A 254,037-nucleotide genomic window follows, 5' to 3' on the forward strand; every position below is an offset into this window, starting at 1 on the left:
CAGGCACTGCCTCACCTGGAGCAGGGCCTGGAGCACCCAGCCCTTTGGGACAGAAGGGGCAGCACCTTCTCCCATTCTTTTGGATAGCGAGGAAACCCCACTCTGTGCAGAGTGACCAGGAAAGGGCAGAGAATACCTTAATCTTTGAAGTTTTGAGAGATTTGTGTCTCCTTCAAAGCCAGAAGGCAGTGTGAGATCTGAGCTTTCCTCAGTCCCAAGTTACAAAGACACAGGAAGATCTGAGCCCTTGATTTGCACTGCAGCAGGGAGTGCTCCTCACTGTTCTACTAAATATGGTCTCAGGTGTGGGCTGGGAAAACCTGCACCTTAAGCACACACAACAGGCAAGGGACACGGTGGATTTTATTCAGATTTATTGAAGCAGCTCCAGGCTGAGTAATAAACACACAAAACTGCTGTATAAAAAAGAAATAAATGTGCAGAACCAGCACGTGGGCAAAGTACTGTCACATGTTCTGACATTCCAGGTTACTGCTTGGGTGCTGCGAGTCCCAGCAGTGCAGTCCTGCAGCTGGTCAGGAGTGTCCTTCCTCCTTTCTAGTATCACTGAAACCAAAATAATCCCTCTGGTTCCTGCTCTGAGATCACACAAGTTAGGAGAACACTTGGAAACCTTTTGCTGTCTCAAGGGACAGCACAAGCTGCCAGCCCAAGGAGGTCCCTCCGTGCTTGTCCCCTCCCTGGCCTGACTGAGGGGATGGATTTGCAGAAGCAATTCAAAGCCAAGACCCAGTTGCCTTGAGCCCTGCTGGTGCTGATGGCACCCAGCTCACAGAGTTGCCAGGTGGGAGGAGGTGCTCCTGCTGCCTGTGTGTTCCATCTGGATCCTCAGTCAAGGGAGGCACTTGGCAAAACCAGGTGTGAAGCCTGTGGTGCAGAGCAGAGTATTGTGAGACCAGGGCACAGCAACCCCAACCCCACTCCTCAGGCCTCAAATCCCAGAGAAATCCCAGAAATGCCTGCTGATTCCCCTCTACAGCCAGGAATTTTCTAAAGGTATCACTGGATATTTTATTACAGTAAATAATTTTATTTAGACAGCACGACTCTTGCAAGGAGAAAAGGAAAACCCTGCAGGGTCTGTGATTCACTGGCATAGTTTCTGCCAAAAGCCTTTAGAAAGATTTAATTCCAGTTGCAAATGTTGAAAGTCAATCTCTGTGTAGCAGAAAAGCAATGGCATGAAAGGGACACCAGGGAATAATTAGAAGCAGAGAAACCCTGTGTTTATACATAGACAAGGCTTGTCTTATAAATGCAATTACCCACCATTCTGGGACTAAATCCCAGCTATAATCTTGTTCTGGCACCGGCTCACAGCCCTGGCGTCCCACAAGACATTTGGGTGCCACTGGCAGATTAAGCGTGGCACCAGGAGGAGGAGGCTGAGCTAAAAGCAGCAGCCGGAGCCGGTGGCACCACGGGGTCTGTCCCAGCTCCTGCAGACAGCCTGCCTGCACAAACATCAGCTCCTCCAGCCTCCTGACCCAGGCACGACACCCAATCCCTGCACACAGCATTCCCCAAAATCTTTGCATGGGCCAAGATGCCAGGTTAAGAGTCTCGTTATTTATACTGATCTTCTCCCTGCAGCGTTCCAGCACCTAGAGAGACCTTCTCTCTCCTGCAGGGCTTTGAGATCCCACACTACCAGCCTGGAAGCTTTGGAGGTGATACACAAAGCTGTTCTCTAGGACAACTCCAGTCCAGAGCCATGTGCATCTGCCCCTCAAGTTTTAACCTGACACAGAGGAGCTCTGCTCGACCCACAGCTATTTACCTTCCAGGTCTCAGGCTGACAGGTACTTCCAGGTGCTGACGAAGGCGGTGGGGATGAGCGAGTAGGGCACCGTGGTGACGCTGCTCCACGTGTCGGACGAGGGGTCGTAGCAGTCCAGGGTTTTGCAGCGCTGAGCCCCACAGTAGCCCCCCACCACGTAGAGCCTGTTCCCCGAGGTGACAGCGCGGCAGCTGATGCATTTGGCCGTGACATCCCCAAACTTGGACCACTGGAAGGTGTCGCTGTGGAAGCGGTAAGCGGAGCTGGCGGAGAACTCCGTGTCCCCGCCGATGACGATGACGTGGCTGCCCACCACGGCGGCGGCCGTGTAGCGCCAGGGCTGGGGGCAGCTGGCGGGCACCGTCCAGCGGTTCTGGCAGGGGTCGAAGCACTGCACCTTGGGCAGCTTGTTCTGGTTGGCGCTGGTGCCCCCGAAAACAAACAGCTTCATCTTGGCTCCCACCACGGCGGCGTTGCTCACGCCTTCCCGGAGAGGAGCCACCAGCGACCACTTGTCCAGCTGGGGGTCGTAGTGCTCCACCTGCTTGAGGGACACGGAGGGAGAGGCCGGGAAGGCGCCGCTCATGGCCGTGTGACCCCCCACCACGTACAGGCAGTGGTCCAGCTCGGCAGAACCGTGGCCAAACCGCGCCACCAGCATGGGAGCAGCTTTGGCCCACTCGTCGTGGAGGGTGTCGTACACCCAGACGTCCCTGGAAGCGCCGTTCTCGGAGCCCTTGCCGCCGGTGATGTAGACCTTGCAGCCGATGGCGCAGGCGCTGCACTCCTTGCGGGGGCTGGGGATGTCGGCACGAGGGATGATCTCGCTGGTTTTATGGTCCAGCGTGTAAATCTTGTCGCACATGAAGGTCTGGCCCCCGAGCAGCAGCAGGGCCTGGCTGACCTTGCGGGGCCGGGCGCAGCAGCCCGTCACCAGGCCGTCGTTCTGCAGGATCTTCATTTTGCAGCGCACGGCATCGGCCACGATCTCCTCCCCCAGCTTGTGGCTGGTCACCAGCTTCTCACAGGCCACCTGCTTCCGCAGGTAGGACTCGGGCAGCAGGGCCAGGCGGACGGAGCGCAGCAGCTCGGGCAGAACTTCGTGGCGTCGGGGCAAATCGTAGCGGATCCAGCCTATAACGGCTTCGTAGACCAGCGTCTCATCCTCCACCTCCAGCTCCTCGCTCTCCACCAGCTCCAGCAGCTTGTCTTTGGGAAGCCGGAGGAAATCTTCAGTCTTGCAGAGCGAGGTGAAGTTGGCCAAGGCCATCCTCCAGGACAGCTCCAGCAGCCGCTCGCAGCAGTGGGCATCGGACAGCAGCAGCATGTTCAGGCAATTCCCAGGGTAGAGATTCTTCTCCAGAAAGTCGGCCGAAGCGTCACGGATATCCTGGAACTGCAGCATGTCCCCGGCCTCCAGCAGGGACTCGGCGTTCTCCTCGTTGATCAGCACCCGGGCTGAGTAAGCGTAGTCCAGCAGCAGCTCCAGCACCTCGGGGTGCAGCGAGTCGTGGAAGTTGACCTCAGCATCCCTGCTCTCCTTAAGGCCCCCGCTGAACATGGCATTGAAGTAGCGGCTGCAGGCGGCCAGGACGGCGCGGTGGCAGGGGAAGCTCTGGTTCCCCGCCCGCAGCACCACGTCGGTGAAGAGGTTCTGCTGGCGGAGCAGGTTCAGTTGGGTGAGGAGGCTGTCGGCGTGGCCCGGTTTGTGGAAGAGGTGGATGTTCATGGAGCCGGAGCTCGAGCGGGATTTCCGGTTCTCGTGGCTGCTGACGGACATAGTGCTGAGGCTGCTCTGCGAGGCAAAACCGGCGAGTCAGCACGGGCAGCACGGGCCCGGCCACGGCACGGCCGGGGCTGCGGCGGGACGGCGGCGGCCGAGAGGAGCGCGGTACCGGCCGTCCCAAAACGGGGCACCGGGAGCACCGGTCATCCGCGGAGCACCGACCGAAATAGGGCACCGGGAGCTCCCGGACCAAAACACCCGTGCAGCGCACGACTCCTCCGGGCCTCATGCAGTACCGGGGAGGGGGCGATGTGCGCTCCCGGTGATGCCCGTGCCCAGCCCGCCCCGCGGTCCCGCACCCGGCTCAGGGGTCCCGCACCCAGCTCAGAGGTCCCGCATCCGGACCCGCGGGTCCGCTGTCCCGCGCCTAACTCAGTTATTCTGCACCCGGCCCCGCGGTTCCTCACCTGGTCCAGTTGTCCCGCACGGTCCCCCGTACCCAGTTCCGTACCCAGTCCCCGTTATCCCGCACCCGCTTCCGTACCCGGTCCCGCACCCAGTTCCGCACCCGGTTCCGTACTCGGTCCCGCACGGTCTTTGCTATCCCGTACCCGTTCCCGTATCCGGTGCCGTATGGTCCCCGCTGTCCTATACCCGGTGCCGTACCCGGTTCCGCATGGTCCCCACTATCCTGTACCCGATCCCGTACCCGGTCCCCGCTATCCCGTACCCGGTTCCGTGCCCGGTTCCGCCCGGTCCCCGCTATCCCGTACCCGGTTCCGTGCCCGGTCCCCGCTATCCCGTGCCCGGTCCCGTGCCCGGTCCCGCTCCGCTCCGGCTCTGCCGCCGCCCCTCCGCCGCCGCCGCGTGGCCGCCCAGCGCCGGCCCCGCCCCCGCCCGCCTCACAGCCAATCAGCGGCCGCAGCGCTCGGCACTCTCCCTTTGTGAATGGCAGGCGGGGCCAGCCGCGCGCATGCGCCGGTCGGTGAGCCCGCCCTGCCCGCGGGCAGCGTGGCCGTGTCCCCTCTCCACGTGTGCGGGGGTCCCGCGGTGCCACCCCGTGTGACCCGCTGTCCCCCGCTGTCCCCCGCTGTCCCCCGGCCTGACCATCGCGGCACGGCCCAGGCCCAGCCGCGCCACGGGGCCGGGACGGCGGATCTGAGGCTGCCGAGTTTTGCGGACGGAGTCACCCCGCCATAAAGGGCCATAAACGGGGCGGCCGCGCCGGGACTGGCAGCGCCCTTTGGATCCCGGCTGCTGACAAAGGCAGCTCGCGGCCGAACCAACCAGCCATGCTCAGCAAGTGTTTCCTGCATGGAGCCCCCCTCAGAGCTGTGGAGCCCGGCCCATCATCGGCACCACCGATAGCACGGCAGGCTGCTTTTCTGGCCAAGGGAAGGAACTGTCACCTTCTCTCAGAGGCCACATCAGAAAAGAGAAGAAAATCACCAAATTTTGGGAGGATCGGGTCTGCCTGCACAAGGCATTGTGCTAAAAATGAGTGAGTGCTGCCCTGGAGAGGTAGCAGCAGCCACAACAGGTGTTTAAACACTGTGTGTCAGCAGGGATCAAAACCACCTCAAGAAAAAAATACAAACTCCAGGAATTCTGAATTGCCCAATTTTGATTTATCTCTGCACGTTCCAGCTTTACCAACCATAAATTAAGGTCTTTTGTTGAGGAATTGATGAAGCAAATGTACTTAGGGCAGTTTACAGTGTCCTTTCTCCACATTAAAATTATTGCATGGTTAAGAGGTTTGTTAATTTGGCATCAGGGGTTATGCAAGGTTTCTTGTCTTGTTTTTTTTTTTTAATTGGCAGAGCTTCAGTTGTCCTGTATAGCATCAGTGTTAATACTATAGTATATGAATACCTAACAGTATTGTCCTATGCTGAGCAGTCCAGTCCTGGAGGAATGATTCAATGGGGTTAAAAGAAATCTGATTTATTATTAAAAACCACTAAACTGCAGCAGGAGCCACCACAGTGGGTGACAGGACCAGGCAACAGCCAGAGGACTTGGGTGCTCCCCCTGTTCAGGCACAGGACTGAGGAAAGGAGAGAATGAACAAGAGTCTGCTCCAGGTCAGCCCTGAGTTGTACCAAATCCTGCCAGTCTGGCTGCAAATCCCCAGCACAGCCACATCCTCAGGGACACTGCAGGGTGAAGGTCCAGATAAACACCAAGGACAGGGCAAAGGATAAAGAGTATCCAGGCCTCCCTCTGCTCTTTGAACACAGGCAGGACACAGCTCTCCGTGTCCAGGCCAAAAACCAGCCCACAAAGCAAGGTCAAAGCTCCTGGGAGTGCAGCATGTGCAGAGCTGGGGGCAGGGACACGCAGAGTAAGCAGAACTCTTTTCAAAGGATGCACTTCCATGGCAGTCAGGCACGGCCTGGGAATTCCTGCAGCAGGAGGAAGGCTGGTGACACATGTGGAGCTGCAGCTCACGCTGCACTAATGCTTTGGAGCTTTCCAGAACCAAAGATAAAGAACTTCTCCCTGTTACCAGGAGGAATAATCACTCAAGGCCACCTTTGAAGCATTTGTGTCGTTTATTATTGGCAACGCCCAGAACTGTAACTGCAAACCCCAGCTCGGCATTGGTTTGATTCCTCCTTTGAAAGGTGATTTATTAAAAAGAAAAAAAAAAAAAGGCAGGAAATTTATTAAAAAAGGTCCGTTGGCATCTGCAGGAGCCTGGTGGAAGAGCTCCACCCGGTGGCATTCCACAAAGGCACAGCTGGAGCCTCAGCCCTGGGGGAAGTCTCCACTCCCAACATTCCTCCTTAAACGGGCAAGGCAGGCTAGGAAGGTCCGAGCTGCTTCCAGCGGCAATTCCTGCCCCTCTCCCCTCCGAGGAAACACAAGGGCCACAAACAGCCCCCCTGCTGCCTCCTGTCTGAGCCCAAACCCCAAACTCCTGGAGAGCTCCCAGCACAGGGAGCCATCCTGGCTCAGGTGCAGCCCCAAGCCCAGAGTGGGAGCTCCCAGGATTCATCCCTTACCAGTTCTCTGTGACAGAAATGTGGCCACTGTGCTCCTTTAAGGGGCAGAAAACACTGGGAGGTTGCATTTATCTACTGGGACAGATGGAAGAAACTCTTTCCCCCTCAGTTTTACCCATTGTTGACTTTCAGAGGATTCACCTGAATTATTTCTTTGATGAAGAGTGATAAGAACTATCAGCTGCAAACAATCCCCTCTGCAACAGGCATCTGGATTCCAGTCCCGATTATGGGATATCTGGAAGGACAATCATCAACCCAGGAAAGTTACAATACACCCTGCCTCACTAAAGGCACTTTTACCATGTGAAAACTGAGCTTGTGAAGCTCAGCTCTGGCTTAAGCAGCTTCAGAATTTGCTCCTCTTGATGCCTGGTAGATTCCAATCAAGGAGGAGATGGTCCCCAGGAGTCCTACTAGCCATGGAGGGAACCTTCCTGCCCAGAGGAATCCTGGAGGCAGCCAGTGGATTGCATTGCAGAGATCTGCTGTGTCCATGAGGATGCTCAGAACTTCAGCCTTCACCTGGGCTCTCAGCTTCTGCTGCCTCTGAGGTGAAGTGCTGCTGGAAGAAAAGGAGATGTTTGTGACAGTCTCTCAGATTAAACCCTTTTCTGACCCAGAGATGGGGCAGCTGAGAGGTGTTTTAAGAACTTTTATTCCATTTTCAGTCTTGTGTGAAGGGTGAGACAATACAGATGTTATAATTCACACCATCACCATCAGAAGTTAACTATTTTCTAATTACAATACACTTTAAGTGTTTCTTGGCCTATCAGCTTTAGCCACACCATGCTGTAGATGCCTTAAACCCAATAATCCAAAATTACCCCTCATGAGCCCCACTACAATGCATCTTTCATAGTTCTACTTCTCCAAAGTATCCAGTCTTATTTACAAAACCACCCTTTAAAATTTGTTTCTGGTTCCATTTCTCTCTCAGCAATGTCTGTCCTATTCCAGGGCATTTCTAAGTCAGCATTTCATATCTCAAGGTTTGCACACAGGTGCACACTGGGTGAGCCTTCTGCCAGGCTTGGAGAATTCCCTCCAAATCCATTTCCCATGTTAGTCCAGCATGTCCTCAGAGCTGTGATGGCTACAGATGAGAATTGACAGGTGTGGGTGAGTGACAGGAAGGATGGAGAGGGACTTTGGGAAAGGGCATGGAGGGACAGGACACAGGGAATGGCTTCCACTGCCAGAGGGCAGGGCTGGATGGGATACTGGGAAGGAATTGTTCCCTGGGAGGGTGGGCAGGGGCTGGGATGGAATTCCCAGAGCAGCTGGGGCTGCCCCTGGATCCCTGGCAGTGCCCAAGGCCAGGCTGGACAGGGCTGGGAGCAGCCTGGGACAGTGGGAGGTGTCCCTGCCATGGCAGGGGTGGCACTGGATGGGCTTTGAGGTCCCTCCCAACCTGAACCATTCTGGGATTGCCTGATCAGCCCTACAGCCACAGAGGGAAATCATACCACTTGTGCTGGCTCAGTTTTCTTCTTAACTGGAACAAGATTCTCAGGGATCTGAAAAGCACAGAGTTATACCTCCTACAGCACCAAACAGGAGGAGTTTTCATTTTCCCTCTCGCACTAGCAGCTCCAGCGAGGAAGAAGAGCACCTCCCCCAGCTTTGCTGTACCCCGGTGCCAGGGCAGGATCACCCGTGCCCATCCCGTACCGCAGGATGCCCAGGAGCAGGGCACAGCCCCACAGCGCCGTGCTCCGCGTCCACCACTTCTGGGAGGCGGCTCGGACGATGCCGACATCGGCGGCCCACGCCAGGTGCTCGCAGGGGTAGTACAGCTGGTTGGCCGCGTTGCAGAGCACCGAGAGCCCCCGCACCAGCGCGTCCTCGCCCTGCGGGGAGCGACACAGAGCGGCACATGGGGCACGGCCGCGCCGGGGCCAGGGGGCCGCCCGGGAGCACCGGGGCGGCCCGGGAGCACCAGGGCAGCGCTCACCTCGGGGCCCAGCCCGTAGCTGCAGCTGTGCCGGAGCATGGCCAGGTCGTCGAAGAGGCGCAGGGCGGTGCGGCAGGAGCTGAGCTGGGCAGAGGCGGCCAGGAGCCCCCCGGGCAGCCCCCCGGGGCCGGGCAGCGCTGCCCCCGCCAGCTGGCAGCCGTAGGACAGCGCCCGGACCTGCGGGCACGGCACGGCTCGGGCACGGTGGTGCTGGAACCGGGGCTGGTGGTCTTTTGTCTCTCTTTCTCCTCTCCTTTTCTCCCTCTCTCCTTCTCTTCTCCTTTCTTTAATTCTCCTCTCCCTCTTCAACTTCTCTTTCCTTTACCCAATCCCCATTGCCTTGTGCTCTGGGACTGCCATTCCCGTTTCCATCCCGGAAAAGCTTGGATTGTTTGTGCCCCCTCCGCTTTTTGTCGTTCCTTTCCACCACCGAGCACTTACGAATCCCTCAGGTGCTTCATTCCCGTTAACGGTGGGTCGCTACAGTCCCGTCGTTCACCACCCGGTACCGGAGAGCTCAGATCCCCCTCCCCACTCCCCGCCCGGTACCGGCGGGCTCAGAGCCCTCACTCCCCGCCCGGTACCGGCGGGCTCAGAGCCCTCACTCCCCGCCAGCTACCGGCGGGCTCAGAGCCCTCACTCCCCGCCCGGTACCGGGGGGCTCACAGCCCTCACTCCCCGCCAGCTACCGGCGGGCTCAGAGCCCTCACTCCCCGCCCGGTACCGGAGGGATCAGAGCCCTCACTCCCCGCCCGGTACCGGCGGGCTCAGAGCCCTCACTCACCGCCCGGTACCGGGGGGCTCACAGCCCTCACTCACCGCCCGGTACCGGGGGCTCACAGCCCTCACTCACCGCCCGGTACCGGAGGGATCAGAGCCCTCACTCCCCGCCCGGTACCGGCGGGCTCAGAGCCCTCACTCACCGCCCGGTACCGGGGGGCTCACAGCCCTCACTCACCGCCCGGTCGCGGCCCCGGTGCGTCTCCAGCGCGGCCACGAGCCCCCAGAGCGCTCCCGCCGCCATGGCAACACTTCCGGGTGGGAAGTCACGTGCGACCGCGGGGCACGCCGGGAAGGAGGAGGAGCTGTCGCCATGGTAACGCGGCCTGGTTGCCCCACGGCCCAGCCAGGCTCAGCCCGGAGCTGGTGCTCAGCCGGGGCTGGTGCCCGACCGGGGCTGGGTCCCACTCTCCGTACCCCTCACGGCCTCTTCACCCCTCTATCAGCCCTGTTCTCACCCCCGGTTTCCCCGTTCTGGGCGTTCCCCGCCTCTGTGGTGATGCTGGGTCGGGGTTTCAGAAATCTGGGTTCCCGTTGTGCCCCGCCGGCCCCGAGTTCACATGCACACAGATCTCCACATCACCTGGAGACAGGTAGATCTTCCCCTGAGCACCTGTAGAGACCTCCCAGCCCCGGCTGAGTTCTGGGAGAGGAACATTCTGTGTGGAGACAGAGATGGGGCCCTCTCCATCCTCCTGCACCTTCTGTACTCAGCATGTGGATTCCACCTGTGAAAAACGCCAATCACTTGTTTTTAAAATTTTAAAAGTTTAATAGTAATAAAATGGTTATTAAAATAGCACTATAATTATATATATATATATATAATTAGAGTAATAAATTTTTTTTGACAATTTTAATTAGGACAATATGAGACAATTGAAACAAAGAGTTAGGGACAGTCCGGGTACCTTTTTCTGGGCAGCACAAGCCCGAAAAAGGACACGGTTAACAGAGGATTAACCCTTAAAAACAACAGCCTGTTGCATGTTCATACACCTCACCCATGATCCATAAATTCCATTCAAACACAGGATTCAATCTGAGCAGTGTCAGCTTCTTCCTGTGAATCCTAATGGTGTCTTCAGGGCTGAGTGAGGTGGGAAGAAGTTCATTTCTCCTGATAATGGGACAATAAATTCTCTTTCTCTGAAAGATTCAGGTGTCCTGTGGCTGCTATCCCACTGTGAGTCCTTTCTTTAAAAAGGTATCCTACGTAGCATAGTTTCTATTTTAACATTTTGTTATAACCTAAAACTATATTTACCACACTATTTCAGAGAATTAATACAGCATCAATTTCTAACACAACACATATAATATTCATTTGAATATTTGCGAAAAGCCAATCATAAAGCACGCATTTTTCACACACCTGCTTCAGTGGGTCCAGAGGCTGGGCACAGAGTCACACTCACACTGCTGTTAATTAAAGCCGTAAGAACTACCTGGATATTTTGCCTTTTTATAGCCAACTGTCACAGAATCCCAGAATATCCTGAGCTGGATCCCCCAGGGAGGATCAGCCCAGCCCCTGTCCCTGCACAGCCACCCCAACACCCCCACCCTGAGCAGCCCTGAGAGCTCCTGCAGCTCTGGCAGCCTTGGGGCCATTCCCTGGGGAGCCTGGGCAGTGCCCAGCACCCTCGGGGGAAAGAACCTTTTGAGTAAATCATCCTTTGAGTAAATCAATCTGATTTCATGAGACAGGATCATAGCACTAAGCAGAGCCACTCCCAGCCAAGCTTTTGCTGCTGGACTTGAGATCCTTGTGGGTCCCTTCCCACCTGGGATATTCAGTGATTGTGGCTGTTGTACACTTGCTGTATCAGATGCTGCAGTTATCCCACCTGCTGCACCACATCCTTGTTCCACAGTCTCGTGACTCACCTCACTGCAATCTGCTGTCAATCCCCTTGCTACTTCCTTATGTAAAATGAATAAAATGAATGATTTCTGGGACGTGAATCAGTGTCTTGATCTTTCATCATGGCTACATTTGTTTTTAAAAGTTGTTTTACATTTATTTTTGGGAGGAAGTAAAGGATTTTGATCAAAAGCTGGGCTTATGCAACCTCAGGAAGGGATGTGGTTAGAGCTGGTCATGGAAGGCATTAAGAAAATCCTCCTGTGACGCTGCCTCCTGTTTGTCCAGCAGTTCACAGAGAGGTCCCTTCATGCCATGGATCTGTGTTTAAGCCATTTGATTTGCTAAATGTGGAACAGATCATAGCTGAATTGGTCTTTTCCTTGTCCCTAAACTTCTGGAGCAGCTCCATAACTACCATATGGAGTGATATTCCCATAACTGCCATGTGAATTTCTTCATTTCCCTCCTCACCCCGAGAGTTGTTTTCTGTTTGGGCGAGGGTTTTGAGCAAAGTGCTGACAGCAGAACTGGCCTTTTCCTGTCATCAGGGGAAATACACACAGGTATCTGGGACTGCAGAGCTTTCCTGGTGCTGCCTCCTCACTTTCTTCCTCAAATTTAATTTTTATTTTGATTCTATCTGTCAGCAGATCAAAGTTCTGTCAGAACCACGCCAGCCATGCTGGTGCCACACAGGCTGCAAAGGGACTCCCCAAAGAAATGCCACATCAGGCCCAGCTTTAATAGGCTTGGATTAACCACAGGGGAAATGGGTTTATACCCAGCAAAGCTCCAGCCTCCCCCTAACTCCCTCTGGAGTGTGCTCCTGACCTACTTGAGAAGGACCAGTGAGCACCACACCCTGTCTGCTCCAGCCTCAGGTGGGAGCAGAGTCGTAGATGAGAAATATTTTGCAGGGAAATGAAGGACAGGCAACCAAATCCCTGAGCCAGGGAGTGTTGGAGGGAGGTAGAATGGGACTGAAGTCCCCCACAGAAGGTCAGAGGAGGAAAATTGTCATGGCTAGAGGTGTCCAGGCAGGGTAAACACCTCTGCAGCACCAGCAGAGAAAGCTGAGCATGTGCCAGGTACCACAGACAGAGGATGCTGCAGCTGCCCGGGTGGGGTGACCCTTTAGGTGACAACACTCAGATCTTGGGGCTGCCAGGCTCAGCAGTGCCACCTGCCCCTTTCTCAGCCCCATCCCAGTGAGCTGAGAGCTGTTTTCTCTCCTCAGGTGAAATGCTCATCCTGGGGCTGCCCAGGAGGGCACAGAACCTCTGCGGGGCTGAGCAGAGAGGCAAGCTGACACCCAAACCCACAAACCCACTGCAATCCAACAGGCAAACTCCCAAGGGAGCTGTGTCCCCACAGGGACCCTGGCAGGGCCCTGTTCCCAGAGGAAGGTGATGTCCTCCCTCCTGCAGCGAGTGCTGACGCACTCTGAGCTGCCCACACGGCGTGGGATCTCAGAACCATCCCTGTGCTCTGCTCTTGGCCCGGCTGTGTGTTGTCACAGGGAACATCTATTTCTCAGACTGAATGAGGACACAAGGAGGTGTTGTGACAGCAAGAATAAACACTAGGAGATTAGCCCGAAGGCGTGGGTGCCACATCCCTCAGCATGGCAGGAGCCACAGAGAGCCTCTGGGCAGGCCCTAGGGTGGAACAGAGCAGGTGGGGCAGGGGGAGGCACAGAGGAGATCAAACAGAGTGAGAGGCACCACCAGGGCTGCCTGGGGGATGGGATATTCCCTTATTATCTGTTTGGATTTTGGTGTCAAGGCCTGCAACCAAAGGTCAGTGAACAGTAGGACAGCGAGGCAGCTCTGGCCAGCTTGTGATGAGCAGGCTGTTTTCCTAGAGGTGAGCCCTGTGTTTTTGTGGAGCTGGTCACTCACATGGGCTTCCTGACTGCTGAGCTTGCACCAGCTCTGTTTGGGATCTAGGTGTGTTCCAGAGGGATCAGTGGGGGCTGGCCTGCCCCCTCCCTTGGGGGCTGAGTGAGCAGGGAGGCACAGCTGAACTTGAGAAACTCTTCTCAGCCTTTTCATGCACATGGCTTTGATTCCTCGGGACCCTCTGAGCACAGGGCTGGTGAAGTTTCACAACTGCTTCACTCCGTGTGTGAGCAGTTCCTGGGCCCACGAGCCTCGTGCTTTCCTTTATGGATTTGACTCTTTATTTTTCAGGAATGAGACAATCTCTGCTCCACACGTGCTTCAAAGGAGCCGTGCACTCACATCTTCCAAGTGCACACAGGCACTCCCATCAGTCCCTCATGCCAGCACCTTGTTAAACACCTCCAGTCAAACACCTCAGTTGCAACATTTGGTGGAGTAACAGGGACTTGCATCTGCTCCAACTCTGCCCCATTACTTTGATGTGACCCTGAGGTGGCACTGCCACCTGTGCTGCTGCAGGAACAGCCATGGGGATAAGTGCTGGAATCACCCTTGGAGGCACCAGCTGGCTGGGAGAGCTGTGCCGGGAGTCCCTGTGATTATTCACATTCTTTTTCACGTGGATTTTAGTGCAACTTCAGACAAGGAAAGCAAAGCTGGTTTTTGGAGTTTTCCGAGCTCCTCTCCCATTTCAGCAGTGCCCCAGGAATGCCTGAAGCAGGAAGGCCAAGCAGGCTTTCTCTGACTGCCCGCTGTGTGACATCTGCCAGCACCGTGTGTGTCACCCCTCCCTGCCAGCGCTGCCACCAGCACGTCCAGTGTCACGTCGCCAGTGTCTGTGACTCAGAGATAAGATGGAGGCACGTTTTTTTCTCAGTTTAAAAACACGTCCCTCGTCACTACAGGACATCCCCAGCCTCACGAACACGAACCCGACGCTGAAGCATCGCTGCAAAACACGGGCTCGGTCCAACCCCCCGGGGAGGCCTGCAGGGTGGGGCCAGCCAGGAACCGCGATAAATTCAGGAATTTTGGTGTAGCCTTTGCTCTTCCTCCTCCTTTGCCTGGAAGGCTCCTGGAGCGGCGCGGGCAGCAGCCATGCGGCCGCCGGGGCGGGTGCGGAGGCTGGCGGTGCGGCTGGAGCCCGGCCGGGCCCATGGCGGCGGGGAGCTGCTGCACGGCCGGGTGCAGCTGGAGCTGCGCGGGGCCCTGAGGGTCAGGGCGCTGGAGGTGTGTGCCCGCGGCCTGGCCACCGTGCACTGGCTGGAGAGCCACAGCATCGGCCTCAACATCGTCTACCGGGACTACACAGCCTGCCAGACCTTCCTGTACCGCCGCCGCCAGCTCATCTCCGGTAAGGCCGGGGCACGGGGCGGGTGGCTGTGCCAGGCTGTGGGGGTGGGATCTGCTTGGGTGGGTCTGTGTGCCAGGACATGGCACTGGAGCCCTCTTGGATGGGTCTGTGTGCCAGGGTGTGGGATTAGAACCTTCTTGGATGGGTCTGTGTGCCAGGGTGTGGGATTAGAACCTTCTTGGATGGGTCTGTGTGCCAGGGTGTGGGATTGGAACCCTCTTGGATGGGTCTGTGTGCCAAGACACGGGATTGGAACCCTCTTGGATGGGTCTGTGTGCCAAGACACGGGATTGGAACCCTCTTGCATGGGTCTATGTGCCAAGACACGGGATTGGAACCCCTTTGGGCAAGTCTATGTGCCAGGGTGTGGGACTGGAACCCTCTTGCATGGGTCTGTGTGCCAAGGCATGGGGTTGGAACCTTCTTGGATGGGTCTGTGTGCCAAGACATGAAATTGGGACCTACTTGGATGGGTATGTGTGCCAAGGCATGGGATTGGAACCCCCTTGAGTGAGTCTTGGGTGGGTCTGTGTGCCAGGGTGTGGGACTGGAATCTCCTTGGGTGGGTCTGTGTGCCAGGGCGTGGGGTTGGGATCTCCTTGGATGGGTTTGTGTGCCAGGGTGTGGGATTGGGACCCCTCAGGCTGCAGTGTCCCCTCAGAGGACCCTCTGCTCTGTGGGTGTTGCTGACCCACACAGAGCTGCTTGCCCTTCTTCTCACCTTGGCTGAGGGTTGTTCTCTCTACTGCTGGTTTCCAGGAGGCTGATGGCAAAGCCAGGGCTGGGGAACACCAGGGATTTGTGGCTTTTGTTGTGTTTGCACAGAGAAGAGCAAACACGAGTGTCAGTTCACAAGTGTGGAAAGAGCACTCAGTGCTTCAGCCAGTGTTTGTTTTCGGGTCCCTGATACTGGGACTGTGTGCCCAGCTGGCACGTTGCTTAGATCTGCTGCAAGAGGACAAGCCCCATGCATGCCACAAGCCATTCTTTGTGTGCTTGGGATGAAGTGATCCAGAGCTGAGGGATATGGGATGTCTCAACCATCCATCCACTCATTAGCTCTGGCTTTTCTTAGGAACATGAATGTCTTTTATCCTCCCCTCCAATAACAGGATCACAGCCATCCCTCTGTTGCTTTTCCTCCTCCTTTCCCTGTTTCTCAAGGCCCGTGGCCTGGTTGCCCTGCCCTGGAGAAGGCTGTAGGACTTATGCTGAGGGCATTTCAATGGGTCAGTGGCCAAGTGCAACCCAGAATGGTGCCAGCCCAATCTGGCAAATGCAGACATTGCAGGAATGAACTGGAGGGATGGAAAGAGGACCTGAATTGGCTTGTTGGAGGTTTTCCTCTTTCTGGACTGTACTAGAAAGGTAATTTTCTCTATTTCTGGACAACTGTGCTCTGCCATCTGCTCCAAACACCTGCACTGCTCTGGAGTTTCTGTCTTTTGGCAGCAGCTCTTCCATGCTGTGCCTAAGGATGTCTCCTTGGCAGCTGCACCTCTACAAAGTGTCCAAATTACAGTTAATCCCTTCTCCAGCAGTGAAGCTCCCGAGCACTTGGTCATGCAGTACTTGCTCCATGTCCCATTAGCTCTGAGGTGACAGGGTGAGTTTTATCCCCATTATGCCTGCAGGGAATGTCTGTAGGGAAGCCACAAGCTGCTGCCAGCATGTTTGGATTCTGCTGCTGGGACTGGGACTGTGTGCTCCAGGAGCCCCTGGAGCCATCAGGGGAAGGGCACTTGGCCAAGGGCTGCAGGAATTGCAGGAGCTGCTCGCAGGCACCCTGCACACCTGCAGCTCGGAGCTGGTGGCTCCTGGCCCTCCCTGACTGCACAGGGAGTGCTGAGCAGAGAGCAGAGCCTGACTGCACGGGAACTGCCTGGGGGGCAGAGATCCTCACCAGATCTTGGATTTTATTTTCTCTGTCTGCACACAGATTCTTTTTCTGCCTTGTGAGAGGGACACGTGCGATCACCGGGGCGTTTTACGGGAATAAACAGCAGAGAGGGGCTGTCCTGCAGCCAAAATAACTTCCTTTGGATCCTGCTGTCCCCTGTTCTGTCCCCAACAGCAGCGTGAGGGCCTTCCTGATGTCAGCTGGTGAGAAACGTGCCACCATCCGACAGTCAGTCCCTGTGACTGCTCCTTTCTTGTTGCTTCTCCACGAGATCAGCTGTGTCTGCGTGGTGTTTAAAAAATGCAGGTTTTGTCATGGTAACGAGGCAGTGCAGAGGAGGGGAGCTGGGCACAGATAAGCGCCCTCCCTTCTGCTCTCCCCTCAGCTGAGTTTATCTGCAGTTTCCTGGCAGGGTGGTGAGTGCTGGCACTGGGGTGCTGCGCTGAGAGACAAGAAAAAAGTGTGCAAGGAGGATGTTCAGGCAGGGCCTTTAAACGTGTGTTGTGTAATCATCTGAGAGAGGGAGCAGGGGGAGAGGACAAGACAGGGGGTTAATGGGCAAAGGCAGCACAAGGAGGGCCCTGGACTCTTCTGTGTGAGATGATGGGAGGATAGGAAACACAAATAATTGTTGTGCACTGATCTTTTCTCTCCCAGGATCCTGCAGCACTTCCAAAGGTGTAGTTCTTGCCCTGGTGAGAGGCAAACATCCAGAAGCCATTTTATTTTCATGAAGCCATCCAGGAGAGTTTTGGCATTAGGGCTTTCCTTCCTTTGTAGGGTGGCCTCAATCAGCACCTTAATCTTGTCCATCCATAGCAGTCCCAAATCTGGCAGGGATGGGGCTGGTTCCTCAGCCTGGGAGCACATGCTCATGCCAGGCTCTGCACTGTCCCATCTCCCCCCACACTGGGCTGCTGCCTTACCCATTTACCTGCTGCATTCCCTTCTCGTGTGACTCCGGGCTCCCTGGGGAGAAGCCACCAGGTCGCAGCAGCGGGTCAGGGAAGGTGCAGCCCCTCCATGGGCCGGGCAGGCTGTCAGCTCCTGCTGGGAGCAGCTCCAGCCTGGCCAGACTCTAGATGGGGCTGAAGAGTTGGAGATGGTGCCCTGAGTGCTGTGCCCGGCCTGGCTGGGCTTGCCTTGGGCACCCAGGGCCGTTCTGAAAGGAAGGCCCTTGGCTGTGCTCCCCACCTGGGGCTGGCAGGAGAGAGGAGAGACCCTCTCTGGGTGTGGGGGTCTCAGAGGACTCAGCGAGGGGCTGCCCTCCCTCCCCACATGGCACAGCGAGGGACAGCTGAGGGCATTGCATGCGATGGGAGGGAGGTTTGGTGTGGTGTGGTTTGGTTTGGTTTGCAGGGATCTGCATCCCGTGGGCGAGGGCTGAGTCATGGCCCAGGGGTGTGTGCCGGGAGGAGGAGGAGGAGGAGCAGGATGCCAGGCAAAGAGAGGGGCCTAGCCAGGGCTCCAGCCCCTCTCAAGAGCCTCCCCACTTCTAATGTCACTGCAGGGACACCAGGCGCCTTCCCAGAGCTGGTGTCACCAGTGAACTCGTGCTGTGACGTGCCTTCCTTCCTCCTTTCCCTCTCCCTCTGAGCTTTTGCTATGATTCATGTTTGCCCGTGGCAGCAAATGGCCGTGCATATAAAACAAACCACAGTCCCCTTCCCCTGGGGAGGGAGACAGACAATTCCAGCCCGGCCTTGGAAACAGCTAAAGCAGTGCCAGGCTTCAGCCCAGCTTGTTTTTTAAGAGGCTGTGATCAGCCGAGCTCAGCACAGCAGGTCCTGCCCAGCATGGCTGGGAGCAACTCAAAAATCCCCAAAACTCACACAGCCAAGTGCTGAGTAACATTTTTAATGCCTGTTCTGTCTTATCCCCTGCCCGTGCCAGGGGTGCAGGGCTCTGGTGCTCCACAAACATGACATTCATCCCCAAAGTGAAAGTTTCTAAGGCTGCATTAACCCTTTTGGGGGGCACAGATTCCTTTCTCCTCCCTTTTACAACATCTCAGGGTGCTGCTGATGGTGATGCCCCCCCTGGGATAACCAGTTCCCAGTTTCCACACTTTCACCCTAGCTGAGGACCAGCACAGAGCGAGTCCCTGGGCTGCTCCTGCCCATGCAGGTGGAATTTGTCACTGGGTTTGGGACACCAATCCCAGCAGATCTGGTGGAAAACTGGCACTCGCCTGGTTAACAAGCACAGGGAAGAGGATTGCTCACCCTGTCGTTGCACAAGCTGAACCCCAGCCAGTTCTTGATTTCTTAGAACTGAGTGATGTCCCAGGCATCCCCGCGTGTCAGGAGCCCAGATCCAGCTGTGGCCGGTTCCGAGCCCTGGGATGGCTCTGGGGGAGGGAAGGATGTGGGTCAGTGTGGGGTGTGGCCCTCGGCTCTGGCCTGGGGGCACTGGAAGGAGAGAGGAATCCCCCCTGGCCACAGCCCATGGCTGTGACCCTGGGAATGGGGATTCTGCATGAAGATGGGCTGGGATGTCAGGACTGGAGCTGCAGGGGGAGTTTGGGGGGCAAGGATGGGGATTTTGGGGGGCAAGGATAAAAGCTGGTGAGGGAGCTTGAGGGGCGAGGATTGGAGCTGGAAAGGAGACTTGGGGGACAAGGATGAAGGTGGAGAGGAAATTTGGGAGGCAAGGATGGAAATTGGAGGAGAGTTTGGAGGTCAAGGATGGGGACTTTGATGGGCAAGGAGGGGAATTTTGATGAGCAAGGACGGGGATTTTGAGGGGCAAGGTTAGGAGCTGGAAAGGAGTTTGAGAGGCAAGGATGGGAGCTGGAAGGGGATTTTTAGGGTCAAGAATAGGAGCTGGAAGGGAGTTTTGGGGGGCAAGGATGGAGTTGGAGGGGAAGTTTGTGGGGCAAGTACAGAAGATAGAGAAGATAGAGAAGGGTTTGGGGTCAAGGGTGGGAGCTGCAGAGTCTTGGGGAGCACTGAACAGGGCAGCAGACAGGGAGTCTCCCCCCGAGCACTGGCAGCGCCCAGCCCCTGCCCAGCACACGGTTCCGCGGCGATGTCTTAGTGCGGCCCCAGGATAAGTCGGGGAGCCCGGCTGGGACCGGACACGGCCCCGCACGGTCCCACCCCCCCGAGGAGCTCGGCGGGGCCGATCCGCACATGCTCCCTGCCTTGTTTTGCAGAGCCCGGCGGGGCTGGCCCGGCCCGGCCCGTCCCGCCCCGCCGGGGCCGCCCCCGGCCGCGCCGGCCGCTTAAAGCCGGGCTCAGCCGAGCCGAGCCGGGTTGAGCCGCATCGCGCCGGTTGGGGCTGAGCAGCGCCATGATTTTCGATCGTCTCAAACGCTTCTCCATCGTGCTGGAGGGCGCGGAGCGGGACGGCCCGGCCGCCTTCAGCCCCGGGCAGGCCGTGTCGGGCCGCGTGGTGCTGGAGCTGGCGGCGGCCGCGCGGCTCGGGGCGCTGCGGCTGCGGGCCATGGGCGCTGCCCGCGTCCACTGGACCGAGTCCCGCAGTGCTGGCTCCAGCACCGCCTACACGCAGAGCTACAGCGACCAGGTGGAGTTTCTGAGCCACCGCGACACGCTGATGGCACCGCCAGGTACGGCATCCCCTGCCCCGGGGGGAAGCCCGGTGTGCGGCACCCCCCGGGCGGGTGGGGGCACCGGGCACTGCAGGGGCTGAAACAGCGCGGGTGTGGGGCAGCCTGGGCTGCTGGGGGCTCCAGACAGCCCAGCCGGCTGAAATCGGGGTGCCTGGGGGTGTATGGCAGCCCAGAACTGCAGGGGTCTGGGTGCTGGGGTCAGCTTGACTGCTGAGTGCATGATATACGAACAAGCCGAAATTCGGGTGCCTTAGGGACTGAGCGCTCTGGGAATGGGCTGTGGAGGTCCCTGCAGACTCTTCATGCTCTGGCTGCACCCCGAAATCTTGGGGTGCACAGCTGGATGCTGCTGCTGTGGAACACCTCAGCTAGGGACAATACTCCTTCTTTTCTCTGAGCTGTTCATGGCAGGGAAGCAGCTTTGGAAAACTGTAGAGGTTCAGGAGCTTGTTTTGAGCAGCAAGGGTTGGCCTAAATGGACCCTTCAGCCTTGGGATGCAAACTCTTGGGGGGCATGGGGGTTTGCTGGCCACTCTCCCCCCAACTGGGCATCTTGGGCTCTCACTCCAAAGCTGTGGGGTGAGGTGGCTGCAGGATGAAGCAGAGCCCACCTCGGGAAGCTGCCCAGCTCTCCAAGGAGGTGTCCCTGGGCCATGCCTGTCTGCAGACACATGGAATGCAGACAGTGCCCAGCTCTTGTGTCACAGCTGCTGCAGCTCAGCACTGGCAGAAACTCTGCTATGCCCTCGTGCTGCTCCTTGCTGGGTGCTGCACACCTCTGTGACCTGCCTGGGGAGGAGGTTCTGGTTCTGTAGGAGGGAGCTAATCCTCCTTGATCTGTTTTGCCCACAGACAATGGTGAGGCCACTGTCCTGCAGGCAGGAAAGCACGAGTTCCCCTTCACCTTCCAGCTCCCCGAGTAAGTTGGCATTTCTTGGGGGAGAGGACATCTTGAAAATCAGGGGTTTTTTTGAGGAGAATCCTTCTAAAATTCTTTGTTGCTCATGCCCAGGACCCTGGCCACCTCCTTTGAGGGGAAGCACGGCAGTGTGCGCTACTGGGTGAAGGCCAAGCTGCACAGACCCTGGTCAACAGTGAAGAAAGCAAAGAAGGAGTTCACTGTGATTGAACCCATTGACATAAACACCCCTGCACTGCTGGTGAGCTCCCCCTGCTCCACCCCAGGGCTCTGGCATCCAAAACTTACCCAGGAAGCCCATGGGGAAGGTGTCTGCCTCCCCTTCAGCATTACAATGCAGGCCTGGTTTCCAGAGGGAATATTTCCCCCCTGTAACTTGTGACCTCCAGCATTACCTGGGCTGGGCAGAGGTCAGCTGTGCCTCTTTGGTTTTGGAAACTTATATGCATTGCAACAGCTTCTTGCATCAGATACCTGAGAAGTTGCTGATGCTCCCTGGCAGGTTCTTGGTGCCAGGGAGGTGATTGCTGTGAGTTTCATCCTTAGTTACTAAATAGCCTCCCTATTTCCCTTTCTCCAGGCTCCCCAGGCAGGTGCTAAGGAGAAACTTGCTCGTGCCTGGTATTGCAACCGTGGCCAAGTGTCTGTGACTGCCAAGATTGACCGAAAAGGCTACACCCCAGGTGAGACCAGGTGCTGGGGCCCTTGACCACCCTCAGTGAGCCCAGAGGAGGGGGTTTGGGTCACTGTAAGCTGGCAGGAAATCAGAGAGCTTTAGTGTGGGCAGCATCTTTGGGATGCTCCCCCTTTATGAACCCATGTGCCTGCCCTGTCAGACAGCAGGGCCAGCCCTTGGTGAGCCAGTGCAGCAATTCCTTGAACCAGGACTGGGCTCTTCCTCCCCTCCTCCAACATGTGTGTGTCTGTTTTGGCAGGTGAGGTCATCCCCATCTTTGCCGAGATCGACAACTGCACCAGCCGGGCCGTGGTGCCCAAGGCCGCCATCATACAGACCCAGACCTTCATCGCCCGGGGCACCAAGAAGCAGAAGAAGTCAGTGGTGACCAGCATCACTGGGGATCCCATTCCAGCCGGGAAGAGGGAGGTGTGGCATGGCCGGGCGCTGAAGATCCCGCCCGTGGGGCCGTCCATCCTCCAGTGCCGCATCATCCAGGTGGAATACTCCCTGAAGGTGAGGGAGCTCTGTAGGGATCCCCTCCTGCCCAGCTCAGGGGAGATACCTACCCCTCCAGACTGGGAAAACACCACCAAGCTGAGCTTCCCTGCTCTTCCCTGTCTTGGCAGGTTTGTGTGGATATTCCTGGGACGTCCAAGCTGCTCCTTGAACTGCCTCTTGTCATCGGGACCATCCCGCTGCATCCCTTCGGGAGCCGCACCTCCAGCGTCAGCAGCCAGTACAGCATCAACCTGGACTGGCTCAACACCATCCCTGAGCAGCTGGAGGGTGAGCATCTCCTTCTCCCTGGGGTAAGGTAAACCCCCTGGTCAGGAGAGTGAGACAAAGTTCTCAACTGGGCCAGTTTGGCTTTTTTTTTAACCTAATGTTTTAGTTGTGGTGCTGAATCTCCTGGGTTCCTTCCTCAGGGAACTGAGAGGCTTTGGGAAATAGTGGGCTTGGAGCCCTTTTACCTGCGTGTCCCCCATTTATGGAGGGTGTTTGCTATTCCCTGATGGTTCTCCTTTCTCTTCAGCCCCCCCTGAGTACTCAGCAGTCGTGTCCAGCCCAGAGGCCGAGCAGAGCCTGGCTCCTCCGTGTCGCAGCGAGCTCGGGGACATCCTGGAGGGTCCCTTCTTCGCCTACATCCAGGAATTCCGCTTCCGACCACCGCCACTCTATTCAGAGGTGATTCATCCCTCTGGGCTGGGAGGCTGCTGGAGGCTGGCATGTGCCATTGCTGAGGTTTTTGACTGTGGCCTTGGCTCTGCAGGTGGATCCCAACCCCGCGTCAGACAGCATCCGCCCGCGCTGCATGACCTGCTGAGAGAGTCGCTCCGGCTGCGTGCGGCAGCGTGACGATCCCTGGGGATGGCAGCTTGCAGCCTCACAGCACTGGGGTCTGGGAATGGGCATGTGATACCCTGACCCTGCTCACAGCTCTCGGCCACTCCTGTCGTGACTGTCCCTGGGCCCAGAGCCAGCGCGGTGCCGTGGCCCCGGCACGGGTAGGAGAACACAAGGGGCTGGTGGTGTGGAGCCAGGCGGGACGCGCAGGGCTCAGAACTGCCCTAGGATTTTGGGGTTAGAACAGGGAATTTGAGCCCAGATTGCTCTCCCCTTGCCTGTAGTGCTGCACTCTGAAAGCTTCTGTCGGCTCCTGGTGTGGAGAACAGGAGCTTGGAGGCGTTTCTCAGGATTACTGGAGAGTGTTGGTTTGGATAGTGCTCAGGGTTGGGCCCTGGGGCAATGCAGCTGCAGCTCTTTGCCTGTGGCTCACCAGGACTGCAGGTCCCCAAGGCAGTGAAAGGTCCTTTCCTGGCTAGTAAAGGGCTCAGCCACTGCTGGTAATCTTTGCCACAAGCCTGTGGGTACCTGTGGGGGGAATGGTTTGAGCCACTTAATCTCTAAAGGCCTCCCAAGAGCTGATACAAGGACTTGGGGGGATGAATTTATGATCTGTGGCAGTATTTTGGTGCTGTTTGCTAAGAACAGGAAAGGTGGTTTATGAGTGTCAGCTCACCTACCCTGCACAGTGTGCTGGTGCCTCCCCCAAGATGGGGCTGAAACCAACCCTCAAACTCTGGTACCAGCACAGGGGGCTGGAGCTGTGCCTGGTGACCAAGGAAGAGAGAGAGAAGCCCAGTGTAAGGCTGGTGGCAGCCTCAGGTGCCGATGGGAGGTGTGGAGTTGGGATGAATCCTTCAGGGCTGGGAGTCCTTGAGGTGTCAGAGGCCCACAGGAGCAACCTGTGCTCACTGGGTGGGAACCAGTGTGGGAAGGGTGAGCTGGATGTTGTGATCAGGAGCCAGGGGCTGATCCCGCTCACTGCAGGAGGACCTGAGCAGAGTTTGGGGGCTGAGGACCTTTGCATTCCCTCACTGAGACAATCCCTGGCTGTGCACAACCATTGCCATTGTGCCTTGGACTCCGTGCTGGGGTTGCTCAGATGAGTCTTTTCTATCTGTGAACACTTTTGTAATGACCACTCTTTGTCTCTACTCTTTTTGTATGACTTTTTTGTGGGGAATTTTGTCTGAAATAAATTCTTTAAACCAAACAGTTGCCTGGATAATCTTCTGCTCTTCCCGTTGTCTGGAGCCATGCTGTGGCTGTTGGGATTTGGGAGTGCTACCCGCCCTCTCCTCACTGCCCTGCAGGCACCCAGCTCCACCCTGTGCCCAGTCCTGCACTGGGATTAACTGGGTCACTTAGCCAGCACTGCTCCCTATGGGTTTGGTCCCTTGAGCCTCCAGCTCCTCCACATCTGGGCAGTTTTGGCACTTTTCCCCTGACCTGGGATGCAGAGCTGCAAGCAAACCTGTTGTATTTTTCCACACTTGCTTCCTGTTTATGTCCGCGCTCTGTGAGGACAGACACATTCTCCTCCATCCTGGAAGCCTGGCAGGGACCCAGCAGGTCCAGCTGGGAGCTGGGACACTCCTGCATTAGCTCAGCCAGTCCCAAGGAGGGTTGGGATCAGCCCCATGCTGTGCTGGCTGGGAAGAGCAGGGAGGCTCCTTCACCTGCTTCCTTGGGCTGGAATTTGGTTTTTCACAGCATTTCTGGGCAAATCTTGGTGCATGCAAGGCAGAGTTTGAATCAGGGCTTGAGTTTTCTCTTCCACGGATTGTGCTACTTAAAAATGCTGCCACTGGAATGTGATTCCCCCCCACTTTTATTTATTTTTTTTGTTTGCTGAGCTGCTCAGCCCCGCAGCTGCATCAGAGCACGTGCTCCTGCCCTGGGCCAGAGGAGAGAACTTGTCCCTGTGTTTGCTTGTGAGAACCTGGTGCTCCTGCAACCTTTATTCAAATCTGCTTTTTATTTGGCATCCCTGGTGCTCTGATTAATTTTTCCCGGGGGAGGATTAACCGGCCTCGCAGGGAATTTGTTTGCATCCCCGTTTGGGGGGATCGTGTCTGGATCTGCTGCTGGCAGCAGCAGCCGTGCCCGGTGTGCTGAGGCCTCTTGGGGCTTTTTTGGTGACATCAAAGGGGACACGAAGCACAGCATTTCACCCCCCAGGTGAAGATGGCCCTGAAGGCAGCCCTGTGACCAGGCTGATCCCAGCCTGCCACAAGGGAGCCATTCTGTGCCATCAGCAGGGCTGGCCGGGGGCTGCTGGTCAGCCCCGGATCATCTGCCCCGGCTGCACAAGGGGCTGTTTATTCCCTGGGCCCGAGGGGGAGGCGAGAGCCCAGCACCGCCGTGCCTGTCCTGCCCTGTCTTTCTGTGAAACAGCGTCACACGGTGACGGGGACAGGCCACCACGCCGGTGGGCAGCACTCCCGGTGCCCATGAGGCAGCGACGTCTCCAGCAGGGATTCTTGTCAACACCTCCAAGTTTTTCTCGTACAGTCGGGCAGTAGCGCAGAGAGGTTGGGGGGGCATGGCCAAGCTGGGGCTCCTGCCAGGAAAGGGCTGCACTCCTGAATCCTGAACCCTGGAGGGGCTAAAAATACCTCGTCTGGACATTTGGAGCTAGGGCACGGTGCAGACCCTTCCAGGCAGTGCTTTCACAACTGCTGGCAGCGCTGCCGGTGCTCCCTCCAACCTTCTGTTGTTTACCTGCCCCTGCTCCAAAGTCCCGATTGAGCAGCCCGGGCTGATCCAGGTTTATTGGCACGGGGGGCTGGGGCTCCCTGGGGGGCTGCTGAGCCGGAACGGCCCCGTGCCCTGCGCGGCAGCCCCGGGACCCGACCCCGGCCGGGAGGCGCGTGATGCAATTACAGTGCGGGATTATTTATAGCTCTTGGGCCCGTGCGCTGGAAAATGCTGCCCAGACCATCCGTCAGAACCTGCTCCTTGCGAGGGCCACGGAAACCCACCCCCAGCCCCTGCTCTGCTCCTCTAGCCTGTCATTTTTGCCTTTCAGTCCCAAAATGATGGGACCCTTTGCCTCGGCCGCAGGGCTGCTGGGAACCCCCTCCCCAGTGCAGCTCACGGCTCTGCGGGGACACCCCGGTCCTGCGGCCCCTTTCTGCAGCACTGGGGGGCTCCCCCTTCCCCCAGCCCTGTCTGTCCCTGGAGGATGCTCGGTGCCATCACGGTGGCCCAGCCGGCAGCTGAGGCTGCTGTCCGGTGGCCCGGGGGTCGGTGATGGTGACACGCGAAGCCTGTGGCCGTCCCGGCGCTGGCAGGGACAGAATGTGCCGGGGCTGGCGCAGCCCTGCGAGGGCCGGGATTAACTGCGCCGCTGCTGCCTCCGGCCCGGGCTCCCGTCCAGCTCCCAAAACAAGCACCGCCTTCCCCCATCGCAGCTGGGCTGCTCCCTGCGGGGTGCAGCTCACCCCAGAACCTGCCGAGGGGCACCCACCGGGGGCTGATCTGTTGGCACGGTGATGATAAATTCAGATTTTGGCTGAAGTGGAATGCCCCCTCTGTCCCTGCGCTGGGGTCGGGGTTCAGGCACTGCCCAAATTCGGCTGCAGGGATGCTGGGCCCGCAGCACTCACAACCTGAGGGGCAGCAGGAGGCTCAGGAGCACTGCGACCTGCCCAGCCCGGGTTACAGAATCCCTGAGCACCGCGGGGACTCCCACAGACCCCAGCAGAACCAGGCCTTGCTTTGGGTTTGCCCCAGCCTCCGGCGCTGCAGAAGCAGCAGGGCTGAGGACGGCTCGGCTCGGCCCTGGCAGCATCTTTGGGGTCGGGGCCTCTGAGGCTCCTCTTCGTGCGGCAGAGCTCTGCCAGGGCTCCGGGAAGCAGCCGAGCACCCCGACATGCCGGGGCGGCATCGCGGCCGCTCTCCGCCCGCTGACTCAGCCGCTGTTTGCCGGAGCTGCTCCCGCCCACGGAAACCGCAGGCAAAGTCCCCGCATCCCTGCACCGGGGCTTTTCCCTCCGGCTCGACAGGAATCGCAGCTTTGCCCCAGCCTGGTGCGGGCAGAGAGCCCCTCCGGCTGCGGGAGAAAACTGCAGAGAAACCGCTGGATTTTTTTATTCCAAACTGGGTTTTTTTGATGAAAATAAATGGGGTTTGGAGCGGCCAGGTGGCCGTGTTGCACGTGCCACATGTCCCGTTCTCTGTGAGGATCGTGCCAGCAGCATGGTGACATCACCGGGACACTCCAAAAACCCCGATGGTGGCCGGTGCTGCCGGTGTTGTCTTTGCAGCAAACCGCCACTTTTATTCACTTTATTCACTATATCAAAACCAACCCCTTGGTTTTTTTGGGTCTGACCCCTCATTTGGGGTCCCTCGCTGTTGGCACTGCCCGGCCCCTTGCAGTCATTCCTCGCTCCCTCCCTTCCTCGGGCAATGGAAAATTTTTGTGACTTTTTGACTTTCCTCCAGTTGTTTGGGAGCGAGGAAGGGGCCGGTGCCGCGCACAAACATGTCTATGTATAAACACTGGGGACCGCGCCAGGGACGGAGCCGCCGGCACCGGACCCTCCCCTCGGAGCCGGGTGTCCCCTCCCCTGCCGGGACCCCAGTGTGGCGCTCCATGCTCAGTGACCCAGAGCCGTCCCCGTGGGGACGCAAATATTTTGTCTTTGTTAGAGAAAAAAAAAACAAACAAACAAAACAAAACAACGACTCTTAAAAAAAATCCCCCCCTCCGTGTCATCCAGCGGCGGCACGTGATGTGTTGGCACACAAACAGGGAGCTCGGGGACAGCGCCCGCCCGGCTGGGGACGGGGCACGGCTCCCACGCCACGCGCGGGTGGCACGGCCGTGCCCTGTGCCAGGGATGTGGCACGATGGACTTTGCTCCCAGCGCCGCTCCACACCCCAGCTGGGGCTGCTGTCACTGCCAGGAGTCGCTTCACAAACCCCAGGGAAGTCCCCGTGCAGCCCCGGGTGGGTCGCCATGGCCAGGGGGATGTGGCACTGTGACATCTCCTGCCGTGCCCAGGGGGATGTGGCACGGTGACATCCCCCACCGTGTCCAGGGGGATGTGGCACGGTGACATCCCCACCGTGTCCAGGGGGATGTGGCACGGTGGCATCCCACGCCCTGACCCCGCAGATAAAACCTTGTTCGTGTGGCACCAGGAGCACCACAGTCACTGCTCTGGGTGTCAGTGGGGACACGGCTGTCCCCAGCTGGGGGGCCGGGAGTGCGGAGCTGTCACCTTCTCTGCTCCCTGTCACCTCAGCAGTGACGGGACAGCCTTGTCAAACCCCACTCCTCTGATCCTTCCTCCCACGCCCCAACATCAAACTCTTTAGAAACCTGGGTTGTGCTCCTTTTTTCTTCCCTATCACCCTGCAAGAAGCAGCAAATTTGAGCTGGTTTCAACAACAAACAAAAAACCCAAACTCAGCCCAAGCTCGGTTTGGGGAGAGAAGGCTCCAGGCAGCTGGCAGGGATGCCCACACATGGCCAGCAGCCTGCAATGAGCCCCCCTCCCCATTTCCCAACCACCTGGAGGAGGTTATCTTTAAATGCGAGGGGTTATGTGAGCAGGGAGAGGGATTTTCCTGCCGAGCAGCTGTGTAAATGCCACGGCATCCCGGCCCGGCGATGGAGCAGCGATAGCCTGGGGGGTCCCGGCTGGTTGGAGGTGGCTGCGCCGGGCAGTGCCGGTGGGGAGGGCGGCTGCGGCGCTGCCGGACGGACCCGGAGGGGCTGCAGCCGGTTCCCTCCGCTTTCCCGGCGGTTTTGGCGTGTGAAAAAATGAGGGAGAGTGAATCTGCCTGCAAAGAGCTGGTAAACACCCTGGGAGCGGATCTGAGAGAAGGGGGGCTGCTCTCGGTCCTGTGTTTATCTCTGCAAAGCTGGGCTAGCGGCTTGCTGGGATGAGACAGATGGGGGAGACTGCTGGAAAAAGGCGATTTTTGGGGGGGCTCTCTGGTTATCGAGTTGTCCTTAGCTCAACTCTGACCGTCTGCTTGAGCAAAATATGTTTATGCTGCGAAACCTCCGGCCGGCTCCGCTGCCAAGGGGGCAGGGAAGGCGTGTGCCGATAAGGGCGCAGCGTCCTCCCCTTCCCGATCACCCGATACCCGGGGCAGCAGCGCACGGAGGCGGCCGCCCGCCTCCCGACACTCAAGAGTTTATGATTTCTTTTAGTATTATTATAAAGTTTCCGTTGAAATAAAAAAGAAAACGAAAAAATATCCCGTAATTCAATAGCGGCTGCTTCGCAGCTGCCAAAGCCTGGAAAGCTCCGGTCGTGCCAGGGGGCTGAGCAGCCCTGCGAGCAGCCATCCGAGAACACTGAAACTGCAGGAAAGAAAACGCTTCCTGCCATGGGCGGCTGTTCCGGGCAGGGAGAAGATGGTGTTGGTTTTTTTAACCACTTTTTCCCGCTGGCATGCTGGGGCTCGCAGCATCCCGGAGGGATGTTCAGTGATCTGAGCATCCAGTGCCGCCCCGAGGGCAGCTTCGAGCCCCTCTGGGTCGAGGGGGAAGATGAAATATTCACTTTCGCTGCTGCTTCGAGTCATTTTCCGTGGCCGGGTTTGGAAATAGCCGCGGTCCGGGTGAGGCTGCTGCAGCTGACGTGAGCAGGAAAGAGCCGGGGCGGCCCCGGGCCCTGTTTGCGAAGTAGAACCGAGTTGTTGTTGTTGTTGTTGTGACACCCAACGGTTGCAAAACGCCGCCGCTGAAACCCCCGTGACTTTGAAAACAAGCTGAGCCCAGCTGTGGCCGGCGGCTCTCTGTCCACATGTGTCCATCTGTCCAGCTACGGGCCCTGCAGCCCCTTCCCCTGCTGGGATGCCTGTACCAGCAATGCTTTGGGGTTTTTTGGGGGAGGGAGAAGAACCCAGAAGCATATTTTAGGGAGGAAAAGCCCCAATTCCCCAGCAGCAGAGGTTTCCTACCACAGGGCTGGATATCCTGCTCAGGGGGGCTTTGCAGTGCTTGGGGGGTGGATGAGATGAGCTGTCTGCAGCCTTTGAATTCTGCTTAAAATAAAATAATTTACAAGAAAAATCCCAGGGATCAGTTTGTTTGCTTAGGGATTAAGTCACCTAATCTGCCTGGCAGCGGGTGGCATTGTGGAGGTGGTGGCAGCGATGGCTTTTTGCTCAGCAAATAATCCTGCCCCCGGCCATGGCTGGTGGTCAGGCTGGGCTCAAACTTCTCCCTGGCATCAGCTCTTCTCCAGGATGGGGTCTGGGGAGCAGTAAATGGTGCTGGGTGCAGGGAAAGGATTGGGAGAGGGATGGATGGATGAGGGAAGGGGCTGGGAAAGGGATGGATGAATGAGGGAGGGGGTTTCAGGGTTGTGACCTTCTCCTCTGCCCCTGTTAAAGCCAGGCTGTGGCTCCATAGGGCTGTTTCCCCGAGGCTGGAAAACAGGTTAGACTTCTCAACCTGGGAGCAAAACAACTTAATCTGGTGTTAAAATATCAGTCTGGGCCTGCAGGGATGGACCTCTGCTCCTGCAGGGGCTCAGACCCCCCCAAGGGCTGGTGTCGATGGGGCCTTAGAAAACCCCTCTGGCTATTTTGTGTTCTACCTCTGAGATCTCATCCCCCAAAATCAAGAGAAAATGGCTCCAAGTCACACCAGGGAAGGTTTAGGTTGGATATTAGGAAAAATTTCTTGATGGAAATGGTTGTCAAGCACTGGCACAGGCTGCCCTGGGCAGTGGTGGAGTCAGCAGCCCTGGGGGGATTTAAGAGCTGTGTGGCTGTGGCACTTGGGGACATGGGTTAGTGGTGGATCTGTAGCTGGACTCGATGATCTCAGAGGGCATTTCCAACCTTAATGATCCTGTGATTCTAAAAAATCTGGGACCCAAGAGCAAATCCCCAGGCTGCCCCCACCTCCCTGCAGCTCCTTCTGGCTGCCCCACCTGCTTCCTTGGGATGCAGTGCTGAGTTTTCCACTCCTCAGGAGCAAGTGGAGCCAGGTCAATCCGTGTGCACATGTCCCCAGTGCCATTTGCTTTTGGGGACACAGCACAAGGACCCTGTGAGAACAGGGAGAAAAGAGGTTTTTCCCTTTTAGGGCAGGGATGCTTGTGCCACCAAATGACATTGTCACCGGTGTGTGGGCATGGTTGGGTGTGAACAGGGGACCCCATGGAGTGACTTTGGAGTTGATGCATCCTAATGGCACTGGGCTGACCTTTCTCTTCCTTGCTGGGGTGGATTTTGGTTGCTTATCCCAGAGCTGTCCTGGAAGGAGTCCCCTTTGGTGTAATGAGTTCCCTGCTGGGTGTAATGAGCTGTCCTCTGGCTGTGGGTGGCAGTGGCTCTTGCCAGGCCTAACCAATGTCCTGTGGCACGTCTGGGTGCTGTGCTGGGATGGAGGAACAGGCAAAGTCACATCCTGGCTGCAAAAGCTGGCCTTGGGTCACCAAGCTCAGTGTGGTGCCTGGGGACTCATTTGGAAACCAGTCCTGTGAAATTTAAACTAATTAGCAAGTCCTGAGCTGCTCTCTAGCACTAATTGGCAAGCCTGGCTTGATTAGCTTTCCCTGGCACGTCCATGGCTCCACGTGGCACCGTGTTCCTGGCAGAGCACTGGCCAGCTTGGGATACTTGTGGGGAAAAATGCACGAGGTCACCAGTGTGGACAGAGCCATAGGAGGGGACAGGGCCATCCCTGAAGGTGTCAGAGGGGATGTGAGTGGCACCATGGATGGGATGGATCCCTGGGGAGGGACCCCATGAGGGGGGTCTCATGTCCCCTCCCTGCCCAGGGTGTTTTTAATGCAGTGGCCAGACCTGGCTGTCCTGCTGTGAACTCGTTCCATGGGCAGGAATGATTAACAGGCACGGCTGGCCCCGAGCCTGGCCGTGTGTTTACTGCTGCCACCCGAGCGTGCTGAGCTGCCAGTGACCCTCAGAGCTTCTCCTCTTCGCTCTGACCCCCAAAACCGGCTGTAAACAGGGGCTGAAACCCGAGCGTGCCTCCCTGCCCGTAACCAGATACTTCCTCCACATGAGCCTGGTGAGCTCTGAACAGAGCTGTGGTGCTAGAGCCTGGCATTGCCCAAATCCCAACAAAATCCCAACAAAATCCCTAATCCTGATCTCTGTGCCGGGCTTCTGCGTGGCAGGATGCCAGCTCTTCCCCCTCAGCCGATCCCCAGGGATTTGGGGGGCTGGAGCGGCGCGGGGACCTGACACAGAGTGCCACACGCGGGGAGGGAGCGATGGATTTGCTCTGCCGAGAGGTTGGGAATCGCCGTGGGGACGTGGGGCTGGTGCCACCTCGTGGCTCCACCGGCAGCTGAGCCGGGCTGGATGCGCGGGGCCAGACAGCGGTGACACTGCACTGGTGGCACGGCAGCGGTGGCACTGCGATGGTGGGACTGCCCTGGTGACACGGGGCTGGTGGCACAGGGCCGGTGGCGCTGCACTGGTGGCATGGTGCTGGTGGCATGGCGCTGGTGGCACAGTGATGGTGGCACTGCACTGGTGGTACTGAGCTGGTGGCACGGCCCTGCTGGCACGGCCCTGCTGGCACTGTTCCAGTGGCACTGCACTGGTGGCATGGCGCTGCAGTGGTGGCTCTGCGCTGGTGGCTCTACGCTGGTGGCATGGCGCCGGTGGCACTGCACTGGTGGCATGGTGCTGGTGGCACTGCAGTGGTTCTACTGAGCTGGTGGCACTGTGCTGGTGACACAGCGCTGATGGCATGGCGCTGGTGGCACTGCAGTGGTGGCTCTGCGCTGCTGGCACTGTTCCAGTGGCTCTACGCTGGTGGCATGGCGCCGGTGGCACTGCAGTGGTGGTACTGAGCTGGTGGCACTGCGCTGGTGACACAGCGCTGATGGCATGGCGCTGGTGGCACGGCAGTGGTGGCACGGCACTGGTGACACGCTGATGCTGTCCCATCTGGATGAGACCCCCAGCCATGGGAGCGGCAGCACCGCAGCCGCCGCATCCCTGCAGCGCTGGGAGTGGCCGCAAAGCCGAGCCCACGGTCCCGGCCGAGGTCCGGCTGGAGGAGCCGCCCCGGGCGCTGTCTCCGCTCGGCACCGCCGCGGTTTCCGCTGCTGCCAGCGCAGTTTGAGTGAAATACTTTGCAAAACACGAGTGGAGCCAAGAGCAGCAGCGAGGAGGCCGAGTGTCAGTGGCTCACACACCGCCGCTGTGCACCTGGATTTCCCCGTGTTACTAAACCCACGTAGCTTTTGGGGTTTTAAGATTTTTCTTTTTTGCTCTCTCAGCAAGTAAACACCGCCGCGCCAGGCACAGAAACCACAGATCGCTTTTCATCTCCTGTTGTGTCCCAGATAAGGCCCCAGGCGGCGGCGTGGCCCCACGGGAAGGGGCTGGGGGGCCCCCATGGATCACCCCCGTCCCGGCTGCCTTGCTGTGTCCTCCCCAGCCCCGTGGATTGAACCACGGCTCTAAATCCTTGCTGTAATCTGCTCCGGTCAGGCCAGGAAAAACCATCTCAGCCCTGCTGCTTTGTGCAGTTATTTTAATTTTTTAATGTTTGTGTTTAATTTTTTTTTTCAGTTTTTTTTTCCTGGGTTTTGTTTGTTTGTTTGTTTGGGTTTTTTAGGTAGATGGTGTTTAGTGCTGGGGCTTTTTGTGTCCCCACCAGGATACTGGTTCCAGAGGTAGCAGTTGGCTGGGATGAAGTTCTGCCTCTCCTCCCAATCCAGGCATGGAAACAGCCTCGGTCCTGTCCAGACTCTGCAGCCGCCTTCGCTCGGGTTTTATCACCAGTGAAAGGTTGAGGCTGGAAATTACACGGCAAAACCTGTCCTGGTGCAATGCTGCATCCAGAGGCATCACCTTCGTGCCCTGGAAACCAGAAACCCCCCTGGAAGTGCCGGTGCCACCCCCGGACTGGGCCCTCAGCGTCCCACACAGACACTCCGCCCTGCAGGGGACACCCCGTGCCCGTCCCCGCCGCTCCAGCCTGCCGATGGCTGCGGCACCTTCTCCGGCGGGGGATCCCATCCTTCCTCACCCCTGATGATGATGGGTTTGTCGGAGATGAGCAGGGCAATGGGGATCAGCGGCTGATGCAGCCCCTGCCTTCCCTCCTCTTCCTCCTCCTCCTCCTCCTCTCCGGGTGGGTGCCCGGTGCAGCTGGTGCTGCCGGAGGGTGGAGATCCCACCGGGCTCAGCATCTCCTGCCTGCGGTAGGCGAAGGGCAGCTCCTCCCCACAGCTCAGCGGGGACATCATCACTGTAGCCGGCTTTTCCAGCGCGGGGCCGGGCTGCGACACGTCGGGGAGTGGCACCGCACCCTGGGTGCCCGTGTCAGTCGTCTCCTCTCTGGCATTCGGCTCCTTCAGCAGCAGCTCGGCTGGGTTGAACCTCTCCGAGGGCTCCAGGAGGCCTGTCCGTGGCTGGCCCTAAGGGTTGGGTGGGTTTGGGGTGGAACATCCCCTGCCAGGGCTGTGGGATCTGCCCCCTCCTGCACCTTCCAGCTCACCTGGCTCATCTCTCCGGCCGAGAACTGGATGGCTTTGGTGCCCGCGGGCTTGGGAAGGGGTGGGAAGAGGAGGCGGCGAGCCCTGGGGGAGGGAGTGGTTGGTGAGGGTGTGGGTAATGGTGGGGGTGGCCTGAGCGGCTTTGGGGACGAGGGCACTCTGTCACCTCCTTTTGCTCAGGTGGTAGATGGCAGCTGCAGCGGGGACACCAAGCCAGATGCCCAGGTAGCTCAGGTTGCCACTCCACGGTGCTCCCTGGGGACCTGAGGGTAGGCACGGCTGGGTGGTGGCATTCCTGCCCCAACAGGGACACAGGAGACGTTTTGGGGTGAGGGGGAGCTCCCGTGGGGAGCAGGGAGGGCACGGGGTCTCAGCCATTACCCAGCGCCTTGGTCTGGAAGGGCCACCAAGCACTGCAGGTCCTCTCGCTGTCCTCTGTCACCTCCCAAACCCCCACCCTGTAGCCTGTGCCAGGCTGGAGGTTTTGAAGTGTGTAGTTTGATGCCGTGGCATCCACTTCACTGTCTGGGCAAACAAAACCGAATGTGGGGCAGTCTGGCACCCTTCTCCTGTCCCAGGGGACCATGAGGTCCCACTCACAGGTCACGTTGTCCCCCTCGGCCACGTGGCACACGAGGTACTTGGCCAGCGCGCCGGGGCAGGCGGCCCGTGGGGACGGCTCCCAGCGGACTACAGCCTCGGTATCCCCGGTGCTGATGTTGAAGGGCACGTCCAGCGAATCTGTGGGCAAAAAAACATTGGTGGGGTGAGATTATTGTGGGGATTATTTCAGGAGCGCCCCTTCTGCAGTGCAGCCGGGTGCGGATGCTCCGTGCCCGGGTGCTCCGTGCTCCACACTCACCGTTGCTGCTGTAGCGGTGCCACAGGGCGAAGGTGGCCCAGCCCCGCTCCGTGTCCCGGCCGTGCACGGCGAGGAGGTGACAGCCCCGCGCTCCCAGCGCTCCTGGGGGAACCGGGGCTGCTGGTTAGACCCTCTGACCCCGGCTGGGGGGACAGCGGGGTCTTGGGGGGCTCCCTTGCCTCTCTGCTCGTGGATGCTGTTGGCAGGGAATTCCTGCTGGATGCAGACTCCCTGTTTCGGAGGCTCTGACAGGGTCTGCTGCTCGAAGCAGAAAGCATCTCCGGGCACCGGCGCTTCCCACTGCGCAGTCACGGTGCTGCCGGCCACGCTGATCTCCTTGAAGCTGAGATCTGGGATGAAATGGGGAATATTCGGGGTAGCTGGAAAAAAAAAAACGCCCTGGGGGCTGCCGGGGGAGCTCAGCGGGTACCTGCGAGCTGCTCTGCCGGCACACGGAGCTGCTGCGCCGGCCCCTGCCCCGCGGCATTGGCGGCGGTCAGCAGGATTTCGTACTCCGCCCCGGAGAGGGTGAGGTTGTGCTCTGTCACCTCCCCGCCCAGCTCCACCGTGTCCTCCTCATCTGACCCTGCACAGCCACACGCCAGCATGCTGATGTTCAGCCTGTAGGTGACATCCTTTCGCTCCATGAGGACTGGCTGGGGAGGAAAAGGGGGTGACCAGGGGGATGAAGTGGTGGGGGACACCCAGGAAAGCCCCAGAGATGCCACTGTACCTGCCAGCTCAGCCTCAGCACCCGCTGCCCGTCTCTCCCCAGTTTGCCCAGCTGATGGCTCAGCACCGGCCTCCTCAGGATTCCTGCAGGAGGAACAGGCCTGACTGAGACATCAACATTTTTGGGAGCTGTTAGGAATCTCAGCAGGCTCCTCTCCTCTTCCTCACCCTCAGAGATGTTGCTGCTCCAGTCACTCCAGTAGCTGCTCCAGTGGGGAGGCTTGTGCCGGAGCTGGACCACGAAGGTGCCATTGACCCCCAGGGCACAGGTCACTAGAGAGGGGTGGCAGGGTCAGCCGGGGGTGACCCCTCCTTTCCCCATTGATCATCACAGGATGGGGAGCATCCCCAGGAGATGCTTGTCCCCAACAACCCCACAGGATAAACCAACCTGAGTTTTCTTTAGCAGTCACCATCACTGTCTCACATGTCACCTGCAGAGAGAATCGGGCATGGAGACACCCTCCCAGTAAAACCAGTATTTTACTGGGACATCAGTGCTGCCCTGTGATCCCCAAACACCCCAGGGCCTGGGAGAGCCAAACAGTGCAGGGGAAATGGTGGCCAGGGCCCCCCTCAAACCTGGGACCTTCCTGAAAGCAGCTGAGAGGGATGGGGGTCCCCAGCTGTGACAGCTTCACTGGGGACAAGCATCTGGATTTGATCCATTGTCGTCATTACTATAATCTGGGATTTTGTCTGTGTAATCCCTGAGAATCCTGTTATGGGCAGCAGCAGGATCCCATGGCCAGAGGACAAGGCAGAGCTGATAACCCAGGGAAACAGATGGGACACAGCTGGGTTTGGGGGGGACAGTGACATCACTGAGCCCCCACACTCCTGGGGCTGCTGTGATGCCCCGACTGTGCTGTCAGTCACTGCCAGCTCCAGCAAACAGCATTTTTACCTGTGTCCAGCTGCTGTCTCCCGCCCTCCAGAAGCGAGCCTCGTGCTGTGGGGGCTGCTTCAGTGGCTGCTTCAGGCTGTTGCACTGTGGCTGTGGCACCCTCACCCTCAGCTGGCCTCCGGTCTCGGAGAAGGACATCCCAGTGCGAGGTGCATCCAGTTTGACTGGAAAGATGAGGTGGTTTGGGGTGGTCTGGCAGTTTTCAGTGCCAGTGCTGGCTGCCAGCCCAGCCCTGGGGCACTCACCAGCCTCGTTGAGGGGCAGGGTGTGGTTGGGGGTCCTGTGGACCTGGTCCCCCCAGTGTGCCTCCACCCAGGCCGTGGTGTTATCAAAGATGTACACTTGGCTACGTGAGGGGCTGTAGTTGGTGGCCGTGCCCGCCTCAAACCGTCTGCACAGGCCACGCTTCTCAAAACTGGGGAGGGAGCAGGCACAGGGTGGCACCCGGGACTCATCCCATGGGCTCCCCCTCCCCGCCGCGCTGCCCAACTCACCAGAGGTTCAGGATGTAGGAGGTGTTGCCGGCCGGGCCGAGGGGCGGCCAGGAGCAGTGGAAAGGCTTGGGGGTGCTGCATTTCATCCAGCAGGAGACGTGGGCTGCCAGGGTGCCTGCGAGACAGGGCAGGGCTGGAGGCTCCTGCACCCCGACTCCATCCCGTGCATGGGGGGAGCAGTGGTGTGGCTGCTGCCTGCTCGCGGTGTTGCTCAAATGGGGAATGAGAGCAGCGGCACCAGCGATTCTCGCCCCAAGCCCCCCGTGTTCCCCCTCCCCGGTGTTGCGGCGCTGGCCGGCGCCACTCGCCCCGGCTCCTGCCCGCTGCCAGCGGGGATTCACCATCTTTAATCCGTCCCTGTGGTTTTGGGTGAGTATCTCCATCTCTCTCCGGGAGCTTCCCAGGTCTTATCGCCCCCAAATCATTCATTGAAAGTCTTCTGAAGTTATCTCTCATCTCCCAGCACCGCAGGAGCACTTACCGCCCTGCACCAGCGCCGCCAGCGCCGCCAGCAGCCAGCCCAGCATCGCCCACCGGGGCTGTGCCACCCCGGACCGGGGCTCCGCTGCCCTTCCCGGCTGCCCGATCCCCCCGCACCCCTCGGTGCCCCTCTCGGCCGTGGCGACAGCCCCGGTGCTCAGCGCAGCTTCCCGCTCTTGGGGTTTCCTCTTCTGCTGAGAGCGTGCCGTTCCCAGGCGGGGCAGAGCCCTAGACGTGAGTGCATGCCCCACTTTTACCAAAAACAAAAGAGAAAGCGACCAAAATATCCCCCTTTTTTGGCGGCACGGCTGCCGGGATGGGGCCGGCCCTGCCCCGCGGCCGCACCGCATGTCCCGGCCGCGCCACGTGCCCCGGCACGGCCAGAAGAGCAAGGTAAGCAAAGATGAGTCCTGGGGGTTTCGGTTTTTTTTTTTTTTTTTTTTCTGATGCTCTGCCCGTAACACGGTGAATCTCCAGGTTGGGATTCTCTGGGGTTTTTTTTGGGCAGTCGGGTGTGTTTGTCCCCAGAACCGCGAGAACAAAGCCCCAGTGAGGCAGGAGAGCCCCGCGGCAGCAGAGCCGTGTGACAGGGCGGGTGACCCGCGACGGTGGAGCCGGGTGGCACCGAGGGCCGCGCACAGAGTGCCCTTGTTCCCGCAGAAAGCGGCCCCTTGTGTGGCACTTGCTCGGGGCCGGAGTGTCCCTGCGCTGGGACAGCGTGGGCACGGCCGGGCTGGGGGCACAGAGGGTCCCCTGGCACCTCTGTGTGCCCTCCCTGTGTGCCCCCTGTCCTGCCCGGGGTGGGGGTACACAGCAAGCTGTGCCGTGCCAAACTGGGCCGTGCTGGGCTTTGCTGTGTGTGCAGACAGCAGGACTGAGCAGGACTGGGCTGGACTGGGCTGTGCCGTGCTGAACCAGCCCAGGCCATGCTGTGTCACGCCAAGCTATGCCATGCTGGACCATGCTGTGCTGTGCCATGCTGGACCATACTGGGCAGTGCTGCCCCAGGCCACATGCTCTGTGCTGCTCTGTGGCAACCAGGACAGACCTGGGCTTGCCCACACCAAGCCCCCAACCCCAGCTGTGCCAGCTCCAGGCCCTGCCATGCTGGGCTGTACCATGCCAGGCAGACTGTGCCAGACCCAGGCCATCATCTGTGTGCCAGAGTTCTTGTCCTGGGCTGTGTCAAGCCAGAAAGGCTGTGCCAGGCCTGGGCTGTGCCATGCCATGCTGTGCCATGCTGTTGTAGACTCTGCAGTGCTAGGATGTGCTGAGCCAGGCAGACTGTGCCAGCCTTTGCCAACTCCATGATGTGCTATACTGTGCCATGCCATGCCAGACTGTGCCACACTGGGGTGTACTGAGCCAGGCAGACTGTGCCAAACCCAGACTGCACCAAACCCAGAATGCACCATGCCCTGTCAACCCCACACCCTGCTGTGCTGTGCCAGCCCTGTGCCATGCCAGCCCCGTGCCATGTCAGCCTCATGCCTTCCTCTCTGCTGTTGTGCTGTGTCATTCCAGCCCTGGGCCATGTGGGTCTCATGGCATTCTGTGCCATGCCCAGGCCATGCCAGCCCTATGGTGTGCTCTGCCACTTCATGCTGTGTTGCTCTGGCCCCATGCCGTGCCAGCCCCATGCCGTGCCAGCCCCACGCTGTTCCATGCCAGCCCCGTACCGTGCCAGCCCCATACTGTGCCATGCCAGCCATGCCATGCTGTGCCAGCCCCATGCTGTGCCAGCCCCATGCTGTGCCAGCCCCCTGGTGTGCCAGTCCCATGCTGTTAGCCCCATGCTGTGTTGTGCCAGCCCCATGTTGTGTCAGCGCCGTGCCATGCCATGCCATGCCATGCCATGCCATGCCATGCCATGCCATGCCATAACAGTTCTGTTCTATTCTGTTCTATTCTGTGCCAGCCCCATGCCATGCTGTGCCAGCCCTGTGCCGTGCCAGCCTCATGTTGTGCCAGCGCCATGCCGTGCCATGCCATGCCATTTCTGTGCCATGCCAGCCCCATGCCATGTGTGCCAGCCCCGTGCCGTGCCGTGCCGTGCCAGCCCCGGGCTCGGTGCTGATGCGCGTCCGGTGACGCGGCGGGGCCGCTGGGCGGCGCCCCGGGCTCACCGGCGGGGCGGACCGGGCGCACCGGGCGGAGCGGGCGCAGCGGGAGGCGGCGGCGGCGGCGCGGCGGGATGGACGAGCCCAGCATCCTGCGGCGGCGGGGCCTCCAGGTGAGCACCGGGCACCGGCACCGGCACCGCAGGCCGGGGGGCGGGGGCGGGAGGGAGCGCGGGGAGCCCGCTCCCGGTGAGCCTGGGCTGGGGGTGCGGGTCTGCGAGGGGTGGGCGCTGCGGGGGCGCGGGGGGCGGGCGCTGTGGGAGAGAGGGGGTGCTCTGAGTGAGGGGTGGGTGCTCCGGGTGGGAGGTGGGTGTTGTGGGTGAGAGGTGGGTGCTCCGGATGCGGCTCTGCTAGGGGTGGGTGCTGTAAGTTGGGAGGTGGGTGCTCGGGGGTGGATGTGCAGAGGGTGGGTGCCGGAGGGGAGCAGTGGGTGCTCTGGGTGCGTGTGAAGCGGGTGCTGCGTGTGCAAGAGGTGGGTGCTGCAGATGAGAGGGGGGTGCTCTGCGTGTGCAAGAGGTGGGTGCTGCCGGTGGGAGTTGGGTGCTCTGCGGGAGTGTGAGAGGAGGGGGTGCTGCGTGCGGGAGTGGGGGGCTCGCGTGGGGGTGTGTGAGAGGTGGGGGCTGTGGGTGACAGGTGGGTGCTGCGTGTGAGCAGTGTGCACAGGTGGGACAGGAGCCGGGCACCCACCCGGGAGCCTGGCAGGGTCTGAGCCCCGGCTGTGCTATGGGATGTTGGCGGGGGGAACCCAACCGTGTGGGGGCTCCCGTGGAATCACCGTGGTCCCTCCAGCCCAGCTCCCGATGCCGGTTCATGCCGAACCGCTGTGCCAGCCCCTCTCTGAGCCCCTTTCTTGCCTGGCTTCCCTGATCCCTTAGACAGAGGGACACCCACCCTCCTGCCCATCCTGCGGCCGCTCCCGCAGGAACCCCGGCGCTCGCTGCCGCGCTCGGAGGGGTGATCACCGGGGACCCCCCGGCTGGCAGAGCTGAGCGCTGAGCCGGATTTTCCGGGTGACCTGACGCCTCCATTCCCATCTGCAGTATCCGGGGGGCCCGGGCGGAGCTGTCGGCGCGGTTGGAGGATGGCACGGCGCTGCCTTCATCCGAGCTGGCAGCTCCGCGGGCAGCTGCGCTCCGCTGCACGCTCAGCCCGGGGGAGAGCCCTGTGCGGGAGCTGCCTCCCCGCGGCTGCGATGGACAGAGCCGAGGCCGTGGGCTCCGGGGCTCGGGGCTCTGGGTGTCGTTCTTGGCAGTCCCGGGAAGGGCAGAGCCGTGGGACCTGGCTGAGTGCCCACATGCCCGTGGCTGGAGGGGTGGGAAGGGGCTCCCACCAGGGAGCCCAAAGGGCTGAGCAGCAATGCTGTCTCCCATGCTGTCCCAATGCCATGCCTGATGCTGTCCCTGATGCCACCCCTACTGCCATCCCTGATGCCATCCTCGGTGCTGTCCCTAATGCTGTCCTCACAGGGATCAGCTGATGGTTAATCCTGGCTCCCACTGGGACCTGCTGAAGGGACAGGCACAGTCCTGGACAGTGCTGGTGTGTCAGGCACCCTGTGGGTGCTGGCTCTGTGACACTTCCCCCACAGGGGTCCTCAGGGCCACCAGGGGATGCTCTGGGTGTCCCTGGGGACACAGAGTGGCCGTGGAGCCCCTGGCAGTGAAGGGCATTGGCTTCTCTGAGCACTGGCACCCAGAGATGGGTGTGGGTGAGCACGGGGGACAGTCCCCTGTCCCACTGTTCCATCTGCACACAGCTGAGCAGTGAAACCCCCAGCGTGACCCCCCCCGCCCCCTGCCCTGCACAGGGGCTGGTGGCCAGTGGCACAGCTCCAGGGGTGGTTGGGGATTGGGCTGGGTGACAGCTGGGCTGGCTGAGGGTGCTGGGGGCTCCTGCTGCATGTAAGGACCCCAAATCCCCTCACCCTGCCTGGGCCTGGGGTCAGCCTGTGCTGGGTGCACAGGGACACCCACACCCACGCCCTGTCCCCTGTCCCTGCACCCACAGACGTGTCCCATGCCACCCCGGGGCAGACATGCACCCGTGGGCCCCGGGGCTGCCAAGTCCCTGTGCACCCAGGCATGATGTCACCCGTTGCCATGGCAATGCTGCTGCATCACTGCGTTGCAGCGCGCCCCAATCCCGGGATTTCCACAGGGGCTGTGTGGCGTGGGCAGCAGGATGGGGCATGGCTACCCCGGGGTTTGGGGGGTGGGTGGATGCTGCTGGGGGCCCCCACATGGGTGGCAGCAGCTCCAGCCCACAGGGAGCTCCATGCCTATGCCAAAAATGGGTCCTGGCTGCTCAGGAGTAGGGGACCAGTGGGCACAGGATCAGGGCAGTGATGGGGCTTTAACCAGCACCTTTAACATGTCCCTGCATCCCACAGTGTGCCAGGGCACACATCAGCCTGTCCATGTTGTGCCACTCACACTGTGCTGGCAGAACTTGTGACACTCTGTGGGGTGACAGGTGGCACAGGGGTGGGGACAGTGCTGGAGCCGGATGGTGCCCAGCACACCAGGAGGATGGCACTGGCATGGGTTCCTGTCCCCAGCTGCCCTTTGGCCCTTTGCACCACCTGTGAGCAAACAGTTCTCACAAGAAATATTCCCAGAGGCTGGAAAAATAAATAACCTGAGGGCTGCTGGCTGCTTCCCACTCCTGGGCTGGGGGGGACGAGGTGGGGGACAGGGTGAGGCCACCATCCTGGGGCCATGCTCCAGCTGGCCCCAGAATGGGGCTGCTCCCACTGCACCACCCTGGTTCCATCGCTCCTGGGCCTGGCCATGGCACCAGCAGCCCTGGGGACACTGGAAGATGTCCTCTTGTGCTGGCCTGGGGTGATTTGTTACCCTCCCCCGGGCACTGTGAGTGGGGATCGACCCTGCGGTGACAGTGTGTGGCAGTGGGGATGCTGCCAGGTGTGTTGGTGGGGCTGGCAGGGCTGGCAGGTGGCACCCCCGACTCCCAGGGCCACGCTCTGACCCCACCTCGTGCTTCTCTTGTTGCAGAAGGAGCTGAGCCTGCCGCGCCGAGGAAGAGCGTAAGTCCCCAGCTGGGCCACCCGGGGCAGGGGTGGGTGTCACCGGGAGGGTCACACCTGGGGACACAGCACTGCCACCGTGCTGTGGGATGGCTGTTGAATGGCACCAGGCAGGGATGGCTGTTGAACGGCACCAGGGCTTGTTGTCCCCAAATCTGGGGTGGCATCATCATGTTCTCTGGCACTGGAGGGACCTGGTTGTGCATCTCCTGGGGTGTACTGGTGTGTACTGGGGTTAACTGGGGTGTACTGGAGTGTTTGTGCTCTGCTGTAGGTGTGTTGGGGTTCTAAGCATTATTGGGGTGTACTGGGGTGTACTGGGGTGTGTTGGGGTGGTCTAAGCAGTACTGGAGTGGACTCGAGTGTACTGGGGTGTACTGGGGTGTACTGGAGTGTACTGGGGTGTATTGGGGTACACTGGGATGTGTTGGGGTGTTCTGAGAAGTTCTGGGGTGTACTGGGATGTACTGAGGTGTGTTGGGGTGTTCTAAGCAGTACTGGGGTACAATGGGGTGTATTGGGGTGTTCTTAGCAGTACTGAGATGTACTGGGATGTAGTGGGGTGTACTGGGGTACACTGGGGTGTGGTAGGGGGCTGCTGCAGAGCTGCCCTGGGTGTTTGTGCTGGGGCTGTGCTGGGGATGCAGGAGCACTGGGGCTGTGTTAGGGATGCACTGCAGCCATACCGGCACGGTTAGGGATGCACCGGGGCTGTACCGGGGCCGTACCGGGGCTGTGCTGGCATTGCGGTGCCTCAGCAGCGGCACAACCCGGGAGCGCTCCGGATCGGGGCTGCCGCTGGACCGGGCGGGCCGGGTCGGGTGCGCGGGGAGCCGGAGGCTGCCGTGCCGTGCCGTGCCGTGCCGTGCCGTGCCGTGCCGTGCCGTGCCGTGCCGTGCCGTGCCGCGGGGGCGGGCCCGGGCCCAGCGGGCCGAGCAGGGAGCCCCGTCGGGGCCGCCGGTGCCGCCCGCCCGCGGGAGCCGCCCAGCGCGGGGGCAGCCGGTGCGGCGGGAGCGGAGCGGGGCGGCGGCGGCGACATGAAGTCGCGTCGGGACAGGCTGAAGATCCCCTCGCTGACCTTGGAGTGAGTGGGAGCCGGGGCGGGGCGCGCCGGTACCGCCACCGGCACCGGCACCGGGGGAGGGCGGCAGGACCCTGGGCCATCCCCGTCCCGCTGCTTCCCTGTCCCGACACGTGCCCCATCCCGCTCCACTCCTATCCCGCGGCATCCCCACCCTCGGGCCGCAGGTCCTGGTCCTTCCCTCTGCAGTCACAGCCCCGGACCGTGCCGGTGACAGCCCCGTGGCAGCGCCAAACAACCCGCTGTATTTCCCAGCCTCAGACCCTGCGGTGTCCCTGCCGTCCTCTGCGCTCCCTCTCCAGCTCTGCCTCACTTTCCTTGCCTGGCCCCCCCCAGCCCCTGTCCCCTCCTCTCAGGGCCCCCGGCCCCCTCCAGCCCCAGGGCACGGTGCCACCCAGGGGCCACCAGCGCCATCCACCAGCGGCTGATACCGCGCCGGCACGTCTTGCCTTGCAGCTTGTCTCCGAGCAGCCAGAGCCCGACGCTGCTGAGCCCCTGCAGCCCCTGCAGCCCCTGCAGCCCCTTACTAACCCTGCACCCCTGGAGGTAAGACCCCCCCAAACCCTCCCTGGGAACCGCGGTGGCCTGCTCCAGGGAATGAGGGGGGAGAGGTGGAGATGGGGACAGAAAGGTGGATCCCCTCCACCACGGATGTCCTGGGGCACCTCAAAAGGGCATGACTGTCTTTGATGGGACTCATGGAGTGATGTGGCTGGGGCCTGTGCCAACCCCTGCACACCCCAAAACCAGCCTGGCTGTGCTGCTGGCTTTGTTCTGCTGCTGGCTGGTCCATTTTGGGGAGCCCCAGTGGGGATGTTGTGACAGCAGCTCAAGCTCAGGCTCTGAGCGCCCCTGTTGTGAAAGGGGGACTTGGAGAATGGACCAGGGCACTGTAATGGCAGCAGGGTGGGACTGGGGATGGCACCTCCTTTGTCACCTTTTCTGCTCTGCCGCCTGTTGAAGGTGAGGAGGAGCTGCTCCGGGGGTGGGTTCCCCCCTCTACCCCCCTCTACCCTCCCCCAAATGCCCCAAGCCCCTTGAGGTGCCCGGCGGGTGGAGGCTGTGGCCGGGCCCTGTGCCCGCTGTGCTCTGCCCCGGGGACAAGGTGCACCAGCTGTGCTGGCACCGCGGGTCACAGCCCGCCCTGTGCCCGTGGCACCCGCGGCACAGAGCTGCACCTGCCCGGCACCCGGTGCCTCCATCCGTCTGTCTGTCTGTCTGCCGGGGGAGCAGCTGGTGGCGGCAGAGTGGGATCTGGCAGCAGCTCTGCCACTGCTCAGCAACAGCAGAGCCATTTGTGGGCAGGAGGGCAGGAGCCCGGGGCTGCCTGTGCCCTGCCTGGGCCCTGCCTGTGCCTTGGTGTGTCCTGCCTGTCCCCTGCCTGTGCCCTGCCTGTGCCCTGGTGTGTCCTGCCTGTGCCCTGCTGGTGCCCTGGTGTGTCCTGCCTGGGCCCTGCCTATGCCCTGCCTGTGCCCTGCCTGCTGGCACTCTCTGCTAGCCCTGCCTGGTCACCCCATGTGTGGGAAAAGCAGCGTGGCCTTGTGAGTGCTCAGCCGAGGCCTTGAGGAGAGAGTTTTAGGGGTGCTGATGGTGACAAGGAACTGGATGAGGATGGGGTCAAGGACAGGCAGTCAGTGCTGGTGTCTCATGGCTGCTGGGCAGGAGCTGAGGGGAAAGGTGTTGACCCCCTACCCAACCCAGCAGCATCAGGATTTCTGGCTGTGGCACTGGCCTGGTGAGTGTGGCAGTGCCATCCCACACAGCTCAGGAGGTTCTGGTGGCCCTGGTGTGCCACCACGCTGGAGGGTGGGTGTCACTGGCTCTGAGCTGGGATCTCCCTGCCGGAACAGGAAAGCCACTGGGCAGGAGGTTGCCAGGACTCTGTGGGTGCCCTCAGAGGACACATCCCATGGCTGGCAGGGTGCTCCCTGGAAGCCCCAGGCTTTGGGGCTGCCCCTGCTGACTTAGGGGCTGATGTTTGTGCCCCTCGAAGGCATCAGTAGCAGTTGTTGAATCTCCATGGTAATCCTGACCCCATTTTGGGGGGCTGCCCCATCTCTGGGCTAACCCTGACCCCATTTTGGGGTGCTGCCCTGCCTCTATGGCAATCCCGATCTCCTCTTGGGGTGCTGCCCCACCTCCAGGCCAACCCTGACCTTATTTTGGGGTGATGTCCCATCCCTACGGTAACCCCGACCCCGTTTTGTGCCGCTGCCTCCTTTCCGTGGTAACCCCCCACCCCCACTTCCTGTCCTTTTGGGGGGTGATCCCCCCATCTCCATGGAAACCCCGACCCCGTTTCGGGGCGCTGCCCGTTTCCATGGTAACCCCGTCGCCGCCGGGCGGGAAGGGGCGGGCGGCAGCGAGAGGCGGCGGCGGCGGGAGGCGGCGGGAGCCCGGCCCCGCTCCCGGCCCCGCTCCCGGCCCCGCTCCGGGCCCCGCCGCGGCCCCGCACGGTCCCGGGGGCGCCGCTCGGTGCCGGGGGAGCCGCTGGGTGCCGGAGGACGCGGCCGGGCCCCGGCGGGGCCGCGATGTCGGACCCGAGCTGCTGGGGAGCCGCCCCGCCCGGTTACCGGGGCCAACGGGCGGCCGGCGCCCTCCTCCAGCGCTCCAAGAGGTACCGGCGGCCGAACCGGCACCGGGGGGCACCGGCGGCAGGGGCTCAGGGTGGGAGCGGCCCCCGTGGTTTGGGGGGGTTCGGGGTGGGATCGGGGTTCGTGGTTTGGGGGGGTTCAGAGGAGGGGGTCAGGTCCGTGGTTTGGGGGGGACAGGACACGCCACCGTGCATGGGGGGTGGGCACCGGTGTGCGTGACCGGGTGGGGGGGATGTGGGGATGTCTTTGCGCACGTGGTGTGTGGGTTTGGGGGTCCTTGCACGGCGGGGGCTCCCCGGGTATGTGTTTTTGGGGGATGGGGCAGAGTGTATGGTGTGGAGGGGGGCCACGTGTGGGGTTTGGGGTGGTGTTTTAGCGCATGGGGTGTGTGGTTTAGGGGGTCTCTGTGCATCGTGGGATGCTTGGTTTGGGAGGGGCAGCAATGCATGGGGAGGTGGGCACCAGGTTGTGTGATATGGGGGGGCTGTGCACTAGGGTGTGTGGTTTTTGGGGGGGTCTCAGCACTGGGGGGTTTGGAGGGGCTGTGCACAACAGCTGCATCTTTTTGGGGGGTGATGTGCAGTGAGGCAACACCCTCCAGATCCCCAGAGTGGCGGGGTGGGGTGGGCTGTGCAGCGTTGGGTGGGTTGGTTGGGACCCCAGTGCCACAGGGGATGTGGGGTTTAGGGTTCCAGGGCATTAGGGGATGTTTTGGGGTGCTCTGTACCCATCCTTGGTGTGTGTGGGTTTGGCAGGGGTGTTAGAGGGAGGACATACCCTTGTGACCCCCTGTGCCAAGGTGGACACTACTGATGGGATGGATCCCATGTGGCACGTGGCCTGAGGCAGGGTGAGGGTCCCCAGGGTGCCTGGAGGGGTGGGAAGGGGCCAGAACTCCCACCCCCTTTGTTAGCAGGGCTGGGGGTGCATAAATGGGGTGCAGTGGGGCTACCCCAGCTCTCCAGCTGCAAGGCCAGGCCTGACCCAGGCAGGCTGGTGAGACACGTCCCCAAAGAGGGGCACAGGAGCTGCAGAGCACCCACTGAGCCCCCCAGGTGTGGGTGGTGGAGGCTGGGACCTCCCTCCAGCAGGTTTGGGGTGCTGAAGCTGGCCCAGGCATCAAACCCTGCCAAGGCTTTGTGTGACTGAGGTGTTTAATGGGTGCGGAGGCAGAGCAGAGAGGTTCCATTGTTGCTGTCTCTCAGTGTCAGTGTGAGCTGGCACAAAGCAACACGGTTGCTTAGCAAAGGTATCCATCCCATCCCAGCCTGGGAAGGCTCACCTGGGCTGTGGGAATTCCTGCTCCCAGTGCACGAGGATGGGCAAAAACGGCCTTTAATAATTAAGAAAAGATGTTGGATGGGGTTTTCCAAGCTGGGGTGGCCAAGCTGGGGGGGCTCAGGGGGAGATGTGTAATTGGAAAGATGATCTAGGCAGTCATCTGTCTCCAGCTGAGCATGATGAGGCTGTAATTCTCATGAAGGGCAGAGGATTTGCTCTTCTTTCATTGGTATTCCTAGAATCCACGGTGAGGACTGCTCTGGCCTATTTAACAGAAAGCATATGATGTTATTTTGTGGGATTAAGAGGTTGGAGGGATCCTAATTTCCCGTGGGGGATGTGGAGATGGCCGGTGCAGGGCAGAGAGGCGGTGGCTTGATGCTGACAGGGTTCTCCTTCTCCATGGATGGCTGTTCTCACCTCAAACAGCACAGGAGCACAGCCCAGCAAACCTGACAGGTACAATTTCCTCCCCACCACTGGGAACTCACAGAGCAGGGATGCACCCCAGGGTGCTGGGCAGGTTCTTGAGGCTTTTTCTTGCAGTGCAAAGAAATAAATAAGTGTATTCCCAACTTGTTACCCTGTGATTTCCTTCGAGGATTTAGGATTTTGCTCTTGGGAGGTGCCTGGTGTGTTGCTTGGTGCTCCAGGGTGGGTTCATAGGAGCAGCCACAGTGCTTTACTCTGGGGTGGGATGAGGGTGTGGTGGGGTCTGTGCCAGGCAGTGTGTTGCATTTCTCTCTCCAGACCCTGGTTCTCATCCCAGCCCCATTCCAGCCCTGTCCCAGCCCCATCCCTGGAGGCAGCCGAGTTCAGTGCTGTCACAAGTCATGGAGGACAAATATCATGAAGAAACTTGGGATGCAGCTGCTTGGTTCAGCGGGTTTCAAAGTTAAACATGAATTTGTCCCACTGGAAAGCAATTTTTTTTCCAGGACGTGGTGATCCATGGCACTTCCCCAAATCTCCAGGCACATTGGAGCTGTTGGGGGATACGGAGCCAGCAGGGAAGGGAGCTGGGAGCACAGACACGTGCTCCCAGTCACGCAGCAGGAGCGGAGCTGCCTGCTCTGCCCTTTGAGATTGTGCCTGCTCCCTTATCACCTTCCAACCCCGCCCTGCTCCCTCCACCCCGCACCCACTTTGTCCCAAACCAGTTCTTTTCTGCCTCGGGTTCACCTGCCCGCAGTGCCCGGCACCGCGCTGGCACTGCCCCACGGTGCTCGGCTGTCCTGGCAAGGTTTAGGGACAGATCCCACGGGAGATCAGCGGGAACTGCAGTCCCTTTGTGCACTTCCCTGCCCGGCCCTCGGTGTTCCAGAGCCCTGGCCCCGAGCCACCCATCCCTGCTCGCCCAGTTCCTGGCAGAGCTGAGTGTTGTGCCGTGCAGAGCATCCCGGGAGGCTCCCCGGGAGCTGCTCACGGTACCAGCCCCAGCTCAAGGAGGGCTTGGGCAACACTCTCAGGCCCAGCATGGTGCCTGTGCAGGGCCAGGAGTTGGACTTGATGATCCTCGTGGATCCCTTCCAACTTCAGGGTATTCTGGGACTCAGTGGAGCTGCCAGGTTCTGCCAGCTCCTGCCCCTGGACATCCCATGCCAAGGCCGGTTGCTGCTGCCGTGCCGGTTCCTCCTCCCGACGGTTGACACACGATTTTGCTCCAGGCTTTGGGGTCACACAGGCTGTCACACAGGCTGTCACACACTTTCCATATCCCTTGAAACAAGTTCTGGATGGCAGCAGCAGCTCCACGGCCAAGGCAGCCTCAGCCCGAGAGATGCTGACAGCGATTTTCCACTCCATTTTTGGTACCAAACGTGCGGGGAGGTGATGGAGGCAGAGCGGGCAGCAGCCCCGGCGCCTGCCAGCGGGGCTCGGCAGTTGTTTGTGCCCCGGGGCTGCTTTCTAGCCCGAGGTTTCCGTGCGGGAAGGATGGGAAGCAGCTGGAGATGATGTGTCAGGAGGAGGGGGGTACAGTGGTGCAAGATGGTTGTGGGAGCGAGGGTGGAGCCGCGGAAACAGGAAACGCCGGCCTCGCTCTGTGTCACCGCTACTGGAACTTGCCTCACTAAAGGTTTGTTTTCACTTCCAAAATGAAAGCGAGGGAGGAGAGGTGAGCCCCTCGTCCCCCGGGCTGTCCCCTCTGCAGGACACAGAGGTGGTCCCTGTAGAAGTAGAGCAGTGTCAGAGCTCTTTGAGCCCTCCTGGTTCCTAAACCTCTTCCTGTGCCACTGCGGTGCCGGGGCAGGGCTGCTCACCCTGCCTCAGTTTCCCCTCCAGCACACAGGGCAGAGGCTGTGGGTTCTGGCTGAGAGTTTGCAGCTCTGCTTGGCCTTCAGGCCTGTGTTTATGTGAGAGAATCAAACATTGGAGGCAGGAGAGTAGGGTTAGATGGGATGTTGGGAAGGAATTGTTCCCTGGGAGGGTGGGCAGGCCCTGGCACAGGGTGCCCAGAGCAGCTGTGGCTGCTCCTGGACCCTTGGCAGTGCCCAAGGCCAGGCTGGACAGGGCTGGGAGTAACCTGGGGTGGTGGCAGGAGTCCCTGCCATGGCAGGATGAAGTGATGTGAAAGTTCCCTCCCAACCCCAACCATTCTGGGATTCTGTGATTCTAGGAAGGGGTGAATGCTTGGGGAGGGGAAGGTTTCTGTCTCCTCCCAACATCTCAGCTCAGCCCAGGTGCTGAGAGCGAACCTCTGAGCCCTCCAGGGTCACTGCAGCTCCAGGTGAGCTCAGAGCAGTCACAGGAGGTGTGTCCTGGGGGACAGCCAGAGACCCCTCGTCCTGGGTGCAGAGGAGGGGTTTGGGGGGCCCCAAACAGCTTCCCTGGTGGCCAAAACCTTCAAAAGAGTTGGGGCTTCTGGTTTTAGCTCCACTAAAACCAGAGCAGGAGGAGGCCTCTAGGGGAGAGATGCCAGAGAGAGGTGAGGAGTGCTGTCAGGTGTGGAGCTCTGTCCATGTGTCTGGAGCTCTGTCCATGTGTCTGGAGCTCTGTCCATGTGTATGGAGCTCTGTCCATGTATCTGGAGCTCTGTCCATGTGTGTGCAGCTCTGTCCATGTGTCTGGAGCTCTGTCCATGTATCTGGAGCTCTGTCCATGTGTATGGAGCTCTGTCCATGTATCTGGAGCTCTGTCCATCTGTCTGGAGCTCTGTCCATCTGTCTGGAGCTTTGTCCATCTGTCTGGAGCTTTGTCCATGTATCTGGAGCTCTGTCCATGTGTATGGAGCTCTGTCCAGGTATCTGGAGCTTTGTCCATGTGTCTGGAGCTCTGTCCATGTATCTGGAGCTCTGTCCATGTGTGTGCAGCTCTGTCCATGTGTCTGGAGCTCTGTCCATGTGTCTGGAGCTCTGTCCATCTGTCTGGAGCTCTGTCCATGCGTCTGGAGCTCAGACCACACCTTGGCTCTCCATCAGTGTCTTGTACACCCACCTGGAGGTATCTGTTGTGAATCCCTGTCCTTTACACCCTGGATGCCACATCTGCCCCTCCCTTCTGTTTTTGGGATCCGTGGAGAACCCCTTCTCTCCCAGCTCACCCCCTGGGTGCTGTGGGTGTTTGTGGCCCTGGGGTGATGTTGAAAGCTGTCCTTTAATTAGCAGCATCTGTGTGGGTTCCTGTTCCCAGCCCAGTGAGGAAACTCGGTGTCTTTGAGGAGTCTGCAGCCTGAGGAAGCGGAAATAGGGGAAGGGGAGGCTCCTCCTCGTGCCTGAGCCTCTGCTCTGGGCCGTGGATATTTGCAGTTTCCTCTTGGCAGAGTGAAGGAGAACTTAAATGAGCCCATAGTGCTTTGAATGGGGTTGAAATTGGGAATGGGGTGTGACAGGAGTGGGGAGCAGCAGGGGGGATTTTTGAGGCTGAGCCACTCTTGCAAGGCAGCCTTGGGCTCAGGGCTGAAAGGAAAGGAAAACCAAAATTCTTGTGAGGATGGGAGGGTGGGAATGGAGATGGGGATGTGAAGACCCAGTGCTTGTGGATGTGGCCTTGCAGAGAGGCTCTGTGGGACGCTGGGCTGTGGGACCAGGATGGGATTTCTGGGGAGTTTTGGGGTGTCAGGGTGCTGGTGCTGCTTTTCAGCTGGTGCTGGTGCACGTGGCTCCCTCCTGCTGCCAGACACAGCACAGCCCACCTGGGGCAAAATTCCCACAAATTCCTGGTGACACTGCAGCCCCAGGGGGTTGGGACTGTCCTCTCTGCTGTGACATGGAGACCACCAAGGGCAGGGGGATTTGTAGGAAATGGGGGCATTTGCCATGCACTGGAGTGGGTCAGGTTGTGGCTGCTTGGCATTTCCACTGCTTCCTCCTTTTACATCCCTTTTTCTATTCCTGCCTGGGGCTGTTGCCCAAGAGGCCTCCTGCCTCTGTCCTCCCCAGCCAGCCAAAACCAGAAGTGGGACCTTGTTGGGACAGTTCTTTGTTAAAAATAGCCTTGTCTGCCCATCTCCAGCAGCCTGGGCATGGATCTTCCCTGTGGCAGGAGATCTGTGATCAGTGGGCTGACAGCAGCCTTGTTCCCTGGCACAGGAATTCATGTGCAAGCAGATATTTATTTATGTGCCTGAGCCCATCCAGCTCTGGCTGTCATGGATTAATTAATTAATTAAATGTATTCCTCTCTTTCTTCCCCAGTTGCCGAAGCAGCAACAGGAAGAGTTTAGTGGTGGGCACCCCCTCTCCAACCCTCTCAAGGCCTCTGTCCCCTCTCTCTGTGCCAACAGGTAAGGGATTATCCCACTGGGTGCTTCAGCATCTCCTCAAACTACCCAAATATTTATACCCAAGGCTTCAGCACCTTGTTAGCAGCCTGGACTGGCTCCAGGTGCCCTCTCCAGGGGGAAGTAGGTTGGGAAGTGCCTTAAACACTTTCCCCTGAAGGAGCAGCCTGAAGCACTCTGGGCATTGTGCTGGGGTGGGTTTTGGGATGAGTTTTCCCCCTTTGTCCCTGCAGCTGGGAGCAGTCCCTTGGACAGCCCACGGAACTTCTCTGCCAGCACCTCCATCAACTTCCCCTTTGCTCGCAGGTGAGCTGCCAGCCCCAGTCCCAGAGCAGTAAATACTCACTAGTAAAGATCATTCCCCCTCCAGGGAACTGTTCTGTTGATCTCAAGTGGCTTCTTTTGCTTTTATTTTTGCTTTTCTTCTGCCTGCTTTCTGGCCTGGTGCTGTTTCCTGTGCCATGACTGGTTCCTCCTGCCACCCCAGCCATGCTCCTCGGACTGACAGGCAAGTACCAGGGATGGGAATGGGCTGTAATTTGGGGAGGTGTCTGCTCCACATCATCAGGAACCTTCTTTTCTAAGTGTTCAAGGCCAAGCTGGACAGGGCTTGGAGCAATCTGATCAAGTGGAAGGTGTCTCTGCACATGGCAGGGAGTGGGGTTGGGTCTTTGAGGTCCTTTCCAGTGCAAGCCCATCTGGGACTCTGTGATTCTTTATTTGCATCCCTGTGTGGGGAATTTTGCTCCAGGACTGAGCTCCCTGCACCTCTGGGAGCAGAAATATCTCTGCTCCCATCACACCACCCCTGGCGTGGTGTTCAGCCCCATCTCAGACTCCTGATGGATTCTCAGAAGATGTCCAGGGATCTCTCATCCAGGTCCCCACAGAGGCAGCTCCTGCTGCATCCCCTCCCCAGCCCACGCCCTGTTTAACTAATTAATTAATTGCACCCATGGAGGGTGGATGGCTGATTTTAACCCATCGATTGTCACGTGGAAACAAGCCCGAGGCTCTGCTGGTTTGCACACTGTAACAGAGGGAACAGCCAGGCTGTGGGGTCAGGAGTTTGCGAGTGCTGGAGCTGGATGTGGCTCCCTGCCAGCTCCTGCTGTCCTTGACCCCAGCAGGGAAATGGCAGTGGGAGGTGAAGGGCCTTGTCTTGACCTGGATGTGTCCCCATCCCTTGGAAACATCTCCAAGAGGAAGCATTCGCCTGCCTACGAGCACTTCCCTTCCTGTTTATGGCCAGGCTCTGCTCCCCGGCGCCTGCTGTCTCAGGATGAGTCTTTGGGAATCCCAGTTTCTCACCAAGAAAACTCCCAGCAGGCTGAATTTTGCTCTAATTAAAAATCAGACTCTTGCAGGCTTTTTTTTTTTTTTTTTTGCCCTGTGTGAAATGCATTCAGTGGAGCCCCAGCTCTGTCCCTTTGCAGTGACCCTGCTGCCTGCCACTGTCCCTGCACCACCCCCTCACCTGCAAACCCCTTATTCCACCCCCTCTCAGTCCATTCTGAAAAGAGATTTCAGGGCTTTATCCTAAAGCCACACCTGTGTCCTGCTCCCATCTTTTGGCTCTGATGCTGTTGATTTGCATTTAGATGTTGGGTTTTTCCCCATGTGTGATTGTTGTGCTTGCACTGGCAGGGCTGATGGCAGAAGGTGGTCACTGGCTTCGTTACCCTCCTCTGGCTATGGGACCAACACCCCCAGCTCCACGGTCTCGGTAACGTTTGCTTTCTCAGGGTAGCAGCTGATAAGATCCTAAACCCCTCTGATTTTTGGTGAAACACCTCCCAAGCTCCATGGTGCTGGGTTCTAAAGAACCATGTGCTTTAGATGCTTCCTAAATGAGCTTTTAAAAAATCATAAGGCTTGGCTGTGGGCTTGCAGCACCCCTGGGGGTTACAGTGTCCCCATTAGAGCATCTCTGGGTTAACTTCATCCCTGGGAGTTACAGCATTCCTGGGAGATACTGTGTTCTAGGGTCACAGTGTCCCTGGGCATCAGAGCATCCCTGGGAGTTACAGTATCCCTGGGAGTTACTGTGTCCAAAGGTTACAGTGTTCCTGGGGTTACAGAATCCCTGGGCATTAGAGCATCTGTGGGAGTTACAGCATCCCTGGGCATTAGAGCATCCTTGGGGGATACAGCATCCCTGGGAGTTACTGTGTCCTAGGGTTACAGTGTTCCTGGGAGTTACAGCATTCCTGGGCATCAGAGCATCCCTGGGAGTTAGAGCACCCTGGAAGTTATGGCATCCCTGGGCATTACAGCATCCCTGGGAGTTTCTGTGTCCTAGTGTTCCTGGGAGTTACAGCATCCCTGGGTGTGACAGGACTGAGCTGCCTGGGATGCTGGAGTTACAAGGGATGGGGCTCAGGGGAGCTCAGTGGAGCTTTGAGTAGGAGAATGGTGGATTTTGGGCTGGCAGTGAGCAGTGCAGACCTCCCCAGCCTGCCCCTGTCCACATTTCACACTCCCAAGCCCACCCCACGCTGCCTGTCAGTGCTTCCAGCCAGGATATTTCCCTCACGGGCTCGCTCACTGCCGGGAAGCACAGCCCATCACTGATCTCCCTCGCTCACTGCCGGGAAGCACAGCCCATCACTGATCTCCTTCATCCCTCTCTCTCTCTCTCCCCAGTCATCTTCATCCTCCCAGGAGCGCCTGCACCAGCTGCCGTACCAGCCCACCCCCGACGAGCTGCATTTCCTTTCGAAGCATTTCCGCAGCACCGAGAGCGTCACGGACGAGGAGGGCAGGCACTCGCCCTGCCTGCGCCCACGATCCCGCAGCCTCAGGTGGGAGGCAGCTCCCAGGACAAGGCTGGCTTGGTTTGGAAAGCCAGGTGTCAGGAGGCTCCCCTGAAATGGGAAATGTAAACCCCCTCCCTCTGAGTTATTATCATTTTGAAATTTATGGGCTCTCAGGCAAAGGTAGGGAAGATGGGAATAGGAGTAACAGGTCTTTACTAGGAAAATTAAAACTACAAATGCAATAGTGCAAAAAAGAAAACAAACCACTGACAGAGTCAGAATAGGAGCTGAGCCCCTGTGGGTCAGGGTGGTGGCAGCAGTCCCATCCCATGCCAGCTCTCAGGCAAAGATATGGGAATAGAAATAACAGTTATTTACTAGGAAAATTAAAAATACAAATGCAATAGTACAAACAAACAAAACAAAAAACCAAACCACTGCTAGAGTCAGAATAGAGCAGACCCCCTGTGTGTCAGGGTGGTGGCACAGTCCCATCCCAGGGGGGCTCAGGGTGGTGGCACAGTCCCATGCCAGGGGGGCTCAGGGTGGTGGCACAGTCCCATCCCAGGGGGCTCAGGGTGGTGGCACAGTCCCATCCCAGGGGGGCTCAGGGTGGTGGCACAGTCCCATCCCAGGGGGGCTCAGGGTGGTGGCACAGTCCCATCCCAGGGGGGCTCAGGGTGGTGGCACAGTCCCATCCCAGGGGGGCTCAGCCCTCCTGCAGTGCCAGCTGTGGCTCTGCTGGAGCAGGGATCCTGCACAAGGGGGGAGTTTTCCTCTGCAGCTCCAGGGCTGCTGGAGATGGGCCTGCTCTCCCTCTGGGAATGCAGGGCAGCAGAAAGCTGCTCCTCTGGGAATGCAGTGGGCAAAGGCTGCTGGGCTGTTCCCAGGGCAGATTGGATCCAGGTAGGAATGCTTGGCTCCTCCCCTGGGCAGAGCATCTCCCATGGGATGGTGGAATTTGATCAGCCCTGCAGGGACACTCAGTGGCCATGGACAGCAGAGATCTCCTGGAGGGAGGGTTGGCTGTGGGAGAGATAAAGAAAAAACTGCCCAGTGAACAGAGGAGAACTGCCCAGCTCTGACAGGTGGAAATAGAACACACACCCCCATTTCCAACTTAAAACAAATGCTGGCACATCCAGGGCACCCTCTGCCCTGTCACCAGCTGTTCCTGGGGTGTCCTGGTCCTGCTCTAACCTTTGTATGAAATTACCTGGTTAGATTCATGTCTGTACAGGATGCCAGTATCATATAGCTGTTCTAGATACAGTTTAACTATACCCTGGGTCTTTTTTTGTTCCCTGGGTATTTTTGGTTTAATCCCTGTTTCCTTAGGAAAGTAGGAAATGCTCTTGGGCCAAAATTTGGCTGGAGTCAAATATTTCCAATTTCTAGAGGGAATCTCCTTGTGGGCTTTTTAGGAGAAATTAGTTTATTTTGTATTAGGTAGTTTCCAGTTGGGATTAAAAGTACACCCTGATATTCTATAAAGACCTGGTAATTTACCCAGGGAGTGGAGACCTTTTTCATGTCCTCCATGGTGAGGAGGATCCTGTTCTAGACCTTGAAGAACATGGGACAGGGGTTTCTTGGAGACCCCTACCTCTCACAGGATTTACTTCTCCCGTATCCCAAACCCTGATGTGGGTTTTCCCCTTGCAGGGAAGTGGAGGAACTTTGGCTTGAGGTTGTAGGTGCCTCATCCCTGGAAATATTCAAGGTCAGGTTGGATGGGGCTCTGAGTGAGCTGGCCTGGAGGAAGGTGTCCCAAAGTGTTCCGTGATTCCCCATGGTCTGGTTCTCAGCATCTTCTCAGCTGCTGGGATGTGGCATTGCTCTCCTGGCAGCAGGCAATACCTGTCTCCTCGAGCTGGAGCTGGAGAAACTGGGATTTGTTCCACAGTAGCTGCTTTGCAGCCTCCTGCTCAGTTGTCTGAATGATTTTGGTGGCGAGGAAGGGATCACGAAGCAGAAGCCCAAGCAGTGGCCATCCTTCTATGACTTACCTGATGTTAAAAAATAAAAATCCCATTTCTGGGCTTGCCTCAGAAAATATCACTTTTCCTTGCTGGGACTGGCCTTTGCCTCTACCAAAAAAAACCCACAAGGAGTGCAGGTGACTGGGCATTTGTGGGCTGGAGAGAGGAAAATTTGGAGAAGGCATTGAGCCAGTGGCCACAGCATTGTGTGAGCTGACCCTCAGCTGTACCTGCTGAGCTCCACCTTGCTGCTCCAACACCACACCCTGTGCAGTGAGCCCCCCACACTGCCCAGCACCAGGGGCTTCTGCTTTTTGCAGGGGATGTTTTTGTTAAATCCTCTTTTCCCTCTGAAAAATCTCCAGACCCTCTTTGCTAACAGAGGCAGAGCCACAGCCCTGCATGTTGCCGGCCGAAATTTCATTAAAACCAGATTAATTATCTGGCTGGTGTTTGTAGGTGGTGAGATTTTTCACCCAGGAGATGCCAGTTCTGCAGCTGGCACAGCACAGGCTGGGGCAGGGCTAGGGCTGGTTTTAATCACAATGTCTATTATTTTATACTGGTTAATGAGTGCTGGCTGCTCCTGTGACTTGTTTTGCATAACGGGATCACCAGGCAGAGCCCTGGGAGGGGCAGTGTTGGGTGAGGGAAGGAGGAAAACCATGTTTATTGAAGGTTGATGCGTCCACCAGGAGGTTTGGTCGGGTTTTTTGTGTGCTGGTGAGCTGCAAAAATGGCAACAATGGCAAGAAATTGTGGGATCCAGAGGAAGGGAAAGATGAGCTCATTCTTCAAAGCTGAGGGGATGATGGAACATCCAAAACCTCTCAGTTCTGGATTTCCAAGTGAGTTGTGTTTGGGGTCCTGGGTTAAGCTTCCCTAGACCACATCCCAGGGACCTCCAGTGGCTGAGATATGCTGGGAGTGCTGGCCCAAGGCTGGTGGCTCTGCTTGGATGAGTTTTCACCCCTTGGAACCAGGAGTTAGGAGGAGGGACCACATTGCTCTCCAGGGTGGTGGCTGTTTGCACAGATGTGGAGGCCTGGAGCCTCCTAACGCCGCCCTTCTCCTCCCTCTGCAGCCCCGGACGGACGAGCGGAACGTTCGACAATGAGGTGGTGATGATGAACCACGTCTACAAGGAGAGGTTCCCCAAGGTAACTTGGGCCAGGACTTGGGGCATGAGCGTGTTGGTGCCTCCACGGCATCCTGGCAGCACCTTCTCCTCCCTGTGGGAGGATGGTATGTGTGGGTAGGTCACGGGGGGTGTTGGGGACACTGGGGACACAACAAACCTGGGGTTTGTTATCCACACCAGTGCCCCGTCTCACAAGCAGGCAGAGGTCTCTGGAGACTTTGGTGGAGCTTTTGCAGTCTGTTGGAAGCTGGTTCCCAGGTGGGGCCTTGATGTGTATGTGGATATTTCAGCTGCAGGAGGTGGTGGGGTGAGAGTCTGGATGGCCAGACCCAGTGCAGGAGGTAGGATGAGATTCTGGATGGCCAAATCAAATGAAAGAGGTGGTAGGGTGAGATCCTGACTGATAAAATCCAGTGCAGGAGGTGGCAGAGTGAGATCCTGGCTAGCCAAACACAGTCCAGGAGGTAGGATGAGATTCTGGCTGGTCAAATCAACTGCAGGAGGTGGTAGGATGAGATCCTGACTGATAAAATCCAGTACAGGAGGTGGTAGGGTGAGATCCTGACTGATAAAATCCAGTGCATGAGGTTGGGGGTTGAGATCCTGGCTAGCCAAACACAGTCCAGGAGGTAGGATGAGATCCTGGCTGGTCAAATCAACTGCAGGATGTGGTAGGGTGAGATCCTGACTGATAAGACCCAGAGCAGGAGGTGGTAGGGTGAGATCCTGGCTGGCCAAACCCATGGCATGGGGACGTTCCTGGCCATCACCATCCACTCTGCCTTGCAGGCCACAGCCCAGATGGAGGAGCGCCTGCAGGACACCATCACAAACTTCTCCCCGAGCAGCACCCTGCCCCTGGCTGATGGGGTGCTGGGCTTCATCCACCACCAGATCATCGAGCTGGCCCGAGACTGCCTGGCCAAGTCCCAGGGAGCTCTCATCACCTCCCGCTACTTCATGGAGCTGCAGGAGAAACTGGAGAAGATGCTCCGAGATGTGAGTACGGGGCAGTTCCCTGCCTGGTGCCACCTCCTGAGGCCACCAAGAGACACCTGGCTTCTGTTCCCAACAGGCTCAGGAGCGTTCTGAGAGCGAGGAAGTGAAGTTCATTGATCAGCTGGTGAGGAAGCTGCTGATCATCATCTCCCGGCCTGCCCGACTTCTGGAGTGCCTGGTAAGACATGGAAGCTCCTCTCTTGTCTTTCATGGTCTGTGCCAGCCCAGAGAGGAGGCAAAGCCTCCAGGATGCCCCTGGATCCCTGGAAGTGTCCAAGGCCAGGCTGGACGGGGCTTGGAGCAACCTGAGATGGTGGAAGGAGTCCCTGATCTTTAAGTTCCCTTCCTGCCCAAACCATTCTGTGACTCTGTGGTTTTCAGGGGGTTTTTTGGTTGATTTGCTGAATTTCTAAAGCAGTGACCTTGTGCTGTGGTTCCTGGTGAAATTTTCATCTCCCTTAGTTTTCCTTCCAAGGCCAGCTCACAGAGCTACATTTTTTTTCCCATCACCCTTGACCTGGCGAATGATGAGAGAACGATGCATCTGGGGCCTGTCCCCGGTTACAGGTGTCACCTGCAAGGCTTGGAGGAAAAGTTTAACTTTGCAAAATCTCTCTCCTCAACTGTGCTTGGTTTTCCCCATCCAGGAGTTCGACCCAGAGGAGTTTTACCATCTCCTGGAAGCTGCAGAAGGACATGCCAAAGTTGGACAGGGAATAAAGACTGATATTCCCCGATACATCATCAGCCAACTGGGGCTTGTCAAGGACCCACTAGAGGGTAGGGAACCACTTGGGCTGGGGGCTCTGAGGTCTGCAGCAGGATGTGGACTCCCAGTTTGGCCACTGGTGATCACAACTGAGCACTGGGAGGTGTCAGGGAGCCCTGCAGGGCTGAGCTGGTGTCATGGCAGGGAGGTCACAGCAGGACCAGGACGATAGCCAAGTCCTTCTGGCCGGCCCCATGTCCCTTATTATTGCTTCCAACACGTTCAGCAAAGCAGATTAAGCTCAAAAACACTTAATCCATGGCCCTGGGGGGGAATCATAATCCCTGGAGAACGCAGGAATGACTATCAAAAAAAAAGGAGAATTATATAAATGTTTAACCTCGTGTTGAACCTCTTAATGTCATGACCTGAATTTCTCCATACTATAGCTCGAGCAAAGCATGTGGCCAAATCCCCACAGGGTCTCTGAGTTTAGGGGGAGAGTGGTTGAGCAGGGGGTGATTTTGGTGGGTGTTGAGCATGAGGAAAGTGAGAACCATCCCTGTCATCTGCAGAAATGGGGCAGCTGGACCACTTTGACAGCGGGAACACCATCACCCCGGAGAACGATGACACCTGTGAGGTGAGTGTGGTCCCACCTGCATGTCCCACCTGCTGCCTCCAGCTTCCTCCTGCCTCACCCCTCACCAAAGCTCCTAGCAGCTTAGACTGGCAGCTGTTCATTTTGGGGTGATTGATGTATTCAAGGGGAAGATCTCACAGTCCCTGATTTGGCTTCTTGAGTGGACAGAGCTCAGAGTGGGCTCTTGATCTGCTGAGCATTCAGTCTTCTGCTTTGGGGTTTGTGACTGGAGTGGGCTCTGGCAGAAAGAAGCTTTTGGAGGTGGTACATGATGGTGCTGGGTGAATTCCTGCCTACATTAAAAACCTGTGTGTTCCTCAGAGCCAGCCTTCAATCCCTGTTCCACGGAGGAAGCCCTGTGAGGGGGACTTTGAGACCATCAAGCTGATCAGCAATGGGGCTTACGGGTGAGTTGGGGAGTTCCTATCAGTTGTCTCCCTCCATAAATGACTCCAAAGCCCTTCTTTGTCCATGCCCCGTGCTGTGGGGTGGTCAGTGCTGGTGGCTGAAGGATTCGTGTTGAGGTCCAGCCATTCCCCCAGGGCCGTGTACCTGGTGAGGCACAGGGAGACGCGGCAGCGCTTCGCCCTGAAGAAAATCAACAAGCAGAACCTTATCCTGAGGAACCAGATCCAGCAGGTGTTCGTGGAGAGAGACATCCTCACCTTTGCTGAGAACCCCTTTGTGGTCAGCATGTTCTGCTCCTTCGAGACCAAGCGGCACCTCTGCATGGTCATGGAGTACGTGGAAGGTGAGAGCAGGCTTGGGGCTGGGTGGTGCAGGGAGGAGGGGAGGATATCAAAGCCTGAGCATCAAGGACACCACCTGGACATCTCCTGCCCTGCTTTGCTCCAGGGAGCAGAGGGAAGCACAGGGAGATGATTTTGTGATCCTGATCTCCTTGATGAAGGTGGTGGCCGTGGTCACCTAGGGGAGCGTTTGTGCCCCGTCCCTGGGGATCAGCTGCTGAGAGGGGCTGGCTGGGAGCCTGCTGGTCCTGCTGACCTCGCTGCCTTCCCTGAGCCCCCCGTGTTCCCACAGGGGGGGACTGTGCCACGTTGCTGAAGAACATGGGCCCCCTGCCCGTGGACATGGCCAAGATGTACTTTGCTGAGACCGTTCTTGCCCTGGAGTATCTCCACAACTACGGCATCGTCCACCGGGACCTCAAACCTGACAAGTGAGTGTGTGGGTCAGGTCTGAGCAAGGGTGGGGCTTTAAATGGGGAAGGGAAAGCCAAGAGGGAAGGGCAGAAGGGGTTTTGTTCCCCAGAGACTGGTTCTGTGCTGTTGCATCAGGACCAGAGGCCCTGGGGTGCGGCTGGTCCATCTCAGGTCTCCCCAGAAGCAAACAGCAGCATTGTGGGGTGTCTGTCTTCTCCTGCAGTTTGCTCATCACCTCCATGGGCCACATAAAGCTGACAGACTTTGGTCTGTCAAAGATTGGCCTGATGAACATGACCACGAACCTCTACGAAGGGCACATGGAGAAGGACACGCGGGAGTTCATGGACAAGCAGGTATGAGGTCCTGCTCCACGTGGCTGACCTGCCATCCCTGGGGTCCCAGATCACCTCGGGGTTTGTTGCAAAGGTCACTGCAGAGGTGTCAGCCCCTGCTTCCCACACAGGTGTGTGGCACTCCGGAGTACATTGCCCCCGAAGTCATCCTCATCCAGGGCTATGGGAAGCCCGTGGACTGGTGGGCCATGGGCATCATCCTCTACGAGTTCCTGGTGGGCTGCGTCCCCTTCTTTGGAGACACCCCCGAGGAGCTCTTCGGGCAGGTCATCAGTGGTGAGTGCCAGGGACAAGTTTGTGCTCCCAGCAGCCAAGGCTCATCCTTTAACACGTGGGAAGCTCCATTCCTTCCTGTCACCCTTGCTGAACAGTGAGGAGGCTCCTCAAGCTTTCACTTCCCACTTTGGGAGGGCCCTTCCCCTGCTGTAGCTCCTGGGAGACTTTTCAGTTGCCCAGAAGTGTCCAAACCCTTTCAGCCACCTCAACCCCCTTTTCCTTTTTCCTTGCAGATGAAATTATGTGGCCAGAAGGGGACGAGGCTCTCCCTGCAGATGCCCAGGACCTGATCACACGGTTGCTGAGGCAGTGTCCCCTTGAGCGCCTGGGCACTGGTACGCACGGCAGCCCCCTCAGGGGCTGACCTGGCACCTTGATTCCCATCAAATTTGTGTGGCTTTGAGTCCAAGCACCCTCAGCATGTCCTACCATGCTGAGGGTGCTTGGAGGAGGTCTGCTGCTCAGGGTTCCCCCCAGGAAGGCTGCACAGGGCTCCTGTCTATCTTTTTTAAGCTGTTTGCTCTGTGTGGAGGAGACACTGCTGGTTGGGGTGGCCGTGGGAGCACCCTGGATCCTGCCCCATGTCCCTGACAAGGGTTTCTCTGCCTGGCAGGAGGTGCACATGAGGTGAAGCACCATTCCTTCTTCCTCCATCTGGACTGGAACGGGCTGCTGCGGCAGAAGGCTGAGTTCATCCCCCAGCTGGAGTCGGAGGATGACACCAGCTACTTTGACAGTGAGGCCAAATCCATCCCCCTTCCACCTCTGCCAATCCATTATCCCAGCTGCACTTTGGATGCTCCCACGGAGGATGAAAATCTCCTGGGTGAAGCTGGTGGCTTTACAACCCAAGTCACAAAACAGATACAATCCTCTTTCCAGGCTGCTCGCCCTTACCTGCTTCCCCCAAAACTCCCCTGGGATTTGGGGCTGGGCTGTCACCCTTTGGGGCCCTGCTGCAGGCAGGATGTGGGGGTGCTGCAGGCAGGGTGACATCCCTTCCCCTCTGGCTCTTGCTTTCAGCTCGCTCCGAGAGGTATCGTCACCTGGACTCGGAGGATGAGGAAACCAACGACGAGGAATCATCGGTGGAGATTGGGCAGTTCTCCTCCTGCTCCCACCGCTTCAGCAAGGTGCTCCAGCCCCTCCTGCAGCACCCAAAATGCTTTGGCACCACAAACAGCGTGGCTGTGCCGAGCATCGCTGTCTTGGCTGACATCACAGCACCCAAACTCCCAAATTTCTGCTCCTTGCTGATGGCTCCTCTCCTTCTCAGGTGTACAGCAGCTCAGAATTCCTGGCGGTCAACTCCACCCTGAGCCTGTCCTCCTCTGACCGGAGTCACTGCGATGACAAAGAGGACCGGCACTCGGGGGATGAGGACAGGAGCCGGCCAGCGGGCGCCGAGCCCCGGTGCGTGGGCAGGGGGGCTGCACTGCTGGTGTGGGCTCCTGCCGGTGCCCAGGGCTTGTGCCAGCACCAAGGGTTTGGGCCAACACTGAGGGTTTGTGTCAGGTCTAAGAGTTTGTACCAACACTGAGGGTTTGTGCTGGCACCAAGGGCTTGTGCTGACACCACGGGTTTGTGATGGCACTGAAGGGTTTGTGTTATTTCTGAGGGGTCAGGGGGACGTGTCCTGGGGATGCTGCAGTGGCTCAGTGCCATCTGCCTTGCCCACCTTGGCTTGTCCTGAGCCCTGCTGCTCTTCCCACGCAGCCTCCGCTCCTGGACATCCGGCAGCTCCACGCCATACACCTCCCGGCACGAGCGGAGCCGCAGCCCCACGGCGCTGCCCAGCACCCTCAGCCTGGACACCATGCCCAAGTTTGCCTTCTCCTCGGAGGATGAGAGCCCTTGTGTGGCGTCCAAGCCAGAGAGACCCAAGTTTGTGGTGGGAGACTCGGACGCGGGGACTGGCAGTGCGGTGAAGCAGTCGGGGTTATCCGGTGCGTAGGCTGCGGGCACAGTGTGGGGATCTCAGGGGACAACCAGGGTCCTGCATGGCACGGGGTGGCTTCTCCACATCCCCAAACTCTCCCTCCTCCCCTCTGTGCAGCTGATCTGGTCAGTCTGAACCGCATCCGCCTGCGGAGCAACAGCACCGGCACCAAGAACTCGACTCCCCGGAGCCTGGAGCCGAGCGGGGGCCGTCGGCTGAGCACCCAGAAGGATCTGCCAGACAGGCAGAGAGCCTCCCTGGGCAGCCGTGTGCCCAAATCTGCCTCCGTCTCAGCCCTGTCCCTCATCATCACCTCAGGTCTGTGTGCTGGGTGATTTACCCAGCTGGATGGCCACTCTCACGTGGTTTTGCCAGACTGAGGTGGCTCCTTCTGCTTGCAGATGACTTTGGGGGCAGTGCCCTGATGAGCCCCATCTCCCCTCACTCCCTCTCGTCCAACCCCTCTTCCCGGGACTCCTCCCCGAGCCGAGACTCCTCTCTGGCCATCGCCAGCCTGCGGCCACCCATCATCATCCACAGCTCGGGGAAGAAGTACGGCTTCACCCTGCGAGCCATCCGCGTCTACATGGGCGACAGCGACGTCTACACCGTCCACCACATGGTCTGGGTATGTGCTCTGGGGTCTGGTGATGCCTTTCCCGGTGGGAAAACCCCAGGAGGAAGCTGGAATCCCAGTAAAACTGCTCTGTTTGGGTTGCAGAGCGTGGAGGAGGGGAGCCCCGCTCAGGAGGCCGGGCTGAGGGCAGGAGATCTCATCACACACGTGAACGGAGAGTCCGTGCTGGGTTTGGTCCATCGGGACGTTGTGGAGCTGCTGCTGAAGGTGAGTGACCAGAGCCACTCTGCTCTCCCAGGACATCAATTCATCATTGCCTTTGCAGGCAGCTGAGGCAGGAGCTGGCTCAGATCTGGTGTTGCAAGAATTTGTTTTCCATCCCCCAGAGTGGGAATAAAGTGGCCCTGCGGACCACTGCCCTGGAAAACACCTCCATTAAAATCGGTCCTGCAAGGAAAAACAGCTCCAAGACAAGGATGGCACGGAGGAGTAAAAAGAGCAGGAAAAGGGATGGCCAAGACAGGTAGATAAAACCTGGGATAAAATGGCATTTGTCCCAGTGCGTGGGTACTGGGGGAATGCTCTGGATCTGCCATATTGGGGTGTCCAGTGGGATCTGGTCCTGCTGCCACAAGGTCAGCAGACTTGAGACTAACAGCTTTAAGGAGAAGCCAAAGTTATTCCTGTCCCCCCAGTAGGAGAAAATCCCTTTTCAAGAAGATCTCCAAGCAGTCGTCAGTCCTGCACACCAGCCGCAGCTTCTCCTCCGGTCTCCATCACTCGCTGTCCTCCAGCGAGAGCCTCCCGGAGTCTCCCACGCACAGCCTGTCCCCAGGTCCCACCACACCGTGCCGCAGCCCCGCTCCTGACCTGCCCTCAGGTACCCCAGGGGGGGATATTGGCTCGGGGCAGGGCGGGATGCTGCGTGTCCCTCGGGGAGGCCGCGTCCCTCCACCCCTACAGTGACCTTTTCTCTTTGTACGGCAGATGCTGTGTCCCCTCAGAGCACCTCTCCCTCCTCCAGCACCCCAACGTCACCCGCCGGCCACGTGCGCCCCAGCTCCCTGCACGGGCTGGCCCCCAAACTGGGTGGGCCACGCTACAAAGTGGGACGTCGCAAATCCACCAGCAGCATCCCCCCCTCGCCCCTGGCCTGCACCCCTTCCTCGGCCCAGCGCCCGCCTTCCCCGCAGCGCTCCCCATCTCCTCTCCACGGGTATCCCAAAACCCCCCATTCCTTCCAGGGCAAGACCCTGTCCCCCCCCACCATCGTCCGGCAGAGCTCCCGGCCCCGCAGCGCCGACTGCCCCCGCTCCCCCCTGCTCAAGCGCGTCCAGTCGGCCGAGAAGATCGTCACCATCCTGGCCGAGAAGAAAACCGCCGGCGGCCGCAAGCTGGGGCTGGAGATGTCCACGCTGGATGGGGAGGCCATCGCGGAGGGGGACGCGCTGCCCTACCCCGGGGAGCACGGGTACCACCCCGGCAGCTCCCGGCTGGCAGAGCGCCACGACCGGGACCAGGAGATGGTGGTGATGCGGCGCCTGAACCTGTCGGAGCGCAGGGACTCCTTCAAGAAGCAAGAGGCGGTTCAAGAAGTGAGTTTTGACGAGCAGGAGACGGCGGCAGGAAGCGAAGATGGTGGCAAGAGCGAGGAAGGGCAGGGCGGGGCTGCCCAGGGCGGCGCGGAGCCGCCGCCGCCGCCGAAGCCGAAGCCCGGCACGGTGCCGCAGATCGCGGTGCAGGGCTCGGAGAGCGACGAGCAGGAGCCGGCGGTGGCCGAGTGGGAATGCCAGGGCTCCTACCCCATCGGCAGCACGGAGCAGCCCAACAGCAGCATCTCCTTGCCATGGTGGGATGGGTGTGAGCACCGGGACCGTGGCTCCCAGCAGCAGCGGAACTGCGGGCAGGGGTCACCCGGCCACTGGCAGGTGCCAGCACAGGGCCAGGAGCCAACGGGGGCTCATCTCCCGGCTCCCCGGGGCGTGTGGAGCGGGGCCAAGCACGCCTGAGCCCCACGCTGGCACCAGGGATGGTTCAGGCTCCCTGCAGCATCCCAGTGCCTCCCCAGCTCCCCGTTGTGTGTGGCAAATCCATGAGAAAAATGTCCCCGGCGCCACTCTGGACCCTGGCCGGGCCGGCTGTGCCCCGGCATTTCGCCCCCCTGGAAGGCTTTTTGTACTCCCTGAAAGATGCTCATATTTTTATAGAGACGCAGGAGCTTTTCCGGCAGCGGCGTTTCCCCGGCTGGGCCCCAACCTCTGTGTACAGAAAGGACTCGATGCAAATATTCCTTAATTAATTTATTACTTTTTATAAGCTAAACGGGCAGTGCAGGACTGTCGCAGGGGCCAACCCAGCTCTGGGAGTCCCAGCCTTTCCCGTGCGTCTCCCAGCTCCCAGCCCACTGTTTTCTAACCCACTCGCTTTTCCCTACTTTTAAACTTCAATTCTAGCTGGAAACACCCCAGATCTCCTAAGAACCCCATAACTCTAATATTTAAAATGAAAACAAAGCCCCAAATCCACAGTGACATCCCCGAAATGCTGGTGCTCCAGGCTGGGCTGCAGAGGGGGGGATATTCTTTGCATATGGATCATCAGATGATGAGCATATGGATCATTTTATAAGCTTATAGGAGATATAAAAAGGGTTTAATTATTTTATTTGGAGATTTTATAGCCACCTGGCTCCATTGACCCTTCCAGGTCGGGAAAACTGAGACATTCCCCAGATGGGAATATTAATGGGATTTTTAGGGTCAGTTTTTGCTCTTGGTGTTGGTTGGTCAGACACCTACAAAATCCCAATTTACCTTTTTTTTTTTTTAAATTGTCCCAACCCAGTGAGCATTTGTGCTGCTTCACTTACAATTTGAGAATTTCACCCCTTTCTTTCCCCCCTCGTTGCTCCTTATCCAACAAACAACAGCTCAACCCAGCATTTCTCCCCTATTTCTACCGTTTTCTGGGCTATAAACGTTTCCATTTGTTGATGCATGTTCTGGCTTCCCCCCGCGCCGTGGTGGTGACAGGGGGACATCCCTGGTTTGCCAACCCCGCTGCCATCAGGTGTCACCGTACCCCTGGTGGATTTTTGGGCTGCGTGTTGGATTCTTTTGTGCACGTGTGGTTTGTGCCAGGCTCCGTATCCCGCTTTTCCCGTTCAACTGGTGCTGTTAAACCCTCCCAAAAACGAGCAACCAGAGCTGCTCCGTGTTTCCTTTGCTTCTCCCTCCACTCTCTGTATGAAGGTCTTGGAAAGGCAGCGGGGTTTTGGGGAGACACCGGGCACCCCCTGCCCACTGGCACAGTGGCATGGGGGGGCTTGGCTGCACACTGGTGGCGTGGACAGGGTGGGAAGAGGGTTTTTAAAATGGGAAATGTCTTAAAAGCCAAGGGGACTGTGTGTTCCTGCCCAGTGCCCGGCTCTGTTCGTACCTTCGGGAAGTTTTATGTTGGATTAAAATTGTCCCTTGCGCTGAGTGTGGCGTCCAGTGGCACTGGAGCGTGCAGGGCAGCGAGTGCCCGCTCTGGGGGTGATGGCAAGGGGTGAACACAGGTGGGAGGGGAGGGGAGGTGGCCCTGTGGTGGCACCGGGGTGGCTGGCACCCAGCCTGGCTCCGGTACCGGTGTGGTGCCAGTGCCCGGAGCAGTGTCCCACACCGCAGTGACCTGTGCCCAGGGCAGTGCCCCGTGCTGGGTGCCACGCCCCACTCCAGGTATGCCCCATTCCCAAATCCATGCCCCATGCTCTGTCCCCGTGCAGTGCCCCGTGTCCGGTGCTGTGCCCATGTCCAGTGCCCGGTGCTGTGCCCTGCTCCCGGTACAATCCTGGTGTCCAGTTCAGTCCCAGTGCCTGGTGCAGTCCCGGTGCTGTGCCCCGTTCCCTGTTCAATCCCGATACAATCCCGGTGCTGTGCCCCGTTCCCGGTTCAATTCCTGTTCAATCCCCGTTCAATCCAGTTCAATCCCGGTTCAATCCCGGTGCTGTGCCCCGTTCCCGGTTCAATCCCGGTGCTGTGCCCCGTTCCCGGTTCAATTCCTGTTCAATCCCCGTTCAATCCAGTTCAATCCCGGTTCAATCCCGGTGCTGCGCCCCTTTCCCGGTTCAATCCCGGTGCTGTGCCCCGTTCCCGGTTCAATTCCTGTTCAATCCCCGTTCAATCCAGTTCAATCCCGGTTCAATCCCGGTGCTGTGCCCCGTTCCCGGTTCAATCCCGGTACGATCCCGGTGCCCGCTCTACTCGCCACCAGGGGGCGCCGCCGCGCTCTCCCTCCCGTGTCCCCCTCGGCTATTTCCGGAGTCTCGCGCGAGGGGCGGGGCCCCGATAGCGATCGGGCCAGGGGAGGGGCGGGGCCAGAGTCTTCGGTCAGCTCCGTCCTCTGTCGTCTGCTCTCGGCTATTTCCGGGAGAGATTCGGGTAGTTCCGTTCTCTCTCGTCTGCTGTCGGCTGTTTCCGGGGCGGGTTCGGGCCGTTCCGGCGGCGCTCGGGCCTGTCCAAGGCTCCGCCGGGCCGGAGGCAGCAGCGGGCTGGAGGCGAGCGGCGGCGGATGGGGCCGGCGGAGAGGTGCGGCGGGGCCGGGACCGGCGGGATCGGGATCGGGGGGATCGGGATCGGGGAGAGCGGGCCCGGATCGGAACCAGGCCCAGGGTGGGCGTCGGGACCCCTCAGCGTGAGGCGCCCCGGGGCTTGGCTCTGTGCCTCACAGGGCAGCCTCGAGGATGTCCCCGGACCCTTCGGCAGCTGCCGGCGCAGGGTGTCCCGCTGCCAGGACACTGCCACTGCCGTGTGGCTTCGCTGTGATGCCGGGGACTGTGCCCCCCGGTCCGCCCCAGGGCTGTCTCTGTGTCCTCCCATTGCCGGGGCTGTGCCCCTCGTTTCCTCCCGAGCTGTCCCTGTCCCCCCCACTGCCGGGGCTGTGCCTCCCTATCCTCCCCCACTGCCGGGGCTGTGCCCCCCCGATCCGTCCCTGTCCCCCTCCCCCCCCCATTGTGGGGGATATATGCCCCCCGGTCCCCCCAGGGCTATCTCTGTGTCCTCCCATTGCCGGAGCTGTGGCCCCTGCTTCCTCCCGAGCTGTCCCTGTTCCCCCCATTGCCGGGGCTGTACCCCCGATCCCCCCATGCGGGCTGTACCCCCGACCCCCCATTGCCGGGGCTGTACCCCCCGATCCCCCCGAGCTGTCCCTGTCCCCCCCGGTGCCAAGGCTGTACCCTCGATCCCCCCCGAGCTGTCCCTGTCCCCACCATTGCCGGGGCTGTGCCCCCCATTTCTCCCTGAGCTGTTCCTGTCCCCCCAGTGCCGGGGCTGTGTCCCCAATCTCTCCGGGTTGTCAGCAGCCCAGCAGTGCCATCACAGATCCCCCTCCCTGTGCCACTGTCCCCACAATGGTGAGAGTGCAGGGATCCCCCAGCACAGTACATCCCCATCACCGAGAGTCCTGGGGGTCCCGTGGGCCTCTCGGGGTCCTAGCTCTGTTCCCCCTGCCCGGGGGCAGTTCGGACACAGCAGTTCCCAGGCTGGAGCTGGTGACCAAGGGATGTGACAAGTTCATCCCAAGGGTGGCTTTGCACTGCATCCCCCATGCCCTGGCTCTGGCATGAGCCCCCCCACTGGTTCCCAGGGAGGTTGGCCATTGCATTTCTTCCCTTCTTGGGGATGTTTCTCAGCCCCTTGAAGAGGAAGGTTCCCATGGTCATGTGCCTCCTGAACTGGTGGTCTGTGATCGATGGGGGATAGAACCAGGGGGCAAAACTGTCGAGAAAAGCTGTGAGGAGCTGGAGCGGCCCCAGTGTTGCCTTTCAATGGAGCCGTGGCTGCCTCTCCTCCCATTAATGCAGCTTTGATTTCCCAAGCAGCTCTTGGAGCCGCTGGGGAACTGGCCCTGTGACTTTCTCTGTGAGAGCAGAGAATGGAGACAGCTGAGTAAATATAGCCTAAATCACTGCTTTCCTGGCCATTCCCCCACCCTTCCCCGACATGCCAAGGGCTGGTGTGTCCCCGGGGCTGGACTGGGCTCTGCTCTAGCCTTCCACCGTGTGGGAAAGTCCAAGGCATGGTTTGGTTTCTTTGGTGACTCTTTGACGTGGGCAGCTCGTGCTTCCATCTGCCGCGCGGTTCGTGACACGGCCTCGTTCCTCCTAAAGCTGATCTCTGCCCCAAAACCCAGCACTCCCAACTCGGCTGGAACAAGGTTTTAGGCACACAGGAAAATCCTCTGTGCCTGCAGTTGGGTCTCGCTTGGACAAAGGCGCTGGGTTGGAAGGGAGAGTGCGGCTCAGCTGGAATGTGGCGAGGAGCAGAGTGGTTTGCGGAGCCAGTTTGGAGCCGTGTCAGAGCTCTGAGTGCCGGGGTGTGTTTACAATGAAAAAGAGTATTTATAATATCGAGGGCTCTTTTAATTCCTCTGGGAATCTCTGGAGCCACAGCTTGGAGCTAAAGTAGCTGGGTAATGGAAGATGAAAAGCAGACAGAGGAAGGGATGGTGGATTTCTCAAGTTGGAAGGTCTTGGCTCTCTCACCAATATCCAAATCATGCTGGTCTATGAACTTGGGTGCTTCTTACCTCGTCGGTTACTTCATGTGATTGCTGAGCTGTGCAGAGCTGCTAATAAATCATATAAATTCCAAATACCCGGGGGAATGTGATTTTAAGCAGATAAGTTAGCAAGAGCAGTTGGATTTTTTTTTTCATGTACTCAGGTTTTTTTTAGAACTGTAATTTTTTTGCCAAAATACAGCTCCTGGGTTTCTATATCCCTAAAGCCAGCTCCATGAATGCTCCTAAAATGGAATTAGTGTGTTCTTGCTGTGTGGGGGATGGTGTAAGAGCAGCCTGGAGTGAGGTGATGGGGCTGGTGTTGGGTGCTGGGTGCTTCTCTGCCCACTGCCAGCAAATAAAAGTCTGGCCACGTAAAAAGGGTTTGTAGGCAGGAGGAGAAAGTTTGTGAGGTGGTTAAGAACAAGCTGCAGCTGGAGCAAGGAAGTTCAGTGTCTGGAGAAGCCTCTGGACAGTATGAGAAGTCTTGGAGTAGGTGTGCAGACTGCCTGAGGTGCTCTCATGCTGTCCAGCCTTTGAGCAGGAGGTCTCTGGGACCTCCAGTGGTCTCCCAAAAGTGAAAAATGTTGGTCATCCTGATTTATTCAGCTCCTTGTGTCCCTGCTAATTGTGACATTGACCTTTTCAGTGAAATATTTCAGATATTTCTTCACTTCCTCGGGCTTTGGTGAATAAAGCAAGATATTTAATGAAACTCAGGCATGAGCAGGAGATGCTCTGTGTCCCTGGCAAAGGGTGGCTTGTGGCTGTGGGCAGGAGCTGCTGCTGGCTGGCTGGGAAGCATTTTTGGGGAAAAGAAGAGGTGAAAACGGCCTTGGCTGTCCCATGCCTGGCTGGGGCACAGCTCAGGCATAACTCCCCTCCTCCCCTGCAGCTTTTCCCTGTTTGGAAGGAAATACCAGCTGGCTTGGCAGCGCCGTGGCCAGCCCGGGCTCCAGCTCTCCCTGCTCCGCTGGCTGCTTCCCCAGGGGCAGCTGCTGGAGCGTGTCCAGCTCTGCTTCCCGCCCGCCCCAGCTCCCTGCAGGCTCTCCCGGCTCCTTCCCCCACAGCTCCTCGTGGCACTGCTGCCTCTTCCACAGCCTGGCTCATGGCTCCAGCCTCGCGAGACGTTTCTCCAGTCATTGTTCCTGCTGGGGAGGCAGCGGGCCCAGGAGGCTGCCTGGGAGCACAGGCATTTGCTGTGCTGTTTGTCCTGACTATAAATCAGGGGCTGCTGAGCTCTTGCTCCTCTGCAACTTGGTGGGCACAGGATGACCCCTGATGTGCTTGCCAGTGCCAGCTTCAGGAGCTGAGGCCATCAGAGCTGCCCTGGCTGTGTGGGTCAGAAGGATGTGATGCAGCAGCAGATGTCACCATGGCAGGCAATTCCCTGTCCATTTTTATTCCCATCCATCATTGCATTGTTCTATTTTTTCTTTTTATTAAAGGAAAAGTTTGTTCTTTTTGTCTGTAACTTGCAGTTCAAACTCGATATGGTGTTTATTCTGCTTGCTGAGGATCTGATGTAACTTGGAGCTGTGCATACTGTTGTGAGCATATTCTTCTTTTAAATATTTTTATGCATTCTTTCCTCTCTCTGGAAGGAAAGTAACTCAATCTTGCCTCAAATCATGCTGCACTTTGAACTGCATTTGGAACTGAGTTAAAAGGCGCAGGAGCCACATTTAAAATGTTAAGATGCTTTTATTTATGTGCTGGGCACAGACAAAAAGACTTGTAATGTGTTTTTTGTTTCAAACCAATGTATTAAACAAAGAAAGTATTGACAGCAGTTAATGAATCGAGGGATTGTTTCTGGGCGCTGAGATAGATTTACCAAAGGTATTTAGCTGTCTGATGCATGGGATTTTCAGAGCAGCCTAAGCAAGTGCTCGCCAGCACAGACACATGAGGTTCCTCTCTGAGAGCTGAGCAAACCTGGAGCTGGGCCCAGCAGAAATCTTTTGGCGAGCTGCTGCCTCTCTCCTGCTCAGAGGTGTGCTTCCAGCCGACAGGCTCATGCGTGTCCCGGCCTCTCGGCGCTGCCTTCCCTCCAAAGAACTGTTCCAGGGCTTTGGGAAGTGTGTGTTCCCAATCCCCAGAGACTCTGTCAGCTGCTCTCCAAGAGTGCAGAGCCTTCCTGCAGCTCAGCCAGGGAAGCCTCTGGCCGGGTCCGTGGCAGGGCAGAGGACAGCTGTTGCCCCTGGAGAGGATGGTGCTGGCACTAGCCATGAGGATTTGGGTCTCCTGGGGGGCCCCTGACTCATGTTCATGAGCACTCAGTGCCCACCTGGGCTGAGTGTGGGGAAAGCAGGCGAGGCTTCTCTAGGAACAGCTTGGCTCTAAGTTCTCTGGATTTTTTCATGTGCCCAGTGACCCACTGGGACCTGGAGAGCGTGGTGGCACAAAGCTGTGCCTGCATTCCCACCCCAGGGAAGAAGGTTGTGAAGGAGTCGGTTGGAAGAAGCTGTGGGACCTGCTCTTTGGAGACACTCGGTGCTCCAGAGTCACTCTCCTCTTCCCACCCCTCCACGCAGATCTGCTTTTAAAAGCTACTGAACAAGTTTGCCAGGCCTGAGCGTTTTGTCCTTCCAGCCTCTTCAGCTGCACCGGCTTGTCAGAGACGCCTGGAGTCGGGGCTGGGATCCGCGGGTGGAAGCTGGGGGGGTGCCTGTGGGGGAGCATCGACCCTGCTGGGGTTGGGCTCTGCTGCCTCTGGGTGCACTCTGGAGTCTGTCCTTCCCGGGAGGAGGGGGAGCTGCCAGCGCCCTGCCCAGCGGGCAGTGGCCACTCAGGCCCTTGGCATTCAGACAGTGCCCCCGGCATGGTGACTCTGCTCTGGGGGACCCCAACAGGCAGCACTCAGAGGGGCAGCCAGTGAGCCTGGCCATAAATCTCTCTTTATGCTCTGGATTATGAAGTAATATTTTCCTGGCTGGGGCTGGTTGGATTGGGGAAATGTGGGCTCTGCTGCGAGTTCCTTGCAGCCACTATCCCAGCATGATGGGAGCTTTCACAGCGGCCATGCTGGGCTGTGCTGTTTCCCCTGTGAACATCAGAAACCTCTGTAGGGTCTCTCCATGAATTCTGCAGTCTGGTGTTGCTCCTGGAGTTCTGGAGAAGCTCTCCAGCAAGTTGGATCAGGCTCAATCCTGTTCCCCACCCGCCTCTGGCCGCAAGTGCCTCACCTCCCCGCGGGCAGTGCCTGTTCATTCATGGCAAAGACAGCCCGGCTGGGACGCCTGCCCGAGCTCAGGCAGGCGGTGCGGGCTCTGGCTGCTGCACAGGTTTCCTGTGCCATGGCCTCTTTGTGCCTTTTGTCCTTGTCAAGGGAAGGAGCCCTGGTGCCGAGCTGGAGAGCCTGGCTGAGAGGTGGGGCTGGCTCCTCTCGGGGGACTCACCCCGATCCCAGATTTTGTGGCAGCACGTGCAGGTGTGGTGACACGTGCAGAGGTGATATACCACGTGCAGGAGGAAAGAAGGATTTGTAGCTGATACGAACTGTAAAGTGTTACTGGCCCGGAAGGGTTATTTTGAAATCCTGCAGATCACCACCGTTGGTGCATGTCACAGAGTCCAACCAGCAGTCAGAGCAGCCCTGGCTTCGTGCTATGTGTGGTTGTTCACTGACCCCTCTGGGAAGGGTGTCCTGGCTCCCTTTGCCTCCTCGCCTCCCTCTGCCCAGGCTCCCACAGCCCTGAGAAGCACCTTCCTGCTCAGTAATAATTTTCAGATGAGACTCAAGAGTTTGAGCTGGGTTTGGTGGTTCCTGGGCCAAAACAGCTCAAGCCTTTAACAGGACCTGCAGCATTTGAACAGGCCCACGGTGTCCCTGGGAAGGCTGGGTTCTGGCTGCCCCAGTGCCTTGTAGGTCCGGTCCTTGGCCGCACACCATTTCTGCGGGAACCAGAACTCTGGGATTTGCCTGAGGGAAGTGGAAAACTGGCCTGTGCAGCCAGGAGGGAATGGGAAAAGAGGACGTGCCTGGCTGGTGGGAATGTCCCGGCTCGTACATCTCTTCAACAACATGTTATAACCTAGGTTTATTCTTTTTGGTGGATTTCTGGGCAGGGCAGGCAGCATATTCAATTTCCCTCTGAATAGCTGAAAGGCAGTTAGGAGCTCTAAGTAGACTTGAAGGCTTCTAAAGATTATTTTAACTCCTTTTGCCTCCATCTCTGCGAAAAGAACCTGTGCCTGCACTTGATGCTGCTGCTGCTTTTGAAAAGTTCAAAAATTGACTTTTTGCTCAGAGCAAAGCTTTGAAGTGCTGTTCTGTGGGAATGGCAGCGCATCTCGAAAGCCTTTTGCTGAAAGCGTGGTTAACCTACATTTGTGGGCAGCTCCCTTCAGAAGATGCCCTTGTGGGGGATTGCATGGCAAGATGTAAAGGTGAACTGTGAAATTTAATCGATTTAACAAGGGAAGGTTAAATCTGTTTGTTCTGCTCCTATTCAGGGCCTGCATCTGGTGGGTGCAGGGTCACCCTTTTCTGTATGCAAAAGTTATCCTGCATAAAGGCTGTTTTGTCCCACTTGTTGTCTCCTTGTTTGCATAAGTGCTGCGAGGAGGGTAGGCTGAAGAAGCAGGGGTGAACCTCTTTAAGATGCAGAGCTGGTGCCTGGCTATAGCAGAGAGGAGGTAGCGTTCCTGCCCGCAGCCACTGGCTCCTCACTTGCTTTTGGGAGTGTAACTTGGGATTAGCATGTTCTGCTTGGATCCAGGGCTCAGCATCAGATGCTGTGTAGGAGAGAAATGAGTCCTGCCTCCCTCAGGTGAACCCCTGGTTGAATGTTGGCGTGTCAGGAGGGCGTGGGGTGCCTGGCTGTGCAGTGACAATTCTTCTTCTCTTTGCAGGCACTGGAAAGGGGAACATAGCATGCCACACTGTTCCAGGCTGGAAGCCTACTGTGCTTTTCCTCCCCAGACTCCAAGAGACTGGCTTTTTTGGTGAAACAGACCCTGATCTCAGGTTTCTTTGCTGCATGCCCACTCACCAGTGCTGGATTATGTTTGTCTCCTTCTCCCTTTGCTCCATAATTTGGTTGAATCGTGGTTTCAAGCTGAGGAAAAGGGGCTGCACCTAAGCGCTCCTGGGCACCCAGACCAGGCTCCTGGGGTGCCAGTTCACACAGGGACAGTTCAGAGTGCTGATGGGGGAGAGCTGCCTCTGAGGGCCCTCTTCTCCCACCTGGAACGTGCTGCCTCACCTTTCAGAGAGCCCTTCTCCCCCGGCAGAGAGGATGGGCAGCACCGACGGCTTCCAGTACCGCGCGCTCTACCCCTACCGCAAGGAGCGCGAGGAGGACATTGACCTGCTGCCGGGGGACATCCTGGTCGTGAGCAAGGGGGCCCTGCAAGCCTTGGGCTTCAAAGATGGAGATGAGCAGACCCCCAATCAGATCGGGTGGATCCTGGGTGTCAACGAGCGCACCAAGCAGAAGGGGGACTTTCCTGGCACCTACGTGGAGTACGTGGGGCCAGTGAAAATCGCTGTCCCTTCACACCGGCCCCGGGTGCAGAGACCCCTGCCTGCCACACCCGGGGCCAGCGGCGGCCGGCTGCCCGAGGCTCTGGAGCAAGGTAAGCCCTGCTGTGTGCCCTGTTGCTTTGGGACACCTCCACAGTCTTGCTGTGTGACAAATGAGAGAGTGTGACTGGCTTCATAGGAAACCCTCAGCTCGGCAGCTCTGGGTTGCCCCATCAGCAGCAGTACAGTTGAGTCACAACCAAAAGCCAGTCTCTCTCAGTCCTGGCCCAGAGGAAAGCACTTTGTTCCTCCAGCTTGTCAGTCTGCTCAGCAGAGCTTCCTGGGGCAAGCTTTGTCCCACTCTTACATCTCCAAGATCCTTCTCCCCCTCTGTTCTGCAACCAGCCAGGATCCCCATGGTCCCTCTCCCTGCTGCACTGAGTTTTGCCAGGCTCCCTCCCTTCAGGATAAGTCCTGACCTCTCCCAACCACCACCTCCCCGCCCCTGCAGCGCCTGGGGCAGTGCTCCCTGCCAAGAGCTGCTCAGCCCTGCTGAGAGACACAATTACTTGTCTCTGGGCAAGAGGAGAAAAGTCAGGGTCTAAAAGAGTGCTTCTGAGAACTGGAGCTAATTGCTTGTCTGCCTGGCAGCCAGCCCACCCCGCGGGTCGCAGAGCCCTCGCTGGGGCCGGGCAGCCACCCTGGGGCTGGGCATGGGCTGTCCTGCACCTGCAGCTGCCTCCCAGCCCGCCTGGCCTTGGCACAGACCCGGTCTGGGAGAGCCAACGCGCCTCAGCCCTGCCTGTGGAGCTGTGGCAGCTGCCTGCTCTTAGCCTGTTTGTTTGGCTCCCAGGCACATAAACCCTTGGGTCAGGGCTCAGCAGCCCCTGGATTTCCCCCTTCTAATCTTCCTTTGTGAGACCCCCACCTGCAGTGCTGAGTCTGGGTCTGGACAAGGCAGGAAAGATGTGGGCCTGCTGGAGCGAGTCCAGGGGAGGCCACAGAAATGCTCCTAGGGCTGGAGCCCCTCTGCTCTGGAGGCCCTCTGCTCTGGAGCCAGGCTGGGAGAACTGGGGGTGTTCACCTGGAGAAGAGAAGGCTCTGGGAGACCTTATTGTGGCCTTCCAGTACTTAAAGGGAGCTTATATAAAAGAGGGAGAGAGGCTTCTTATACAGACAGATAGTGAGAGGACAGGGGGAAGTTTTAAATTAAAAGAGGGAGAGATTTAGATTAGATGTTATGAAGAAATTCCTGACTGTGAGGGTGGTGAGGCCCTGGCACAGGTTTCCCAGAGCAGCTGTGGCTGCCCCATCCCTGGAAATGTTCCAGGTCAAGCTGGATGGGGTTTGGAGCAACCTGATCTAATGTAGCGTGTCCCTGCAGAAGGCAGGGGGGTTTTAACTGGGTGATCTTTTAAGGTCTCTTCTAATCCAAACCATTCTGTGATCCTCTGGGGGCTGACAGCCGCACTTGGCCTTCCCATGCCTTACAGAAGATCTCGTGCTGGTGTACATGGGAGGAGTGGGGTCAGCAGCAGGAGCTGGAGAGTGCCAGGGAACGCTCCCAGCTGGCAGTGCTGTGTCCTCCCCATCCCTTCTGCCTGGGAGCCACGGCTACCCCAGCAGATGCTTCTGGCTGTGTGAAAACACCTCTGGGGTCTTACGAAACCAGGGTTGTGGGGCTGGGGCAGCTCCCTGCAGCTGCCTCCTGCTCCCGGAGCCGGAGGGGCGGCCCCAGGAAACATCTCCGCAGGGTGGGAATGCGGCCGGGCCCTGCGTGCGTTTGGGTTGGCAGGAGAGCCTGACCTGAGTCATCCCGCTTGCAACCTGCCTTTCCAAGAAAGCTGCTCCTCTCAGGAGCCTGGGATGTGCTCTGTGCTGCGTGTGCTGGCCTTGCCTGCATGGTGCTCCCTCAGGGGCTGGATTTCTGCCCTCCTCGGCTCGCCCCTCTTCTCGAGGGGGCTTGGTGGAGGTGTGTCTGGGTGGTCAAAGCCACTGGTGGGGTCTCTGGGGGGTGGAACAAGGTATGTGCCAAAGCTCCTGAAGCACAGCAAAGACAAATTTGGGAAGGAAACCAAAAGCCAGCCTCTCTGCATCATGCCCAGGGATGGAGGGTGGGGTACCAAGGCATGTGAGACCAGTGCCAGCCCTATCCCTGTCCCCTGTGGGGGCATCCCCAGAGCCAGCCTCCACTCAGGGCATAGGCAGGGTCTGCAGGGAGGCAGTTCAAACACCCAGGGCCGTTTTGCACTCAGCCTGCTGGTTTGATCCCTGTATGGGCCATTCACTTAAGAGGTGGACTTGAAGATCCTTGTGGTTCCCTTCCAGCTCAGGATATTCTGTGATTCTTTATTTCTGTATTCTGCTGGGGAGACACATTTTTGCAATGGAAAAACCGTATTTGAGCCAAGCCTTGTCGTATTTCTTCATGGTGTGCACTTTAGGAGGTGCAGAACCGTCTCCTGGCAGCCCCACGAAGCTCCTTCCCTGCTTCCCAGGTCCTGCCCTGGCTCGCAGGGACCCCTGAGCCCCTCAGTGTCACTGGTGGAGCAGGGCCAGCGCCACAGCTGTCCCGGGAGCGGGGCCGGCTCCGTGGAGCAGCGAGACCCGGCGCGTTCTGCCGGTGGATTTACGAGCTGCTGGTGTTTGCCTTCCGCCGAGAACACGAGCGGAAAATGCGGCTCGGGAATATTTCCGCAGCTGCCCGGGCCGTGCTGTGAGCAGCCTTGTTCACGGCAGCCCAGCCCGGAGGCCCGGCAGGCTCAGGAGTTGCTGCTGGCTCCCGCTCTGTGCCTGACAAAAAAAGACAAGCTGCTGCCTGCTGAAGCAGCACATTCCCGGCCGGGCCACGTGGGCAGCACCAGTATTTACTCTCCCTTCAGTCCTTCCCAAGGGTCAGGCAGGGAGCTGCCAGCCTGGAAGCTTGCCTGCAGCTTCCCCACACCAACCCGCACCACGCTGGGCCCCTTCCCATGCCCAGGAGCTCGCTCCACTGGGGGATTGTCCCCTCCTCCCAGCAGCACAGGCCTTTGCAGAGCTGCTGGGTGCCTGACCCGTGTGCTTTCCTTCCCTTCCCATGGCTGTTCTGTCTCCCCTCGAGGCCGTGGGTGCAGGAGCCTGCGCTGGGTGCGCAGTTCCAGCTTGCTGCGCCTTGTGGTGAGACCACACCAGGCGAGTTCGGGTCAGATCCATGACAACGGAGCTGTTTCGCAACGGGGAGCAGCCTCTTGGCTCTGCCTCTGCAGAGTGGAGTGTGCTGGGTGTCCTCACCCACTGCGGGCTCCCCAGGGTCTGCCAGGTGCTGTGGACCAGCCTGGAGGAACCTCCTGCTCCGGCTGGTGCTGCTTTGGAAGCGGGCTGGAGCCTGGCACCGCTCGTCCTTCGGCAAACCTCCTGCTGGCAGCTCCTCAGCCAGGCCTGCGTGCTCCTGCCCCGGCATGCACAGGAGAGGGGGGTGCCTGCAGCCAGAACCTCAAGATTTTCTGGAAATGGCAGTGAAATACCACCTGACACAGGGCTGCAGATCCCCCAGGAATGGGGGGACCCTGGTCCCATGCCACGGGCTGCCTGTGCCCTGTAGCAGCTTGCACAGAGGCTGTGGGCTCACGGGGAGGGGGAGGCACAGGGCCGGTTTCCATGTTAAACGAGCAATCAAGGGCAGGAATTTGCTGACATGGCGTTCTGTCTGAATTGCTGGATTAATCACAGCTCACCACGACGATCAGAGCGAGCTCCCTGGCCCCGCTCCGCTGCCAGCCCTACGCAGCCCCTGTGCTGGGCAGGGACCCAGCGCTGAGCTCCAGGAGCCCTGGTAACCCCTGTGCTGCCTGCCCGGAGGGGTACGGGTCCCCGGGGGGGGGTGGGCTCTGTCTGCAGGGCTCTGCACAGAGCAGTAGATATCTCCCTGTGCACACCCAGTCAGGGCTGGAGCTCAACAAGTGCTGTGCTGGCTCCTGTGCAGGTTGCTCGCAGGCTGCATGCTGTGTTTGCCTGGGTCGCAGTCTCACAGCAGGGCCACGGCTTCCTTTGCTCCTGTTGGGAGTTGCCTGGGTTGTGCTCTGGGCCAGCTCTGCTGCTGAGGGCTGAGCTGGTGCTGAGCCCTTCTCTCCCTCCCTCTACCCCAGGGTCTCCTCTCCCAGACTTGCAGGAGCAGTTCAGCCCTCCTGAGATTGCTCCGCCGCTCCTGGTGAAGCTGGTGGAAGCTATTGAGAAGAAAGGTAAGGGGGTAATGCTGAGCACTGGGGATGCTGATACACCCCAAAACCCACAATGAGAGCTGAGCTCTGTGGGACACAGGACACAGAAGCTCTCATGTTCCTGCTTGGGTTGAGCTGCTGAGGCCTGTGAAGGTGTTTGATTTGGGTACCTACACACACTGGGGGGGTCTGGGGTTTGCGAAGTGCTTCCAGCCTGGATCTGGTGGAGAAATGGGGCCACTGAACCGGGTGTCCTGGGGGCCAAGGGGGCTGCAGCAGGGGGTTGGCTTGGACACCATCCAGGCCTGGCCGTGCCACAACCGCGGCCCAGCTGGCACTGAAACAGTGCCTGTGCTGGAGCTGACAGCAGTGTCCCCCCCTTCTGCAGGGTTGGACAGTGAGATGTTGTACAGGACATCTGGCTCCGAACTGAGGCAGGCGCTGAGAACCGGTAAGAACCAGCTCGGCGCGGTGGAGGCGAATCGGCTCAGATGGAGGAGATTAGTGGATGTGACAGCGCCAGCAGTAATGCAATCCAGGCTAGGCTCGCCTGTCCTCGGCAGTTCCTGACTCCCAGCACGCTGCCTCTGGGGCTGGGCTGTCCCCATCCCAACACGTCCTTGTCCTGTGTGGAAGGAATGGGACAGGGGGAATCCTTAGCACCATCTGTGGGGGGCAACAAAGGGATGTGATGCTGGCTCAGAGATTCACAGGCAAACAACTGAACCCCTGTGCCTGTCCCCTGCTGTCTTTGGGGTGCTCTGCTGATGGGCTGGTGGAGGTTTCTCTGGCTCTGCCGTGCCACTAAGAAGCAGGGGAGGATCTTTGAGCTCAGCTTGGTGGCTGGAGCCGATGTCTCTGCTGGGGAGCCCTGGGAGCCGTCCGTCTCTCGGCTGGGCTGGGGCCTCATCCGGCACCACGCTGGCGAGTCCCCTCCCGCAGACGTTCCTACAAACCCCAACCACACAGTGCTGTCAGGCTGTGATCTTGGGACAGGCTTTATGTGCTTCCCAAAATTCTGTGTTTGAGGGAGATGTTTGCTCTGTCACGTTCACTGTGTGGCTGCTCAGTCTGCGCTCAACTCTTGCTGGCAGCGGAGAGCAGAACTCTCACCCGAACTATACCAGCTCAGAATTCTTGTGTTGGGGCTCAGAGCAAAGGTTGTGGGCACCCAGAATGACCTCTTCCCCCTCCCAAGGGGAACTGCTGGGGTTCCCAGAGCCAGCTTATTTCTGGGGTGCACATCCTCTGTCACATGAGCTGCCTGAAGGCTGCATGAGCTCCCTCGTGGTGCTGGTGAGCTCTCATGATAGCTGGCTGCCATGTGATGGTTTCTGGGATGGGTGTTGGCAGAGCTGCCAGCTGGGTGCCCAGTACTGTATCCACCCTCCCATGGGAAATCTGTGCCCTGACAGATTGGACCCTGGGTGACCTGGAGCCCCTGGATGTGCACTCCCTGGGCGAGGCATTACGAGGTTACCTGCAGGACCTGCCCTCCCCCGTGGTGCCAGTGTCAGTGCATGGAGATATCCTTCGCATCCTGCAGGGTAAGGGCCTCCCTGGCTGCCTTGGGAATGGGTGGCTGGGTGGGGTGGACACATCTGGGATATTAAAATAAACCCTGTCCCTATGGGGCCTGGCACATGGCCCCCACTGCTGACAGCGCTGCTGGGCTGTGACGCAGCCGGAGCGTGGAGAGTGGTGCCGGCTGTCCCAGCTCTTCCCTCGTGTCTTGTTCTCTCCCCAGAGATCCCCCAGCCAGAGAATTGCCGGAAGCAGCTGCTGCTGGCCCTGGAGTCGCCTGCGGTCCCGCTCCAGAACACGCTCACCCTGCAGTTCCTGCTCCGGCATCTGGGGAAGGTATCGCAGCAGGCCGAGAGCAACAGCCTCCACCCTCGGGCCCTGGGAGAGATCTTCGGCCCCCTTCTCCTCCGGCTGCCTGGCGCCAGGTACGTCAGGCTTTTGGTCCCAGCAGTGTTCCCAGCTCCGGCCACTGTGCTTGCCAGGACAAGGAGTCCAGCCCCTGCTGGGCTGCACGTGGGATTAAACTGCTGGCTGCACACAGAGGTGGGACTCAGCTGGGACAGAGCCCTTGCTGCCCTGTCAGCCTGGGGTCTGGTGGCTGGGGTGAGCCAGCTGACCCCAGGGGAGATGGGAGCAGTGCCATGTTGTACCCCACAACTGCTGTTCTTAACTTGTCTCTTCTCTCCCTGCAGCCCAGAGCTGAGCCCTGACTTCTCTGTGCTGTTTCTGGAGACACTTCTGCAGACTAAGGAGCTGGAGCCAGAACAGCTGCCTCCAGGTACTGAGATACTGCTTCCTTGGGGCCTGAGGCACTGGCGTCTGTGGGTGTGGACTCTCTGCCCCCATGATTGGGTGGGTTGCCGAGGGCGTTTTGATAGCCTGGAGGCCGGCTCAAGGTGTTCAGCTGCTGGAGATGTGCCTGGAGCAGCTCCAGGAAACGTGGTGGCCAAGAGGCCTTCTGGGCCAGTCACTGCAGGGAGGGGGACTCAGCACTCTGAGGGATTGCCAGTGAGGAGCTGGGGTTTGGGCTCACCCTGTTCCATCCCTCCTCCTCTCACAGCCCTGCCTCCCAAACCGCCGAAGCCGAAGCCCAGCGCAGCCAGCCTGGCCAACGGGAACAACGCGCCCTTGCAGGACGCCGAGTGGTACTGGGGGGACATTTCTCGGTAAGGGGTGACTGGCAGCTCACACCTGGGGTGCCCTGTCCATCAGGTGAGCCTTGGGGTCACCTCCCAGGTCATGACAATCCTGTTCCTTGCAGGGAGGAGGTGAATGAGAAACTCCGGGACACACCGGATGGGACCTTCTTGGTGCGTGATGCCTCCAGCAAGATCCAGGGGGAATACACACTCACACTCAGGTAGGGCTTTGGGATCCCCTGGGAGCCTCGGGGATGCAGCTTTTGGGACTTGTCCCTGTGCTTCCAGGGATGCCAGGGTCCCTGGCTGGGGTGGTGCTAAGTGCCCTCTCCCCTGCCGTGCACTACAGGAAGGGAGGCAATAACAAGCTGATCAAGATCTTCCATCGGGAAGGCAAGTATGGCTTCTCGGAGCCCCTGACTTTTGGCTCAGTGGTGGAGCTCATCACCCACTACCGGCACGAGTCACTCGCCCAGTACAACGCCAAGCTGGACACCAGGCTGCTCTACCCCATCTCCAAGTACCAGCAGGTGAGGCCTGTGCTGCAGGGACATGGCTGACAAGCAGAGTCTGAACCAGGGCTATTTGTTCATCCATCCCTGCCCCTTTGGTAGATGATAATGTCCCATCCCTCTCCCTGTGTGCTGGAATGTTTTGTTGTGGGGTTTTGTGGGACCAGCTGGAGCAGGTCCTGACTGAGGCTGTGCCTATGGCAGGACCAGGTGGTGAAGGAGGACAGCGTGGAAGCTGTGGGGGAGCAGCTGAAGGTTTATCACCAGCAGTACCAGGACAAGAGCTGGGAGTACGACCTGCTGTATGAGGAGTACACGCGTACGTCCCAGGTATGTGGGCCCTGCCTTCCCCACGGGCTGCCTGAGACCCCCAATGGCTGCTCTGTCACCCCCTGAGTGCTGGCAGCCACCCTGCTGTGCACAGGGGAGACCAGAGATGGGACACCTGTTGCCTCATTTGTCAGCTCATGGACAGGGACTCCCCAGAGGACGGGCTTTGAAGAGCGGGATATTTTGCCTGCAGCAAGGACAGAGTGCTTTGGGGAAGTTGAAAGATGGGATGCAAATGTGCAGAAATGTTCCTCAGCTTTTCCCTCCCTTGTCCCCAGGAGCTGCAGATGAAGAGGACAGCAATCGAGGCCTTCAATGAGACGATCAAGATCTTTGAGGAGCAGTGTCAGACACAGGAGAAGTGCAGCAAGGAGTACATCGAGCGCTTCCGGAGGGAGGGCAATGAGAAGGAGGTGCAACGGTGAGGATGGGGGTGGTGATGGCCTGCCCTGCCTGGAGAAGGGCCCCAGGGGCTGCAAGGATCCTCCTGGCTCAGCACAGAGCTGAGGCACGTGGACTCCTTGTCTCTCCAGCAGCATGCTGTATGCTGGAGCTGGCAGGCTGCCTCCTCCGCCTCCCCCACTCTGGCTCACAGCCTAAACCCCCCCCCTCTCTCCCAGGATTCTCATGAACTCGGAGAAGCTCAAGTCCCGCATCACAGAGATCCATGACAGCAAGATGAAGCTGGAGCAGGACCTGAAGAAACAAGCCTCGGAGAACCGGGAGATCGACAAGCGCATGAACAGCCTCAAGCCAGACCTGATGCAGCTGCGTAAGCTGCGGGACCAGTACTTGGTGTACGTAGTGCCCCTGCAGCGCGGCCCGGGAGCCATCCGGCTGCCTCCCCCAGGGCTCCGGGGCTCGTTGGACCGGCTTGCAGCCCGCTCTGGGCAGGAGCCGCTCCCGCAGCGCGGCCTCGGGGCTCGGCAGTCCCCGGCAGCGGCGGCTGCTGCCCTCTGGTGATGGCCACGCCCGGGGCTCGCTGCAGCCGCGCTGAGCTCTGCTCTCCTCCCCCAGGTGGCTGACGCAGAAGGGTGCCCGGCAGAAGAAGATCAACGAGTGGCTGGGCATCAAGAACGAGACAGAGGAGTGAGTGTCCTGCTCGTGTGCTGTTGGATTTGGGGGATGTGGGAGCACAGGCTGTGCAGCTGGTTCTGCCCAGCTCCCTGCCTGGAGGCTGAGGATGTCTTCCCTGCCAGATGGGCGATGGCAGCTAGCAGTAAGGGGAGACGTGGGGGCCACACACCCAGATTTAGGGAATCTGACCCTGCCTGTGCTCGATTGCAGTCAGTACTCCATGATGGATGACGAGGAGGAGCTGCCTCACCACGAGGAGCGGACGTGGTACGTGGGGAAGATCAACCGTGTACAGGCAGAGGAGATGCTGTGTGGGAAACGGGACGGCACCTTCCTGATCCGTGAGAGCAGTCAGAAGGGGTGCTACGCCTGCTCCGTGGTGTGAGTATCCCTGTGCAGGTGGGGTGGGTGGGGTGGGGTGGGGTGGGATGGGATGGGATGGGACTGGCCCAGGTTTTGTTCCCACATTGCTCCACCCTCCCCTTGCCAGATGCTGGAGGTGACAGCTCCCATCTGCCTTGGCTTCTCCTGCCAGGGCCAGGTGTTTATGGTGCTTTGGTGGCCCTGCTTGTGCTCCCCTGTCCCACTGCTGACCCAGGCTCCTGTGTCTCCCTGGCAGGGTGGATGGTGACACCAAGCACTGTGTGATCTACAAGACGGCGACGGGCTATGGGTTTGCTGAACCCTACAACCTCTACGCCTCCCTCAAGGACCTGGTCTTGCACTACAAGCACACGTCCCTGGTGCAGCACAATGACTCCCTGAATGTCACGCTGGCTCACCCGGTCCTTTCCCAGCCACCAGCCAGATGAGCAGCCCATGCACAACACAACAGCTGCCTTCAGCTTCTCCCCAGGGCGCTGCTTTCTGGCTCTGGACTCTTGCACCCTGTATAGTTGAGTCTCTGTGCTCCTGCTCCTTCAGAGCCTCTGAGATGTCTGTGACCGTTTCTGATGTCCCTCTTGGTCAGTAGCTGAAACCCGTGTTGGCTGATGGGACAGAAAGGCTGGGCTGTAGATTTGCAGTGGGCTCCAGCCTCTAGGAGGTGGGATCCAGTTGTGATTGAATTTCTGGGGGTGAGCACAGCCCCCTCCCCTTCCCTGATAAGCAGGTCAGATCCCCTTCTTGCTGGCAGGTCGCCCCGCTGTGCATCACTGTAGAGCTTTGGTTCTTGATTCCTCGGTGCTGTAACCGAGGGGTTCCCTGCCTGGACTCCGCAGGAGGCAGAGGAGGAGGAGGCTCCACTGAGTGTGTGCATCCTTCCCTCGCTTCCCTCGGTGGCCTCACAGGCTGTGATGGTGTCTGGTACGAGGGGTGCTGCTCTTGCATGCAGAGACACATTTAGGAAGGAGAAACCTCATCCTCAGTGGGGCTCCCTGGCTGAGATCTTTGCTCCGTGCTGCGCCCCACCTGGCCACCATTCCCTCTTGTCATAACCACCTCTGGAGTGTTGCTGCCTGGGCTGGGAGGATCTGCTTAGCCACGAATCTCCCACCTTAGCTGTGCCAACGAAGCTGTGAAATCCATGTTGGTACCCGTGTTTTCCTGGCAGGATCTGTGGGATGCACAGCTCGTTGTTTCCGGCCGGTTTCGGTGACTCTCTGCACACATAACCCATTGAAGCTGACTGTAGCTCTGTAAATATGGTTCTTTTTGTGACCAGCTGCTCCCCTGGTGCTGGTTTTTGCTGAGCCCCCAGTGCCACCCCCAGCGTGGGCAGCAGCTGCCAGGCTGCCACAGCCCCGGGCCCTGCAGCTGAAGCAGGAGAGGGCTGGAGTCCAACGCACACTACAAGCCCTACCTGGAATGAAGGACCTCTGCTGCAGGAGGACACATCTGTGGGGCCCAGGGCATGCTGAAATGTATCTGCATGATGGTGAACTATGTATGCAAAGCACTTAAATCATGGGTACTGTATGGGGCCGGGGCAGGGCTGCCCACCACAGCTGGCTGCTGCAGGCAGGGCGCTGTGCCCGAGCTCAGAGGGCCCCAAGGCAGCCCAGGTGGGCTTTAAAAGCTGAGCTGAGAGTTGAAGCTATGGTGGCATTTGCTTTCCTGGGTTATCTCAGCTGCCTGGCTGGAGGAGAGCATTCTTGATCCTCTTGATTTGCCAGAGTGACTCCTTCCATCTCGAAGGTTCCTCCTTGGACAGGCAGGTGGATGCCGTGGACTTTGGCACTTCTGTTTCCCCTTGCAGCTTGGGTTCTGCCAGTTCCATGGGATGCTCTGGGCTCATGCTGTGCCTGCATCCTGTCCTTGATGTTCCACCTTCATTGGGGACTGCTCTGTCCCTCCCTCCCTGGCCAGCTCTGCTGCTTGCCTTGCTCTGGGCTTGTCCCCAGATCCTTCTGGAACTGGGGCTGCTGGAGCAAACATCCCATTCCTGTTGCTTGTGGCAGCTCTCCTATGCTCAACTGTACAGCCCTGCTCTGCATGTTCTCTCCAGGCCCTGGGCCCTGGTTTTTGGGTCTGGTTTGTCAGTGTTTGGTGCTCAGTTGCAGGCAGTGGGTCAGGGGAGCTGTGGGGGCACGGCCCAGGAGAGGCTGTGGTTGGCTTCGGGGATCACTTGGGAAAAGCTGCCAGGGATGAGTAAGGGAATAATTAGGACTCAGGCACGTGAGAGATGAGGGCACATGAGACTGGGGCAGGGAGGCTGAGTCCTCACAGCTCTATCCAGAGGCCTCCTAGCGCCTGTGGAGTGACCAGGGGGCTGCACCAGCACTCCAAAGCTTTGATAGTGTTCCACACCTTTTCAGCCTGGGGGCTCTGCTGGTCCTGTGCTTGTCTCCACACTTCCAGCACATCCCCAGATCACAGGACAGGCTGCAGACAGATGGGATCCTCAGCCCCTCATCCCATGGGCTCCACATTCCTCCACCACCACCCCTAAACGTGAGCTTGGGGCCAGTCCTGCCTGGGGGGATTGCTCCCTGCTCGTGCCAGGACCTGCTGAGCATCTGGAAGAGTCTCAGCTTGAAGCTGTCACCTGTCAACACTCGCTTGGTGCTCACCTGGCTTTGCTGCCCAGGGAAATTCCAGCTTCACTTTTTTCACGTTTTTCTCCTTTTGGCTGAATTTCTGTTGTTTTTCCTGTGCTGTCCCTTCCTGCTGTCCAGCCACAGCCCAAGGTGGGTCACAGTGACCCCTTTTGCAGCACTGCCTTCCCTGCCTGCTGGCAGCCTGTCCTTGACAGGGCACTGCTCACGTCCTGTGTACGACGAGGAGGAAGATGCCCTTCCCCAGGGCTGCCTTTCCCTGACGGTGCTTCACTCAGCTCCTTGAACAGCAGCTTTCCCCTGCTCTCCCCGGCTGGGCTCCCCCACCATAAGCTCGTTGTGATTTGTCCTTTGCTGCTTTGGCTCGTTCTGAACCCGGCCGTGTTTTGAGGCTGTGCTTTGCTGCTTGTGACGCCCACGTCCCCCGGCCGAGCCACACACCCGCGTCCCGTGGGTGCCACATGGCTGTTCCTGCTCCCCAGGGCACGGTTTGGGGCTTGTCCCTCTGTGTCCCTGCTCTGGGGGGGCTCCAGGCTCCCCCGTGTAACCCCCAAGGTGCCAGTGGAGGCTTTGTGCTCGGAGAGGACGTGGTGGCTGCGTGAGGTTTTAGTTTCTAGGTATATGCAATAAAAAATAACCTGCCCCCCGAGCTGTCCGTTACCAGCAGTAGTGCTCTCTGCTCTTTCTGTTGATGTTTACTAATGTAAACCCAGTATTTGTTACTGTAAGAGGATTTTTTTTTGTACGGTACTTCGAAAAAACCCACAAAAAACAACGGAAAAAAAAAAAAAGGAAAGAAATAAACAGAGTTAATGAACCAGACTGCTGGATTGCTGTGGGAGGGTGTGCGGGGGCAGGAGAGTGGTGGGGCTGTGCCCCAGTTCCTGGGCTGGGTGCAGGATGTGACCCATCGTGCCAGGATTGTGCTCCCCGGGTTTGGAGGGCTGGGACACGTGGGGACCAGGGCTGAGAAAGGGCCGGAAACAGCGGCTACAAACGGGGGAACCACGAGGTTCCTCCGCACTCGGCCCCGCGATTGCACTCGGGGTGTCTGGGGCTGCACCCCCGCCCCGCACCCGCCGGGGGCTGTGCCGGCAGCCAGCCCCGTGTCCTGCTCGGGGAGCTCCACGCGGGGCTGCTCCGGGCTGGGTTTCACTCCCACGACCCGCGGGGATCGAGCCGCAGCTCGGGGCCGGCGGGACCCGGCGGCCGGAGCCCACGTGGGGCGGCGGCGTCACGGGAGGCGGCGGCCGGGGCAGGAAGGGCAGCGAGGGCGCGGGAGGCGGGCACAGCCCGGCTTTAAAAGTCCCCACTGGGACGGGCTCATTTCCGCGTCACCCCGGCGTCCCGATGGCCCCCACGGTGCCGCTGGCTGTGCTGGCCCTGGTGGCCCTGGTGGCCCCGGGGCTCGGCTCGGCCCCCGGCTGTGATTACCCTGCCCACCGCTGGTGCAGCTCTCGGGACACCGCCGTCGCCTGCCAGGTCAGAGCCGCCGCTGCTGCTGCCGGGGCTGGGGACAAGGGCAGGGTCACAGGGACGCGGGGCCACCTCCCGCCTGCCCAGGGACGCGGGGACAGGATTGGGGCAGCGCCTGGAGCGAGTGCCAGCTGCGAGCGTCGCTGAGGCACGGGCTGTCACATCTGCGGGGATGCTCAGAGCCTCCGGGGCCACACGGGCACTGCGGCATTCCCAGCATCCCTGGGGAACGGCTGTGGTCCAGCCGGACCCTGCCCGCGGCCCCTCCCCAGCTGCCCCTGGCACTTCTGCTTTTTAAGTGCAAAACCGCTTTTTAGCTAATTCTGCCCCAAACAGGGCAGGGCAGTGACAGCGTCCTGTGAGCCCCACGGGGCTGCAGCTTCCCCCTGGCACTGGGTGCTGGGCCGTACCCCCACCCAGGCACATCCTGGTCTGAATTTGTTTTCCCCTGAAATGTTTTGGGGAAGTTCTGATGGAAAGCCCCAGCGCTGGGTGCCAGGATCCTGCAGCAGCAGAAAGCTCCCGGCCACTCTCACTTCCCTCTAGCCCTGCACACTCTCATCCCCCTTCTTCCCTGCATCCCGGAGCTTTACCCCATCCCTGCAGATACCAGAATGGGGGGTTGCAGCCATACCCCCCCCGTGCACCCCGAAACCCTCCGTGTGCAGGTGGAGAGCCGCTGCCCCCTCCTCCCGCGCCCCGCGGCCGCACCCGTGGAGCTGAGCCTGTACTACGAGAGCCTGTGCCCGGCGTGCCGCGAGTTCCTGGTCCTGAAGCTCTTCCCCACCTGGCTGCTGCTGCCCGAGGAGATGCTGAACATCACCCTGGTGCCCTACGGCAACGCCCAGGTAGGAGCGGCCCTCCCGGCGCTCGCCCCGGTGCCGCCGGCCCCGCTCAGCCCTCTTGGTCCCGCAGGAGAGGAACGTCAGCGGCAAGTTGGACTTCCAGTGCCAGCACGGCCCCGAGGAATGCTTGGGCAACATGATGGAGGTGACGGTCCCCGTTCCCACAGGGCTGGCACGGGGGGCTCCAGCGGCCCCTCACTGCCCACCCTGTCCCCGTAGGCCTGTCTGATGCACGAGGCCCAGAACTTCAGCACCTACTTTGCCCTCATCTTCTGCCTGGAGTCGGGCAGCTCCGTCACCAAGAACCTGGAGGCTGTACGTCCCCCTCCCTGCCCCTCACGCCCCTCATGGGGTCTGTCCCTGTCCCCCTGAGAGTCCCCTGTGCCCGGCAGTGCCTGCAGATCTATGCCCCAGAGGTGGACATTGGTCGCATCAGCACCTGCGTGCAGGGGGACACAGGGGTGGCCCTGATGCACCACAACGCCCAGCTGACCGAGGCACTGGACCCTCCACACCAGTACGTGCCCTGGATCACCATCAATGGGGTATGGCAGGGGGGCACTGGGTGCCAGCTGGGGCCGGGACACCCTGGGGACGCCCCTGACCTGCCCATGTCCCCCCACAGAAGCACACGGACGAGCTGCAGGCACAGGCAGAGGCCTCGCTGCTGGGGCTGGTTTGTCACCTCTACCAGGTGGGACAAGGCTCTGTGGGGACAGCAGAGCTTGGGGACATGTCCCCATCGCTGCTGGGGCTCTCATGGCTGCTCTCTGGCAGGGGGAGAAGCCTGAGGTCTGTGGGGGCTCCAAGGCCCCGAAGATCCCACCTGGCTGCAGGCGCTGAGGGACACTGTGGGAGCACAGAGAGAGAGGCCAATAAAAAGGATATTTTTATGGAAAACCACCAGGATCTGGAGTGCTGTGGTGGGGGAGCAGGGTGGGGGTGGTTTTGCCCTGCCACAGTGGGAAGGGGGAGGGGCTGGACACTGGGACTGCCCTCCAGACCTGGGAATTACCTGCTCCAGAGGGTCACAAAGAAGCCCCTTGAAGATTCCTAGGGAACTCTGCTGAGCAGCTCCCTGAGGAGCAGAGCATTTCCTCTCTCCACGTCTTGGGAAGCAGCTCTGGTGTCCATGTTTCTCCCTCACACTGACAGCATTAAACACAACCATTTCAGGAGCACTGGGACCAAGACCACCCCAGTTCCCACCAGTCCCTCTCCATTCCCAACCAGCAGGTTTAGGATGGAATCTTTCCTGGTGGCTCCCTGAGCACCTGGGACAAGCATTTCTCTCTGGAATTGCCCAGACCTGCTTGCCCCAGCAAGAGGCCATTCCCAGCTGGGGTCTGGGGGATGAAATTCACCACAAGGACAAGGAATTCCTGATCCAGAGAATTCTCCTCACTGCCTGTAGAACTCCTCAGTGCCAGGGCTCTGGCTGGGTGATGGGCACCAGATGGGCACCTGCTTTTTTTTCCATCCCCTGACTGCAGGGACTGCCCTCAAAGCTCTCCTCCCATGAGCTGTGACCCCTGCAGGGGTGGGACTCATCCCACCACATCCCAGCTCTGGGCACAGCCCAAGGGCACTTGCACTGGCACATCCTGAGAGCCACTGTAGCCTCCCTAAATCCCTTCCCAGGGGAGCTGGGGAGGCTGTGGGAGCAGGGAGGACACAGGAAACCCCCACATTCCATCCTGAGAGGTGCCAGAGAGCCTTGAGCAGCCAACAGCCAGGAGCAACCACAGCCATCACTTGTCTCTCTCAGGCTCAGCCAACCTGGGCACCCCTCAGTGTCCCCACCACCCCAAGGACAGCAAGGGAGGCAGGGACCCTCCTTCCCTTGTCTGGCTGCACCTCAGGCAGCAGCAAGACCTGGAAAGATGAGGGGAAAAAAAACCAATTAAAAAAAAAAATTAAAAAAAATTTAAAAAAATTAAAAAAAAAAAAAAATCACAGCATCAACCAGAGAGTGCCTGGAAACTTCATCTCTCTTTATTGTCTATTTCTCATCCAAAACCTGGACCCCAAACCCAGCTCTGGGCCCTGAGCAAGCACAATCTCACTAACATGAGCACAGCACAGCTCCTGCTGCTGCTCAGCGTCTGCCTCGAGCATCGCCCGTGCCCCAAAACTTCTGTCCCCTGGCTCAGCTGCACTGCCCCTGCCCACAGCTCGCAGGACCATAGCAGAGTCTTCCTCTCGAAAGAAGAAGGGGAAAAAAAGACAATGACAACCCCTAGCCCTGAATCTGAAGAAGCCTCAGCGCCGCAGGACGAGCTCTTCTCTCCCGAAGCTCTCGGTGCCCTCGGGGCTGCGGGGCAGGCGCAGGACCCCGTCCCACAGGCTGAGGGGCTCGGACACCCCCTGGGCATCGCCGGGGAGAGCTCTGGGAAAGCTGCCCCAGGGTGTCCAGGACCCCGCCGCACTCCCCGGGCGGCTCTCGGTGCCCATCCCGAGCGGAGGGAGGAACGAGCCGGGGAAGGCGCTGGAATTTCCCGGCGTGAAGTCGCCGCCAGGCCAGGTCGGTGCCAGCAGGTCCTGGTTCAGGAGAAGGGACAGCGACCCTGGGGCATCATCGGGCTCGGGAGCGATGGGCAGGGAACCCTCGGGGCTGCCGGGGAAGGTCAGAGCCGCCGCCGGCACCTTCCAGGCCGCCCTGTCCTCTGCGGATTTCTTCTTGCCGCCCTTCCCGCAGAGCCGCATCACCCTGATGCCGTGCCAGTCGCGCTGCCCGAGGCTGTCGGCGGCGCTGCGGGCGCTCTCCAGGCTCTCGTACTCCACCAGGGCACAGCAGCGGCTCAGCAGCTCGGGGAACCGCGCCGAGTACCGGCGCACGTCCGAGGGCAGCTTGCGGCCCGGCCGCAGCAGGCGGATGGAGGCGATGGCGCCGAAGGGGCTGAACATCCTGGTGATGGTGTCCAGGAAGTTTTTTTGCAGGGGCAGGTCGTGCTCCCGCGGCTGCAGCTCCCAGGCCAGCAGCAGCTTGCTGGGGGGGACGCTCAGCAGGTACTCGGGGATGGGGAGGCGCCGCCTGACTTTGGTGCCCTCCTTGTTCACCTCCAGCAGCGCCGAGAATTTGAGGGCGTAGACGGTGAGGCGCCAGTCCCGGGTCAGGTATTTCACCTGGGCACAGAGGGTGGAATCCCCATCACTCTGCATCCCCCACAGAGGCAGGGAGCACCCCAAACCTCCCCTCCAGGCAGGCTGTGACCCCATCTGTCACAATATCCCCCTTCTGTGTGAGCAGCTCTGGGATCTGCAGACAGCCCCAGTGTCCTCCAGGCTCTGGCCAGGAACCACAACTTTCCCCTAAGCCACACCACCAGCACTTCCCTGGGGTTTTTTTTTGGTTAAGGGATGATCACTTCCAAAACAGTCCATGGGTAGAAGAGGTGAATCCAACCCTGGGGGTGATTTGAGGAGCTTTCCCTGCTCCCCTGGGCCCTGAGGGCAGCGAGCTGCAGCCCCAGGACACAGCCCAGAGCTCCCCACACCCCACAGGACCCACCTTCTTGAAGGATGTCAGCAGTTTGATGCTGACAAAGCCCATCTTGTTCTTCTGCACGTGTTTGAGCAGGAAGGCGTCCCTGGCCAGGTTCTCGTCGGACAGGTAGAACTCCACCTGCGCCACGATCCTGCGCACCAGCTGCGGGTCGGGGCCCGGGCAGGAGCGCTCCAGCACGGCCACCCCCAGCTCACAGGAGCTCCTGGCACAGCAGTGGGGACACAGGGGTCAGCTGCTGCCCAGGCCACTGGGCTGGGACAGCAGAGACACCAGGGGACAGCCACAGCCTTGCCCTGGGCACAGAGAACAGCCCCAGCTGCTTCTGGAATGTTCTAGCCCTCTGATTTCCCCAGGCTTGGGCACAGGGAACAGCCCCAGCCTTGCCCTGGGTACAGGCAATGACTCCAGCCTTGCTCTGGGCACAGGGGACAGCCCCAGCCTTGCTCTGGGCACAGGGGACAGCCCCAGCCTTGCTCTGGGCACAGGGGACAGCCCCAGCCCAGCCTCAGGAGCCTCCCAGGCTGGATCAAACCCATCCCAGACAAGGGACAGACACGTCCCTTGAGGACAAACACGCAAGGCCAGGCTCAGCCCCTGGCACGTACCCGGTGCAGCTCTCCACGAGGTCCTCCTGGCCAAGCAGGGCGAGGGAGCAGCTCCAGGGGGGAGGGAGAGGCTGTGCCAGGAGGGAATTCCTTGGTGCAGGCACTGGGGGGCTGCAGCTGGGCTGGGAATCGAGCCCCAAGGGCACTCCAGAGCCACATGAGGACATTGTCCCTTCACCTGGGATGTGACACAGAAGAGAAGGACGGTGCTGGGACACCCCAGCCAGCCCAGGGCAGGGGCACTGCAGGAGGGGATGGTCGATGGTTGTGTCCTCACCTGCTTGGTAGCACTGGGAGGAAGTTCTAAGCTCTAGCTGAACATCCCAAACACCCTGAGGCAGCAGCTCCCAAATGCCCCTCAGCTCCCAAAACACAAAGGCAAAAAAAAAAAAAGAAAAAAAAAAAGAAAAAAAAAAAAAGGGGGAAAAAAAGGGGAAAAAAAAAAAGGAAAGAGAGAGAAGGTCCTGAGGGTGAGGGGGTGTGGGTTTATAAACACAGCCTGGAGGAGCTGCAGGGGTGCTTGTGGACCTGCCCCCACACTGCCTGCTCCAGGTGAAACCTGTTTGTGGTTAAACTGCCCCAGCTGAGCCCTGGGATTAGCCAGGCTCCTCCTGCCTCCGCTGCAGAGCCAGGCCAGGGCCCAGGCAGGGCAGGGCCAGCAGAACCTGCCCCCTCTGGTAGCCAGGGGGGCAGTGAATTGCAGCACAAGGCCTCTGTCTGTGCCTCAGTTTCCCTGCCTTGTGCAGGGGCAGTGACAGCCACGTGGAGGGGAGGGAAGCCTCTGTCCAGGGAATCCTTTGGGCTCCCAATCAATCCTGTGGGCTCTGAGTGCTGCCAGGGCAGCAGGGAAAGGCTCTTCTCCCTGCAGGAGGGGAAGGGTCTGCAATGAAACATCCCCACGGGCTGAGCCCCGTGCTGGGCAGCAGGGGGAAGGGGAGGGGGGCTGGGGCAGGTGGGGGGGTGACACTGGGCTGGGGACAATGCCAGGGCAGGGGGCTGTGGGGCTGGGTGGGCGCTGCTGATGTTGGGAGCCCCCCTGATGTTCCTGTGGCCACGTGGACAGGCCAAGGGCTGCACTGGGAAGATGCTGTTGCAGAAGAAATGATGGGAGAAGTTGCAAGCAAACAACAGAAGGTGGCTCTGGTTCCTGTTTTCCAATCTGTATTTTTGTGTTGGCTCATTTTGAGAACTTCATCTCATTTCCCTTCCCAAGTCCCTGTCCCAGAGGCTTCTGTGACACTGTGGGGACAATCCAGGAGTGCCAGACCATGAACCTGATGCCACCCCAGCCAAGGGACACATTCCCAAGGGGACACACAGGGGGTGAGTCCAGGGCCCATCCCAGCAGGCACGCACAGATTGGAGCTCTCCAGGGTGTCCTGGCTGTCCCCACAGCAGCAGCACCCCCCAGGCTGGTGGCCCTGCAGTGTCCCCTGCCCACTGGGCTGTGCCACCCTGCCCAGCTGTGCAGGCAATGCTGGAGCTTGCAGAGGCCTGCAGAAGTTCAGTTGCTCAAAGCAACTTTTGGACCATTTTTGCTTGGTTATGATGGACTTTGCCCTGTCAGGAGTCCCAAAGTCAGGGCTGGCAGTCACAGGTGGGGCAGAGAAGGGGGGAGATCCTTTCCCTCCCTCCTCCAGGCCTCCAAAGCCCAAATGATGCTCAGCCACCCCAAAGCTCCAGGGAAGATGCTCCAGGAGCTCTTTCCTTGTGCCAGGCACTCCAGGATGTCCTGGCTGTCCCCAGAGCAGCAGCACCTGCCAGGCTGGTGGCCCTGCAGTGTCCCCTTGGGCACTCCCTGGGCTGTGCCACCCTGCCCAGCTCCAGGATTGCCCTTCTGGGATGAGCCACAGGGACTGGCAATGTCCAGCTGCTTCTGGAATGTTCTACCCCCCCTGATTTCCCTGGCACCTCCTCCTCTCCTGCCACCTCCTGGTGCTCTGTGCTGCCTGGGCAGAGGTGGAACACAAAACCCTGGGATGCTGGTGATGAAACCTCTGCAGGATTTGCCCATCTGGGAGGGGTGGTGGGGCCAGAGGCAGGCTGAGGATGGGGGTGGAGGTGCTGACAGGAGGATTTTGAGCTGTGTTTGCTTTGTGGTTAGAGGCAGATTTTCTCAGGGTCAGGAGGTGCTGCCCAGCTCCCCTGGAGGAAATAATCTCCTGCTTCCAGAGCTGAGATTCCCAAAGGAAGAGGCTCTGTCTGGTGCAGCCAGACTGGGCCTAATCCAGAGGGAGAGTGGAGCAAGGCACAGAGGCTGAACCTTCCCGAGGGGGCAGAGCAGGAATGACCCAGCCCTTGTCACATCCCTCCCCTCCTCACTGCCCCCATCCTCTCAATTAGTCTGGAAGCTTAATTAGAAAATCCTCCTGTGGCCCTGTGCTCAGTCTGATCCTCCAGCCTCTCCTCCCCTCTGGGTTATCTGACACACCAGCTGCTGCTCCAGGGGGAATCTGCCTCCTGCAGACCCCAGGCCCCTGCCCTGACCTGCTTTAACCCCCCTGGGCAGCTCCTGCATCCCCCCAGGCTGCTGCAGCATCTCCTGGCACCTCTCAGGGGTCACAGAAGAAATGGCACCACGACACTCCTTGTGCAGGCCTGAGCATTGGATACACATTTATTGCTGTTCAGCTTTAGCTGGGAATTCTGTGCAGGGGCTTTGGGTGGGGCTGCAGAGCTCCAGAGCATCTCCTCTGCACACTGGCTTCCCTCAGAGGCAGAGCTGAACTTCCTGTGGCCCTCGGTGGCAGCAGGGCAGTTAGATTTGGTTGCTCAGTTGTTTTTTTAGACTCTCTTATCTCATCAGCAGGATCCCAAGTGTGGACTCTGACCCTGGGGGTCTTCATGGCTGTGTACATTTAAATCTGCCTCTCTCCTCTCCTGCCCCCCCATGTGAGACACTGGCAGACAAACACCACCCTGGCACGACAGCTTGGGACAGAGGGAGGATGTGCCACTGCACACTCTGATTTCAATGTGTTTGACAGTGGCACAGCTGCCTTAGTGCCACTGGGAATGAGAAAATCAGAGATCTGGGTAGAAGATACTCTGCTAGGCAATGCACACGAGACCCCTGGAAAAGCTCACACCAAACACTGCAGCATCAGAAACCATAATAATAATAATAATAATAATAATAATAAAAGCTATTTATGACACAGCCTTTATTCACAGAGACATTTGCCCCAGGGCTTTGTTTTACAGATCCCCCCTCCTCTGCCCTGGAGCCCACAGCACCCAGGGCAATCCATGTCAGCACAGACCCACAGGACAAGGGAAAGGGACAAACCCTGCAGAGCTCAGCCCCATGTCAGCCCCCTGGGAGCCACCCCGCAGGAAAAGGCAAAGGAATCCAGAGAGGGAAATGCCAGGGGAGTGCTGGGGGTCTGTGCCAGCCCCTCCCTACCTGGGGTGGACTGCTGGGCCAGGTTGAGCCGTGCTGGGCCAGGCTGAGCTGTGCTGGGCCAGGCTGAGCTCTGCTGGGCCAGGCTGAGCTCTGCTGGGCCAGGCTGAGCCGTGCTGGGCCAGGCTGAGCCGTGCTGGGCCAGGCTGAGCTCTGCTGGGCCAGGCTGAGCCGTGCTGGGCCAGGCTGAGCTCTGCTGGGCCAGGCTGAGCTCTGCTGGGCCAGGCTGAGCTCTGCTGGGCCAGGCTGAGCCGTGCTGGGCCAGGCTGAGCCGTGCTGGGCCAGGCTGAGCCGTGCTGGGCCAGGCTGAGCTCTGCTGGGCCAGGCTGAGCCGTGCTGGGCCAGGCTGAGCTCTGCTGGGCCAGGCTGAGCTCTGCTGGGCCAGGCTGAGCTCTGCTGGGCCAGGCTGAGCCGTGCTGGGCCAGGCTGAGCCGTGCTGGGCCAGGCTGAGCCGTGCTGTGTCAGGCTGAGCCGTGCTGGGCCAGGCTGAGCTCTGCTGGGCCAGGCTGAGCCGTGCTGGCCCCCCTGGAGCAGGGAATGCGAACAAGGCCCCCCTAAGGCACTGCAGTCACACCCCCTCACCCCTCTTCCAGACCCCCCTTGGACCTCAGAGCAGAACCCGGTTGGGAATTTCACAAACCCCAGGATGGGACCAGTTCCTGTCTGCCCGGGCACTGTGGAGGATGGGGATTGCCATGGGATCAACCATGGAATTGCCACGGGATTGCCACTGGATCACCACGGGATTGCCATGGAATTATCACAGGACTGCCATGGGATTGCCATGGGATCATCATAGGGTTGCCATGGGATCCCCAGGGGATCACCATGGGATCACCACAGGATCACCATGGGATTGCCATGGAATCAACATGGGATTGCTATGGGATCACCATGGGATTGCCACAGGATCACCATGGGATCACCATGGGATTGCCCCTGGCAATCATGGCACGTGGGACAATGGGCACGCTCTGCCTCCAGCTGCCCCCGCCTCGGAGTCCTTTGGTATCTTGAGTTGGCCTGATGGCATCCCAGGAGCATTGGGGTGAAGTGCCAAGCTGGGGAGCCATGGAAGCAGGTGGGAATGCTCATCCCATAGTCCCAGAGCACGCCTGTGTCCGTTGGGATGTGCAGCCTGGAGCCTGTCCCCAGAACACGGGGGACAAGGGACACCAACTGCCCCGAGCTCCCCGTGCAAGAGATTTGGCAAAGCCAGAGCCAGGACAGCTTGTCTGGAAAGGCTGCAGGAGAAGGGCCGGGCATTTCTCCTTCTTCTTGGGCACTGATTGGTTCAAGTTTGTATCACAGTGAAGTCTGAGACGAGGGGAAGGAACCCAAAGCACCTTCCCTGACAGAGAAAGCCTCGATCTCAGCTGGAGAGCCAGGACAGCTCCTCCAGCCAGGCACATCCCACCTGCTGCTGACCCTTGGGAGCAGACTCTGGAGCTTCTCCCTCCCCTCTGGAGGGACACTGGCAGCCAAACCGGCTCAGCCCATCCTCAAACACAAGTAAACATCAAGAGAAACTAAGAGGCACTATAATAACGCAGATCCGGGGGGGGCCGGGCTTGGCACGCCCCGCCTGGCTCCGGATGGACGGCTCGGTCCAGCCCAGGTGTCAGATGTCCTGCAGGGGGTGGCCAGGTCCAGCCCAGGTGTCAGATGTCCTGCAGGGGGTGGCCAGGTCCAGCCCAGGTGTCAGATGTCCTGCAGGAGGTGGCCAGGTCCAGCCCAGGTGTCAGATGTCCTGCAGGGGGTGGCCAGGTCCAGCCCAGGTGTCAGATGTCCTGCAGGGGGTGGCCAGGTCCAGCCCAGGTGTCAGATGTCCTGCAGGGAGTGGCCGGGCTCGCTGCGCTCCCGTTTCACCAGCGGCTCCCCCGGGTCCCCCTCGGTGCCCAGCTCGCTGATGTCATCTGCAAAGGACAGGGCTCAGAGCGGGGCACGGGGCACACGGAGCTGCCTGCCAGCAGAGCAGGCTGCAGGAGGCAGCACCAGGGTCCCCAACCCTCCCAAACCATCCCTCCCTGAGCTGCAGAGCTCCCCGGCAGGGAGGGCAGGTACCTTTGTCCAGCAGTGTCGGGGACAGGGATGTGAGGTCACCAAACTGAAAGAAAAAGCAGTTCTGGGTCAGTGAGGCTTTGGGGAGCTGAGGTGCCAGACAATTTCAGCCAGCCAGGAGAGACTGTGAGCACTGGTGCTGCTGGTGGAGAGCAGAAACGAAAACCAACCACAGCTTTTGGGGGAAAAGCCTTTTGTTGCCATTGAAACCTCTGGGCAAACACCACACACAACAATGCAGGGCAGGATTTAGCTCTGGAATTAAGGGACAATGAAAGAATGGACATTTTTCCATCTCCCAAGTGCTACAGTAAAAGTGGTGCCTTTTCTCCAGCCCTTTCCACCTGTCAGGCATTTCCCCTCTCCTGGCATTTCACCTCCCTGCAAAGCCTTTGCAGGGATGTCTGAGAGTTTGGCATCCAGGCCGTGGTGCCAGGTGGAACCAGAGAGCTCCTTGGCTCTGGAGCTGTGGTGTCCCTCTCCATGACGAGGTCTGAGACACCAAATTGCTGCAAACAATAATTGTGGAAAGTCATGGAAAGCTGGGCAGGAGCTGAGGAGAGTGGGAATTGCAAAGTGCAGTGGGAGTGGGAGGACACTTCATCCTTCTTTGCTGGGAAGAATCAGCCTCCTCCTGGAGACCAGGAATATTGCAAGGGTTGAATGGAGGAAAAGCCTGAGGGATGGAGCCAGACTCTGCCTTTCCAGTTCTTTAATGCCACTGAGGAGGAGGTTTTGCAGGGAATAGTGGGAACTCAGCACTGCAGCTGGAGCAGTGTGGGAGGGCAGGGAAGGCAAAACCAACTTTGGTTTGCCTGGATCCCTGCATGAGCTCTGTGGAAGCTTCAAGGAGCAAATCAGTTTTGAGCATGTGGGCTCAGTTTTAAACTCACAGTAATTTCAGCATTGCTGTCACAGGTTCAGTTGGGACTTTTAACTCTGTATTTTAGGGGAGAAAACTGGATGTGGCAGGACATCTAGCTCAGGACATCCAAACTCAGCTAGGCAGGACAGGCACCAGACTTACTGTGAACAAAAAAAAACCCCAAACCCTCACAAACAGCCCAAACAACCCCATCATCCTCTTCTTCACCTCAAAAATGGAGGGAGTGGCTGACTGTGCTTGTAATGCTGGAGCTTGCAGAGGCCTGCAGAAGTTCAGTTGCTGACAGCAACTTTTGGACCATTTTTGCTGGGTTTTGATGGACTTTGCCCTGTCAGGAGTCCCAAAGTCAGGGCTGGCAGTCAGAGGTGGTGCAGAGAAGGGGAGAGATCCTTTCCCTCCCTCCTCCAGGCTTCCAAAGCCCGAATGATGCTCAACCATCCCAAAGCTCCAGGGAAGATGCTCCAGGAGCTCTTTCCTTGTGCCAAAACAACTCAATAAATCACTTTAGTTGTAAAACCACCGAGGACACAGTGTGAACCGGCGGTGGCTTTTGAGGAGCTGCTTCTTTTGGGATGGTCTGTAGGGAATAAAGGGCTCTCACCTCTCCCATGACAGCAATTGGGGTCTCCCCTGTTGCCTGGGCCACACGATGCTCCACCAGGTAGAACATGTACTCGTCGTAGAGCAGGCGGATCAGGTGGAAGGAGCCGAAGCTGGCGGCGCTGCGCAGGGTGAGGTCCCGGATCACCATGGAGCTGGGAATGGGCAGGAATCACAAACTGGGGCTGAGTTTTACACCTGTGCCGTGGCTGATGTGAGTTCTGGACCCTGTGGTACTGTGGGACCCAACACTGTCTCTGCCTCTGACCCAAAAGTATCAGAACAGTTTAAGAAATTTAGTTTGTGGAACATCCTATCCCCGTTCTGAAGGGGTACCAGAACCACAGTCAAGCAGAGTTTAAAGGGAGTAAAGAACTTGGCCTTGGCTTTAAGAAATTTAGTTTATGGAGTATCTTATCCCCATCCTGAAAGGTTACCAGAACCACAGTTAAGCAGAGTTTAATGTGAGTAAAGAACTTGGCCTTGGTTTTTCAAGGAGTTCTTGACATGCCCCAAGCCTGATGCAGAAATGCCCCCAAAATGAGAAAGAAAATGTACCTGTAGAAAGACCACTTCAACAGGAACTGCCTGGCTGCCTTGGGGAAGCTGGGGCTTCCCTCGTGATGCTTCAGCACTTGAGTGACCACATTGTCCAGCCAGCTGGCCCACTGGTCCAGAGAGCTCTGCTGCTGCAGAGTCAGCTTGAAATCCTGCTCCAGCTTCTGTACCATGCCCTCCTCACACTGGCACACCCATGAGGCCTGCTCCTGCTCGGGAGGAAGGGCTCACAGTTACTCATGCCCTGCTCCTGCTCTGGAAGAAGGGCTCACAGTTACTCATGCCCTGCTCCTGCTCGGGAGGAAGGGCTCACAGTTACTCATGCCCTGCTCCTGCTCGGGAGGAAGGGCTCACAGTTACTCATGCCCTGCTCCTGCTCGGGAAGAAGGGCTCACAGTTACTCATGCCCTGCTCCTGCTTGGAAGAAGGGCTCACAGTTACTCATGCCCTGCTCCTGCTTGGAAGAAGGGCTCACAGTTACTCATGCCAGGCCTGCATGGTGTTGTATCCCAACCCAGGAATAAATTTCCAGCAGGAAAGGGCTGCAAACCAGCTCTGAATCATGGCCCCTCTGATCTGGCTGGACCACAGTATTTTTAGAACTTCATAATTGTTGGTAGCACTTGATTCTTCACTGGAAAAGTGGTGAAGCATTGGAATGGGGTGCCCAGGGAAGTGATGGAGTCACCACCCCTGGAAGTGTTCAAAAAATGGGTGGACATGGCGAGGTTCAGCTGAAGGTTGGACTGGATGGTTTTGGAGGTCTTTTCCAGCCTTAATGATCTGTGAGTCTTACAGAAGCTCCTTTTCCACAGTGAGGTGGAAAATTCACCTGGCAAAGCAACACCAAACCCATCACCTTGTTCACACAATTCCAGAATCACTGGGTTGGAAAAGACCTCCAAGACCATCGAGTCCAACCCAGCCCCAACACCCCAACTGAACCCTGGCACCCAGTGCCACATCCAGGCTGTGTTAAACACCCCCAGGGATGGGGACTGCACCACCTCCACAGCAGCCATTCCAGAACTTCATCACCTTTCTGGAAAAAACTTTTTCCTGATATCCAACCTGAATTTCCCTTGGTGCAGCTCGAGACCCTGCAGTAAACTTAAACTCTGACAGAGTCAGAACACAGCCTGACACCCTGACCCACAGTTTAAGTTCACTGCATTGTTTATTTTATCCTTTTATTTTCTTCCCTAATAAAGAACTGTTATTCCTGCTCCCATATTTTTTGCCTGAGAGCCCCTAATTTCAAATTTATAGCAGTTTGGAGGGAGGGGGTTTACATTTTGCATTTCAGGGGAGGCTCCTGCCTTCCTCAGCAGACCCCTGTCTGTCCAGACCAAGGCAGTGAGGAGTGGGGGTCTGTGGTTACCTGCCTTCCTCAGCAGACCCCTGTCTGTCCAGACCAGGGCAGTGAGGAGTGGGGGTCTGTGGTTACCTGCCTTCCTCAGCAGACCCCTGTCTGTCCAGACCAGGGCAGTGAGGAGTGGGGGTCTGTGGTTACCTGCACGTTGGCGAAGTCCACGCGGTTGAGGTCGCTGAGCATCTGGTTGATCTGGGACGTGTTCTGCAGCACGGCGCGCGCCGCCTGCGCCAGGTGGTTCAGGGACGTGTACCTGCGCAGGGTCTGGGCAAAGGCACTCACCACCCCCACCTGCAACACAGCACAGCGTGCCACTGACATATTTCATGGGAATCCTTCTGCTAGGACTTTTCTCCTGAGGAGCTATCACTGGCCAGGGGGTTTGTACAAATCACAAACGGGATGGGACTGCTGGGAATGTGCCTTGAGCTGTTTGATTTTCCAGCAGCAGCCTCATGGCATGGCTATGACAATGGGAAGATGCCAGCAGCTCACATACTCAGAAAGAACTCAGTGTTACAACTCTCTTTAAAAGTTTTTTTACCAAACCCACAAAGCAAAAGCACACTGACAGCAGTTCTATCAACCACCATAAGCACACCTACCCTGGGTTAAACAATGCCTGCTTATTTCAAATACAATACCTGCTTGTGAGCCTTAAAGCACAATGCACACAGCTCCATAATTCAGCTTAGAACTTCCTAGTATCTCCCTAGATAAACTTTTCTGTAGCTTAGGGAGTTATTCTAGACAAGTGTTAATACACAGACCATTGTTCTATTTGGCTTTGCTTTTCTACATTTTACATAATTTTTCTGCTGACCTATCTCATGGCTACTCCTTAGCTCTGATCACAGTTCTGCTGTCTCTAGGCCTGCCTTTTCTAGCTTTCCCAAAACCTTCTGAATTTATGGATTCCCACAAGAAGCCTCAGAAAAGAAATGTAAACAATAACTATCTGAGGGTTGTGGAATGTGGTCTGGAGATGGTTTACCAACAGGTGCATCTTTGATTGGTCTCATGTGGATTGTTTTTAATTAATGGCCAATCACAGTCCAGCTGTGTCAATCACAAAATTTTATCATTCCTTTCTAGCTTTCTGATGTCTCCTTTTTTCTATTCTTTAGTAGAGTTTTAGTATATAATTTTTTTTTAATATAATATATATCATAAAATAATAAATCAGCCTCCTGAAACATGGAGTCCAGATTCTCATCTCTTCCCTCATCTTGGGGACCCTCAAACACCACCACAGCAGGGCATGCTCTGCTCCCTGCCCAGCCCTGCAGTCACCAGCCATGGAAGGCTCTAAGAACGTGTGGAGGTGGCATTTGGGAACATGGTTTAGTGGTGGCCTGGGCAGTGCTGGGGTCGTGGTTGGACTCAAATCATCCTAAAGGTTATTCCCAACCTAATCCTTGTGCCAGGCACTTGGAACAACTCAGAAAATCCTTGGGCACAGGTGGCTGTAAAACATGTTGAGGGCACAGGGTGGATCATGAACCAGTGGTGTCTCTTTAGGTCTGCTCAGTTTGGGTTGGGTTGTAGGGAATGAAGGATTCTGACCTCTCCCATTACATCTCCCTGGTTGCCTGGGCCACACAATGCTCCATCAGGCAGAACAGCAGTGGAAGGACCCAAACCTGAATAATTCTATGATTCCATTATTTATTCTCTTTAAGCTACCAGGTTTTCACACTCTGCCTCCAGCAGAGACCAGCAAGGTGGGAAGAGGCAGCAAGAATCCCTGACTTTAGGAGAGCAGGAGCCTGGGGGCAATGCCACTCTCTCCTGTGCTTTCCAGGACAGCCTCATTCCAGGGCAGAGCTAACAGGGAATGGTCCTGGCCCCAAGGCTGCCAGAGCTCCAGGAGGGCTTGGACAGAGCTCCCAGGGATGCTCAGGGGGGATTCTTGGGGTGTCTGTGCAGGACCAGGGGTTTGTGATGATCCCTGTGGGTCCCTTCCAGCTCAGGATGTTCTGTGGCTCCACGATTTTCTCCCACAAAGCTTTATCTGCAATTTCAGAGCACAGAAATGGCTCCAGGGACAGAGCACCATCAGCTTCTGGTACAAAGGAACTGCCCCACCCCTCCTCCCACTCCACAGTCAGCCACTGCACCAGGCCAGGTGGCCAGACCCCAGACACACACTGGGCCCATCTCTGCTCACCTTGGTCTGCACCACCTGGGGGGGGAATTCACTCATGGCATTCATCAGCCACCCTTCCAAGCTCTTGGCAAAGTTCCGGATGGCCTGGGTCAGCGTGCCTGCAAAGAAGGCTCAGAGTCAGAAATGCTGCTCTGTGGCATTTCTGGCTACCATTTCCTACCTTAGGACTACTGGGAAAGTCCAGCCTGTGGTCTGGTTAGCTGAGATGTCAGCTCAGCATCAAGGAACTCAGCTGGGTTGATGCACCCAAATTATTCTTTGATGTTATTACTCAAACTCTTCTTATAATTCTTTTTCTTCTTCTTTTTCATTTTTTAAAAATTCTTACTCTTATCCTTATTCCTATCCTTATTCTTATTCTTTCTTATTCTTATTCTTATTCTTATTCTTATTCTTACTCTTATTCTTACTCTTATTCTCATCTCACTCTTATCCTTATGACAGTTAGACTTAATGATCTAAAGATCTTTTCCAACCTAGACATTTCTATGCTTTTTAAATTATTCTTATTTTCTTTTGTCCTTTTCTTAATTATAGCCCTTCTGAGCATTTTTCAAGCATTGAAATTCTCTCTTCAAAGACACCCTTGTGCCCCAGTTTGTGACAGCCCTCAGAGGGACATTTGGGAATCCAAATCAGACAGAAAACTCTCAATACTCCTTTATTAATCTCCCAAAAAGTTGACCCCTAATTTCCAGGAGTGCAGTCAGGATGGTCCTGTGCAAACAAAGACCTCCAAGGAGCCACATCCCAAAGAGCTCCCACATCCAAACTGTGTTTTTCACCTGACTCCTGACCAAAATCAGGAGATGTGAAATGCAACCCACCAAATGTAAAAGGCAGGGGAATTCCCAGGGGGTACAAAACATCCCCCCAGGGCAATGCTGCAGGAGGAACACTGCTGGTGATATTTCAGCCAAGACAAATACCTCCACGTGGGTTTGGACAGTGGAAATCTTTGTGGCAAGTGGTAGCCAGAGTGAGATCAGACTCAGGTGGGGCTGTGGGTACTCACTGGGCACTGGCCTGAGCACGTCAGGGATGAGGATCTCCACCAGGGCCTGGTACAGGATGTGGTCACAGCTCCTCATCCACTTGAGGATGGGCTCGTACTTGCACAGGGTGATCAGTTTGTCCTTTGGGAGGGTCCCTTCGGGTTCCTCTTCACTGCAGGAGGAGGAGGAAGGAGACAGAGTTAGCAGCAGGTTTGCATTCAGTGTTTTCCCTCTCCCTTTGCATTTCTAACTCCAATTTCCAGCAAAAAAAAACATGTTTGGGTGCCTTGCAAAAGGAAATGTTTGACTGCTTGTATAGGTCTTGTCTCTGCCAGCACCTCCCTGTCCTTGGGGCCAGAGCTTGGAGCAGTTTTCCCTCAAGTCCACACTCCTGGTGCTTGGCCTGCCTTCCCCTCTTCCCTTTTTACCTTCACAGCCTCTCACACCCCCTGTTCACGTGGGAGCTGAGCTCCAGCACTGCCATCTCAGCCAGCAAAGGCTCAGCTGGATCCTCCCTCCAGCCCCAGCTGCTCCCAAACCTTCCCAGCCCTCCTCTCTCCTCTGCTCTCCCCCTCCTGAGCCACAGCACTGGGGACAAAACCTTTGCAGCCACTGTAGGGGCAGATGAGCTGATAGTGAGAAGCTTTCAAGGTGTTTAACCCCTCCAAATGCTGCAAGTTTTCAGAAGGAAGGAGACTGAATGGATGAGAACAAAATATATTGTCTACAACTGACTGGGGTTGATCCAGCTTCCATTAATTTCACTTTGTAGATGGATAAAGGAGCAAGATGTTTGTTACACAGCAAGCAGAGAGAGCTGAAACCTGAATTCACTGCCAGAGCTGCTCAGCCACACATTATGCTGGGAACTGGAAATTTGGAAGGGTCTTTCCCCATGGAAAGGATTTTTTGCCCATCAAAATCACTAAAGCCAAGCCTTGGACATGCTCTAAAGGGAACTTTGAGCCTCAGCCTGCAGAATTTTAGTGGTGAACTCCATGGGCATAACTCCTGGAAAATCCCACATGGTTTCCCATCAGGAAACCTGCTGTGAAGTGCATCCATGTTCTGCATCTTCTCATGCTTTCAGTGTGCCACCTCCCTAATACCTGGGGTTTATTTATATTTACATATTAAGAAGGAGGGGGAGTGTGTCATTTACCTCTCTGGGTTAGTGGCAGAGGTGTGAGAGCCCTGCAGAAAAGCTGCCTCCAGTTTCCCCTGTGTACCTAGAAACAGCTCCTGGGGTGTTGCAATCTGCCTGGGAACTGTTCCCTCAAAAAGATGAGATTTTAAACCAAGCAAACACAGCTGCAGTGGCTCCTTGCAGGAAAATATCCCCTGGGCAACATCGACAGGGCCATATTCTACTGACTTTTGAGGGAGTTTTCCTTATTACTCAACGTTTTACCATTTTTCTTCTGAACAGAAAACCTTCATCTTTATAGCCTCAGTAAGAGTGGACAGATTTGTGATAGAAATGTTAAGAATTTTTTCAATTTTCTCTGTTTTCACTGATTTCCATTCCCTTGGCAGCAGCTCCCAATGCATAAAGGATGAGGAAGAGGCACAGCAACGAGCCAGGCAGGAGTGAAAAGATTAAAGCAGCTTTGTTTGCAATGATCTGCCTGAAAACACGAGGCACTGACAGGTCTGGGCAGGCAGGCAAGGCAGAGTCAGTCTGGATATCCCTAAAACCTCAGAGAGTCCCTAAAATCTGAGCAGGGAATCCTCACTGGGGAAAGCAGGAGGTGCAAGGGACATGGATGACAGGAATCAGCCTCAAGTCTCCCCAGGGGAGGTTTAGATTGGATAGGAGGGAAATTTTCTTCACTGAAAGAGTGGTCAGGCATTGGAGCAGGCTGTGGTGGAGTCACCATCCCTGGAAGTGTCCAAAACAGGAGTGGATGTGGCACTTGGGGACGTGGCTGAGTGGTGACCAGGGCAGTGCTGGGGTGATGGAGGGACTCAGAGAATTCCCAGAATTCCCAGAATGACCAGGTTGGAAGAGACCTTAAAGATCATCGAGTCCAACCCAGCCCCAACACCTCAGGACTTTTCTTGGAGGGCTTTTCCAGCCTCAGTGACCCCACAACTCTCCAATCAGAGCAGACCCTTCCCCAGAGCTCTGAACTTTGCATTACAATATTAAACACTTCCAGCTCTCTTTGTCACAGCTCTGCAGGGCAGAAAATACTCCCAAATTCTCCAAAGCACTCATTTCTGCTGATTTTCTGCTAGTTTATTTTCAGATGCCAGCAGGTGTTTTGGAATAACAAATGCACAATCCTATAGCTTGCTTTTCTTTTTATTTGGTCAGTCAAAATGCAATGCCTGAACATCTCAGAGAGGATTTTCACCCCACAACAAATTTCATTTGAAGGGTATAGATTTGTACCTGTAAGATCATCTACCTAAAATCTTGGTACTGAAGAAAAACAGGCTTTAGGCTCAAAAAGACTAAAAAAAACTTCATGCATGTTAAAAAGAGATTATCTGTAAGAAGTGGAGCAGGGAAGCAGGGGAGTACCTGGAGGGCAGAGCAGTGGGGCCATCACTAGGGGGTGCCTTGGGACTCCAGAAGGATTGCCACAGCTTCTCGATGTAGTGGAACTGGAGGTGCATCACGACATCCAAAGTGGCCTGACAGCAAAGAACACCACGGGGTGAGCACTCAGCTCGAGGGCTGCCACCCACGGGGAATAATTTACATGAAAAACAACAGAATTGGCACTGTTGAAGTGACCAACTTAACATAAACCAGGTCACACGGTGGGAAAAAATTCAATATTTGAGTTGGAATTGCAGGCAAATGAAGCATTCCCAGCTTTTCCTAAGAGCTGGTCACTTGAGTGATGTCCCAGGTCAGTTAATAAATCAATTACAAATCATCCCCAGAGAATATTCACACAGTCACCTCACAGTGCCTCCTGTAGAGAACCTGCAGAGTTTTCACGTCGTTCAAGGTGAAACCTTCTTGTAAGAGCACATTGCCAAGATCAGGGGCTGGGAACTCAGGGAAGACATGGGTTACATCTGGGAACAGAAATTGGGAGAGATGGAGAGGGTTAGCAAAGCTCAGAGTACAGGGGAGCACAAGGTGCTGCTGGCACTGGAGGCTCTGTCACGTTCCAGCTGGGATGAGAGAGGAAAAATAGATAATTTACTCCTTTTCCTGATTTGTGCTGAGAAAAAGCAAACAACTACAGCCCAGTGGGTTCAGTGGGGAAAGGAAAACGGTTCCTTTCTGTTTGTAATAAAAGAAATCAGAAAATATTATCCTCATCTACCATCCATTAGAATTTCCCTGAAGCCTGGAAATGTCTCTCTGTACAATGGGGAATAAAACTGAGCAGCAGAGGTGTCAGGAGCTGGGATTTGTGATGGAGACACAGATCCAGGAGCAGCAAATCCAGAGGGTCTGCTCCACAAGGAGAAGGTCACAATGGATCACCTCCACCCAGATCCCCACTGCGGCCTTTGAAAGGAAGGGAATTGCTTCCTCCCTCTGGCCAGGACCTCCAGCCCTCCATGGAATTTAAATGAACCAGATGGATTAAAAAATACTAACAGGGACCCAACAGACCCATGGGCTCGAGGAAAAAAACCTCCTGGGGAGACAGCAGATAAACGTAGCAAATGTGACACTACAAAAACCTACAGAACACATCCTACATAAAAAATACAGATATCTGAAAAATATTTTAATTTCTTATATTATATATAATTTATAAAATTAGTATATTATTAAAAGGTATAAAAATTAATATAATATATATAATAAAAAATCTACAGTGTATATATATATATATATATATATATATATATATATATATATATATGCACATACTGTAGATTTTTTAGGAAAGCCCAACAGTCAGGACTTTATATATATAATAATATATATATGTACATACTGTAGATTATTTAGGAAAGTCCAACAGTAAGGACTTGCTATATATATATATATATATATATATAATAGATAATAATAAAATAGATTATATATACTATTATAGAGATATAATTTATATATAACAAAATTAATAAAATTTATATAATATATATAATGAAAAATCATCTTTACATATATATATATACACACACACACACATACATACTGCAGATTTTTTAGGAAAGCCCAACAGTCAGGACTTGCTAGATACTAGATATATATAAAATTATAGATAATAATAAAATATATTAGATATACTATTATATAGATATAATTTATATATAACATAGAAATTAATAAAAAAGCCCACCAGTCAGGACTTGCTGGATCAAACTGTCCCCTTAAAGCCCAAATCCCTGCTGTGGAATAATTAATAATTGCTCACCAAAGGAGTGTGCTCACCTATGAACTGCTGGTGGTGCTGGCACTGAGCAGCCACTGACTGCTCGGGTGTGGTGTGGGGGGTGCTGTTGGATGCACTCTCTGCCATCCCATCCATCTTCTGGGCTGCTCTGTACCTAAATTCCATCAGAATTAGGATGGATGAGGATCCACACAGACAGGAGGAAACACCTCTCTGTTCTTTAGAACACAGATCTGAGAGTTCTGGGAGTGGTTGGTACATTCAAGGCAAACACGGTGAGGGCTGATCATTTATATTGTGGAATCAGATGGAGGGGAAATGAGAAGCTCCTTTTGAAAAGCTTCCCCAGGACAGAATTAAAGGGGCTAAGAAGTTTGGTGACACCAAAAAATCACAAAAGAGAAGCAGAGATGCAGTGGGGTCCAGGGCAGACTCTGTCTCAAGCACTGACTTTTGCATTTGCTTTCTTTTGGGACCTGAAGAAATAAATTCTGTTCCTTCTGCACTTCAGCAACAACCAGAAGTGTCCATGCTTGCAGGAGGAAATTCCAAATCCCTTTCCACACTAGCTTTTATCTTTAAAATTACTCAGACACAAGACTAAGCATGGCACTATTTAACTTGCACTTTTGCACAGAAAAACACCCAAAACCCACCCAAATACAGCACAAGTCCCCAGGTCCTTCACATTGATTTGGCACCAACATCTCCATAACTGAGACCCTAAACCATTTTGGCTACAGGGAGGCTGTGAAAGGTGGCACACAGGGTGGAACATGCCCCTGGCAAGGAGAACAGGCAGATAAATCCCATTCCATGGAATTCCAGAAGAGTTTGGGTTGGAAAAATCCTTTAAAGGCCATCTGCTCCAACCCCTAGCAGTGAGCAGGGACATCTTCCACCAAAACAAGTTGCTCCAAGTCTCATCCAACTTGGCCTTGAAAATTTCCAGGGATGGGGCAATAGGTTTTGGACCCTTCCACAGCTTGGCTCTGGCTCTTCAGCAACCTTTTCTGACCCAGAGATGGGGCAGCTGAGAGGTGTTTTAAGAACTTTTATTCCATTTTCAGGCTCGTGTGAAGGGTGAGACAATACAGATGTTATAATTCACACCATCGCCATCAGAAGTTAACTATTTCCTAATTACAATACATTTTAAGTGTTTCTTGGCCTATCAGCTTGCTGTAGATGCCTTCAAGCCAATCATCCAAAATTACCCCTCATGGGTCCCACTACAATGCATCTTTCATAATTCTATTTCTCCAAAGTATCCAGTATTATTTGCAAGGCCATCCTTTGAAACTTTCTAGTTCCATTTCTCTCTCAGCAATGTCTGTCCTATTCCAGGGCATTTCTAAGTCAGCATTTCTTATCGCAAGGTTTGCACACAGATGCACACTGGGTGAGCCTTCTGCCAGGCTGGGAGAATTTTCTACAAACCCATTTCCCACATTTCCCCCTCTCTCTTGAACAGAAAAAACTTCTTTGATGGTTTTGCTTATCCATTGTTGTGTCCAGTAAAGTACCCAAGGTACTATCACTAACATTGTCACTATAACAAGTGACAGCACCTTGTATACTTCAATGTATATAATAATAAATGTTTATATACATATTTTGTAAATAAATTTACAAAATAAATAAATAAAAATCAAAGTAAATAGAACTTTGTAAAGATATTTTAGCTAAGGTGTAAAACTCTGTCTTTTAAACAAGTTGTTTAACTATGATCTATTGTCTGCATTAATTTGATTTGTCAAATCTCTCAGTTTTTTCACCTGGTTTGAACTTCCCAAGTGGAGCCAAATCCCAGGGATTTGCTTGTTGTATTGCACTAAATAGTTTATTTAGTTGATGTTGTGCACTGGGTGAATGGAGATTTGCACTGAGTAGTCTTTATATTGCACGAATAGTTTATCTTATAGCACCTGGTTTGCTCTTCCCCTCTGTGAGGGTTTTTCCCTCACACACCCCTCTCCTCAGTACCCCTGGTGGTGGGCTGTCCCCTGGTCAGTCCCTCCCCTTGCCCCTCCTCACTTGTATCCCATTGATCCTCTTCCTCCTCCCCCCATTCCCTCGGGCATAAAAGTCCCCCACAAGAAGGGGACAGCCCCTTTCCCACCTTGGAAATAAATGTGGGACGTTTGTCCACACGTGGAGAAGAGCGCTTCTCATCTTTTGCCTTTGTCCATGTAAGATTCTGTGGGCTGGGGTCCACAGCCAGCCGGGTTGGACCTGAACAGCCCATCCAGACACAGATCTTACATGTGGTGCCCAATGTGCGGCTCGAACCCACCACCCTGAGATCTTACAGGTGGTGCCCAATGTGGGGCTAGAACCCACCACTCTGAGATCTTACAGGTGGTGCCCAAGCTGGGGCTAGAACCCACAACCCTGAGATCTTACAGGTGGTGCCCAATGTGGGGCTCAAACCCACCACCCTGAGATCTTACAGGTGGTGCCCAATGTATGGCTCAAACCCACAACCCTGAGATCTTACAGGTGGTGCCCAATGTATGGGGCTTGAACCCACCAACTCTGAGATCTTACAGGTGGTGCCCAATGTGGGGCTTGAACCCACAACTCTGAGATCTTACAGGTGGTGCCCAAGGTGTGGCTCAAACCCACAACCCTGAGATCTTACAGGTGGTGCCCAAGGTGGGGCTCGAACCCACAACCCTGAGATCTTACAGGTGGTGCCCAACGTAGGGCTAGAACCCACAACCCTGAGATCTTACATGTGGTGCCCAATGTGGGGCTAGAACCCACAACCCTGAGATCTTACAGGTGGTGCCCAATGTATGGCTCAAACCCACAACCCTGAGATCTTACAGGTGGTGCCCAATGTGGGGCTCAAACCCACAACCCTGAGATCTTACAGGTGGTGCCCAACACAACCTGTAAGAGGTTAGACACAACCCAGAGATGAAGCGTCTCATGCTCTACAGTCTGAGTGGATTCTCACACCTGCTGAGTGTTTTGGGCAGGGTCTGGGGGCACCTACCTTTGCTTCTGGTGGATGGGCTGCTGCCTCATGGCCATGTACTGCGTGTCCTCCTGCAGGCGGTTCAGCGGTGACTCCGGCTTGAGGCGGATCCCATAGTAGTGATATTTGGAATTTCCCCTGGAAATATCAACTTAGTCACTGAAAGGGCATTGTGGCCCTGACTGCTTGGACAACACACCCTATTTCGTGCAGCACATGGCTGCCAAGCACTGTTTGAGTGCTGAAGGGATGAACTTGGTGCCTCAGCTTTGAGCTTTTCTATTTTTCAGACTCTGTGCTGCTTTAGTGGTGGGTCTGGGCTTCACATTATGGGATGGTGAGCTCTGTGCACAGAGCAGGGAGACAAAACAATTCCTGCTCCAGCTGGGCACCAAGGACAAATGACCCAAATCTCAGCCCAGGAGCACAAACCCCGTGGGCTGGAGAGAGAAAAACAAGGGTGGGACTGGATGGGCTGGGGCTGGAATGGGACAATGAACTGCAAGGTGCAAATGGAGCAGAGCTGATCCCAGGGAGAGACCCTGTGACCTGGTGTCCATTTTGGGACCATTTTGGTTCATCCTGGGTGCAGTCCTGGCTGGGCTCTTGTGCTGCCCAAGGTGGATCCATTGAGACCTCCTAATAAATCCCTACTTCATTAATTAACTCTGTTTATTCTCTGTTCTAGCTCAGCCTTCACAAGGCATCAAACTAATGAAATGCCATCATCCCCTATAACATTTAAACCCACATGTGGCCAAGTGCAGTGCCATTTATTCCCGTAGATCCCAGAAAAGAAACACCTGAACCTCCTAAAGATCCTCAGCAGCTTCTGAGTGCACCAGAGATGCTGCAGGAGGGTTGCCTTTTGTTTCTTTAACTGCAGACTGCCACCAACCTGGTGCCCAGGCGCCGTGTCCTCAGCCCCATGAAGACGGAGCGGATGAGCTTCCCGAAGGAGGCGGCGTTGACGGGGTCCAGTTTGTGCTCCTGGCAGTGCCTCAGGTAATGGTTGTACAGGGAGCTCCGGGGCAGGCTCACACCCTCTGCTGTCTCGTAGTTATCCAGCAGCCACTGCAGCTTCAGGCAGGGAAAAATAAACAACATGCAAGTCTGAAGAGAGCTGAGAAGTCAGGCAGGGTCGATGCTTAAATGTCCAGATGGAGACGTTCAAGAGAATTGAGTAATTAATTTATATAAGTTAATTCACGTAATTTATAATTTATATAACTTTATGGTAGTTTGTAGTACAGCAAAAGCCTGTTTATAGGATGGTAAAATCCCCCAGCACAAACAAAACCAGTCAGATTTTTTATTAAAACACAATGCTGCTGCCACCTCAGCGTCCACCTCGGGTTCGGATGAATTCCTGCAGAGCCAAAATAAAGCTGTAAAAATTCACATTTTCCAAGGTAAAGAGATCTGCCTAAGAGAAATAAATTCTAGGGGAAGCAAATTGATGCAAAGTCTTTATTAATTGGAAGATTGGCAAGTCTGCAACCGCTCCCTTAACAATAAAATTAATGGTTGCCAAAGCAACCTTCAAAATCTGAGGGAATCCATCTACTTTGCAAAATTTACTGTCTGAACTTCTGACATAGCTGTTGATTAAAATTTGCAATTAATATAAATTATTTATACCAAGATAGTCTGAAAGGGCAGGTCCAGCACACGGTGTCAGCACAGGAATTCAAATGCAAAGCCCCCAATCTCCTTTAATGAAATAAATGACTTCAGCATCAATAAAATGAGCGTTGTATTAATTGAATTTTGGAAGGAACTGGATGTACACATGGACTAATATCAACAGGGTGGGTAAGAGCCCTTTCACTGTCATGAGGGATGGCTGGGATGAACATTTTGCAGGCTTCCCTCTCCCTGCAGATCTCCATTCCTGCACCAGAACCAGCTGCATTTCCACCAGAACAGGGCAAAACAGATTTGGGTTGTGAAATCCAAATATCAGCCACAGCATCTCCATACAACTGAGAGTCCAAGCAATTATGGGAACTGAGCATGGACTTAGCCTAGAAATCAGTGGGATTTGCCAAAGCCCACAGAGCTGCACCCAAACCTCTCCCCTCCCACCCCAGTGTCCCTCTCTCTTCTCCCATTTTCTCTTGGTGACACTCCAAGGTCCCAGTTCACCACCAGGCTGGAGTTGTACATCAATAATTCTCTGAAAGACAGCCTGAACTGGGTGATGACATCTCTGGCACCTCCACTGAGCTGCTCTTGTGTCCCACCCTGCTGTCACACAGAGCCTGGCAGCCCCCTCCGTGTGTGCTCTGTGGGTCTCCTTCACACACCCACATGGAAACTGCTGCTGCACCAAGTCAGCTGCATCCAAACCTCTAATTAAAACTATTCCATTCAGCCTGGAGAGGAGAAGGCTCCAGGGAGAGCTCAGAGCTCCTTGCAGGGCCTGAAGGGGCTCCAGGAGAGCTGGAGAGGGACTGGGGACAAGGCCTGGAGGGACAGGACCCAGGGAATGGCTCCCACTGCCAGAGGGCAGGGCTGGATGGGATCTTGGGCAGGAATTGTTCCCTGGCAGGGTGGGCAGGCCCTGGCCCAGGGTGCCCAGAGCAGCTGGGGCTGCCCCTGGATCCCTGGCAGTGCCCAAGGCCAGGCTGGACAGGGCTGGGAGCAGCCTGGGACAGTGGGAGGTGTCCCTGCCATGGCAGGGGTGGCACTGGGTGGGCTTTGAGGGCCCTTCCAACCCAAACCATCCCATGATTTGTCAGCTGGAGCTGATCCAAATCCAACCACAAATTCCTGTGACTGCACCCATCAGCTCTGGTGGCCTTTGGAGCTGGAAGGAAGAAAAACCTCCTGGCCACTTGTCCCTCTGTCCTGCTTTTCAGGAGCCTCTTCTCCCCCTCCCACCTTCCCCCAGCTCCACTCCACCCAGGGCACTCTCTGAGGTCCTCCCTTCTCCACAGCTCCAATAAATGGTTTGTTAATGATCCCTAATGACCCTGAGCCTCCCCCAGCCATTCAGTTCCCTCTAACAAAAATGGACCCCAGTGGTTTTGCCATAAAACTCCAGCTGGAATTCAGTTTTTAAGTTGTCCACATCTATGTTAATTTTGGCCCATCTCCTATGTTTAAGGGATTATTGCTTACAATCCTTTCAAATTTTTAAAGCAGGTATTTTATTTATCCTGTGGCAGATACTGAATGTGCATCAGCTATTTATCCCCTAAATCTTAATCCTTAAGCCTTAAAAAAAATATAAAAGTTGTATATTGCAATGGAAAATCCAGATACATATAAACCCTCTCATTTAAATTTGATCCTGGGCATTTTTATTCTAATCTCTGATATTTCTAGAAGATTCCATTCATCTCCCAGCTTCCTTTTCCTGCAAATGTCTTTTTATATTCCCTCAAACATTGCAGAGTTTCACAATATGAACTCCCACTATTGAATTAGAAATTATTATGAAGAACACAAAAGAGCTTGAAACAGAGATCTGTCAGAATATAAATAATTTTCCAAACTTGATTTTTGTTCTACCTGCACAACTAATAACACATTGGGCACTTAAAATGAGAAAATTAAAAACTCTTTCCACCTGAATCTCTTCTTCTGTTTGCTTTCTGAATTTTGTTCAGTTGTGACAATCAGATATTCCCCAGTTTATTTCTGTTTATGCCACGATCAGGTTCAATAAAATCACTCTACAGCCATATGCTGCTGTGGTTGTTATTGGCACTCCAGGGGAACATTTAATTTTCATTTCTACCTTAACTTTATTTCTATCTGACTGTTTGAAAAAAACACTGGCAAAAACCTTATCCTGGTTCGATCCAAGGGTGGAAAAATCCACTCGTGGCTGGCTGAGAAAATAAAAACCTTTTTCTTTTTTGAAGGTGCAGGTTTGGAGACATTTTCTTGTGGCCACTGCTATGAAATATAAAACAGAAACCATTTGTGGGTCATATTTAAGGTGATTTTAGCTGGGACCACGAGCAGCAGGCTCCTAAATTTCCACTCAGTCGAGCTCAGAGTTAGGACAGAGACATTCACTCACAGGAAAGAATTCCAATGGGGGTTATTTTGTGCTTTTTTGCTATTTCATTTTGCATGCAATGAGGAAAAATTACATTTTCTCCCTGTTCCTACTTGTGCTGTGGATATCCCACAGCCACAGGGCCTCAACTCCTCACACTTCAGGCTCTTGTGTACAAAAATTGCAAAAAATTATTTTTCTCTGTTTTCTTTGTGTTACCTGCAAACTCATAACTGGCAAAGAAATAATCCCAATCCCAGAGAAATAATCCCAGAAAGAATGCCACTGCCAGCTGCAGCCACACTGACATGATTCCATCAGAACCATCCTGAACTGGGGCTCAGCAGGAGCCTCACCTCTCCACTGCCTCTCTCAAGTGCACTTAAATAACCTCCCAGGGAGGTTTGGAAGCCAAATTCAGTTGTCAAGCTCAATTTCATATTGGTTTTAGTTAAATTATGTGAAAAATTCCCTCTGGATTGAGATATCTTTAATTGTCCTCTTATTTTTTTATTAAACCCCAAAGATTCCTGGCATGAACCAGCTGCTGATGGTAACAAAATAAACCTCACCATCCCAAGAACTTGCACACTTCCAAAAAGCCAAATTTAAAACAAAGGACAGAAGACAATGAAGAACTCTGCAACCTTAAGACTCAGAGCAATTAAGTCACAACCAAGTGCAATTAGCATCATCTCCCCATTTCCTCTTGCTTTTGTCAAGCTGGAATTTGCTTCCAGCCTTGACAAATTGCAGTCACCTGCTCCTCCAGCACCAGCCTGCCAATCCTGTGTGCCAGCCATGGGGAATTTGGGATGGGTAGAGCTCTCCCTGCTGCTGTGGATCTGTTCTTTGCCATGAAGAGCTGGGAACTGGAACATCCTGGAGAGCAGAACCCTTTTGTACCACAGCAGAGCTGGGTTCAGCACTGGTGGTCACTGGGATGTCCCACACCTGCACTGGGAGCCAGCTCTGGCCACCTGCAGTCTCCAGGTGGTGGCTGCTCAATCCCTGGAGCACCCAAGGCTGGGCTGGACAGAGCTCTGAGTATCCCTGGAGTACCCAAGGCCAGGTGGGACAGAGCTCTGAGCATTCAGGGCTGGGTGGAACAGAACTCTGAGCATCCAAGGCTGGGTGGGACAGAGCTCTGAGTATTCCTGGAGCACCCAAGGCTGGGCTGGGCAGAGCTCTGAGCATCCAAACACTGGGTGGGACAGAGCTCTGAGTATTCCTGGAGCATCCAAGGCTGGGTTGGGCAGAGCTCTGAGCTCCCTGCTCTGGTGGAAGGTGTCCCTGCCCATGGCAGGAAGATGGAATTAAATGAGAATGAGCTTTAAGGTCCTTTCCAACCCAAACCATCCTGGTCCAGCTTCCTGATCACATCAGGGTGCCCTTCCTGGGCTCAGGTCCCTCACTGCAGCCCAGTGCCTCCCTCAGAGGAGTCCCAAAAGAACCTCCCCATGCAGAGGCTGCAGAGCCTCCCTGGGCAGTGGCACTGCAGCTCCTCCAGCTCTGGAACTGCCTGATCTGGTTCCCCAGTGTGCTGGGTCCCCTTCAGGCACTGCTCACAGCCCTTTTTATTCCCACATGTCCCCAGACACCTCCCTGAGCAGGGACATTGGGGACAGCAAGGACCTGTAGGGTTCCTCAGCCCAGGACCTGCACCTTGTGCCTGGAGCTGCACCTTCAGAGGGACCAGCTGGGGGTGGATGTGTCACTCATGCTCAGTTTAGAAGGAGTTTGTTGGCTCCAGAGGCTGTAAGAGCACTTAAACCTTGGGTCAGGCTATGAACCACGACCTAGAACCAGGGACATCGAGGACCTAGAACCAGGGACATCGATGACCTAGAACCAGGGACATCAGAGACATAGAACCAGGAACACCGGTGACCTAGAACCAGGGTCATCAGGGACCTAGAACCAGGGACATTGAGGACCTAGAACCAGGGACATCGAGGACCTAGAACCAGGGACATCAGAGACATAGAACCAGGGACATTGAGGACCTAGAATGAGGGACACCGAGGGACCTAGAACCAGGGACATCGAGGACCTAGAACCAGGGACATCGAGGACCTAGAACTAGGGACACCAGGGACCTAGGACCAGGGTCATGAGGACCTAGAACCAGGGACATCAAGGACCTAGAACCAGGGACAACAGGGACCTAGAACCAGGGACATCAAGTTCTGCACTTCTACCCTGCAAGACCAGGGTGGGGAAGGTCAGATCTGGGGCTGGATGAGGCCCCCACTCCATCCTGCCCTGCTTGTGGGCAGTGAAATCTTTTCTACCTTTTGCTCTCTTTCCTCTGCCCTTTTCCTGATTTTATTTCAAACTTTGTCCTTGTTGAACAAGAAAACTCCTGCAGAGCAACACAATCCTTGTGCAGCACTTGAGGAGTGCCCAGCCTGGGGTGGGAGGGATGTTCAGAACAGGAACTGCCTGATCCTGCAGCTTTGAGTTTCCCCAGCTACAACCAGAAACCTTCATTCTCCACCAGCTGAAATAAAGTTTGAGCTCCCCCAGGAGCTCTGGCCTGGAGTTTGAAGTCAGAATCAAGAATCAGACTGGTTTAAAGTTCCTTTTGTTGTCTCAGGGTATTTATCTAGGGTGAAGAAGCCAAAGATTTTTCTTTTTTGCCCTAAGAATGACAACAAACCAGCCCCCAAACTCAGAGAAAACCTGTTAGAGTAGAAAAACACCACTTTGTGCATGGGATTCATGGGTGCAGGACATGCTTGAGCTTCATCCAAACACAGGGAAAACAAAGTCCAGGGACTCCATCACCACCTGGATCAACCCAAATCTCACCCAAGCATGTGCTCATCCCTCAGTGTTCCTGCATGGGAGCCACAAACCAGGATGCAAAGGCCCAGCAGAACAGTGGGAATATCACACAAAGCAGGGAAATCCTTGGCAGAGTGAGAGAGAGGCCCAGCACATGGATTTAGCACAGCAATGTGACAGGAATGGGCTTCCTGAGGCACAGAGAGAGGGGAAAAAAGGCATTCAGAGGCTTTTGGTGTGTGCTGGCTGAGGGGGATCTGTCACAATTCACACCAAGTCGTGGCTCTGGATTTACAAGTAATTTTCCAGCCACGTTTCAATTCCAGTGAAAGGAAAAAGAACTTCCTCCAATGTGTTTATCTGATTGCCAGCAATTTCCATTGCAAGGCAGATGAAATAAATAAACACATATTTATATTTATTATAAATAAATAACAGACTCCTGAGCATCTCAGCAGCAAACATTATCACATGGCACTTTTTGCAGCCTATTTTTCCTTGGGAATGGGCTGCTTTGGGCAGCACAGCTCAATCACAGGCTGCTTTTGAGTGCCTCATGCTGTTGAATACACCAAAGAAATAATTCTCCTACCAAAGCAGGGGAAAAGGTTGTAAATTCTGATTGTAACTTACATGGCTGTTGAGCAAACTGCTTTTGTGTGATGTAATCCCTTCATTTTTTTGTAGGTTTTCAATCGCCATTTCAAGCTAAAGAAAAACGTGCACAGGAGAGAGAGAGAAAAAAAAAAAGGAAAAAGAAAGGAAATCAGATAGTTAGCAACAGCCAGGATTATTGTTTCTTTATTAATATTTGAATGATTAATGCTTTCTATCAACAAGCTGGTGAAAAAGAGGCAAACAGACGTGGATGGAGCTGCAGAGGCGTTACTGGGACATGCAAATGGACACACAGCAGGGATCCCCACAGGGGTGACAAAGCAAGGCCAGGGGGGTTTATCTTCCACTAAAAGCACTGCCTATTTATATCAAAAAAGCCATTTTCCTCCTCTTTTTCCCTTCCTGCTGAGAGCAAACCACCACCAGATGCACAGCAGAGTTGGACCCAGGCTTTCCAAGGAGAGCTGGCAGTAATGACTTGGTCACCTCTCAGTATTTTGTCAAAAACCCTAAAAAATGAAATAAAGCTGGGGTGCAAGGAGAGTGGATGAACTGGAATGGTCAGAGATTGGCTGCAGAGCTGGGCCCAGGCTTTCCAAGGAGAGCTGGCAGTAATGACTTGGTCACCTCTTCATATTTTGTCAAAAAAACTAAAAAATTAAAAGGTAGGGTGCAAGGAGAGTGCACAAACAGGAATGGATGAGGGTTCTCTGCTGCTGAGAGCTGCAAAGGGAAGAAGGCAGGAGCCTTCACCAGCTTTCAGTTGGGTGAGTTCTCCCCCAGAAGCCAGGCTGGAACATTTGCTGCTGCCTGTGCTGGTTTCTATTGATCCCAGAGCAGCCAAGGTGAGACCTTCTGGCTCCTGAGGAGCCCCCTCACCCCCTGGCTGCCTCCTGCTCCCCCCTTCAGCCCAGCTGTGGCTGCTGCCTTGTGCCTCAAGCCTCTCCTGAACCCTTCTTGTCTTCTCCATTCTGCTGCTGGGGCAGAATCTGGGCTCCTTGAGCAGATGGCTGCTGGTCCCAAAGCTCAAGTGCTCCTTTACAAGCTTTTTGCAGGGCAAAAAAACAATCCTCAAACCTCCCCAAACCCCACATCAGAGCCTGGCAGGAGCAGAACTTGATTGTCTCCAGCAGATGTTCCCAAACCCCGTTTGGGGTGTCCCAAACCCCTTTATCTGTGCCCTGGCAGGACAAAGAACCTGCAGCCAGAGCTCTGCTCTCTGTCCTCATTTAACACCTTGTGGGCACACCCACAAAACATCTGCAGATGATGTGTCCATGGCCTCCTGCCCACACTGACAGCCTGCCCTGACTCACCCCACAGTGGAGATCAGGGCTGAGATAAACCCAGCCCTTCACAAGCCAGGCTCTGTCACAGCAGGGTGGCAGAGCAGAGCAGAGCCAGCTCTGAGGCGACATCCAGGTGTGAAGGTGGCACCACCTCCAGCACACTCCCTTGGTTCCCACCCCAAAGTGGAGCCACTTCTAGAGGGGTTCTCACCCAATTCAGGCTGAGATCAGTGGGGTTTCACTGCCCCACACCTCCCCCAATTCAAACTCAGATTATTGGGGTTTCACTGCCCCACACCTCCCCCAACTCAGGCTGAGATTATTGGGGTTTCACTGCCTCACATCTCCCCCAGTTCAATCTCAGATTATTGGGGTTTCACTGCCCCACACCTCCCCCAATTCAGGCTCAGATTAGTGGGGTTTCACTGCCCCACACCGTGATAGACCATGAGGAAGCACAGCCTGAGTGCTGACACAGCCTTCAGGAAATGAGTCAGAGGCAGAGGGAGACCCAATTTCCTTCCTCTGCCTGCTCAGGGGCTGTTTGAGCAACAGCTCTGAGGCAAGCCCAGAAATGCTGCCTGGCCTTTTGCTGTTGGCAGGTGTCCCATCCAAAAGGACACCCTGCATCTGCAATAAAAACTGCCACAGGGGAGAGACCAAAGGCTCTTGAGCAGCTCTGCAGGAAGGTGAAGAGCTCTGAGGACCCACTTGTGGGAGGTCTCAAGGATTTCCTCTCTTAGTCCAGACTAATTTAGGTGAAGATTGATAGTGCTGTGTTGGCACAGATATTGAATGCTCCCTGTGCTGTCTCAGCCCATCTGGTGGAGCAGAACATTGGTGTTCCAGCACAGAGGGAAGGTTTCCTAAGAGTTTTTTTGAAGTATCTGAAGGTTTTTCTTTGGTGCACACACAGACTTTACCAAACATCTCTCAGCCTTCTGAGGACCTCTGCTCATCCTGAAGTTTCCATTCTCCTCTGGAGGTGCCCTCCTTGCCCTCAACACCTCCAATCCCTCTCCTTCCCCACCACTGACCACTCTGCTGTCCATCCCCAAGGCCAGGGCAAACCCTTTGGCTTCCCTGGCTCCATCTGCACGAGCTCTGCTTTCCTTTCCTCCCACACAGCTCCCAGTCCTGCCCCACCACATTCTGCCAGAGCCCCTCTGGCCTCTTCAACACCAACCTTTCCCAGTCTCTGAAAACAGAAAATCAAGGTCCTGCCCATGGATTTGATTCAGTCCCTGCTGTCCTTAAGCCACCCATCCCTTCTGGTGGCTGCCCCTGGATCCCTGGCAGTGCCCAAGGCCAGGCTGGACAGGGCTGGGAGCAGCTGGGACAGTGGGAGGTGTCCCTGCCATGGCAGGGGTGGCACTGGATGAGCCCTTAGGTCCCAAACCAAATGACTCCAGGATTAATTCCAAGCAGTGCAGGCTCTGCTCCAGCCCCTGTGACCCTGGTCTGAGCTGGAAGTACTGACAGCCACACACAGACACAGCCCTGGCCTGCCTGCCAGGCTCTTTCCCACCTTTTCCAGCCCTTCCTCAGCTATTTTGTGTTCAAATACCTTCAGAAAGCTCATTTGTACATGCAACAGAGTGGATTTATCTCAGATCTATTTCCATAAAGGTCACTTTCTAAATTTTTTTTTTTTTTTTGTTCTGCTGAGCAGCCTTATCGCCTTATCTCATGTAATAACCATCAACTAAATCCATTCATGGGATATTTCTACTGGCATATTTTCCACTTTGGCTTTTATATCATGCTCATCACCATGGAAATTACAAAAACTCCAAACAACAACAACATAAAAAAAAAAGTCCCCCAAAAATCCAAGAGGAAAGTTGTGCAGTTTTGTAAGATGCAGTCCCACACAGGTGATGCTTCCAAATAATAACTTTGAGTAAAAATCAAATGGTCCAGTGCTCATTTTTAACTATGAACAGTTAAAATACACACACAATTCTCACCCAAGAAAAGAACCTCAGCATCTGTCATTTTCTTCCACCCAAACCAAGGATTTTCCCCTATGCCTACCCAAGGCAGAGCACAGTTACCACAGGAGCAACGCAATCTTTCAAGGCACAAAGATTCAAAAAACATAAAATCTACATTCAAAAACTCAGTGGGAAAAGAAAGTACAGCATAACAGGCCAGATTTACATGAGCTCTCAGCAGCAACAGCTCCTGTTTTTCTCCCTAGTGATGCTGCTCACATTTTAAATTCTGGCTACAGACCCTGAATTACACCTACAGTAGTATTTATATTTATATATGGATGCATAAACACACAGAAGTCTGCAGAGGGAGGTGAGCAGTGTCTCAGGAAATGAGGAGTGCCTGCACTCCTGGCAGCTGCTGAGGGCTGGGAGATTCCCAAATCAAAGCCCTTACTGCAAAAAGGCTGTTTTGGGTGAAGAGCTGAAAGGCCTCAGTCCCACACAGCTGTGCTCCAGCACCTGCCACCTCAGCTGGCAGCTGGAGGGACACACTGAAAGAAATCAGAACTTTAAACCATTTCTATTTGATCAATATCACCCCTAAAAGACATTTTCTAAACATATGGCAAGGGCAGAATACACAATGGTGTAGGAGATTTATACACAAAAGCTTTTTGATCACTGTGCACTCAGCATGATCAGCCTGAGAACAACTTATGTGCTAATTATCCAATGGGTTAAGGAAGAATTTCTCAGGTCTCTTCACAACTGAAGACATATTTCAATATTTTGGGTAAGCATATGTGAGATGTTTGATTTAGTAGAAAATGTAAATAGAGACAAATTTACAGTAGAAAATGTAAACAGGGACAAATCTTTAAAAACCAAAATATTTTGTTTGGGAGGGAAAAAACCCAAACCAAATCCAATTCTTTATTAATATTTGAATGATTAATGCTTTCTCTTCTCTAATGCTGCTGATCATTTCAGTGATCTGAGCGAGAGGAACAATCCAAACTGAAAAATAAGCGCAGCACACCAGTGTCTATTCTCCCCCTTGCACTCATGGCAGGTTACAGACATAAACAATGATAATGCCAGGTCAGTTTAATTTTCTGAAGGCTTTTCAGTTCCCTTTGGGATCATTGCTGGCCCCCCAGCTGAGGTGCCTGCAGGGCTACATACCGTTGCTGGAGAGGAGCGTGAGGTGTGAGACAGAGAATGTCTAGAGTTCTCCAGCCCCCCATGAATGAGATAGGCTCCCGAGCCGGAGAGGATCTGACTTCCCCCAATGTCCATGGTGATGCCCACCATGTTGTGAGAGGGAATGGCTGTAGGAGAGGATGTCGCTGTAGTCACCTGAGCTCCTCCTCCTCCTCCTCCTCCCTGCGCTTCGAAATAGGGCGCGGCGCTGGCGGGGGCGTAAATCTGCGCCTCGCTGCTGTACGAGTAGGCAGCTCGTCTGTGCAGGGGACAAAAGAGAGGAGCTGGCAGAGGCAATCCTGGGCTGGACAGCTTTAGAAAGCTGCACAAGTGTCAGAAAAACCCTGGTGTTCAAGGTTAGCCCTTGTGTTCGCCACCAAGATTATTTGGTTCAACCCCAGAGGCATGGGAAGGTGGAAAGCCACACCACAGCTCCATCACCCCTCAGCTGTCTCAATCCAACAGAGACTAAAGAGCAAGACCAAATTGGCCTCTGTAATTCTATTTTGGACATTTCCAAATAAAATTTTTCCTGTAAGATTATAGCTCTGCTGCGGGTACCAACTCCATAGGCATGGGAAGGTGGAAAGACACACCACAGCTCCATCATCCCTCAGCTGTCTCAATCCAACAGAGACTAAAGAGCAAGACCAAATGAACATCTTTTTTCCCATTTTGTCCATTTCCAAATAAAATTTTTCCTGTAAAGATATAGCTCTGCTGCAGATGACAACCCCAGAGGCATGGGAAGGTGGGAGTAAGAAAGCCACACCACAGCTCCATCACCCCTCAGCTGTCTCTTAATCCAACAGAGACTAAAGAGCAAGACCAAATTGGCCTCTGTAATCCCATTTGGGACATTTCCACATAAATTTTTTCCTGTTTCCACTGTAAGATTATAGCCCTGCTGTGGGTGGCAACCCCATAAGCATGGTAAGGTGGGAATAAAAAAGCCATACACACACCTCTATCATCCCTCAGTTAATCCAACAGAGACTAAAGAGCAAGACCAAACTGGCCTCTGTAATCCCATTTTGGACACTTCCAAATAAAACTTTTCTTGTTCCCACTGTAAGATCATATCCCTGTTGCAGGTTGGAACCCCATAAGCATGATAAGGTGGGAACAAGAAAGCCACACCACACCTCCATCATCCTTCAGTTGTCTCTTAATCCAACAGAGACCAAAGACCAAGACCTAATTAACCTCTTGTTAATTTGTTAATTAGTCCCATTTTGTCCATTTCCAAATAAAACTTTTCCTGTTCCCACTGTCCATGCCCACATCAACAGATGCTGGTAAAAATTATTTTCTTTTCTTTTTTTTTTTTTTTGAGAAGTAAGGGTAAATTATCCAAATCAAAAATTAGAGTTAATGGTTTGAGCCAAATGATTTATAGAAAAGGAAAAGGGGGGTTTGTACAGATAAGTAATGTCATTGTTAGCTCTCACAATTAAGAGATAGATATTTTGCAGATGAGCCATGTGGCTGGCATTCACAGGGACTCCCAGAACCAAAAACATTTTCCTTATTAAAAAAATTATTTAAAAATATTTTAAAAAATTATTAAATACTTTATTTTAAAAATTTTGTCGCAATTTTTGTTAAGGTTTAATAAACCTTTGGAACTGTACAAGTGAGCAGCTGTTTCTCACAGTGGGGTTTGCCCTGTTGGAATGGGATCCATTGGCCTCACAGCACAAGCTCATGCTGAGGGCAGCTCCTGGTGAGGAACTGGGGTGAGAAGGCCAAAGGAGGCACAAAATGGGGCACAGCAGGCAGGAGGAAGAAGAAATCCTAAGAATGGAGAGGCCCTGGCACAGCTGTGGTGTCCCATCCCTGGAAGTGCCCAAGGCCAGGCTGGACAAGGCTGGGAGCAGCCTGGGGTGCTGGAAGGTGTTGGGGAGTCGGAAGGAGATGGCCTTGAAGGTCTTTTCCAACCCAAGCCATTCTGGCATTCCTTGACTCTATAAAATCTTCCAGCAGCCCCTTTTTCCTCTGGAAGTCCCACTCCTAAAGCTGCACAAAGCTCCCAGGCTTTTCAGAGCCTCTCCTGGCCAGGATTCCCTGGAGAACAGTCCCTCCATGAGGAGAACCCCCCCAGGGCTGGAAACCACCCCCACACCCAACACAACACCTGAGCCTCCTCCTCCTCCTCTTCCTCCTGCCCTGGTGGGGCCGGGAGGTGGCAGGGGGACAGCTCAGCGAGGTTCTTACATGGTTCCATTGGTGTAAACAGCTTCTCCTCCTTCCACATACTGCACCTGGGCTGGGTAAACGTGCTGCACGGACTGCACCTGCAACAGGCACCAACAGGCAGGGACTGCTCACCAGCTGCTGCCAAATGCACAGCTCCAGCCTTACCTTGACACTCAGGCTTTCTTTAAAAAAATCAAACAAACAAAAAAAAAACCAAAAAAAACCCCAAAATCAAACCAAACAAAAAACCAAACCAAACAAAAAAACTCCATTGAAAAAAACAACAAAAAAAAAACCCCAAAACCCAAACCAACAACAACCAAAAAAACCCAACCAAACCAAAACAAAAAAAACCCAAAAAACCACTCCCAAAACCAAAACAAACGAAACCAAAAAACCAAACTAAATGAAACAAAAAAACTCCAAAGAAAAAACAAAAAAACAAAACAAAAAAACCCAAAACCCAAACCAACAACCAAAAAAACTCCAACCAAACAAAAAAAACCCCAAAACACCCCAAAACCAAACCAAACAAAAAAAAACTCCAAAGAAAAAACAACAAAAAAAACCAAAAAACCCCAAAACCCAAACCAACAACCAAAAAAACTCCAACCAAACAAAAAACCTCCAAAAACACTCCCAAAACCAAACCAAACAAAAAAAAACTCCAAAGAAAAAAACAACAAAAAACAAACAAAAAAACCAAAACTCAAACCAACAACCAAAAAAAAAAAAAAACCAACCAAACAACCAAAAAAAAAAACCAAAACCAAAAAACACTCCCAAAACCAAAACAAACCAAAAACCAAACCAAAACAAAAAACCCCAAAGAAAAAACCAAAAAACAAACCAAAAACCCCCAAAACCAACAATAACAACCAAAAAAAAAAAAACCAAACAAAACCCCCCCACTCTCCCTGCCCTCCCCTCCATGCTTAGGAATGCCAAAGAAAGGAGGTTTTTATTTTCAAAGGTCAAGTTAAACCAGATAAATAAGTGGTTGCTCCATGGGAAGTGGAAGCAATGGAGCTGGGTTTGCTTGGACACGAGTCTGGGGCTGCCTAATTGGGGTGAGCTCCTGCTGCAGCTTCTCCTCCAGGGGAGCCTGGCAGTGCCCAGCTGCACCCCAGCTCTGCTTTTGGTGCTCTGGGAAGGACACAGTTGCCCTCTGTCATTTTTTTTTTGCCCCTTGAAATGGAGCAACCAAACAAAAAAAATCACTAAAAGGATCAGACTTGCTGTCCAGGTGGAGCAGCACCACATATCCCTGGTTTCTTAGGAAACAAACCCTGGAAAAGGCAAAGTTCAAAGAAATAAAAACACTTGCATGGCTCCCTGGCACCAAACCTTTCTGTCACATGCAAGCAGTAAATTTGTTTAATTAAAAAGAAAAAAAATAAACATTTGGCCTCTAAAAAACATCTTTACCAAAGGATTTAATTTTAATTTAACTTTGATTTAATAAATGCTTTTAAATTTAAGTTGAAAGCATCCATCAAATCTTCAAATACATGAAAGAACTGCTACAGCAAAGGTTCTTCCTAAACTTCAAATATCTTGAGAGTTTCTTTTGTCATCAGTCTGAGAAAGGAGGAGAGAGCTGGAGAAAGTGATGCCAGCTCCCTGACTGCCCAGAAGTCTTTAATTAAGATTTTTCCAGCTCTGGCACAGTTTCAGAAGTGGGACTGGGGCCCTGCTGGTGCAGGGCTGTCTGTCCCAGGGTTCTTTACCTGCTGTGGAACCTGCTGGACTCTGGGAACAGAGATTTGCTGCATCTGTGCCCCTTTGGGAGCCGAGCCTGTGGCCTGGACCAAAACCCTCTGCAAGAAGAAGATAAAGACAATTTCAGTCCATAGCAGCTGAGCCAGGTGTTCTCTCCCCAGATTTCATGGCCAGCTCTGACAGCAGCAGCAGCAGTGGCATCCTGTGATTGGTGTCCCCATGGTCCCCACCCTCCCTGGGGGGTGCACCAGCCCGAGCTCAGCCCCCTGAATTTGGGCAAATTTCTGCCAGGAATCAAATTCAAACCTCCAGCAAAGGAAGAAGCAGTTCATTGATAAGCTCAGCCCCAGCTGAACAAGAATCACTCCTCACACATCCACACTTGGCTGCAAATTCCTTCTCTTAGAGCTGCTAAACCCAGCCACACTCTGCCTCCTGCAGCAAGAAATCCCCCCAGCACCAAAGCTCCGGGGTTCTGCTTCTCCCTGCAGTGCCACCAAGGGCACAGGGACATTTCATGGTGGTGGCTCTGCCACTTCCATCATCCCTGTCTTACACCCCACTTTCATCTGAGGCTGTCAGCACATCTCAGAGGGCTCAGCACCTTCAGAGCCAGCAAAACAAGCGTGGGGATGTGGTGGATGGAGAGAAAGGATTCACTGGGAGCACAGCCAAGCATCTCCATGGCCTCTCCAACCTTCTCCAAGGAGACACATCCTTTAAAAACACCCAGGAGCTTGGGGCTGTGCTGCCATCCCCTGGGAGAGAGAACTGGGTCTGTTCTGAGAATGCAAACACCACATGGGCCAACAGAACAAAGAGCCAGAAAACAACCCCAGGAGCAACCCTGAGAGTTACTGGCTACCTGGATACTGACGATGGACAAATAACTTCCATGGATATTTATCATTTTTAGCCCTCCCATGTCTATGTAGCAAACAGAAATCCAGTTCTAGCACAATTCCAGGGTTATGACAATTGCCCAGATCTCCAGGCAGCTGCTCCATCTGCAGTGCCCAGGCTGCATTCCCTGGAGATCCTGCACTGACATCCTACACCTATTTCAGCCATCACCTGGCCTGTTTTCCCTCACCAGTGCAGGTGGGGACATCACAAGCCCTTTTTGAAATCAGACCTTGGCAGTGCCACCTGCATCAAAGACTCTCCTTTCTCTGTCACAGACATATTCTATGAAAAATCCTTTCTCTAGGATCTTTTCTCCTGAGAAGCTGAGAGGCCACAGAAATGAAATGTAAACAATGATTTTCTGCTGCTGTGGAATGCAACAGGTGCATCTGGGATTGGTCTCATGGGGTTGTTTTTAATTAATGGCCAATCAAAGTCCAGCTGTCCTGGACTCAATGGTCAGTCACAAGATTTTATTATCATTCCATTCCTTTCTATTCCTTGCTAGCCTTCTGATGAAATCCTTTCTTCTATTCTTTAGCATAGTTTAAATATATAATTTTCTTTTAATATAATATATATCATAAAATACTAAATCAGCCTTCTGAAACGTGGAGTCAAGATTCTGATCCCTTCCCTCATCCTGGGAGCCCTGTGGACACCCCCCCATTTCTCCTACTTTCTGCCCATTTTCTGGCACTGCTTTTGCCAGATGCCACATCCCTGGCCCAGCTCCCTGCCTGCCCTGTGCTCTGCTCTCACCTTCCAGCCAAGATAAGGAATCATCCCCAACTGCAAGGTGAGGCCATCCTGCTCAAACCCAAAGGGGCACCAGTGCCCAACAACCCCAAGGTCTTCAGCCTCACACCATCCCTGCTGGCAGCAGCTCATCCCCAGTGATTTCCTTGTCCTGCTGGTGACAAGGAAGGCTCTAGATGCTCCTCCTCTTCAGCAGTCTTCACTATCCCCTGGATTTTCCTTAATCCAAGCAGTTCCACTCCAGCACGGGCAGAGGCTGGGTGGGTGATTTCATCATCCAATGCTTTTCCAGCCTTTGTTCACAGCCAAATCCACACTGTGACCCTGGGGACACCTGGCACTGCTGGGCACTACTGTCCCCACCCCTGCCACACCAGCAGGGAGTGCTCTCCACGGATGGGAAGGCTGGGAGGTGACAGCAGCACTCTGGATCACCCCATGACTCCTGGAAAGTCCAATATTCCTTCAATTCCCAATCTTTATTTGTTCCTTTCCCTCAGCATCCATTGGCAGCTGCTGCTGCTCACTTGGGAGTTGGAGAAGGATGGAGCTGAGTTACACCCACCCTCCCTCTTATCCCTCCAGCTTCCTGAGGCAGAAATTTCTTTTGCAAGTTCCCCAAAAGGCAGAAAAAGGAACAAAAAGGAACCAGTTTCACTGAACCCTTCCCATTTTGCATTGGGTGGTTCCTGTTCATCCCTTGTCTCCTGTTGGGGCCTCCCAAATGCAGCAAATTCATGGGCATGAATCACAAATCCCCTCTGCAGATGAAAATGTTGGGATCTGCCTACCCAAGGAAGAGACCATGGAATGGTTTGGGTTGGGAGGGACCTCAAAGCCCATCCAGTGCCACCCCTGCCATGGCAGGGACACCTCCCACTGTGCCAGGCTGCTCCCAGCCCTGTCCAGCCTGGCCTTGGGCACTGCCAGGGATCCAGGGGCAGCCCCAGCTGCTCTGGGAATTCTATTCCAGCCCCTCCTCACCCTCCCAGGGAACAATTCCTGTCCCTCCAGGCCTTGTCCCCAGTCCCTCTCCAGCTCTCCTGGAGCCCCTTCAGGCCCTGCCAGGGGCTCTGAGCTCTGCCTGGAGCCTTCTCTTGTCCAGGGGAGCACCCCCAGCTCTCCCAGCCTGGCTCCAGAGCAGAGGGGCTCCGTGGCCTCCTCTGGACCTGCCCAAACCCTTCTTGTGCTGGGGACTCAAAGGTGGCCCCAGCAGGGCAGGGGAGGCCAGGAGGGCAGAGCAGAGGGGGACAATCCCCTCCCTGAGCTCTGTGGGGACAGCACGTGGCTCCTGCATCAGCTCTGCCCTCACCTCTCAGCACTGCTCCACCTTCCCCTGCTCTTACTGACACCCCAAACAGTGACCACAGGAAATTCACCAAGCAAACACCCAGCTGGCACAAAGTGACTCCCTTGGGAACCTAAATTAAACCCAAACCCCACCTTTTAAAGCTTGGCAGAGCTCAAACCCACAGGAGATCACCTTTACCAACAGGTTGTTCCCACTACCTCCAGGAGCTGATAAAAAACCTTCTCCCCACTATCAAAACCTGGGGTTAAGATCAACTGGCACAAAGGGACTCCTTTGGGCACCTGAATTAAACCCCAAATCTTGCACCTGGATTGGCAGCACTCAGACCCACAGGACAACACTTTTATCAACAGGTTGTCCCAACTACCTCAAGGAACTGATTAAAAACCTTCTCCAGTATCAAAACCTGGGGTTAAAGTCAGCTGGCACAAAGTGACTCCCTTGGGGACCCCAAACCCCACCTTTTAAAGCTTGGCAGAGCTCAAACCCACAGGAGATCACCTTTACCAACAGGTTGTTCCCACTACCTCAAGGAGCTGATAAAAAACCTTCTCTGGGGTTAAAATCAGCTGGCACAAAGTGACTCCCTTGGGAACCTAAATTAAACCCCAAACCCCACCTTTACCAACAGGTTGTTCCCACTACCTCAAGGAGCTGATAAAAAACCTTCTCCTCACTATCAAAACCTGGGATTAAAATCAACTGGCACAAAGTGACCACCTTGGGGACCCAAACCCCACCTTTTAAAGCTTGCACATGGATTGGCAGCACTCAGACCCACAGGACAACACTTTTACCAACAGGTTCTCCCCACTACCTCAAGGAGCTGATAAAAAACCTTCTCCTCACTATCAAAACCTGGGATTAAAATGCATCTGCCAGGGCAATCAGGGCTTTTCTCCATGGCAACAGCATCCCCAGCTGTGCATGCCTTACCTGCTGTGAGGCTGGCACTGCCTGCACCACTGGTGCCTGCGCTGAGGCCGACGGGTGAAGAGCCACAGAAGCTGCTGAGTCTGATCCACCCTCTGGATTCTGCATGCTCCCTGCTGGGGACAGCACAGGGACATCAGAGGGGACAGCACAGCACAGCCACACACCCCCAACCCATTGGAACCCGGGGTGAAATCCCAGGGGAACATCCAGAGGGAAGGGAGGCAGCTCCCGTCCTACACACAGGGCTGGTTTTAGTCCCTGGAGCTCATTTGGATGCAGAATTATGTTAAGGAAAAAGAAAGTTGCACAATTGTTTCACAGAGAGAGGGAAGGAACAGAAAATGCACTTCTATATTTAACTGAAAAGTGGTGTTGGAAAATTATTGTGTCACAGTGAGCATCACACATGATTGGGAAGAGTAGGGGCATATTTTTAAAATAATGCTTTCTTCCCCTCTGCCTTATCACGTTTAACTACTGCCAAAAAAAGCTTTTAATCAAACCTAAATTTCACTGGCAAAGTGGGGTGGCCAGCTTGGGTTTATAACCAAAAAAAAAATCAAGGATGAAGAGCACAAGAACAGCAAATCACCAAAATTTTGGAGTCCCTGAAGCAGCATCTCCACCCTGCCACCCCTCAAATCCTCAGTGCCAACTCTCCCTCCTGGCACTGTCCCAGCCCTGGGGACACCAGGGGATGCTGAGGCAGCACACAATGCCATTTTCAGGGGCTTTTGGGGTGGGGGAGCCTTTTTTCCTTGGTTTCCTGTGAAACTTCCTGCTTAATAAACTATTTTAGGAGGGTTTCTGCTGTCACTTCAAAATCAAAAGGTTAAACACGTCCAGATTTTGGGCAGTGCCATTTCTGCTTTCTCAGCCTTGACTCCAAACAAGATTATTATGCATTATATTTCCCTTCTCCTGCCATTATTTAAACTTTTCCCTCACCTTTGTACAAGTTAAGAGGAAAAAGGAAAAATGAGAAACTAAAGGACATTGGACCTGCTCATTTGTGTTCAAAAGAAATGCAAGGGCGGTGTGAAGTTACAGAATTTACCTGTTTATTCCTTCAGCCACCAATAAAACCCCTCAAATATTAAAACTCTCCAAAAAACAGGTTTTTAAGTTTTTTTTTTTTTTCCCAATACTCCATACTCCCATTAGCAAATTAAAATTACTCTCCCAACCTTCCTAAAAACCCAGAGCTTGCAAATCATTTTTCTCACATCTAGGAGAAAAAGTAGATACAGAACCCACTGAGTCACAGCTACCAGATTAATCCAAGAAGCCAGAAAGAAGGGAAATTAAATCAATATTTATTCCTGTGTCCCCCCAGCTGCCCTCAGCACCCCCATCCCTGCAGCTCTGCTATAAAAAGGCAGCACCTGCCTCTCCCCATCACTGCCTCTGCCTGGGTTTCAGCCAAAACCTCCCTGAGAGAAGATTCCATTGCAACAGCACCACGGGATCAGGAAAATAAAAATCCTCCCAGTAAATTCCAGCTCCTTGCCTGCTCCAGCCCCAAATTATTTACAATTAAACACTGGGGCAGCACTGCTGGCTTTGGAATGCCCAGGTGGAGATGCTCAGGCAGGACAGGGGGCACTTGTACCACATCTAGTCCCCTAACTTTTCCAAAAGTGTTTCTTTTCTGTCCCTTGTGCCCTGGGCTGTGGTTTGCAGCTCTCCAGGGTTTTCTGAGTAGCTGGTGAGGTTACAGAAGAGAGTGGGGGATTTGACAAAGATATTTTAATCATCTGTTAATGGCTCTGGCAGGGTCAGCTCTTGGCATTTCAGGTCTGCACAAGGTCTCCTTTGAGGTGCAGCTATAATCAGAAAAGAACACTTAGAGAAGATGGAGCTGGACCTTGATGATCCTTCTAAGTCCCTGCCAACCCAGAATATTCCCTGATTCTATGACTCAAATCACCAACAACTCCTCTTTGCTGGCACATTTTGTCTTCTGCTTTCCCTCAGTGGCCAGGAGGGAGCAGGGGGATGTGGGCAGGGTGGAAGGTGAATTGTCTGCTGCCAGAATAAATCCCCAGTGTGATTTTCAGGTTTGCTCCAGCAGGCAGTGATGACAGCCATGCCAGACACAAAGGCTCCCAGGAAATCTGCAGATGGCACTTCCACACAAGGTAGGCAGACAGAGAACTCCTGGACTGCCAAGCCACAATTAACAGGACTTGTTATTATTTTATTTATCAGTGCAACATCCTGGAGAAAGAATAATTCACTTCTCATTAAACCATCCTGCACTTCCTGAGAACTGCATTCAGATCCCTGTGTGCCATCTGCTCGGGGTAATTGGTGCTGATGAGAAGCTGACAGCACACCCAGGATTCCTGTGCTCCCAGAAACCAGCACGAGGTGCTGCAGAGCTCTGCTGGTGCCCTCAGCACGGCTGCCAAGCCAGCTGGCACCTGAGCCAGGGCTCCAGAGGGTGCAGGGAGGAGAGGAAATGTGGCACCCAAAATCTTGATCTTTCACTTTATTATTTCTACTTTATTATTTTTCTTTTTTAAGAATAGGTCACATGAATCAGAGGTGGGACTGGCATGGTTGGTTCTCATGGGGTATTCAAAGAATTCACAGAATCACACAATTCCAGAATCACTGGGTTGGAAGAGACCTCCAAGATCATCAAGTCCAGCCCAGCCCCAACACCCCAACTGAACCCTGGCACCCAGTGCCACATCCAGGCTGTGTTAAACACCCCCAGGGATGGGGACTCCAAGCAGATGATCCTCCCCAGACAGAACATTCCAGAACTTTATCACCCTTTCCATGAAAAACTGAAAGAATGATACTTTTTTCCCAATATCCAACCTATATTTTTTCTAATATCCTAATTAGTTTTTCCTAATATCATACCTATAGGATAGGATCTCACCAACTTCCTAATATTTAACCTATATTTTTTTCCTGATATCCAACGTGAATTTCCCTTGGCCCAGCTGGAGGCTGTGTGCTCTGGTTCTGTCAGTGCTGCTGGAGACAGAGCCCAGCCCCAGCTGAGCACAGGCACCTTTCAGGTGTACCTGAAACCCTCCCACCTTTCAGGGAGATGTAGAGAGAGATTTAGGTCTTGCATTTCCATTTTAGAATGGTTTGAGTTGGGAGGGACCCCAAAGCTCACCCAGTGCCACCCCTGCCATGGCAGGGACACCTCCCACTGTCCCAGGCTGCTCCCAGCCCTGTCCAGTCTGGCCTTGGGCACTGCCAGGGATCCAGGGGCAGCCCCAGCTGCTCTGGGAATTCCATCCCAGCCCCTCCCCACCCTCCCAGCCAGGAATTCCCTTTTAATCTCCAATTTCTCATCTAAATCTCCCCTCCTTCTCCTCACAGCCATTCCCCCTGTCCTGTCACTGCATGGCTCTGTCAAAAGTCCCTCTCCAGCTCTTTCACAGGCACTTCTGGGCACTAAAAGCTGCTCCAAGGTCTCCTTGCACTGCATTTATTCAGCACATTGGCATGTGCCAATGTGAGTGCACCCAGGGCCAGCTCTGGCATCATCCCCCTCCTCCCCCAGGCTCTTCTGGGGTGCAGGGGCTGCTGCTCCATCCCCTCCTCAGCACCTGAAGTGATGATGGTTGGAAACACTCAAAGGTGTTTTCCAAATGTTCTATAATTACATCCTTCAGGCACCCAAAATCTGATTTAACATTTCCTGGACCTCTAGGCAGTCATTTTTCTGTTGGATTTTTGTGCCCCACATTTAAATCCCCTTTGAGAAGAATTTGTTAAGCCCATTTATGAATGGCAAGGACAAGCCCAGTGGATTTCTTACCCATGGAGGTAATAACACCCACTTAAATATAACCTTAAATAGAAGTAGCTATATATAAAAAAAAAATCCCTTTATCCCAGAGATGAAATAACTGATTGTCCTTAAAACTAACAAAAAACTCACTGAGGATCTTTTCCTTTCCCTCATTTATATCCCAGTATTATATTCTAGTTCAAAAGTCCTGCCAGAAATAAAAGGATGTAATAAAGGAATTTTATCCTTGAAGGATCTCCTCCTTTCCCCCCTGCTCCCCCTGCAAATTTGAACATAGAAAATATTTTGAAATGCTCCTCTTATCTGTGTTTCCCCAGCGTTTTGGAGCTGCTTTAGGCAGGGGAGATGAACAAAGGCAAGGCCATTTACATGGAGGCAGGGCTGCCTTATGAATGAAACATGGTTCATATTGTTTCCATGCTTACCAAAAACTGTTAAAAGCAGGCATGGAAGAAGAAATAATTGTTCTTTTTTTCATAGCTTGCTCTAGGCAGCTTAAAGGATGGAGAATTCCATCAGCCAACAAGGGCAAAATCCATCCTAACCCCTAAGGAAAATCTCAGCTGTGAGAGATGACATTCAAAAAAAAAAAAATCAAATTTTTTGGTGGAAATCAAAATTTTTTGTGAAAAACAAAATCTGTGACAGAGCCCCAATGCCACCCCACTTATTTGGATTTAATCCCCATGCCTTTTCACTTAGCAATTTTCTTTTTGTCATTAGCTACCCCTCTGCCCTAGATTTGGCTTCTCTCTTATTTTACCTTTCATTTCTGCTTCCTCATCCCCCATCCCAGGGGCTGCCAGGATCATGGGATGGATGAAGGGTTCATGTCCCTGAATTCCCTGCACAGACAGAGGCAGGAGCATCCCCCTGACTCCAGGGAGTGTCCAGTGCCAGCTCTGAGGCTGCAGCTGCTCTGGGTGCTCACAGGTGATATTTGCACTGCCAACCTGAGTTTTTATCAGCCCTCAAGGCTTGTCCTGCTCCTCCTTGTCTTTCTGAGAATCTCTGATAGCTCTCAGAGATCAGTGCTTGAAAACCACCTTGCCTAGGGGAGGGTTTGTGGCTTTTTTAGGAGTGGGAAAAGTGAAGCCCAGGGAAAGGGAAGCATCCTGTTCAAGGTCACCGAGTGAGCTGGTGGCAGCACCACAAATAGCACCCAGAAGTTATTAGGGTTTGTTTTTCTTTTCCTGAATTTCCTTTCCTGTGCCTGCTGTTTGCTTGGATACCCAGAGAGCTGTGTGTAAACAGAAGGTTTCCAGAGGCAGCAGCCTCCTTATCTGCCTGCTTCATTCAGGGATGATGCAACCTGGAATCCAGATGTCTCTGATGCCTTCCAGGGCCCTGCTGGCCCCTCTGACATCACAACTTTAAACTTGTCTCTCCCTGAAATGCCAATGTGCTGAATAAATGCAGTGCAAGGAGACCTTGGAGCAGCTTTTAGTGCCCAGAAGTGCCTGTGAAAGAGCTGGAGAGGGACTTTTGACAGAGCCATGCAGTGACAGGACAGGGGGAATGGCTGTGAGGAGAAGGAGGGGAGATTTAGATGAGAAATTGGAGATTAAAAGGGAATTCCTGGCTGGGAGGGTGGGGAGGGGCTGGGATGGAATTCCCAGAGCAGCTGGGGCTGCCCCTGGATCCCTGGCAGTGCCCAAGGCCAGGCTGGACAGGGCTGGGAGCAGCTGGGACAGTGGGAGGTGTCCCTGCCATGGGTACTGGACTTGGAGGTCCCTTCCCACCTAAACCATTCTGGGATTCTCAGCAGGATTTTATTCTTTCTGCATGGTCAGTCCCATCTGCTCTCTCCTGTGTCTGCAGAGATTTTAGCTGCAGATTTATTTTCAATTCTCACAGAGGCAGGAATTTCCTCCCTACAGAATCATACATTTCTATTAGTGCTGCTTTCAAAACATTAAATTTGTTGCTGTTCCAGTGAATCACTTGCTCATATGAAGACAAAACAGATCATGAACTATTTGATTTAATTTGCTTTTCAAAGCTTACTTGGTTGGTCATCCTTTGATCTTATTTAAACTTTTCAAATTCCTTTATTACATCCTTTTATTTCTGGCAGGACTTTTGAACTAGAATATAATACTGGGATATAAATGAGGGAAAGGAAAAGATCCTCAGTGAGTTTTTTGTTAGTTTTAAGGACCATCAGTTATTTCATCTCTGGGATAAAGGGATTTTTTTTTATATATAGCTACTTCTATTTAAGGTTATATTTAAGTGGGTGTTATTACCTCCATGGGTAAGAAATCCACTGGGCCTGTCCTTGCCATTCATAAATGGGCTTAACAAATTCTTCTCAAAGGGGATTTAAATGTGGGGCACAAAAATCCAACAGAAAAATGACTGCCTAGAGGTCCAGGAAATGTTAAATCAGATTTTGGAAGCCTGAAGGATGTATTTATAGAACATTTGGAAAAGACCTTTGAGATCATGGAGTCCAACCATCATCACTGCCAAATCCACAAAATTCCACAGCTTTTAGTGCAAATTAAGACCTAAAGGTGGGAAAAGTTTATTTTTCCAGGTGAAGCTGCTCTAATGAGGCTTTTTATTTCTGCTCTTCTTCAAGCAGGGAACAAATGCCCACAGCTCTGGTTCTCCAGGTAAACCCAGACATCCTGAATTTCTAATCTTCACCTGGGCAGGCGGGCAGACATTTCTCACTTGTGAGAATTGAAAATAAATCTGCAGCTAAGATCTCCACAGACACAGGACTGAGACAAGCTCAGCTACAGCAACATTTGTATTTCTTGGACTTGATTTTAGAGGGTTTTTTTTCCAACCTTAAAAATTCCATGGTGGAACTAAAGCTGTTCCATGCACCAGAGCTGCAGGAAACCTGGAGGTGGATGGGATTGCCAGAGGCATTTTATACAGGAAAATTCACCTCCAATTAATACAGCAAATAACCTTTGTTCATCTTTAATTTTATCAGGAATTCATGAGGTTTAGTGCAGCCACAGCCTCAGTGTGTGCTCCACGTTTTCCTTTTGCTGTCCAGGGGGTGAATTACCCAGGGAATCTCATCCAACCCCATGACACAGCTACAAATTTTTAATAAAAATCTCCTGATATCTGTTATTTTACTGAAAAAAATGGGAAAGCTGCAGTTTAACTAAAAAAGAAAAAAAAATTTAAACTATTTCTCATTCACAACACTAACCTGCAAAGATCAAAATTGAAATCCAGGTTTTTCTTTGGTTTTTTTTGGTTGATTTTGTGCTTTTTTCTTTTTTGCATGCTTTGAAAGAAAGGCTTACATTTAAAAATAATTATTTGGTTGTTGGAACTTTTATTCAGGTTTAGTTGGCCTGGGGCTTAGATAAATGGGAAAACCAGAACAGCAATAATGGAATGCAGGAGAAATAAAAATGCTATTTAACCACCATGTTCTAGATGGGCTCTAAATGGTATTTTCTCCCCTGAATGCAGAAAAAGGAACCAGGGAATTTCCATTTAATCGTTTCACTACTGAGAATTCTCAACACTCTCAAAACAGACTGAAAATAATAAAAGCAATGCAAGGAATGGCTGATTTTGATTATTTTCTAGAAGATACAAATATTCATCTACTTCATCCACCACACTCTAGGCCACAGTTATTTTACTAAAGAAAACTTCCTCAAATATTTTCCATTTCATTCAATATTTCTGGCTCAGCCTCCATGCAATAACTTGCCCTGAAAAGGCATTGGTTGTGCTCGAAGCAGGGCACAGAAAGGAAGTGTTTCATTCTTTGGTTTATTTGATGTGAATGAAAATGGATCCAGTGCCTTCTCCCTCCTCTGAGGCAAATATTTGTGTTAAACCCAGCCTGGCTCCTGCCTCACACCCATCCTTCATCCCTGCTCTCATGTCTCCAGAGCATGAGACCTCCAAGGAATAACAGGCTGTGTCATAGGTTTAAAAAAAAAACACCTTTTTTTTTGCTCTTGCAAAGAAATCTCCATAACCTCAACAAGAAGGATTTCTCTCCCTAAGTGAACTGAAAAAAAAACTATTTTAAAGGTAACAGACTGACTAGAAATGTGAATTATCAGTAGAAAAGAAAATGTTGTGGGGGGAGAAGTAGTCTAAAAAGTTTCTTTTAATTCTTACTGCTTTTCCACTTTTGGTTACTGATAATAAAATTTTCTTTACACCCTTTTAAAGTTTTGAGTTTACTTTACCTTTCTCCCAATCCCATCTCAGAACAAGAAATAAGTGCACAGGTAATTAGCCAGCACTGAAACCCACCACACTCATCAGTACATTCATTAGGAAATCTCAAAATTAAGAAAATCTTAAATTAGCCAACCAAAGCCACTACACCCTAAAACTCCAATCAGGAAAACACCAATTTAATTTTTCCCATTGCTCACAAAAAGCTCCCAAGGTGGAGGAGCACAGGAGCAGGACAGGGCTCCCAACCAAGCCCACGGGGTGCCCCCATCTCTTTGGAAAAACAAATTGCAGCTCCCTCAGAAGGGAAATCTAAAGGAACTTTGCTTTTCCTGGCTGAGCCAAGGAGAGCCTGCTCTGCCCAGCATTCCCTTGTAGGAATTATCCTTAACTCAGACTGCTCAGTCTTTGAGTCTTTTCTGAAAAGGTTGGGATTGAATCTTGGGATGGTATTTCTAGTTGGGACTCAGATGTTTATCAGCTCTTATCCCTGTCACAGCCTCACAAACCCTGAGTTCTGCAGCACTTTAACAAACTAAAAATGGAGCCCCATCTCTCTCTCCACAAGGCCTTCTAAGGATAAACTGCCCAATTCAGAAATGACACCTAAATTATTTTCACTTTTAACCCAATAACCAACCACCCATGGCCTGCAAGGGGGACGTTTTATCCAATTACACAAAACCACCCAAACCATGGAGGAGGAGGAGAAGGAAAAGGAGAACAGGAAGAACAAGGAGAAGGAGAAGGAGGAGGAGGAGAAGGAGGAGAAGGTGGAGAAGAAGGAGCAGCCTTCACCCTAAAACCTCCATCTTGCTTTATATCCATCACTGTATTCTAAACCCTCCAGCTCTGAGTTTCCCACCCTGTGCTATCACACACTTCTATCCAAACTCCACACACACAATCCCAGTTCTGTCATTCCATTCTGGAAGCTTCTCCACATCCCCAGGTCAATGCAGTGTTCTCTTGGGGGTCAGTGCCTGCCAGCACAGACAAGTCTGGAATTCCCAGCAGCCAGGGCTCCCAATCAGACCACTCAGGGGTGCTGAGAGAACAAAGCTCCCACCTGGGAGCTCTCACCTCAAAGCTTTTGGGAGTCTGCTTGCTGAGCACCTGAACTCAACCCCTGTCCATGGTGTTTGTCCAGCTCCACTTGTGACATTCCCTCAGCTTGGAAGAGCAGCTGGGAACAGCAATTCCTGGGGTCTGAGCTGCTCTGAAAGGCCTGGAAGGTGGGTGAGCTGCTACTGTGGCTTTGAGAGGGAGCCAGGAAATCTCAGAGAATCCTGGAATGGTTTGGGTTGGAAGAGATCTCAAAGCCCATCCAGTGCCACCCCTGCCATGGCAGGGACACCTCCCACTGTCCCAGGCTGATCCCAGCCCTGTCCAGCCTGGCCTTGGGCACTGCCAGGGATCCAGGGGCAGCCCCAGCTGCTCTGGGCACCCTGGGCCAGGGCCTGCCCACCCTGCCAGGGAACAATTCCAAGATCCCATCCAGCCCTGCCCTCTGGCAGTGGGAGCCATTCCCTGGGTCCTGTCCCTCCAGTTCCTGACAAAGCCCCTCTCCAGTTTCCTTTAAGCCCCCTCAGGTCCTGGAAGGATGTGGGAGCAGCTTAAGACCAGACAGAGCCTTGCCCCATCCGAACCTTGACCTCAGCACCAGAACTCTCCATCCCACCTCGAGGTGACACCGAGCCACCCCACGGAGCCTGGCCAGGGCAGGACAGTGCCCAACATCCCCACAGCAGCACCAACCCTTGGGTACCACCCCGTCCCAAGGGTGGGCACCATCCACCCCTCCTCACCCAGCAGGGCACAGGGACAGCTTTGGGCCATCTCTGACAGAGGGGACATGTCCTTGTCCCCTCCCAGGCTGGTGGAGCTGGCAGCTGAAGCAGCTCACCCACAGCGTCCTGAAGCACGTGCTGTAATGTCACAGACATATTTATAAAAAATCCTTTCATTAGGATCTTTTCTCCTGAGAAGCTGGGAAGTTTCAGCTTCTCCACGTTTTGCTGCTTTGGAATGTGATTTGGAGAATTGTTTACCCAGCATGTGAATTGTTTTTACTTGATGACCAATGACAGCCACCTGTGTCGAGGCTGTGAGCAGCCACAAGATTTTATTATCATTCCTTTCTATTCCTTGCTAGCCTTCTGATGAAATCCTTTCTTCTATTCTTTTAGTACAGTTTTCATCTATCATTTTCTTTTAATCTAATATCTATAATAAAATAATAAACCAGCCTTCTGAAGCATGGAATCAAGATTCTCATCTCTTCCCTCACCCTGGGACCCCTGTGAGCACCCCCACATTATAACCCTGCCCCTTCCCTGAGTCCTGCTAAGAGGAGAGGAATGGAAGCGGGAAGCAAACATGCCAAGCAAGTTGAAAAGAAGCTTTCTGAAGAGACTACTCATTACACTGCTTCAAAATTTTATAAACAAGACAAGGCACCAGACCCTAGCACTGATTAGGTTAAATTAATTTAAAACAGAAGCAAACACTGCTTGTCTATGAGCTCCAGTTACCTGGAAACACAGATAAACCCAAAACACACTTTTCAAGGGCAGCAGGCACTATAGCTGGGCTTGGGGTTTTTTTTTCCATAAACCTGGTCCTCATGGAAAAATACAAATCTGGAAATGGCTTTTATTAGCAAGTTAATAATACACTGAAATACAAATATACACCCAGTCTTTAATTAGATTTCACAGAATTAAGTCAAGTAATATATATACACACACATAACTGTTGTGTAACAGCTGTTCTCTAATCTCTGCTGTTTCTTTAAAAGTAACTTTGAGGACAGAAAGAGTCAGGAATGGATCTGTAATTTAGAGTTTCCTTAAGAGCCAGATGAAATTGAAGAGCAGAAGCCACAATAGTTTAGGGGCAAAATCCAAACCCCACGTGCAGGAATCTCAGCCATGAACAGGGGCAAAGGATTGTTGGGAAAATCCTTCCCATAGAAAACCTGGCCTGTTTTCTGTTGGGTTAGGAACCTGAATGGAGGGTCATATTTACAGGAAAATGGACAGGTACTCCATGAACCAGCCTGAGCTTCTGGAACTAAAGAACTAGGTCATCTTTGTAACAGAGCTGCCTTCTTCTTTGGAGATAAAAAGCTGATGTTGCAAGAAGAAAGAAGCAGCAGAAAAGTTGCTGACAGTGGGCAGTGCCCAGCAGCCTCGGGGGAAGAACCTTTCCCTGAGCTCCATGCCAAGCCCTGGCCCAGCTCCAGCCATCCCTGGGGTTCTCACACTCACCTGCACCACTCACAGCTGTTCACTGGAAAGAAAAGTCAAACAGATTCCAGATTTTTAGTGCAGCACAACCCTGTCAATAAGTAGAGCTCCTTGTTTCTTTCCTATGAACCACCTAAGCCTCGACTTCAGGAAAGTTTTGCTGCAGTGATGGCAAATGTTAGCTAAGAAACACATCTGAGTATCTGCTGAGCAGTGAGGATGATTTCACATCTGGAATGAGGAATGAAAAGTCACATTCCAGTGCTCTCCATGTCCAGGCTGTAGCAAACACATTGGGGCTACCTGATGGAAACAAGCACAAGTTCTGGGCTTGAATGAATTGTTTCCTATATTTTTAATATGTGCACTGTAGGGGGCTGCCCAGGACTGTGATTCAGTGGGGGAAATACAATTTCTGAAAGTAGAAATAGTCTGAAAGAGAATCCCAGGATAGTTTGGGATGGAAGGATCTCAAAGCCCACCCAGTGCCACCCCTGCCATGGCAGGGACACCTCCCACTGTCCCAGGCTGTTCCAGCCTGGCCTTGGGCACTGCCAGGGATCCAGGGGCAGCCCCAGCTGCTCTGGGAATTCCATCCCAGCCCCTCCCCACCCTCCCAGGGAAATTCTCCCCAGCATCCCACCTATCCCTGCCCTCTGGCAGTGGAAGCCATTCCCTGTCTCCTGTCCCTCCAGGCTCCTGTGAGAAAACTGTCTCCAGGACAAAGCTGGCACCAAAGCATTTCCAAGGTCCCTTTCCAGGACATAGCTAAAAGTTTCCATCATCAGCCAAAGCAGAGCCCCTGGTTCCCTGTCCCCTGCAGGCTGTGGCTGCTCCCAGGACAATCCCAGTACCTGGGGACAGCTCATCCTGCCCTGCCTGGATTGGGCTCGTTTTGGAACAAGGAGCTGCACACCTGGGTGCTGTTTTTTATAGCCTGTCCCATGGCTTTTATAGCTTGTCTGACGTCAGGGAACCATGGAATGTGTCACCCCTTGGAAATGAATTCCCAGAGATCAGCCCAGCTCACACCTGCAGCTCCCCTGCCCTCAGTTTTCACTCGCTTGGACTAGACTGCCCTTCCCTGGTGTAGGACCAAGCAGCTTTTGGGAATTTCAGTGGGAGCAGGAGATTGGCTGCAGTACTGCATGGAGAGCTGCACCAGTATTGCATGGGAGCTGGCTGCAGTATTGCATGGAGAACTGAGGCAGTAGTGCATGGGGAATTGCTGCACTATTCCATGGGGAATGGCTGCACTATTCCAGGGGGTTTGCTGCATTATTCCATGGAGGATTGCTGCATTATTCCGGGGAGGATTGCTGCATTACTCCATGGAGGATTGTTGCATTACTCCATGGAGATTTGCTCCATTATTCAATGGAAGATTGCTGCATTACTCCATGGAGGATTGTTGCAATATTCCATGGAGAACTGCTGCATTATTCAATGGAGAACTGCTGCATTATTCCATGGAGAACTGCTGCAGGATTCCATGGAGAATTGCTGCATTATTCCATGGGGATTTGCTGCAGGATTCCATGGGGTTGGCTGCACTATTCCATGGGGATGTGGGGTGGCTGCAGCAGCCGTTTCCAGCCAGCACAGCAGGAACTGCTGCCAGCACAGCCCTGGGTGTTGCTATTTATTTACACAGCACCACTCACGAGCCTTGTGGTGCCTCACAAAGTGAAGCAGCAGCAGCAACAAACACAAACTGGGGCTGTTTGGAGAAGAGATGACTTTTCCCAGATTTGACAGCATCAGTGCAGTCAGGGCTCTGGATCTCCAGAGGATTCCACCATGGGGTGAACTGTGCCATGAACTGGGGGTTTGTACTTTGGGAGGCAGAAGAGGAGGAGCAGAAGGAGGCAGAGGAGAAGGAAGAGGAGGTTCCAGGTTGTCCCAGCCCAGCACAACACAGGGAGCATTGCCCTGACCAGGAACTGGGAGCAACCACCAGGAAAATCTGAGCTCTGCTCCTGCACTCCACAGAAAATGGAGTCAGGGAGAAGAGACCTGGAGAAGGGCTTTGGACAAGGGCCTGGAGGGACAGGACAAGGGCAATGGCTTCAAACTGCCAGAGGGCTGGGTGAGATGGGATATTGGGGAGGAATTCTTCCCTGGGAGGGTGGGGAGGTGCTGGAGAAGCCAGGGCTGCCCCTGGATCCCTGGAAGTGTTCAAGCACTGGGTTTGGAGCAGCCTGGGACAGTGGAAGGAGTCCCTGCCATGCCATGCAGGGGGTGGCACTGGATGGGCTTTGAGGACCTTTCCAGCCCAATTCCAGGGTTCTGTGATCTCCAGCCACTCCTCAGCCACACGGGGTGGCCCAAAATGAAACTCCCAGCAGTCCTCTAGTCACTCCATGGCTGTGTCCAGTGCACATTTCAGCAAGTACAGGGACACCAGCAATTGCTTCTCCACCACTGCACTGCTCCAGTGAGGACAGGGAAGGAGCTGGGGATCTTTCTGTGGGAATTTAAAGTTCATAAAGCTGCTGGTGACTGGCACAGATTTCAGGACTAAACAAAACCCCAAAGAGAAGATAGAAACTGTCTAGAGCCAGGCAATTCTCCCTGGAAAAGGCAAGGAGAAGGCTGCTGTAGGTGTGCTAGAAATGCAGTTTGGGAACATGGATTTGAATATTCTGCACTTGGAGAACGGCACTGGTGGATTTTTGGTGAGGACAGCAGGAAGACAAACTGTATCCTACAGGAATGGGAGGAGATAAAGGCTTCAACAGCTCCACACTGCTCCAGCAGCTCCCACTGTCCCAAAGAAAGAGAACTGGCTGCTACAGAACTGGAATTATCTGAGCAAGATCATTTATCCAGGCAATAAATTCCTGTGGGCAGAGTTTCTGGCCTGCAGAACCAGTGGTGGCTCTGTGCAGGCAGCTCACCCCAGTGACCTTTCTGTCTCTGCTCTGGCTGGACAGGGACTCTGATGAGGCCAAAACCCACCTCATGCCACCCTCCCCAAAGCTCACCTCATCCCATTATCCACCAACCCCACCTTGTCCCACCATCCCCAAACTCCTCAGGCCACCATCCTCAAACCCACCTCATCCCAAACCCACGTCTTCCCAAATCTCACCTGATCTCACCATCCTCAAACTCACATCATCCCACCATCCCTAAAACCCCTCGAGCCCACCATCCCCAAGCCCACCTGATCCCAAACTCACCTCATCTCACTATCCCAAAACCCCACCTCATTCTGTGATCCCCAAACCCACCTGATCCCATCATCCTCAAACCCCATCTCATCCCACCAACCCTAAAACCACCTCATCCCATGATCCCCAGACCCCACCTCATCCCAAACCCACCTCATCCCACCAGTCCTAAAACCACCTCATCCATGATCCCCAAACCCCACCTGATCCCAAACTGACCTCATCTCACCATCCCAAACCCTACCTGATCCCAAACCGACTTCATCTCACCATCCCTAAAACCCACTTCATCCCATTATCTCCCGACCCCACCTAATCCCACCATCCCCAAACCTACCTGATCCCAAACCCACCTGATCCCACCATCCCCAAACCCACCTGATCCCACCATCCCCAAACCCACCTGATCCCACCATCCCCAACCCCACCTGATGCCACGACCTCATCTCACCATCCCTAAAACCCACCTGATCCCATTATCTCCCAACCCCACCTGATCCCAAACCAACCTCATCTCACCATCCCTAAAACCCACTTCATCCCATTATCTCCAAACCCCACCTGATCCCACCATCCCCAAACCCACCACTTCCCAAACCCCACCTGGTCCCACCATCCCCAAACCCACCTGATCCCAAACCCACCTCATCCCATTATCTCCCAACCCCACCTGATCCCACCATCCCCAAACCCCACCTGATCCCAAACCCCACCATCCCAAACCCCACCTGATCCCAAACCCCACCACCCCCAGACCCCACCTGATCCCACCATCCCCAGCCCCACCTGATCCCACATCCCAAACCCTCATCCCCCCATCCCCAGCCCAGAAGCTCCTGTTGGACCAGAACACGTGGGGAACCTTTCCAACCCTTCGGAACGCTCAGCCGGGGAGGCCAGAGGGAGCTCCGGGTCTCCTCTGCCAGCCCTGAGCCCCCCGAGGAGCTCTGGGTGCCCCACCCGGAGCAGCCGGAGCCGGAGCCGGCGGGAGGATGCGGGGGAGGCCGCGATGTTTGGGGACCAACAGCGGTTGCCAGGGGTGACGCGCTCCCCTCCCGCTCTCCTCCCGTTGCTAGGCAACGCGGGCAGCGTTTCCCAAACCAAACATCCCCATCCCGCCTGACCAAATGTGTCAGCGGGGATTTCAGGAGGCCGGGCCGGCCGGGAGGGACAAACATCGCCCTCGCCATGGGAACGGCGCGGGGGGGCGGGCGCCGCTTTCTTTGGGCTTGTTGGGCTGAATTGTTATTTCAGAATAAACGGATTAGCGGGGCTGGGGGACAGCCGGGCCAAGCAGATGCTCGAAAGGGAAATATTTTTGTTCTTTTGGTTCGGTTGGGGTTTGTTTTTAAAAGTAGTATTAAAGAATATGTTATGCTAATTGGTATATTAAAGAAGAAATGCTAATTGATATATTAAAGAAGAAATGCTAATTGATATATTAAAAAAGAAATATTCTTTAAAAAAGAAAAAATAGAATAAAAAGAAGAAATAGAATAAAAAGAATAAATAGAACAAAAAGAAGAAATAGAATAAAAAGAATAAATATGAATAAATATGAAAGAATTTAATATGTTAAAGCTGATATTAAGGTTTTTTTTGACCTGGGTATAGGTGCTCAGGAGATAAATATTTTTGTTCATTTGGGTTTTTTTTTTTAAATATTGTTAAAGAATTCAGCTTCTTTTGGAGCTGGGTGTAGATGCTCAGGAGTTAAATCTTTTTGTTCATTTGGGGTTTTAAAAAAAATAATATTAAAGAATTAAGGTTCTTTTGGAGGTGGGTGTAGATGCTCAGGAGAGAAATTTTTTTTGTTCTTTTTTTGTTCAGTTGGGGTTTTTTAAAAAGTAATAATAAGGAATATAATAAGCTAGTTAAAATATTAAAGAATAAAAAGAATGTTAAAGAATAAATATTCTTTAAATAGAGTAGAGTAAAATGAATGATAATCATAAATATTCTTCAAATTGAATAAAAAGAATAAGTATTAATAAATATATTAAAGCTGCTATTAAGCTTTTTTGGAGCTGGGTGTAGATGCTCAGGAGATAAATCTTTTTGTTCATTTGGGGTTTAAAAAAATAATATTGAAGAATTAAGGTTCTTTTGGAGGTGGGTGGTAGATGCTCAGGAGAGAAATCTTTTTGTTCTTTTTTTGTTCAGTTGGGTTTTCTTTTTAAAGTAATATTAAAAAATATATTAAGCTAATTAATATATTAAAGAATAAAAAGAATAAAAGAAAATATTCTTTTTAAAGAGTAAATATTCTTTTAAATAATAAATAGATAAAAGAATAATATTAATAAATATTAAAGAATTTAATATATTAAAGCTCATATTAAGCTTTTTGGAGCTGGGTGTAAATGCTCAGGAGATAAATATTTTTGGTCATTTGGGATTTTTTTAAAATAATATTAAGAAATTTAGGTTTTTTGGAGCTGAGTGTAGATGCTTAGGAGATAAATCTTTTTGTTCTCTTTGTTGTTTTTTTTTTTGTTTGGTTGGAATTTTTTTAAAAGTAAAATTAAAAAATATATTAAGTTAATTAATATGTTAAAGAATAAAAGGAATGTTAAAGAATAAATATTCTTTTAAAAATAAGGACTAGAATAAAACCAATAAATATTAACAAATATTAAAGAATTTGATATATTAAAGAATATATTAAAGTTAATATTAAACTTTTTTGGAGCTGGGTGTAGATGCTCAGGAGAGAAATCTTTTTGTTCATTTGGGTTATTTTAAAATAAAGAATTCAGCTTTTTTGGAGCTGGGTTTAAACTACTCCTGGTGTTTCTGCACCCCCAAACACACTCAAGTCCCTCAGCAAGTTCTCTTCCAACTTATTTCCTTTTTCCCCATCTATTTGTAGATCCCTCTAAGTTTTCCAGCAGAATTTGGATCCCTCTCAGCCAGGTTCAGCTTAGTTAAACCAGGTTTAATTTTCTTGGTGGTGGCTGTGGACCCAGGCAAGGGGTTGGAACTGAGCTTTGGGGAGAGGGGGGGCTGTGCTTTTGGAGTGCCTCTGATCAGATGAGAGGAGAAATTAATCAAAAGGATGTTTTCTTCTAGTGCCATGAACGTGGAAAGCTAATTTAAATTCCCCACATCGATATTTTTACATTAGAATTTGAGGCAATTAATCATAAGCAAAAAAATAAATAAATAAATTGTAGAGCCACTTGGAGGATTTGAAGGGAGAGCTGGCTCTGGGGAAAGGAAGATTAGAGAGAGGCTTTTGTTGGGCTGGTGGAATCAGCATTGTCCTGGGTGCTGTGGGCTCATCTGGCACACACAAATTCTGCTGTGCTTGCTGATCATCTGTGAGCCACAGGCTGCTGGCACAGCTTCCAGCAGGAGCAGAATTTGTGGGCCTGAGTTTGTGCCTCCAGCTCTGGAATCTCAGCTTCAGCAGTGGCATCCCTTCAGTTCACCTTGGTGAATCAATAAAAGCTCCTCGCTGGTGCTTTCCAGCTCTGCGTGCTCTCAGTGCTTCCTTTGGAGCTCCTCCAGGTGTTTTACCACTGGTTACAGAATGAGAACGTTTGGGAAGAGCCTCCAGGACAAAGGCCAGCCTTTGATGGAATGCACAGTGCCCTGAGGCATTCACTCCTCTGGGGTACATGGCACAAAAAGCTGCAATCACTCATCCAATCACTGGATGAAAAATAAAAGTCACAATCCTGATCACATTTTATATAAAGTCTTCCAAAAGTTTGGTTTAAAAACCCTTAAAGATTTTAAGGTTCTTTGGATCTTTAAGGATTTTTTCCCCTCAGTTATTGCTGACCCAGCTCCCAAACTACTCCTTGGTCTTTTAGCATTTATTTCCCTCTCAGAAGGGAGAAGAGCAAACCCAGAAATATTCCCTGCACAAGAAGAATTAACCCAAAACATTCTGAAGGAGACAAATAATCTTTTGGTGGAGCTGTTCAGAGCAGCATTCAACAGAGAGCAGCCACTTATGGGAGACAAGAACAACTTAAAAATGACAACTGGAAATTACCAAGTCCTCATTTGAAGACTCTCCCTGGCTAAGGGATAACACAGACTGAGGTGATCTGAGAGCATTTCAACTCATTAATTAAAAAGTCAATCAAACCAAGCTCGTTCAGCCCTTGCCCATCCCAGCACTGCTTTAAGGCCAAATTCAGCCCCCAAAGGTGTGAAAATGGTGGAAGCTGCTCCAGCACTGTCACATCTGCCAAGTGAAGGCTTCTAAAGAGAATTCTGGCCAGGACAGCAGAAGCAGCAGAGGTGGATGTGACCAAGCCCCTGAGAACTCTGATCTCACTCAAAGCCAGCCTATAAACCCAGCCTAAACTCCCTGCCTAGACCCCCTTGCTCCTTGCAGCAGAATTCCTGCAGGGATATCTTCGCTGGCACTGACCCAAGGGCCAGCAGCTCCTCTCAGAGTGTCAAAGAGCCCAGCTGCCCTCACTGAGCCACTTTATTTATTCCAAATTAAATCCAAGATGCTTCTCACTTCATTCCTTTCTCCTAAGTGCCCTTTTCTCTGCTTTAATATGCTAAAAATTACTGCTGGGATGAGGAAAACACATTAAAATGGAGAGTTCACACCTCTCCAGTGTGGATGGCAGGGGAGGCTTTAGGATTCCAGTTGCTGGAGTCCTGTAACTCCCACAAGTGCCTGACAAGGAAATGGGTTTCCAGCTTTCCAACTTTTACTGCAAAAAAAAAAAGGCAAGAAAAGAACATGAATTCAGAAAACCACTATTTAAACTGTCAGCCTTCCTTATTTTTATCTCCTGGTGGGGTTTTAACCCAGCTTTAGACTTTGGGGAATTTCTGGTCTCGTGGGGGAAGGAGTTTATTTGCACTCACAGAGCAGCTCAAACCTCCCTCCCCTCTTTTTTTTCCCCAAAGTTTCTTTTTACTTTTGCTTTTCAGGAGATGAAATGAACTTTTTGCAGGAAGGAGAGCAATGCGAGGAGTGTTAAGTGTGACTGCAGGAGCTATTTCCAGTCTCTACAGCATTTACTGAGCAGTATATTGAAGAGGCCATGAAATGCTAATGATCTCCAGAGATACCATCCTAAATAGAAGGAAAAAATCTCTTTGAGAGAATTTTTTTTTTTTTTTTGCCTATTCCATCTCCAGAAAAACCACACAAAACTTTAACACCTCCCTTTGGCTAAAACTCTCCAAGTTACACTTGAAGAAAACCAAAAAGGAAAACCAGATGGGGGTGGGGGAGTGGATAGAGATGATCCAGAGCTAAAATATCCATTAGTGGTAAATTCCACCATCTCCTCCCCCTCCCAAAAAAAAAACAAAACAACCCAAAACCAACTGGGCTGCATGGGTCAGATTCCACCCTCAGACCCAGGAACCAGCTCCAAACACATTCACTCAGCCCTTTTTATTCTCCTGCTTGTCTAAGTGGCTGCTAGGCAACCCCAGCAGCATTGCTGCTCATATGCATTCAGTATTAACTATTATTTCATTCCTTCCCCCCTTTCCACAAAAAGGCAGCAAATTCGTGGCAGATCAGGGAATGCTGGCTGGAAAGGGAGCTGTGGAAAGGATGGATAATGCCAGTTTAGTTCCAGGCTGGGATGCATCCACCAGCCTGCACTACCCACCTGGAGCTCTCCTTAGGGCATGAAAAAAACTCATTTTTGGTACACCAGGAGATGCAGCTGCTCCAAGCTAAGCTCTGGAGGGAATTGCAGTGCTGCCCACACAGGGAGCCAAAAATTCTGGTGTCAGTTTGGTGAAGCAGCAGAGCCAACCCCCACTGCTGTGTCCAGGTGGAGGAGGGAATTCTCCAGGGGGAGGGAGCCAGGGATGGACAGCAGGGATGGACAGCAGGGATGGACAGCAGGAAGGATGCTGCTGCCCTGCCCAAGGCAGGGGTTGAGCCACAGCTCAAAGATTTCTGCTCCCCTCCCTCTGAGAGGCAGTTCTGGGAGCAGCATCCCCATCCCTGCCAAAGGCAGCAATTCCAGCCACTCCAGGGGCTGTTTTGGCTGAAGAAAAAAACATCAAAATTGGGATGGGACAGGAGAAAGGAGAAGCTGGTGGTGTTTAGAAATGGTTGGGATAGTTCAGCTCAGCAGAGAAATTCAGTGATGCTGAGTTCAGCCTGGTCCCTGACTTTGGTGACACTCCAGGACAATCATTACAATAGAGGAGCAAGGAGCTGCTCAGGACAACAAAACCTCAGAAAAATGAATTTTTCACCTGCAGGAAGACTCCAAGAAGGGAGAGGGAAGACTGCTGACGAGCAGAGCCGGCACTCTTCCAGCCCAGTGACATTTCTGAGTAATTACAAACCCTTAGGATCCATTGTAATGTTAATTTGCAGGCCAGTTGTTGTGGAGAAGTGTGAGTAGATGTTGTGTAGCTACGATGCAGACTGGAAGGAATGCTAAGAATGCCTCCACTGGACTGAAGTGAGCAGCATTGCACTAAACCCTTTTCTGACCTACACATGGGGCAACTGAGAGGTGTTTTAAAAACTTTAATTCCATTTTCAGTCTCATTCCAAGGGTGAGACAATACAGGTGTAACAATTCATGCTATCACAATCAGAAGCCATCTATTTCCTAATTACAATGCACTATAAGCTGGGTTTCTGTAGGATATATGGGGTTTTTCTTTACTTTCATTCCATAATATATTTTCACTATAAGATAGGCTTCTATAGGATATATAAAACTCCATATATCCTATAGAAACCCAGCTTATATATGAAAATATATTATGGAAAGAAAGTAAAGAAAAACCCTTTACTTTCTTTCCATAATATATTTTCACTATAAGCTGGGTTTTTCTTTACTTTCTTTCTATAATACATTTTCACTATAAGCTGGGTTTCTATAGGATATATAGAGTTTTTCTTTACTTACTTTCCATATAATATAATATCACTATAAGCTAGGTTTCTATAGGATATATGGGGTTTTTCTTTACTTTCTTTCCATATTATATTTTCCCTATAAGATAGGTGTCTATAGGATATATGGAGTTTTTCTTTACTTACTTTCCATACTGTATTTTCACTATAAGCTGGGTTTCTATAGGATATATGGGGTTTTTCTTTACTTTCTTTCCATATTATATTTTCACTATAAGATAGGTTTTTGGCCTATCAGCTTTTGCCACACCATACTGCAAATGCCTTAAAATTAATCATATAAATTATTCTTTGTGGGTGCCACTACAATGCATCTTTTAGAGTTCTATTCCTCTAAAATATCCAGTTTTATTTGTAAGGCCATCCTTTAAATTTTGTTTCTGGTTCCATTTCTCTCTCAGCAATGTCTGTCCTATTCCAGGGCATTTCTGATCAGCATTTCTCATCTCAAGGTTTGCACACAGGTGCACACTGGGTGAGCCTTCTGCCAGGCTTGAAGAATTCCCTCCAAATCCATTTCCCACAAGCAGCAGCAGGAAAAGAGCAGAGAGGGAGATCCCAGAGAGCCAGGGCAGGACCACAGGCACAGGGCAGGTCCTGCAGGAGAAGGTTCAGGGATCAGCCCCTCTTCTGCTGCAGGAGGCTCCAGAGAAGCTGCTGAGCAATGGAAATCTCACAGAATCCCAGGATGAATTGTCTGGAAGGATCTCAAATCCCATCCCACCCCTGCCATGGCAGGGACACCTCCCACTGTCCCAGGCTGCTCCCAGCCCTGTCCAGCCTGGCCTTGGGCACTGCCAGGGATCCAGGGGCAGCCCCAGCTGCTCTGGGAATTCCATCCCAGCCCCTCCCAGGGGACAATTTCTCCCCGATATCCATCCCTGCTGTGTCCTGTCCCTCCACAGCATCTCCAGGCCAGCGCTGGCACAGAAGCATTTCCAAGGTTCCTTCCCAGACACACCTGAAAGTTTCCATCACCAGGCAAAGCCGAGCTCCTTGTCCCTGGTTCCCTGTCCCCTGCAGGCTGTGGCTGCTGCCAGGACAATCCCAGTACCTGGGCACAGCTCATCCTGCTCTGCTGGGGTGGAGGGTCCCACTGGGGTCACTCCAAACAGAGAAATGACAATTTGCCTCAGCTGGAGCTGGGAGCAGCCTCCTGATTTCTGTCACCAGCCCAATTCAAGAGTCCAGGCTGTTTTCTCTAACTCAGGCCAGCCAGAAAATGTTTGTTTTTCAAACTAGGAGAGGTTCCTTATGCTCTAACCAATGCTCTGTTCTGATTTTCTTATGTTCTAACCAATATCAGATGAGGATGAAAATGGTTTTCAAATTATGACATTTTTCATATTTTCATATATTTCAAATTATGAAACTCAAAACATAAGTTTCTTATGTTCTAACCAGTGTTATGTTCTTATGTTTCTTATATTCTAACCAATGTTATGTTTCCTCCTATGTTCTAACCAATATCAGTTGAGAATGAAAGTGTTTGTTTTCAAATTATGAGACGTTTCATATTTTCATATTTTTCATATATTTCAAATCATGAAACTCAAAATATGAGTTTCTTATATTCTAACCAATGCTATGTTCTTATGTTTCTCATGTTCTAACCCATATCAGCTGAGGATGAAAGTGTTTGTTTTTCAAATTATGAGATTTTTTGTGTTTCCATATTTTTCAAATGATTTCAAATTATGAAACTCAAAATATGAGTTTCTTATGTTCTAACCAATGTTATCTTCTTATGTTTCTTATATTCTAACCAGTATCAGTTGAGGATGAAAGAGTTTCTTTTTCAAATTATGAGATTTTTCATATTTCCATATTTTTCAAAGATTTCAAATTATGAAACTTAAAATATGAATTTCTTATGTTCTAACTAATGTTATTTTCCTATGTTTATTGTGTTCTAACCAATATCAGTAGAGGATGACATAAACTATTAAAAAGGTTTTAAAGCACAACAAAACCTGTTAAAAAGGTTAAAAAACTGAAACAAATCTCTTTATGCACAATGGCTGCCCATTTTGCAATGAAGAGAAGCAAAACTGGTAATTTGAATTATTTTTTTAACACTAATGTCACAGCACATTTGGGAGCAGAATCAGGCATAATTTCATTTCTCAAACCCATCCATTAAAAGGGCTGCCAGATTTGATGTAAATTTTCCTCTCAAAACAAATTGCTGAAAAGCAGAGTGAGCTGGAGTCCCTAAAGCTTTGTCCCAGCAAACTCCAGGCTGCACTTTTGTGATTTGCAGGTGGAAATCCATCAGAACTTTCATTCCCAGCCTCATGCAAGCACCTCCCTACTCTGCAAAGTCATATTTTCAAGCTCTGAATAGGATCTAAATTATTCAGGGATGGAAAAAACAAATCCATCTCCTCTGGAAAGGAAAAAGCAGCAGCTGCTGAGAGCAGAGCAACTCTTCTCCCAAGGCCAAATCATCAGCAATGCAAACACCAGTGGGGAAGAGCAGCAAAGGAAAGGTTTTCTAGGAATACTCTGGCAGGGAAAAGGGGGTTTGGAACATTTAGGGTGGAAGAGACTCCCCAGAGCATCGAGTCCAGGCTGGGCCTGATCCCCAGTTTGTCACCAAAATGATTAATTTAAATTAATTAATTAATTTAAAAATTTTAAATTTGAAATTAATTTTTAAAATTTTTAAAAAATTATATTTAATTAAAATTAAATTAAGTCAACATTAAGTTAAAATTCCTTTAAAACAATTAATTAATTAAATTTAATAAAATAATTAAAATTATTGCCTTAATTACATTTATATAAAATTGATTTAAATTTAATTAAATTAATTTAAAATCTGCAGTGTTTACATACAAATACAAGGCCATCTATCAGGTTTTAAGAATTTTTTACAAATCCATTTCTTACATCCAAGGAGCAGAAAAGGCAGAGGGAGAAGGAATCTCCTCAGCACCACCTGAGATTCTGACCCAGCCACACCTGGAACTGCTTTTTCCATGGACACTTGAAAACTCCCAGGCTCAGGAGGGTTTAAATGAGGGCAGGGAAAGAAGGGGAAAGGGGGAAATTTCTACAGATTTTATTCTCTGAGCACACAAGGGAAGAAATTTGCACAGATTTAAATTTGCCCAGATTTAAAATGGCACAAATTAAATTCTCCAAGCACACAAGAGAAGAAATTTGCACAGTTTTAAATTTGCACAGCTCAAAATTTGCACAGATTTAATTCTCTGAGCACATGAAGGAGGAAATTTGCACAAATTAAATTCTCCAAACACATGAAGGAGGAAATTTGCAGATTTAATTCTCTGATCACATGAAGGAAATTTGCAAATATTTAAATTTGCACAATTTAAATTTGCACAGATTTAATTCTCTGATCACATATTGAAATTTGCAGAGATTTAAATTTGCACAGATTTAATTCTCTGATCACAGATTTAAATTTGCACAGATTTAATTCTCTGATCACATGAAAGAAATTTGCACAGATTGAAATTTGCACAGATTTAATTCTCTGATCACAATTGAAATTTGCACAGATTTAATTCTCTGATCACAGATTGAAATTTGCACAGACTGAAATTTGCACAGATTAACTGGGAGGAACCAGGGCTCTGCCAGGCTCCCAGCTCTCTCTTGGCCACCCAGCTATTTCCAAATTCCCACAAGGAGCCTGACTGCAGTGCAAGAATGAATTGTTCCTTTTTGTTCTGAGCAAGGCCAGCCTCCCTTCCAGCCCCACCCCAGCTGACTTGATCTCAAGTTTGGTGCCAAATCTCAAAATCCAGGAGCAGATCTTTCTTCTCTGAAGCACCAAAGGAGGCAGGAGGATGCTGTCCATGCTCCTGGGTGGGAAATGGATTTGTAGAAAACTCTCAAAGCTTGACAGAAAACTTCTGTATTGTCTCACCCTTCACATGAGACTGAAAATGGAATAAAAGCTTTTCAAACACCTCTGTTACCTCATCTTTGGGTCAGAAAAAGGTTTAATCCAACACTCCTGGATATCTGTGTCTCCAGGAGCAGCAGCTGAATATTGCTGGATATTACTGAATATTATTGACTATTGCTGAATACTATTGAATATTAAGACCTATCAGAGGCATTGACCCATTCTGGATTTTGCAAAATCCCAGTGCAAGAACACTGAACCAGCAGCAGCAGCTTTCCCCCTTATTCTGCTGGGAAGAATATTGAAGATCTCTCCAGGGAGATCAGCACTGAGAGCCAAGACCCTGCTCTGTGTGGGCTGGGAAGTTCTCAAAGGATTTTTTTCCACAAGAAAAATTGCAGAGAAGGTTTGATCAACTCACCTCAAGCTGATTCTCCTGCCTGAGTTGCAGAGTTTCAAAAGGATCAGAACAAACAGCATTCAGGTTTTTCACTGCTCTAAGGATTTACTCTATTTTCCTTTTGAAATTATGAATTATCACCCCATTATTGCTCTCTCAACTTTGCTTTGTGACTGAGTTGCATAAAGCTGTATTTTAAAAGGTACAACCACACACTAATTACATTATTATTAATGATTACCCTATGCCATTCCATGGGATAGGGCAATAATAGAAATAAATAAGTAAATCCCCTCTTCCCTAAAAGTGTTCATGGGCTGCTACACTTCTACAGAAGGAAAAGAGAAAAGTAGGGAGGGCAGAGAGGACAGAGCACGAAACTCCACTTTATTTTGTTATTGAGGTGTTGGGGTCTCTACACCACCCACTCTCCTGCCTGAGTTGCAGAGTTTCAAAAGGATCAGAGCAATCAGCACTCAGCTTTCCACTGCACTGATTTACTCTATTTTCCTTTTGAAATTATGAATTGTTTGTTTATCACCCCATTATTGCTCTCTCAACTTTGTTTTGTGACTGAATTGCATAAAGCTCTATTTTAAAAGGTACAACCACAGACTAATGTGACATGATTATTAATTAATGATTACCCTATGCCATTCCATAGGGTAAATCCCCTCTTCCCTAAAAATGTTCATGGACTGCTACACTTCTACAGAAGGAAAAGAGAAAAGTAGGAAGGGCAGAGAGGACAGAGCACGAAACTCCACTTTATTTTGTTATTGAGGGATTGGGATTGGGTTTTTTTTTTTTTGCCCTTCCCTCTGTGACTCACAGCTCTCTGATGGGACAGGAGCTGTGGGTATTTATGAGCCAAACGTGTTCCAACAGCTCAGAGCATTTTAGAAACAGCTTCCAGCAGCTCTGGAGAGCCTCAGAGCAGCAGGTAGCCAGGAAAGAGCACGGTGCTGCCAGTTTTAACAGCAGAATGATTTGTTCTCTTAAAAAAAAACCTTCACCTTTCATTGGCTCCTTTATTTACCAAGGAGAGATTTGGGTGGGGAATAGAGGGAAGAGTCTCTTCTGTGCAGCCAGATGGAATTCCAAACCCAGTTAGTTTAGGCAGGGAGTTAAGGGGAAGATGTCAAAATATGTTTTCCATTAAGGTAACAGGAAAACACGAGGTTTAAAATCCAGAATACAAACAATTGCTGCTCTGCTAGCAGAAGCTGTGCCAACAGGAGGGATGTGATCACCAGAGTTAGCTTAAACCAACAGCAACAGAGTTGTAAGTCAGAAATTTGGTATTTTATTCTGAAATATTTCCTTGGGGTGCTGCTTGCCATCAGACTTCAGTCAAAATAAGCCTTAGCAAATGATATGTTAAACGATCCCATCTGCCTGTTTCAAAGGCAAAAAAGCCAAGTAGATTTCGTTAATCCTGAATTTCCAGTTCAGCCTTCCAGCTGAGAAGGGACATTTTTTGTTCTAATTCACTTTGTGGTGCTAAAGTGAATGGGGTTGGTGATAAAGGGCAGCAATCAAGACATTGACAGCGAATTTTAACAATCAATAGAATATTGAATTTTTCTTTTTTTTTTTTTTTTTTTTTTACTGGAGAAGTTTTACTTTCTGCAGATGGAAGGGAGAAAAAAAAAAAGAGCACCATCACCTTCTCTGCATCTGCACTTAGGTGCTGCAGCAGAAAGCACTCCAGAAGAATAAATCTCATTTTCCTGCACTCACAGCTGAGGGGTTTTGTCTCTCACAATCATTTCGGGTGATTCCCCTCCAGGAGTGACAGAGTTCAGGAAATGGACTCGAAGGTGTAAAAAGAGTTTGGGGGAGACACTGGGAAAGAGGCAGGGACAGCTGAGAGGAGGGGAAGGGGAGAGGGGGAAAAGGAGAGGGGGAAAGTAAGAAAGAGAGGGAAGGGAAGGGAAGGGAAGGGAAGGGAAGGGAAGGGAAGGGAAGGGAAGGGAAGGGAAGGGAAGGGAAGGGAAGGGAAGGGAAGGGAAGGGAAGGGAAGGGAAGGGAAGGGAAGGGAAGGGAAGGGAAGGGAAGGGAAGGGAAGGGAAGGGAAGGGAAGGGAAGGGAAGGGAAGGGAAGGGAAGGGAAGGAAGGGAAGGGAAGGGAAGGGAAGGGAAGGGAAGGGAAAAAGAGGAGAGGAGAGGAGAGGAGAGGAGAGGAGAGGAGAGGAGAGGAGAGGAGAGGAGAGGAGAGGAGAGGAGAGGAGAGGAGAGGAGAGGAGAGGAGAGGAGAGGAGAGGAGAGGAGAGGAGAGGAGAGGAGAGGAGAGGAGAGGAGAGGAGAGGAGAGGAGAGGAGAGGAGAGGAGAGGAGAGGAGAGGAGAGGAGAGGAGAGGAGAGGAGAGGCGAGGAGAGGAGAGGAGAGGAGAGGAGAGGAGAGGAGAGGAGAGGAGAGGAGAGGAGAGGAGAGGAGAGGAGAGGAGAGGAGAGGAGAGGAGAGGAGAGGAGAGGAGAGGAGAGGAGAGGAGAGGAGAGGAGAGGAGAGGAGAGGAGAGAGGAGGACACATTTAATCTCATGGTGATTGCAGCCTGGCTCTCCAGTCCCACCAGTCTCTGCACTCGTGTGTGCAAGGGCCAAAGCTGAGGCTCGACAGGGGGACAGATTTTTTAAAATTAAAATCCTGTGTTATTACATTCCTTATGACTGCCTATATCCTCTAACCAGTCTGCACATGTTCTTGTTTTGGGGGAGAAATCATTCTTCCAGGGAACAGACAGTAGCTCAACTCTTACATTAACTTTCTGATGCAGGGAAAATTAGTAAAATTTTTGTAAACCTGAGAAAGAAAAAGGTATAAAAATCACAGGTGGCCACAGGCTGTCAGTTGTCACCAACTTCACTTCACTGCTGTTATAAACCTGAAGTGTAAAGTGGAAATTCAACCACAGACAATTTACTTTTCCCCAGCAGAATACTGCATAATGCTCTGGCTAATCACATCATTCAATCCTCATGTATTCAGAGATCACTGAGAAATCAGGAGAATGCATTCAGGACGTTCACTGTGTGGAACATTTCATTGCCCAAACATCACAAGATAAATTCAAGCAAGTAGCTGCCAAAAGAAAAAGTTAGAACAGAAATTCCTTAATGATGGACTAAGGAGAGACTCATCACCAAGGTATTAAGTAATTCTTAAGGGAAAGTGAATTAGAACTGCAGTGTGTGATGTATTAATTATTTGGTGGCAGCTGAAGAAAAAAGCTTAGGTTTTAAGGACACAGCTGGAGGAATTTAACCCGTGATATAAATTGACTTTTTAGACGTGCAAAAGGGAAATCTGAGGGTCCTGCAAGCAGAGCAATATGGAGCAGAAAGTTTTACTCATCTGCAATTCATTTTTGTTCCAAAGTTCCCTTTTTAGAGCAGCCTAGCTGTGTGTTCATCTGGAGTGTAAAACAGCCTGAAGAGTGATTCCACAGTCACTTCAGCAAGAAATGCCCCAACCACTATTTCCCCCAAATTTCTGTAACTAAATCATTTCTCCAGGGGTTTGGTGGCTGTTTTCCCTCTCTGAATTTTTTCAGCACCAAAACACAACTCTGAGCATCATCTCTGTATCTCCAGCAGCCCAAGCCCTGCAGGATCCCTGCCCCCAGCAGGAAATTTTTAAATAGGAAAATCCTCTGGAGAGGGGTTTTTCCTGGAGGATCATTTTCAGAGAGCAGAAAGAAAACAGGAGGTCCCTTCCAACCAAATCATTCTGGGATTGTCTAAGTGCCTAAGTGCTTTTGAATGAAATATTCCAGGAGGGCATAAAAAAGAAAAATAGTGGCACCATCCCAAAAAAACAAAAACAAACCAAACCAAAACAAAACAAACAAACAAACAAAAAAGGAAGCAGAGCAATAATGACACCATCCCCCAAAAATGTGTGTGTCTTGTTTGGATCAGTGAGTAAAGCTACAGTCACCTGAGGCTTTCAAAGCACTTTACAAATGTTAATCCTTAGGAGTTTGCCCATCTTAACTTTCTGGGTTCTGGGGGAAACAGCAGCAACAACAACAGCACACACCAAAAAAACAAAACAAAAAAAAACCCACAAAAAAACACACACACACAAAAAACCCAAACAAAACAAAAACAAATCCAAAAAATCAAATCCAAAAACCCCCAAAACAACAGGGATTGAATTATTCCCTAGTGGAAAATGGAAATGAAAGCCCAGAGCAAATAAAGCAGAGTTTCGAGTCCAAGGTGGCACAGAAACCCCAGTGAGGATGGAGTCCAGAGGCAAAGAGATGAATCAGAAATGTGGAATAAACACCCTTGGAACTGCACTTGATCCCAATTTACTCTTGGAAATACACTCTCTCATAATGTGTTTGTAAATGGATGTATACAGGTATATTTTATATATCACTGTGCATAAATATCTAGGAAATACCCCAAATCCCACAGACACTGACACAGCTGCAGCCCTTGGCCTGAAAACCCAGAGATTTTCTTGTGACAGTCACACCCTCAGATGTTTTGATATGAAAATGTCTCCTTTCAGGCCCCAGCAAGGAAGTGGTGATTTTGATTTTCACAACCACAGAGCCTGCAAGGAACCTGTGGGGCTGAAGCCAAAGCAGATTTCCCCACAGGGCAGGAGTCAGGGACTGCCAAATCCTGAGCATGAGGAGGGGATCAGGTTTGTCTGGCAGATTTCATCCATGAAAGGGGGGCAGGAAAGGACAAAGTGGTCCACAGAGAGACTCACTGCAATCCATTCCCTGTCCTGGCTGTGATCACAGAATCATGGGGTGCCTCAGCTTTGAGCTTTTCTGTTTTTCTGAAAAAAAAAACAGCACAGGTTCTGTGCTGCTTTAGTGTTTAGGTCTGGGTTCACATTATGGGATGGTGAGCTCTGTGCACAGAGCAGGGAGACAAAACAATTCCTGCTCCAGCTGGGCACCAAGGACAAATGATCCAAATCTCAGCCCAGGAGCACAAACCCCGTGGGCTGGAGAGAGAAAAACAAGGGTGGGACTGGATGGGCTGGGGCTGGAATGGGACAATGAACTGCAAGGTGCAAATGGAGCAGAGCTGATCCCAGGGAGAGACCCTGTGACCTGGTGTCCATTTTGGGACCATTTGGTTCATCCTGGGTGCAGCCCTGGCTGGGCTCTGGTGCTGCCCAAGGTGGATCCACTGAGGCCTTTTAATAAATCCCTGCTTTATTAATTAGCTCTGTCTGGTCTCTGTTCTAGGCCAGCCTTCACAGGGCATCAAATCAGGTTTGGGTGGGAAGGAGCCTTGGAGAACATCTGGCCATGGCAGGGACACCTCCCACTGTCCCAGCTGCTCCCAGCCCTGTCCAGCCTGGCCTTGGGCACTGCCAGGGATCCAGGGGCAGCCCCAGCTGCTCTGGGAATTCCATCCCAGCCCCTCCCCACCCTCCCAGGGAACAATTCCTTCCAAACATCCCACAAAAATCTCCCCTTTCCCAGTGGGAGCCATTCCCTGGCTCCTGTCCCTGCAGGCCTTGTCCCCAGTCCCTCTCCAGCTCTCCTGGAGCCCCTTCAGGCCCTGCCAGGGGCTCTGAGCTCTCCCTGGAGCCTTCTCCTCTCCAGGTGAGCACCCCCAGCTCTCACCAGGAGCATCCCAGCGGCTCCATGGGGTTTATCCCTAATTAACAGGGTAATTAACAGGGTTATTAACTCAAACAGCCCCGAGGTTCCTCACTCAGGAGGAGCAGAGCCCATCCCAGCAGCCCGGGTGACGCCACTGTGCTGGAATGTCCTGGCACAGAGTAATTAAATAATTAACCCCCCTTCCTCTGCGTGAGACAATCTCTACTAATTTAAATTAAATTCTCTATTAATTTACTCAATTTATTTAAACTACTAAATTAACTTGCTAGATTTAAATTACTAGATTTACTAAATTTAAATTAAATTACTAAATTTACTAAAATCACTAAATTTACTAAATTGAAATAAAAATTCTCTACTAACTTAAAATTTATCAAGGATTATAAACTGTAAAATAATAATTTAATGTTACAATAGTTAATAATTCTATAATTTAATAATATATTAATTATGTATACAATCTAACTAATTACTTAGTAATATCAAGTTCTTGATAATTATTATCAATTTCTTTGATAATCAATTTTTTCTTGTTACTACATACATTATTTTTACTCTAATGTTTCCTCATAACAAAAAGTATTAACAGTAACAACTCATGCCATAAACATGGACCCCAGGAGATCTCTGAGTTACACCAGTAGTAGCAACAACTTGGCTTCTGCAAGCCCAGCTAAGGTCAGAGGGGTGAAGGTCAATGTGACAGAGGAGGTGCCTAAAATATGAGGGTGAACTTTGCATTTCTGCTTTGAGGGGAGCTGTTTCTTCTATATTTTTCATATAGAAAAATCTATATTCTGCATGCAAGCAGCTGTGAGAACTGGGCAGGCAAGCCCCAGGTTCTTCAAGGGGCTTAAAGAAATATTCTGTGGAGGATATTTCACCTTCCTGGCAGGTGGAAGTCTTCTAACAACGGTGCACATCTGTCACATTAAGGAGAATAAATATTTGCTAGGAAGAAGGAAGCTCTGAAGACCAGCCTGGTGACCAGGAGCCTTTATTTCTCTTCTTATTTGTACCTATTAAAGAAAAATTTCCTCCCATGCTTGGTCATTTAAGGTCATGAATATTTGAAAAGATCTGCATTTCATCTCCTTTGGGGCGAAGGGTGGGGGTTTGAACAGCACAAGAAATTGTTGAAATGCAAGGCAAATTAGACAGAACCAGTCCATGTGCACTCATTCCCATCTCCCCCCACATTTCACAGCCCAGAGGTGGATTTTGAGTTGTTTTTTTAGACTGGACCATCCCAGACAGCTCAGGGAAGGAGGAGAAAAATATTCTTGCACAGAGCAGCGAGGTGACAGCGCTGACAACAGCAGCTCCAGCACAGCAAGAGCCCGGGCTTATCTCCCAACTGCTTCCTCCCAGCTTATCAGAGGCTGCACAACCTCCCTTCAGTGCCAAATGAGAGCCCTGGCTAACAGAAAATATCACACTGTTGGTCAGAAAGGCCCCAGAGCTGCTGGAACATCCAGCTCTGTGCAGAACCCATCCTTGTTTGCCATGAGCTGCATGAGAAGGGTCATTGTCCATCTCACCACACATCTCCAGGAGCCTCCTGCTCCAGCCTGGGCTCACAGAATCCCTGAAACCCTGAGCTGGATCCCTCAGGGATGATCAGTGCAGCCCTGGCCCTGCCCAGCCACCCCAACACCCCCACCCTGAGCCCCCCTGGGAACTCTGTCAGGGAGGGGCTGGGAACACAAACCCTGTGAGGAGCAGCTGAGGGAGCTGGGGGTGCTCAGCCTGGAGAAAAGGAGACTCAGGGGTGCCCTGATCACTCTGCAGCTCCTGAAAGGTGCCTGTGCTCAGCTGGGGCTGGGCTCTGTCTCCAGCAGCACTGACAGAACCAGAGCACACAGCCTCCAGCTGGGCCAAGGGAAATTCAGGCTGGATAGCAGTAAAAAAATGTAGGTTGGATATTAGGAAGCTGGTGAGATCCTATCCTATAGGTAGGATATTAGGAAAAACTAATTAGGATATTAGGAAAAAATTCAGGTTGGATATCAGGGAAAAGTTTTTTCCAGAAAGGTGATGAAGTTCTGGAATGGCTGCTGGGGAGGGGGTGCAGTCCCCATCCCTGGGGGTGTTTAACACAGCCTGGATGTGGCACTGGGTGCCAGGGTTCAGTTGGGGTGTTGGGGCTGGGTTGGACTCGATGAGCTTGGAGGTCTCTTCCAACCCAGTGATTCTGGAATTCTGTGAATTCTGTGAATTCTGTGTCCAAAGGCTCCTGGAGCTCTGGCAGCCTTGGGACCATTCCCTGGGGAGCCTGGGCAGTGCCCAGCACCCTCGGGGGGAAGAACCTTGCCCTGAGCTCCATGCCAGCCCTGGCCCAGCTCCAGCCCTTCCTGGCCTCCTGTCTCTGAGCAGAGCTCAGCCCCTGCCCCAGGTTTGAATCCCTGAGCAGGCTGGAAAGGTGTGGCAGCAGTGATGAAGAGGCTCAGGAAGGACAAACTGACCCTGCTCTGCCCACACCCCCCAGCACAGCCCTGCTCATCCCTGTGTGACACAGCTCCATCCTGGGCACTGCAGACACTGCTGAGATGTCAGGTTAAACCTTTTTCTGACCCAGACATGGGGTAACTGAGAGGTGTTTTAAAAACTTTTATTCCATTTTCAGTCTCATGTGAAGGGTGAGACAATACAAATGTTATAATTCACACCACCACAATCAGAAGCTAATTATTTCCTAATTACAAGACACTATAAGGGTTTATTTCTGTCAGGCTTTGAGAATTTTCTACAAATCCATTTCCTACATTGAGACCCTGTCCCACCATGGTCATGAGGTGATGGAGAGAGAAATGCCACTTGTATCTGGAGTTCCTGTGCCTTGTTAAGCAGCCTTGTTCATACACCAAATAAAGGATAATTAATAAATCATCTAATTGTGAAACTGCCCATTACCAGCCAGTAACTGAACCATCCTAGGTGCCATCAGCACTAAGCCAACCCACACAGCATCAAGCATCAGCTCAGGATCAGATCGTGGAGAAAGCCAAGAAAGAACAGAAAAAGAACTCCAGAATGGTTTGGGTTGGAAAGGACCTTAAAGCTCCTCCTGTTCTGCCTCCTGCCACCTTCTCACCAACCATTCAGCCTGGAAGCCTCAGCTTCTCTGGGCAACCTGTGCCACGGCCTCATCACTCACAAAGGGAAAATTCCTTGCTGATATTTCATCTAAACCCCCCCTCTTTCAGGTTAAAGCCATTTCCTTTCATGAGTTGATGTTCTGCTCCAACAGCACCTGAAATATGAGAAATCCTGTGTACCAAAGCATCATCAGATGCTCAGGTGCTCCAGAAGACACTCATCCATCATAAATAACCCTCACAAATCAGGGGAACACAGTAACTTCCACCAGCATTGCACTGAGGCCATCACTCTATTGCTGTGTAGCACTGCTGGATGTGTCTAGATGATGATGATGATAATAATGATAATAATGATAATAATGATAATAATGATGATAATAATAATAATAATAATAATAATAATAATAATAATAATAATAATAATAATAATAATAATAATAATAATAATAATAATAATAATAATAATAATAATAATAGTAATTCAGTGCACAAGGGCAGGGGCAGTGCAGGGTTTTACCTGTCAGTGTGAGGCTGCTTTATCTAAAGCCTCCAGGACTATCAGACACCAGAGGTCAGAAGAACGAGAAGAACTGATATAATTCCCTGGGCAGGGTGAATGTTTAATCAGCTGTGTGTTAAGCCAGAAATTCTCCAGAACAGTTCCAGGGTTGTCATGGTGGCAATGGGATCTTAAGCTGATACTAAGGAACAGTCTGACAATGACTAACCAGGTGGTTGTTAAGGAAATTGCTAATTCTGCTGAGGTTGTTTGCCTATAATCATTCCACCCCTGCTTTTTCCCCTTCTCTCCTCCTCCCCTGATGTTTCTTGTCAGTCTTAACTAGTGACACCTCCAGAAGAGGCATCCTTAATCACAGGCTCCATTCAGCAGGACCCTCTGCCTCGTGTTAACCTCAAAGAACCACCAGCCACCTAATCCCTGACAAATTCCTCAATTCCTGGTCAAACATCACTTCATTACCCCAAATTCCTGAATGACCCCAAACATCACTTCATCCTCGTGCTTCCAAATGGGTGGGGCACTGCCAAAACTCAGCCATGGAGACAGAACCATCTCTCTTCACCCCTGGATTTGCTCCTGATGTGTGGAGCCCACGAGGATTCCCCCATCCCCAGCACAGCTGCAAAAGGGATTTTTGCGAGTTTGGAGCACGGGAAAGGTAAAATGTGCACTCCTAAGATCACTGGGAGAGAAGGAAATCCAGCCAGGATCCTCTTCTCTAGAAGGGATGGGGGAAATTTAATTTTATGGGCCAAACATCAATTCCTGGGATTTGAACTGCTCTGAAAGCCCTTGAATGTGAGCCCTGCTGCTCTGGCTTTGAGAGGGAGCCAGGGAATCTCCCAGAATCCTGGAATGATTTGGGTTGGAAAGGACCTTAAAGCTCATCTCATCCCACCCCTGCCATGGCAGGGACACCTCCCTCTGTCCCAGGCTGCTCCCAGCCCTGTCCAGCCTGGCCTTGGGCACTGCCAGGGATCCAGGGGCAGCCCCAGCTGCTCTGGAAATTCCATCCCAGCCCCTCCCCACCCTGCCAGGGAACAATTCCTTCCAAATACCCCACAAAAATCTCCCTTTTCCCAATGGGAGCCATTCCCTGGCTCCTGTCCCTCCAGGCCTTGTCCCCAGTCCCTCTCCAGCTCTCCTGGAGCCTCTCCAGGCCCTTCCAGGGGCTCTGAGCTCTCCCTGGAGCCTTCATGGGCTGGAATTGGAATTGGATAATTAACTCCAATATGCAAATGGAGCAGAACTTGTAAAAACGAGAGACCCCATGACCTGGTGTCCATTTTGTGGCCATTTTGGGTTGTGCTGCCCAAGGTGGATCTATTGATGCCTCTTAACAAATCCCTACTATATTAATTAACTCTGTCAAGTCTGTGCTCCAGGTCAGCCTTCACAAGGCATCAGCCCAGGGGATTCAGGGATGTGTCTGGAGCTGCTCCTCCTCAGAGCTGCACACAGGTACCTGCTGCTGTTTGTCCTCACACACATCCACACGTCCTGCACATGAAGCCAAAGAAAAACTCCCTTACACAGGAAAAAAAAAATAAAAATTGTGGAACCTGGATGGTGGGAACATTCCCCAGTGAGCTCATCACGGAGGAACATCTCTACAGTCAATGTAATTATTATTTCTGTCAGCTTCTTGCTGAGGATTTCTTTCAGATTTGAGACAAGAAAACAAAGCATCTGATTTTTGTTTGCATATTCTTTATAGGAAAGTCATTACTGGTGCAGCAGTCTGTGACCTGTTCCTTTCAGTGCAATGTTCTGTCATTAACCTCTTGCAAAGTTTCCTCCCACGACACATTTGTACAACTCTGAGACTTCTCTGGCATTTATTAAGCTCAGAAAAACAAATTTCTAATAGAAATCTAACTGATTTCTAATTTCAAATTTCTAATAGAAATCTAACTAAAAACCCCAAACTTATGAATTGCCTTTAAATGACTTTTCAAATGCCTTCATTTGGGATTTCTACAGCTCTTCACTCCCGAGGACATCAGGAAATACCCAAGGGAATGACACGAAGTTGTGTCAGAGCAGGGATGGATCTCAGAGAAAGGTTCTGTGATTTTATGACAAGATCAAGGAACCAAAACAGTTTTTAAAGTTCTGTTTGGGAAACTTCTTGCTTCTGTTGCCATTTAAAATACACCTTTTAACCTTCTTGCTGGGCAGACACTGCCTAAGCCCTGCAGTGACATAAGTGAGCAGGAATACTGTGGGAAGAGTTTCACATGTCTAGACATAACCACCTATTGTTTTAACAACTCAGCTGAATTAACAACATTTAAACTTCTCTAGAAATCGACATCTTTCATAAAACATCCCCCAAAGCTGAAAGTAAGTTTTTTTCTCCTTCCGCCCCTACAAATAATTTATGTGTATTAATGTGTCCTGAAATAATTTCTGAAATACAAACATTGCCATCTCTTATAAAACATCACCAAGAGCTGAAAGTGGGTTTGTTTTTTCTGCTTTCCCTCCTGAATAAAAATAATTTGTGTATTAATATGACCCTGAAATAATTTCCTCTCTGTGCTTTGTGTGCTAAGAAAAGGGACTCTAGGAAGTGCCTTGCACAAATGGATTCCTCTTTGCTCAGGGAGTTAGGGTTTGTGAAGGAAGCTTTTGTCATCTAGTTATGAATTTATGGATAATTATTCCATAAGCTGCTTGGATTCCTCTGTTTAGGGGTCCATAGTTCGTACTGAAGGAAGGTTTTTTTATCTATTTATGAATTTATGGATAATTATTACATAAACTGCTTGGATTCCTCTTTGCCCAGTAGAGTAAGGGGTTCATAGTTTGTGCTGAAGGAAGGTTTTCTTATCTATTTACGAATTTATGGATAATTATTCCATAAGCTGCTTGGATTCCTCTGTTTAGGGGTCCATGGTTTGTACTGAAGGAAGATTTTATCACCTATTTACGAATTTATGGATAATTATTCCATAAGCTGCTCGGACAGAAGCCAGCATGTTCCCAGACAATAAGCTGGATTTGTGAGTGTTTGAACAAAGCAATAAAGACTTGCCAGTCCAAATAAGACAAAATGTGTCTGAAAGTGCAGATTACACAGAAACCTGCCCTTTCTGCATGTCCAATATCAGCACTGCAAGCCCGGGTCCCGGTGGATCCCAAACCAGATCCTGGTGGATCCCAACCCGGATCCTGGTGGATCTCAGCCTGGATCCCAATGGATCCCAACCCGGATTGTGGTGGATCCCAGCCCGGTCCTGGTGGATCCCAACCTAGTCCCGGTGGATCCCAACTCGGGTCCTGGTGGATCTCAGCCCGGATCCCAAGGGATCCCAGCCCGGGTCCCGGTGGATTCCAGCCCGGGTCCCGGTGGATCCCAGCCCGGGTCCCGATGGATTCCAGCCCGGGTCCCGGTGGATCCCAGCCGGATCCTGGTGGATCCCAGCCCGGGTCCCGGTGGATCCCAGCCCAGGTCCCGATGGATTCCAGCCCGGGTCCCGGTAGATCCCAGCCAGGGTCCCGGTAGATCCCAGCCCGGGTCCCGGTGGATCCCAGCCCGGTCCCGGTGGATCCCAGCCCGGGTCCCGGTGGATCCCAGCCCGGGTCCCAAGGGATCCCAGCCCGGTCCCGGTGGATCCCAGCCCGGGTCCCGGTGGATCCCAGCCCGGGTCCCGGTGGATCCCAGCCCGGGTCCCGGTAGATCCCAGCCCGGGTCCCGGTAGATCCCAATCCCCGGGGCCGGGCGGGCACGCCGGGCTCCCGCTGGCCGGCATCCAGCCCTGCACTGCCCTGGCATTCGTTCCGAGGGAGGCAGCCAGGGAGGGCGGTCTGGGGTTAAATATAACTCGGTGGCTTCCAGCAGAAACTCCCGAGCGGGCGGGACCCGCCTGTTGAATCAGCAGCACGCCCGGACTCCGCTTTTAGCTCGGCTAAAGCTGCGAGCGAGCGGGGGAAACGGGCTGGAATACTCCAAAGCTGCTCTGTTTACGGGCCTCCATGGGCAGGGAAAACATGTTGTGATTAAACGTGGCAGCTGTCGGTGCTCCGAGGTGTTACAAGCAAGGGGTTATTTAAAGACAATGAGCGGCGCCGTCTTTTCTGCAGCACCGAAGTTATTTCGCGGCGGAAAGTGGCTTTTAGTGGCAGGGAATACTCTCAGCTGGAGGATTTCCCCCAAAAGCCAGGAGAAATGATATCATCTGGCTGATTACAGAATTCTAGGATAAACTGGGATGGAAGAGAGCCTAAATCCCACCTTGGTCCACCCTGTCCCGTGGCAGGGACACCTTCCACTAGCCCAGGGTGCTCCAAACCCCGTCCAGCCTGGCCTTGGGCACTGCCAGGGATGGGTCTGATCGTGTTTACACAAACAAAACCACACAGAAAGTGTATTTCCGATGTACCTTCACACACCTAACACACGATTTAACAACAACTCTCTCTAGACCACACTCAGCTTAAATCTTGGGATGGGTGACCCCATCCCTCCCTCCCAGCTTGGCTGCAGGGGGCTCAGTGTGGTGGCAGGTCCCTTGATGAAGGAGATGCCTCCATTTATAGCCAAATCTACAAGTTTATATGGCAATCCTACAAATTTATAAGGCAGTCCTACAAATTTATAAAGCAATCCTACAAATTTATAAGGCAGTCCTATAAAGCACTCCTTGAGAGGGCAGATCTGATGCTAAAGGAAAAGACCCCAGTGTGCTGCCTGCAGTGTCAGCCCCTCCCCAGGTGCTGCAGGTCTCCCGGTGGCTCAGACCCCTCCCCAGGAGCAGAGCTGGCTCTCAGGGCCGCAGGACAGGGACACTGCTCCTGAGAGAGGAATTCATGAGATGCAAATGGCTCAGCAGGGAGATGCAAAGCAGGGGTGGCTGTGAGGGACCTGGCTCTGCCTTTTCTTCTGAGGCAGTGGATGCTCCTATCCCCGTCCCCAGGCACACTGGGATCATTCCTGTTCTGCAAGAAGCAAGCAGGGACAAAGGAATTCCAGCTGTCAACCCCTTCTGTCTGCACTTTCAGCCTTCAGGCCAAGATCCTGTTGTTACCTGAGAACCCAGATTCTGATTAAAAAGATGAGCAGTTCCAAACCTCGTGGTTATGGGAACAGCTCTGACAACACCAACTCCAAACAACAAAGCCCCGGAGCCTGCCCACAGCTGTGTAACCCCAAGGCAAGTGAAACACATCTCACAGAATTCCAATTCATCTCCCCTCCCTTAGGACAGCAACACTGAGAGGTAAAGACACAGCTGGATGTGTTGGGTTTTTTTTAAAACATGAGCTGAGATTTTCATGTATCCAACACCTCTGTATTCCTACAAAGTCCCACAAGGTCTTGCTTCGGGGGCTTTGCCTCAGCAGCCACCCAGAAATCAAACTGTTCATCCCAAACTCTCTCAGCAGACACACTCAGAGGTTGATTCAACTCGTCTTGAACGAGGTAACCACGACAGAGCCTCCCAAAATGCCTCCCCTGCTACTAAATGTGCCATTTTAAAATAAAAGCTGAGACTGAACTGATCCTGAACTGGCTGAAGCAAACTCAGACTGAAAAGTGAAACAGCAGAGGCAGAGAGGGAAGCTAGAGACTGATTTTTTTTCTCTTCTCTTCTCTAAGCCAGACGTTACTTTCTATTCTCAAAAGATTTGTAAGCAAGATAGAGTTGAAAAGTTTGGGCAGAAGCAGATGAAATAGCCTCGACTAAATGATTCCAAAGCTGAGCTCTCAGTTTAAGCTATCAGTTAAAGCCTCAGTTTAAGGACATTCCAAATGCAAAAAGGTAAAGTAGATTTAACAGTATTTAATAAAATTATTATTTCTTCTGCTCTTTAATTAGTAAGTCTCGCCTCTTTCAACAGCAAAGCCAAAATAAAGGCTTCGGAGCGCTATCTAAGTAAAACGAATGGAAACATTTAATCAGGCAGCGGGAACTCACGCTTGAAACAGGCACGTCCACAAAATCCCACTCTAACAGGAGATGAATCTTGTTTCACAACACACTTTATTCAAAACCAACAGCAGAAACCACATCAAGAACAGGCGGCAGATGCTTGCAAATAGGTCTCGCTGCGATTTCCCCTCGTTTCTAAGCCCGACTCGAGAAAGCGAGCGCCGGGATCTCCCAGCTCTGGCAAACTCCAGGGACGAGCTGGAGTTGAAACCACCTCCCTCCACCCCCAAAGAGGAGGAGGAGGAGGAGCGCAAGGGGGGACGGGGACAGCGCGGGGAGGGGGACGGCGGGAAGGGAGAGACGGGGACAGCAGGAAGAGAAGGACGAGGACAGCACGGGGAGGGACAGCAGGAAGAGAAGGACGGGGACAGCATGGAGAGAGAGGGACGGGGACAGCATGGGGGGGGGACAGCAGGAAGAGAAGGACGGGGACAGCAGGAAGAGAAGGACGGGGACACATGGAAAGAGGGGGACGGGAACAGAATGGAGAGAGGGAGAGCACGGGTACAGTGCTGAGCGGTGCCGACTCCGATCCCAGCGGAGCGCCTGCCCTGGGCCCCCTCCCGACCCTGAGCGGACACTCCGGGGCTCGCGGACCGAATGTGTCCCCGCCGCCCGCGGGGAGCGCGGAGTTCCGGGCAGCCCCGTGGGGCCGGGAGCGGCGGTGCGCGGGGCCGCGGCCCCCCCGCCGGCCGGGCGGTGTCGGTTCCCGTGCCCGGGCGGGGCCGCGCTGCGGGCGGTGCCCCGGGACAGCGGCACCGGCCCGGGGAGGGGGAGCCCGGGGCGGTTCGGCGGCGCCGCCTCCGCCTTTCCCCGCTCCCAACTTTCCGAGGGCGGCGCGACCGGCGCCCCCCGCCCCGGCGCGCAGCGGGACCGCGCATCCCGCGCCGGGACAAGCGGGGTCCGCGCCGCCGGCCCGCGCCGCGCCGGCCCCGCGGAGGACGCGAAGACCGCGCACATCCCTGCACCCCCCCGGCCGCGGTCCCACTTTCAACCCGTCACGGGGCGGCCCCGCTCACCTGCCGTCCCCGCCGGGTGCCGCGGGCTGCGCTGGGCTCCGGCCGCCGGGGCCGCGCGTTGCCGCCGTTGGCAAGTAACAGTCTCCAGGGCTACGGTCACTATGGCGCCGGGCGCCGGGTCTCGAGGCAACTGTTGCTACCCCGGCCCCGCGCGTCACCGCCCGGCCCCGCCCCAAGAAGGCGTGCCGAACGCTTCTCCGCTGCCCATTGGGGGAGCACCTGCCCGTCAACTGAGAGGGCGGGACACATAGCTGGTGGACCAATGGCGTGGCGGAGAGGGCGTGGCCGGCTGTTGGCGCGCGGTTTGGCGCCTCGGCGCGGGGCGGGGCCGGGCGGGTGACGCGCGCGCGCGCGGGCGCGGGGAAGCGGTGAGGAGGGGGGACGAGGGGGCGGGGCCTGCTCGATGATTACACCTCAATAAATCACCCAAAAGAAAAAAAGGAAATAAAAAAAGTTGCGTTTCCCGCTGTTAAACATTCCAAAAGGGCGGGCTGCCGCTGGGGTTGTTGTGGGTTTTTTTTTTAACCCGCTCCACGTGACATCAAGCCGTCGTCATGGCGACGGGGCGTGACGTCACCACAACAATGGGACGTGGGGGGGGGAACGGGGGACGACGGAGCGGGCGGGGCCAGAAGGGTTTGGGGCGAATTGGGGGAATTTCGGTGAAATGCTGCTCCCTCCCGAACTGGGGGAATGTCGGTGAAGTGCTGCTCCCCCCGAACTGGGGGAATGTCGGTGAAGTGCTGCTCCCTCCCGCCCTCCGGAGCTCGGGGGAAAAGCCCTGGAGAGAAACTCGTCCTGCACGGACAGACGGACAGAGCCCGGCGGCGGCACTGCGGCACAGGGACGTGGAACTGCCGGAGAACTCCAGAGAGAACCACGGGGGTGCTCCGGCCTGGGAGAGCTGGGGGAGCTCACCCGGAGAGGTGAAGGATCCAGGGACACCTCAGAGCCCCTGCAGGGCCTGAAGGGGCTTCAGGAGAGGGACTGGGGACAAGGCCTGAAGGGACAAGACACAGGGAATGGCTTCCTACTGGAAAAAGTGAAACTGAAATGGGAAAAAAAGTCCCATTTAGATGGGAAAAATCCCACTGAGCTGGGATGTTGGGCAGGAATTGTTCCCTGGTGCTCACCTGGATAAGAGAAGGCTCCAGGGACACCTCAGAGCCCCCTGAGGGCCGTAAAGGGGTTCCAGGAGAGGGACTGGGGACAATGCATGGAAAGACAGGAACAGGGAATTTCCCATTAAAAAAGTGAAACTTAAATGGGGAAAAAATCCCATTTAGATGGGATACTGGGCAGGAATTGTTCCCTGGTGCTCACCTGGAGAGGAGAAGGCTCCAGGGAGAGCTCAGAGCCCCTTCCAGGGCCCAAAGGGGCTTCAGGAGAGGGACTGGGAACAAGGCCTAGACAGACAGGACCCAGGGAATGGCTTCCACTGAAAAAAGTGAAATTTAGACAGGAAAAAAATCCCATTTAGATGGGGAAAAATCCCATTTAGTTGGGATATTGGGCAGGAATTGTTCCCTGGTGTTCACCTGGATAAGAGAAGGCTCCAGGGACACCTCAGAGCCCCTGAGGGCCGTAAAGGGGTTCCAGGAGAGGGACTGGGGACAAGGCCTGGGGGGACAGGAACAGGGAATTTCCCATTTAAAAAGTGAAACTTAAATGGGAAAAAAATCCCATTTAGCTGGGATATTGGGCAGGAATTGTTCCCTGGTGCTCACCTGGAAAAGAGAAGGCTCCAGGGACACCCCAGAGCCCCTGGCAGGGCCTGAAGGGGCTCCAGGAGAGAGACTGGGGACAAGGCCTGGAGGGACAGGACACAAGGAATGGCTTCCACTGAAAAAAGTGAAACTTAAATGTGAAAAAATCCCATTTAGCTGGGATATTGGACAGGAATTGTTCCCTGGCACAGCTGTGGCTGCCCCTGGAGCCCTGGCAGTGCCCAAGGCCAGGCTGGATGGTTCCTCACTCCTCACATCCCATCCTGTTTTATTTTGTCACTGAAACCCAGCCCAGGCTCCAGGTCACTCTCATATTTTTGAATGCAGGTGCTGCCAAGGAAAGCAGCGTTTTTTTTTAAGGCTTTACCAAATATCTCTGTTGGTGGGGTTTTTATGGGGTTTTCCCCTACAGTTAAATTCAGCAGAATCCCCACCACTTGCTCTGAAAAATCCCCATCAGGTATTTCACCATTTCCAGGATTGCTTTCCTGACATGCAATAAAAAAAAAAAAAAAAGCTTTTATGATGTATTTTTTTCTGCAACGTTTTCTGAAAAGTATGTCCCAGCCTCAGCCAAGGAAGTGTGTGGAATTTGTACCCATGGAGACTCCAATAACACAGCCTGCTCCAAACACCACAGGATTATTTCTTTTCTTACCTAACGCTTTGGGAAAGGAGTTACTGGAAATGGAAGTGACTGAGTGAGGCAATTCAAATTTTAGACACTGGTTAGAGAGCAGATTTGGGGTTGCTGTTCCTGCTTTTGGGAGATTCCGAAGAGAATTACACTGGAAAAATTCATGGAGTTATGTGTCTGACCACCATGGGCACACTGAGTGACCTTTGGAGAAGCTCCTGAGAAAAATCATTTTTATTCTATTTTACAATTTTTAGTCTAATTTACTTTCATTTATATTTTATTTTTAAAATATTTTATTTAAAAATATTTTACTTTTATTCTTTTTCTATATATAATTTTATTCTTGATGGGTTGTAGATGCTTAAGCCATAGATATTTAAAAGGAGCAACGTTTAGGTGAGTGACATGTGCAGTAAAAGAGAAAATAAAGGTGGAATAGTTATTAAAAAATTACCTAGAACAAATAAACTTTAAAAATTATTTAAAAAATCACCTAGAACAAATAAACATCCACCTTTACTCCTGGAAACTGATTAATAGATTTGCCTTAAACACTCCTGATGTGTTTGAAGGTTGTTCTCATTCCTTCCCTCAATCTCTTGTTTTATAAATGAAGAAATGAAGCAATCCTCTGTTTTTAAGGGTGTTTTTTCCTAAAAACCACTCAATAAGCAGCTGTTTTTTAATCCTGTGGTCACTTATGACTGCTTGAGCAGGAATAAATGCATCTGGTTTGGCCACACTGAGTTGCACCATGCTGATTTTGAATTATCACTCAAATTTACCAGGAGCTGAATGAAATTCCTCAGCCCAAGGTGTTGTTGCAGCTCTGTTACTTTTGTTTTTCAGGGCACAATTCCCCACAGACCAGTTAAAGAAATGTGAAACACATTTGGGTGTGCTCCTGTTCTTCCCAAAGTGCCAGTTCCTGAGTGAAACCACAAGCACAGGTGCCAACAACATCCTGAAATTCTCTGAATCACTGAGAATTCCATGGGGGCTGGAAAAGCCCTCTGAGATCTTCAAACCCACCCCAGGTGCCACAGCCAGTTTTGAACACTTGATAAAGCTTGAAATTTTTGATAATTCCCAGCAAAACACCTTTGGGAAACCCTGCAGCCCACGGGGGTCAGTCAGAATCACTGCAGCACTTTTATTTTAAATATTTTTAAATTTATTTTTAATTTTCTGCCACCTCTTGTGCCAAGCTGATCACTGGGATGAATTTTCCTTTCTTTTTTCCAGCCTGCTCACGAGCCAGATCTCGCTCCTCTCACGCAATACCAGGGGCTGGGGGAAGGGGATTAATTCCAAAAAAGTTGTAAAGAAAGAGAAGTTTGATTTTTCTCTTCCTTGTTTTTTCTCCCAGCTTGCTGCAGCTGTCTCTGCTACCCACAGGAGGGCATGTTCCTCAAAGCAAACTGGAATTCAGCTCAAACCCAAAGGATCTCACTGATTGACTTGATTTCACTAAAGGGAGGTTTTGACAGAAAAACAGTGTTCTGATGAAAGCAAATTCCTTGCAAAGGTAGCAGGATCCTTTGAAATGTTGGGTTTATCCATGAAAAATGTTGTTTTGGGGGCTGGAAATGAAACCTGAAATGAAACTACTCCTTTAAATTGATTCCTGCATGAAAAAAAAAATCCCAGAGGGTTAAGAATGAAAGAAATTTTAAAATTGCCTTTGGGATTTTTGCTTAAAGAAAAAAAGTTTGCTTGTTTTAAATGGGAGAATCCCCATTCCAAACAGGGACCAAACAGCACCTGGGAGATTTCTGTGTCCTTGGAGTTGTTTTCCAGTCCTGGCAAAGGCTTCCCTGCACAAGGTGGGATTTGGGAAGGGCCAACTCTTCCCAACCTCTCCTCTTCCCCCCAACAAGTTTTTAGCCCACCTAAAACCCTAAATGCTCTCTTTCCCCCAGCCTGGAAATTTCCTTTTATAAGATTTAAAGGACTGAGCATTTATCTGCAGTTTTATCTGTTTGGTTTGGCTGAAGCTGCCTGGAAATTCCACAAAAAAACCCCTGGATAAAGCCATGGAGAAAACCACAGTGCTTGTTGGTTTTTTGTGTGCCACTCCCTGCAGGTCTGGAGCCCACAGGAGGAGGATGTGCCCACAGCTAGGATGAAATCAGGTGCAGTCAGGCTGATCTCACTGAATCCACCTGTAATTCTGTGGCATTAAACCCTGGATGAAATCAGGTGCAGTCAGGCTGATCTCACTGAATCCACCTGTAATTCTGTGGAATTAAACCCTGGCTGAAATCAGGTGCAGTCAGACTGATCTCACTGAATCCACCTGTAATTCTGTGGAATTAAACCCTGGATGAAATCAGGGGCAGTCAGGCTGATCTCACTGAATCCACCTGTAATTCTGTGGCATTAAACCCTGGCTGAAATCAGGGGCAGTCAGGCTGATCTCACTGAATCCACCTGAAATTCTGTGGCATTAAACCCTGGCTGAAATCAGGGGCAGTCAGGCTGATCTCACTGAATCCACCTGTAATTCTATGGAATTAAACCCTGGCTGAAATCAGGGGCAGTCAGGCTGATCTCACTGAATCCACCTGTAATTCTATGGAATTAAACCCTGGCTGAAATCAGGGGCAGTCAGGCTGATCTCACTGAATCCACCTGTAATTCTGTGGCATTAAACTCTGGCTATTAAACAGCCCCTGTGCAGGGTTTAAATGGGATTTCTGCACAAAGCACAGGTTTGCTGGGGAGGGACACAGACACAACACAAAACAACACATTCCATTTTCAGAAGGCTTCGGTAGCAAAATCAGGAGGGAAGGATTGGCATCTGATTCCATGGATCCAGAATGCTGAACAATTGCTTTATTAAACTATAATATATGACATTAATAGTATGTTATAACTGTACCAAAGAGAACCTGCCACTGTCACATTTTCTGAAAAATCCCTTTGTCAGGATTTCTTCTCCTGGGGAGCTGAGAAACCTCAGAGAAAAAGGAAAAGAATATGATCTCCTTTGCTTCTCCTGTGTTTTGCTGCTTTGGAATGTGCTTGGAGATTGTTTATCCAACAGGTGGTTGTTGGATTGGTTTAATGTGAATTGATTTTAATTAATGACCAATCATGGTCCAGCTGTGTCAGGGCTCTGAGGAGTCAGTCACGAGTTAGTATCTAATAATTAGCATCTTATAATATATAAGTATATACTTTAGGTATATATATAGTATCTTATAATATATAGCAATATATAATATATAATACTGTAATAATTAGTATCTTGTTAAGCCTTCTGTAAGTATCCTCTCTCTATTCTTTAGTATAGTTTAGTACAGCATTCTAATTTAATGTAATGATGTAATATAATATAATATAATGTAATTTAATGTAATATAGGATGATATGATATATATTATATACTATATATAATATAGCATATAATATATTATATACTATATTATATATTATAAAATATATATTATATAATATATGATATTATAATTATATTATATATATATATTTTATACTATATTTATATTATATTATTTATATTATATTATATTATATTATATTATATTATATTATATTATATTATATTATATTATATTATTTATCATTAAATAATAAATTAGCCGTCTAAGAACATGGAGTCAGATTCTCAATTCCTCCTTTGTGCTGGGGACCCTGAAAATCCCACAAGATACTCTATTATACTCTACAAAAATACTAAAGAAAACTCGTGACTGTCTCCAGACAGTCCAGACACAGCTTTGACTCACCTGGCCAAGGAATCAAAACAATTTTCAATAGACTCTAATTGACAAATTACTTTAGGTAGACAATCTTCCTAACACATTCCACACGTGTGAAAACAACAGGAGCAGCAAGTGGAGATAGGAATTGTTTTATTCTCTCTGTGCTTCTCCAGGAAAAAACCTGAGAGAGAATGATCTCTCTCTCTGCTCAGAGAATGTGAATGCCACATCTTCAAACCTGTTTATTCTAGCATGCCTGCTTTTTATACATTCTTTCAAAACTCACAAGTTTACACTTTACTCATTGGTTACAAGAGACAAACAAAGTGTTTATTGGAATAGGTGCAGGTTTCTCTTATTTCTCCTTCTTTCTTTCTTGGTTTCTGTGTCAATGACCTTGGTAGGAAATTCTTTCAGGGTAAACATGGATCCTCTGATCAAACCTCTCTCTGGCTCCCAGAAATGGCTGTAAAACCTCTTGCACACCTCTCATTTCCACAGGTGTTGGGACAGTGCCCAGGAGCCTTGAGGGGGTGGTGGGCAGGATCAGAGTGGGAGATGTGGTGGGAAGGGGGCACAAAATCAACCAAACACAGTGAGGGCACCTTCAGCACCTGCATGGCAGCGAGGAGGAGCCTCTGGGGCACCTGGATAGAACCTTTCTCATCACACTGGTGCTCCAGAGCCTTCCCCAGCTCCATTCCCTTCCCTGGACATGCTCCAGCCCCTCCTTCTAATCCTGAGGGGCCCAAAACAACCCAGGATTTGAGGTGTGACCCCAGCAGTGGCCAGCACAGGGGGACACTCACTGGTCCTGTGGTCACTGGCACAAGCCAGGTCTTGGCTCCCTGGGCACACTGCTGGAAGCTTGGAATGTGAATAATGAGCAAAAAGGCTTGGTTTGTTGACATGGGGAAGCTCAATATCCTGCTGGCTGGGAGCTCCTCAAAGCTCTGTAACTGTTTCACTCCGGTGAGTTTATGTTTGAAAATCACAGCAAGTGGTGATTAAGTGGTCCTGTGGATTATTAACATTTCAGGCTGAGTTGCAGGTGCAGAGGTCTTGCACCTCACTCCAGCTCAGTCAGCTCTTGGAGCCCTGGCTGCTGAGAATTTCAGATTTCTGTGCTGGCAGGCACTGACCCCCAAGAGAACACTGCATTGACCTGGGGATGTGGAGAAGCTTCCAGAATGGAATGACAGAACTGGGATTGTGGGTGTGGAGTTTGGATAGAAGTGTGTGATAGCACAGGGGGGGAAACTCAGAGTTGGAGGGTTTAGAATACAGATATAAAGCAAGATAGAGGTTTTGGGGTGGAGGCTGATCCTTCTTCTCCACCTTCTCCTTCTTCTCCCTCTTCTTCACCTTCTTCTTCTTTACCTTCTTCTTCTACACCTTCACCTTCTCCTTCTTCTCCTTCTTCTCCTTCTTCTCCTTCTTCTCCTTCTTCTCCTTCTTCTCCTTCTTCTCCTTCTTCTCCTTCTTCTTGTGTTCTTGTTGTTGTTGTTCTTCTTCTTCCTTCTCCTCCTCCTCCTCATCCTCCTCCTCCTCCTCCATGGGTTTGGGTGGTTTTGTATAATTGGACAGAAAAGTCCACGCTGCAGGCCACGAGTAATTAATCATTGGGTTAATTTTGGAAGCCTTCTCCACATCCCCAGGTCAATGCAGTGTTCTCTTGGGGGTCAGTGCCTGCACAGAAAGTCTGAAATTCTCAGCAGCCAGGGCTCCCACAGTCAGCCGTCAGCAGGAAGTTGTCAGCTTGTGCTGTCCCCTGGCTCCTGCAGTGGCACCTGGCCCGTGTCACCAAGGGGCAGAGCTGATTTCTGTGTCACCCTCTCTGGTTACACAGCCATCCCTTTCCTGTTACAACACAGCTTCAGGAGGGAAATGCAAAGACAGAAACAGAAACAGATGTCCCACAGACACAGGAGGGTTTGATCTGCAGCCTTGGAAGAAGCTTGGGTTGATGTAAAAATACAATACACAGACATTAAGCAGAAAAATCATAAAATTGTATTCCTAAAGTTGTAAGTAAGAATGTGCTTTAAGTGAAACTGTGTTGGTAAGATTGTGAAGTGTTTATAATGTAGGAAACTGTATTGGTAAGATGCTGAAGGGTTTATTAATTTAGGGGTGTAATTGTATAGAGTAGCTGAGAGTTTAGGAGTTTTAATAGAAGCATATACATGTGATAATAGCCCATTGATAAAAGCATCCACAGTGCAGTAGAAGTAACTAAAGGTGACAGCTTAGAAAAGCAAAATTTAAAAAAAATAAAATAAAAAATTATTTTTTAAAAATAATATCTTTGTGGCAACTGTGCATTGGATTAGGAAGTTATATATTGTCCTGTAACAAAGAACTTGGGACTACTTTGAGCTATGGATGACTGCTTGCTCCTCTAAAATCTCACAGCCTCTGATGTTTATTTGAAAAATAAATTGGTTTTAGCCTGAATGTGGTCCCATTCCTTCATTAAAAGCTTCAGAGAGGATGGCAGCCAGGGCACAGCCTGGTTCTGCCTGGCAAACATTGTCACACCACTGCCCCAGAGCCCCTTGGCTTGGGCAGGGGGGAGCAGCCCATTGCTCCAGCAGTGAGGGGAAAGACAGAATTCCATTTTTACTGAAGTTCTGGAGGTGCAATGGGATTTTTTTTCTGTATCCATCCCATTTTAGAGCAAATGGCTTTCCAGCAAATTCTTTCCCCAAACTGGGATTAGCTGCAGGCATAGATAGCAGTACAGTTTGGGTTTAAGTTTAATGGTCAGAGGATACAGGCATGGCCTCTGAGGTGAGGTGATACCTAAATCAAACTAAGTAATTACACAGCCAAGAAATCCTAATTCTCCACTGCTTTTCAGGCTTTATAAATATGTATTTCATACACTACACTTTGCATATTGCATGAACAGCCTTTGCCTGCTCTGTGTTGTTTCAAAATCCATGAGTGTGCAGTTTTTAATGAGTTTAAAAAAAAAAAAAAAAAAAAAGGAGTTTATGCCTGTGACAGGCCAGGGTAAATAGCTTTTGTCCTGTTTTATTGATGAGAATTGCAGAAGAGTCATTTAATCATAGAGGCAGATAAAGGTCACTTATCAGCTGCTGTGTCCTGCTGATGAGTCCTTGGCTTTGTTGATTTATGACAGTTGGGAGTTGGATATTAATCTAGAGCATAATTTGGTGGGGGTTTTAGTGTGTGTGTCTTTTTGTTGTGTTTGGGTGCTTTTGGGCTGTGGTTTTTTTGGGGTTTTCCAGTATTTCCCACATCTATTTGCTGTAGACCATTTCAGATGACCAGAAAAGATGTTGCAAGTCCTTGATGGGAAAGAGACTTTGAGCAGTTTAAGTGTGGAAATGACTCAGGAATAAAGAGACTCTTCTGTCTGCCTTCCTGCCTGTGGTTTCCAGCCTGTTTCCTCATCACATCCATCTTCTCCTCGTGTCCAGCCTCAAGTGGAAATTGCTGAAATATTTTATTGCCTTCCATGCCCTGTTATCTTCCAAGTCAATGTCCTGAGGTGCAACAGCTGGGGTTGAGTCACTTGCCACTCTGGAGCTGGGAATTTGGGAGTGTTATCAGTGGAGTCCTAGCCCAGAATAGCTCCCAGATCCAGTGCCAGGGCTGGTGATAAAAGTGAAAATTATGTAACCTTTGTTGGGTAATTCAGATGGGCAGACAGGGCTGGTTCTGTTCAGCTGAAGAAGAAATTTCCACTCTCTGTGTCCACAGCTGCACGAAGAGATGATGGTAGGGAAGGAAAGAACCTGCAAATGGAAATTTCACTGGGCTGATGTTCTGTGGGGCACAGGAAATCTGTGGCTGAGGTAAAGAAGAAGCAGCAGCCAGTCCATGTCTCACCAAACCTGTGCACCAGAGTTCCTGCCCTCAGTGATGTGGTGTGACATGCACAAATCTGGAATATCACAGCTCCAGATAAATCTGAATTTATCCTGGGCCTTTGCTCTTATCCTGATGCTCTTCTTTGCGGGAAATGAATTTGTAGAGAATTTTTAAAGTTTAATAGAAGGTTTACATAATATGTTTTTGTATGTAAACTTTGAGATAAGAAATGTTAACTTAGAAATGTTACAGAATAAGACAGGCACTATTGAGAGAGAAATAGAATTAGAAAATCTGAATTATAATATATACATGAATATATATATATATATATATATAATGTAGTGTGAATTATAATGTTTATACTGTCTCACCCTTCAAATGAGAATGAAAATGGAATAAAAGTTTTTAAACCACCACTCAGTTACCCCCATCTCTAAGTGAGAAAAGGGCAGAATCCAGCCCTTCTCTTGTGAGGGACAGCTCTGTCCCTGCTGGCATCTCCCCTGCCTTAGCCATGTGAAATACTGGAAAAGTCAAGGGGAGCCAGAAACATGAAAACATCACAGAATTATTTAAGTTAGAAAAGACCCTTAAAGTCACTAAAGCCAATATTCTAACACTGCCAGCCCCCACTAAACCTTGTCCCTAAGTGCCACATCTCCACATCTTTTTAAACCCTCCAGGGGTGTGAATACACTTCAGAAAAAGTGACTTTAATCACAGAGGTAAAATTCTGTAACATGCCAGCACAGGCAGCCCAGACACTGCTGTAACTCACCCGGGATCATGAGCTGAAGGCTTTGTCTGTGTTCTCACTGCAGATTTTCCAGCAGGAACAAAATGTTGGAGGTTTTGTCTTCCCCTTGAGGTTGAGCCTGTGTTACCAGCAGAGCTTGAGGCTGCTGAACCTGCAGCCACCTCCTGTCTCCTGATCTTGTGGCACAAGGAGTGACAGCCCAGCCAAGGCAGGCTCACCTGGCAAAGAAAGACATTGGACTTCTAATTAAGTGTTTCTATGTAATAAATTCAGATTCAACCCCATATTAAGTAATAAGGAAAGAAATCAGTTTCTATAATGTCTTATTTAGGTGCATGGAGATAATGAAATATTCCAATCTATTGCCATAATTTAAGTTTTGCATTGCATGAGGGATACATGGCATAGGATTTAATGAGATAGTCTGTTATTTTTGCAGCATTTTTTCACCAAAGCAGGAGAAGAAAATAATACAGATAGGCAAGAGACAGAGATAACTGCAACTATAGGTCTAGACAATAAACTCTGTTTCCTATCTTACCTCCCTGTTGCACTCCTTACTTTTTCTACATATTTTCATTCAAGTTAACATTACTTTCTGGAGACAAAACCATATAATATAAATGTCACATCACTCCAAATGACCTGGGGGTGACACAGGGACACATCCAGGTGGCTTTGGGATGTCCCCAGACAGGGAGACTCCACACCCTCCATGGGCAGCTTGGTCACCCTCAATGTAAAGAAGTTTTTCTTCATGTTGAGGTGTTTGTCTTGTGTTTTACTTTGTGCCCATTACTCCTTGTCCTGTCACTTGGCACCACTGAGTGGCACCATCCTCTGGATACCACTGGAGATATTTATATATTTATATAGAATCTATGGGATCCTCTCAAGCTGCACCAAGGGAAATTTAGGTTGGACATTAGGAAAAAAGTTTTTTACAGAAAGGCTGATAAAGTTCTGCAATGTTCTGCCCAGGAGGTGGAGTCCCTATCCCTGGGTGTGTTTAACAAAGCCTGGATGTGGCACTGGGTGCCAGGGTTCAGTTGGGGTGTTGGGGCTGGGCTGGACTCGATGAGCTTGGAGGTCTCTTCCAACCCAGTGGTTCTGGAATTCTGTGCATTCTGTGCATTCTGTATATTTTCTCTCAGCCCTCTCTTCTCTGGACTAACCAGGCCCAGCTCCCACAGTCTCTCCTCATCACAGAGATGCTCCAGACTCCTCATCATCTTTCACTGGATCCTCTCCAGTAGTTCCTTGTCTTTCTTGAACCGTGGAGCCAGAACTGGTCACTGGACACTGCTCCAGATGTGCCTCACCAGGGTCCCATTGTCCCTCCAGGGTTGAAATTCCCTCCCAGGTGTTTCTCTGCAGAGTTTCCCTCCACTGGCTCACCCCCAATCTCTCCTGATCCTGGTTCCTTCACTTTCCTGGAGCTGCTGGGGCCACCCTGCTCCTGCTCCTCAGAAACAGGAGCTCTGTGGCTCCACAGGGGTTAATCCTGGCAAACACAGAGCCAGCAAAGGAGCTGTTTGAGCAGAGGCCACCCTGGTGCATTTGCTATTCCAAGCTCAACAGCTCCCTGCTTGTTTATAAAGGGTCTGTGCAGTGTTATCACCAATCAATAATAACTCTGAGCTATCAGCCCCTCTCCTGCCTGGGGCAGGGGTGTCTGAGCACCACCTGTGCCCATCCCTGCTCTTCACCACCAGCGTGGTTCCCTGTGGCCCCAGAACCAGCAGGGGTTCAGCAAACAGCACAGGATTTACCTTGGGAGTGATGCAACCTCGGTTTGATGGACAAGGACACGGGCAGCACATGGAAACCAGCTCACCCCAGGCAATCTGTTGGCTCAGGGAATGGCCAAAAATAGACCTGGTGACTCCTGCCTCTTGAGTTAACCTTTGGGCTGAGCCCTGGAGCTCTCCCTGGTTCACTGGGAATGACATTCCCCTTGTCAGCACAGCAGGGCCTGGCTGAGGACCAGGGCAGGCTGGAGTAGGAGGGTCAGGAATCTGAATTTTACAGATCTCCAACTTCCAGGCTGCTGTTTTGTCTTGCTCTCCAGAATAAATTTTCCATCTGAGTGAGAATGGAGCCACCTTGGAGGGGCTGCAGGGAGGTGAGGGAGCTGGGCAGAGGTGGGAAGGCTGAGGAGATGCAAGGGAAGGCAGGAAAACAGCCAGCACAGCAAGAACTGGAGGTGCTTGGGCCAGAGAACAGCTCGGGGCTCCTGAGGCTGCCTTGGCCCTGCTGTCCTGCTCTGCTGGAGCTGTTTTACAGCTGCAAGATCCCCAGCACTGCTCTGTCCCCTGGCCCTGCTGCTGCTCCAGCTGCAGCCTGACTTCTGGCAGGAGCTGCCCTCATTACATATTCCTTAGGTTTGCTCATCAGCTGGAGTGGTGTGAACCAAGCCCTCCCCTCCCTGGGTGAGTGGGAGGAGGCAGAGAAGAATTCACAGGGAAAAAAAACAATGGCTTGGAATTCTCCGTCTGCACCAGGAAAATAGCAGGAATAATTCATTTCACAGCTACAGCTGTTTTCCTGAAAGGATAAACAAAATCCTGGCTTTTCTGCAGCTTTATCAGCCAGGAGCAACTGAGAACAGTTACATGGATCCACCTGATCATAACCCTTTAAAATACAGTAATAAATAAATCAATATGCACTGTTGGACTGCAGCTTAAAGAAGCAAGAGCCAGGGAGGGCAGGAGATGGTGGAGCTGCCACCAGATCACAGATCCTGATAATGAAGGGGGCCTAGACATCAAGGCCACAATTTGTGCTGGTTGTGCTGCTCAGCTGTGCCCTTGGCTTGTGCTGGATGGAAAAAAAGATTTTTGGAACACAAACACTGTGAGGAGCAGCTGAGGGAGCTGGGGGTGCTCAGCCTGGAGAAAAGGAGACTCAGGGGTGCCCTGATCACTCTGCAGCTCCTGAAAGGTGCCTGTGCTCAGCTGGGGCTGGGCTCTGTCTCCAGCAGCACTGACAGAACCAGAGCACACAGCCTCCAGCTGGGCCAAGGGAAATTCAGGTTGGGTATTAGGGAAAAATACAGGTTGGATATTAAGAAAATAATATAGGCTGGATATTGTGAAGTTGGTGAGATCCTGTCCTATGGGTAGGATCTTAGGAAAAAAGATAGGTTGGATATTGGGAAAAATTTATCATTCTTTCAGTTTTTCATGGGAAGCGTGATGAAGTTCTGGAATGGCTGCTGGGGAGGGGGTGCAGTCCCCATCCCTGGGGGTGTTTAACAAAGCCTGGATGTGGCACTGGGTGCCAGGGTTCAGTTGGGGTGTTGGGGCTGGGCTGGACTCGATGAGCTTGGAGGTCTCTTCCAACCCAGTGATTCTGGAATTGTGTGAATTCTGTGAAAACAGAACAGGGCTGGTTTGTTCAGGGCTGTGCTCTGCCAGCCCCCACTGCTCCTCCCTGGATCCCTAAACCTAACAGCCCACTTTGATCCTTCCCCAGAGATTTCTGCTCCAGGTTGGACTGTCCCCCCCTTCTGTGGTTGGAGCACATTTTACATCTTGCCCTATCCAGAATGGCCCAAGAGCTTCTTCATGAACCATCTCCTGTTTCATTTGGTCCCAAGGTTATTGTTGCTCAGGACTCTACTTGAAAATCTTTTTCACAGAATCATTAAAGCTGGAAAGGACCTCTAAGACCATCAAATCCAACTCTCAACCCATGCTCACCACTAAACCATGTTCCCGAGTGGCACACCCATGTGTTTTTTTAATTTTTCCAGGGATTGTGACTCCACCACTGCCCTGCACAACCTCTTCCAATGATTTACAACGTTTTCCATGAAGAATTTTTCCCTGATGTCAAACATAAACCTCCCCTGGAGCAACTTGAGGCTGTTTCCTCTTGTCCTATTGAATCTTGCACTTAACCTTACTTTATTCTAGGCAAAATCCAGCTTTCAGAAGGATTCAGACTATTTTCCTGGTTTCCCTAAAAACTTCTGCTGGGTCAGCCCACACCAGCACAGCACTCCAAGTGTCCGGCTCCAGGTGTTGGGCACAGCCCAATCCCAGTGTCCGGCACAGCCCGTTCCTGGTGTTTGGCACAGCCCATCCCCGGTGTCTGGCACAGCCCAAACCCGGTGGAACAGCCCATTCCTGGGCTGGGAACAGCCCAGTCCCCGTGTCCTGCAAAGCCCATGCCCGGTGTCCTGCAAAGCCTATCCCTGGTGACCCACAGAGCCCATGCCCGGTGTCCGGCACAGCCCATTCCCTGTGTTGGGAACAGCCCCAACCCGGTGGAACAGCACATTCCTGGTGTCCGCCGCAGCCCATCCCCGTGTTGGGCACAGCCCGTCCCCGTGTTGGGCACAGCCGAATCCCGGTGTCCGGCGCAGCCCATTCCCGGTGTTGGGCACAGCCCATTCCCGGTGTCGGGCACAGCCCATTCCCCGTGTTGGGCACAGCCGAATCCCGGTGTCCGGCACAGCCCATTCCCCGTGTTGGGCACAGCCCATTCCCCGTGTCGGGCACAGCCCATTCCCGGTGTCCGGCACAGCCCAGTCCCGGTGTCAGGCACAGCCCATTCCCGGTGTCCGGCACAGCCCATTCTCCGTGTTGGGCACAGCCGAATCCCGGTGTCGGGCACAGCCCATTCCCCGTGTTGGGCACAGCCCATTCCCGGTGTCCGGCACAGCCCATTCCCCGTGTTGGGCACAGCCCATTCCCGGTGTCCGGCACAGCCCATTCCCCGTGTTGGGCACAGCCCATTCCCGGTGTCCGGCACAGCCCATTCCCCGTGTTGGGCACAGCCCATTCCCGGTGTCCGGCACAGCCCATTCCCGGTGTCCGGCACAGCCCATTCCCCGGTGTCCGGCACAGCCCATCCCCGGTGTCCGGCACAGCCCAGTCCCGGTGTCGGGCACAGCCCATCCCCCGTGTTGGGCACAGCCCATTCCCCGGTGTCCGGCACAGCCCATTCCCGGTGTCCGGCACAGCCCATCCCCGGTGTCCGGCACAGCCCATCCCCGGTGTCCGGCACAGCCCATCCCCGGTGTCGGGCACAGCCCAGTCCCGGTGTCGGGCACAGCCCACCCCCGGTGTTGGGCACAGCCCATCCCCGGTGTCGGGCACAGCCCATTCCCCGGTGTCGGGCACAGCCCAGTCCCGGTGTCGGGCACAGCCCAGTCCCGGTGTCGGGCACAGCCCATTCCCCGGTGTCGGGCACAGCCGAATCCCGGTGTCGGGCACAGCCCATTCCCCGGTGTCGGGCACAGCCCAGTCCCGGTGACCCGGACACCGCGCCGGGCATTGACCGCGGGTAACCCGCGCCGAGGAAGGGGCGTGGCTTAGATGTTACTGACAGCCGCCTTATCCAATCGCGCGGCGATGCGTCTCTTCCCAGCGCAGGGGGCGCGGTTTCGTCTCTGCCCACCACCATGTTGCCCAATGGGATGCTTCAAAAGGACCGAATGGGCGGAGCAAAGCTGATTTGGCCACGCCCCCCCCGCGAGCGCTGTTAAAGGCGCCGCCCGGCGGCGCGCGGGATCCGCTGAGGGGCCGCGCGCGCTCCCGCCGGGCCCGGAGGTAACGCGCGGTCCTAAAGCCCGACCCCGGCCGGGGCTGAGGGAGGGACGGGGGTCCCAGCTTCGCACAGCCCCTCTGGGTGTCCCCAGCCACTCCTGCTGTGTGGGGGTGCCCGCCCACCGCGGGGGTTTCGCTCACAGCCCGGCAGATGCTCCTGGTGGTGTCCCGTTTGTGTATGGGTGGGCGTGCGGACAGCGAGGGGAAAATTCTTGGTGGTTTTGGTTAAATGAAGACAGGGTGGGTTGGAGGGAGAGTTTCCCCCAGGAGGTGGTCTGGGAAGGAGGGATGTCCCTTTCCTTGTGCTGTCCGGGAGCTCATCGTGAGGGACCTTGAGGGGTCCTGAGAACTTGGGGTCCTCTGAGGTGACCTGAGAGTCTGGGATGCTCTGAGATGTCCTGAGAGGTAGGAATGCTCTGTGAGGTGACCTGAGAGTTTGGGATGCTCCAAGAGGTGATCTGAAAGTTTGGGATGCTCTGAGATGTCCTGGGAATGCTCCACGAGGTGACCTGAGGGATCGGGGATGCTCCAAGGGGCGACCTGAGTGTTTGGGGGTGCTCTGAGGTGTCCTGAGAGCTGGGAATGATCCAACAGGTGACTTTGGGATGCTCCACGAGGTGATCTGAGAGTTTGGGGTGCTCTGAGTGACCCCAGAGCTCGGGACGCTCCTGTGCTGCCTCCCAGCCCCGCTGTGCTCCCAGAGGACACAAAGCCACGTGTGGGAGCCGGCAGGAGCACAGGAATACAGAAAATACAGGAATTTTATAGGAGTACAGGAAGACAGAAAATACAGCCCTGAGCTTTCCTGCGGGGCCTCTCCCCGCTGTGCAGATGTGTGGGGAAGCGGCACAGTGCAGGGAAGAGGAGCTCGACTGGGTGAGTCCCACGGCTGGGGAATTCACCTGGAACAAACATCCCTGGAGAGGCAAGGAGCCTGCAGTGGAGAGTTCTGTGGCTGACCAAGCCATGGGCAGTGGGCAGATTGCTGCGGGCAAAAGCTCAGCTCGGAAGGTGGGGTCGGGTCTGGTTGCACTCATGACAGTCACTCATCATCCTAGCAGAGGCTGAAGTTGCTTTTCCTCCTGTTTTCTGCACTCCCAGCATCAGGAGGACATGGGTCAGCTGCCCAGCACCTGTGGTCAGTGACAAAACCTTTAGTGCTCAGGAAGCTTTATCACCTCCTCTCCTAAAAACTGAGTTTATTTAAGAGGGACAAGTCTGAGTTGCTCAGCTTTTGTTTCCTCACTTAGTGACTCTTTAAAGGAACAAAAAGGCCCAGGTTTCGGTTTTGATGGTGATGTGGCAATCGCCTGGAGCTGCTCTGGAGCGGAGCAGAGCGGATGTGGTGCCTTTACCGGTTAAAAGAAATCCGCCACAGGAAGCCGAGTGGGGCCGTGCTGGAAAATGTCAAGTGGCTGATAACGTGCTCGGTAATTTGAATTGAATTGGTGTTGTTGAAGCTCTGTGTGTGTGTTAGGTAAAGGTGTGTCCAAAGTCTGTTGGAAATGGAAACTCCACTCCTACCCCCTTCACTGTCACAAGTTTGCACTTCACTCAGACCTTTATTGTGATTTGTCAGTGAAGTGGTTCCAAAGAAACACCTCATTTCCAGTTCTTCTGGGTCAAGTGCTCCCTCAGAGCAGAAGGAGTTTTTATTTAAATGATTTAAGATGTCAGACAGGCGTAATTAAAAGGGAGGTTTCTTCCCGCAGGTTTTTTGTTTGGGAGTGTGTCCTCCATGATCCCGAACACTGTAGTACATCACGGTGTGCTAATTCCTCAGGGAACAGCGTGGGGTGGGAGCGTTTTGTATCCAAGAGTTACACCTGACTGGTCAACCATGGAATGGTTTGGCTTGGAAAGGACCTTAAAGATCAGCCCGTCCTAACCCTGGAACTTGTGTGTTTTCCAGTGGCTGTGTTTGAAACCCAGCATCAGGGAGGGAGGGCCCGAGCTGCAGGGCTCAGCAAAGCTAGGGAGGGTCTGCATATACTGGGAAATATTTCTTCTAACCTGAACTTGTTGGAAAAAATGCATGTCTGGTTTGGGAAGCTGCAGAGATTGCACTTCAGTTCATCTGTGAGTGTACCCCGGGTTGTGCACGGTGAGAGCAGAACTCGGGGGTGGGCTCCACTGGAACAGCTTTTCCCTCTTGGGTGCCTGAAGGTGATGCAGAAAGCCTTCCATGGAAATGGAACAGAGGGATGGAGCACCTCTGCTGTGAGGGAAGGATGAGAGAACTGGGATTGTTCAAGCTTTGGGTAACCATATTGTGGACCTGAAGGGAGCCTGCAAGAAAATGAGGGATAGAGAGACTGCTTGAAAGGGTTGGAGTGCCAGGGCACAGGGAATGGCTCCCCACTGCCAGAGGGCAGGGATAGATCAGATATTAGTAGGGAGTACTTGGCAGGGTGGGCAGGCCCTGGCACAGGGTGCCCAGAGCAGCTGGGGCTGCCCCTGGATCCCTGGCAGTGCCCAAGGCCAGGCTGGACAGGGCTGGGAGCAGCCTGGGTCAGTGGGAGGTGTCCCTGCCATGGCATGGGTGGCACTGGGTGGGGTTTGGGGTCCCTTCCAACCCGAACCACTCTGGGATGCCACGATTCCCTGACAGCAGGAGTGAGGACACCTCACCCTTTCCCTTGAGACTTCGTTGCTGCACTAAGGCACAGTTGGCAAGAGAAACGCTGTCATTAGTGCCGAGGCCAGAGCTTCCCTCAGGGGTGCCCTGAACCCCTCGTTGTGGGGTGCTGGGAAGGAAAGTGGGAGCAGCATTGCAAAAGGGGTCAGGACTGATGCCAACTGCTGCCTTCTGTCCCTCCTGGGCTCCTCTGGGGTTGTCCTTGAGCAAGAGAGGCCGTGGGGACAGCTCGGGGGGCACCGCGGGTGGGTTTGGGCAGCTCCGGGCTGGGGGAGCAGCTCCGGGCTGGGGAGGGGGAACAGCTCCGGGCTGGGGAGGGGGACCAGCTCCGGGCTGGGCAGGGGAGCAGCTCCGGGCAGGGCGGGGGAGCAGCTCCGGGCTGGGCAGGGGAGCAGCTCCGGGCCGGGCAGGGGAACAGCTCCCGGGCCGGGCAGGGGAGCAGCTCCGGGCTGGGCAGGGGGAGCAGCTCCGGGCTGGGCAGGGGAGCAGCTCCGGGCTGGGGAGGGGGAGCAGCTCCGGGCCGGGCAGGGGAACAGCTCCGGGCTGGGGGAGCAGCTCCGGGCTGGGGGAGCAGCTCCGAGGACGGGGCTGCAGCTCCACCACCATCTTCTCCCACTGCCAATGAACACCCCTGGTGTTCCAGCCCACGGCGGGTGTGCGGCAATGCCTGCCGGTTATCCGTGCGCTTCAGAGCTGGGTTTTTTACAGACATCCCCCTCTCGCTGCTCGTGAATTAAACTATTTCTGGCGTGGTGACTCGCAGGCTGTAGCGGAGCGTGGCGTGAGCAGCAACGTGTCCTTGTGCAGATGAGTAAGCGGAAAGGGGGATGTCCCTGAGCCTTCCCCCTCCCGGTAAAGGCAGGAGGCTGCAGTGTGCTCGGTCGGATTTATGACATAAAAGACTTTTTCATAAAAAGACTTTCCTGTTCCTCATGGAAGTGAACATGCCCCTCGCATCATACGATTTAAATGTGTCTGTCTAATGCAGGTACAAAATAGCAGCCTAAAATCCACTTCTTAGAGAGATCAAGGATAATGGGATTCATCTCCAATCAGCTTGAAATCCCTTGAAACAATTAAAGCTCAGCCTGGCGACTCATAAGCACCAAAAGCTTTTGATGAGTGTAAACCTTAAATAAAATCAGCGTTTAGAAAACACTTCGTTTAGGTGATGAAATCCCCCAAGACAAAGTGCTGAAAGCAGCGTGGGAGCCACCAAAAAAAGAGAAAGAATAGATAAGAGAAACCCAGCTGCAAAACGCTTATTTTGATGGGAACAGGCTGAATGTGAGGTGTCCAAGGGCTGTGTCCCCCCAGAGGGACCCGAAATCCCCAGTGCGCCGAGGCTGGCGGGCAGGCGTGGGGCCAGAGCCTCCTTAAGAGGCGGCGGTGTGGGGTGACGAGCCGCTTCCAATTGCGAGGCAGCAGCACATGACATAAGATGCTCCAGATCTGCCTCCTGGGCGCTAGTTTAAAAATAAAGGATATTTCACGTCGGGCTGGGCGCCGGTGCGGAGCGGCTGCGGAGGGGAGGCTGCGGGAGCGGGATGCACGGTGAGGCTGGAGGGATCGGGGGATGCTGCTAGCCGAGCTTTTGGGACAGCATCTGGGGCAAAGGGAGCGTGGAACTGAAATGGTTTGGCTCGTGGTGTTCTTGGGGAGCTGTGGGTGTCTGGTTCTGCTGTGGGGTTTTGCAATGCCCACTGTTTTTCCTGTTGCCCACTGAATTTCCTGTTATTTGGTGCAAATGCAGCAGGCTCGAGCCGTGCCTCTTTGGGGTTGCCTGGCTCACGTCAGTGGAGCTGCTTTGCTGTGACGTGTGGCTGTATTTTAGTTTTTCCAACCTGTTTTCTTTCGCAGGGACAGTGCTGTGTGAGTCAGACGCCAGGATGGCACTTGCAGAACCAGTCTCCGTGGCTCATTGCAATTCAGCTCTTCAAGGGAGCTGTGAGGTGGCAGGGGAAGATGTGCTGCTCAACTCTTCACCCAGGTTGGTCTAATTTAGGATTTTATTTGGGATTTATTTGTCTGTTTAGGATTTTATTTACCCTGTTGTAACCTGTATATATAGAATTGCATTCTACTATGCTTACTTTGATTAATTAAAATGATTTTGGAAGAGCCCTGCCTCTGCAGGGAACAGCTCATGTGCAGTACCTACACTGATCTCAAACTCCTGCTGGTAAGAGGCTGCTTAGATTTACAGACTAAAGAGCAGATTAGGGTCTATATCTCACCACAGCATAATGGGATCTAGCTGACTAAAACCTCCTTACCTAATTTTTTCGGGGCTGCATTGAGCTAGATGTTGTAAGGGGGAGAAAAAGATGACTTGATTGACTGCAAGGGAAATAGCTGGGGCTTTTTTGCTCATATTACTGGGTCATTTGCATGCTTTGATCATAAAAACTGGTGGAGAAATGGTGCAGAACTATTGCAACTGAGGATTAATTTGTGCTGAAAAATGTTCTCAATAATGAGGAGGGAACACAGAGGTGGGAACATCTCATAATGCCCTTGGGGGAAATAAAGAAATTATTTACTCAGCCCTGGTTGCTGGCCTGCAGATTAGTTCAGAGGAGCAGTTCTGCTTTAGAACAGGACATGGATCAGCCATATCAGATCTTCCCTGGGCCTTGAACCTCCTCAGTGCCCAAAGCAGTCACAGTTGTGTGCTCCCTAGAAATTCATAGTATATATAGATTAGAGGGAAGAGATTTCCCCTTACCCTGAAATTCACTCAGTGCTTGTGCTGGTTGTCTTGTCTGGGGCCTGGTAGAAAGGAAATAAAGATGGGACTTGGTGGGAGCCCTGCCTGGCTGGGGCTGAGGAGTTTGTGTGGGCCCAGAGGAGCTCTCTGCCGTGTGCAGTGTGACTGTGGTGGGCAGAGTCAGGGCTCCTTTCTGCCCTGAGCTGCCCCTGCAGTGTTTGGGGTTATTGTGATGTCAGGGCCCTCCTGGAAGAGCCTGGGCTTGGTGCTGCAGGTGCTGCTGTTGAGAAGGGAAAACACCAGCCTGGAGGAACAACACCTGAGTGATGGGCTGAGCAAAGGGCCTGGTAGGGCCAGGCAGCATGGAAAGTTTGGGTCTCTGCAGTGAAACCTTCACTCAGCTGAAACTCACACATCAATGGTCCTGGCAGGGCATTGCCAAGGGCAGGGAACAAAGCAGCAGCTGCCTGCTTGGAGAGTGGGATTCCCAAATCTCACTGGGTCTGGCTTCTAGCTCCTGCTCTCAAGTGGGACATGAGCCCTGATTATCCCTTACCCTCCTCATTAGGGCTGTGAGACAGTCCAGCTTGGAAAGGGATGGAGTAAGAACAGTTTTGCAAGCAGGCAAGTGGTGCTACACCAGCTCCTGCAGGGCTGAAAGTGAAAGGACAGCTCAGCTGGGAGGAGTGGCTGAAGCACATGGGGATGAGCCTGTTTCTGTTTCTTCCCAAGCATCTGGTGGGAGCCCTGGTTTTAATAGGAATACCTAAGAACAAGATTTCCTGTTAAATCAATTTCCTGCTCTTTTACAGGAAATCTCTATGGGTTTCCCCATGGGGTGACTCCAGAGTGTCCCCAGGGTCTCCCCTGTGGCTGGACTCACATATTGCAAACAGGAGATGAGTTCCAGACCCAAGTGTCCCTTCCTGCCCCCCTTCTCTTCCTCCTCCCAGCTGCAGACTCTTTATTCCAGGCACCTGGAGCAGCCTTTAGGCATTAAATGATGGCTGTTTTTAGGATGATGTTTATGCATTCTTCTGCAGCTTGTCTGCACTGAAAGCTGCAATTAGGACAATGCTCATGTGCTCAAAACCAGCACAGGCAGAGCTGCACACTCGGAGGGAGCTGTTCCATTGCTGAGGCCATGCAGGGCAGTGAATTAATAAAGTCACCTGCAGAACATCAGGAATCACTCTGACATCCAAGGACTGAGTGACATGAAGGGATGGAGCAAACCTGCCTGTGGCAGGCAGCCCTCAGTGCTCTTATCCAGGGATCATTCCCTTTGCCTTGCAGAGCTGCTGAGCCACACAACAGCGAGCCAGGGGAAGATTCCAAGATCGAGGGATATCAGGTGAACTCACTCGGTCCCAAAGGTGAGTGGATGGAAATCTGGGGACTGTGGGGTGCCTGAAATTATTATTGCAATGAGAGAGGGATTTGTAAAACCATAGCAATGGAAGAAGCAGCTCAGGTTGCAGGGTGGGTTGTGCAGAAGTGCCTGGAACTCAAACTTTAAAGCACAACTGTGCTTCAAGGATTAAATAGGCAGTGCCAGTGCCTGGTGCTCATCTGCCAGGTACCAGTGTCCTGCTTTCAGTCCTACTTAAAAGAAAAAAAACCCTAAAAATAGCAGAGTATAAGATGCAGGAAACTTTCACCTTACCAGTACAAGAGCTTAGGGCAGCAGAGCAGGTTAGAGGGGATGTAAGTGGGAAATGTTTAGCAAAATTTGAAAGTCCTCCAGAGGCTTTTAGTCTAAAATACTGAGGCTCACATGGCAAAATTGCTACGAAGAAAGGGTCAGAAAAGGGGTGTGGGAGGTTGAGACTTGCATCCCTATTGCTGTTATGGCAGCAGGAAATTTGTAAATCTAAGATGCTGAACACTTTCCTTTCAAAGCAGTCTCCTCCTCTCCTGGCTCCAGTATGTGGACAACACGTCGTGATGGAGAGGTCAGGCTGAGGATGGAGGAGCAGGGCCCTGGCAGCGAGGCCCCAAAGACTGTGCACCAGCTCTTGGAGGAAAGTGTCAACAAGTACAGTGACTACTATGCCCTAGCATCCAAAAAAAATGGCAAGTGGATAAAGCTGACGTATAAGATGTACTATGATGAGTGCTGGAAAGCAGCCAAAAGCTTTCTGAAGGTAAGGGTTTGTTGAGTTCTTTTTGGCATATTCACAGAATCCTAAAAACAGCATGGTTTGGGTTGGAGGGACCTCAAAGCCCATCCAGTGTCACCCCTGCCATGGCAGGGACACCTCCCACTGTCCCAGGCTGCTCCCAGCCCTGTCCAGCCTGGCCTTGGGCACTGCCAGGGATCCAGGGGCAGCCCCAGCTGCTCTGGGCACCCTGGGCCAGGGCCTGCCCACCCTCATAGCCAAGAATTTCTTCCCAATATCTCATCTAAATAACTCTTCTTTTGAATTTAAACTTCTCCCTCTTCCTACCACTGTGTCAAAACAAAACAAGCGAAACACTGTGTCAAAATAAAATAAAGTCAAGTTTAATGTTCACTCATTTTAGTGCTGGAATGGCTTCAGTCGAGTCTATCTAAATCTGCAAATTCCCTGAATGCAGGTGAATCTTACAGTGACAGGGAAATACCTGAACATGCTGTGGGCACATTGATTTTTTTTTTTTTTTTTGACAGTTACTTCCACATTTAACCAAGAAAAAAAAGTGTGTAAGGAAACATTTCAAGTGAGGTGTTTGAGGTATATGGCAAACCTGGACACTGCCCCTCCAGAGCCTTTTAAAGATTCACCTTTCTAAGAAAAAAAGGGATCTTACAAACCAGACTTAAATGTCCCATGTGACCCAGCCTTTTGGTGGTGCTGCAGGGCTCAGGAGACTTGGAGACAGAAACCAACACCACCAGTTTTTACTGTTGGGATCAAGTCTTATCTCTTCAAGCTAAGGCCAGCCTGGCTTTACTCCTGTGGTGGGATCTTCCACTCTGGGACAAAAGCAGAGTCTGGCTGAGGGAGTTCAAGACTGGCACTCCAAAGCTGGAGTTTCACAGCCAAGTGTGACTGCCACTGCAGCTTGTTGCTCTGGCCATTATTGAGGTCTGCCATTCCCAACTTGTCCCCAGTGTCCCAGGAGTTGCAGTCTGAGTTCACCTCTCACCTCCTCATTCCCAGCCCGAGGGGAGCTGCTGACTCCCTGGACTGCAGGCTGATATTCCTGTTAGTCAGCCTGCCTTCCCAGGGGCAGAGCCCAGCAAATCCCTGTTTTCCTGCCCACTTACAGTGGGACAGTGCTGTGAAACTTCCACTGGATCCATCCTGGCTCCTGGGGGTTGTTCAGTGTAGGGACGAGCTCTTCCCTCAGGGCTGTGCTCACAGCAGGATGTGCAGGTGCTCCCTGTCTTTGGCCAGAGGAGAAGGCAGGCTGCTCTAATGCCACCTCTTGTTTACAGCTGGGGCTGGAGCGTTTCCATGGAGTGGGCATCCTGGGATTCAATTCTGCTGAGTGGTTCATTGCTGACATTGGAGCCATCCTTGCAGGGTAAGACTCTTGTTTCTTGCCATGCATTTTGCTTTGGCAGGCAGAGAGTGACTGCAGCATTCACTTGAGAAGCAGGTTTTCATTAAAACCCCAGTAAAACAAACAAAAAATACCCTAAATCCAATTGCTTATGTTTACATTTAATGAAGGTAGATAGAAGCTGAACTATTTCATCATGAATTAATGAGACAAAAATGAAATACTTTTTTTTAGCCAGCTGCTTCTCTCAAAATAAGATAACCAGTAGGTTAATCCAAAAGCATTCTTATGTACACAGTGATTAAGGAAATGCCAGAGAGTCCCATGGCTGGATTGTGATATCTGCCTTCCACATGAGATATTTTGCTCCCTTGCACCACTCTTGACATTTCCCATGCCCCAGAACAGAATCTTTCCTCTTGGAATTAAGCTCTTCCCTTTTTCTTGTCATTTTATGGGATACTCTTAAAGTTTTTTCTCTGAAATTTGCCAGCAACTCTGCTTGTCCTCTAACTCTGTTTGGCTTTTCTGTTCCATTTTTTCCCTTTTCCAGGGATTTGCTGTTGGGATCTACACTACAAACTCTCCTGACGCCTGTCATTATGTAGCAGAGAACTGCAGTGCCAACATTATAGTGGTGGAAAACCAGAAACAGCTGCAGAAAATCTTAGAAGTAATTATGTTTTTTAAATCCTGGGGGTTACAGCAACCTGTTGTCAGATGTGGGAGGGTGAAATGCTGTGGGAGGGCATTACTTGAGGCTGAGCCTGAGAGCAGAGGTGAACTCCTTGGTGTGCTCCCTGCTCCAGCCAGGTGAGCTGGCACTGGCACTGTGTCTCACAAAAGGTTTAGTGGTGCTTTCACTTCTTAAAAGCCTTGGGCTTAAAATTTAAGAAGCCAGAATGAACAACTGAGTATCCTCTAGGTTGTCTGGCACCATCCCAGCTCAAATGATGACAGTTTCTAGTGAGGCAAGCCCATTCTTTCAGGAGCACAGATGGGATTCTCTTGGCTTTACATTAAGGGGCAAATCTGAGGAGCATGCTAAATGGGGTTACAGAGGTGTGAAAGGGACAAGCAGCATTTTCTCCTCACAAATCTCCCTTCTTAACACAGATTGAACACAGACTACCTCATCTGAAGGCCATTGTCCAGTATGGGGAGGAGATCAGAGAGCAGAGACCAAAACTGTACTCGGTAAGTCCTGGGCTTCTTCACGGCTTCTAAGGGCTGGTTGTGTTCAGCTGGTGGCTGCAAGCACCTGTCACCTGCCCTGGGGCCTTGAACATCTGGTGGGTGACATCCCTGTGCATGGCAGGGCCTTGGAGTGAGGTGGTCTGTGAGGTCCCTTCCAAGCCAAACCAGCCTGGGGCTCTGTGACTGTGATCCCTGAGCTGTGCTGGCTGTGGTGGGCAGGAGGTGTGTGCTCTTGTGCAGCCTGGATAATCCATGGTGTTAGGGGGCTGTGAGCCTGCTGACCTTTGCCAGACACCTTGGGCCCCACAGTTGCTCCAGGGAGTTGCTACAGAGCTGTAAAGCTGCTGGGGTGACTCTGTCTCCTTTTTTCTTCTCCCTGTGTCAGCCAGGAAACACTGTGGAGTGACTTGTGGGTTTACAGCCTCTTCCAGGGGTCTGGACAGGGAGAACAGTTCCTTCTCTTGGTGTGTAGCAGAGTTGTTGGGAAGGATGAAAGTTTGACAAGAAAGTCTCACAGATACGTATGCTTAGCAGAAAGATTTTTGGATGTAGAATCTGAAGAAGGAATAGAAATGAAGGCAAGTTTTGATCTAGGAGAAAAGAATTGCTGAGCCAGTCTTACTGGGTAACCAAAGAGGCAAAGGGTGTGTTACTTAGAAGGGGTTTTATGGCTTAGAGCAAAGGATAAACCCACCCCAAACAAGAAGATGTTTTTACCAAGCAGGAAGAGAGCACAGGCAAACAAGTCAGCAAATGTTGCAAGTAGAAATAAGGTCTCAGAATTTTCCACTGCAAGAAAACTGAAAAACAACTTCTAGCTTAAACTGTAATGTACTGACTTTTAGTGATTAGGAAATAGTAACATGAATATGGTAATTGTAGTAGTTATGATAGGCTATAGATAAAAGTTAAGGGATAGATTGGTTCTACTGGATGAAGATGCTCAGCAAAGAAAAGTATAGAATGCATTGGAACCAAAAGAAAAGTATGGAATGCATTGGAACCAAAAGAAAAGTATAGAATGCATTGGAACCAAAAGAAAAGTATAGAATGCATTGGAACCAAAAGAAAAGTATGGAATGCATTGGAACCAAAACCAAAGGGTCTCCAGGCCTGCCTGCAGCTGGAGCTGACAGCTGTGGGCACAGCTCTGTCACCCACAACCCTGTAACTCTTGGATGGAATAAGCTGCATTCAGAAGAGCCCCTGAAGTCCCACATCCCTTTTAGGCTCTTACAAAGAGTTTCATTTTTCCTGTGGGTGATCCCTTACAAAAGGACTGAGCTCTTCTGTTCCCTGCAGTGGAGGCAGTTCCTGGAGCTGGGCAAGGACGTGCCGGACGAGCGGCTGCGCGAGATCATCGCGTCCCAGAAACCCAACCAGTGCTGCACCCTCATCTACACCTCGGGCACCACGGGGCAGCCCAAGGGTGTCATGCTCAGCCACGACAATGTGAGTGCCCAGTGCCACCCCAGGGGTGCTGAGGGAGACCATCCTGAGCTGGGAGGGACCCTCAGGTTCCCAGAGGAAGGAAGGAATGATGCATCTGACTCCATGTTCTTAGAAGGCTAATTTATTATTTTATGATGCTATATTATATTAAAGAATACAGAAAGGATACAGACAGAAGGCTAAAAAGATACTAAAGACAAACTCATGGCTCTTTCCAGAGCCTCGACACAGCCTGGCACTGATTGGCCATTAAGTAAAAACAATTCACATGAAACCAATGAAACATTTACCTGTTGGTAAACAATGTCCAAACCACATTCCAAAGCAGCAAACCACAGGAGAAGCAAATCAGATAATTATTGTTTTCATCTTTCTCTGAGGCTTCTCAGCTTCCCAGGAGAAAATCCTAGGCAAAGAGATTTTTCAGAAAATACGACAGTGACACACAAGGATGATCAGCCCAGCCCCTGTCCCTGCACAGCCACCCCAACACCCCCACCCTGAGCAGCCCTGAGAGCTCCTGCAGCTCTGGCAGCCTTGGGACCATTCCCTGGGGAGCCTGGGCAGTGCCCAGCACCCTCGGGGGGGAAGAACCTTGCCCTGAGCTCCATGCCAAGCCCTGGCCCAGCTCCAGCCCTTCCTGGCCTCCTGTCCCTGTCCCAGAGCTCAGCCCCTGCCCCTGTGCCTCCCCTGGGGAGGAGCTGCAGCCCCCAGGAGCCTCCCCTCAGTCTGCTCCAGCTGAAAGAGCCGAGTGCTGCTGTTGAGATGCCAGGATGCTGTAGCTGAGCTGAGCTTTGTGTGTTCTGTGCTGTCCCTGCTCTGAAGCCCTGTGGGTTCCTGTTGCAGCTGACGTGGACGGCGGCGGTGGCTGGGCGCTTCATCATGCTGAGGGATGCCCGGGACAGGCAGGAGGAGGTGGTCAGCTACCTGCCCCTCAGCCACATTGCTGCACAAATGTGTGATATTTGGGCAGCCATGACCCTCGGAGTGCAAGTTTACTTTGCCCAACCAGATGCATTGAAGGTAAAAAAAAAAAAGATAATAAACTTACACTCATCCACCTGCTTGAGCTGGGGTGGCTGCTTGAAACAAGGCTGTGTTATCTTGTGGTTCTGTCAGCTTTCCTAACTGGGTTTACTTTGCCCACTGACCGACTGCCACTGTGGTTTGACTGGAGCCTGACCTTCACCTTTTGATTCAGTCACAAACTGGGAGAGGCTGACCCAGCACCTCACAACTGGGATCTGCTGAGTTCTTACCTGACACATCAAGAACTGGCTGAGCAACAGCCTTGTGTTTGCTCTGCTCACATTGCACCATGGCCCCAGCTAAACCTGAGTCCTGAGTAAAGGATTCTTGTGTCAGTGCTGGCACTGAAAGCATCGACCCTTGCTCCCTTCCCAGTTCCCACTGGAATGCCTCAGGGATTCCCTTCTCCTGGTGGTGCTGCAAAAAACAAACAATTCCTCAAAACTGATGGCAGACTCCCAAGTTTTTGCTAGTGACCACTACTGACCTGAAGTCTGCAGGGAATCACTTCTAAAAAGTGCATTAAATCCTGCTTCTCTCAGGGCAGCTTGGTGGAGACCCTGCGAGAAGTGAGGCCAACTGCTTTTCTGGGAGTTCCTCGTGTCTGGGAAAAAATGGAAGAGAAAATGAAATCTGTGGGCATGAAAGCCTCAGCGCTCCGAAGGAAAGTGGCAGCGTGGGCCAAGGGAGTGGGGCTGCAGACCAACCTCAAGAAGATGGATGGGTAATTATGAGCTACATCTCAGGGATGCTGATGAGTTTTAGGAGAACCTTCCTGTCAGATCAGGGATTTTATTCCATCCAGGGGTTATATTCCATCCAGGGTTATATCTCATGTGACAGATGTGGTGGTGTTCACAGGGGGTCCCAGAACGAGGGAAGAGATGAGAATCTTGACTCCATGTTTCAGAAGGCTGATTTATTATTTTATGATATATATGATATTAAAAGAAAATGATATATCAAAACTATACTAAAAGAATAGAAGAAAGGATTTCATCAGAAGGCTAGCAAGGAATAGAAAGGAATGGAATGATAATAAAATCTTGTGGCTGCTCACAGCCTCGACACAGGTGGCTGTCATTGGTCATCAAATAAAAATTCACATGCTGGGTAAACAATTCATCAAATCACATTCCAAAGCAGCAAAACGTGGAGAAGCTGAAGCTTCTCAGCTTCTCAGGAGAAAAGATCTTAATGAAAGGATTTTTCAGAAAATATATCTATGACGTTAGACCAGTGTGACTTGGACTCGAGGGGGAGCAGCAAGGGCTGGAGCGGGGAAATAATCCATGAATGAACTGAAGTGGGATGAAGATAAAAGGAGGAAGGGGAGGAGTTCTATGTTGTTTATGAACTGAAGTGGGATGAAGATGAAGGGAGGAAGGGGAGGAGGTGTAAGTGTGCCACTTTGCTGGTGCAGGTGCTCGGAGGAGCCGGTGAATTTCCGCCTGGCCCGGCAGTTGGTGTACAGGAAAGTGCGCAAGGCCATCGGGCTGGACCGCTGCACCAAGTGCTACACAGGGGCTGCTCCCATCACCAGAGACACCCTGGAATTCTTTCTGAGCCTGAACATTCCTGTGCTGGAGCTCTATGGGATGAGTGAGAGCTCTGGGCCTCACACCATCTCCCTACCTCACGCCTTCAGGCTCGGCAGGTGAGCAGGGGAGGGGGGTTCTGCCCCTGGCACATCCATCTCTCCTGCTGCTGCTCATCCCCACAGCCTTGCTGCCACTAAAAGGTCACTGGGGAGCCATGTCACAGGTGAAGAGATCTGCCAAGGGCAGCAGCAGGAGGTGTGAAATTGCCTTGGCTGGGTTTTGTGGGAGCTGGGGAAGAAGTGAGGGACTGGTGGGATGAAGGAAAAGTTGGTAACTCCAACCTACCCTTTGCTTTAGTGGCAAATGACTAAAGGGTGCAGGGTGTCTTTGAGCAGCTTGTTCAGTCTGCACAGTGAAAGTTTGCTGCCAAGAACATAAATCTGCTCATTCAAAGCTCAGGTGTTGAGAACAATGAGTGCAAACCAGCAGGTGTGTGAGCACTGATCTCTGTAATAACAACTCTCTCTGCAGCTGTCCTTACACCAGCAGATGCCTTTAAAGCTCTTTGCTGGAGCTCTTGTGCTAAAAATCTGCTGGGCTTTGTTCAAACCCTTCAGCTTGAGAGGTGCTGCTGTAACTTCTGCTTGAATTCAGTTTAAAATAAATTAATCCTTGCTCTGTGCTCTGTTTCAGCTGTGGGAAGGAGCTGACAGGGTGCTACACCCTGATCCATAAACCAGACAAGGATGGCATTGGGGAGATCTGCTTCTCAGGAAGGCATGTCTTCATGGGCTACCTGAACATGGAGGACAAAACCAAAGAAGCCATTGATCAGGATGGCTGGCTGCACTCAGGGGACCTGGGCAAGCACGACAAGGATGGATTCCTCTTCATCACAGGCAGAATTAAAGGTGACACATCCCCTGACTTTGTCTTGATGTTGTGCAGCACTATGGAGTCAGTGAGTTGATGTTGGGAAAGACCTCATGGAGCCCAACTGTTCCCTCAGCACTGCCAAGGCCACCACTAACCCATGACCCCAGCTGCCCCATCTTTTAAATCCCTCCAGGGATGGTGACTCCACCACTGCCCTGGACAGCCTGTTCCAGTGCTGAACAGTGACAATATCTGACTTAAACCTCCTCTGGTACAGGGGATGCTCTGGTGGTTGTGTGGCTGTGAGTTGCACAGGAGAATGTTCAAATCCTTCTCCTCCTGGAGTTTCCATCAGAATGTGGCTGCAGGGTGTCCTCCGCTGTGGTGGGAGGAGAGGGGCAGCCTCTGGAGCCAGGGGTGTTTGCAGGGTGAGGGAGAAGCCCTCTGATTGCAGCACCAGTGCAGTTGGTGCTTTGTGGGCTTGTTTTACCAGCAGCTCCCTCAGTTTCAGGAGCTTTGCTGGGTGACCTCCAAGGAAAGCAGCAGCTTAACACTGTTGTGTAAGTGCCTTGTAGCAATGTGGCTCTTGGGACAGGGTTTGAGCAACCCCAGACAAAGCCAAGGTCACTCAAGCCTTCAGCCCTCAAGAGAGAGAGGTGCTCATGGGGGGCAGCTCTGAGGAGCAGGAGATTGAGCAGGGGGGCTCCCCTCTGCTCTGCAGCACACAGAGCAAACTTTCACCTCAATTTCTGATAATTTGGGTGCCAACTTAGGAGCCCTGGAGGCCCAGGGGTCTGTGCCAAGGGGCTCACCTGCACTGCCAGGCTGCAAACACCCCTGGAGCACCAGGGCAGCTTTGGCTGGGCTGAGTGTGAGCAGCTCCTGCTCCTCTCTCCAGGCCTGCTGCAGTCTTGGGATCAGCCCTGGGGCTGGAAAAGCCCCTCAAAATCATTGAGTCCAGCACCCCCTAAGGCCACCACTGAACCTCATCCCCAAGTGCTACATCCCACATTTTTGAACATTTTTGGGGATGGTCACCCTGTGCCTTCTCCAGCTCAGCTGACACAGAGCTCACTGATCCAGGAGACACAAAGAGCAGTTGAGTTGTTGCAGATTGTGGGAAGGGGAGAAGCTCCAAGCATTAATCAGGATTTGATTGTTTTCCAGAGCTCATCATCACAGCAGGAGGTGAGAACATTCCTCCTGTTCCAATCGAGGATGCTGTCAAGAATGCTGTTCCCATCATCAGCAATGCCATGTTGGTTGGAGACAAAGCCAAATTCCTTTCTATGCTCCTGACACTAAAGGTAATGGCAAACAGGATGGGGATCCACCACCTGTGCTGCTGAATCTGAGTCATTCCAGGGAGGAAGAGTTGTTACACATTTTTAGTGTCTTGTGGAGGCAGGAGCCCAGAGCAGAATTGGCTGTGGCTGAGCTGCCAGGAGCAGCTGAAGGCACAGGGTTGTCACTTGCCCAGACCATCAGGCCCTGCTGCTGTTCAGGGCAGCTTTAGCTGTGCCACAGAGGGCAGGAAGAAACAGAAGGAAAAGACCCAAAAGTGAGGCTGAAACAGGAAAGCCTTCTGCTCTCCTCACCTGCTTCAGTCTCTCCCAGAGCAGTGTGGGAGGTAAAAACCTGTCAGGGATGTCTTTGTCAGAGTCTGGCTTTAAACTCCACCAGGACACATCTGTGCTGGCCCGTGCTGACTGTCAGAGTGGGAATTGCTCCTTAGTGAGACCAGGGCCAGCAGCCTTGGCCTGGGGCAGGAGATCTGAGCCAGGCCCTGGGAATGGCCCTGCTGCACTTGTCATGGCTGAGTGCTGTGTGTGACTCCAAGGCTGTTGCTGCAGTGTGGGCAAGTAAATTGTGCTCCAGAAAAGGTCTGGAAAACAGTGATTAACTTTGGACAGCACAGGAAGAATTTGGCAGATGGGCTCCTGAGCAGGCAGTGACCTGAGGGGGTTTATCTGTGTTTTGTTCCAAGTTTCCATTGGCAGCCAGGGGTTGGATAAGAGCTGAGGGGCTGCTGGGGCTGGAGTGGAGAAGGGACTCCAGGAGGGATCCCAGGAGCTGTCCCAGGGCAGTGTCCAGGGCTGGAGGCTCCTTGGTGCAGAGGGCCTCAGGTGCTCAGCACTGCTCAGTTTCCTGTTGTGGTTGGCCTGCAGTGCGTTGTGGATGCAGAAACAGGAGAGCCTGGAGATGACCTCACTCCAGAGGCTCTGGAATTCTGTCAGAGGCTGGGCAGCAAGGCCACCAAGGTCTCAGAAATCATCAGCAGCAAAGACAAGGCCATCTACACTGCCATCCAGAAAGGGATCTCTGCTGTCAATGAGGGAGCTGTGTCCAATGCCCAGAAAGTCCAGAAGTGGGTCCTGCTGGAGAAGGACTTCTCCCTCTTTGGTGGAGAGCTTGGTGAGTGGTGGGGGGGTGTCTGGGGTTTGCCCCGTGCCCTTTCCCTGGTACTGAACATCAACCATGACCCCAATGGACAGAGCTGTCCCTGGCTTTTCCTCCCTGTGGCTTTTCCAGGTGGCAGTTTGGGGTGGGATGATCTGGGCTGAATTCCCACTTCTGCCCAGCAGCACTGAGTGGAGCAGCACTTACCCGTGTGCTGTGATGCCTCTTGCAGGGTTATGGAACATCCTGAGCTGGGAGGGACCCTCAGGGATGATCAGCCCAGCCCCTGTCCCTGCACAGCCACCCCAACACCCCCAGCCTGAGCAGCCCTGGGAGCTCCTGCAGCTCTGGCAGCCTTGGGACCATTCCCTGGGGAGCCTGGGCAGTGCCCAGCACCCTCGGGGTGCTGCTTTGGCTCACAGAGGAAGGGAGGGACATTCCATTAAACCCTTGTAAAGAGAAGTTTAGCACAGGTCACTGTTCCCTGCTCTGCCTGTCCCCTCCAGCCCTGCCGGGTGCTGCCGGTGCTGCCCTCCCCATTAACCCCGTGCTGGTTCCCACAGGCCCCACCATGAAGCTGAAGAGGCCGGTGGTGGCTCAGAAATACCGGGCCCAAATCGCTCAGTTTTACACGGACACCGCAACCCCCTCGGGGGAGCCGTCGAGCCGCCCATAGAGCCTGCACTGGAACCACCCCCGAGGCCACTCCCAGCTGCCCAGGAGGGATTCCCTGGATCCTGTTGAAATAAAGAAGCTCAGCCTTCAGGCAGCCCCTCGGCGTGGCTTTGCTGTCCATGTCCTGCAGTGTGGTGAGCGTGGTCCTGCCCATGTTCTCCTGTGTCTTGTGTCCCTTGCTGAGATATCCCAAATATCTCAACTTTGTATTTTTTTATTTCCATTTTTATAAGGGCAATATGATGTTTACCTTAAATCCACGTGACCTGTTACGTTCTAACCAAAGTTTTCATTTCCTGAGATGAATGTAAAACAGGAGCTGCAAATCAGGAGAAAGGCAGATTTCATTTTCCAGCAGCGCCCTCACTCCCTGCTGCACATTTCCCTGCATGCTGATGGCATCCATATAATTTTAAATCTCCTTCCCCACAAACTATTCCTGTCTGAGATGACAAATGCTGTGACTACACACAGCGGTGGAGGTGGAACCTCACATGAACTGGGCTTGTCTGTGCAATATTTTGAGTTTGTTTTACCTTTTTGAGTTATAATGAAGCCATAAATTGTATTGTTGAAGTTGTATCCATGGCTGGTATTCTCAGAAGTGATTTACTCCAGGGATTATTTATAAGGCTGTGTACAATGTGTGAAATCTGTGTTTTACAATCCAGGAATGTTGTAGTGTCTGCAGTGGGGAGCTCCAGAGTGGAGGCTGGCTGGGCTGAGGCTCTGCAGCCGTGCTTGGGGAGAGGAGATGGTGCTGGGAGCCCAGGCTGGTTCTCCTGAGGGTCTGTGATCCAGCCCAGAGCTGTGAAGGTGCTCCATGGAGGACAGACTGGCCCAGCTGCAGCCAGGGGCTCTCTGCAGGGCTTGTTCCAGGCTGTGCAGTGGCTCAGTGCTGGGCTCACAGCACACCAGGAACCCGTACCTGAGCAGGGCAGAGCAGCCCAGCTCTGACTCCCAGTTCCATTTCCCATGGACAGGAGGAGCACTGGGAGGAGGTGGGGGCAGTGCTGGTGTCACAGCAGGGTGGGCTCAGGGCGGGTTAAACCCAGAACTGGCTCTGCTTTGGGTCAGAGGAATTGCAGTGCTGTGGAAGGGTGGGAATGCACTACTTGAATGGCAGCTGCCCCTGTGCCAGTGTGCTGAGCTGGCTGGAATTGCTGTGCCCAGGTGTAATAAACTCCTCTGGTTGTGTCTCTGAACTCTCTCTCATTCCTGGCATGGAGCAGGCCCGGGGCTGGGAGAGCTGAGCTGTGCCTGGGCCATGCCCAGGGCTGGAGCTGCTCCCTCAGGGGAAGGGGCTGGATGGTCCCACCCTTCACCTGTGCTGGGCTGTGCCCGTGCCAGGGCTCTGTCCTTGTGACAAGGGAGCAGGGGGACCCCTCCAATCCCATGGAGCTGTCCCAGGCAAAGCCCTGCTCCAAGGGCAGGGACCCCTCACCTGAACAAAGCTCTGATGGATTAAGGGACATTGGAACCACCCCTTGCTAAAAACAATTCCCTTTCCCTTGCCTTCTCCTGTCCCAGGCCCAGTGGTGTTACCTGTGCCATGAGGGGAGGTTTTGGAAAAGCCACAGCAACATTCCTCTAGAAACAACACAACAACTGAAAAACACTTCCAAGTTTTACTTTTCCATCTTACTTTATTTCACTTTTTCTAGAAAATTCCTCCATAGTTCCACAAATTTAACAAAAAGTTTAAAATTCAGGACAAACAATCCTGTAACGTATTACAAACATGAGTTTTTTTGTGTTTTTTCTTTTTAATCTTGCAGTTAGTCTTGGCTCAGCTGCATTTCTTTCAGCTGAGTGAAGAACTTTTCTCCCAACACAACTTTTAAAATCCTCAGGTGCTGAGGTATTTAATACCTCGGCTCTAGGCAGAAATACAATTAAAAATTCTCTAGAAGTTGAAGTACTTACATTTTTCTTTAGGAGTGCAAACTCATCTTGTCAGTTTTTGATGGCTATTCTGCGCCCCAGGAAAGCAACACCCATCTGGGTCCTTTGAGCACTGATTCACCTGTCCCAGGGGCACCAGGGGAGTCACAGCATCACCAGAGCCCTGGGCCAGCAGGGAGGAGCCTCCTGTGAGCAGAGCCGGCTCCAGCACATCCCCAATGGAAAACTGGAACTGGAGCCGCTCCGGGCTCTGCTCGTGGAGAGGCCCCTCCGTTAGGGACGTTTCAGCCTCTCTCACCATCAAACACGGTCCAAGATCTGACAAAAAAACTGCTTCTGGATTGTTGCATCAATTGCTTGGCTCGTTCTGATGCTCCCACCGCACCCCAGGATCCCACAGGTGGCAGAGTCATTGCACTTCCATGGATCCAGCCTGACCTCAGCCAGCCTCGCTCCCTCCGTGCCCAAAGCCGGGCTTTGCTGCCAGCCAGCCTTCCTCTCCTCTCCTCTCCTCTCCTTATTGAACTTTTGCAACAGTAATTAATGTCAGTAATCAAAGCCTCGAGGCTCAACACACGGCAGAGCAGGAGCCAGGGAAAGGCTCCTGACCCTCCTGGAGGATGGAGGAGCCGAATGCTGACCCCGCCTCCAACACGATTCCAACTCAGCAACTCGGGAAGCCCTCGGGCTGCCAGCACCTGTCTGTGCCAGCAGCAGCACCACGAAGGACACGGAAAAGGAACAGAGTCCTGTCCATTTTCCTTGGAAAAACCATTATGGCTACAAGTCAATTTGGGATTCTTTTTTTTTTTTTCTTCCTTTTTTTAACAACGCAAGCTACTACACATCCTCGAGGACCTGAAGCAATGCCCACAGCAGCACTGCCCCCTCCTTCCTAGAGTACAATAATCCATCCATGCTCTCAAGAGTGACACAAGAACAAACACTTTATCCACAAAAACCTGTACACGGCATGTTCAGAACAGCGTTCAGCCAGCCTAGAGGGAATCTACACAGGGAACTGCAAGGGGACACAAGATGAGGCCCAAATGTGACCATTCTTTGTTTGCAGAGTCACCCCTCCTGTGCTCCCCGACGCTACCACATACCCCAAAAAACATCAACTCTGTAGAACAACTAAGTACTTGCAAAAACCTTTTAGTAACAAATCAGCATGTGCACACAATGGAGAGGAACTATTGCTGGGGAACAATCCTACCTCGGGTTTTCAGGGGGATTATAAACAGTCTAAAAAAATCCATGTGTAAAATACTTCTTATAAAAACCAAACAAAATCCCTATCAATGCTCAGCAGACTTACCAACAAAGTCACTTCCAGGACAGGACGATGCCACGGCAGGCTCAGGAGCAGCCTCCCACAGGTGTGCTGGGACTGGCTGGGAGCTGTGACCACGGGGTGCTGCCAGGGGCAGGGGCAGGACAGGGGTGGCACCTCCAGTCCCTTGAGGGGCAGCTCTGGAGCTGTGACAGTCTGGAAGTGCTGGGACTGGAGCTGTGGGAGGAGTGGGCAGCAAAGATCTCAAGGGAGCTGGGCCTCAGCCCGGCCACCCCTGCTGCTCTGGGGATGGGACAGTGGCACCAGCCCCACCCCAGGGTGCCCAGTGTGGGCACAGAGCTGCCTCCCCCTGGCACAGCCCCACAGAGACACAAGGAGCTCACAGTACCCACCCACGGGCTGTGACCTCCAGCATGGGTGTCCTGCTGCCACCTCCCCCTCTGCTCCCTGCCCTCCACCTTCTCTGGCCTTTCTATCCAGCCCTGGCATCGTCCAGCAAGAAAGAAAAGAGCTGAGATCACTGGCGTGACAGGGTTTGCACCCGGCATGAGCTTGAACTTCCATATATATATATATATATATATATATATATATGTACACACACACACACATATATATATACACACACACACGACACATGAAAGGTGGTACAAGGACAAAATTAATGGGAATCGGGTCAACATGACCCAACTCAAACAAGCTTATCATCATATTGCCACTTCAGTTGATTAGTTGCAACATTTCCATGATAAAGAAAGGGGGAACCCAAAACAAGGGACAGCAAACCTGGAGCAGTGCAACCCTCCCTGAGCAGAGGAGCTCCCCAGCACCGCTGCTCCCACGCCGCCTGTGCCCCACGGACATTTGGCAAAAGCTTCCCACAGCCCTTGGAAAAACAAACAGTTCCTGGGCAAATACTGAATTTAGGGACCAGGAGTGTAACACAGCTTGGAGGGAGGTGCTGGGATTTGCCCATGCCCACCTGGACAACACTTGGAGGTCAATACTAGTTTAACTAGAAATCTAGGGAAGGGGCTGCATTAGTGTTTCTGTTTCCTGCCTTTTCCTGCACAGGCGGCGGGGCGGGAGAGGGAGAAGGGAACAAACCCAACCCCACTTTGTGTTTTATGTCAACATCTCCCAGGCGTGTCCAAAGATTTAAGTTCTCCCTTGTTTTGGTTTTCCCAAAGTACAGCCACTACTATAGGGGCCACTGTAAGGAGATTCCTCTTTGAGAACACAGAACAAAACCAATCACATGTTTTGGCAAAGTTATCAAACACTGACAAATGGAAAGACGACGGGTGAGCCCCTTCTGGAGCATGGGATGCCTGGAGGTTGCTGTCCAGCTTCCTTACACTACAAATCGTCCACAAGAGGCATTGAACAAAAGAGTCAAATCTTATTAAGCGCCTTCCCCTGCCAGAGCCATAAAAAAACAACAGAAAAACACACCCTTAAGATCATAAGACCCAACTAGGCCCTTCTTATACATACAGTACATACATATATATAATATATATATATAAAATATACAGCTTACAGTTTTGGAGTCCTATTACAGTTAAAGCAGACTGAAAGGAGTGGGACTTTGTTTAGGAGCTCAGATCAACAAACAAGACATCTCCAAACCCCAGCAGGAGACAGCAGGTTCCAGAGGCCTCCTCACCGAGCACAGAGCGTCACTGCAGGGAGCTGAGGGTCCTGTCCCCACCGGGAGCCAGGTCACCAAACCAGTGGGTGATCCCAGCTGGAACGGAGCTGGAATGCAGCCCCTCTCCTCTGCAGCAGACCAGCAGGAGCCCGGGGAGCCTCCTGTGTCCGCAGTGTCCCGGCCAGCTCCGTCAAAGCCGATGTCACCCACACGGCGTGGGGCAGAGCAGGAGGGCTCCGGTTCTGGAGCTCTCCACAGGCTGGTCCCGAGCTTCAGGGGAAGGGAACAGCATCCACGCTTCTTCAGAGCTCAGAGATGCCTGGAAAATGTGCTCTTGAAACACAGTTGCTCAGAGGGAAACCGAAAAGGTCGCGCTGTGCAGCCTAAGTGCAGCACGCCCGCTCTGCTCGGGGCCTGGCCCACAAAGCCGGGGGGGACAGGCTCAGCAAGGCGGGCGCCGGTTTGAAGCCTACAAGAAAAGTGCAGCTGGCTGAGCATTCCTAGAGCATGGCTGTTCTCTAAGGCAGTGCTTCTTCGGGTGAGGCAGGAGGATAAGAAGGCCTAGTTCCGTGGGGTGGTTTCCTGGTACCAATGGAGGGGATCTCTGGTTGAAGAGCAGAGCCAGCTTCCCAGGCCTAGCGTCATGTGGCCACGGCCTCCAGGTAGCTCTGCAGCTTACGGACGGTCGTCTCATCCAGGGAGAAGAGGTCAAAGTCAAAGGTTGTGTTGGTGACGTTGAAATGCCCGGTTTCCTCAATGAGATTCACGATCTGGAGACAGAGGAATGGATATAAGTACAGCACAGAGGGTACAGAGCCCATCCAGGCTTTCCCACCCCTTGGAGGGGCTCACAGCAGAAAGGGAATCCTCTTCCCAAGAAAGCAAACCAGCTCCTCCTGCCTGACTAGATCAACCTGGACAGTGATGTGAGCAGGTTTCATTTTAATCATAAAACAACTCAATATCCTGAGCTGAAGGGCACCCTCAGGGATGATCAGCCCAGCCCCTGTCTCTGCACAGCCACCCCAACACCCCCACCCTGAGCAGCCCTGAGAGCTCCTGCAGCTCTGGCAGCCTTGGGGCCATTCCCTGGGGAGCCTGGGCAGTGCCCAGCACCCTCGGGGGGAAGAAGCTTGCCCTGAGCTCCATGCCAAGCCCTGGCCCAGCTCCAGCCCTTCCTGGCCTCCTGTCCCTGTCCCAGAGCAGAGCTCAGCCCCTCTGCCTCCACCTCCCCCCAAGAGGAAGCTGTCAGTCAGACCAAGCTGTCAGTCAGACCAGGAGACCCCAACTTTGGGATTGCTACCATGATGGCAGAGAGAAGATGCTCACACCACACTCCTGTATCACTTTCAACAAAAACATTGCATGCACAGCTGATTTTATTTTTTACTCTGTATTTTTGCTTTCAAAGCAAAGCAGAACCTCTGTGGAAGGGCCTGGCTGAGCCCCTGGACACTCAGATCCCAGGGACAGCAGGGACAGCAGGGACAGCAGGGACAGCAGGGACAGCAGGGACAGGGTGTGTACCTGCTGGAGCACGTTGCGCTCCCGTAGTGCCATGAGCCGCCTGTGGAGCTCCACCAGCTCATCCGTGTAGGCCTGCAACACAAACAGGGACACGTGGAGTGCCTCAAGGCTGCCAAAGGCACCTCCCCAGTGAGGATCAGAAGAACTTGAGGCCCTTTCAGACATTCCCAAGTTTTCCCTACTTTTTTACTGCCTCCTCCTCCTTCTCAAGTACAGGGGCACCGAGGTCCTCCCTTAAATTCAAGTGCTCTGAAGGTCTTTTATTTTTTATTTAATGACACCCTCACCTGTAACCAGCTCCAAGAACTGGGCAGAACCTTTGAGGCCCTCAGTGAGGTGAAGTTCACCTTGGTGACCCTCAGTGGGAGCTCCTCATCAATGGGTTCTCCTAATTAACTCCAAATTACCTGAAAACATCACGTGCCTCAGTGATCAAAACCCAGCAATCTACTGAGCAATGATCTGCATCCAGGTAAGGAAAAATCCTTGGAGTGCACTGTATTCCCAGGTCGTTTTGCCTAACCACAACAGGAAATGAAGGATTGCTGACAGACTCAACATGTTGATTGTTCTCAGGTAAGAGTGGTTTGGTTTTTTTCTTAATTTTAGGTTTTTTTAGGCAGCCAGCAACAGGTCTGTATCAGCAAAACTGATTCACACAATCAGTGAATCACAGAATGGACACTGCTCTGCCCTCCCTGGAGGCAAGGAAGGAGGAAATTTCATTGAACAAACAAAAGTTCCAACGAAACCTGCAAAGCAGAGCATCAAATAATCTTTAATTTAGAAGATCAAAGCCAGATGAAACTGCCTTTTAATGAAGTGCCCCAGCACTGCAGCAGTGACCAGGCCGTTGGTTCAGACAAAGGGCAAACAAATACACCAATTTCAGCATTTTGCCTATGAACACCACCTGGGGCTCCAGCTATTTAATGCACACAATTTCTGCAGTGTCACTCTCCAAAACCTGTCCTTTCAATATCTGGTTTTTGTTAAACTCAAGCTTTTACCCTGCTGAGACAGAACAATGAACAGGCTGGGCTGATTCAGGTGGTTTTGTGCACAGTGAGGCCCAACCATCCTGTGAAGCTCAGCTCCCTAATCAGAGAATCCCAGAATGGTTTGGGCTGGGAGGGACCTCAAAGCCCACCCAGTGCCACCCCTGCCATGGCAGGGACACCTCCCACTGTCCCAGGCTGCTCCCAACCCCATCCAGCCTGGCCTTGGGCACTGCCAGGGATCCAGGGGCAGCCCCAGCTGCTCTGGGCACCCTGTGCCAGGGCCTGCCCACCCTGCCAGGGAACAATTCCTGCCCAAAATCCCATCCAGCCCTGCCCTCTGGCAGTGGGAGCCATTCCCTGGGTCCTGGCACTCCAGGCCCTCATGGAAGATCCCTCTCCACAGGACACACCTTGTCATACGTTCCCTTCTTCAGGATCTTCTCTGGCTTGTTACAAGACTCTGGGCTTTTCCTTCCAGATGCCTGAGGGGAAAAGAAACCAACAACAGGACCAAAATTAGCTCAGGAAATATGGGGGTGTCACAGCAGAGCACTGGAAAGGGAGGAATCACCTGTCAGCTGAGGACAGGAAGAGGGAAAATGTGGTGCAAGGAAGAATTTCCAAGGCAGGGAGCAGGGGAGGTGGGAGCAGGGATTTCACACCTTGTTGTTTGCTGGGGGCAGCTTCTGCCCAGGAGGCGGCTCCCGGCTGGGCGGGCACGAGTCGGCGCTGTTGTCACTGTCACTGTCACTGAGGCTCAGTCTGAAAAACCACCAGCAGAGAATGAGCAGCAGCAGCAGCAAAATCATCATCACCAGCTGCCAGCTGAGCCACGCAGAGCTAAGTGAAATTCTCTGCTTTATCACAGACTACTGCACTGGCTGGGAGAATGGGTCACTGGAGAGCCCAAGAATCCCTTTTTTCCCAGCTGATGTCACCTTGCACTCCCAGAGCAGGGAGCTTTAGGTGACACATTACAGGCAGCAGTTCAACTCTGGCACACACAGGTCCCCTGGAACAACTAAGCAGCACTGCATTTCACAAACAGCAGCTGTTCAGGAATTCCTCCCAATTTACAAAGTACCTGCATGAGAGGCTCACTGACACCACCACAGGCAAAAAATGCATTTTGTGTTGCTGCTGGTGTAACCTCTAAGATTTCCTATTTATTCTCATTCTCCTTAGGCTCTATAGATATGGCAGGTATCCTGCTTATGGTGAACTTAACTGGTTATCCCCTAAAGGTTTACAAAAACACCCTTCAAAGTCCCTCAATTCTTGTTTCCTTGATGACAACTGCAAAAATGGATATTTGTTTGTTTTGGTAACCACCACCAGCATTTCCAATGTGCAGCTGCTCTCTGGGCCAAGCACTTGGGTTCAAATATTCACTGGGACTCCAGGTTTGGGCAGTAGCAGCATTTCCTGAGGGAAGAAGGTGAAGTTCAACTCGTTCCAGGGTGTGGGGCAGGGAACAGCTGTCACTGAGTCCAGAGAGTGGAGCAGCCAACACAGGGAGGGCAGAGAGTGACTCCTGAGCCACGTCAGGCCCAGGCAGCCAGAGCAGCACACTCTGCCTGGCCCCACAGACCCCTAAGCTCTGCAGATCAAAGGTGTCACACTCCAGCAGCTCTGCAGAGATCTGAGGGTCACAGTTAGGTGACTGTTTGAAGGGGCTCAGTCACTGACACCTGCCAGCTCAGCTCAGCACCTCCCAGTGCCTTCCCCTCTTTGTGCTCTTCAGCCAACCCTGCTGTCACCACCTCTCTGTCCCCACCCTGTGCTGAGTGACCCCACACATCTGCCCTTCCTCCCCTACCACACAGAGCCCTGGCCCTTTGATTCCTCCCTCCAAATGGAGAGCACCCTAAAATGCCAAATGCAGAGGGCAAAGAGCCACCCAAGCAGCCCTGCTGTGGATTTGTTACCACCTGGAATCCCGGCTGACAGGGTTTGTTTTGACTGCTGCCTCCTCTCCTGAGGAGCTGTCATCATCATCCGACTCCTCCGACTGCAGATCCTCCACCATGGAGCGCAGGGGGCCTGGGCACACAGAGGGGGAGTTCAGCACCAGGGCACAGCCAGCACAGCTCCACCCAGCCAAACCCAGCCTCGTCCTGACCCCTGTGAGATGGGACTGCCAAAGGACACCCTGTGCCCGCTCTGAGCTAAAGCAGAGCTGACAAACTTCACAGCTCCCTCCCCTCCCAAAGCCTCCCCCTCCCTTCCCAAACGAGAACAAAAGGACATTTTTCATGCCTGTGGGGCTGATTTAAATGTCACTGGAGACAGGAGCAGCACAGCATTTGCTGCACTTGGAACATTTACTGTTGCCAGTTTCCCTCCCTGGGTTATCAGTGGAGGGATCTGAGAAAGGAGCTGTTACACACTGGCAAAGTGATGAATGGCACATTTATAATTTTTAATAAAACATAGATGAGATTGGAGGAGAACTGTTCTGGTGATTCTACAGATCAGGCAGCAGCAACACATTTATAAACTGAGGCAGGAACCAAAGCCAAAAGGGAAAGAACCAAATCCAGAGGGATTCCCTACTCATAAATTAGCTGCCAAGAGAAGAAAAATACTTGTTCATGATGTTATAACATTATTGCCTTTTCTTGCTGAAGCATCACAACTCCAACACATGGCTGCATGCAAGAAACTATTATTATAGTGCTGGAAAAGCACATTTAATTCTCTTGAGCATTTTAAGGTTACACAAGGAAGGTTTTAACAAACTGTTCTTGCAACACACCTTGACTGTGGTTCTGAGATGGCTCGAAATCAGAGTCAGAACTGGAGTCAGAGCTGGAGCTGGAGTTGGAAGGGCTGGACTGGACAGACTTAACCCCCCATAAAAGGGAAACAAAAGAAAAAGAATCTTAATCTTTCTAATCCAGAAAACCAGAGTACAAAGCACAGTGAGGCAGGAGCATCTGAGCACTCTACAGCATCACCCACCACTGAATACAGTTCTTGGGGTTACAGAAAAACAAAATGTGAGGTGAGTATAAACAACGTTTAACAAAGTCTGGCAGGACATAGCTCAGCACTCCTGGGAGCAACATCAAACCCCTTCACACCACGGTTCAAACCCCTCAAATGATGATAAACATTTAAATGAAAACCCTTACTGTGAAGTGTGACAGATGAGCAGCACAGAACCCACAACTACCCAAACCTCTTAAGAAGTGTATTTATTGTACCCACCAAGGTTCCATTGAACCTCAGACTGATCACTGACCATGGAATCCCAGAGTCAAGGAGTGCTTTGGGTTGGAAAGGACCTTAAAGATTTAATCCAAACCACCATCCCAGGCTGCTCCAGCCCTGCCCAGCCTGGCCTTGGGCACTGCCAGGGATCCAGGGGCAGCCCCAGCTGCTCTGGGCACCCTGTGCCAGGGCTTGCCCACCCTCCCAGGGAACAATTCCTGCCCAAGTTCCCATCCAGCCCTGCCCTCTGACAGTGGGAGCCATTCCCTGGGTCCTGTCCCTCCATCCCTTATAATCAGTTTATCTTTCCTGCAGGCTCTTTCAGGCTCTGGAAGGCCACAATGAGGTCACCCCAACACTTCTCCAATTATCAACCCCAGTTCTCTACCCCTTTCCTCACAGACAGGGAGATGTTTATCCCAACTAGATCACATGAGTCCAAAATTAATTCTAAATTATTATTCTATCCTAAACCCAGTTGTCTCTACACCAGATTGAGTGATCCACTGTACTGGCTCCATGTAACTGTGAAAACATAAAAGAGACCAACTCAACCCTTGTGACCCCAACTCGTGTGTCAGCACCTGGCAGAAACAGCAGGAGTATCCTGTGCAGTAAGAGTGAGTGAGGAGTAAATGAACTACTGCTAACAGCAGCATCCAGGAAGGAAATCTGGCTAAGATTGGGAAATCTGAATCATAAATTCGATACTGGCAGCAATCACCTGCAATAGCCTTGGGAACCGCCAGAGGGCAGAAGAGGCCACAGCAACTCCCTCTGCCCCCCAAGTAGCTCCTAAAACGCCTAAAATGGGGTTTTTGGTACTCAGACGGGTTCTAGTTTAAAGATTCTCAAAGTACCGTAATATCTTGCCTTTTTAAAAGTAATTCCCTGGAAATCAGCATTTCGGTTTCACTGTTTCGTTCGTAGGAATCCACCTACTACAACTACTGCCAAATCCTGATGCTGAAGAATCACACACAGCCACTGATACATAATTTGACACAGGAAGGGTTAATACTATAAAAACCTTGAGACAAGCACAAAGAGGCACAATCCCTGTTCTGGTCCTGCTGGCCACACTATCAACCAAGTATTGCCAAGATTTTCATTATTTCACTGTAAGAAGGGGGAAAATGTGTCAAAAATGGTATTACAACCCTTGGGAAGGGTTCAGGAGCAAAGGAGACTAATTTAACAGTTCCAATATCAGGTCTATTGGCACACTGCAGCAGCCCTGGCTGTTCAGGGAAATTCCAACATGGAAGTGGAGAGCAGAGAGAACAGGTTGTCCAGAGGAGCTGGGGCTGCCCCTGGTTCCCTGGCAGTGCCCAAGGCCAGGCTGGACAGGGCTGGGAGCAGCCTGGGACAGTGGGAGGGGTCCCTGCCCAGGGCAGGGGATGGAACTGAATGATAGTTAAGGTCTCTTCCAACCCAAACCATGGGGGGATTTTATGAATATTTTCAAGCTAATTGAGCACAGCTCTTGCATCTGACCCACAGCTCCAATCCTACATCCCTCATTCCTGGTAATCTGCAGGTCTTCCCTTAAAATTCCTTTAAAATCCCTTAAAATAAATTTAACAGGAGCTAAGCAGCAGCTGCTGGAGATAACCCACCTCTCCTTTTGCCATTAAGGCCATCAGCTCTTTGAGGAGGATGCAGATGGACACGCTCTGTATGCTCAGTGACTGTCACTGGGATGTGACCAAAGCAAAAAGCAACACTGCCTCCCCCTTTTGTCAGCACTGAGGCAGCCAAGCATGAGGCCAGTTCAGGGAACTGGACTTGATGAGGGAAGGAAAAAAAAAGTTTAAAAAACCCAAAAGAATAAAGGCCAAGTAATTTCCAGCAGGAGCTGAAACAGCAGGAGAAACTCTGCAGTGTCCCCCTCTGAGCTCCCAGGCCAGGAGCACAAATGGGAGCTGCTCTCTCCACAGCAGTCTGCAAAGATGTCAGCTGGGAGCCACCGTGGAGCTGTTGCACAATCCCCTGGCTGCAGCAGTAGAGCTGATTGAAGAGTTTCCGGGACCTGCTCCACCCCCAGCTGCTCCCTCACTCCAGTGATGTGGCTCCCACCGGCCCCACACCGCAGTGCCAGCACAAACCCCGGGCAGGAACTGGGAGCAGGGACATTCCCCAGGGTGCAGAGGAGCCAGAGCCCAGGGGCTGCTGCCAGGGCACTCTGCAGCTGTGCCTGGGGCTCAGGTTCCACAGGAACCTCGCCTGCCATCACTCCCTGTCTGTCACACAGAGTGTCCCCAGCACCCAAGAGGAGCTGGGCCAGCGAGGACACTGGGCAGGACAGGCTGCAGCAGTTGCTAAGCCCCACTGTCACAGGCTGGGGTTCCAGGGCCAGCCTGGCAGCACCATCAGCTCACACTGCTGGGACCAGAGGGGATGGGGACACCTCGGGGACAACGAAGGACACTCGAGGATCTGTACAGTCACAGGTTTGCAGGGAGGGCTGTAGGTCTGGAACTGAAATGTGGGGCTTGCTGAGCACTGCTGCACTTTGGTAAAAGGCTAAAAGGAGAGAGGAGCTGCCTCTTCTTAATGCCTAATGTGGAAATTTATCCATCTGGGAAGTCAAGTCATAAAATCCCAGAATGGTTTGGGTGGGAAGGGACCTTAAAGCTCATCTTGTGCCACCCCCTGCCATGGGCAGGGACACCTTCCACTATCCCAGGGTGCTCCCAGCTCCATCCAGCCTGGCCTTGAACACTCCCAGGGATGTGACTTCTCTACAGAGTGGAATTAACACTTGCCCAATAAACTCTTCTGCTGGGAGTCCTGCAGGAAAAACCCTTCTCAACAAACACATCAATATTTGTTGTATCACAGCGCTGATTAAATCATAATACAAACTGTCCCTAGAAAATTAATCTTAATAAAATAAACCTTTCTTAAAGTGGCCAGCAGGAACCAGTTCCAGAATTCTCATGACATTATCCTGTGAACCCTATTACAAGATATGTGGCTCCTTTATAACAAATATACAAGTGAAAATTAGCAAGAATTTGGATTTGTCTGTTCCTTCTTGCACTTTTTTGCCTTCTTTTGGAAAACACTTTTTAGGAAACAGAGGATGAGGAATGTTCTCAGTTGTAAAAAGGAAAAAAATATTTAGACAGCTTTTAAAAATAGTAGAACAAGAACATAATTTGTTTTATGTTTCACAACACAACTTATTTAGATTTAGTGGCATGTGGTTGTATTTTGAGCTTCAGCCAATGGCACATTTCTTACAGGCCACGGCAGGAAGAGGGCCTTTATTTACATTTTAATACCGGGTTTTTTTAATTACCAAAACTGAGATGATTTCCTTCTTTTCTGAAATAAGATCACATTTTAAAACACTGCCATCATGAGCAGGCAGAAAGTGTCTCTGTATCTCTTGTAGCTCTGTAGATGTCTCTGCAAGGGATAAATGAGGGACCATAACCTTAAACTCTGACTTGAGGTAACTGCCTGCCGATAAATCTCAAAAAGTTTGTATCTGAAACAGGAGCTAAACCACACAGTAGGAACATTTAATATTGACTGGAGTTTCAAAGAAGAATTTTATTTGAGATGCAACCCAGCCTAAGCATTTACCAATCTGCTGCTCTATCTTCTCTGAGAGATTATTTTTAACATCTTTTCCAGGCAGGGATTTAACATCATCCTTCCACACTCTGGTAAAGAATAAATCCCTACTCACCTCTGACTTGAAAGAAGTTTCATCCTCTGAGTTTGACTCCTCCATTTCCACAGGCTTTTTGATCTCCTTGGCCTCACTCTCGGATTTTACCTTTTCCACTTTGGCATTCATCTTCTCCTTGGTTTGTTTCTTCTCTGGATATGAGGAAGACGAGGTTCTGGGAGATGTCCCCAGGATATTCTTTACGCCTTTGGAGCTACTCTTTTTTTGTTTTTTGGCACTAGGCTTTGGTGACTCCACGTTGGAGGGCCTCTTGCTGGAAGACTTTAACTCCGGCTGTGGCCCCCCCTTTGGAGAGGTGTTCTCCAGTTTGGTCTCCTTCACGGCCAGTTTTGGTTCCTTGAAAGCAGCTTTTGGAGGTGCCTTCTCCTCCTTAGGCAGTTTGTTCTCAGTTGGTTTTCTGGAGGAGTCTTTCAAAGGCTTGTTCTGTTCTCTCTCAAGGTCTTTGGAGGAGTTTTTGCTCTCAGAGTCTTTCCTGGGCCTCTCCCTGTGCTCCTTGGTTACTTTATGTGGCTTGGATGCTTTGCTACTTTCCTTGTTTGCATCCTAAAATTCAGCAACAGAAACATGCAAGCTGGGTATGAAACTGCAGCTCTGCACAGAATGATAAAACACATCCTCATAAATCACATGGCAATGTTTGTTCTGTGCAGAAATCCACCCCCACATGCCCAGGTAAACATCCACATTTCCCTCAAGCTGCTGCACACAAACTGGCAGCGAGCACTTCAACATTTAGGAAAAGATGAAACATGTTCTGCTCTTTTCCAGGCTCCGTCAAAGGTCTAGAAACATCTACAGATGTTTAATTCAGGTTTAACCTGAATGCAAACACAGATGCAGCTCTCAGGGCACCCTGGAGGAAGGGAAGCAGGAGAATGTTGTCTCTTTAGCAACTGGCAATTTTCACCAGAGCTCATCTCAGAACCCTTTATTTCTCTGCTGTATTTTCCAGTGCTTAATTCCTGACCAAAATTAAATCCGCCACTAACAGGTAAGTCATCTTCACTTTGTTTCATAACCTCAGAAGGCATAACTGAAGCGCCAGAGTGTTTAGAGCCCTGAAGAACATGGGTATCAGAATTGAATTACACTGGGAAATGAATTGTTGTTAATACCTGTGACTGTTCAGGCTGACACAGTGCATGTAATCTGCTCCAAAACACATTGCTTGGGGATTGTTTCTCCCATGCAGGATTATACAAAAATAGCTTCAGTACATAAGGGGAAAAAGAAAAAAACTTAGGGTTTTTGGAAGTCTCAGGACCTGGCTACTGCTGGACACAAACATCCAGTGTGGAAAGCACCCACTGGACCAAGTGAAGCATGTGTTTGATGTTCTCTCCAGCACTGCCCTGAGGACAGAGGAAGGGCTGACTTTCCACTCAGCCTTCCTGCCTAGGGGTGCAGGGCCTTGGAGTGCAGCTGGGCATGGCAGACAGTGAGAGAACCCCAGAATCCATCCTCAGCATCAGGGAAACAACCAGAACCATCAGAGAGGATTTCATCTGCCTTTAAGGATGATACGATTCACCAAAAATTCCCAGTCTGGCACATTTAATTTTCTTTTCAAAACTTCCCTGGAGAGAAGTCTATCAGATCATAAAAAAGCCTCCTAGAGGCTGGGAAGTTCCAGACCATTAACTACTGAACTGCAGAGTACAAGGAGGTTCAGAATTAGCAGCAGCCAGGAACAGCTGCTGAACAAGCTCTCAGCAGCCTGGCCTGAAAGACTCCCTCACCTCAGGCTGACCCAAACATGTGCTGCACTGACCTTTGACCCATGGGAGGGTTTGGTCTTCTTGGGATCAGAGAAGGCAGAGAGAGGTATCGTGGGCAGCATTGGATAATCAGGACTTGGCCTTGAAACAGTCTCTGCTCCTTCTGGCATCACCATTACCTGGGAATAAAGAGGAGGGAAATTATGTCTGCACAAAGTCTCATGGACTAGTAACTATTAACACATGATTATGTTAAGCCACTTGCTCAATTAACACACTATTATTCATCTTTTCAATGTTTTTTTCCTCTCCTGCTCAAAGGCCATAAAAAGATATTGTCTATGGAATGCTCTGTTTCAAGGCAACTCCTCAAATACAGAATATTAAACCCACAAAACTGAAAGGCAGCAATGCAATATCGAGTGTCTTTCCCAAAGGGAATGCCAATATTCTGAGCACAGGCAGGCAATAAAGCTCTGGACAAGAACTGTGTGTTCTGCTGCAAATGCTCTTCCCCTGAAAAAGGCTAGGGAGATAAATCTGGAAGGAATAAGCAAGATTTCCTTGGTTTAGGAAAAGCTGAATTCACCGTTTCAGGGGAAAAAGGAAAAAAACAGGGTTTGGGTCTCTCCCTTCACAAAATCTTAACACCAAGCACTGAGCTCCATGGAACAACTCCTTTCTTACCTGCCCTACATTGTCAGGAAAATTCTGTGGAAAATTGCCACCAGAGAAAGGGCATCAAAAGTGATTAACAGCTGAAACACCTCAGTACACAAGGACTAAAATACCATACTGTGAAAATCCTAGAGAGCAGATGATGTTCCAGCCATCCCAGGGCTGAAATGAGCACCTTCCTCTCTCTGCCCAATACAGGAAAGCACTGGCACACAGTGGATCAGGAATCATGGAGTGATCTGGATTGGAAAGGACCTTAAAGCTCATCTTATTCCACCCTTGCCATAGGCAGGGACAACTCCCACTATCCCAGGTGTTCCAATCCCTGTCCAACCTGGCCTTAACATCCTCTGCCTCATTAAAAACTTTCTGCACTTTGTGGCTTGGACTGATTTGCCCAGATCCTACAGTTATTTGAAGATCATCTTTTAGTCCATCACTACTCATCACCTTCCCAGATGAAGCGTTCAGTTACTGTAGCAATCCAAACTCTACTGGGCCCTCTAGAGAACATGTAGTTCCCCCCCACACACCTGTTTTCACTCTGTATTGCCCAATTTTTCATTAATTTTTTTATTATCTAAGCCACAAGTAGCTGATGCCAGATTTAGAGGTCATTTACTGACCAGGAAGCACTAACTATTAAGTTTAAAAAATACTAATAAGGAATGGTTTGAAAGCCTCTCTCTTTCCTTGAGCTTTTCTGCACTGACCCAGCTCCTGGCACCAGGCAACATCCACAGAGATTCCACTTTCCAGAAGGGTTTTCTGCTTTGATATTAATGCTCACATTTAAATTGACAAAAGAAGTGTCACCAATCACACACCAACAAAGGATTTGTTCTGCTGCAAGTGCTGCAGCCCCATAACCACGAGTCAAAACTGGCTGGGTCACCTCTTAAATGAATGTAGAAAACTGCTTGAAGCCTGCTGGCCTTAAAGAAACCTCAGAGCAAAACAAGCCCACTCCTTCTAGGATCCCAAACTGGGCACTTACCCCTCCAGCCCTGATGAGTTTGCGCCTGAATTCCTTGGTGGGGTTGTTGAAAGTCAGTTTCTCACAACGAAGGTGGTTCACAGGTGGGTTCCCCTCCAGATTTAGGAACAGGTCGTATGTGAAACAAACCTTTTTGGGCTCCTCCTAAAAACAAGAAAGGCTCTGGGAAACTGGAAGAAGCTTGGCAAGCACACTAAGCCTGGGGATGCGAACAGTCACTCCTGAAAATCCCAAATAAACCACCAAGTGTTGCATTCATGGAGTTTTTCACCATGAGATCAGAGAGCTGGAAATTAAACTATTTGTGCTTGAGGTTAACATTGCTCATCAGGAAGTCAGGCAAGAGGCTTCTCACTGCAAAAGCAATGCATGGACACAGATTTTGACTGAAAATTGTCTGCTTAAAGCTGTTCAAGCCTCCCCAGAAAAGCAGATTCACAAGCTTTATGCACTACTGTTTTCACCAAAATTAAGATCCTATCTCCTTTGGGAAGCAACTCTAAGTATCAATATTAAGAAAAGCATAATCCTTTCTGAGAGAAGGAACAACTTCTGAACTCCCAGGATCTCTGCAGGCACCGAGAAAAGATTAAAGGCAGTGGGAAAAGGATGGCTTGGTTTGTAAAATCCTTTTCAATATGCATATTTCAGGGGCTGAATGGGATGATATCCCAGGCTTTTGAACTTTCCAAGGGCACTTTCACCCAAGCAATCCAGAGTTTGTATGAGTGGTGGGGGGATCATCTGCGCCTCACTGCCTCTGTTCCACCTGCTGCGTTTGCAGCACAGAATGGAAGAAATCCCCCTCTTTTTTCCCCCCCACCCCCAAAATTGCAAATACTCTTCTTGTGCATTACAAATACGGACAGGACACTGCCTGGTGTTTCTTGCAGTTGCATTTCCAAGCTGGAAATTCAATGTGCAGGAGAGGCTCTGCTGGGAAGCCCAGCAAGGCCGGCAGTGCCCTGCACATTTCCATCAATGCATCCCACGTGCCTCATTCCCTGTGCAGCACCGAGCAGCTGCACAGCAGTCTTTTCCAGAATTCCCTTCCAGCAGCTCAATTTCCTGGTGCAGTGGCATTGTTGGATGGGAACAGGCACTGCAGGCTCCCAGCCCCAGCCATTAGATTTGCTGAAAATAGGTTGAAACAGCTTCAGACCACCCCGGTTCCTGCTGTTTGCTGCAGAAGCCATTCCTTGGACAAACTACACCTCTAACAATGCAAAGGGTGGTAGCTACACCTGGTTTATGTCAAAATCAGTACCCTGAGCTCATCTAGGAGTTGAGGTCTTGGATCCTCACCCTCAAACAGGGGCAGGCATCAATAGACACAGAGGAGAGTCTCAGATTAATGTGCTGCACACACCAGGTATTCAGACCCTCTTTTGGGAAAGTCCTGAGGAATCCACATGCTCCTGAAAGGAGTTTACTAAAACAGATACATGGGAGGAAAAAGAAAAATCCTTGCAAAATACACTGCCCTGTCATTTGCCTGTTTTCCATGCCTGTTCTCATTAACTGAATCATTAGCGAGCTCTGCGTGTGCGCTTGCTGCAGTTCAAACAGCAGCTGCACAGGGTCCCTCAAAGCCTAATAAACTGAAATGAAGGATGAATAGAAATCCAAATGTGGCCTAATAATGGCTTCTAAAATGCTTTCCCTGGTTTACAACAGAGTAAATAATCTTGGCTCTATCAGCAATCGCAGGCTTTGGTCAGGAGATGTTTTGCCATCCCATTACCAGCTCTGCTTTGTCATTTGCCATTTGCTTTCCAAGCAGGAGAGAGGCAGCAGATCCCTTTCCCTCTCACCTTGGGTATCCCATTTTTTGGTGCTTTTTTCACAAGCACCAAAATATTTATCGTGTGTCTGTTGAATTTTTGTAGAACTAAGGCAGTTTTTTAATGTGATATCCTCCACCTCAGAGATCACAACTGCCCTGGGAATGAGCCCCAGCAGAGTGGCCTGATCATTAAAATCTCCTTTGTATCCCCCAGGCCATAAGGAGCCCCCCACTCCCCCCTCAGTGAATAGCTGAGATTACAGCACTCCTAAAAGAACCACCACAAAACTCTCAAAGCAAAAAGCTGCAAATAAACATTCTTTCCTTTACTGCCCTCACTGCCCAGCTAATGATTACAGCTCAGGCCACTCCAAAGCTTAATCCATCCGGTCCTCCCTAAAAGGTTCTTCCCCCCAAACAACCATCAAGGGGAAGAAGGGGGGGAGAAACCCAAGGAAAATCTCTCTCAATTGACCCAGACCTACCCATCCTCTAACTTTAAATGAAAAGCCAGGCTGAGTCCACAGTGCCACACTTCAAAGCCTTTCTCAATAACATGTTGGGATCCACACATCCTGCTGCAACTCACAGTAGGTTCTTTCTCACCCTACCAACTTTGGTTCAGACAATCCTACACACCCTTCATGCACTCCTGCTTCAGCAGCAGCTACACACACAAGCCCAACTTTGCTCTTAGAGAATTCCACCTTCTGATGTCAAACAGAAAAACTGACGAGGGAAGAGACTTTGCTGCTCCCAAGACCATAAGCTTTTCTAAAGGGGCCTTCATCCAAGAAAAACTTTAAAAAGGGTGGTTCACATCTATTTCTAACTGGTAGATGTGAATTGTTCAGATTCAAATTCAGTGGCTCATTTGGCCATGAAATGGTTAAGCTGGTGCAGGGATGTCTCAGCAAGGTACCTCAGAACCTCACTTTACATCTGCCCCTTAAATCCCAGCATGCCAGAGAAGTAAACTCCAAGTGAGCACCACAAAGCCAGGGCTTTTATTTGCAGCTGCTGTAAACTTCCCTTTATCCAGTGAATCCCCCTATTCCACCTCCAATCTCCTGAGCTGGGTACATTAGGTTTTATTTTTACTGCTTCCTGTCTGCACTGCCAGCCACTGAGCTGTTATGAGCTCTGAAGCTGCTTTATTTTTCCTTTGAGTTCTCAAGTAATGGGTTAAAGTTCTTTTGGCACTTTTCGTAAGAGAAGGAATTTTTTAAAGTCTTTTGTTAAAATTTCCTTGTCTTGTTTTTAAGGCAGGGTGTGCCCTTTGCCACTTAGCACAAATCAAAAGAATCTCACTGGTAGCGTGTGCATAAAGCTCATAAATCACTTTTAGAAAGCCATAAAACAAAATTATCTAAAAAAATCTAGCACACCAAGGAAGCAGGCTCATGGTTATTCAATAACTATAACATCTAACACCACTTCCCTTTTGCCACAGATCCAGCCTGACAGAGGCATTTATCCGGAACGTCTGGAGAAATGAAACCCCTTCCCAAGCTGGTCCAACCCGTCTGACTGGTCCTGGAGCAGCTTCCAGACAGGGCATTGGAAAGGGAATAGCCCAATATTCAGATTTTGAAATAATCAGCCTTATGTTCCACTCAGGAATCCATGAATCAATCTTATCTTTTGGGAAATTCTCCAGGGTTAAGCATTTGGGACTTCGCTCCATCAGACACTTATTACTTTGCCCAAAAATCAGATTTTCCTAATGTATTTTTATTATATATCTCTATAATGAGTACAATAATTGAGTATAAATAATATAGATTAGTGTAAAAACATCTCTTTTATCTCCAAGACAAGCCCTTAATAATATACTAAGTCTTACAAATACATTATATGAAGCTGGCATGGCTGATAAAGCTGCTGTCTTTGCAAACACAGCCTTGCCACACACTGAAAATATATATTAAACATACATATATATATGTATGTATGTATTTTTAGCATATGGATGTGCCACACTGAATGGCTACTCAAACACAGAGAGCCCAGGGTTTGGCCGTGCTCAGATAAAAGAATGGGTAGATTGATAACCCATCCTAATTTCTGACAGAAAAATATAAAAGCAAAGATTCCCTGGACAACAGCAGCAGGACAAAAGGAATTGCTGCAGGTTTGGGAAGGAAGATGGTACAGGACAGACCTAAAATGTTTCCCTCAAAGGGCAGACAAAAGGACAAGTTTCACTCCTCATTCCCCAACTTCCAGCAACACTGAGTAAACTCCAACAGGCTAAAGCTACTCCTCCTCTCCTCAAACCTGTGCACAACCTGCCCAAAATGGCAATTTCAGTAAAATCAAATGTCTCATGCAAACACAGGGTCTTCAACCTCCCTTAGAGTACTTCCCTGGCCAACACTTGTCCCAGCCTTCCCCAGGAGTATTTCCCAGGCCAATCCCTTCCTGATGGCACAATCCTAACACCAGTTGTAGCTGATCCTGTTTCACCTCCCCTGCCATATGTGCAGCCCACCTACAATGTCTCCACTGAGTTCCTACTCTGATACACAAATAATTCTCCCCTCTTCCAATATTTCTCTATTTGTTTTCTACATCACCTCTACAAAGGTTGCAGAAGGGGTAAAATATGCTTATTCTTCTTTTGAACCTCACTGGAAAAAATCAAACAAATTTCTCTGCTTTCTCTGCTTATCTCCTTCTCACTAATAGGAAAAGCCCAAGTTCCATGTATCCATTATGTAAATCCTGGAAGGCTTTTATCTCTAGCACTAAAATTAGGAGGTAGCATCTTTAAAGAGACTTTAATACAACATCTTATCCATGTTGCATTAATATCATCTGCCTTATATCAGAATAACATGAAAATCTACTAGACCTTTAGCTTTGTGGGGAGGATTGATCTAATTTGATTAGGATGCAAAAAATGTCACAGGGAATGAATACCAAAGCCAGACCTGTATTACAGCCTCCAGATTACAACGTGTACCACTAGAAGAGATTTATTTGGAGACAACAATGAAAAAAAAGCCTCCAGACTGTTGAAATTGAGGGGGAGAGGAAAGGGGATGAGCAGGAGAAAAACAGCAATGCATTTGTTGTACCGGGTTTGTATTGATTCGAGCACCAGAAGCCACTCACAGCAGCCCTCGTTACAGGAACACAAAGGATTTCAAAACAAAAATAGCACACTAACATTTCCAGTCCAAATGATCTGCTGTCATTAGCCAACTCGACTTCCAAAAGCTTTATCAATCAACCTGCTGAGCCCCTGCCATTTGTTTTTCAGGATCAGTTACAGCAGCAAAGGCTCTGCCAGTGTTAAAGGAGACCACGAGTGCTGTGGCTGCTCAGAGCCCCCAGCTGCCCAGGCTCCCTGCAATATTCACAATTTATTTTCTGCAATTCAAATACCAGCGCTGAGAAAGCACTACTCATGGAGGAGCTGGATTGCAGAAGGACAAACACAGGCCAGCAATGTTCACAGAGGGTAAGAACAGGCTCTTACACCTTTTTCACACTCTGCTAACACTTCCCCACCCGACAAAAAGGCACCAAGAGCACCGAACACACACAATGATAACAAAAAGGGAGTCCTCCAACACAAAGAGTCAATGGGCAATTTTATGCCAAGTTGGTTAAAAAAATCTCTGAAGTTAATTAAAACAGTTCTCAGTAAAGCTGTTCCTTCCCAGAGCACAGGTTGGTATTTCTTTAGCCAAAGCAAAGAGCACACCGGCTCTGACAGCCAGCATTTGTCATCCCAGTAACAAATCAGAACAGGGAAAGGAAATGGCTAAGAAAGGCTTAAACTGTGGAAAAAAAATCCATTTCAGCCAATCATGGCAAAGATCAATCTCCACAGACTGGCTCACTCCCTCTTTAAATCTTTTCTCACCTTCACAAATCTAAACATGCATCAATAAACAAATCCCAAAGCCTCTGCAAGTCTGGTTTCAGCTGAGGACACACATCAACAAAAATGTGTCAGATTGTGAGGAACATATGGCCTCAAAACCCACCCAGCTCCCCTGCCCAGTCACCTCCAAAGAGCCTTTTCACCCCAATCCCAGAACCAATCCATACCATCTACTTGAAGAGAATTACTCAAGGATGAGTCCCAAATGCTGTAATCAATTCACAATATCTGCTGCACTCACACCAGCTGATCCCCACCAGTGTCAACAGGTTTGCAGAGATCAGAGTGAGAACAAGGTCTTGAAGTAATGAAGACTTTATTTGGTGTTTTAACACCACCTTCTTTAATTCAGAACACAGGCTGTATCCTAAACCTTTGCCATTCCTCCTCCTCCCCTTTCCCTATCTTTTTAATTTTAACTATATCCAAGTCTTTGCATTCCTGTTCTTGTAGAAGTATTTACCTCTAACATTTCCTTCAACTCCACTTATTGAAAATGGGCAGAGCTCTTAACATTGGCAGAGCTCTTAAAATTGGCAGTGATGGCATCATCACTGGGCAGAGGTGGACAGAGGAGTCCAACTCTTCACACAGAATCCCAGAAGATCCTGAGCTGGGAGGGACCCTCAGGGATGATCAGCCCAGCCCCTGTCCCTGCACAGCCACCCCAACACCCCCACCCTGAGCAGCCCTGAGAGCTCCTGCAGCTCTGGCAGCCTTGGGCCATTCCCTGGGGAGCCTGGGCAGTGCCCAGCACCCTCGGGGGGAAGAACCTTGCCCTGAGCTCCATGCCAAGCCCTGGCCCAGCTCCAGCCCTTCCTGGCCTCCTGCTCACCCCCTCAGCAGCAGCTCCTGAGCTCCCTGCAATCCTAAGTTAGTTCATGGCTGAATCTGAAAACACATCTTTGTTCTAATGATGTGCTGGAAGATGGAACCTTTTCCACCTTTTCCCTCAATCACCCCTTGGCCCAATTAAATAACGAGAGGTGCTGCCTGAAACTCCTTAATTAGCAATTTGATAATCAGCTTAAAAATGGAAAAGAACTTCTCCAGAAAACATGCAGCTAAAAAACAGGGCAGAAATAAGTGTTTTGAAGATCTGTAGATTTGAAAACAAGTCTGCAACTCAACCTGTTCTCCTATTTATTTGTCATGTTTCTGAAGACCAAAATGTCAGAAACAAAGAGCCTTCTCCTAAATTAACAGCTCCTTCCATTGTTTCCAGGGAGAACAGAGCCCACCTATTTCCCTTATTTATAAAAGCCACCTCTCTGCTCAGTGCTGGGGAACAACTCTGCAGTCACGTGTGTGGAGAAACAATGAGGAGTGATGACCCCAGTGGGTGTGAAAGCAAGTTCTAGTCAGAAAAGCTGCCAGCTACATGTTCCATGAGGCACACAGGAATATGAGGGACAGAGGGAAAAAGAAAACACAGGAATGCAGATGGCAGTCACAGCCAATGTGAGCACCTCTGAAAAGACACAGAAATGAGGGAACTCTGAGGATTCGTGAAAGAAACCATTGGAGAGCTGAAGGGAAAAGGGAAGAGTGGGGAATGGCCGGGTGAAGAAAGGAAGTGAAAATAAAAGGAAAGGGTAGAACTAAAACATAGTTCACCCCTCCCAGGCATTAGAGGTTCCACTTTTAAGGAATCAGTCTGGAGAAGTTCACATTTTTTGGTTAGGAGTGTAAAGGATCTTGAACATGACTTAAGCCAACATTCAGTGCAGATGGAGAATTTTCTGCTTCCCATCTAAAACCTCAGAAAAGCCACCAGAAGTAGAACTACTCGCAAGCTTTTGAGGTGTTTTTGTTGCACTCAAGTAGTAGTTTGTAGTGTTTGCCAAAAAAAAGCTACTTTTATCAACAACATGCACCCCCCAGCCCCTGCCTGCCATTCTTCTTCCCAGCCTTTTGGCTTACCCTACCCACCCTAAAAACAACTTGTGGGCAAAACATTCCCAGGTTTAGGAGGGCACTCTGTCTTCTGTGGCCCAGTGCAATTACCTGGCTTATTCCTCCAACCCATAAAGTGGGGTCAGAGCAATGTGGTAGGCCAAGAACCCAGCCCAAAATGCTGATTATTTACAAAGTGACACTGCCAGGAGAGCATCCTGGGCTGGAGTGGGGACAGAAGGGAAGAGCAGACAGATGTTTGTGGGAGGGACAGGGAAAAGAGGATGGGAAGCTAAACAGAATGAAGCTGTTACATGTGGTCTGCTGTCAACACACCTGGGGTAAGGGCTGGTGCTTAGAGAACTGAGGGGGTGGGAGAGCACAAATTACAGGGATGTGGCTCAACATTTTTGGTTTAGTTTACCTCAGTTCCCTCTCAGGGATCATAAGCAAAACATTATTTTTTATTTTATGATTTAAGCAGTAATCAAACCCAGAAACATCCATTATTCATGTTTAACAAAACAATTTAACTGAAACTGAGGTAATATGAACACAAGTGCCCAATTCCCTGTTTTCATAACCTACAGCATGTGACCTCTGTGGTAGCCTTAAAGCAAGCAATAAATCCAAATTTTAACTTTCATATACTTGCTGGCAGCGCATCTTAAGACTTAAAATATTTAGTGTTTTCTTTCTGGAAGAGCACTGAGTAAGAACAAGGATATCTTTAAGACTGCTCTATATACTTGTGCTACACATGCAAATGTTTGTTTTGGGCCTCTGCAGATTTCATACCTATACAGTTAAATTTAATAAGCTTGCAAATTCAAAAGCAGATTTTTTAATATATTGAGAATCAACACAGTGTTTACAAATATTTATAGCATCAGTGTCTTCTGTTTATTTACTTCCATATGTACATAAAATATTTTAAATTGCTTTAATATCCTCCACGCTAAAGAAGCTACAAATGGCACAATCTCTGCTCAGAATCTCCAGGACCATCCACTGTCCTGGTATCACCTTTCTATCCAATTCCATTTCTGCCAAAAGCTTTCTTTTGAAGTCTGGCAGGAGCTTCCAACTCCCAGTTAAATTCTATTTATTAGACTAATAAAAAACACACACATAAACCAGTCACATAATTTAGAGTCTTTCTGTCAGGCAGTTTCAGGCTCTGGCACAGCTCAAAACAATTAGAAGACCAGAAATCAGATTCTACCTTGTTTTTGAAGTGCACTTCAATGGGCATAATGAAGCCAGCGTAGCCAGACTCCTCCACCTTGTAGGGGGGCTCCTTGCACACTGAAAGAGAACAAATAAATGTGAGCTTGGAATTCAGCACAACTTTATTTGAGGCAAAAAGGAGCTGCAAGAGGAGAGCTGGGCCTCTGACGACTCAGGGCACAGTTAAAACACTGACCTTTGTGGAAAAACCCACAGAGAATAAGATGGTAGCCACAGGCTTAGCTAAGAACATGAAATCTGTTCTTGGCTCCTCCCATGGAACGGAAACATAAAACACTGCAGGCCCGAGCCCCAGTGAGATCCTTCCCCTCCTGTGCACCCAGATACAATTACATTTCTGGGCAGGCCCACAACAATGCAAACTGCCAGTTCCAAGTGCCTGGCAAGGAAAGGCCAAGACCCAAAAGGTGGAACAGCACAGAAAGGTAAACTTTACTCTGATGCCCATATTTCTGAATCAAAACACTGCCACACACCAGCAGGTGATCGTTTTTTCCTTGAAACACTCCCCTGCACTCCTCAATGCTCACAGTTGGGTAACAGCCACACTTCAGGCTGCTGCTTCCCCCACAGGTGAACAAACCTGAAGGGCAGGTGAGCACTGCTATTTATTTCACACACAAGGAAACACAAGGAGGAAGGTGAACCAGTTTGCTGTTAAGGTCAGAGCTGCTTAGTGCAGAAACAGCAATTAGAAAAGTTAATTGCTTCTCAAAAATTAATCTGCATGTGCCTGCCTCAGTTCCCCCTGTCCCGCTACCTGGTGTGGGTTCATGCTCCTGAATCCTTCCTGTTATCCATTCCAGGATATCCAATTTGAAGGATTCCAGGATCATTTCTTTGGCCATGATGTAGCAGCACACAGCAGCTGCCAGGAGAAACATGAGACTCACACAGATATTCTCCCTCTCAGGAACCGTATGCACTTGCATATAATTTATGCCCTACAATATATGTAAATAAAGTCAATTAGGTAATTAGAGGAATTCAGTGCAAATCTTTTGAGTTTCTCTTAAGAATTCCAAGTAATTAATATGATTAGGAAACAGTACATCAAACCTAAAAGCACACAAATTATTTTCCTTTAACGTAGCTGTATTATCCCCTCCCAGCTCTAAGCACTTCTACCATCATTAAGGTGCTGGAAAGCAGCACTCCAAATGCAACTGAGAAAAAAGGGCATCCCTAAAAATAACAAAAACCTCTAGACTTGCTTTAACTTGAATTTCATTTAAGAACCCTGTGATTTAGAGGGAAAAATCCCAAACCAAAGAGCAGTGCCAATATGGCAGCAGGAATCTTAAGCCTATCTGCCAAGCAGCCTTTGTTCCTCTGCCACTCTATTCTGACAAATTCCAAGGGCTCCAAGAGCAATCTGCCAGCAGCACGAGCCCACCTTCAGCACCAGGATCTGCTCCAAGAGGGCACCATCTGAAAAAACCTTTCCAATAAACTCAGGACTAGGAGAGGCACTTGCCACAGTATTGAGGTACAATCCAGACACGCCTTGGTCAAAGGCACACTGGCACTAGGAGCAAGCTCAAGGAAGCATGGAAAACTCAGGGACTGGGAGAAAATACCCCTGGAAAGGGAGATGATATAGCAACTGACTGAGCAAAGGCCTTGGTTTTATACTGCCAGAGGGCAGGGCTGGATGGGATCTTGGGCAGGAATTGTTCCCTGGCAGGGTGGGCAGGCCCTGGCACAGGGTGCCCAGAGCAGCTGGGGCTGCCCCTGGATCCCTGGCAGTGCCCAAGGCCAGGCTGGACAGGGCTGGGAGCAGCCTGGGACAGTGGGAGGTGTCCCTGCCATGGCAGGGGTGGAATGGGACGGGCTTTAAGGGTCCTTCCAATCCAAACCACTCTAGAATGCTATGTACTATCCCAACACAGTTTTTTGTAATAAATTAATTACACTAGAAGACAAGAACTGTAACCCACAGGTTGCATTTTTATTCTATAAATCAGCTTTCAGCTCAGTCCTGCACCTGCTTGTCACACATCAGTTTTAACAGATCAGTTTGAAGGAGATTTTATCAATACACAGAGCAGAGTCACACCCTTGTGAATGCTGAGCACCTCTCAGCTCCTTTCCACTGTGGACTCCCACAAATCCCCAATGTCACAGGCTGTCCTAAGGCATCCTGAGTGTCCTGCTTCTGAAGCAGTATTGTCAAAAATGCACATTACAACAATTCTCAGGGGCAGCTTGTATTTCTTAAAGCACTAATGCTGCAGCTCCAGTTACACAGTCTCACACAGAAGTAACTGCACTGCCCCTGAGAAGGGCAATTCCTACTCCTCCACCTCAACCTCATGAGCTCCTGTTGTCCCATGCCAAGAATAAGGTTCATTTTGCCAAAGAGACAAAAAATAAAGTCAGAAAATAACACTCCAACCCAACCACAATGACTGCAGTGGGTTTGGAGGGGGAATGTACAGCAAAGACACCATCACCCCACGGCAGCATTGATTTCTGCTGGGTTAAGGCTTCCTGAACTGGCATCTGAGACTAGAAATTGCAAGAATCTGCAAAACTCTCCATACCCAGTACACATCTGAGCCCAGTATTAGAGCATCTCTCATGTGCTTCCAGCTTTTGCTGGTGAATTCTAACAAATCAAACCCATCTTTCTCATTGTATAACATGAATAACCTTCTGCTGTCACTTGTGTCTTGAGAACCTGCACATACTAATGCTTAAATAAGAGGAGAAAGCAGCTCACCTCCTGCCCTTTCAGCAGAAGAAAGGTCCCATTCTCCCTGACCTTCCTCAAACACAGTGGGGAAAGGTTAAAGCTGGAGTGCACGCAATGGATATTTCTCTCCTTTTTAAGGAGATATTTCACAGAAAAGTGACAGTTCAACACAACCTCAACTTGCAAAATGCTCTTTCACAGAGATAAAGCATGCCCAGCCCCTCTGACCTCGCTTGGGTTTTGGGAAGCTCTCGTGCAGCCGGAAGACAACGCGCTCCACGAAGTGCTGGATGTCGCACTGCTCCGGGCCCCGCACGAACACCATCCAGTCATGGGTGAACCCTTCCGTGGTCGGCTTCTTGCGCAGCTGGGCCCGGTGCCCCAGCTCCAGCTTCACCTGCACCGTGCACTGCGTGGGGACAGAGGCAGGAGCGTCAGCAGAGGACACAAAACCACCGGCAGAGAGAACACAAAAACGTGCTGAAGGCACCGCATCCCCCAGAGAACACAAAGCCCCCATGTGGGGATCGGCCTCAGGCTGCAAACTGCTGCTATGGACGGCAGAGCTGCCACAAAAATAACTCCCAGCACCATTTCACACCTATTTTCTTCCTAATATTAACATTGCAGAGAAAGCAGCTCTAAAAGAGGGATCGGTTTCTCTGCCTCACTTATCAGTTAAATTGTCAGCAAAGTCCTAATTGAGGAATCTTTATTTCTAGAAAGTGTCAGAGACAGAACTTGATGTTCACAGCTTACAGAATTCACAGCACTGACAGAAAACTCATCTTGAAACAGGAAAAATCAGATCATGAATTGGTGGTTTATGATATTCTCTAGAATATATCACTCACCAGAAGAAAATTATGTTTCCTGTATGGTTCTAAATATATTTTATTATCTCACTTTCAAAGACCAAGTTAACATATCTGCCTGTACAATGTCCAACACTAAAATGACCTAATTCTGATTTGCACTCCTGAATCCTACTCTGACCACTGAGTAACAGAGAAGGTGTATTCCACATCAGGCTCAAAGCACAAAAATCCCATTAAGTGCCTTAAAAACCAAGTGAAATTAATGGTGAAAATCCACACAGTATTGCAGATTTCACAGCCAGGAGAAAGGAAATGAATTAAACAGATGTAACAGAGAAAAGGCAAATGGGATTCAGACACAAGATAAATCAAGGAAATCTTAGAGCCACATTTGTAGACAGAGAATAACACTCAAGGTACCCAACTTTGTGCAAATTTGTTACACAAACCAGAGCAGCAGCAGTGATTCCACATTAAACCTACCAAAATCCAGCTTCAGCACCAGGAGGCTCATAGAAAAAGAGGCTGATTTCAGTCCCTACCCCATTCTTCACTTCAGGCTTGAAAATAAGTGTCTTGCTCTTCCTAGCAAGTCCCAATTACCATTGGGAGAGGCAGCATTATTTGTCATTACCTATATTACATGCTGACCTGGAGCCAAACCAAGGGCACGTTAGACAATGAGCAGGGAAAGAGAAAGCTTCCTGAGCTCCAGACAAATGTTTAGGGAAAGTATCATCCTTATTTTCCCCCTGACAAACTGCAGCAAGGAGTGTGATCACAATTAATGCTCACTTTTGCATCTCCAACCCAAGCTTTTTTCCAGAACATGGTGAATATTTGCTGGAAAAGCACAAGTGACTCCATTTCAGCCTTCTTGTCTTTGTAAAAAGCTCTCCCAGGAGGTCTGCAGAGCACCAGGCATCAAAGCCTGACCTCCCAAATTGCAGTCCAGTTCCAATTTCAACCATAAGCCTTAACACACTCTTTCAGGCAGCTTAAATCTTTACAGCAAAATACCTCCAGCCACCCAACACATCAATCCCAAGGCTCGGGGACAAACTCATCTCATTAATTCCTTCACCATTATTGCTACAGCATTACTTTGGGATACCTTCCTCTGCAAGTTCTCTTGGCAGGCCATTTTTTCCTGTTCTCAAGGCTTATCTACAGCAGCTCCACCTCGCTCCTGCGTTAAGAACCAAGGCCCAGGGCCGGCTGCTCTTTCATGTCGCATTAAGGGCTGAGAAGAAAGGCAAGGTGTGCTTCTCTCCGAGCACAGCAATCCCTCCAACGCTGCAAAAGCATTATAGAGCCAGCCTGCTGAAATCCTCAGCTCACATTGGAGTGTGCCTGCAGGCCTGCTTTATCTGGGATGCTTCCCACAGTGCTCACATCCCCTGAGCCAGCCTGTGCCGCAGCCTCACGTTATCGATTCCGTAATTACCCTTTAAATCCTGCTACTGTTGCCAGTTACTACCCCTCTCCTGAGAAGTGCAAATGACTGTCAGGCTACAAAATCTGCCTTTCCGAGTTGAAACGGCTGAGAAATTGGAGCTGAGAACCAGATGGGGCTGTGTGGAAGAGACCGAAATTAAACATAAAAGAGAACTGTTTAACTGAGAGTGAAAGTTGTACTTGCTGCACTCCTCACACCCTGCTCCAATTAACAATCGCTGTGAATTAAGCCAGAAGTTGAAACACATTTGAAAATAAGATCTCCCAACATAACCAGCATCCAAAGTTGCTCCGCTGAAAATGGAGGGTTTTTTCCTTTTTTTTTCCAAGCGTGTCTCTCAACAAAGGGAAATCAGGATCCTATTCAAACAATTTGTAATAATACAAAGGAGCCTGCTTTCAACTTCTCAATAAACATTCTGAAGGCTGCTCTGGTTTTTGTTTGATGTGCTAATTGCCTGAAAGCCATCGGCAGCTCCCATTCCCGCTCCTGCGGGTGATTATCCGGGATAGCGGGGCTGGTTCCGAACCTCAGCCCGGGAGGTACCTGTTACCCGCTCCCCGCACACAAAAGGCTCCCCATCCCCATCACCTCAGGTAAACTTCCCGCACGCATCCTGGAACCCCCCCTGGCCCGCAGGGACTCTCCGGGTGGCATTAACCCTTCCCGGTGGCATTAACCCTTCCCGGCGCGGCTCGGGGGGGGTCATCCCGCCGGCACGTCCCTCCCCGGCAATAATCCCAGGCAGGAATTTGCGGGAAATGCTGCTCACACCCCCCGCCGCGGGCGAGGCTGCAGCAGCCGCCCACGGAGGGGAGAGGGCTGAACCCCCCAAGAAGGGTTTGGGGAGGTGTCCCCCCTCAATGGGATGGGGGGGGGGGTGTGACCCCCAAATGCGGGATAGGAAGGAGGAGTCCCCATCAAATGAAGGGTGTGATGTGCCCCCCAAATGGGACTGGGGAGATCAGGTATCCCCCCAATGGGGGGTGTGGAGGAGGTGTGTCCCCCAAATGGGGGGGTGGGGAAGAGGTGTGCCCCCCCCCCCCCAATGCGACTGGGGAGGAGGTGTGCCTATGCAAAAGGTGCGGGAAGACGTGTGTCCCCAAAATGGGATTAAGGAGACGTGTTCCCCAAAAGGGGAGTGGGAAGAAGGCATGCAGCAGGCTCCCCAAATGGGGCGTGGGAAGGAGATGTGCCCGCCCCCCCCCCAATGGATTGAGGGGATCTGCATCCTCCAAAAGGGTGTGGAAAGGAGACGTGCCCCCTAAATGGGAGTTGTAGGGAGGAGGTGTGCCCCCACAAAGGGGTGTGAGGAGGACGTGTGCCGCCCAGAAGGGACTGGAGAAGAGATGTGCCCCCGCAACAGGGTGTGGGTAGGAGGAGGTGTGCCCCCCAAATGGGACTGATGAGGAGATGTGCCCCCCAAAAGCGATTGGGCAGGAGGTGTGCCCCCACCAAAGAGAATGGGGAGGAGGTGTCCCCCTTAAAGGGTGTAGGGAGGACATGTACCCCCCCCCCAATATGAGGAGTTGGGAGGACGTATGCCCCCCAAAGAGGGTGTGAGGAGGAGATATGCCCCCTTAAAGGGGGACGATGCCACCCAGCCCCCCCTCCCGAGGACAGGGGCGCCCCCCCTCCCGAGGACAGGGGCGCCCCCCCTCCCCATTCAGGGCCCATTCTCGGGGATCCCTCCCTTATGTGCCCCCCTCTCTGAGGGGGGGTGGCACCGCCCCACCCCTCCGGCAGCGCGGCGCGGCCGCTCCCCTCACCTGATTGTCCATGGCTGGGCACAGCAGCGCCGCGGGCCCCGCTCGATCGCTCCCGCCGCCGCGGCGGTTTCGCTGCCCGGTCGGCGGGGCGGGGGGGGAGAGAATCTCTTCCCCCGCTGAGTCCACGAGCGAAGCCGCTCTGTCCGTCCCCCCCACCCCCCTCCCCACCGCCTCGGCCGCCGCCTGCTCGGTCGCGGCCCCTTACGGCCCCGCCGCCCGCCTCATTGTGTGTCACTCACAGGCAGCGCCAGCCCCGCGCCCGCCCCGCGGAACCGGAAACCGCCTCAGCGCCACAGCGGCCCCCGCGCGCCGCCAATGCCCGCGCGCCGCACGCCGCGGGGCGGGGCCCCGCCCTCCTGCCCGTGATGGACAGGTGTATTTACCAATGAGCGGCGGGCGGGTTGTAGAGTGGGCGGTCCCGTAGGCGGGGCCAGCGCTGTGGGTCAGGCGGGGGGCGGGAGCGGGGTCCAGCCGCCCCCCCCAGCCCTGTGTGGGGAGATGTGGCGGCTCCGCCGGTCCGGCTGCCGTCCCGGTGCTGTACCCGCTTCTGTTCCCCGCGGTGTTCCTCTTAGTGCACAACCAATTCAGGGACCAGGCGTGTTGGCCTCGTCGTGCGCTCCGGGCCACGCCATCCCTCCCCTTCTCCTCCCATCCCGCCCTCGGTCCACGTTTCCCTGACGGTGTGTTAATTCCCGACACGAATGAGGTGGGAACAAGGGGAAGCGAGGGAAGCCGCAGGTCCCGATAGCCCAGGATGGCCGGGCAGGGCTCGCCTTGTTCTCCGCAGCCTCGCTCCTTCCTGCGCTTTTTTTCTCTCCTTCTCCTCCCTCACGTTCCTCCGTCTCATTTTTCCCCTCGTTGTCTTTCATTTTCTCTCAGCGCTCCTCTTTTCCTCCTGCCTATCTCTCGTTTCCCCTCAGTTTCTCGAATTTGCTCTTGTTCTCCCCTGTTTTCCCTCACTCTTTTATTCTCCCTTGTTCTTCCTCATTTTTCTTTTGCTCTCTCTCGTTTCAATTGCCCACACTCTCTCTCATTTTCTTTCCCTTTTTTCCTTTTCCTCTCATTCTCCCTCATTTCTCCCATCAATCTCCAGCATTTTCTCTCAGTTTCCATTTTACGCTTGGTGTTCCTCCTTTTTCTTTCTGTTTTGCTCCTTTCCCTCTTTCACTCTTTTTCCCTTGGTCTCCCTCATTTTTTTCCCTTGGTCTCCCTCATTTTCTTTCAGTTTCTCTCATTCCCCCCTCATTATCTCTCCTTTTCTTGTCAGTCTCCCTCATGTCCCCTTCAGTTTCTATTTTCCCTGCAATATCCCACGTTTTCTCTCATTTTCTCCTTCAATCTCATTTTCTTTCAGCTTCTCTCTTTTCCCCCTCTCTCATTTTCCCCTCAGTTTTTCTCATTTCCCCCCTCATCTTCTTTCCTTTCCCCCCTCAATCTCCCACATTTCCTCTTAAGTTTACATTTTCCCCTTGTCTCACACATTTTTCCCTCAAGTCTCCCTCATTTATCTCCTTTTCCCTTTGGTCTTCCTCATTTTCCCCCTCAGTCTTCCTCATTTCTCCCCTCAGTCTCACACATTTCCTCTTAGTTTCCCTTTTCCTCTCAGTCACCCTCATTCCCCTCATTTTTTCCCCTCAGTCCCCTTCATTTTGCCCCTCAATTTCCTCTTTTCACTCTCCCTCATTTTCCCCTCAGGTTCTCTCCTTTTTCCCCTCATTCTCCCTCATTTTCCCCTCAGTTTCTCTGGTTTTTCCCCTCACTCTCCCTCATTTCCCCCTCAGTTTCTCTATTTTTTCCCCTCACTCTCCCTCATTTGCCCCTTAGTTTCTCTCCTTTTTCACTCTTGCTCATTTTCCCCTCAGTTTCTCTCCTTTCCCCCCTTATTCTCCCTCATTTTCCCTCAGTTTCTCTCCTTTTCCCCCTCACTCTCCCTCATTTTCCCTCAGTTTCTCTCCCTTTTCCCCCTTATTCTCCCTCATTTTCCCTCAGTTTCTCTCCTTTCCCCCCTTATTCTCCCTCATTTTCCCTCAGTTTCTCTCCTTTCCCCCTCACTCTCCCTCATTTTCCTCTCAGTGTCTGTCCTTTTCCCCTTCACTCTCGTTTATTTCCCCCTCAGTTTCTCTCTTTTTCCCCCCTCATTTTCCTCTCATTCTTCCCCTCAGCCTCCCACATTTCCTCTCAGTTCCCATTTCCCCTTCACTTCCCACATTTCTCCCCTTTGTCCCTCATTCCCCTGCAGTTCCCTTCCCCTTCCCGCCTTCCTTCCCCCTCTCCCCCCTCTTTCTCCCTCCCGGGGAGAGTTTTATCTTTTTTATTTTTTTTTTTTTTTTGTTTAGAATTTTAAGTGACAAGTTATAGCTCTCAGTTTTACCAGCCCTAAAAGAACTCAGCAAAATCTTTACAAATGCAATTTGTGACTGTTTCCGAGCAAACCCGCTCAGAATTTTTCTCCGTGCAACTTTCCTGTTTGAAATAGTTTGTTGATCTCTGCGAGGCAGCAGAAAACCCCCCGCGTTAGCCAATAACCCTGTGTGTCGCTGCCGGATCGCCACAGGCAAGGATTAATCGGCTCCCAAATCGCTCTAAAGAGCCACTTTACCTCATCAACCTGATAGAGGATATTAGCGAAGCAAAATGCTTCATCGCTTCAGTTAACAACAACAACAACAAAAAAGAGCCTGATTTGGGTTCCTTTAAATGCTCTGGTTTTAATTTTCCATGTTTCTGTCTGATGCAGTCCCAAGAGACATCTCCTTGGACAGTCCCTTTTCTTCTCCACTGAGAAAGGGCCTCTTTCTCTGGGAGTTCTCATTGATATCTTTAATTGTGGACATTATTCCCATGCACGTGACTCTCGGGTCTAAATCTTTTTATTTTCTACCTCCCCGTCTTGGCTATTCACTCACAGCCTCATCACAGTCCTTGGTGGTTACGTGCTCCCAGGGCTGAATATTTCCTGGGAATGTCTTCGTGTTTCCCAGGTTTGCTCTTGCTCTGCTGGATTTCCACCTTGTTCAAGAGATGTTGTTCAGACACACAGACCCTGAGCTTTTCCTTGAAAAATTCCCCGTTTCTTCCTCTGAAACATCATTAGAATTTGCTTTTTGTTTTCATTTCCCTCAATGAAAAATTTCCCATGCTTTTATTTTTGCCCAGCCTGGTGTTAATGGTTGTTTTTGTGCTCTCCCAGTGCAGGACAGAGCTTCCATCCCACTTCTGGTTTGGACATGGGTCACTCCTCCAGCTTTCAGGGACAGGATCTGAGCAAGAGCTTGGACACTTCCAAGATGGGAAACGCAGAGCCAGGTGCCTCAGCTTCCCTGGCAGCCCAATAATTAATTGGGCTGCCAGGGAATTTAATTTAATTGGGCATTAAACCATATTTTAATGGGGTGTCCCATTTGGGGTAAGCACCCCTGGTGCTTCAAGCACTCTCTGCTAGGACAAGCAGTTGGAGCTGGACTTTGCTGATCCCTGTGGATCCCTTCCAACGCAGGATATTTGATGAAGTGGCGTGAACGGATTAATGTAAAATGTGCTGGGGTGGCTCTTTACATTCAACTGCAAAAACACTCAAGGAGAGAAATTCCTAGAACCAGCCTTTGCTCAGCTTGCAGTTCCCAGCCTGAACTGTTTCCAGCACAACCACTTGATCAAACCTACCCCGTTTTTCTTTTCAAGCTCCCCTCAAAAAGAAAAAAAAAAAATCACAGCCAAGGGTAGAAAATTTGCCAGGCTCTTTGGGAGTTTTGGGGATGCCAGAGCCAGCAGCCATCCAGGCTTCTCCAAACTCCTAATTTTGCAGGGAGATCTCAAGCTAACGAGCTGTCAGCCGAGTGCCTTCGCACCCGAGGCAGCCGTGGGCTGAGCTCCTGGTTCTTTATACCTATTCCAGCAACTTCTGGGCTTTGCAATAAGCGTCTGCAAATCCAATTAGCGTTTTTCTTTGTGGCACTGGATGCTGGCAGAGATCTGCTGTGCTGCTGCCATCTACAGTAGGGCCAGTGCCAATGGATAAGAAACAGCCCTTATTTGCATATTCAAATATGCAAATGAGACACGACAGCTCTCCTTCATTTTTGTTTGGGTTTTTTTTTTTATTTTATTTTTCTTTCCAGAGTCTTGCCTCAAAGATCCTTGTCTCAGACTGAAAGGTGTGTGTTTAATCTGGCTTGGCCCATGGTAGGGGACCATGCCAAGGGCTGGTTCTGTCCCATGAGAGTTGGAGATGATGGAAAATAAAGTGGAAAAAAGACTGCACTGCACTTATCCCTCCCTTGGCCAGGGATGGGAAAGATTTCGGGGGTGTTTTCCCAGGTTCCAGCCCTGGGAAAGGACAACACATTCTTTCTCTCTCCTGCCTGTGCACACTCAGATGCTTGAACGTGGCTGTTCCTGGGGAGTGTGAGCAAAGGAGGCAGCAGCCAGGGAGCTGAGATCAGGTGAGTCCTGGTGCTCCAGTGAGTAAAGTCCTGACAGAGCAGCCCATGCTCAGGTATCCCCCCAGCCACCAGATTGGCAGAGACCACCTCAGCTCTTGGGATGATCTGAGCAGCAGGGAATTGAAAACAAAACTGCCCCTCAAGGCACCTCTTCCCTCCCCTGGCTCCCTTTCTCTGCAGGAACACACTGACCCCCTCACACACAGCCCCCACCCTCCCCAGCAGCCCCTCCAGACCATCCTCGTGCAGCCCAAGATGCCTGAATTGCTCATTTTTCAGCAAAAGTTCTTTCCTGTAGGTTTAGCATCCCTCTCTGTGATGTGGGCTGTACATCAACTGTACATTGACTGCAAGTCCCTGTCATGGTTTCATATGTCTGTGCTTGTGGCTTGCCCTTCCTGTCTCTGGAGAAACAAGTTTGTTTCACTGTTTTTCATCATTCATTATTATTTTCTCATTACTAATTTAGTTGCAGCCTTCCCTGCTTCCACTCTTGCACTGAAGACCACGACTTCTGTGGTCAGACTGGGCTCTGAGTGGCTTGGACACCAGCCAGGGAACAAGCAAGGCTGATTCCATCACGGAAAGAATCAGGCAGTGCAGGAAAATTATCATCTTGTAGTAGCTCTAAAGGATTTAAAGATTAGGACACAAACCTTGCATTTGAGCAGGGTTTCTCTGAGAAAATTCACTCTTGTGCTTTTTGCCCATGTGCAACATGCTTGAGTGGAAAGATCCTCAGGTTCTGGATGTCAGTGACTTCACTGCCTTCTCTGACAGCTGCAAAATGATTACAGTGGCCTTCACCCACTTCTGCAAAGCACACCCCATGAGCCAAGTGCTCTGTGGTGTTCCCAGGATGAGCAAATCTGCAGCTGAAACCCAGAATTGGTGATATCTGAGTAAGGGGCAAAGATCTTTCTCCTGGTGTGGACCAAGGCTATGCCAACCATAACATCACGTCCTTGTGTGCTGCTTCTGAAAATGTCCTGAACATGAAGGTGAGGGAGGATTTGGTTCCTCTTGGGGGGACCTGGGTGCTGCTCTGGTGTGTGTCTGGCACAGGGTCACCTCAGCGTGACAAGGAGAAGCTGTGAGTGAGGGCTGCAGCCACGCTGGCTCCTGGTTTGTTAATCAACACTGGGATCCCTGCAGGGAATCCTGGGCTTGTTTCAATCAGCTGTGAACCCCAGCAGTGTTTATTCTTCTGAAAAATGATTTTCTTTTGCCTGGTGTCTGCCTTCCCCTTCTGCAGTTCACACTCCACACTGCAGTGTTCACAGAACATATTTAACACTGGTGGAGTGTAGCAAAAGCCCAGATTGTTAATAACCAAAAACTCTGATTGCCAAAAAGATACTCCTAGCAACTACTAGCTGCATCTGGGAAAAATTACAGACAGCTTGGAAATTCTTTCGTTCCTTATTAATGAAGGACTTTGTAAAAAAAACCAACCCACACTGTAATACAGTTTAGCTTAACTAAGTTCTTTTGTGCCCGAGGAAAATCTAAATTATAGCATGCTATAGCTACTGAAAAACGCAGAAGGATTTAAATGTGCAATAACCCCCCGAACCAGAAGGGAGAGGGAAAATTTTCTTAGTAAGTAGGAACACAATGAGAATTTATTTTATTCTTTCTGGGTATTTAGTGCTGGTGAAAAGAGCCAGATGAATAGTCCCAAACACGTCACGTCCCTTGCAGATGCAGCATGGGCAGCACAAGCGTCCTGGAACTGCCCCGCCAACGTGACCCAGTTCTGAATGAGCAGCACCAGCTTGCTGGGGGAGAAAGGAGCCTGTCACTATTCAGCCCCTGACCCCTCTGCTCCAGGCTGTTAATGAAGGGGCCTCATTAACACCAAAGGTGAGCTTGGCATTATAATGGGCTGCTGAAGTGACACCCATCAATCCTCTCCTGCTGGCTATTGAGGTGAGGCCACCTTCCCCTCGTGCTCTGCGCCCAGGGGTCAGCTTTGGCCAAGTGATGTAACAGCCTGGTGCTGCCAGAGCTGGCCAGACCTGCCAGGGGAGGATTTCACCAGCTGGATTTGTCCCAGGCTGAATACAAACTGCTGGCACGAGGACAGCTGGAGAAGACGGGCCCAGGCACCTCATGTGGCCACTGGAGCAAACACAATTGTGGGACAATGGGAAGGAGGGAGATTCACTGCTGAAATCCGTGTCTGCTCAGCACAGGGCTGCCAAAGTCTTTGAAAGGTGCCCATCTGCATGCTGAGAGAGAGGCCATCTTGTGACTGGGGACTGTCACCCTCGGCAGGGTAACCTTCAGGCTACTGAGAAATACTAGATGAGGGGGAAAAAAATAGCTTGAAAAGTAATACATGACAGAAGGAGATCAGTAGAGAAGTCTGACCAGCATCAAAGAGTCTGTTCTGAGCTGTGTTCTGGGTTGAAGAGCCCAAAAAGTGAGTAGGGATTGGCTGTGGCTGTGGCTGCCCCATCCCTGGCAGTGCCCAAGGCCAGGCTGGACAGGGCTTGGAGCAGCCTGGGACAGTGGAAGGTGCCCCTGCCCTTGGCAAGGGTGGCACTGGATGGGCTTTGAAGTCCCTTCCAACCCAAACCATTCCATGATTCTACAAGAACACTGAGACAGAACTTCTCCCAAGGCCCTCCCAGTGCTGGGAGATTCCTTGGGCTCTAAGGTGGCAGTCCAGTGGCTGCATACTCATGCTTGCACTGCTTCTGAGCATCCTGAGCTCTTCTCATCTTGTGTGGAGCCTTTTCCTCTTGGCACTGGTGTTTCTGCTATTTCCAACCCCAGGAATTCAGCCTGGTGGCTTTGAGAGCCACTGATGTTTTCCAAGGGCAGTGGATCCCCACCCTGGTGGTGTGTGATACTCTCTGCATTCGGAGCACATTGTGAGACAAAGCCAGAGCTCCTGGAGCTGTTTTTCAGAGCCCGTGACATTCTAAGCCTCAGCCTGGAGAAAAGGAGGCTCAGGGGGGACCTTTTGGTTCTCCAAACTCCCTGACAGGAGAGTGCAGCCTTGTAGGGGTTGGGCTCTGCTCTCAGGGAACAAGGGACAGGACAAAAACCAGCCTCAAGTTTGCCCAGGGGAGGTTTTGGTTGGATATTGGGAAAATTTCCTCACAGGAAGGGTTGTAAAGCATTGGAATGGGCTGCCCAGGGCAGTGGTGGGATCACCGTTGCTGGAAGTGTTCAAAAACTTTGGATGTGGCCCCTGGGGACATGGTTTAAGTGGTGGTGCTGCTGGGTTAGTGGCTGGACTCAATGATCTGAACTATTGGGATTGATTCTGGGATTGTATGAAATGATTAACAATTTCTGACTTTGTTTTAGTGGATTCTGGGTCAGCTGCTCCCATAATAGATTCCACTAAACTGTTTTTTCTGGAATGGTGTAAAAAGAGCTTTCACCTGTCTGCACAGCAACTGCAGGTGGGGTTGCTACATATGCAAATGCATGCAAATGACCCCTGCTGTACCTGGCTCAGGTACTATGCCAACTCAGATAGTGCCCCACGCTGCAGTGGGGGCTATGCCAACGTGCTGTGACTCAGGGCATTTGGCTGGCCTTGCCATGCTGAAATTCAGCCCACTGAAACTTCAGCTTTATCAGTGCCATCGTTACCTGTGAGACAGGAGTGCCCCTGATTGCAGCAAAGCCATTTTTTAGCAGCGTGGCACATCTCAAACACCCTGGAGCTGGATTTTGTTGCATAAAAGCACAGCCAGTGCAGTTTCAAGGGAGTCAGGCAGGAATATAAAATGACAAACACATGTGACAAACACTGTTTTGACCAACACAGGGAGGATTCAGAGCTGTCACTGTGGAAGCAAAGTTGTAACAAATTCTTTCCCTTTGTTACTCAGCCATCAAATAAACCAGGTAATACCCTCCCATGAGTGGATCCACTGAACTTATAAAGTTAAAAATCATCAATATTTAAGCTGGATGAAGGCTACAAAATCCATTTGGACTCATTTCACAGAGTTTTGGAAGTGCACTCTGCAAACACTGCAGGTGCAGGCTGCTTGGTTTGGGTGCCTGGGCATTTTTATAGGCCAGGAGATCTATTTTAAATCCGTGTGAAATGTGTCACAAAACATCTGACATATGTGGGAAACATATTCCTGCACAGTCTGAGCAGGGTGTGAGGTCGCTGGGGAACATCTTGAAAACAGCAATCATTTGCATATGGATATAGAGTTATTTATTTGGTGCCACCATCCCAGGGGAAGAGGGGCACGGCCCAGGTCTCTGTAGGTCACAGGCAGTGTCAGGGGTGTTGAACCTGTGAGGAGTAAAATTATGAAGGCAAATCCAAATGGCTGAAGTGTTTGTGCCTGGAAATTTTTATTTGAGCCTCGTAAAAATGTTTTGTGGTGGGTAAGAAGCAGAAAGAGGAAAATAATGGTATTTTTGACCCTTTGCTCTATGATATTTTAAACACTAAGATTCATAGAATCACAGAATGTCCCAAATTGGAAGAGACCTACAGGGATCATGAGTCCAACTCCTGACCCTGCACACACACCCCAAACATCCCAGCCTGTGCATCCCTGAGAGAGTTTAGCTTGGAAGGGACCTTAAAGATCATCTGATTCCAAATCTTAATTGGAATTAATCTATATCTTTGTCTGCCTGTCAGGGTGGTAAATGTTATTTAACATTACATGGCAAATCGTGAAGCCTGATAGGATAATTCGTGCTGAACAACACATGCAACTTGTTACCATTTTTGCTCTGTTTCACAGATTTGGGTTTGATTTCACTTGTCAGTGCTCTGGTGGATGTTAATACTTGGCAATATTAGGATAGCAAACAGCAAAATCTCACATATATTAATTCCTGCATTTTCACATGACAGATCTTCATTGATTAATTTTTAAATTGGTCCCAGAAAGCACTTAGTGAGATATTGAAATTTGCACTTTATTGGCATTACATGGCACTATTCCTTGCTCCAGCTCAGCAAAATATATTCTTAAGTGTAAGTGCCATTGATATCAATGGAATTATTCATATTCTTAAAATTAAACATATGCTTAAGCATTTCAGGAAGCTGAGACAGCTGGTCTGTTGTTGAAAGGCCTATCTAAATAAATGCAGCATTTACAGCAGATTGTGAAATTTATAACCCCATGCACAACCTAATGTTGAATAGTTCAGCATTTCAGGTAAATCTTTGCCTTTTATTAAATATTGGTGCCAAAGTAGCAAAGTGTGACATTTCAGTACAGTCCAGTTTTATGTTTGAACACATCTGTAAAGAACCTCTGCAGGAATAGGGGCAGAAGCAATTGAATGTTCATAGAAAGTGAACAAAAAAAAAAAAAAAAAAAAAGGGGGAGAAGGTGGAGACTGACCCTAATTGAAACCACATTTTGAACTGTAATGGGAAGGCACAGAAAAATTAATCCTGCCATTTTAGGTATTTTGATAGCAGCCATTAGTGGAGAGTTGAAGTTATTCAAACCACTTTGCCAGACAGAAGGGAGCTGCTTGTTTTTCTTCTGCCAGCAGCAGTGAGAATGTCTTCCCAAGTGGAACCAAACCACAGGGGTTTATAGAAACAGCTGAAGGGATTATTTGATCTTTTGATTAAAACCTCATTTTTTGGTCAGCTGGTTTATTTTCCCAGGTAATGGCTGTGCTTCTCCTTCCCCACATCTCTGTGATCCCTGGTCAAACCCAGCCCTGGCTGTGGGTGCAGCTCAGACAGAAGGACACAGGCAGGGACCTTGACACCCTGCAAAAACAGTGACAGAGCATTCCCTGGAATATAGTGACAATATTCCCTGTCAGCTAGTCAGCACCTGATAACTTCCACCTGTCCAGAACAGCCAGCAATATCTATGAAATCCTGGCATTTATGGTTCATTTTGCCTTCGAAGAAAAGTGGACAGCAAGGA

At 52.3% G+C, this 254,037-nt stretch overlaps 11 protein-coding genes across 34 annotated transcripts; 5 read left to right on the top strand and 6 right to left on the bottom strand.

The window, feature by feature from the left end:
• Positions 1 to 357: 357 nt before the first annotated feature.
• Positions 358 to 4,408, bottom strand: LOC103821920 (ectoderm-neural cortex protein 1-like). Of its 5 annotated transcripts, none has more exons than XM_030233684.2 (3): positions 4,301 to 4,408; positions 1,802 to 3,591; positions 358 to 888 (listed from the first exon to the last, which is right to left on the bottom strand). In XM_030233684.2, the coding sequence occupies exon 2, from the start codon at positions 3,579 to 3,581 to the stop codon at positions 1,812 to 1,814; it is 1,770 nt and encodes a 589-aa protein (XP_030089544.1). In that variant the 5' UTR covers positions 3,582 to 3,591; positions 4,301 to 4,408; the 3' UTR covers positions 358 to 888; positions 1,802 to 1,811. The 5 variants fall into 5 exon arrangements, with proteins under 5 accessions (XP_030089544.1, XP_030089541.1, XP_030089545.1 ...); XM_030233681.2 differs by having other exon boundaries at positions 1,802 to 3,596; positions 4,301 to 4,391; XM_030233685.2 differs by having other exon boundaries at positions 4,258 to 4,391.
• Positions 4,409 to 6,169: 1,761 nt separating this feature from the next.
• Positions 6,170 to 9,567, bottom strand: PEX11G (peroxisomal biogenesis factor 11 gamma). 3 transcript variants are annotated; one of them, XM_050986240.1, is made up of 5 exons: positions 9,457 to 9,567; positions 8,499 to 8,675; positions 8,216 to 8,394; positions 8,011 to 8,061; positions 6,170 to 7,103 (listed from the first exon to the last, which is right to left on the bottom strand). In XM_050986240.1, exons 1-5 carry the CDS (start codon positions 9,520 to 9,522, stop codon positions 6,878 to 6,880), a joined length of 699 nt encoding a protein of 232 aa, XP_050842197.1. In that variant the 5' UTR covers positions 9,523 to 9,567; the 3' UTR covers positions 6,170 to 6,877. The 3 variants fall into 3 exon arrangements, with proteins under 3 accessions (XP_050842197.1, XP_050842198.1, XP_050842199.1); XM_050986241.1 differs by having other exon boundaries at positions 6,170 to 7,100; positions 9,457 to 9,566; XM_050986242.1 differs by lacking the exon at positions 6,170 to 7,103 and adding an exon at positions 7,110 to 7,637.
• A 4,388-nt stretch (positions 9,568 to 13,955) lies between these two features.
• ARRDC2 (arrestin domain containing 2) lies at positions 13,956 to 24,035 on the top strand. 4 transcript variants are annotated; one of them, XM_050986222.1, is made up of 8 exons: positions 13,956 to 14,406; positions 20,733 to 20,799; positions 20,893 to 21,040; positions 21,380 to 21,482; positions 21,735 to 21,991; positions 22,105 to 22,287; positions 22,512 to 22,663; positions 22,749 to 24,035. In XM_050986222.1, the coding sequence occupies exons 1-8, from the start codon at positions 14,151 to 14,153 to the stop codon at positions 22,792 to 22,794; spliced, it is 1,212 nt and encodes a 403-aa protein (XP_050842179.1). In that variant the 5' UTR covers positions 13,956 to 14,150; the 3' UTR covers positions 22,795 to 24,035. The 4 variants fall into 4 exon arrangements, with proteins under 4 accessions (XP_050842179.1, XP_050842181.1, XP_050842178.1 ...); XM_050986224.1 differs by having other exon boundaries at positions 22,105 to 22,264; XM_050986221.1 differs by lacking the exon at positions 13,956 to 14,406 and adding an exon at positions 18,865 to 19,877.
• Positions 24,036 to 33,518: 9,483 nt separating this feature from the next.
• IL12RB1 (interleukin 12 receptor subunit beta 1) lies at positions 33,519 to 38,033 on the bottom strand. The gene is given in 16 exon segments (XM_050986247.1): positions 33,519 to 34,207; positions 34,288 to 34,369; positions 34,452 to 34,548; positions 34,667 to 34,810; positions 34,886 to 35,026; positions 35,148 to 35,249; positions 35,327 to 35,501; positions 35,503 to 35,533; positions 35,535 to 35,803; positions 35,881 to 35,963; positions 36,048 to 36,152; positions 36,271 to 36,313; positions 36,787 to 36,950; positions 37,032 to 37,201; positions 37,281 to 37,395; positions 37,762 to 38,033. Coding segments are annotated over 16 exon segments (2,274 nt in total). The 5' UTR covers positions 37,808 to 38,033; the 3' UTR covers positions 33,519 to 33,700.
• A 1,899-nt stretch (positions 38,034 to 39,932) lies between these two features.
• MAST3 (microtubule associated serine/threonine kinase 3) lies at positions 39,933 to 68,628 on the top strand. 5 transcript variants are annotated; one of them, XM_050986191.1, is made up of 28 exons: positions 39,933 to 39,993; positions 42,895 to 42,926; positions 52,517 to 52,605; positions 52,836 to 52,908; positions 53,090 to 53,110; positions 54,250 to 54,328; positions 55,249 to 55,406; positions 58,428 to 58,503; positions 59,274 to 59,483; positions 59,560 to 59,661; positions 60,131 to 60,263; positions 60,768 to 60,835; positions 61,157 to 61,242; positions 61,378 to 61,586; positions 61,877 to 62,015; positions 62,222 to 62,354; positions 62,465 to 62,630; positions 62,864 to 62,965; positions 63,244 to 63,366; positions 63,654 to 63,763; positions 63,907 to 64,043; positions 64,347 to 64,576; positions 64,687 to 64,887; positions 64,971 to 65,197; positions 65,291 to 65,413; positions 65,533 to 65,669; positions 65,842 to 66,026; positions 66,134 to 68,628. In XM_050986191.1, the coding sequence occupies exons 1-28, from the start codon at positions 39,955 to 39,957 to the stop codon at positions 67,153 to 67,155; spliced, it is 4,410 nt and encodes a 1,469-aa protein (XP_050842148.1). In that variant the 5' UTR covers positions 39,933 to 39,954; the 3' UTR covers positions 67,156 to 68,628. The 5 variants fall into 5 exon arrangements, with proteins under 5 accessions (XP_050842148.1, XP_050842149.1, XP_030088121.1 ...); XM_050986192.1 differs by having other exon boundaries at positions 65,845 to 66,026; XM_030232261.2 differs by lacking the exons at positions 39,933 to 39,993; positions 42,895 to 42,926 and adding an exon at positions 46,476 to 46,624.
• A 918-nt stretch (positions 68,629 to 69,546) lies between these two features.
• On the top strand, positions 69,547 to 89,747 carry PIK3R2 (phosphoinositide-3-kinase regulatory subunit 2). Its single transcript, XM_050986203.1, has 16 exons — positions 69,547 to 69,714; positions 76,544 to 77,269; positions 81,281 to 81,373; positions 81,741 to 81,803; positions 82,768 to 82,899; positions 83,100 to 83,301; positions 83,569 to 83,654; positions 83,937 to 84,042; positions 84,138 to 84,236; positions 84,365 to 84,545; positions 84,732 to 84,857; positions 85,136 to 85,278; positions 85,478 to 85,654; positions 85,875 to 85,946; positions 86,145 to 86,315; positions 86,554 to 89,747. Exons 2-16 carry the CDS (start codon positions 76,930 to 76,932, stop codon positions 86,744 to 86,746), a joined length of 2,184 nt encoding a protein of 727 aa, XP_050842160.1. The 5' UTR covers positions 69,547 to 69,714; positions 76,544 to 76,929; the 3' UTR covers positions 86,747 to 89,747.
• Positions 89,748 to 90,215: 468 nt separating this feature from the next.
• Positions 90,216 to 92,154, top strand: IFI30 (IFI30 lysosomal thiol reductase). Its single transcript, XM_009096964.4, has 7 exons — positions 90,216 to 90,412; positions 91,075 to 91,254; positions 91,322 to 91,396; positions 91,471 to 91,566; positions 91,644 to 91,796; positions 91,877 to 91,945; positions 92,029 to 92,154. The coding sequence occupies exons 1-7, from the start codon at positions 90,281 to 90,283 to the stop codon at positions 92,092 to 92,094; spliced, it is 771 nt and encodes a 256-aa protein (XP_009095212.4). The 5' UTR covers positions 90,216 to 90,280; the 3' UTR covers positions 92,095 to 92,154.
• Positions 92,155 to 93,230: 1,076 nt separating this feature from the next.
• LOC103822008 (la-related protein 6-like) lies at positions 93,231 to 95,531 on the bottom strand. The gene is made up of 3 exons (XM_050986248.1): positions 95,365 to 95,531; positions 94,763 to 94,961; positions 93,231 to 94,377 (listed from the first exon to the last, which is right to left on the bottom strand). Exons 1-3 carry the CDS (start codon positions 95,529 to 95,531, stop codon positions 93,514 to 93,516), a joined length of 1,230 nt encoding a protein of 409 aa, XP_050842205.1. The 3' UTR covers positions 93,231 to 93,513.
• Positions 95,532 to 99,234: 3,703 nt separating this feature from the next.
• Positions 99,235 to 176,296, bottom strand: RFX2 (regulatory factor X2). Of its 8 annotated transcripts, none has more exons than XM_050986210.1 (18): positions 176,150 to 176,296; positions 134,404 to 134,516; positions 130,499 to 130,588; positions 128,787 to 128,866; positions 126,726 to 126,828; positions 122,153 to 122,227; positions 115,613 to 115,794; positions 114,733 to 114,852; positions 111,767 to 111,882; positions 110,327 to 110,445; positions 109,940 to 110,052; positions 107,430 to 107,581; positions 106,415 to 106,512; positions 104,386 to 104,535; positions 102,873 to 103,084; positions 102,316 to 102,469; positions 100,832 to 100,874; positions 99,235 to 100,683 (listed from the first exon to the last, which is right to left on the bottom strand). In XM_050986210.1, the coding sequence occupies exons 2-18, from the start codon at positions 134,506 to 134,508 to the stop codon at positions 100,589 to 100,591; spliced, it is 2,007 nt and encodes a 668-aa protein (XP_050842167.1). In that variant the 5' UTR covers positions 134,509 to 134,516; positions 176,150 to 176,296; the 3' UTR covers positions 99,235 to 100,588. The 8 variants fall into 8 exon arrangements, with proteins under 8 accessions (XP_050842167.1, XP_050842163.1, XP_050842161.1 ...); XM_050986206.1 differs by having other exon boundaries at positions 102,873 to 103,081; positions 126,552 to 126,828; XM_050986204.1 differs by having other exon boundaries at positions 126,552 to 126,828.
• A 16,052-nt stretch (positions 176,297 to 192,348) lies between these two features.
• On the top strand, positions 192,349 to 211,626 carry ACSBG2 (acyl-CoA synthetase bubblegum family member 2). 4 transcript variants are annotated; one of them, XM_050986200.1, is made up of 15 exons: positions 192,349 to 192,414; positions 196,910 to 197,039; positions 199,056 to 199,135; positions 199,662 to 199,906; positions 201,184 to 201,272; positions 201,804 to 201,924; positions 202,368 to 202,448; positions 203,751 to 203,900; positions 204,747 to 204,923; positions 205,472 to 205,653; positions 206,353 to 206,586; positions 207,164 to 207,381; positions 208,514 to 208,653; positions 209,515 to 209,761; positions 210,310 to 211,626. In XM_050986200.1, the coding sequence occupies exons 2-15, from the start codon at positions 196,939 to 196,941 to the stop codon at positions 210,420 to 210,422; spliced, it is 2,178 nt and encodes a 725-aa protein (XP_050842157.1). In that variant the 5' UTR covers positions 192,349 to 192,414; positions 196,910 to 196,938; the 3' UTR covers positions 210,423 to 211,626. The 4 variants fall into 4 exon arrangements, with proteins under 4 accessions (XP_050842157.1, XP_050842154.1, XP_050842155.1 ...); XM_050986197.1 differs by lacking the exon at positions 192,349 to 192,414 and adding an exon at positions 192,446 to 193,841; XM_050986198.1 differs by lacking the exon at positions 192,349 to 192,414 and adding an exon at positions 192,446 to 193,841 and having other exon boundaries at positions 199,665 to 199,906.
• A 421-nt stretch (positions 211,627 to 212,047) lies between these two features.
• On the bottom strand, positions 212,048 to 243,859 carry MLLT1 (MLLT1 super elongation complex subunit). Its single transcript, XM_009096863.4, has 12 exons — positions 243,696 to 243,859; positions 239,878 to 240,058; positions 236,926 to 237,008; positions 228,121 to 228,264; positions 226,499 to 226,624; positions 224,725 to 225,270; positions 220,564 to 220,651; positions 219,737 to 219,848; positions 218,468 to 218,567; positions 218,216 to 218,287; positions 216,805 to 216,876; positions 212,048 to 216,047 (listed from the first exon to the last, which is right to left on the bottom strand). The coding sequence occupies exons 1-12, from the start codon at positions 243,705 to 243,707 to the stop codon at positions 215,919 to 215,921; spliced, it is 1,665 nt and encodes a 554-aa protein (XP_009095111.1). The 5' UTR covers positions 243,708 to 243,859; the 3' UTR covers positions 212,048 to 215,918.
• Positions 243,860 to 254,037: the final 10,178 nt, after the last annotated feature.

The sequence above is a fragment of the Serinus canaria genome, chromosome 28, assembly GCF_022539315.1.
Source record: "Serinus canaria isolate serCan28SL12 chromosome 28, serCan2020, whole genome shotgun sequence".
In the NCBI taxonomy this organism is placed as follows: domain Eukaryota; kingdom Metazoa; phylum Chordata; class Aves; order Passeriformes; family Fringillidae; genus Serinus; species Serinus canaria.

What these genes read in the sequence shown, in the direction of transcription:
- MAST3 (XM_030232261.2), top strand. Translation starts at nt 46,539, where the DNA reads ATGTCGGACCCGAGCTGCTGGGGAGCCGCCCCGCCCGGTTACCGGGGC. An exon ending in CTCCTCCAGCGCTCCAAGAG is followed by an intron (nt 46,625 to 52,516) that starts GTACCGGCGGCC and finishes TTTCTTCCCCAG; the next exon opens with TTGCCGAAGCAGCAACAGGA. An exon ending in CCACGATCCCGCAGCCTCAG is followed by an intron (nt 55,407 to 58,427) that starts GTGGGAGGCAGC and finishes CTCCCTCTGCAG; the next exon opens with CCCCGGACGGACGAGCGGAA.
- RFX2 (XM_050986204.1), bottom strand. Translation starts at nt 134,508, where the DNA reads ATGCAGAATCCAGAGGGTGGATCAGACTCAGCAGCTTCTGTGGCTCTT. An exon ending in GCAGTTTGCTCAACAGCCAT is followed by an intron (nt 115,795 to 122,152) that starts GTAAGTTACAAT and finishes CCCTGCCTGAAG; the next exon opens with CTGCAGTGGCTGCTGGATAA. An exon ending in CCCAGGTGGTGCAGACCAAG is followed by an intron (nt 104,536 to 106,414) that starts GTGAGCAGAGAT and finishes GCTGTGTTGCAG; the next exon opens with GTGGGGGTGGTGAGTGCCTT.
- PIK3R2 (XM_050986203.1), top strand. Translation starts at nt 76,930, where the DNA reads ATGGGCAGCACCGACGGCTTCCAGTACCGCGCGCTCTACCCCTACCGC. An exon ending in CTCCGGCTGCCTGGCGCCAG is followed by an intron (nt 83,302 to 83,568) that starts GTACGTCAGGCT and finishes CTCTCCCTGCAG; the next exon opens with CCCAGAGCTGAGCCCTGACT. An exon ending in ATCAAGAACGAGACAGAGGA is followed by an intron (nt 85,947 to 86,144) that starts GTGAGTGTCCTG and finishes GCTCGATTGCAG; the next exon opens with TCAGTACTCCATGATGGATG.
- PEX11G (XM_050986240.1), bottom strand. Translation starts at nt 9,522, where the DNA reads ATGGCGGCGGGAGCGCTCTGGGGGCTCGTGGCCGCGCTGGAGACGCAC. An exon ending in ACCGGGGCCGCGACCGGGCG is followed by an intron (nt 8,676 to 9,456) that starts GTGAGTGAGGGC and finishes CCGTGCCCGCAG; the next exon opens with GTCCGGGCGCTGTCCTACGG. An exon ending in CTGCTCCTGGGCATCCTGCG is followed by an intron (nt 8,062 to 8,215) that starts GTACGGGATGGG and finishes TGTGCTTTTCAG; the next exon opens with ATCCCTGAGAATCTTGTTCC.
- LOC103821920 (XM_030233684.2), bottom strand. Translation starts at nt 3,581, where the DNA reads ATGTCCGTCAGCAGCCACGAGAACCGGAAATCCCGCTCGAGCTCCGGC.
- LOC103822008 (XM_050986248.1), bottom strand. Translation starts at nt 95,531, where the DNA reads ATGTCCTCATGTGGCTCTGGAGTGCCCTTGGGGCTCGATTCCCAGCCC. An exon ending in CTCGTGGAGAGCTGCACCGG is followed by an intron (nt 94,962 to 95,364) that starts GTACGTGCCAGG and finishes CTGCTGTGCCAG; the next exon opens with GAGCTCCTGTGAGCTGGGGG. An exon ending in TGCTGACATCCTTCAAGAAG is followed by an intron (nt 94,378 to 94,762) that starts GTGGGTCCTGTG and finishes CTCTGTGCCCAG; the next exon opens with GTGAAATACCTGACCCGGGA.
- ACSBG2 (XM_050986197.1), top strand. Translation starts at nt 193,703, where the DNA reads ATGGTGATGTGGCAATCGCCTGGAGCTGCTCTGGAGCGGAGCAGAGCG. An exon ending in CATCACAGGCAGAATTAAAG is followed by an intron (nt 207,382 to 208,513) that starts GTGACACATCCC and finishes ATTGTTTTCCAG; the next exon opens with AGCTCATCATCACAGCAGGA. An exon ending in CTATGCTCCTGACACTAAAG is followed by an intron (nt 208,654 to 209,514) that starts GTAATGGCAAAC and finishes GTTGGCCTGCAG; the next exon opens with TGCGTTGTGGATGCAGAAAC.
- IFI30 (XM_009096964.4), top strand. Translation starts at nt 90,281, where the DNA reads ATGGCCCCCACGGTGCCGCTGGCTGTGCTGGCCCTGGTGGCCCTGGTG. An exon ending in CCTGGATCACCATCAATGGG is followed by an intron (nt 91,797 to 91,876) that starts GTATGGCAGGGG and finishes GTCCCCCCACAG; the next exon opens with AAGCACACGGACGAGCTGCA. An exon ending in TGGTTTGTCACCTCTACCAG is followed by an intron (nt 91,946 to 92,028) that starts GTGGGACAAGGC and finishes GCTCTCTGGCAG; the next exon opens with GGGGAGAAGCCTGAGGTCTG.
- MLLT1 (XM_009096863.4), bottom strand. An exon ending in CTTCCCAAAACCCAAGCGAG is followed by an intron (nt 237,009 to 239,877) that starts GTCAGAGGGGCT and finishes GTTCTCTTTCAG; the next exon opens with TGTGCAAGGAGCCCCCCTAC. An exon ending in AACCCTCCCATGGGTCAAAG is followed by an intron (nt 225,271 to 226,498) that starts GTCAGTGCAGCA and finishes GCTGAATTTTAG; the next exon opens with GATGCAAACAAGGAAAGTAG.
- ARRDC2 (XM_050986221.1), top strand. Translation starts at nt 19,601, where the DNA reads ATGATTTTCGATCGTCTCAAACGCTTCTCCATCGTGCTGGAGGGCGCG. An exon ending in CACGCTGATGGCACCGCCAG is followed by an intron (nt 19,878 to 20,732) that starts GTACGGCATCCC and finishes TTTTGCCCACAG; the next exon opens with ACAATGGTGAGGCCACTGTC. An exon ending in TAAACACCCCTGCACTGCTG is followed by an intron (nt 21,041 to 21,379) that starts GTGAGCTCCCCC and finishes CCCTTTCTCCAG; the next exon opens with GCTCCCCAGGCAGGTGCTAA.